At 36.8% G+C, this 243,793-nt stretch overlaps 1 protein-coding gene across 1 annotated transcript; it reads right to left on the bottom strand.

Moving 5' to 3' along the window:
* Nucleotides 1–1,447: 1,447 nt before the first annotated feature.
* ASXL3 (ASXL transcriptional regulator 3) lies at nucleotides 1,448–179,597 on the bottom strand. Its single transcript, XM_056138275.1, has 12 exons — nucleotides 179,426–179,597; nucleotides 145,653–145,735; nucleotides 112,432–112,540; nucleotides 111,160–111,268; nucleotides 95,342–95,463; nucleotides 78,359–78,476; nucleotides 77,272–77,391; nucleotides 62,272–62,435; nucleotides 22,687–22,783; nucleotides 19,148–19,253; nucleotides 7,727–9,680; nucleotides 1,448–5,471 (listed from the first exon to the last, which is right to left on the bottom strand). The coding sequence occupies exons 1-12, from the start codon at nucleotides 179,477–179,479 to the stop codon at nucleotides 1,764–1,766; spliced, it is 6,744 nt and encodes a 2,247-aa protein (XP_055994250.1). The 5' UTR covers nucleotides 179,480–179,597; the 3' UTR covers nucleotides 1,448–1,763.
* Between the last annotated feature and the right edge of the window lie 64,196 nt (nucleotides 179,598–243,793).

The following is a 243,793-nucleotide window of genomic DNA, read 5'->3' as shown; positions in this document are numbered from 1 at the left end:
GTTAGTTAAGAAAACTGAAGTCTCTTATCACTGAAAGAAATTTGGCAACATCACAACAATATATATATATGGAGAAAAAAACCCATATACCAATGGCTGACTACTATTAAAACAACCACGTTTGTTTTCCAGGAATGCAATTTCTGCTCATTCCAGTTAACTTTTAAGACGCATTTTAAGGGAATGTCAAAAGTGTACACTGGCTAAGATGATCGCATGTGAAAATATCTCTCATTCTTACCCTAGCAACTAATGAATTTTTCTCCATTAGAAAACTCTATAGCCACAATCAGTAGATGAATGGCACTCCATATCTTGTGCTCTGTGATCTGAAGTTGAACGGGCATGCCGTTTGTTGTCGTATAACTTCCCACTATATGCATGTGCTTTTGAACTTGCTGTAGGGAACTGAGCCTTCTGAACTATAGCTTTTCTGTGGCATGAGGATGGCCAAGGTATATAAAATACTCAGCACTTTTACTTCACTAAATAAATGCTGGCAATATTGGTAAGATGCAGTATCCCTTTTGGAAAAACTGCTCCTTTCCCCCAAAGATATATGTACTGAATTCACCTGGGGGTGGGGTGAAGGGGAGCATGCAATGTCTCAGACAATTTTTTCAGGAAGGTCTACTTCAGAGTGGATTATAATCATATAGGAAGTGAATCATGAGAAAAAAAAACCTTTAGAAAAATGTCAATGATTCTGCTTTCTGTAGTCCCCTTTATCATCAGTGACATTTTATGAAAGAGGCTGCCTACTTCTGCAATGTTGGGAGCCAGAATGAACTGGTGTCATCAGTAAAGGACAACGATTCATTCTCCCCACTCCAATTTTTGTATTTAGTCATTGTACTAGGATGAACAGACTGGACTAATATTTACATATTCAATGTATGTAGTTGGCATTCAAAACATTTTCTTTGCTTTTACTTTATAGGGTTTTTTTCAAAACTATCATGTGAAAAATCAAATATGCTTCAAGTGTTCTTAAAAGCTACAACTGAAGCTCCAAAATCTGGACCTATGGCTCTGCTGACAACTCATCTGACCATATCAGGTGTCAAAGGGCTCAAAGCACATACTGGGCACAAAGCCGACACTGTAGTTCTACAATAATGTGTGTGCAGTGTCCAAGACAGATCAAGATATTCTGCCAGTCTCTGAACAGAGTAGAATGGAGGAAAGAAAATATGGGACAGTGAGGTTCATTAATGGCATGCCTCCTTTTACTGGAACTTTTGTGATGAGGAAATACAAGCAATCACACACTTAAATCAGATTCTCCTTTGCAAACATGGTTTAATCACCATTGTGAGTCAGGTCCAGAAAAGTGAACTATGGAAACCTTTCCTGTAATGGTCAACCTATGAAACAATGCATGACCACACCCTGCATCACTTTTATGTTCTCTTTCTACACCTTCCTTTCTGACCACTCCTAGGTGAAAAAGTTCTTTTCTACACCTGGATGAACAAAAGGTGAATGGGTGTAGTTGATGTGTATAGACAAGGACACATGTCTCAAAGCTGGCAATGGTAACTTAATATGTAAGACATGCTGCTAAGCCACTCTGTTGGGGGTGCAAACTCCCCTTTCTGAGAAATGCAAGAAAAAAATAATACCCCAAAAGATAATCTGCTCCAAAGTAAAATAAATTAGCATGCTATAAACTACTGAGTTATTAAAAAAAATTGTTTTTGTAGTTGACACCACTTTGCCTTGTCCTGCTGAAAAGGGATACTGCATCTTGCATTCTGCTCTTATCGCACAACCAGACAAGCTACACATAGTTTTGAAGGACCTATGCAGTCGTCATGGCAGAAGGCCCCGCAGCCTTTGCACACAATCATGGCTTTCAGGCGGCAAGAGCATTTCAGTTCTAATTCATCTGCGTTGCTGCTGTCGGAGAAGTTCTGAACGGGCATCTGAGCATTCTGACCAGGCAGGCCCGTGGCAGGGCTGGAGCCACTTCCCAAAATCCCAATGGACTTTTCAATTGCAGATGCTGCCCTTTTGAAGCTTGTGCTACCAAAGTGTATTGTTGGATAATTTCCACAAAGCTGCTGTTGTTGCTGCACCTGCATTTTCTGAGCAGCTAATTGGGTAAAAGGCTTTTGTGGCTCAGAAAGCAAATAGGAAGAGAAATCTGCATTTTTTAGCGCAAACGCTTTTAACTGTTCTTTCATTTCATTCTGGTCATAGGAAACTTGTTTCATGCCCAGTTCACAGCTGCTGCTTAAACCTTCCTCAAAAGAAAGAGGTTCCGATTTTATATTGCTACATATGCCCGTGGACTGTGGCCAACTACGTCTCTTAGTGGTTTCCATGGCAACTGGCGCTTGTTTCTGATCGGATGGGACGTCTGCAGTAGGAAGAGGTGGAGGTAGTGGAGGTGGTGGTGGGGGTGGTGGGGGCAGAGCCAGGGGTGGAGGGGGTGGTGGGGGCGGGGGTGGGGGATGCACTAGTGCTTTGCTAGGCATAGTGTGTGCAGTCCCTCCCACGTCATCACCATCTTTAATGGGCATATTGGGGGACATCATGTTAGTGAGCCTTAGCTGGTGAGGTGCTGAAGAAAGGCCAACCTCTCCCAAGGCCTTTTGTTCAAGGTGCCTATTGAAGGCAAATGCATTACAGCCCACTGGGGTCTTGGCAGAGGCCTGCAACAAAGCTGCAGAAGGAATGGGGCCCCTGGCAGCCATGGGCATTTGGTAAAACTGCTGTCTATGAGAGGTGCCAGCGTCGGGGTGGAAGCCACCATTCTTGTCGATGTGATAAAGGTTCTGCTGAAAGCTACAGGAGGGGAGCAGTCGCTTCTGCTGTTTGACCTCCGGGCTGTGGACAATTCTGTTCTGCATGGCGTGCTTGCTCAGCCACTCCTGCTTAAATGGCTGGCTGTGCCCGAGCTGATTCAGGCCCGAGTTGATGACACCAGGCACCCCCTTGACATCTGGATCCACCAACAGTTTCCCTGGTTCACATTTAACTTGAGTGTGTTCCCCTACAGTCCTGGCGACCCTCTTTTTGGGGTGGTTTTCTCGCTTTCTCATTGGGAGTGGTGCCAGAGTCCCTGCCAAGTAGCCCTTGCCATCAGGATTTGGCGAGCTGGATGGCATTTCCACAATGTTCCTGTCTGGAGCCATTTTCCCTACTGAGGTAGTTTGAAGAGGCAGAGGCAGCCTGTTAATCTCGAGCTTGGCACCCAACCTGGGCTGTGGCAACACTTTTTCCAGAGGAAGGTTGCCCTGCAGCAACTGTGTCACCAGCGGATTGTTTGCCTCTACGGACGACAGGCGGCAGCTCGAGCTCCCGGTGCCGGGGACCCTCTTCAGGTTGTCTGCAGCCAAGGAAATCGTCTCTTCCATGGGACCAGAAGTGGATGCCTTCATGCTCTGTGTGGGCTGCACACTTGGGGCAGCTTCAGGGGCTGGAGGGGGCAGCTCAGGGCCAGGGAAGCCTTCAGTGTCCATTCTAAAGCCCTTGTCCACTTCATGAGGTTCTGATTTCACGGGGAGAGTGACATTTGCCAGGAGATTTCTGGGGTGAAGTTCCGCCATGTGCGAGTAACTGGTGTGCTCGGTCTTGATGGTCTTTGGGCAGCTTTGCTCTAGGTAATCTTTCTGCTTACTTGAACCTGATTGACTCCCGGGGGGCTGTTCTGTGTTCCTCAGCCCCTCCTCAGCCCAGCAAATCCGGTTTCCCGGAGCAAACTGATTGTTACAGGTTGTGTCTGCTTCACTTTTGAATGGGACTGGGCCCCGGACCTGCTCAGCAAAGCTACTGCCAGGCACAGTCACATCGTTGATTTGGTCTGGAACCATTAGGGGTCCTTCTCGAAGACCTGCACAGGGGGCCTGAGGAGTTTTGCACTCTTGCTTTGAGGCTGAGGCTATTAAGAAGTTAGAACTATGATCTCCAGCTTCGTTAGCCACTGGCTCAGGCCTGCTAATGACAGATACCTGAGGACATGTCATGGGTTGGACTGACGTTTCTGTTCTTACCAACCTGCTCTGGAGGTCGAGGCTGGCTTCTGCGCTTTCAATGGAGACGGTGAGGGATAAGGTGGAGGTGAGCGTGGTGCTGTGGTCGACGATGACTTTACATGGGATGGACCGGTTTATGGCTGTTGGTACGAAGGCTCCCGAAGGGGCTTGGGCTTTGCTGGAATCGGGCCTACTTCGAAGCCCTGAAGGTTTGTCCAAGTTTTCAGCACTTAACTTGGGAGAACTATCGTAAGAGTTGATTGTTAGCATGCTTCCAGTAAACATTGCCACGGGAGGGCGTGCAACCAGAGCATCTGTCACGGTGACGGAGTCCCTACCGCTGAGTGCTGCTCTCACAGTGGAGCCCCCGGGGCCTGGGGCCTGTTCCTCACTCCTGGGCACTGCCACATTTTCAGAAGGAAATCGGCTGTTGATGCCTGTTGGGGGAATCAAGACAGAGCTAGTGGAGAGGTGGTTTGGCAAGGTACTTGCAATGGAGGGCATTGGCACAGATGCGTACTGGCTGGAGACTAAGTTACTAGCACTACTGCTTGTTACCAGTAACTGCTTATCGTCAATGGAATTTGACACATTGGAGCCCTCTGTCGTGGTGGGAACTGATGAGTTCTCAATACATTTTGGTATCATGGCTATGCACGGAGTGTCAGTCCCCTGGATGGTTTTCAACATGCTTAGATTACAAGCAGAAATTGTGGTGTTTGCACTGTCAACAGACATTAGAACAGAGGATTTATCCACAGAACTCACAAAGGGATGTTCTTTAATTGCTCCTGACATAGCAGTGTTGCAAACAGACACAGGGACAGAATTTTTATTAAAAAGCATGGGCACACTGCTATTTTCAGAAGAGGTAGATGAAACAATTTTCTCAGCTAAATGAGACACGGGTATGTTTTCATCAGAGCTATGCACAGGTAAGTCAGAGGCAGTTTCTGGAAGTTTTGTCGGGTTAAGAGGCTGCTGCAATACACTGGTGGTCTCCCGGAGGTGTGCAGACTTGTTGCTAGGAGATCTGCAGTTTGGATTGACAATAATGACACCAGTTGAGCCTTCGATCTTTGTTTCAGGAGGAGAAGCTATCTCTAAGGCCAGTGGCCCTTCCTTAGAGCTGAGGGGAGCCAATCTGGACTCTTTAGTGTTCTGAAAGAGGTGGGCTCTGGCCTGATGCTTGGCAAAGAGCTTGGCCTTTGTCTGCTCTTTGATGTGTGCCAAGGTTCTTGCCTTTCCACCCTCTCCTGGGCTCCCAATGGCACTGGAGACAATGCTGGCTGCAGCAGCTACTGCTGCTGCTGCTGCTGCCTCTCGCTGAGCCCTTGCTTGCTGGGCTCTCGCCTTGATATCTGCGAGGGTCCTCGCTCCTGTGTTCCTTCCTCCACTGACCGAAGTGCTAGGGGATGCTCGCGACTCTGGTTTAGATGTGGGCTGGCTCTTGATAATAAATGGTGGTCCAATTTTGGACAGCTGGATCTATAGGAAAAAGAGAATGGAAGGAGAAAGCATTTCATACCTGAACACATGGAAAGAGGCATATGGGCGTGATAATGCAAATCTTTGGAAAGAGAAGTGGGATTCTCTCATACTATGGCTTAAATATCCTATATCCTGGGAAGGGCCTCCTTACTCAACAATAAATGCAGCATGGATGGGACAGCTAATATTTTTCTCAATTGAATCACCATGAGATATACAGCTACAAGGTTGTTTATGATTGGATTTGTTATACAATGTTCCAATACCCAATTACTTCACCAGTGTACATTTCCCACTACCACTGTCCCCAGTTTCCCCAGCTAAAATTTTTAAGATGTTCTTAATTCCCAGAAAGCATCAACCAGTGACTACGTTTAGCATGGAGACTAAGCATCTCTGCATGGCTCATATATAAATAGAAACAAAATTTGAGCTTCTTAAAATGAGGCTAGCTGAGAAGTCCCAGAGATAGCTTGCTTTTAGATTATTTTAAAAATGGGGACCTTGACTCTTAGGAGTCTATTGGTCTCATTTAGACTCCAAAAAAGCCCTGGCAATGGAGAACTGCATTCTCTGGACGCGAATTCTCTGACTTGACTCAGAGGAATTTTGTGATCCCAGAAAAATCCCCATGTGTTTGTTTCTCTAATAACCTCCCTGTGGCAGAAAGTATGGTTTTATGTACTCCCATACCACTTAGCATACTGCCTAATACACATATAGTAAGTACACAATTGGGTTTTTAAATCCAGTTGTAAAAGAATAATTTATTTTTGGCCTATTTTCATCACAAAAATGTTATAAAAAGGGGTGAGATGGTCTGTGAATGAGTGTTTTGCTTTCTGAAAAGATTTTTATTATTCTGTATTTATAAAAGTCAGGACAACTCTTGTTTTCTTCCTTTGAAAGAAAGTCTACAGTGACAGTCTTCTTATATAATGATAATCCATAACTTGATGAATTTTATAAGTATCTCAGTTCACACTGTTCAACCTACCCATTCCAGTAAGAGTCACCAAACTCATGACAGTTAAGACCTAACAACCAACATCCTGTCACAATTTCTATAACACTCTCAAGTTGCTAAGAATTTTCAAAGTCATTCAATTACAGCATCAGAGGCCCAGAAACTTAACAAGTTGGGGTGATACTTTTAAATATTATAGATGAAATTATCTACCTAAGTTAGCTCTACCCCATTTCAAATTGCTGTCACATGTCTCTTAAGCCAAAGGATTCAAAGAGAAGATGAGTTTACGAGAGAAAGTTATTTTTTCTTTAAAAATTTTGATTAAAAAGATTGAAATAATTGAAAAACAAGTTATATACTTAAGCAAGAGTTCAAGGTTAAATCAACAGCAACTATTACAGTATCTAGCTACTTACACGTAGGATACATGAATCAGGTAATATTGTAAAAGGCAAACTTGAATATAATTTATGCTATTCATATGTAATACATTTTATTTATTGCAAGATAATATAAGTAAACTGAGATAAAAGCATGAAATAAGTATGAATTATAGTGTATATTTCTTTTCTTAAAGTTTCTTTTTGAATTTACTTTAAATTTACTTAGGTAGAAAGATTTATATAAAAGGTTTATTTTCTGACACTGCAAATCTTGGATAAAAGGAAAACAGCAATGTTTGTGTATACAGTATTTTATTATTTTTTGAAATTAAACATGCTCTTCTTTACTAGCTTAGAAATTAAAGCCAAACAGAATTTGTATACCTAGCACTGTGGTGTTTTCCTGTAGGGTTCAAAGAGCAATTTCAGTGACCTATTCATTTTATGTTCAATGAGGTTCTACTATAAACCAGGTCCTCTCTGCTAACAAATAATAACAAATGTTCAGTGTATTTTGGAAAATGAATGGATAGCAAGCACCTTCCTCATCTTTTTAAAGCCTGCCTTTGACTTCTGATTTAGGCACAATGAACTTTTATGGGGCACTGAATTGTCTTGCAAACTCCCCTAAGATTTAAGTTTCTTTCCTATACTTTGAAATTTTCAAAAGATTGTTCTCTCCCTCCTCAATTCTCTTTAAATTTTGAGGTCTACATTTGAGTTCACTGCACTGTTTTAGAAAGGTTCACTTAATGCCAGATTTGGTACTAAGAGTCTTAGACAGTAAATTGCTAAACACCTAAAGGGAAGAAAGCCTGAATTATTTGAAAACTTAAATGGAAAAAGCTGATCTGTGGGGCTGCAGTTGCCTTTTTAGGTGTGCGTTTTTCATACTCTACCTTGAGAGGTGGAACTCTGGGTTCCTCTCTTGGAGGCAGTTCTTTCTCAGCTGGGCTGCTGGAGGATACGTTCCGGGTGGAGGGGTCATCTTCTATCCTGGCCCTCTTTTCCTTACAGATTCCAAAGCTATGCTGTTCTGCAGTTTTCCTCTTTGATATCTCCGATTCTCGACTTTCACTTCTTATGACATCAGGTGACTTGGAGGGCTCTAACAATTTGGAATTATGTGAGGCTTCCATTCGATTCTGTGAGCTCCCTTGCTTATGCGTTTTATTTCGAGAGCCCTCTAAAAGAGAAGCCTTATCCACTGGTGACACATATGGCTTGTCCTGTAATTTAGCTAATGGAAGTTCATTTCCCTTACTCTCTGTCTCCTCAGAGAAGACAGATAATTCCAAGGGTGAGGAAACCCCCTTTCTTTCTGTTCTTTGTAGAACATTATGACTTTTAACTTTGATCATTTCTGCTGATGGAAGTTCTGAAATGGAAGCTGGACAGGGTCTCTCAGCTTCAACCTGTAACTTACAAGACTGCTGGCTTGAAGTCTTACTGTGTAAGTCTCCAGATGGAAATGCTTCAGGAGCAGTGGAAGAAGAACCCATTTGGATGATTTCAGGAGCATTTGGCAGAATCTTCTGCTGAGAAAGAATGCTTTCCCCCAGGGGCTTGACAGAGACAGAAGCTTCCTCTTTCTGAGGGGAAGGTGGTTCTTCAGATATGGAAGGTGACTTTCTGGGTTGATGCACCATCCTTTCATTCATTGAAGAGTTAGAAATTGGAGATGTTTCTGCAGGAAGTGGCAAACTGGATACAAAAGTGGTTTCAGAAGTGAGAAGCATGGACGACACCGAAGAAGTTTCTGAGGTCAGTGGTAAATCAGACATGGGTGATGTTTCTGATGTTAAAGGTACATTGGATACAGGGGAAGCTTCGGATGTTAAGGGTAAATTGGACATCAGAGAAGCTTCTGATATTTCAGGTGAAGTGGATATTGGAGATACTTCTGACATCAAAGATGCATGGAGGTTTTCATCAGTGGGATTTCTCTGGTTATATTTTTCTGTTTTTTCCGTGCTGGACACCTCCGGACAAAATGTTGTTTCAAGAGAGGCTGGAGTGCAGGATTCTTCTGGAATGGACTGGATTTCTCCTCCTGGGGATGTCAGACTGGTACAGACTCCCTCTGGGCTCTGAGAAGAAAATGAGGCGTCTGAGATGCAAGCGTTTTCAGAAAGATGCTCATCGGGATCACTCTGAAGCTCCATATCAATGGCAATTGCTTCATTTGGAAAATGGTTTTCCAAAGACGATCCTGCTTTGACTTTTGGAGGATTGGTCTCTATTGCATTCTCTGACTCCTTTTGTTCTGTGTCACTAACGTGAGTTACAGATAAAGTAGAAGGAATGAGAGACTCACAGATTTCGAGCTGATCAATAACAACTGACATTTCCTCCTGGGGAGCTTCTGACTTCTCTTCCACCTTGACTTCAATATGAGGAAGAGTTTCTAAAACATCATTCATCATAACACAGGATTCCAAGTTATCTTCAGGAGGTGCTACCGCAGGCTCTTCATGAGAATTGGCTGGACTTTCCGATTCTTCAGAGAATTCGGTTACTGTCTTATGATTTTCATCCTGGCATTCACAGATACTAGTCTCTACTACTTCTGCAATTTCCTCTTGAATCACAGATTCTTCAGGGATCAAGATATCCTCTGATTCTGATTCTGCCATTGTATCTTTACCTCCATCAGCTGTAGAATACAGTGTAGCACAGAAATCAGGCTCTGAAGAAGTTAGATTCTTGGTGCATTTTGGCTGTTTCTCTTCCAAGGGCATCTCTGCAGAGAGCCCTGAAATGCCAGAGGTTCCACATGAAGAACTACTTTCTGCTCCATCATTGCTTGTTCCAGAAATGAGCTTTACTGATTCCTCTTTTGACATGCCCAATCTGAAATTAGAAATAGTAGAAATCACTGCTTAAGCACAAAACATGAAGTTCCATGTTAATACTTCTAAAGAGTATTCATTAGAAGTGCATTAAATTAATTTTATAACCACTCAGTAATTTTAGTTACATTTTTATACATTCTTAATTTATGTAAACTTGTTTAGGGTGACATAACAGTTCTACTGGTTTTGTAAATAAACTTTCCTCGTTAAGAAAGGTATACATTAAAACAAGAAAGGTCTACATTTCTATTCTATTGCATAATCAGGGTATAAGAAAATTATATACTACAAATGACAGATGACTAAAAAGAGCATAAACAAAGAATGTAAAATGCATTAAACATTGAATGAGAAGATAGAGAACCATACTTAAACTTGATTTGGTAGCTTCCAGAGAACGCATCATAAACAAATACTTAAAACCAGTGGATGATGGGTATGTTGTGAAGCCTTAAAATGATTTTAGTTAAGTTCTTTCAAATACTTTACTTTATCAAGAGTATCTCGCCCCCATGGCAAAGTCTGGCAAACTACCTGTGACATTCAATATGTCAAACACAGTAAAAAGTCTCACAATGTTACTGGGCCCGCTGGAGCAAATCAAGGAACAACAGGAGGACAGTGACAGTGACAGTGAAATGAATAAAAGAGGTATTACCCTACCCCTTCTTTTAGTATCAAAATGTCTACCTTAAGAAGATATGAACATTTCATTAAAGAATAACAAGACATATTTTTGTTAATAAAACTTTACAAAGTTTATTCTACCAGATCACATTTCTGTGAGGCAAGATTTGGAAATGTTTCTGGGAGATACTTTTATCCCTACTGGAACAGTTTTTTTTGGGGGGGGTAGACAGGGTTCACATGACCATACAGAACCTTGGAGGCACAGGGTAACAAGGGTAGAACCCATGGCCTCATGTGTGCAAAGCATGTGCTCAATCACTTGGTCCACATCTCCGATCCGCAGATCTCTTAGGGTGATGATATTCCATAAGAAAATAGTGGTCACAGGCATTGTGGAGGCAGGGAATCAAACCCAGGGTCTGAATATGCAAGGCATTCGGTCTTCCATTTTATGCACATCTCTGTTTCCTTATCCCAACTAAAAAATAGCTCTGTTTTTTCTGTTTTTATTTTTATTTTGTCTCCAATTAATTCTCTACCTAACAATCAAGTTGATTTTTCTAAAAATAAATGATCTCTTCCTTGAAGCTCCCTAATTCCCCACCGCCTTATAGATCATGTTCAAACTCTTGAATGTTACACACAAAATTTGCCATCTATTTCCTTGACTGCTGTCCCCATCCATCTCTGGCATCTCTAGTTCCTGACACCCTCCTTAAGACCTACCTATTTGGGCTGGAGAGATAAGCACAACAGATAGTTTGCATGACTTGCACATAGCTGACCTGGGTTCAATTCTCAGTACCACATATGTTCCCTGGAGTCCCAACAAATTGATTCCTGAATACAGAGACAGAACTATGTCCTGAGAACAGCTGGGTATGAGACCCAAACTAAAACAAAAGAACTATGTATCACATTTCTAATGCTAACCTTTAAAAACATTTTTTCAAATTTCATTTATTAAAGCAGCATGAGCTGCAAAGTTATTCATAGTCGAGTTTTTAACATACAATATTCAATCACCAATCCTACCACCAGTGTCAACTTTCCTCTACCAGTATTCCCAAGTTCCCTCTCCTGTCCCCACTTTGTATCTCAACCTGTCGTCTTGACACGCACCTTCTAAGTTTGGTTATTAAAGTTTGGGTCTCGTGATTTCATCATTGTTGATTGTAATTTGGATAGTTAGCTCTATCATTCCTTAACACCACCAGTCTACCTGGATCCTGTTGACCCTTGTCCCCATTCCTTCCCATCTATCTCTTCTCTCCTTCCCCTTCACTCTATTTCATTTTTTAAAAAATGTTTTATTTTTTAAAATTTTTTATTTATTTATTTTTTAATTTTTATTAGTGAGACATCACGAGGTACAGTTGTAGACTTACAAATTTTTGTGTTTGGGTTTCAATTATACAATGATCAAATACCCATCCCTCCACCAGTGCCCATTTCCCACCACCACGGATCCCAGTATCCCTCCCCCTCTCCTATCCCCCCCCCCCCCCGCCTCTGTGGCAGGGCATTCCCTTTTGTTCTTTCTCTCTTATTGGGTGTTGTGGTTTGCAAAAGAGGCAATGGGTGACAATCATATTTGGTCTATAGTCTACTTTCAGCATGCTCCTCCCATCCTGGGAGGATCCTCCCAACACCCTTTATTTGGTGTTCCTTTCTCTATCTGAGCTCCGTTTTCCCCTAGCATGTGTGGCTGGCCTCCAAGCCATGGTTCACTCTATTTCTTTCCTACTGCTGCAACAGGGTTAGAAGCAGAAAATGTGTTAAAAGAAATTTTTAATGTCAACCTTTAAACTGTTTCAGTCACATGAACAACTGACTTCCTTTCTCTCAATGGATCCTGCCTTCTTTCTTGTGATCTTGTTCCCATGCCTTTATTTCCTTACTTTCTTTTGTGTCAGCACATTTCCGATACATCCTTCCAGACCCAAAGCAATCATCTATTCATTCTAAACTTCTATGGCCAGTTCAGTACCCCCTGATTTTCCACAGCAAGTTATGCCTCTATTTCTCTTTCATTCCTTGAATTGCAATTTACTTTATTTCACTCTCCAGTTTTTAATTTGTATCTGGGATATATATATATACATATATATATATATACATATATAGATAAATTCATAAGAAGCATTTGTTCAATAAAAACATATTAAAGACCATAAAATTAAACCAGACTAATTTTCATGTCACCAAGCAAAGTCTAATAGAACTACTATAAACTATATTTTAAAATTAGATCTTAGACTCTGTAAAATATAGGAAAGGGAAATGGGAATAGGAGGAATAAACAGAAGGGTAATTTTGACAGTATGATGGCACTGCAACTTTGGGGGTGGGTGATGCTGTAATGCAGTACTCTCTAAATTATACAGCACTGTAAGCCATCGATAAATATATAAAATGTAACTAAAATGATAAAAAGACAAGCCATTATATCCTGTCATACTAACATTGCAAAATTAGTATCAGATAATAGAGAAATAAGCTGTTTTGAGGGTCAGAGAACTAGTATAGGGGCTAAAGTGTTTGCCTTGCCTGTGGTGACCCTGTTCAGTCCCTGCACCAGACATGGTGTTCAGTCCTCTGTGCATCAGTAGGAGTGATTACAGAGCATAGAGCCATGAGCAGTACCCCAGAATTGCCAGCTATGGCACAGCACCTCTATCTTTGAATAAATTACACCGTTTTGAATTATACTGTTCTGAATGTGCTTACATCATAGTATAGAAAATCACAAAAAGAAGCATAAGAAAGCTAATTTGAAAGGAAGAAATATTTTGAGTGAAAGTAATACTACTGTAATAATCTGCATGCAGGAAAAAAACAGTGAAATGTACTTTGATCTTTTCCCTTAAATCCTCAAAATGAAAGGGAAATAAAATTGGATAAACTTTTTGAGTAGTTGATCATTTTACTAAAATCCAGACTCTGAGAAGATATGCAATGACATTGCCTTATAATTAGACTCTTCTTTCAACTTTCCCCTAGATGAGTTCTAACTTCAGTTTACAATTATGCTATACTTAGAAGAACAAGAAAAAATACATTACAGATTAATTTACAGCAAAATAATAAAGCATAAATAAGGTTCTTAGGGGCTAGAACAAGCAGAACACCACTGGTACCTACAGATCGTACAGAATCTACCCACTGCCAGTCAGATTTCTGCTAGCTGGCTAATAACAATATTAAAGGTAAAGGTAAAGGCCCTCCCGTTGATCGTCGATTTGCTCGAGCGGGCCCAGTAACGTCTCCATTGGAGACTTTGTTGTTACTGTGTCTGGCATATCGAATACTCTCGGTAGCTTGCCGGGCTCTCCGAGAGGGGCGGAGGAATCGAACTCGGGTCGGCCATGTTGGCCGCTTGTAAGGCCAACGCCCTACCCGCTGTGCTATCGCTCCAGCCCAATAACAATATTATTGTATCTAATTTTATTAAATAGCATTTGTGTATTTTATCTATTCTAAAAAATAGTACTTTATAAAACATAGCTGTGCTATCACTCCTTTCATGGGAAAGCAGATTTAAGATGGCATAATGTACAGGCAGAAGATGTTCATAACATAACACTTACTGTGCAAAAGAAAACCCTACCCTCTGAAATCTTTGCTACAATTCAAAAGACCAACTCCTACAACTTCGATTTAGCATGTGTATGGGTTATTTCTAAGCACAACAAATACATATCTGTACTGTATTTCAAGTAGAACAAACCAAAAAGGTGATGGAAAGGTCTAAATGAAGGGCAGAAAACTAAGTCTAAGTCTAGCTGTAAGTCAGTTATAGTTAATTTGAAGATGTGTTTGGATGGCAATTTCTTGGTGAAACGTAAGATAATAAAATGGTACATGGACTTAGTCTGGACTGGAGCAATAGCACAGGGGTGTAGGGCATTTGCCTTGCATGTGGCGGACCCGGGTTCAATTCCTCTGTCCCTCTCGGAGAGCCTGGCAAGCTAATGATAGTATCCCACATGCACAGCAGAGCCTGACAAGCTTCCCATGGCATATTTGATATGCCAAAAACAGTAACAACAAGTCTCACAATCGAGACGTTTCTGGTGCCTGCTCGAGCAAATCGATGAACAACGGGAGGACAGTGCTACAGTGCTATGGATTTAGTCAGAAGAAGATGATCTGATGCTAAGAAAAAAGGAATTCCTCAGATTACTGGAGGTAATTTATAGATAACATAAGGGAAAGTCAATGAAATATCCAAAGTATATCTTTCATTCACATTTGCCATCAAAGGTAGAAGAGGAAATTAACAATAACAGTGATTTAAGAGAACCAAATCCATAAACTGCAGTAAGAAAAGTGTCAAGTGGAAGGACTGTTTTCAGAGGCTGGTGATAGTGACAGGCAGCTGTGTTCAGAAATAGTCAGGCTGCAGCCAGAGAGACAGTTCAACATGTTGCAGTGAATATTTCCCCTACAGGAGAACAGATCTGATCCCTGGCACCAGTGGGAGCAAGCTTGATGTAGAGAGTTGAAAGTAGTACATGGGAAATGCCTGGTACGGTCCAAATCAAAATAAAAGCCAACCAAACAACCTTGAATGTATGTATATGTGTGCAAGAATGTGTGTGATGGGGTCTGGAGAGGATATTTAACTGAAAAGGACATGCTGAATAAGATGCCACACAAGTTTAAAAACAGCACTGTGTATTCAAACTCTTACTATTCGCAGATGCTATGATACTATATGCAGAGAACCTTAAATCCTCTACCAAGAAACTCCTAGAAACAATGGACTTATACAGTAAAGTCGCAGGCTATAAAATCAACACCCAAAATTCCATGGCTTTCCTATATGCAAATAATGAGGCAGAGGAAAACGACATGAAAAAAGCAATCCCACTCATAATCAATGCCCCAGAAAATCAAGTACCTCATAATTAGCTTAACTAAAGAGGTAAAGGATCTGTACAAAGAAAACTACAAAACGCTACTCCAAGAAATAAAAGAGGACACAAAGAAATGGAAACATATCCCCTGCTTATGAATTGGGAGAATTAATGGCAATACTCCCTAAAGCATTGTACAGATTCAATGCAATCCCTATAAGGATACCCATGACATTCTTCAAAGAAATGGATCAAACACTCCTGAAATTCATATGGAACAACAACCCCCCACAAATAGCCAAAGCAATTCTTGGGAAAAAGAAGATAAGAGGCATCACCTCCCCAACTTCAAACTCTATTACAAAGCAGTAATAATTAAAACAGCATGGTACTGGAACAAAGGCAGAGCCTCAGACCAATGAAACAGGGTGGAATATCCTTACACACAACCCCAAATATATGAACATCTAATCTTTGACAAGGGAGCAAGAAATGTGAAGTGGAGTAAGGAAAACCTCCTTAATAAATGGTGATGGCATAACTGGACAACCACTTACAAAAAAAAAGGGCTTAGACCTCAACCTAACACCATGCACTAAAGTCAGGTCAAAATGGATTAAAGACCTCAATATCAGATCAGAATCCATAAGGTACACTGAAGACAAGGTTGGCAAAACCCTCCCTGGCATCGAAGCTCACAATATCTTCAAAGAAGACATGCCACTGGCCAAGCAAGTTAAAACAGAGATAAACAAATGGTACTATCTTAAACTAAGAAGCTTCTGGACCTCAAAGAAACAGTGACCATAATACAAAGACAATCTATAAAATGGGAAAGGATATTCACCCAATACCCAACTGATAAGGGGTTGATATCAAGGATATACAAGGCACTGGTTGAACTCCACAAGAAGAAAACATCCAACCCCATCAAAAAATGGGGTGATGAAATAAACAGAAACTTTCTCAAAGAAGAAATCCGAGCGGCTAAAAGGCACATGAGAAAATACTCTACATCACTAATCATCATGGAGATGCAGATCAAAACAACAATGAGATATCATTTCACACCACAGAGATTGGCCCACATTCAAAAGAACAAAAGCAACCGGTGTTGGTGTGGATGTGGGGAGAAAGGGACTCTCCTTTACTGCTGGTGGGAATGCTGACTGGTTCAGCGATTTTGGAAAACAGTATGGACGATTCTCAAGAAATTAGAAATTGAGCTCCTAGTTGACCCAGCAATACCACTCCTGGGAATATATCCCGGAGCAGCAAAACAGTACAGTTGAAATGACATCTGCACTTGTGTGTTTATTGCTGCACAGTTTACAATAGCCAAAATCTGGAAAAACCCAAGTGTCCAAGAACAGATGACCAGTTAAAAAAACTTTGGTACATCTACACAATGGAATACCATGCAGCTGTTAGAAAAGATGAAGTCATGAAATTTGCATACAAGTGGATCCACATGGAAGATGTCATGTTAAGTGAAATGAGTCAGAAAGAAAGGGACAGATTAGAAAGATTGCACTCATCTGGGGAATATAAAGTAACAGAATGGGAAACTAACACCTAAGAACAGCTGAGATAAGTACCGGAGGTCTGTTCCATGGCTTGGAAGCCAGCAGCACATGCTGGGGGGAAAAGCAGCTCAGATAAAGAAGGGAACACCAAGTAAAGGGTGTTTGGAGAATCCTCTCGGGATGGGAGATGCATGCTGAAAGTAGACTATAGACTGAACACGATGGCCACTCAATACCTCTATTGCAAACCACAATACCCTAAAGGATATAAGAGCAAAAGGGAATGCCCTGCCACAGAGGTGGGGTGGAGTGGAGGGGTTGGGGTGGGGATGGGTGGGGGGGTACTGGGATCATTGGTGGTGGGGAATGGGCACTGGTGGAGCGATAGGTACTCGTTCATTGTATAACTGAAACTCAAGCATGAAAGATTGTAAGTCTACGACTGTACCTCACGTTGTTTCACTAATCAAAACAAAACAAAAAAAAACCCAGCACTGTATAAACCTGGAAAAATGACTTACATTATTAAAATTAATAACAAAAGTTTCATTGTTCCTCAGGAGCCCCAAATTTTACGGGGCTGGCATTAGGCCACCCTCAGTAGTGCTCAATTTTTGGCTTTGTACATAGGGGTTACTCCTGGTGGTGCTCAGGGGACCATATGTAGTACTAGGCATGGAACCTGAGTTGGTAGAATACAACTATACCCAGCTCAGTATCTTATAAAAAACAGCAAATTTTTGTTGAGCATGCTGACTGGTCCAGCCTTTGGAAAACTGTATAGACATTCCTCAAAAAAAAAAGAAGTTGAGCTCCCACTTCACCCAGCAATACCACTTTTGGGAATATACACTGGAGTCCAAAAACACAGCATAAACACCATCCTCCCTATGTTCACTGCAGCACTACTTACAATAGCCAAAATCTGCAAACAACCTGAGTACCTGATAACAGACCAATGGATAAAGAAACTATGGCACATCTACACAATGTAATACTATGCAGGAAAAAATAAAGTCATGAAATTGCCCGTAAATGGATAGACATGGAGAATATCATGCTGAGTGAAATGAGTCAGGAGGAGAGAGACATATAGAATGACTACATTCATTTGTGGTATATTAAAAAAATATATAGCAGAAGACGGGGAGAGAAAACAGGCTAGATGGGCTGGCCAATGGTTGAAATTAATGACATAAGTGTGTGTGGGGTGGAGGTTAGGTGAGATAGAGAATGGACCAATATGACATTAATAGCTGGAAATGATCACGCTTGACAAGAACTGAGTGTTAGTATCTATATCACAAACCACAATGCCCAAAAAGAGGGAGCGGGAGAGGGAGAGAGGGGGAGAGAGAGAGAGAAAAAAAAAGAGAGAGAGAACTTCCATATAGGCAGGCTTGGAGGGGGCTGGGGAGTGATGGGAGGGGACCTGGGGACACTGGACACTGGTGCTGGGAAATGTACACCAGTGGAAAGGATGGGTTTTGGAACATTGTATGACTGAAACCTAATCATAAACAGCACTGTAAGGGTATATTTCATAGTGATTCAATAAAAAAAAAATCTTAAAAAAACAACAACAAAAAATCTCCACCAAACTTTAAACCCTATTGTACACCTGGAATTTAAAACTTCCTCCTATTAAAGAGGAAGAGATGTCAGGTGTCAGATTCGAAACACTTCCTTCTTTCTTAGGAATCTGATTGTCTATAAGAATCCAACTTTTTAATTTACCTTAATTGTCAATAGATTTTATTGCTTTTATATTATAATCTAGGTAACATTTTGACAGAAGTATTAACATTTATGGTCTTGATTAGACCCCTGCTCTAATCTAGTAATGTAGTATGTTTCTGTGAACAAAGATTAAAAGAGAAACTAACACTCAGTTTAGTTCAGTCATTACTGTACTGATGTGTGCCTAGTCAGTAAGAAATACACAAAGAAAAAATAAATTAAAAACAGGTCACATCTGAATGAGTAAGTAGATAGGAGTAAGGATAAAACTCCCAAGATATTCCCAAACCTAGGGCCAAACAAAACTATCGGCACACTCAACATTTTGTTCTAAGTGTGAGAAATAGGTGTCTAAAACTACTTATCTTTAAAATGTCCATTAATGAAAATACTTAAATAAAAACCACGAGATTTTTGTTAAAATGCTGGATAAAAAGCCAAAATTGACTTCCATAGTATTTCATATGCTTTTTCAGTCAGAAATGAATTTTCATGGACAAGTTATAAACCCCTGAAAATGCATTTTTTAAAATTTAAGTGCTGATATGCCACTATAATTTTACCTGCAATTTTTTACACTGAGGGACTATTGCCTTTTATCACAGGTTTATTAAGTTTTACAGCATATGAGTGTGCTATGTGAAGCAGAGAATTACATTTTCATTTCCTTCTAAAAGAAATGAGAAAAAAAATGCTCCAGGACTTACTTTTCTCCGTAAAACCTCTCAAAGAATTTTTCTTTCCAAGGTTCTGTTTTCTTTTCCTTCTCAATTTCTTGCCTTATCCGTAATTGCATTTCTGGAGTAAATTCTCCTAGAAAGAAAAAAATGCTTGTATATTGAATAAAAATGGTCATATTTTAGACAACTACTGAGAAAAATCTAATCAAGTTGAGTAAACTTTTATAGATGTTGAAAAGTAAAAATGTCAAGTGCTGATAATAGCCTACAGTTTCTCTTTTTATGAATATCCCCAAAATAGTCATTTAGTCATACAACAACTCTAAAATGCTTAGTAAATGTACTGAAAGTTATGTGCTATGCATGAAAGGTTGTATATTCACAATCTAGTGAAATCCTTTGGTGAGATGAAAGGCGCACAATTGGTCCCTGAGCACCTCCTGGGTGGCCTGGGTGGGCAGTTCCCCTGCAGTATAGGGCCCAAGCAGCAACACAAACATCTTTGGGTCACTGAATCCCCTGGCTAGTTCACTGAAAACTGGAAAGTGGCCAGGAGGAAGTGCCTTTACAGCCATAAGGAGCTCTGAAAAGGCACACAATTTACTATAATGTCAAATTCATTCTATTGGTCATCAGACATATATGGATAGAAAAAATGAAGAAGTGAGAACTCTTAATTCTGCCCAAATCCATTAGGAAAGATCAAATTTAAAATAACTGTTTCTTGAATGGAAGATGATAAAGCTTTTATAAAACATTTTAAGTCACAATAATTTAAATCCTTATGTGGGAATGGTCAATTGAGAACAATTGCTCAATGTATGTTTTACGGTGAGTTCTGAACTTCTCATGCAAAAGAAAAAAATAGATGATACCATTGTTACTCAATGAGGAGGAATATGGGCAATGATGCAGCTTAGAATTAGGGCATAGAAACTGGATGACTCGGGCTAGCATGCTATTGGATAAATTGGAAAAGAAATGGACATTCTACTCAGACCAACAGCAATGTTGAGAAAATCAATTCAGGCACAATTAACACTAGGTGGACCCGGGGACAGGAATGAGCAACAAAATTACTACAAAGTGAGGAATGATGTGACAAAGGTCATATTAATAAAAATAAAGCAGGTGAATAGAAGGTATTAGAGGAAAGATGGTGGACCGGAGAAGTAGTACAGAGGGTAGGGCATCTGCCCTTGTATGCAGCCGATCTGGGTTCGATCCTTGGCATCCCATATAGTCCCATCAGCACCACCAAGAGTAATTTCTGAGTGCAGAGCCAGGAGTAACCCCTGAGAATCTCTATGACCCAAAAACCAAAAATAAATAAATAAATAAATAAATAAATAAATAAATGGAAGATGGTGACTTTAATGTTGGCATTTTGTTTTGAGATATGACCTAGGAGCCAATAGCTGTATGCAATATAACGTTAATGGTCAGGAAAGGGGAGTTAGAGCTAGTTTAAATTTGAAGATAGGGGGTTTGAGCATATGGACCAAAGGTGAAACTAAGGTGGTGAGTGAGACTTCTTTAAAATGTGTGCTGTTATATACAGTTACAAATAAAAGTATCAGAGAAAATAATGGTGGCAACATCATTACCAGAGCTTCAAAAATAAGATGAGAAATGGATGTGAGGAATGTAGGCTCAAGAAGACATTTAAAAATGGGTATGTCTGGGAATATATGCCAGAGAGGCAAAAAAGTATAGTCGAAGTGACATCTGCACTTCTTTGTTCATTGCAGCACTGTTTACAATAGCCAGAATCTGGAAAAAACCTGAGTGCCCGAGAACAGATGACTGGTTAAAGAAACTTTGGTACACCTACACAATGGAGTACTATGTAGCTATTAGAAAAGATGAAGTCATGAAATTTACATACAAGTGGTACTACATGGAAACTATCATGCTAAGTGAAATGAGTCAGAAAGAGAGGGACAGACAGAAAGATTACATTTATTTGGGGAACATAATGTAACAAAATAGGAGACTAACACCTAAGAATAGCTGAGATAAATACCAGGAGGTTCACTCCATGGCTTTGAGGCCAGCCTCACATGCTAGCAGAAAAGGCAGCTCAGACAGAGAAGGGAGCACCAAATAAAGGGTGTTGGAAGGATCCTCCCAGGATGGGAGAAGCATGCTGAAAATAGACTATAGACCAAACATAATTGCCACTCATTGCCGCTTTTGCAAACCACAACACCCAATAAGAGAGAGAGAACAAAAGGGAATCCCATGCCACAGAGACAGGGTGGGATGGGGGATGGGGGGTGGAAGGGGTACTGGGATCAGTGGTGGTGGAAAATGGGCACTGATGGAGGGATGGGTACTCGATCATTGTATAATTGAAACCCAAGCACAAAAATTTGTAAATCTACAACTGTACCTCAAGGTGTTTCACTAATAAAAAAAGACAAAAAATAAAATCAGAAAAAAAATAAATTCTTAATCATATGTAATAACTTGTCATTTTTAGCTGAAAATTTACGTTCTATTATGTAAGTACAGCTATACTTGTCTTTTTAGTTACTTTTTGTTTGTAGGATTTCTGATTTTTCAATTTTGAGCCTGCATTATCTTAAAAGCTAAAATGTATTTTATTTAAGCAGAAAAGATTGGGATTTTATGTTTTGATATATTCTGCTACTCTGTCCCCCTTAATTTGTAAACTAAGGTTATTAATATTTAGTGTAATTATTCAAATATAAGTACTGATTCTTTAAAAAAATAAATAAAAATGGAAATGTTTAGGAGATGGTTAATAACTGAATGGAAGCAAAAGCAAATGGAATATAGTAGTGTAAGCCATGAAGTATAATGATTGAGGAAACATGTATTTGCCCTTTAAAAAGCGTCATTCCTATCTAGCAGTGATCATTTCAATTCCATACAGTGGGGCAACAAAAATAAAATAATTTGAGGGAGTAAAGATGATGTTGAGTATTTTTAAGGTATTTTAAAAAGCTTGATGACTAAAGGAAAAATAAAGTGAAATGTGGCTTCTGGGGAAGAAAATCTTAAAGATTCTTTAGGATCCAAGATACTAATAGAACATATTGCCTAACACAGTATTATTAAAATTACCAACCCAAAGATAATCTTTCAGACAGAAAACTTGAAATGATCAATCCACAGATAATACTGCTATATGAACAATTTTATTTTTTGGGTTTGGGGGCCACACCTAGCTGTGCTCAGGCCTTATTCCTGGCTCTGTGCACAGGGATCATTCCTGAGAGGCTTGGGGAACCCTATGGGGGCTGGACTGAACCTGGGCTGGCCATGTGCAAGGCAAATGCCCTACCTGATGTATCATCACTCCAGTACCCTGTATCAACAATTTGTATGTCCCAGATAATGTCATGCTTTCCTTAGAAGTATCAGTTATATAATATGACAATCAAAGAATTAGTAAAGTCATTTGGAATAGGATGAGTTTTTTTAATATTAAAATGTACTTCAGAAACATTCAAGACTTGGAAATCAGAGAGGGAGCAAAGTTCCATTCAGAATGGATACTAACACGTGTCAAATCACAACGGAAAACAGAAACTTACCTTCTGCCAACCGCTGTTTCCAGCCTTGTGCTGCATATGCAAAAAACTCATTATTTAGAGCTGAAGTACTGAGGCGTAAAATTCCATCACTTCCCATCTAGGAAATAAGCCATAAAACAAGATTCCATCAAGCATAATTCAAAGCAAAAGCATAAAAGAAGTGAAAACAGAGTCATGTGTGAGTGTGTGTGTGTGTGTGTGTGTGTGTGTGTGTGTGTGTGTGTCAGAGAGAGAGAGAAAAGAAAAAAGTGCGGGGTAGGAAAAACAGAATAAAGGAAGTCAATGAAAGGATTCTCCTTAGGTATTAAACTGCATTCTTTACCATTACTAGTGTAATTACAAAATGTATTAATTTTTATTAACAATTTCCATTATTGTGGTTGGTATACAAAATGTGTCTTAATAAACATTTTTGTAGCATTTGTATTTATTATTTCTTAAACGGTACCAGATTAACCTGTTTACACCTTTACATTTTTTAATTAAATTTTCCAAAGTTGTAAAATTTAAAGGAAGTAGTCTAATTATTTGCATTTTTTTCTCTGCTGTTTAAGCAACAAAACATTCTGCAGTATATTACATTCTGCAGTATATCACTATGCCATCCATATCCCTCCTACTTGTCTCCTCTCTTAGGTATACTCAAAAATTTGTACACAGCAGAGTTTAAGATATGTACATCTATATGGTGCTAATACTTATCTTTTCCATAAACATAGCACTTTAGCACTGTCCTCCCATTGTTCATTGATTTGCTTGAGCGGGCATCAGTAACGTCTCCATTGTGAGACTTGTTGTTACTGTGTTTGGCATATCAATACGGCACGGGAAGCTTGCCAGGCTTTGCCATGTGGGCAAGATACTCTCGGTAGCTTGCCGGGCTCTCTGAGAGGGAAGGAGGAATCAAACCTGGGTTGGCCACATGCAAGGCAAACACCCTACCCACTGTGTTACAATTATTAAATCAATGTAGAGAAAAAATTAAGATTAATGTCATCCAACTGAAAGCTTTTAACTTCACAGATGTTTACTGTAGCTCCCATGCATGTGCACTCTGCTTGCTGCCATGGGGGCAGATGACACAGGGAAGCAGACCTTTGCCCTTGCCTGGCTCCCTGTGTAGTTGAGGAATGAAGATGAGACACATAAAAAGCTAAATACTGGCAAGCATTAGGTGTGCATAAAGTGAAATGTAGGGAAGACTGTCTAGGAAGACAGGGGTAAAGATGACCTTGGCGCCGGGGTCTGGAAAGACTGACAGGAACTGGACAAAATAGTCTCAGAGAAAAAAAGCATGTAGTAAACCCTCAGAGTATGAGCTTTTGACTCAGAACTGGATAATTTATGTAGATGTGATGATATCTTATACTGTGAAAATATACTTAGAAAAATGTCACTCCAGCTACATTGGAAAAGATTTCCTCTGATTCCCATTGGCATAATTCACACTGTTACCTGAATGCACACTCAGAAATTTATTATGTTTTTGTCTGTAGTCTTCTCTACATTCTCTCTTCATCTGCTGAAACACTATTCTTTTAAAATTTAAACTCAATGCTTTCACAAATGTGGAAGAGACGCCATCACTGAGGAGCAAATGGAAACACCGAATCTATAAGTAAATACACTACGATGTACTAGATAATGGGCAGAGAAATCAAGAAAAGAAAGATATTCTGAACAAATGTGAGATACAACAAATACTGGCATCTATAGAGAAGTCACCAATTTGAAAGCCTTAGTCTCTTCATTCAAGAAACCATAATAAACCACACTAAAATATTCGATATACTTGGAACATCTGAAGAAAGGCCAGATTCATTTAGTGATTCATTATGGACTAACTCGGATATTTTATCTTTATTCAACAGATATTTATTAAGCTATTCACATAAATCTATGGGCACTGCACTTGTGTGGATGGTGGTAATATAGTGACAATAAAAGTTACTACTTTTATATTATGAATATGTCCTATACATAAACCATGGTCCTGATTTATTTCTTATTATTGCCTATCTGACTTCAGAACAGCTGCAATGTACAGTTACATCAACATTCCAGTGTACTACTCCAGAGAGGCACCATGGTCCCGGATTGAGTGGATAAAGGTCCCAGCCTCTTTTTAACCTATTCTTTGACCACTGCAGATGATTCTCTGCAATATAGTATATATAACGAGTCAGTGGATGAAACTTGGTGCAATATCTTCAATAGTTAGTACAATAAAAAATGAATGAATTATATTACACAGCAATTCTAAGGAACTATTACTAGACTATGTCTTTCCTGAGTCCAAAGCTCCAGATTAGGTGGGATTAATAGTTCAAGTTTGCAGGATGAATCACTGCTACCCAGGTTACGATTTCTTCATGGCAATATTATTACTTATGTCCAGTCTGTACTGTGGGAGGATGTTCTGAGTATTGTTATATGTGTAGCAGAATACCTGGCCTCTATCCACTAGATGCAAATAGCAAATCTTTCAAAAGTTATACTTGATTCAAATATTACCAAATGTCCCTTTGAGGCAAAATCATTCTCAGTTGAGATCTACTGCACAGAGGGCAAAGACTCTATTTTGCTAAAGCTTCATCTGGTTCTTTGCACCTCTCATTCTGGCGGATGGACCAGCATGCAAAGAGCAGTGTTATCGGACGTGCCAGATTTGATGCTACTCACCAGAGAAGCAGGATTGTTGCTATAGAGGGAAGAGAGAATGTTTGACATGTGAGGGACTTACTGGCACCTCATTGGTGCTTCTGCTGTGTGGTAATCGTGAACATGGATTATGCAAGAACAGCTGACAGCTGAAGGGAGCCAATGGGCATTTCAGCAGGCAAATGAGCAGAATTTCATAAGGGTGAGGAAGGTACAAACGGGTGCTTCTACTTTCTGGAGAGATGAAGAGAGAGGATAAACCTGCCACTGTCTTAAGACCAGCTTGAGGCCAGTGGTAGCTGCCAATTGGCATTTTATGTATTTACCACCATTTTTAACATGTGCTACAATGAGAAAAAATGGGTAGCACTATTTCAGGGTGGAGAGGACTACTGCCTTCATCTGGGGCTGGGGAGACAGCACAGTGGGTAAGACACATGCCTTGTTCAATGCCTGCCACCCCAGATGGTTCGTCAAGCCTCCCAGGAGTGATTCCTGAGCACAGAACAGAAGGAAGTCCTGCGCATGGCAAGGTGCCTCCCCCCACCCCTCAGGTGGGGTGACTAAAAGGTGACTTCATTAGCAACTAAAAGCATGCATGAAGAGGAAAAACAGATACACAGACATCACTGGAAGATAAGGAACACTTCCACTGACAATGATAAAAAAAAAGGAAAATAAATCTGAAGATGACAGAGGAGTCAAGACTGAAAGAGTATTTCAGGAAATGCTACAAAGAACAGTTCTCAGGATCATTCCTGCAAAGGGGTGGGTAAAGAGAGTCCATCAGAAGAGAGGGCTCTCAGGAGTGTGGATTTCCTGTGAATACTGACTATCCATTCTATAGCATTAGAAGTCTAGAGAAAAAAAATCAAGACTATTTCAGAAGACTAGAAGAAAGAGACAGTCTTATTACATGGCTTTCACTATGGACAATAGGTAAAAGGCAACCTCCCAGAAAAGGTAAAGATATTTCTTTCCTGCAGGGTACACTGTTGAAGACATTATTAAAAAGAAAAAAAAAAAGGTGTTGGGAGAATCCTCCCAGGATGGGAGAAGCATGCTGAAAGTAGACTATAGACCAAACATGATTGCCACTCAATGCCTCTTTTGCAAACCACAACACCCAAAAGGAGAAACAGAACAAAGGGGAATGCCCTGCCACAGAGGCAGGGTGGGATGGGGGGATGGAGGGTGGGAGGGATACTGGGATCCATGGTGGTGGAAAATGGGCACTGGTGGAGGGATGGGTATTTGATCATTGTATAATTGAAACCCATGGTCACAGTCCTCCCCTTGTTCATCAATTTGCTCGAGCGGGCCCAGTAACATCTCTATCATGAGACTTGTTGTTATTCTGTTTTGGCATATTGAATACATCACGGGTAGCTTGCCAGGCTCTGCCGTGCGGGCGAGATACTCTTGGTAGCTTGCTGGGCTCTCCGAGAGGGGTGGAGGAATCGAACTCAGGTCAGCCATGTTGGCCACTTGTAAGGCAAACGCCCTACCGCTATGCTATCGCTCCAAGCACAAAATCTGTAAGTCTACAACTGTACCTCATGGTGTCTCACTAATAAACATTTAAAAAATAAATAAATAAATAAATAAATAAAAAGGTTAATTTTTCTAGATTTGAGGATATGGATGTCACTTTAATAATCTTTTGTAGAATGTGCAATGAGTAGTACATTTCAGGTAATAAGTAAACGATTATTGCATTGCCCTCATGTGATATAATGAAAAATAGGAAATTTGACTCAAGGGTCAGGGAGATAGCTTGGAGTACAAGCTTTGCCAGATTTTGATCCCCAGAACTGCACACCCCCTGCCACTTCTCTCAGGTGCTGCCCTGAAAGCTCTAGAACACTGCTACAGGTGGCGCTGGTGACCCCAGCACCCCATTTTTATGCCAGGCATTGAGCTACAGCGTCAGGTGGGCTGAGTATCATCAAGTGCACCCTGGTGCCCCTGAGCACTGCTTGGGAGCAACCCACCACCATCATATACTGAAAATTTAACTCTAGTAGCTGATACACTAGGATTTTAGTTTCTTGTATTCTTCCAGGCCAGGGGCATAATTACTTACTAATTTTATGACACAAAGAAATAACAGATTCAGAGTAACCCTGACAGAGTATGAAGATTTCAATGCATGAAAAGGCAAGGCAGTGTAAAATAAACACAGTCAAGAATATGGAAGCTAGCCCTGGAGGAAAATGTTTTTCTTTTAAAACAGAAAAAAAAATATATTCACTGCCAGATTTCTAGCCTGTCTGAGACAGCACAATTAAACATTCGGGCTAAATTAGACTTAGGAATTACGTGCCAATAAAACTTTTAAAATACACTATTAATTTTATGGCCTTTAAGAAATACTGTCCAAAAGACATAACATTTTAATGAGCTGGAACAATAAACATTTCTGAAAGGTTTATTTATTTATTTATTGCTGAGTTATAAATTCTTGTTTTTCTGATTCCTCACAATAGAAACGTTCATTCTAAAAACTCCCCCAGCTCTCTTATAATGAAGTGTCTAGCTAAGCTATTGACAAGTTATACTTTTCTTTTAATTAAGAGAAAAACTATCATACAATCTGTTACAGAGAAAAATAAATATTAGCAAAGGAAAACATACATAAGAAAATTCTTTTATAAGATCCCAAACATTGGTGACTATATAATCCGCTGCTGGTATTAATTAAATTAACATACATTTTTATGGGATGGATACTTGTGGAATTCCAAATGTTTCTATTTGCACATCCTCCAATGTTTAAAGTTTGGTGACTTAGTTCTATACAAAACTATATCTGTATCTAGGGGCTGTAGAGAGTAAGGTACTTGTCTTGCATATTGTCGAATGAGGTTCGATTCCTGGCACCCTATCTGACCTCCCAGAGCCCCTCCAGGAGTGATCCCTGAGCACAGAGCCAGGAGTTAAATATCCTGAGTACTACCAGGTGTGGCCACCAACCCTTTCCCCTCACATATCTCTATATAATTATAGTTCCTTAAATTCTAATATAGTCTTCATTACTTTTGTATTTCTTACCAGTGACTCAAATTGATGGCAGAGGACTGCTTCAAGGGTAGAGGATACCTAACCCACAGACCATTTATAAGGTCTGTGAAATCATGTATTTTGGCCCTGGTATGTGAGAAAACAGAAAAATATGCTTCCCACTTGCTAGCCATGGCCTGCCTCCCTGCATTGTATCTATATGGTCCATGGCTTATTTCTTAACACTGGCTTAGAGGAACAGTGAAAAATGTAGTAGAGTCTAAAAGTGCCTAGTAATAATGGAGCACCTACACAATTTGTACTTTATTGAACAGACAGTGGAGAACCATTAGAGTTGAAGCCAGTGCATAATGAAGAGGGTCATGCTGAGTGTGTGTGACCATTCATGTGGATCCATTTATTACGGTAACGTTCTCTAATGTTCATTTTTGATAATGAAGAGTAAAGAAGACACCATAAAGAATTGAGAAATCAAGTCATGCTTGCCTCTGGAGAAGAGGGTGTTAAGTGTTGGGGAGCAAGTGTAGAAGTCTTTAAGTAGGGCTAGCAAGAAGGGCACAGAAAGACCTTAGAGCAAGGGAAGAACAGAGGCTCCCGGGACAGGAACATGCCACCGAATCTCGGAGCTTTTAAGTAGAGTGAGCTGAAAAGTCTTTGAAGGATTTGAACCTGAGAATGAGAGAATACCTGGCATATCAAAAGAATTGCTTTGATAGCTGTGTTCAAAAAAGACTTTAAAATAGTGCTGTCCAAATACTGATATAAATGTGAGCCACAGAAGTGATTTAAATTTTTCTAGTAATCATGCTGAAAATGAAAGGACATGCGGACATGTTTCAATGAGCACACTTTAATTTGACCTATCCAAGTGTTATTATTTCATCATATAATGAATATGAAATACTGTTTATAGTTTAATTTTTTTGTATGTTTATTCTTCTAGTATCTGATGTGCATTTCTGTAACATCACTCAATTTAGACCAGTCTTATTTCCATTGCTCAACAGGCACCATTAGCTAAAAGCTACTGTGCCTAATAATATAGTTTTAGAAGAGAAAAACTCCCAGGGCACAAGATGTAGTTAATACAGCAATCCAAGGGGAAAGGCCTGACTAGAGTGATGACAGTAGACATGCTGAGAAATAACTGAGTTCTGATTATATTCTGAAGGTTTAGTAAATGGGACTTGGGGCTATAAATGTGTGATATTCAAAAAAGATAGCAGGCAAAGCTAACGCCAAGTACTTTTGGTCTTGGCAATTAAAAGTTATCACATGACCTTTTACTAAATCTAGACCATGGGAGGAAGTAGTTTAGTTGTGAACTGCTTGGAAAAGCTGAGTTGCTGGTTACAATTCTAAGTAGATGACTACATATATCATTTTGCAGGTAATTTAGAGGATGCTCTGGACATAGGAAAAGTTAGACAGAGGTACTATTAACAAGCATTAAACAAAATCTGACTTAAAATATGAAAAACTTTAAGATAATTCAGGCAATGGGGATAAAGAGAAAGGAGCATATTTTGAAGTGGATATAGGACCCACCAATGATGTAGCTGACTGAATAAGTGTGAGGGTAGAGAATGAGATGAATGTGGTGTGATTTCCGAAATAAGGCTTGGATAACTGGATAGAGGCTTTGAACAGGAAAAGGCACAAGAAGAAATAGTATCTTGAACAGGCCAACAATAGGTTTTGCTCTGGATATACTAATATAAGGATAAATTGAAGGCATCCAAGCAATGATGTCTAATCAATAATTGTAATAGTGCAAGAAAGTTAATAACTACAGAAGGAATTGAGCACAGGAAAGTGGGCATTATCATCAAAGTACAGTTGAATACTCAGAAACAAATGAGAATACATAGTAAGAGTTTACCAAAAGAAAATATGTCTTAAAAGCAGAACCTGTAGAAACACCAACATAGATAGCATAAACAGAAGTAGATCTTATTAGGAAACTGAGCAAAGAATGTCAAAGCCAGCAGCTTCAAAATCCTACGGGGAAAATTGTTTCAAGAAATAGGCCTGTGCCGTGTATGTATGTGCCTGTTAATATCTATCAAATCCAGAATTACGAAGGCTTACACTGTGTTCAATACACTGTTAGCTGTTAAGTTCAATTGAAAATAAAATAATAGTCTTTAGAGCAAACCTGGGCAGCGAAAATCCAACCAGCAATTGAGTGGAATCACGAAAGTGTAATGAGTAGATGAAGTGTAAGATGTTATCACTGACACTCATACCCTGACAGAGCATGCACTGCCCTGCATTCCACACCCAGTAAAAAATTAAAGTTCAGGGTATTCATTTTCTCTACAGGTAATTTTTCTTTTTTCTGAGGCCACTCCTGGTGATAGCTAGGCCAGACGGTCTGATAATTCAATGTGTAGGCCTGGCACTAAGGCATGTTGGGACCCAGTTCTGCTGGGGGACATTGAGGCCGCATCTGACAGTCTTGTAATCCCTTTGGGCTGAATCCACGCATAGATGCTCTGGGGCCCCTCAGATGCCTGCACAAGCTGGAAGTGTCCCTGAATGCTGAGCTCCCTAGACCTCAATGCACAGATGTTCAATCCTACCAGGACTATAGACAGCAGGGTGCCATGTGACATCGGGGTTTGACGGAGTTTGAACCTGGGGCTTCCTACAGGCCAGGCATGCACTTCATTCCTTTCAGTTATTAGGAATAAAATGAGGCGCAAAAATGAGAGATGTCTGCTGAGGGAGACAGTCATGAGAGACAAAACCATCCTGAAAGACAGTATGGCCAGTATTCCTTAACGCTGTTTCCACAACTGCAGTGACAGGATTTTCTAAACTGTGTTTTGCAATATAGGAATTTAAACAGGTGATTTTCATTTTAATAGGAAATTAATCTAAAGGAAAATTGAGTTTCCCATCCAACCAGCAGCCAGTATTTTCTAAATAGTTACTTTTCCTTATTATCAGTATTTTATGATATAGTCAAATTTTAAAGTCCCATAGTATGTAGACTTTATATATGCGTGTGTGTGTGTATATATATATGTATGTGTGTGTGTGTATATATATATATATACATATATGCTACATGATCTATTATGCAGTAATTTCCAAGATTTTTTTTTCTTTTTGGGTTATACCCGGCAATGCTCAGGGGTTACTCCTGGCTCTGCACTCAGGAATTACTCCTGGAGGTGCTCGGGGGACCATATAGGATGCTGGGGATCGAACCTGGTCAGCCATGTACAAGGCAAACCCCTACCCACCGTGCTATCGCTCCAGCCCCAGTTTTCAAGTATTTTTTTTATATTATAGGACCCTCTCACAGAAGGATATTATTATGTCATGCAACCATTACTTAGTGGAAGACTCTGTGTGTGTGTGTGTGTGTGTGTGATTGCTGTTACAAAAGGGATTTAATGTGAAATGCTTTCAATTTTGTGTAACTTTCTTTTCCTTTTTTAATTGGATTCCACCCCGATGTGCTCAGGGATTACTCCTGACTCTGTGCTAAGTAGTCACTAAATACGCGAATTACAAAGACTTTGAAAACTAAAGACTATAAGAAACTAGTCTTGTGGCTAATTGTGGCTAAATCTGATATGCCATTATTAAAAATCACTTGACGTCTCATTACTCATCAATTTCCTTGAACAGGCGCTAGTAACGTTTCCATTCATCCCTGTTCTGTGCTAGTGTAGCCCAATGATATCTGCTCATTCTAGGAATACGAAGAGTCTCAAACAAATCTTTCAGGGTCTTGACCATCTCGTAGGTGGGTGGCCATCCGGTCTTTTGACATCCCATGGAATCCAGTTGGTAACAGATCTAGTCCAGCGGTTGTCTCCAAATATCATTACGTGTTCAGCCCATCTGATTTTCAACGCTTTGGGAAATGAGACAGCGGCCCTGATTCTTGACCCTCGGGAAACATGATACTCCAAGCATAGCTCTTTCGATTCCTCTTTGGGAGACCCGAATAGCATTTTCATCCTGCTTTCGTAGGGCCCAGGTCTCTGAGGCATATGTTAATGCAGGAAGAACAGTGGAATCGAAGAGATGTGCCCAGAGCTGGAGGTTCTTCATCCTCTTAGCTATTTCTTCGACGCTCTTGAAGGCATTCCAAGCCGCTCTCTTCCTCCTGCGCAACTCAGGTGCCAGGTCATTCGTCACGTTGGCTTCTCGACCTAGGCACACATAACTGTTGTATTCAGAGATGGTCGTCCCGTTGAGAGCGAATAGAACATCAGGAATGAGACTGTTTCTCATAAACACTGTCTTCGTGAGATTCAGCTGTAGTCTGACCTTTCCACACTACCATCGAAGTTGGCTAGCATTTGTGCTGCTTGGCTAATGTTTGGTGTTATTAGAACAATGTCATCAGCAAAGCGGAGGTGGTATAGTTGCTGACCATCTATCTTCACTCCTATTCCTTCCCATTCCAGTCGTAGCATGAAGTTCTTGAGGGTGGCACTGAAGAGTTTTGGTGAAATGGTATCACCCTGCTGAACACCTCTCTTGATGTCAATGATCACCTCCCTGTTGAATGGTGAGATCCTGGTAGTGAATATGCAATACAGCTCATGGAAGATCCTGATGCATTGAGTTTGAATGCCCTGTTTGGCTAGAGCTTCAATAACTGCTTCTGTCTCAACAGAATCAAAGGCCTTCTTTAAATCAATAAACTTTAGACAGAGTGGCATCTTGAACTCCTGAGAAACCTCAATGAGCTTGGTTATCATGTGGATATGGTTGATCATGCTGAATCATTTTCAGACCCTGGCTTGCTAGCATGGTTGTCCTTCATCTAGTGTTCTGCTAGTCATGTTCAGAGTGACTCAAGTGAACAGTTTGTAGATGACAGACAATAGGCAGATTGGGCGATAGTTGCCAATGTCGTGGATGTCTCCCTTCTTGTACAGTACTACAGTCCTGCTGGTTTTCCATTGGGACGGAACCTTGCATTCAGACAGGTAGCGTGTGAAGAGCTGAGTCAGTTTATTGATGAGTACTGACGGCAGGTTCTTCAGGTGTTCAATTCTTTACTGACGAAATGGCATGTCGGATTTTCAGAAGGGAGAATGTTGGGAATGACATATCCATTCTGCGCAATTGGTATGTGGATAGGTGGACGTGGCTATTGAAGAGATCCAATAAGAAGTCATGGATAATCTTCTCCATTGCCCTCCTGGAAGATGTAATAGATACATCAGGACGTCGAACCGCAGTCATCTTGATCTTGTAGTTAGCAAAGGACAGGTGGGTGTTGTGAATGCTTTTCCCGGCTTCTGCCACATCTATCACCACTGCTGCTCTTCTCTCTTTGAGGTTTTCCTTTATCACTTCTCTGCACTGCCTTGCTAGCTTGGACATTCACTTGCGATTCCCTGAGGTATGCGCCAAGCCACATTGGCAAATAAGCTCAAGAGTATTCGAAACAGGCTTTTTTTTTTTTTTGTGGTGGCTATCTCTCCTTGGCTTTCCTTGCACAATCATGGAGGTGCTGAACCAGTCAATCGTTTTCTATGTCAATGTTGTCAATGAGAGCATCTTCCCATGTTGCAGCAATAGTGCCAAAGAACTCCTTGTTGGTGCTTGTTCTGGGAGTTCTCTTCTTAAACTTTGCAGCCCTTTTCCCCCAATCTATGAAGTAGAATTTTGCATGAAGGAGACAGTGGTCCGATCCTGTTTGGAATTTTGGGACAACAGTGACATCAGTCAGGCAAAACTGTCAATTGAATATGATGTGGTCAATTTCATTTTGGAACCGTTCACTGGGAGACTCCCATGTCCAACATTTAGATTCGACCTTCTGGAACTGTGAGTTACCATGGATGTCTTGGTTGACATGATGAACTCAGATAGTCTCACCGGAATGACATGAACATTCCATGGGTCCCAATGTGGAGATTTTCGGCTGATCTTATCGGTCCTATCTTGGCATTAAAATCAACAACAATGATCTTGTAGAAGGTGTGGTCTTCTTTATAGAACTTCTCCAGCTCCATGTAGAACTTCTCAATTTCTTCTTCATCATAATTGGATGCTGGCGCTTAGACAATGAGATAGAAACTGCAGGCAGTGAGTCACATCTATTCAAATGTAATCATTCAATTTGGGTTGTTAGGCATTCGAATGAATCAATGCTCATGGCCAAGTTGGTGTTGACAAGGACACCGACACCACCAACACCTCTTTTGTCACATGTTCCAAGGAACAGTTCTTCTCCATTGTCAAAAATTGTGTGATGTGATTGATGCCTTCTCGTCTCGGTCAGACCAATGATGTTGTACTCCATCTTTTATGCTTGTACCATCAGGTACTCGATGGATGCATCTGATGCCAGCATACATGCACTGAAAGTAGAAACTGTCATTGTTGTCTTTCTTCATTTTGGCAGCCTAGATTTTGTCAGCCTCTCATTCCACATCCTTCTCAATGCTGCCGTATTTTTGGCTCCTTCAGGGTCAAAGGAATGAGACCCATTGTATTTACTGGTTTTGGCATATCAAATACGCCACGGATTCTTTTCAGGCTCTGTCATGTGGGCAGGATACTCTCCGTAGCTTGCCAGGCTCTCCGAGAGGGATAGAGGCTTTTGGGGCAGCCTCTAACTACCCTTGTAGGTGTTTCCATGGTTCAAACCATATTTGACCCTATCAAATATGGTGCAGCAATCCTGGAAGATGGGTATTAAGTGTCTTATGTTGTGTCGTGAAAGCGTCCTGGAGCATGGCGGCAGCTGGGTAGTGGAGGTAGTGGAGGTATTATTAAAAATATATATATTTAATAGAAACAACTCAAAGGCCATGTTTTACATTCAAGAGACCTGGGCTCAAATCCCTAGTCCCACAGGTTCCCTGAATATCAGCAGATTTTCTTTCCCCAAAGGTAAAAAAAAAAACACCTAGATATATTTTATGTATGCTTCTGTGCATATTATATATATATGTACTTATGTATGTGCACATATATACATGTACATATACAAAATTACATGTATATTTACATATATACACATATATTCACATATATTCATGTGTGGGGGCTGGAGCGATAGCACAGTGGGTATGGCATATGCCTTGCACATGGCCAACCCGGCTGACCGGGGTTCGATTCCTCTGCCCTTCTCAGATAGTTTGGCAAGCTACTCAGAATATCTCACCCGCACGGCAAAGTTTGGCTAGCTACCCATGATGTATTCTATATGCCAAACACAGTAACAAGAAGTCTCACAATGGAGACGTTACTGGTGCCCGCTTGAGCAAATCGATGAATAATGGGAGGAGAGTGCAGTGAAGTGCTATTCATGTGTGTATATTCACATATATTCACATGTGTGTGTACACACATATGTACATATACATAAAGGTAAAGGTAAAGGCCCTCCCGTTGATCGTCGATTTGCTCGAGCGGGCCCAGTAACGTCTCCATTGGAGACTTTGTTGTTACTGTGTCTGGCATATCGAATACTCTCGGTAGCTTGCCAGGCTCTCCGAGAGGGGCAGAGGAATCGAACTCGGGTTGGCCATGTTGGCCGCTTGTAAGGCGAACGCCCTACCGCTGTGCTATCGTCCAGCACATATGTATATACATATACATATGTATATATCGTATATACATATGTATATGTATATACATATACATATGTATATGTATATATGTACATATACATATATACACACATATTTGGGCTGGAGCAATAGCATAGCAGGTAGGGTGTTTGCCTTGCATGTGTCCAACCTGAGTTCGATTCCTCCACCCCTCTCAGAGAGCCCAGCAAGCTACCAAGAGTATTTCACCCGCACGGCAAATTCTGGAAAGCTACCTGTGACATATCTGATATGCCAAAAACAGTAACAAGCCTCACGATGGAGACATTACTAGTGCCTGCTCGAGAAAATTGATGAACAACGGGAGGACAGTGCAGTGCTACACATATATTTACATAAATATTTTATATGTTTTTGTGTATATATATTTACAAACATTCTTATATGTGTTCACATATAAACACATATATATTTTCTTCTTCCCTGGAAACACTATTTTTAAGCAACCCAAACTAAGATAAGAACCATTCTCACTTCTATCAAACCAGCCCAAGTGTGGAGATGTTCAATCAGGAACTGGGGAATCCACCCTTAAGAACAAGCAATTTCTCAGGCCCCATTTAAAGGAAAATATAAATTACCTAGCCCTAAGAAGGAAAGTGTAATTTTCTTTTAAGTGCTTCTCTGAATGTCAGCATATATAATCAAATTTGAGTAAGAGAAGCATATAATTTCGAAAGATTTAAAATGAGAATTCAATATAAATTCTTATATAAGGTTTCAAATACTTATTTTATGTTACTATATGCATGAGATTTTCCTTAATTTTCTATACAATCTCATCAAAACTTAATATCTTTATTGAAAACACTGTACACTTTTTTTATCTGGCCACTTTTCCCAAGAAATGGACTCCAGTTCTGAATTTTGAAAAGAGGAAGTTCTATTTAAATTGTGAAAATGTCTCCTATGCTTTAGCAGCACACTGCAAATAAAATGGAGTCTGTTATGAAATGTGAAAGAAAAATTAAAGAGAAACATTAAAGAGAGACATGGCAAGGCAAACAAAGTCACTGACATCAATCAATCAAAGCCTTTTTAAGTTATAGAAGTACATTTAAAGTTAATGGTTCATCTCTTTGATTAAACTTGTAGACAGTTCTTGGCGACATATAATACAACAATCTGATACACCATGATAAGAAGTGATTTTAGAAAATTTAAGTGCATATAAATAAAATTTGAACATATGCATGAAATATGAGAATGTAAGTCATAAGAGACAATCTCCTAACTGCCTTTTCATCAGTGTTCCCTTTCTGAGAGGAAAATAAAAAATTAAGCATACAAAATAGCAACCATGCAAAAGATACTAATGCTTATTTAGTGGAAATCAAGTTCATATTCTTATCTAGATAAAATAATGTTATATTGTAGTGTGCTGCGAGTCAATGAATCACTGTTTTCACGTGCCGTACACTGAACAGCTGTGTTTAAAGTGAATGCTTATTAGTCACTCATTTCTTTACCCAACATTTTCTAAGTATCTACTACATGCCAGGAGCTGTGAAATGGACAAATTCTGCTGCCACAAAAGTCTAGGAGCGAGGGTGGCACAGAAAATGGTAATGTTCACTATAAATGGATGGTAAGTACATACATAAAGAAACTTCCAGAATCCACAGCCCTGGGTACATTGAATGCCGTTCATTTTCACTTTTTAGCATCTGTTAGTACCTTTATCTTTCTTAGTTAAGTAAGGAAATCCACTTATTGGTCTATGACAATTACGGTGTGATGTCTATAGTAACAATATAATTACATAGTACCTATAACATCAATGAAGGCAAGAGTCGAGGCAGAATTTGACCTCTCACAATGATGCTTTTTCCCAAGGACCTGTGGTTCCTTTGAACTAACATGCACATATTCATTCTTCTCTCAAAATCTATGTGTAAATGAAGGTTCTAGGAATGTGGCAAAGAGAAAAGAAGCCATGGATTTATTCCAATTAACTTTTGAGAACAAATTGTGTCAAGGACCCTGGAGGAAAAATTAAGCAAGTGAAATGAGAGCACACTAAAAGTTTCTGTATATGCAATAAGGATGTAGCACTGAGCACTGTCCTGAATTGTTCATCGATTTGCTCAAGTGGGCCCAGTAACAATGTGAAACTTGTTACTGTGTTTGGCATATCAAATACATCACAGGTAGCTTGCCAGGCTTTGCTGTGCGGGCAAGATACTCTCGGTAGCTCGGTAGATACTCTCGGGCTCTCTGAGAAGGGCAGAAGAATAGAACTCGGGTTGGTTGGGTTGGCCGCATGCAAGGCAAATATGCTACCCACCACTGTGCTATCATTCCAGCCCATGCAATAAGTATACTCTGAGTAATTAATTTCTGGGGAGAGATGTACGTAAAGGATGAAAGAGTGAGTCGTAGAGTAAGGGAGAAGCCACCCTGTGTCCAAAAAGTGGTGGCAAAGAAAATTGTCCATGAGAATGTGGTAGAGAAAGAACAATGTGGCATATTTTTTTTTGCCTCCATAATTTTTGAATGGATATTCTTAGTAAAAATGAATCTATTTCTCCATGTTTCAGTTTTATTATTTGTTAACCATGAATAACTATTTTGTAAAGTTTTGTGAGAACTGATTCATACAAAATGTCTCAAAACAGATTTAAGGAAAGATCCTGAGACATTTAGTTATAACTATTTCATTTGGCATGAGATATGAATGACACACCCTCAATGAACAATGTCCTTGTCTAGCTCCCTCCCCTTGAGTTTAGAAAGAACCTATGAATTACTTCTAGCCAAGGGAATATAGAAAAGAAAATGGGCTGTCACTCTTGATTGTCTTACATAAATTCTATCTTAACCAAGAGTGGCAGAAATTCTCTCCCACTGGCTCTGAAGAAGCAAACCATCATGCTATGAATTGCCTATGGAAAAAAAGTGGCCTCTGTGATCTGGCTAGCAACCTGAATGAGTTGTGAAGAGGATTCTAAGGTGCCAACCAGAAGTCAGCAAGTCAAGATCTCGACTGGTCTTCAATTTGGTAAAACTATGAACTGGGAAACCAGCTTATATGCTGTGTCAGAGTCCTGCCCCTGAAACTTGTGAAATAATAAATATGGGCTATTTTAAACCATTAAATTTGTGGTATTTTATTACAGAGTACAGAGATATAATGAGGAAAGTGATGAAAACACATTTAGTGATTCTATTATCAACTGAGAGAATGATTTGTTATAGGTGTGCTTGTGATTTTGTGTGTGTGTTATGTGTATGTGCGTGTCTATTTATGGGGGACAGAATATAGGATTCTGAGTTGTATACTCAAGAAAGATAGATTATAAAGAGCTGACTGCAATCTCCATTATGACAGAAATTTTCATACTATGAAAGAACAATTAATGAACAACACAAATGAGCTAATTTTTGTATGGTTTAGTTATGTTGCTATTTGATTTATCTATGTAGTTTCTCAATGGTGTGACCAAAAGATATTTTTATTCAGGTGCATGAACAACTGATTTTAAAAGGAACATGCAAATAACAAGAGCTCTTTTGGTTTTAGTACTTTTTTAATTTAATGTCTTTGACAAAAAGAGGAAAGATAGACAATGGATTTTAGATTTCAACTGAATATATTTACACAGTTATGTTACTGTAACACCTTCTGAAGTGTGAACAATGGATCTCTAATTAAGTTAGTTATCTACAACTAGAAAATAGAAGGAATACTTTTGAAGATTTAATTTTCTCTATCTTATTTCCTCTCAAAATTAAAAACAACAAGTGACAACTTCTGAGAAATGCAAGACAGCACCTGGTGTTCTTAGTTAAGTAACCCAGCATGTTACATTATAAAGAGGGCTGGTCACAATTTTATAGATATCCAAAGATCCCCCAATAACATAATTGCTTTAATCTATCTGTTTCTTTATTCAAATGGGCAATGCAAAATACTAGCATTGATATTATAGGTCTTAGAAATAATATGAAAAATAACATGCTACATACTATTGGCATGTTAGAAACAATTGCAAAACATTAATAGTTAATACAAATACTCATTTGCTGAGTTCCTAATCAGTGATCTTTAAAATCTTGGGATTCTAAAATTTTCCTCTTAAGCTAATACATAGATACCATGACATCCAAGAAGCAGGATCTAGAGGGGGACTATCTGACTTAAAACTACATATGGCAGACAGTCATATATATGGGGTAGGCTTTGCCGCCTTTGTTCTAGAGGTTCACCTTAATTCTTCTATTCCATTCTTAGAAAATGGCCCATTGGTTTTGAGCAAAATGAATTATATTATCCAGGTCATAATTGCTTGGTCCAGAGATCAGTGCTTGAATCAAAGCTAATGCAGACAGCTATTTTATAACTTAAGATGATCAGTTAATTAGCTAACCCTCTCTGTTTAAGGGAAAGAGATAATAAGATCTACAACAGAGATCATCAGGAGGACATTAGTTAGTGGGGAATTATATAGCAAAGGAACAGAAAGGCTAATGCACATTTAACTTCTTCCTTTTCATTTTTTCTTAAGGAGTAAATTTTTTCCCCCTAACAGATCTATTTCTTACAAACTGAGCAAATCAAAACTAACACAACTAGAAAGTATTATACTGAGTAACCTATTCAACATTTTCCACTTTGGAGAGAGTGTGCAGTTCACTGGAGAAAGAAATTCCATTTGCAAAGAAAGCCAAAGACCATGAAAAAACTTGGACTGCATGCAAATTAATAACAAGCCAGCAGTTCAATTTATAGCATCTGTAAGAGTAGCATTTCATAAAGATAAGATTCTAAATTGACCTTTAAGTTTTCACAAAAAGTTGTAGAATAGGCCACCTAAATCATACTGATATCAAGTGCCTAGAAGAAAATCCTAAAACATGAAAAACTTCTTTCATTATTAACAGAGAACAGAATGTTTGCCTGTCTGACAATCTGTAATTCTTGTTTCCCAGATTACTGACACACCAAATCTTCATTCATTTACTTCCTCATTACCCCCAATATTTTGTTTGATTGCAATCCATGTGATTGTACCTAGTGAAATAAATCTATATGCAATTATATTTGTGAAACATTGTTTATACAGAATTGAAGAATTTTGCTCAATATAGAACTCAACACCTTTTACAATGCAAATTAGTGCAGAATTTTCCAATCCCTGAAAGCTCAGAGCAGGGCTCCACCTCAATACTGATGTTCTAGAGATAGTGATCACTATAGAAAATGCTGCCTTAGAGTATCTAAACTATAGCAAGCCAGTCAGAATACTGGCAAACTGAAGACCTATCGGCTACTTCATTACTCTAGCCCTGAACTGACATGTCTGTATAAATTCCAATTTAATAAACTGTCAAGCTGTTGTCAAAGGAAAGAATAAGAAATGGTCTTTGTGAACTATGCCCTCATATTTCTTATAAAATTGTCATCAAAATATTATTAAAATGCTGTTTTGTACTTCTTATATCCCCCCCCCCCCTTAAATAAACACAATCGCGGGAGCCTGGACTCAGTGGCAGAGGGTCTACCTTGCCAACGTGATCCCTGGCACCACATTCCATGTTCTGAGCCTGACTCCAGCAGCATTGTCAGTTGGGACCTGCCCCAGCACGGCAAAGTTCACAAATGCTCAGCAAGCATTGCAGCTAAGAGTGTGCACGGATGCAGGGCCTTCTCTCAGGGTTTTCTGGTGTAACACCCTTATTCTATACCCTTCTCTGCATAGTTAACACATGTTTCTCTGCCAACGTCACTTATTAAAAGATATATCCATTAATCATATGTATTCCAATATGTTTTAATTTAGATATAGACCATAAAAAATATCACCACCTTTAAAGCCTTGTTTTTTTGTATATATTTGATACACATGAAGAATACTTTTCTCTTAAACTGAAGAAAGGGATCATAAGACAGTACAGCAGGTAGCACACTTGGCTTTGCATATGGCCAACAGGGATTCAGTCACTGGTATGCCATATGGTCCCTTGAGTTCCTCCAGGAATGACTCCTGAGAACCTTTGGGTATGGCCCAAAAAACAAACAGATGGCAACAAAAATGACTGAAGATAAAGACAGAAATATCACTTATAATGACAAATACATTGCTCACATAAAAACTAGCTTTTTAGGAATTAAGTGTATTTCTGATAATTATAAGTCCACAATGAATTCACTCCTTATAGCAAAATAACCTGCTCCTCAGTTACCATGGCTTGATAAACAGAGGGGTATATTGGATGTAATGAAATGTCTAATCGACATTTAATAGGTAAGGAGACAATGAAAGACATGACACTGAGGAAAGATGTGTAGGCCTAATGTGAGTTTTTAAATATGCTGATTTATAAGGCAGACCTCCACAAGCAGATTAGTTTTTTACTATTAGGACTGAATGTGGTACATTCTTAGGGAACTTGCTAAGAAGGAAAAAGACTAAATCAAATCTGCATATAAGAGGGAGCTTACAAAATCTCATAATATGTAGATTCCAATTTCAAGTGAAACACTGTACTCATAATACTCATATGCACCAGTTGGATAGTGAACTCATACAAGGCATCTGTGGAAAACAGCATTCTGATGCAAAACCCCAGAGTAAAGGCTCTAGGAAGAGTTTCATTGAAAAACAAGAATAAAAAATAGAAACTACAAATGACCTTCATATTCACTATCCTGAGTCACTTAATCTTGGAGTTTGTGCTGAGGGCAAATAATGAGCTGCTGCCAAGTGGACCGTCCATCTTTGTTCATGCTTACTGAGCTTCAAAGTATTGCACTCAACTTGTTCCTACTTAAGTGGCTTTACTGATTTAAAATGTTAACTAGCCATCAAGCTCTACCAAATATAGACTCAACACTAACAGGTAAATTTAGCCAACACAAAGAGTAGAGTCCTACTTATAAGAATCAATGTGAACTGCACAGAAAGAGGGATTAGAAGAGGAGGATGGGAGATATTAAGAGAGGGGACTGGCGAAAGATATACAAATAATAGCACCAGAAAAGAGCACTGATTCAGGAAATGAGCTGTGGTCTGAAGCTGAGTTGGGAAAATCTTGGACAGAAGAGAAAGGATGCATGTCTCTCCAGGGAAATACGGAAACAATAAGAAATGCCTGGACTGCTTTAGAGTTAGAACCAACCATATGTCTGCGGGCAAATTACTGCAACCATGTGAAAGTCATTTAAACAGTCTGTAAAATGAAGTGATTCAAACAGAAGGTGCCTGTTTCTTCCAGACCCAATATTCTATGACATAGGTAGAACAAAGTAAAGGGGGGCAAATGCTGATCCCAAAGACCAAGCCCAAAGTAGCATTAGTTAATGAGAAAAGTTTGGAATGAAATAAAAGAAAACAGGTAACAAAAAGCTTGAACTGTGGTGTATTTCTTTCAACTGGTGTTTGCCTGCACCGAAGGCGATCTGAGGCCTTGATTATAGTAATAGTAAAACACAAGACCAAACCCTGGTAAGATACAAAGGATGAGCATGTGCATGTGATGCAGATGGCCAAGGAAGAACAGAAAGGGGAAAAGAATGGTCAAGGCAAGAGAAAAAGTTTTCAGAAATGCAAAGTGCCACTTAAATTATGTAAGTGGGGAGGGCTAATTTTTATAGCTATTGAAGCATATCAGGCCTTAAGTGGGTAGAAAGGAAATGGTACAGAGGTCCTACAATGAAGCGCATAGACTCACATATTATGGAAAATTGTCCTGCATTTTATATGCTTACAAATGATCTAAAACATATATTAAAGGGAAACACATTTTGATGATCCAAGACTTGACAATTACCCATTTTTGACATGGTTTTATGGTATTTTTAATTTCCTTTATAGGAAAGCACCTATGTGCATTTTGAGAAAATATTACTCTTTCTTTATTTCAAATGTTATCAAAGTTTCTCATGGAAAACTGCATTATTGAAGTATGTTCCAAATTTCTATGGCTATTCTATGTGCCTCCAATAGTGGGACTGACAACTGCAGTTTCTAAGAATATATACAGTTATTCTAGTTTCCTTCCACTTTCACAGAAGCTCATACTTGATGATATACATGTTGGAATGAGTCAGGCTTCATTAATAATATTTTCTCTTTTTTATTATTTACACACAAAAAAAATGGCCTAGAGCGATAACACAGCAGGTAGGACGTTTACATTGCATGTGGGCGACCTGGGTTCGATTTCTCCATCTGACTCGGAGAGCCCAGCAAGCTACCGAGAGTATCCTGCTTGCAAGGCAGAGCCTGGCAAGCTACCTGGGGCATATTCGATATGCCAAAAAACAGTAAAAACAAGTCACACAATGGAGACGTTACTGGTGCCCGCTGGAGCAAATTTGATGAACAACAACTAGAGGAGAGTGCTACAGTGACAGTTCTTTTATTATTTACGTACCTTAATACTTTGCCGTGAACTTTTGTGACTTTTAACTCAGTAAAGGGCTTGAGAAAATATGCATCTGATTTTTAATTTAAAAAAATTGTTTTTCAGGCCATACTAGGTGATGTCCAGGGCTTACTTCTGGTTTTATGCTTAGAGATAATTCCTGCTTTGCACAGGGGAATGCATGGGTTGCTATGGTTCAAACCTGGATCAGCTGTGTTCAAGGCAAGTACCTTACTTACTGTACTATCTCTTTGGCCCAAAATATACCCTTAAAAATATAAGTATTATTTCTAAAAACTCTCACTCTACATGAATGATTTTGAATTTGGGGGGGCTTACAGTGCTTTCTATGTTTAATAAAACTATAGCTAAAAATATAAAATGAAAATATGAATATTTTAAATATGAATATGAAAACATCCATATTCCATCCTACATATTATCTTTCTATCACTAATAAAGCTTGAAGTTCCAAAGAAAATACATACAACAAACTCATGAAATAGAAAATAAAGAGCCCAAACTATCTAATTATAATCAACCATTATAAGACCGATATACTTAAAAATGAGAAGTTTTGCAAAATAGCAACTGTAGCTGCTCAATAAGAATTCAAATTTTTGCCAAAACAACTCATTTCACTTTAATTCTATAGTCTTAGCAGGCAAATTACAACATAGAACTAATTAATTTCACTTACTATGAGCATGCAAGAAAGGACTGCATATTTTATGATTATTTTCCAGCAACTGCAAGGATATAATTTCTAATATTTTGACAAAAAATTTACGATACTGGATAATATTCAAATGACTACAAAAAAAATTGTGAACATGTGTACGCCCTAAGAGGAACTGTTAGGAAGTACTAATGCAAAAATACACCAATGTCTCTGTGAAGGGCTAGCCACAGACGCTCCCCACAAGACGGCAGGATCCAATCACATTTTATGCTCTTACCCACAGGGCAGATATAACCTACGTGTAAAGAATCATGTCAGCAACTGAATTTTATTCACTGATGAAGAAGAGGAAAGGCTTTTAAAATTCCAAGCTGCTTAAAAATTAGTTACAGTGACAGAACTCATTATCATAATAGCTGAAAATGTTTCCATTTAATAATAACCATGTACTGAAAAGCTAATAATTAACCACTTGGAATTTTGATAGTCTATGATATGGTTCTCAAATCATAAATAGGAATAAATGTACTTCTATGAATATTACATATAATTGGGGGATGGGATTCAAACAAATTTTGGAAAGAGATCAGGTGAGTTTGAACACCAATCAATCTGAAGCATTGGGTGTAAAATCAGAATAATTAAATGGAAAATATATTCATCAAATTTGCACATAAAAGCACAAAAGCAATTGTGAATGTCATTACATTAGAAATAAAAAAATATATTTCCTCTAAAGGAATAGAGAAATTATGGCAATAGAGTAAATTCAAACATCTGTTTATAAAATAAGATGCAATTTAATTTAGAAAAGCCATAATATCTACACTTATTCAAAAATTACAAAAATGCTGTTGGGCTAAAATATAGAAAACTAAATAGAACATCTAAATGAGATAATAAATCTCAAAAATAAAAAAGAATATAAAACATTAGAGCATATAAATAATATACATAAGACCAAAAGTGTTTTATATACAATTTTATTTTAATCTAAATTTCTAAAACCCTTATAAAACAAAATTTGGCTAAAGCACTTTTCCCCAAATGAACTTCCTGAATTTCCGATAATGAAACAGAATCAGAAGTTTACAATGTTCAGTAAACTGAAAATCCAAATATTTAATTTTATGTTTCAAGGCAATAATTTGATTAATAAACTACTCATGTTTGAAAGAGAAAAGAAATAAAGTATGTTTAAAAATTTAACCTAGAGTTCTATCTATCTCTAGATAAGTCAGAATTTTCAAATTCTTTAATTAAATCAAGAACAAAAATATAGAAGTCTTTTATTGGTTAGAATCAATGCTACTAAAAAGATAATGGAGATATATTACATTAATAAAAGAGTTTCTACTTTTTGTCTTTGATTATATATTCAGAAGTTCATAGAGTTCCTTCTTCAAGTAAAATATGACCGGAGATAAACCAAAACTTAAAAAGTCAACTATTTTTAGTTAATACTCAACCCTTTCCACTTGAGACAATCCAATTACATATTAACCCCCAGCTTCCCTGTGCCTTTTTAACTGAAACCACTGCTAGTCAGCTTTCTAGCTGGCCTTAATGAGATACCAGTGAAACAGAACTTAACAAGTAGGGGGGAAATCACAAACTTCTTCCACATCAAAAGCTATGACTCAGACACAGTGACCTCATGACATTGGGCAACTGGTAGCAATTGAAGAGAGGTAATTAGGAAGTGGTGGAGGGAAAGAGGTGGAAGACAACTCTAGATTGTAGTCATATAATTTAATGGCTTAAATATTTAGATGAAGTAAGAATCATAGATTAAAAAGTGTTCAGAGGCATACTACTCAAAATAGTCCAATTACTCCAAAAGCTTGCATTGACTGATAGAATCATAAAGGAACAGGAAACATTTTGGACTTGCTTAAAATAATATTGGTTATCACATTTTCTGAAATTATCTGTACTTTGACAATCACTGTTATCACTGTACAATCACTGTTATCTGTACTTTGACAATCACTGTTATCACTGTCCTCCCATTGTTCATAGATTTGCTCAAGCGGGCCCAGTAACGTCTTCATTTTTTTGAGACTTATTGTTACTGTGTTTGGCATAGTGAATATGTCACGGGTGGCTTGCCAGGCTTTGCTGTGCAGGCAAGATACTCTCGGTAGCTTGCCGGGCTCTCCGAGAGGGGCAAAGGAATCGAACCCGGCTTGGACGAGCTGGCTGTGTGCAAAGCAAATGCCCTACCACTGTGCTATCGCTCCAGCCCAACTTTGACAAATGTTTTAAAAAATCTAGAGTTCAAAATTTATTTGCTGCAGACCTTGTGTATCTTTTATACAAAGTAAAAATTGAAGAGTGGTTAACTGATTACATTTTAAAATTTAAATAGAATTATCACACAAGGAAAAATTTATTAGTTAAAAATACAGTGTTCCTTTACTATTAAACAGATTGATATAAAGTTGATAGGATATATTAGGTTGATATAGTATATCCCAAAACTTTTTCTTTTTTCTTCTGCAAGGAAATACATTCTAATAAAATGCAAACATTGGGGCCAGAGAGACAAGTACAGATGGTAAGGCATGCAGCTGACCTGGGTTCCATCCCTGGTACCACATATGGTGACCTGAGACTGCCAGGAATGATCCCTGAGCACAAGCTAGGAGTAAATCCTGAGCACATACACGTATGGCATAAGACACACTACTCTTCTCAAATAAAACAAACAAACATTAGTTGCAGTGATCAATTCTCCAGCTCACACATGTGGCTTGGTGTAGTTGCTGTGAAATACCCTGATTCATGCAAAGGTAAAGCTGATACAGATTCAGTTTGAGAAAGACTAAAATTAATGCTGACATCAGTTCCCCATGGATGAGCTGATGGTGGTGAAGTTCCAGGTACCTAGGACCAGGCCCAGGTTCCCCATTTAGTTACTGGTAACTGGTGAAACCCCTAACATAAAATCTCAAATTCGTGATATTCCTAAAATAAAATTTTCTCAAAAGAAACGAGTAGAGGCAGACTAACTCTACTAGACAGGGATTGCTTCTATGGAGTCTACTGTGTTCTTTGATAAACTTGCCTAAATGTCTTACTAAAGGATAAACTCTACGAACCCTGTGCTGGTGCCCCTCCAGGTCTGAGCCCACTTCATTAGCTTCCATGTTATTTCTATCAAAATTATTTTGTATTTTATAGCATCAAATTTATTCAAGGAGCTGGAGCGATAGCACAGAGGGTAGGGCATTTGCCTTGCATGCAGCCGGCCTGGGTTCGATTCCTCCGTCCATCTCAGAGAGCCCAGCACACTACCAAGAGTATCCCGCCTGTATGGTAGAGTCTGGCAAGCTCCCCATGGCGTATTCAATATGCCAAAAACAGTAACAACAAGTCTCACAATGGAGACACTACTGGTGCCCGCTCGAGCAAATTGATGAACAATGGGAGGACAGTGCTACAGAAAGAAAAAATTATCCTTACTTTTAAAAATAGTGACCACACCTGGCAGTGCTTGGGGGTGCTCTCGGCAGATTCTATCCCAGAGGCCTCCGCTGGGAAGTTCTGTGGAGGGGAAGGGAATGCAGGCTTGGGGAATGGACTCGGTTCTGCAGATGCTCACCACTTGAGTTATCTCCCAAGCTCCAGAGGTTTATTTTTAAGAATAAAATGTATGTTAATATATTAAAATATATTTGATATAATAAATATGCCCAAGTTTTAAATTATGTCAACATCTGAGCATCAATATTAAATAAATATAGCTAATTCATTAAATTATGGCAAATAACATCCATGCATCAATAAGAGGTTATTTAATCTTGTTTAACAGATTTTTTTCTAGCTTTTTCCTTCTATGGATTTCTAAGTAAATAAAACATTAGATGAATAATTTAAATAAGAGCACAGAGTACAAAAGTAACATTCTGCAAACCATCCCAAGAGGAGATTAAAGAAAACAGAGAAAGTAGCAACTGGAAATATTTCCACAACCATCCGTTAATGCAATCTTCTCTTATTCCTCATTTATTTAATGGTGCCTTTCCATAAAAGGCAAATCAACTTAAAAAATATTAGGGGCTGGAGAAATGGTACAGAAGGGAGGCTGTTTGCTTTGCACATGGCCAACGCGGGTTTGATCCTCAGCATCTCATAAGATTCCCCGAGCACTGCCAGAAATAATTTCTGAGTGCACAGCCAGGAGTAAATTCTGAGTATCTCCAGAGGTGACACAAAAGGTCTGCTCCCACCTCTAAACAAAAAAATTCGCTGGTATTAAACATGAACCTATAATAAAATATCTGTAGAGATGTTATACAAAATCAGTATGGACAGAAAAAAAAACGAAACATAGATTTCGTATACTTATCACCTCTTAACTCACACATTTCAATTACATACTTCTACTGAGAAATTATCATGCTATGTAAAATCCATGAGCACAGGCATCTACCCACTAATTTTATCACTCCTTCCTACAAAAGGAACAGAATACTTAGTAACAGGCTCAGTGCTTATGAGTGGCAAAATATAATTTTACTGTGACCACTAAAAATCTAATATAAATTAATTATCCCATTCTTCAAGGCAATATAAACAAAGTGAAAAAAAAGTCAAGTAAAGGAATGAGAAATTTTAGAAAAGTAAATATTCTCCTTCATGGAAAGTGGGCTGGAGCGATAGCACAGGAGGTAAGGTGGTTGCCTTGCACGCAGTCAACTTGGCCGACCCGAGTTCGATTCCTCCGCCCCTCTTGGAGAGCCCAGCAAACTACCAAGAGTATCTTGTCCACACAGCAAAGCCTGGCAAGCTACCCGTGAGGTATTCCATATGCCAAAAACAGTAACAACAAGTCTCACAATTTGTTGTGAGATGTTACTGGTGCCTGCTCGAGCAAATCGAGCAAATCGATGAACAACGGGAGGACAGTGCTACAGTGTGGAAAGTACTTAAAACAATTACTACATAAAATTAATAGTTTGTAACAATGTGTCAAACTCAGTTTTTTCAGAATTTATACTTCAATACAAATTTCATTTCTCTTTATAATCTTTGAAGGTACAAATATCTAAGCAAAATACAGCTTTTCTTCTAAAAGTGTGAATAAAAAAATAAATTTAAGATATAGAAACAAATCTATTTTGAGGTGTTTTTGAAGCAGCAGGGAGGTATGGGGACTTTACTAACCTGTGGCAATTTTCTTCTTATGTTATTGAGTATTGCTCATGAACAGATTTTAAATCTTGGTGAAATCTTTCTGTTCATCTACTGATGATCATGTTGTTTTCCTCTTTCATTTTGTTGACCTGGCATATTAGGTTAAATAATTTGCATATAATGAACTATCCTTTAATCCCTCAAATCAATTCCATTTGATCATGATTTATGATCCTTTTGATACACTGCTTTGAGGATCTTTGTATCTACATCCATCAATCAGTGATACTAGTTTATTATTTTATTTTTAGTAGTATTTGTTGCGTTCAGTATCAGGAAAATAATGACCTCTTTCATATTTTACATTTCTGAGATATTCATTATAATTTTTCTACTTTCTGATCTATTAGTGTTTGTGCTCTTTTCTCTCTTGAGCTCAGGGTTTATAAATCTTTAGTCTTTTGAAAAAAACAGCTCCTGGTTGGTTTTACTAATATTTTTTTATTGTTTTCTTAATTTATGCTCTTATGTTTCTATTATTTCCTTCCATCCTTTTACTTTGGGATTCATTTGTTCTTTTTGTAGTTTCTCTAGGTGTGAGGTACTTTACTAAGCTTTTTCTTGTTCCTTCATGTATGCCTGTATTGCTACAAATGCCTCAGTACTGATTTTACTGTGTCCCATGGATTCTGATGTTTTAAGTGTTTATTCTCATTTGAGTAATTTTTAAAATTCATTCCTCAATCTCCTTTACAACCCAGTGATTGCTCAAAAGTATGTTCTTTTCCAAATATTAGAACTTTTTGTTTCCATTTTATGGTAAAATTTGAACTTTAAAGTTCAAAGAATAAGTGGGTCCTCTTCATTTTTAAACCTCCAGCTTAGAATTCTATTCTAACCTTGAGACCTAGAAAGATAAACTCTTATGAAAAATTTCCATGAATTTCTCAAATGCATCTCACAAGCAATATGCCCAAAGCATGCACATCTCAGAAGCAGTAGGTCTACAACATGCTCTTTCTTCTGTTTTTTCTAACTCAGTTAATAGCACACAATCTGCCTAATGAGCTATCAAGACTCAAGACACTGAACCGGAAAGGAAACCAAGGTAGCTGAAGTTCACAGGAAGATAGTCACCGAATCAGAGAAGATAACCAGAGAGCATCAGAGAGAATTTTGATGTTCTTCAGCTGTGTTGAAGAAAGCGCAAATATGAGGAAAGGCCTAGAGGCCTCTATTTCTTGAATGAGGCCTCAGTTCCCATACAGCAGACAGGGAGCTCTACTCATGGTGTGTGTTTCCAACAGTTAGACTGCCAAAGACATGAGGAAGTACTGACCACACACTAGAGCAAAAGTTTCTAGTGGTGTCCAAGATAAGTTCCAGCTCCAAAGTACTCAAACTGTTTTCGAATAACTGCATCAAGCTCATTCATGAGCTTTCTCAGATGATCAGAGGGTTTCACTCTCATCTTCAAAGTTTATATTCCCAGGGAGTTTCATGTACCTTCACCGTGTCCAGTGTTATTGCCCCAACTAAACAGTAAGCTCAATGAGTATAAGATACATGACAGTCTCACATAATATCCCCAGCATCTAGTGTGGCACATATACTTTTACAAAGCCTCAGTATTTGTAAATGTAATTTTCATGAATCACCTTCAATATATTAATCAATATTGTCAAACCCATTTTTTAAAAAAAAATGTGTGTGTTTAATGTGGTAGCAAATCCTTGCTCTAAAATTGTCACACTGGGCCTCAGGTTTTGGTTTTTTTTTTTTTTTTGGCTTTTTGGGTCACACCTGGCGATGCTCAGGGGTTACTTCTGGCTCTGCACTCAGGAGTTACTCCTGGCAGTGCTCAGGGGACCATATGGGATGCTGGGAATCAAACCCGGGTCTGCCGCATGCAAGGCAAACACCCTACCCACTGTGCTATCTCTCCAACCCCTGGGCCTCAGTTTTGAACTTCCTCCATCACATACTGATCTCTATCTTGTCACCCTAACAGCAAGGTCAGGAGGGGTCAAATCAGTTTTAAATACTGAACTGGCTTCTCTCAGATACTCTACTTGACCTTGTATATATCTTTTAATTTTGGATATGGGGTGAAGTAAAAGTGCATGTTTATTCCAAGTAGAGTTAGGGCACTTGTGAGAACTAGACATTCATTCTCTAATACAGAACACCTTAATCATATAGTTCAAGATATATCATTGAGGCAAAGCATTTCTTAACCAGCTAAACAATTTTTGCACACAGAAAACAATGAAACTCTTAGCAAGTACAGACTATAAATATTATAGTGAACACCTGCTCTTAGAGACTGATTCCTAGTGAACATTTCCAGAAAGCATGAACAGTGTGGAGAACTGCATTTCTGGAAAGTGCCACCCTTAGCTCTGGCCCTTACCACTCAGAGGTGGTTTTATTTTTTCTGTTTAATTGAATCACAGTGAAGTACAGAGCTACAAAATTGTTCATGATTGAATTTCAGTCATACAATGTTCCAACACCCATCCCTTTACTAGTGTAGTTTCCTACCACCAATGTTCCCAGTTCCATCCCACCCGCCTACTTCTATATATCTGACAGTTCCCTTCTCTCTTTTTCTCAATGTCTCTCACTCCTTTAAGGCACTGTGGTTTGCAATACTGTCATTCAAAGGTTATCATGCATAACATTTTACCTCCTTTCAGCACTCAGTTCTTGTCCAGAGTGATCATTCCCCTATCATTGTCATAGTGGTCCCTTCTTATTGGTGCTTACGTCTTAAGGCAAATTCATCGTCCCTTTCAGTCAGATTCCACATAGTTTTCCTCTCCAGGCATCATTTTGGCCTTCTCTTGGCTCAATTTTGTTTCATTTTCACTACTTCCTACAGAAATTTCTCAACATTTTTTGTAACTAAACGTCATTCTTATCCCTCGGTTTCCAAACTGACAAAAAAATAATAAGAAAAAACTCTGCTGTCACTCTAATGGAATTTAGAACTTATACCATAACCTTAATTCAGATAGTCAAACTTGACTACATTGTTCTCTACCTGTTTAGAACTAATCATTTAGTTCCTCAAAATGATCTTAATAAATTTTATAAAAAGGAGCAAAGTCTTTTATCAGGCAACTACATTTTTTGATAGAATATAATACGAGCAATTCTAATTGTCATTTAATGATATCAGTTTTCTTCCATATCTCCTGAACGTAACTTAGTAGTGAGTCACTGTATGATACCTGTTAATAATGGTTTCAGAGAATAGCCCATAATATCCTTATTATTAAAATGCCTGCCACATAAATGACTCACTTCTCAAATCTCATTGCTGATCCCTTTTTATTCGTAAAGCAATGCAAGGTTAAAATCCGTATGTTCCTTTCCCATTGCTGAAGAAACTAGTTATTGAGTGTGATGCATAAATATATTATTAAATAATATGTATAAGACAGCAAAAAAGGTAATTATGAAAATATTAGGCAACAGTGTTAAGCATTTGCAATCTAATATGCTAACACTTAAATTTAAATGTTTGGCAACCATATGCTAATATGTTTGACCATATGATATCAAAGGGCACGAAATTAGCATTTTGTATCCTCCTACATAAAGGAGGATGAAACAAGATCACTGCTCATTCTAGATTGTTCTCCAGATTAAATGTTTGCGATCAACTTGTCCAATCCCTTATGCATAAATTGAAATAAGCTCCATTTGCCAGATTGCCTATTATGTAGAATTAATCCCATCTGTAACTCAATTTAGTCTATACATTATTTGTCATATCCCGAAACAGATACTGATAAATAGGATTTGATGTTAACTTTCCAGTTCGCTTAGATGTGAATAATATCAAGATGAAATCACTTCCCTTTAAATATATAGATCAAATGATGAGAATGAAAATATCCAGGCATGGTCTGCAAGAATATCTTTGGCCATGTATGATTTACTATCACCAGTAAGTGACTTAGGCTAGAAGGAATATTGGATTTCTTAAGTACTCTAAGATATGCTTTCAGAAGCAGAGAAAAAGCCAAAGTGCCAGTTCCATTAAAATAATTACATCTCAAGCACACATTTATTTTACCTAAAGGCTTATGATACTAGTATTTTTTCATATCTTTAATACTTTTGAATTTTTATAATCTGTTAGGTAAATTGACATTTCATTATATACGCTATTTGTAGAATGAAAATGCTGTATAATTTTAAAATCAATATATACAGTACATAGAGCAATCTCTAAGAGGAACCCGAGTTATTGCAAATGCATGAGCTATTTCCATAGAGGAAAAAGATGGAAAGCCCTTTCCCATTTGCATTTATAAAGGCTGCGTGACTTCTTTAAATATATACACTGATGCCAACAGAGCCATCAGAAATCAATAAATCACATTCTCATGTGCTATAAAATGTCTGACACACACATTCATTTTCCTAGTCCAAAATTCTCTGCAAAAAAGGACTGTGTAAATGTTCCATTTTAGTTTAATGACATTCTCCACAGTTAAAATTATGTGCATTATTGCCAGTGAGAGCAAAAACCTGAAGAGAACGGAGCTAGATAGGATTTTAAAGAGCCTATACAGTACATATCTCTCGGTGGTCATTCATTTGACAAGCCACAGACACACAGATATAAATGTGGAACAAAACTGGGAATTAGTAAGAATGAATTGAAATGCTTCGGTTAACATTTGGACAAAAATAATAGGTAAAAGTTATTTAGAAGCAGTTGGGGGATGGTCTTGTAAGTGTTTGGCAAGGCAGCTCTGATAGTACTGACACCACTAAATGGAGGCAAAGATGAACATCACTTAAAAATGATACATGTGACAGAAATGACAACAAGCTATTCATCAGTGAGGTTCAATTTGAAAATGTAATAAAAACCTAAATATGACTCCACTTTAGTTGACATTTATTCTAGCACCTGCCATATATTTTTAAAAGGTCACAAAATAGTTGTATGTAGACACAGTTTATAAAGTACAAATTCCTAAAGAAAGGAGAGATTTGCTATGTATAATCAATGAGGTTCTAAAAATTCTCCAAGCATATCCTGCAGATCGGGAAGCACGAAAGCATGTCTGGCTATAGCCAAGCACTGAATTTATTAAGCCAATATTTCTACACTGTTAACTGAATGAAGAGCAAGTTACAATTCTACCTGTTCACTAACGCTGAAGAATGCTGATCTGCCCCCTGGTTTCTTTGTATTCGATCTCTAAGTCAAAATGCCCCAGAGGTGTATTCTGACCCAGGTGTTTACCTACCCTGATCATATATGAAGTCTATTATTTGAGACTATCGCTTTCTTCAACAATACACATTTCTCTATAATGTCATTTTATTCTTGTTAATATGGTCACTTAATCCATTCACTCTGATCTATTTTTTCCCCTTTAAAGCCTAGATCTTATAATCAACTATCCAATCAACATGTCACAAGTAGCCTGAAATTGTTCAGTTTTTTCAGTTGGAACCTTTGCAAAATGTGGCATCCATCATATCTAATCCAAGCTACTTTTCTAGGGAGGACACTTAAGTGGACAACATCTACGGCCATCTAACCTTAAATGGCATCTCAATGATGTTCTATAACCAAATGTTCACGTGAAGCAAAAAATGAAGACAATTTCTAGAGCTTCTTTTTTTTTTATTCTCCTCAAACCCCAGTCCTCTATCTGGACAGACAAGTACACCACCGTAAACCTACCTCATCACCCCTCCCCGCCCCCACTTCTCATTGTATTCATCACATTTATTCACTCCATATTTCCTGTATCTTTTATCTGAATTCAGAAAGCAGCATCTTTTTGCCCCCTCAAACCAGCTTTCCCAACAGTTCTTTCTTTTTCAGCTATCCTAAATGGTCAACACGTCAATCTTCTCTTTTATATCTTTAATTATTTGCTCAGTTGCTTCAATTTGGGGAGCGAAAATATGCATAAGTCTACATAAGTTATCTAATTAAAAATAAGAATATTAAAAAATTAAGTAAAATGATTGGGACAACTGGTAAACCTCAACAGAGTCTATGGATTGCACAATGATGATGACCACTGCTGATATCCTTTTCTCGCTTTTACCGTACTTAGAGAATATCTTCATTTATAAAAAATACAACCTTGAGCGGCTCTCCGGCTTGGCTATGACATTCTTGTGCTCCAGAGGCACAAGGACTTAATGCAGAGCTCAGCAGCTTGGGGCAGAAAATTGAATGGACTATGCGTTAATCCACAGTACCATGCCTCCCTGGGAGGAAAGGGTGTCGCTCCCTTCCGCCACCCTCCCCTCCCCCCCCCACCCAACACAGCAAGGTGCCCGCTGCCTCAGAGTTTATTGGAAAGCTTGCGGTGACAGAGCAACTGCAACCTCATGGGAAGGGGAGCATTACCACCTCGTCCTTCACACCCTACTGAGGTCACAAGTTGTCCCCCACGAGCGGCTCTCTGGCACGGTCATGGCTCCAGAGCCACATAAACCAATCTCGTAATGATCTGGCTCTTGGCAGAAATCCCTCCAGACTTAACAAGTAAAATATCAGAAATCCAAAATCATATGGTTCTCATAACAAGCTATAGAAAACAAATTATTTCACAATGCCTTTTCAGCAGTTCTGATTGTTGGGTGGAAACTCTAAACAATAATGGTGCATCTTTTGTCGAAATAATGAATGTAATCAAAGTAAATAGAAAGTTAAGTAGAAATTATCTGCCTCACAGGCATTGGGAGGAGCGGGAGCGGGGTACACTGGGGTCCTTGGTGGTGAAAAAAAAGTACCAGTGAAGGGAAAGGTGTTTGATCATTGTATGAACAAGGCTTAAACCTGAAAGCTTTGTAACTTTTCCCACAGTGATTCAATAAATAAATATTTAAAAAAAATACAACCTTTAGGCTACAATGCTTTGACAGGCTGGGGAAGTGGGAAGAGAGATAAGGGAGACCCCATCATGATGGAAATCTCTTTTTTAATGCATTTTCTAACTTTCTAGAAGTTACAAACTGAACCTTTATTCTTATGGTGCCCTCCTTCTAATCTTGTTTCCTTCCTGTGGCCCCCTTGTTCTACTAGCTGGGCCCCTCGTCTTGTGCTATAACCCCTTCATATACATAATTTTTAACCCGTGATCCCTGTGGAATATCCTGGAGGCACCCAGGTGTCATATGCTTTTTTTGTTTTGTAATTGTTTGGGGGTGGGGGGAACCACATGCAATGCTGTTCAAAGCTAAATCCCGGCTCTGTGCTCAGGGATCACTCCTGGGGGGTGGGGTACAGAGGACCATATGGAGTATGAGAGATCAAACATGGGTCAGCTGTATGCAAGGAAAACATCCTACTCACTGTATTATTGATTTCACACACACCCCCCACCCCCGCCCCAGGGTTATATGGATCCTGGCTGACCCATAGAGACAAAGAAAAGACATCCTGCTTGTTACCCAATGACACTGTGATGTTCATTTGACATCACTGTCCACATATAATACCCAAATTCATGACTGGGCACAGAGTTGCCATTCTGTACCTAGTATCTCAACACACTGATACTAGTTAGTACTGATGGCTCACATTTGAATGTGGTTTAATAACACAAATTCATGCCAATGTCAACATGTGAATCTTTTCCACAGACCTCATCTACATTCTCTTACAAATATATATATTCCTCTAGGATAACAATGCTTTTTCATAGTCCCCTCATAGTCTAATGTTTTCACTGTAATTAAGAAGGGTGTACCAGCCTATCATCTCTAACATTATAAAGTTATATAATCAGTTCTGTGGGCATGTCATACAACAGAGGTATCAACTAACATGTCAAAAACCAAACAATGCCTACTCCACTAGTGGGCACTGTCGCTATGTATTCCTCCTCTCACCCTCATATGCTCAAAGTATTTCTAAAAACCAAATTTCTGAAATGTCTCTGACCTCTATCACAGTGCACTACTAAGCCTCGGCATACAGTGAATACTATAAACTTCAAGATAAGGTCGCGCTGCTTTAAAATAATCAGCACATCACTGTTTAAGCTATATTCATGTGATATAAACTTGAACACTGGTCTAAATTTTAGATTTATCATTGAAATACTAAGAAATATATTTACCATGAATGTGAACCAAAGGGCAAGTATTTAGTTTTTGGTTCAGGCAGCTACCACTATCACAAAGGCATTTCAGTTAAGAGTAAGTTCAACAAGAAAGAATATCTCAAAATTATTGTGATGAATTATTAACTATCTCTTGATAATTACTAAAACTGAGAACAATGAGAAGTCACCTATAATCTTTATTGCCTAACTACCGGAGTAAAATAATCCAATAATGTTTAGTCTAAATTTTATTGTATTGTTTGTAATCTGTGTGAAAGAGATTACAAGCAAAGTTAAAACTGTTACAATGTTATATATCAGAAACTTAAAAAATGTAATCTAAGATGAATAGATGTCAAAAAGAAAAGATAGGTTGCTTAATGACCCTTGCACTAGTAAGAAAACTGGGATGCCCAGTGTTCCATCACTGTTTACAGGTGGAATAATGGAATAATCACCAGCTTTTATTTACAAACTTGAAGTCATGTAGGACTGCCTCAGATAAGGAACCAGGCAGAAATCTGGAAAATAAAATGAAGGAAACGCTGTATTTGGAATTTCAAATTTTGTAAAACTATGTGAAGATAAGCCACAGCATTAGCTACTTCACATAATCATAGTTCCATTCACTAACTCATCTATATCTAAGTGATGAAAGTCACATTTCCATGCAGATTCTAAATATTCTGCCTAGAAAACAGCGATGCCCAGCATATCTGGTTGTTTATATGCTGGACTGACACAGCAGTAATTTTGGTGGCCCAACACATCAGGTAGCCTGGCCCTTTCTGCCAGGAGAACAGATCTCAAACAGGGTACTTGGTATCATATATTAAGAAGCCAGAGTCTCAAGTGGTTATTACACATGCTTTGCATGTAGGATGCCTGAATTGGATCCTATAGCAACACATGTACTCCTAGAGAACCACCAGGTAAGATGTGTACCATACACATGCATGTGTGCATGTGCTCACACATACACACACACACACACACACACACACACTGATAGATCAATCTTTCTGTTCTCCAAAGTCACTTCAAGTAAGAGCTGCAATTATCTTTAAAACCATTTACAACCCTATCTCATAACAATCTCTTCTCAATTTCTCCCATCTGTCTGGAAAATATCTGGAACTCAAGTCCTTTCTCTTTCTTCATTTCCAAGGCCCAAGCTCAAGGTGTGTCTTATCTCTAACCTCCAAGAATTCAATCGTCTCCCTTCATTTTCACCTTTTCTGCATGTTGGACCAACATTCACAGGGCTACAGAATCATAAGGAAAAAAAACAAGGAAGGTCTGAATTCTATTTATCCTTTGGATCCTCTTCTAACATCCAAGCACTAACAGGTTTGTTTATATTACATTATGCGTGACATTTCTCATTTGGAAAATTTATGGTTTCAGGATAAGTTCAAAGAAATTTGACAGTAACCAAGTCTTCAAAGTTGTAGGTCACAATTCCCTTCAGCAAAATATCCAAACACTTTCCCCCTGTAGTATAGTAAAATTACATTGGACTAAATTGTCTGGAACACACAAGTAGCAATTCTTTATATAAATGGCATGCTCTACTTTCCCTTACAAAACACCTGTTAGTCCTTAGATTCAACTTTTAAATATACCTTCCATCATAAAAACTTTAGTGTACTTTCAGACAAAATCTACTTATCCTCTATTACTTTTAATAACTTCTCTTGTAATTCTATTTTGAATTTATATTATTCTGCCTCCCCTTATACAAATGTAGTGTGGGGATAGTCAACAATTGGATTTCTTTACTAGTAATGAGCATGATTATTTGTATTTCAGCATGAGTCTATTAGTTTTATTCCATTATTTCTTCAAAGCATTTACTCTTGTGTCCTCTGTATTTAACAAGTATTGCACACAACAAAGAAAATATGTCTTGAATAATTTCTCAGTATATTAAACATTAAACATATTAGTAGGGAGGCATTATGCTTCATTTACATTTCTCACAGTAACTAAAAACTTGAGGAACAGAAACTCTTACAGGTTGAATAAAATATTAAGTGCAGACTGGCCTTTTGGGTTATAAAAATATTTATCTTCACCAAAAATAATTCATCATTTTTTTATTCCAAAAACATTCAAGAACTCTGCATATGCTATATCTTCCTCTGGAAGTGGACAGGAAAAAAATGCATGCAAGCTAAGCCACCACACTCATGTTGAAATTGGTGAATATTTTGAACACTAAAAGTTTTTCATAATTCCTAAACTACTCTTAGTCACAAGCTTGAGATCTGAGTCTCACCAGCAGCATCCCTGGTACCTTATTTCTCCCTATAACCAGTTTCAAATGATAGTTTTAAAGTGTAAATTTGCTTTTACTCACTAGCAAAATAATTAATCCACTAAGAAAATAATGGTAATGGTGATTAATACATTGTCTTCTTTAATTTACAAATTATTCTCCAAATTTAAGTCTTAATATTGCCCCTTACCCCCAACCTTTAAGTAATAACTAAAATTGCTTCCTAACTATTCTTTCTACTTTCATGCTTCCCATCCATAACATTCCTTTTGAGTACTGCCAGAATGACTTTCTTTAAAAGCATGGATCTTATTACATGACAGTTCTGCTCATAAGTCCACAATGATTTTGCACTACAAAACAAGAACATTATTCAGAATCTTTACCTCACCCTCATACTTGGAAACCTGCCAAAATCAACTTTCAGTTTTTCTTTGTAGATTTATTTGCATTGTTCTTCCTACAATCCAGATTCTCACAATATTAACTTTTGATTTTGTACCATTAAACTTTGTGCTTGGAAATTTCTACCTGACTTATTCAAATTCTACCCCTATACTTCAAAGCCAAATTCAATGATCTCAAATTTGTTCCTGATTTTCCCTTTATCTAAAAATTCAATACATTTTGCATATTCCCCCACTCCATCTTGCTTGCTGTACTTCATATTTTGATTATTCACTAATATAACTTATGTATCTTAGTAAAAATGTACCCAAAGTTAAAATATTTTTCTAATTTATCTGAACAATAATCTTCCCAAAATGCATAAAAATGTTAGCTCAAGACAGCTCATTATTTTTTAATTTGTATGGAAGAAAATTACTAAGATACCATAAAAAAGAATCTAATAAAAATATGAGGAAACTTAATCAAAGTAATGTGAATATATGAAATCAACTTTCCCTACTTCAATTTATAGATATAGCTATAATTTTGGAATGCATACACTCTGTCCAACCAGAAACTACATACAATTGTCAGCATTTATAAACATTTGAATCATGAGAAAATGTTTTCAAGCTATCACTTAATAATTTTGGGAAAAATTAATAAAAGTATATGTGGTAAAATGTTTTCCTTTTCTAAGGAAATCTCCCTGGAAGATGATTGATATAAGCTATTAAGGCTGTATGTTTGTAAATTCTTATTTCAGAGGAATTTTAAAAACACCAAAATACACTTAAAGCATTTCCAGTTATACTAAAGAAAGATAAAAGGTTATTATTTATAGGCAATCATATTCATTATGGTAGACTCTCAGAAGGCAACTGCAAACATAAATTTTCAATGCTTTTTAGAAAGAGTTGAGAATAAAAACATTTACATAATTTCATAGAAACCCTGGCTTTTTTTTTTGTTGCACTTCAATATTCCCTCTGGGCAAAGGAGTAGCTACTTCAAAGCTTTATTTGATAATGGAATGTTTGATTTCTTTGTTTTTCCTTCCCAGTGTGGGTAGGTTGGTTGTTCTCACTCCATGGTATTGTGCTGAATTTTAAATTCTGAATTGGCTTGCTAAGGACTTTATAAAATGGTTTTGTCAGATTAAATAAGTATATCAATGCTATAAATAGGTTTATAAATTTTATCAATATACTAATGATTATAAAACAGTTCATTCATGTATTAGTTATCTTCAAGGACAGTTCTGTCACTTCATAAAAACATAACGGGTAACAAATTGATTTATTTGATATATCATCTAAAGCTTCTACTTACCTGTCTATCTACTTCTGGGAGTAAAAGCAGGAGGTATTGTTGAAAATGCTGAGGTAAAGAAGCAAAGGTATGCTTATTTATTAATGCCCTTAAATTAGTGTTGACAAGAATAGATCCTGGGGTTTCTATGTCAATGTCCTCAGCTTTGGTCCATTTCAAGTGTCCTGTGATAAAAACAAAGAAGGAATTTACTAGACTGGGGAAAACACATGTGTCCATACCTGTATATGAATGAGTATGTATATATACATATATGTATATGTATATAGACATACATATGTATATGTCTATATATATCCAATGATATGTTTCATTCCATTTCTATTAAAATGCATTTCAGAAAGAACTTTTGTAACTTTGTGTTCTGTCATGATCTGATTACCTTTAGCTCTTATAAAGCATATTTCACTCAGTACCACATATATACATATATGTGTACAGATATATGCATACATATGTATACACACAAGCATGCACATCATATATATGACTTACTCATGACTCTGCACTCAGGGATCACTGCTACAGACTGGGGGGATCACATGGGATTCTGTGCTCTTCAGCAACACAGCTCTATATTTTGTTTGTCTGTTTGAGGCCACTCTTAGAGACACTCAGGGGTTACTACTGACTCTGCACTCAGGAATTACTCCTGGATGTGCTCACTCCCAGCTATATATTTTTGTTTGGGGGCCCACATCCAGTGGTGCTCACAGGTTACTCCTGTCTCTGCCATGCACACAACCCTCCACTGCCCCCCCGGTCCCAAGATTATATATATATATTTTTTTTTAAACTAAAAGTACGACCAGGAACAACTAAAGAAACTTATCTTCCAATCAATCATAATGTTCAGAAATTTATTTTCCAATCAATCGTAATGGTCAAAAACTTGGAAATAGAAATGGTGACAATATAATCTTTGTATATTCTCTAAAAACTAGGGTTAATGTATCAATGAAAAGATGGTCAGCTTTCTTTTTCATATTTTTAAATTTAGGGGCTATATTTGGCTGTGCTCAGGGCTTATTCCTGGTTTTGTGCTCAGGGATCACTCCTGGCAAGGCTTGGGGGAATCACATGGGTGTGGGGGATAGAATTCAGGTCAGCCATGTGCAAGGAAATGCCTTAGCTGCCTCCCTATCCTCCAGCCGCATGTCAGCTTACTTTAATAGAGATAAACATAGTGTGGGTATCTGTGTCAAGGCACTAAGTGCTGGATTATTTCATAAGATTCCTATTTGGGGTATTTTAAGGGCAATAATTTAAAAACCATCCTTTATAAAAATGTTAGCTGCAAGGTCTGAAATGCCAGTATGCTTTGAAAAATAATTCCACAACTCAAGGCACTGTGACCTCCAACAGAAGGTTTATGTAGAGCTTACAACTCAAAATTGTGACACATGAGAAAATAATACACCATAAGGCAGAGTTAGCTGATACATCAAACAGAAGAATTACCACTCTGTTACTTGAGTTAAGGCGAACCACTTGAATATAATTCAATAAAGCTTATTTTAAATCAAAGGTCAGAAAATTATGGCCCATGAATTATATTCAATTCAATGACTGTTTTGGTAAATAAAGTTTTACTGGAACATAGGCATACCCAATTGTTTATATATTGGCTAGGTATGCCTATGCACTGAAATAGAGTTAAATAGTTGTGACAGAAATCACATGGCACACAAAGCCTACAGTGTTCACTCTCTTGCCTTAATTTTAAAAAAATCAACTATAAAAAATAAAGACAAAAGAAAAAAATCTCTGATACCGGAAAAAAAGCCAAAACACTCCCAGGGCTCTTATTTTAAACACCAGAGCTTTAAAACAGAATCAAACAGAACATTTAAAAACAAAAAATTGGGTTTTGGGACCTAAGAGATAGTACAGGGGTTAAGGTGCTTGTCTTGCACTTTTGATCCACATATGACCCACATTTGATCCCAAATACCAAATACAGTGCCCTGAGCACCATCCTGAGCACAGAGTTAAGGTAGCCTCTGTGGACCACCAGGTTTGGCTCTGTAATGAAAATATTTCGATTTGGGTCCAGAGCTCTAGTAAGATGGATAAGGCATTTGCCTTGCATGCAGCTGACCCAAGTACAATCACTGTCATCACTTACAGTCGGTCACCAAGCCCACTAGGAGTAATCCCTGTGCAGCACTAGGTGTGATCCAAAACAAATTAAAAAAAATAGATAAAAAAATTTTAAAAATAGGCTAATAAAGGATTCTGAATACAAAACAGAACTGATAAAATATCCAGAGTATAGAGGAATGAGTCAAAATGCATAAAGAAGAAATACAAGGAATAAAGGAATATAACAGCAGTTGGAATTGTATATCTATAGAATTCAAAATGAAAAAGCACAGTGGATAGAAAAGCCAATATTTGAAGACATCTGAAAGATGTCTCTGAACTGAAAGAATGACTCCCCAGGTAAAGAAATAGACCAAATCTCAAGAAAAAATAAACACCCAGCTATTTGATACACTTCACTTAAATGGACTTAAATGGAGATAGATAGATAGATAGATTGATATAGCACTGTAGCACTGTCCTCCCATTGTTCATTGATTTGCTTGAGCGGGCACCAGTAACCCAGTAACATCTTCATTGTGAGACTTGTTGTTATTGTTTTTGGCATATTGAATATGCCATGGGGAGTGCCACGGAGAGCACCACGGTGAGCTCTGCTGTGTGGGTGGGATACTCTCGGTAGCTTGCCGGGCTCTCCCAGAGGGGAAGAGGAATCAAACCTGAGTCAACTGTGTTCAAATAAAGTAGTGACTTTATAGTACACTCTTATCAATCACAAGTCACATCTTGCATGCAGTTTTCTTTCCACTTGCTTTAGCTCTCATCAGTTATTTTTATTATTTCTCTATTAAAGTTTTATATAGTATTGCTTTAGTTTCTTAACTTACTGACTGCTTCTGTAACCCATTAATTCCTTCTTTAATGAAAGTTTTTAATTTCTGTTTTTGTTAGTTTATCCTCTAGTGGTTATTTTTTGAACCGGCAGAGCCTGGCAAGCTCGGCAGAGCCTGGCAAGTTCGGCAGAGCCTGGCAAGCTCCCCGTGACGTATTCGATATGCCAGACACAGTAACAACAAAGTCTCCAATGGAGACGTTACTGGGCCCGCTCGAGCAAATCAATGATCAACGGGAGGTCCTTTTCTTTACTAACTTTACTTTGTTTGAACAAGAAAAATACAGATTATTTATTTTCTTTGTTAAAACTCTAATGGCAGTCATGGAAAAATAAGAATTATAACTTCTAAATAAATTAATGGTATAGAAAATCAATCAAATAGAAGGAATAAAAGAAGTGTGTGGGGATGGGAATGCAATACAATCAAAATAAATACAAACAGATTTTCATATTAGATTTAAAAATAAAACAATTTAAGGGGCCAGAGACAGTACAGTGGGTAAGATGCTTGCCTTGCACATAGCTGGCAGGGGTTCAATTGTTGGCATTGCTGCTAACATCACACAATTCGAGTGAAAAATTAAAAGTCTTCCTACTAAGATCCAGACACAAGAATGTCCACTTTTCACAAATAGTAGTCAATATAATATTCCTGACCATAGCAAAGACTTGTGACAAGTCTTTGCTATAATAATCAGGCAAGAAATATAGAAAGGGCATCAAAATAAAAAAAATATTTAAGTAATAAAATTATCTTTATTTTCAGATGACATTATACTGTACAATCCTAAAGACTGTACAAAAAAAAAACTAAACAATAAACTGATACAGTAAAGTAGCAGATTACAAAATAAACACACAGAAATCCATGGCATTCCTATCTGTAATAGAAGAGAGTAATTATTTAAAAAAACCTATCATTCACAATTAAACCTCAAAAATTTAAATACCTGGGAATAAATTTAACAAAAGAGGTGAAATATTTATATAATGAAAATTATATATCATCGCTGGAAGAAATTAGATGTACTGAATGGAAATGGATACTCCACTCATGGATTGGAAGTATTAATCTTGTCAAAATGACAGTTCTACCAAAACACCATATAGATTTAATGTTGTCCACATAAAAATACCCATGACATTTTTAAAAGACATAGACCAGGGACTAGAAAGAAAATACAGAAAATAAGGCATTTGTCTTACAAGCAGCTGACATTATTCCCCCCATCTGGTTCCCCCAGACCCATTAAGAGTAATCCCTACCTTCATAGAAAGGAGTGAGCCAAGTGTAGCTCCTCCCACAAAAGAAAGAAAGAAAGAAAGAAAGAGAACAGAAAAAAATTCTAAAGAGAGACCAAACACTGTTGATGGAGTAATAAATCCCCTTACATAGTCAAAACAATCCTAGGAAAAAAGATGGGAGCCTTTACTCTTTCCAACCTTAAGTTATATTATAAAACTAAAAGAATCAAAACAGTGTGGTACTGGAATAAAGAGATAGACTCCCATGCCTAGACCAATGGAATAGAATTGAGAACTCACATAAAGATCCTCAGGTTAATTTTGACAAAGGAGCTAAGAATAGGAACTAGATTAAGGAAAACCTCCAACAAATAGTACTAGGAAAATTAATCAATCACATGTAAAACTATGACTCTCGGCAAGCTACCGAGAGTATTCGATATGCCAGACACAGTAACAACAGAGTCTCCAATGGAGACGTTACTGGGCCCGCTCGAGCAAATCGACGATCAACGGGAGGGCCTTTACCTTTACTCTCAGTATACACAAAAGTAAATTAAAAATAGATTAAACACCTCAATATCAAACCTGAATCCATAATTTATACTAAAGAAAACATGGGCAGAAGTATCTTCAGTGATTATTATCGCTTGCTAAATGAACAGAAGCAAAGATTAAAAAGCGGTGTTACATTCGTTGGTGGTGGAGAATGGGCACTGGTGGAGGGATGGTTACTCAATCATTGTATAATTGAAACCCAAGCACAAAAGTTTGTAAGTCTACAACTGTACCTCATGGTGTTTCACTAATTAAAAAAAAAAGTGGGGGAACCCAGGTGTGCAGGACCTGAGGCTTAGATCTCCAAGCCTGCTCAGATTGAGACTGGGCCTCCTCCACCCAGATCTCCCATCTTCCAGTATGTAGGCGTTACACCCACCAACTGCCCCAGGCGCCGTGTATTCCCATCAATGGCCAAAACCCAGAGACTATAAAAACCAGCTCCCGGAAGCACACGGCAGGATTCGCGGCCACACAGCATCTTATTATCTAGTTCTTACTTTGGAGAACCTGGCAGGCTACCGAGAGCATCCTGCCCACATGGCAGAGTCTGGCAAACTCCCCGTAGTGTATTCAATATGCCAGAAACCAGTAACAATATTGGGTCTCACTCTCCTGACCCCGAAAGAGCCTTTAATATGGCACTTTCTAAAATCTCAGGGCTAGGACAAAGGAGACATTACTGATGCCTGCTCAAGGAAATCGATGAACAACAGGATGACAGTGACAGTGATATATCAAATTGAGAAACTTCTGCACTGAAAAGAAATGATGAAAAAAATTAAAGACAACTCGAGACATTGGTGAAGAAAATGGGCAAAATTGTGGTGGGCTTGATGTTGGAATAAGCATGTCATATTGTATTGTAGATACAATACAGATTCTCCAAATTCCAGTAGGCAGGGTCACACCCACCAAATGGTTTCCTGGCGCCGTGTAATCCCATCAGTGGCCAAGACTCAGAGACTATAAAAACCCGCTCCCCAAACCGCGACATCTTATTATGACATCTTATTATCTCATTCCTACTTTGGACAAACTGGCAGGTTACTGAATGTAGCCTGCCCACACGGCAGAGTCTGGCAAACTCCCCGTGGCATACCCAATATGCCAAATACCAGTAACAATGATGGGTCTCATTCTCCTAAAGAGCCTTGAATATAATCTCAGGGCTAGGATGAAGGAGACGTTCCTGGGGCCTGCTCGAGGCAATCGACGAATAACAGGATGATTTGTGATTTGTGATTGTGATTGTATTGTAAAAGTGTAAGTCATGGTGAACTAAAATTTAGAAAACACTGAAACAAATATGACAGCTCCTAACATTTGCTGAGTCAAGGTGATAGGTAAAAATGTCTGCTTCATGAGAATCTGCATGTCCCCCTCACATTACAATTATTACATAGTTAAAAATAGAACTATGGATGGCAGAGAATTAGGAAGCAACTTCTTTCTCAGATATGGAAGCAAAGCAAAACCTAAACATAGAAAATAAAGAAAAAATTTCACAGATTTTATTTAGAGTCTAAATATTCCCACTATGATGGGGTTGAGGTCAACTCTGACAGATGAAGTGTTGGAGAAATGAATAAAAATGGAAAACTTTTAAACTGGGAGCAATGTGAGAAGTAGAACCTATGTTACTGGTAACTATTTAGTAAGGTTCAAAGTCTTTTAAGAATATCACAGGAAACTGACTATTCAGAGAGGTGCATAGTCCTTTGGCAAAATAAAAAGAAAGTCTGCCTCAAGATGTACTCTTCGGTGAAAATGTATTTTGTAATTTTGGAACAGAGCAAAGGACTCACTGCAAAATTTGTTGCTACAGAGAAAGTTTAACTCCGTTTTAATTCTCCATATACGCTTACTCTTAATTGGCTTAAGAACAACCCAATTATATCTGATTGTCTTATCTCATTAAAGTTGACACCTCATTTCCCTACAGGATCTAAAGAGAAAAAAAAAGATGCAGTCATCTTAGTTGAATTCCCTGGCAGTAGACAGTAGATAAATAAAGTAGCTGAGTTAAGAGGAGGGAAGAGAAATAGCAATTGCCAGACTGCCAAATGAGAGGTGATAGAAGACAGCAGTGTGCTGACCTCATAAGAAAAGTCCTGGGCAATGAATCTGATCAGGGTCAATATCATTTTAACCAAAGGAAGTCTGAAAAACATTTACTAATCAGTGGGTAGTCTGCTGGCTTAAAGTTTAATTTTTCCCCAGATGGGGACACACACACACAGAATTTATGTATAAACTCCATACACACAGATATACAGAAAAATATCCACACAAAGGGAAGAAGGACATATTCGAGGCAAATGGGCTTTTTGTTAAAAGAGGAACTGCTCCACATACTACAGATAGAGGAGTCTTCATCTTTATCAGGTTGTGTCATCATAAATGATTTCCTTAACTCCCTGGAACTCAATGTCTATAGCCATAATAGGGAAGCTACTCTATTATTTGTGTGTATGTGTCTTTGTCTCTGTGTGTGTGTACACATTCATGTGTATGGACTTAACGACAGTAATTACATCAAAATATCTAAAGCATTAAATATATTCCATAAATATTAGCTTCCTTTCCCAATTCTTCTTTAAATTGGCTTCCTAATTTCTGCAAGCAGGTTTGGGGGCTGAAGAGATGAAATAAATGTTAAAGGGGTGCCTTGCATGTGGCCAACCCTGGTTGGATCTCTGGCACTGCATATGCTTCCCCAAGCACCAGACCATCAGGTGCAGTTTTGGTGGCTCCCTAAGCATTGCCAGAGGAATCAAAATAAACACCAAAACAAAGAAGAAATTATCTCCCCAAAAGTTATATTTTTATCTTAACAAATTAGAGGAAAGAAATCAGAGAATATTTGTCTTTCAAAGAGTTAAGTTTAAGTTAAATGTGAGATCCTGTCTTTAAAAAAGCCTACTGATGACCACAAAATTCCTTAAATATTCAAAGGATGGAGGCTGAAGAAACTACGGAGACTATGGTCACAATATAAATGTCAGCAACAACATAATTCAAAAGTTTGAAGGCAGGAGAGACTGAAATGTGTCTCTCATGCTATATAGTCATTGTTAAGAGTTGAAATGAGAAGCTAAAAAACAGCAGGTTGAATATCAGATTTTCAAAATATTTTTAACATCTTTGCAGAGAACTTTTAGATATGAATATTTTTGTGGGAATGTTCAGCAACTTTGTTTTTTTATTTTTTTAATACTGAAGGCTTAAATTAATACTTTTAATTAAAGTGGAATATTACCATTTTTCTAATATGCTCTCTGGCTATAGATACATAATAAGAAATGTTTATAAACCCATGGGTAAAATTATTTTAGATCAGAAGATTTAGTGTTACTACTCAAATTTTATTTTTCTTTTCTGAATTCATTTTAAAAGTATATAACATTTTATAACAGCATCAAATTTGCAATTCACTACAAAAGATTAAACCAAATAAAATCCATTGGAACAAATCCCAGAAGAGGGGTTCAGCGAGAAAATTAAAAACTCTTCGGAGATATCCATTAGAGAAGCTGAGATTAGTTTAGTTGGCGCTTTTTTAAACTTCTGTCTAGCGACTGAGTAGAAAGGAGTCTAATTAAAAATTGGTTTAGGTCAATGACTCTTAATTCAAAGAACGTACATTATGTTTAGGGGGAAATATGAGAAATCAAAACAAGTGCTAAGAGAACCTCAATAAACAATTTGTTAAATATTCACAATCCATCTTCTGCTCTGAAGACAGTGAGAAAACAATATTCTGTCTCAGAAAAACTCCATGGGGTAGGTCATAATGAGTTTCGACCTTTGATAAGACATGAAGGGAGGCTATCGACACAACTAATGAGCAGAAGACCAGGATGTCAAACTCCATTTTCAGCAGGCATCTATATCATTTTCCCCTATGTGGTTTCTACTGTCTGGTATTTGGTGGGCTAATATTTATGGGGATACTAACTTTTAAGACAAGGCAATAAAGGAGAGCTTGAATAATACATCTTAACATTTGTACTTACGTATCAGAATAGTGTTTTCTACAACACATTTCTTAGAAACGGGCGCAAGACCAAAGATATTTTTTCACTCTAATATCACGTAAGACTTTCTCTTTATATATATATATATTATATATGTATTTTCTCAAATATACTCATTTGCTGTGAAACCATATTTACTTAATTTAACTAAGGAAATATCCTAAAAAGTTTTTGCCAAAGAAACAAAAAAAACAAAATTAAAGCCAACAGACAAAGGTACATTGAGTAATGTGTTCCAATGCAGAGTGATATATTTTCCATAAGGATGTACATATTAACATATAAAAATATAAAATATGAATATATATGTATATATATGAGAGAGAGCAGGGACGGAGGGAGAGAGAGACACAGAAAGAGAAAGAAGGAGAGCATACTCCTAACCCTCTGTCGGGAAGGCAGCTTATGAAGGTATCTGGAGGAGGTAGGGGCTTCATGATGTTATTACTTGCCGTTCACAGGGCACAGTATGTTTTAGTGACCTGAGCTTTTTCTAACTGATGAGGCACTCTTACCTGAGAAATGCTGCCAGAAACACCTCTGACTCATTACATGGTTATGTGGAACTAATTTTTGGTTTATGTGCATTGAGAAACCATTTACTGTTACCCAATTTTTTATGACCCTCCACAACCTCCCCCTTACACACACACACACACACACACACACACACACACACACACTCTGTTATGCAATCCCATATGGGAACACAAACCACAGTTTAAAAAGCTAGGCCCTAGGGTACACATTTGAGATTCCAAGACTCAGATGTAACTTATACTTTGAATTGAGTGGATATCCTGCAATTTGACAATTTTTAAAATAATTGCTAAAGGAGCAAAAGAAAGTGCTTAGGGCACGATCAGAAGTATTTTCTATCCTGTTAGGGAAATCTCACACTGAGGATGAAAATTTAGACCTACACCCTAAAGTCTGATTTTAACAGGATTTAGTTTCAGAATTCCATTTACGACCGACAGAGCACTTGTTTTCATTCAGAATAGTTTCTATAGGTCAAAACATATTTAGTTACCTTTCTCTAAGAAGGGTTAAAATTACATTTCTGAAACTGTGAATTAGATGTCTGTCTTTTGTGGGAAACAGGACAATGTACCTGCTCACCTTGTCAGGATGGCTAGGGAGTGTTGGGTGGCATTGAATGACAAAGAATGATCTTTCCAAGAGTCCAGACAGGGTCATTTTTAATATTGGGTAAATAAGGAGCTTTGCTACTCTGCTGAATTCTCTAAGCTGCCTTATTCATCCAAATACACATACTAGCCCATTCAGTAACTTATAATAGTTTATTTCAAACTTATACAACACCGATAAATACAAGTGATATTAGTAAGGGCTACAAATATGGAAAGGAAGGTGACTGTTACCAAGAAAGTAATGACCTTTAGGCAAAGAGAAGAGAATAAAATGTACATACAGAAGTCTCGGAGTACTAGCTACTATCCTGATGCTATAATGCTTCACAGCACACAGAATCTTTTACCCAGATTCCTAAGGTCACTGAACATCAAAAAGATTACTTTCTAAAAGGAGAATTGGGTTACAGCCTGGAGATGGTTACATTTAAGGCTCTTTCATGTTACATTCCCTGCCCCCCACCCATGTTCATTTTATAGTTCTGGGCATATACTGGAGGCTTAATAAGTATAACTGACTTCATTTGCAAAAATGAAACATTCAACCCAGCCAGTTCCCAGGGTAACCAATCAGTCATAGCTCCTTCCCAGTAATCACTTCATTTTATTTTTGACAGAATTTTACCTTAATTGACACATTTTCGATCTCAAATTCTTCCTCCATGGATTTGATTTTGCAGGATCAGCAAGGGAACCTTAACTTTACTAGCTATTCTTTTGAATACTGATCATATCTACCCCTTAACATCTATGGCATACTCATCACTTCAGTGTGCTACCTGCTTCTCAGTGATGCCTACAGGGCTACGGCGTAAGATCAATCCTTTGACATTGGGAACTTAACTAAGATTAATGGTTGAAGCTTTGGAATAACTATATATTCACTATTATCATAAATGATAATTTCCTTAACTGCTAGAACTCAGCTTCTTTAGTTGTGGAATAAAAATTATGTGTCTCTGTGTGTGTGTGTGTATGTGTGTGTGTGTGTGTGTGTGTGTGGACTAAATGAGGTCAGTTACATCAAAATACCCATACCACAGCATTAAATATATTCAGTGAATACTAGTTCTTTCTCAACCCTTCATTAAAATGACTGCAAGATTTCTGCTATTTTTACACTCTACAAGAAAACAGGTTTTAAGACTGAAATGACAGTACATGAGTAAAGGCCTCGTCACGCATGTGGCTAAAGACTGGTTCAAACCCTGGCACTGCATGTGATTCTCTGAGCACTGTTAGGAGTAAGTCTTAAACAGAGGCTATTGTGGCCACAAAGCCAAAATTAAAATAAAATGAAACTGATTTTATCAGTCCTGATGTATCCATCACATCCTCCAGAACGGCAATGGAGAAGATTATCCATGACTTCTACTCAAATCTCTTCGATAGCCATGTCCACTTGCCGACTTACCAAATTCCACAGGATGGGTATGTCGATCCCAACGTTCTCCCTTCCGAAATCTGACACGCCATTTCGTTGGTAAAGAAACAAACAGCACCCGGCCCAGACAAGATAAGACCTGAACACCTGAAGAACCTGCCGTCAGTACTCATCAATACACTGGCTCGGCTCTTCACTCGCTACCTGTCTGAATGCAAGGTTCCGTCCCAATGGAAAACCAGCAGGACCGTACTACTGTTCAAGAAGGGAGACATCCATGACATTGGCGACTATTGCCCGATCTGCCTATTGTCTGTCATCTACAAGTTGTTCACTCGAGTCATCCTGAATAGGATTGGCAGAACACTAGATGAAGGACAACCATGCGAGCAAGCAGGGTTCTGCAAAGGATTCAGCACCATCGACCATATCCACACGATAACCAAGCTCATTGAGGTTTCTCGGGAGTTCAAGATGCCGCTCTGCTTAACGTTCATTGATTTAAAGAAGGCCTTTGATTCTGTTGAGACGGAAGCGGTCATTGAAGCCCTAGCCAATCAGGGCATTCAAGCCCAATACATCAGGATCCTCCGTGAGCTGTATTGCAGATTCACTACCAGGATCTCACCATTCTACAAAGAAGTGATCGTTGATGTCAAGAGAGGGGTGCGTCAGGGTGATACCATTTCACCGAAACTCTTCAGTGCCACCCTCGAGAACATCATGCGACGACTGGAATGGGAAGGAATGGGAGTGAAGATAGATGGTTGGCAACTACACCACCTCCGCTTTGCTGATGACATTGTTTTAATAACACCAAACATCAACCAAGCGGCACAAATGCTGGCCGACTTTGACCGTGAGTGTGGAAAGGTAGGACTACAGCTGAATCTTACGAAGACAATGTTTATGAGAAACAGCCTTGTTCCTGACGCCCCATTCGCTCTCAATGGAACGACCATCTCCGAATGCAACAGCTATGTGTACCTAGGTCGAGAGGTAAACATGACAATTGACCTGGCACCCGAGCTGCGCAGGAGGAAGAGAGCAGCTTGGAACGCCTTCAAGAACGTCGAAGAAATAGCTAAGTGGATGAAGAACCTCCGGCTCTGGGCACATCTCTTTGATTCCACTGTTCTTCCTGCATTAACATATGCCTCAGAGACCTGGGCCCTACGCAAACAAGATGAGAACGCCATTCAGGTCTCCCAAGGAAGAATAGAAAGAGCTATGCTTGGAATATCACGTTTCACTCAAATGAGAGAACGAATCCGGAGTTCTGACATCCGTCGATGATCAAGGATCAGGGACGCTGTCTCATTTGCCAAGGTGTCGAAAATCAGATGGGCTGGTCACGTAATGAGATTTAAAGACGACCGTTGGACTAGAGCTGTTACTGATTGGATTCCATGGGATGTCAAGAGACCGCGTGGCCGCCCACCTACCGGATGGTCAGACTTCTTCGTCAAGATCATGAACGATCGGTTTGAGGCCCTTCATGTTCCCGGAGCAAACAGATGCCATTGGGCTACACTAGCACGTGACAGGGACAAATGGAGATGTTACTGGCGTCCGCTCGAACAACTCGACAACTAACGGGAAGTTAAGTGATTAAGTGATTAAGTGATTTTAACGATCACAGTGGCTTCCTTTATCATCGTTTACATTTTCTATAATTCATACTTGGAATACTCTGACAGCATAATAAAAGTAAGTAAAGTAAAGGCCCTCCCGTTGATCGTCGATTTGCTCGAGCGGGCCCAGTAACGTCTCCATTGGAGACTCTGTTGTTACTGTGTCTGGCATATCGAATACTCTCGGTAGCTTGCCGGGCTCTCCGAGAGGGGTGGAGGAATCGAACTCGGGTCGGCCATGTTGGCTGCGTGCAAGGCAGACGCCCTTCCCGCTGTATGTAATGTGTTCCAGGGTGTACAGGACTCTCAGTTTCCAATAATAGAGTACACAGATCCCAGAATTGAGTACAGACAAAACCCTGACAAAGTCCTCCCAGTCCTGAAGCTAACTAAGTAATTAATCAGGGAATTCCCTGAACCTTGAATTTTCTTGCACTGATGATTCAGCATGACACTAGTGAGTTTAATAGCAGACTGCTTTTAACTGAAGGTCACTGACTTTTTCTTAGAGTATCAGAACATACTATTACAAAAAGGGGAAATTGAATTTTAGCACATTCTTTACATATCACTCTTATGTTTGCTATTTCAGAAACTATTCTTATTAAAATGATTACAAGACTCTGAAGACTAGAGAAATGCACATATTGACATAAATGCATCACCTAAGTGTTATTATATACAAACAGACATTTAGTTATACATTTTAGGCTAAACAAAACTGTAACATCATTTAGGCATTATGCGAACCAAGTCATTTTGACATAGAGAATTAAAAAATAAAATCTGTATTCGAGTAGTTTTTATTAAAAATATTACCAAGATTTAGCAAAATGCCTGGTAAATACAGGCAATCAATAAATCTTTGCTAAAATATTAATGGGTTAAAATCTTAAATTTTAAAACAAGCAAACTCTGAATATAATGTTGCTCTGTGTTGCCAAGAAAGACATTGGATCTATAATAAACTCAAATCAATACTTTTGTAGTTTGTACTCTTTTACAAAATATCACAATGATCCAAATCATTATTATTTTCATTCAGAGATGAAATAATGGAGTGGGATGAAGTCAATAAGTCTAGATACCCAACAGGCATGATCAGTCAAGAGTTATAATGTTCAGCCCAAGATAGGTATATTTTCATATATTTAATTTTCATTGCTGGAGTGATAGCATAGTGGTAGAGCATTTGCCTTGCACATAGCCAGCCTGGCCGAGCTGGGTTCGATTCCTCCGTCCCTCTCGGAGAGCCCAGCAAACTACCAAGCTACCAAGAGTATCTCACCCGCATGGCAAAGCTTGGCAAGCTACCCGTGATATATTCAATATGCCAAACACAGTAACAAGTCTCAAAATGGAGACGTTACTGGGCCTGCTCGAGAAAAATCAATGAACAAATGGGAGGACAGTGCTACAGTGACAGTGCTAATTTTCATATTTTAATTTCCCTTATTGTTGTTGTTGACTTTCTAATGAAAATTTATCAAGAAGGGAATCTTCAAGACTAAACCTGGTGCACACTTGCAAGACCCAAGGACAAATAGTCACATTGCTGAGCAACTTTACACTATTATTCAGACAAACACCACTGGACCCTTCAAACAGTATGGAAGAAAAGTAAGACAAAATCAGTTTTACTGCAGCAGCCCCTAATGACGATGTGCTCTCCAATTCATGAAACGTTTTATAAAAGTTTCATTTTCCTCCTATACAGTATATTCCAATAAAGTGAAATCAAGATGCAAGAACAAATCATTGCACATTAGAGAGAATTATAACTTGACAGATAATTAATAAATTATATAAGTACATATATATATAATTTGAATCTTATCTTTAGTTGCTGATTCATTCAATACAATTCACAAATTTAGCAGTATACTCAGTTGTATGTTCCATTAATTACCACCATTTTGGTATAGACTGACTGAAATAATTTTAAATTTCCTTGTATTAAACTGTTCTGAGAATTTTCCATAATTTCACTCAAAAAAATAAAACTTTGCAAAATGTGAAATGCCATTGTCTATTGAAGACTTACCTAAACCAGACTTTTTTAATCGTTTTAAGTGCTGACTTGTTTGTTTTCCAGTGGGAGATTTTTGCCCATGTTTCATTTCTTTATCTGAACTGTCTGCTTCACCATTTTTAGATTCGGATCCTAAAAAAGGAAATGGTTATTATGTCATTATCTTCCTCTTGCTGTCTTTGAAAAGAAAAATCTAAAATTGTTTTTAAAACCATAGATATAATCTCCTTTTCAAAGAGTTAATACACTACCTTTGGCCACAATCTGATTCTTCCACTGGCTATAACGAAGAAAAAGCCCAATAAATCAATCAAAGAGAACAAAAAGCAAGAACAGATGGCCTAATAGTGGAGTCAAAAACACATTCACTGATCTGATAGTTTTTAAAAGAAACACTCAGCTCGTGTTTAAAAATACACAAATAAGCTTCAACAACACTATGTTATTTAAGATGATGCCAGACAGAAACAGAGAGATGAAGGAAAAAGGGTGATTTGGAGAGAGAGAAGAGATCAGACCTTTATAAATAACTATGTCCAAGGCAGAACAGCAAATGCAAACATCAATCTATAATAAATAGAATGCTATATAGCTGATAAAGTGATAGAAGGAAAATTAAAAGAAAAGGTCAGGACAGCACTGAGGTGAGAAGAATGTTGCCAGAATAAAAAAAAAACTAATAAAGGATTCCTGGTTCTGCAGCAGAGGACCGGAAAAACAAATTCACACTCACAGAAGAACTGCTTTTGATGGCATTCCACATCAGCATGTGGTCCACCATTAGAGTTCAACATCCAAACAAAAGCCAAAAGTAACAACATAAACAATTCACCTAGTATTACTTCAGTTTCTTAGGTCTACTGACATTAGCAAATGTAGTATTTTGATGATGAGTAAGCAGCATTAAGCACAAAATATCCTATTATTTTTGATTCACTGAAAAGACTCAAAAGTAATAAAAAAATTAAATCACGTGGAAATAGTATTCAGTTTCTGATAAAATTCCTGACATTTCTGTCAGTGAGGAGATCTTCTCTGGGAAGAAACTGGTCAAGCATAAGATCATTTAGGTTTTGTGTTTTTTGTTTTTTTTTTTTACCTGAAGGTGAATCCGACTGCTCATCTGACACCTTTAATGGTGTCAAAACAACACGAGGAACAGTCTTGTTTACCATCATTGAGACTCCATTTCTTCGTTTCTGCTGCTGTCTCAAAGCCTACAAAACATGACAATAAGATATAAAGACAGAGTCAAAATTCTTTCCCTTGACTGAATTAAATGATCCAGTTGCCCATCATTACAAAGAACTTCAGAGACTTAAATTGAAGAGACACTAATTTATCAGAATTCTTAATAGTCACCTTTATGCCATTTTCCCTGAAAAGCTTAAAATCAGACTTTGGCATAGGGTAGAAGCCTGAGAACATTTTCGATATAATTCTGAAAACAAAGCAGCACTTCAAGATTTATTCTACCTTAGCAGTGTGGCTTGAGAGCTCAAGGAATTTGAGACCATGACTCCCAAGTAAAATGAATGTAAAATAAATGTTTCAAGACCAGGATAAAAATATATGTGTCTGCACTTCTCTTGCAGGTGCGTCCTCTCCAGTGCACTGCTCAGTCAATCAAGTTAACACCGAGTGTCATCAGTATGTACAGCAGGTAAGGACTACAGTATTGATGCACTCACTCAGCCGTGGGGAGCGCTGCACAAAATCACTGAACATGGCAGGAATCATTTATTTCTGTGAAGGGAATCAGTCCTAATCTTGGAAACCTTGCAGCACTTGGCTTCTGTCTGCTTGACTTTGGGCATTAACCTTCAGAACACGAACATGACGGCATACTGGCAAATCCAGGGAAAAACTGATATGAGAATAAATCTCCCCAAATGGAAGTGCTTTGTGTTTCATAAATGAGTCAAGCATGGTGATGATAATGTAATAAAAGGCATTTAAAAGTTTTGAAATAGAGCTTATCAAGCTGATCTCTTTATCCAGAAAATTACCTGTAATAAAAAAGGGTTTTCTAAAGCACATGAAACTGAAGAATCGTTAAATTCACAGTTACAGGAATACTAACACACCTCAAAAGGTTAAAAGGCTGACCACAGATGGTCTCGAACCTTTTTATTCCGGGATTTGTGTCATTTTTGCCAATTTTATAACGTTTTAGTTACTTGATAAATCTTTTTCAACCAACAGCTTTCACAAGCTTCTGAAATACTGCCTGACTGTATATCCCCTTGCTGCCAGAAACAGTATCTTTTTATTTGCAAAGGATATAGCTGAAAGTCCAACTTGTTGATTGTAAGATTTAGAAATCAAATAATTACAGAAGTGAAAAATTAAATACCACTTATAAGAAGGTATTTTCTGATGAAATTTAAAGCCAGATAAGAGAGTGAATGGTTAGAAAACCTCTCAGAAAAGACACTGGTCCTAATGGCAGGACATTGTCTCTTCAATTATTCTATTTATTGAGCTTTCATAAATTACCAACTCTGTGTGCATGGAGAGGTGGACAAAAGATAAAAAGATGAAAAAGATGCCATCCTCCTCACCCTTAAATTGCTGTTAACATTTAATGAGAACATATGTTCCATAACCTAAGACATTTATCCTTTCTTTCAGAAAGCTATGCATTTTATTACATAAATCTCTCTAGCCTTGTGTAAAATCAAAGCATTTTAAAGACATTAACCTATCAATCCATTAATTAAAAAATAAGGCAATACAGTGAGTTAAATTACAATTGTCACTGTTCTCCCGTTGTTCATCGATTTGCTCGAACGAGCCCAAATTACAATTAATTCCATTTTTTCCCACAATGAAAAACTATGAAAAACTCTGAGACAGGCTCAGGGCACTGCAGAGTTGGGCGGGTATGAGCACTCTCCATCCCAAGGGACCCAGACCCAACAGTCGACCTCCACTATCCAACCACTGCCATGCTCCAGGCCACTTCCTAGAGCACGCGGCTGCTTCATAAAACACTTTCTACCCATTTTCCACAATTACCACACCGTATTTGATGGGGTTCAGACATTAGGCAACAAATCATAGAGAGAAATATGTATATACATAATATTTATATAAATATAAATAAAGCACTGTAGCACTGTCCTCCCATTGTTCATTGATTTGCTTGAGCAGGCACCAGTAAGGTCTCACAACAAATTGTGAACTTTTTGTTACTGTTTTTGGCATATCGAATACGTCACGGGGTAGCTTGTCAGGCTTTGCTGTGCGGGCAAAATACTCTTGGTAGTTTGTCGAGCTCTCCCAGAGGGGCAGAGGAATAGCTTGTCTGAGAGCCCGGCAAGCTACCAAGAGTATCCTGCCCGCATGGGCAGAGACTGGCAAGCTACCCGTGGCATATTTAATATGCCAAAAACAGTAACGATAACAGGTCTCATTCCCCTGACCCTGAAAGAGCCTTCAATTGTTGGGAAAGATGAGTAAGGAGAGGCTGCTAAAATCTCAGGGCTGGGATGAATAGAGACATTACTGGCACCTGCTCGAGTAAATCAACGAACAACGAGATGACAGTGATGTAGTGATACAGTGATGAAAACGTCACAAAACAATAAAATCTATACAAGACGTGATCAATTTTTGACAACCTATCAATACTCATGGATTTTAAATACTTTCCTTGATAATCTAAAGTGACATTTTAAAGAGAGTCATGAGCCATAAAGATAGAACATCAGATAAGGTGCTTGCCTTACACGCAGCTGAGCCCAGTTCAGTCCCAGTATCACATACAGACTAAAGCATCACCAAGAGTGAGTCCTCAGCAATGAGGGTGTGGCTTCCAACCAAAATGTTAAAAAAAATAAAACCTCAGAAAACCACATTCATTTGCTGTTAGTGTAAAGGTGTCTATTTTAGAGAACACTTGTTATAAAAGGTGAAGATAAAAACATGAAAGATCTGGAAGTTAAAATCATGAAATCAAAGATGGCATGCCTTTTTTGGAGAATTTGTGGTAGATAATTCAGGTCAATGTTTTTCTTCCATTTTTTTATAACTAAGTGGAAAACTCAGTAGCTGAACAAATGAAATAGGGCAGAAATAATAATAAAAAACAATGATAACTTCATTGTTCTGAATTTTAAAGTATGAAGTTGAAGTCAAGCTAGGGTGAAAGAAAGATAAAAAATACTGAGAAAATTGTTTCAATTATCTTTCTTTTTTTCTGAATATGTATCATTTCCTACTCAGAAAATATGGAGGCTATAATGTATTTCTTTCCCTCACCAGGGTCTCAGGGAGTGGCACTGTGAGGGGTCCGCAGACCCAGGCAGTAGCACCCAGAATGAAGCACTGGGCCTCAGACTTGTCCTGGGGCTTTAAGTCATCTTCTGAATAACGACATTTCTGTTCCCTTTTTGGAGGGAGAGGGGGATGGGGAGGGGGGGAGGGCACACCCATAACGGTGCTCAGGCTTATCCCTGCCTCTGCACTCAGGGATCACTCCTGGTGGGCTTGGGGTAGCATATGGTTGGCTGTGCCTTACCCACCATACTATCTGTCCCCCCAATAACAATATGTCTTAAAACAGCAATTTTCAAATAATAAAACAAATCGCTTTGTGCTGGTAGGTGAGCAAAACTAAAAGCCCACCATATAAGAAAATATTTGAGGGTCTGGAGAGCTACTACAGCAGGTAGCGTGTTTGCTTTGCACACAGCCAACCCAAGTTTGATTCCTGGCATGGAATTTGGTCCTGGGAATACAGCCATCAGTAATGCCTGAGTACATAGCCAGGTTGAGCCCTGACCACTGCCCCCAAACAAAAACAAAAACAAACATAAAAAGAAAGTATTTGTGTAAAGAAGATGAGATTTTTCTTTTGCCTCTGAAAAACAGCTGTAATATTGGACTCTGAATAACACTTCTAAGGGCAAATAATTTAAAAGACAGGATTACTTTATTTCCTTTATACTAATCACCATAGAAAAGCAGTGGGTTACTGGGTAAACTGGGAGGTCCATCTGAGTTCTACTATAAGATTTATCTGATCACATTAACTTAGATCTATAGTCATTCAAGATGTAATTTTAAAGTACCTTGAAGCTTCTAACTCACTACGCAGGAAATAGAATAATTTGAGTCTGTAAACTGAAAGCAAACTCTAATCCGGTTAGAGTGAGCATGGAAAGGGGCAGGAATGCTGACTCAGTGGAGATGCTCAGGTTATTCTGAAGCAACTCTAAAGCACTCTGTCACTTCTGTCCACAAGACAGGACATCTATCAGTTCTTGCCTTAGATTGAATCCTGGCCTCTTGTAGTGTCTGTATCATGCACACGAATAGGTCAGTTCTAATTTTCTTTTCTTGCTCATTACGTAAAACCATTTAATTTCTGCACCAATCAGTATATCAACCACTCAAATGTAAACTGCATACCTCCTCACAATCTCTAAAAAAACTGTAAAGGTAAAGGTAAAGGCCCTCCCGTTGATCGTCGATTTGCTCGAGCGGGCCCAGTAACGTCTCCATTGGAGACTTTGTTGTTACTGTGTCTGGCATATCCAATACTCTCGGTAGCTTGCCGGGCTCTCCGAGAGGGGCGGAGGAATCGAACTCGGGTTGGCCATGTTGGCCGCTTGTAAGGCGAACACCCTACCCGCTGTGCTGTATTAATGTCATTTGGACCACAATGTTAAAGTAAGACAATGATGCACATATTCTGCTTTGGGGGTTAGGTGTGCTATAAAAGAACTACTCAGGTGAAACAATACGATCAAGAGCTGTTCGTTGAGCTTTTCTACTTTTAAATAACAACAAAAAATATGCAGAAATTTCAGGCCGAGGCCACTGGTCTTTGATGCATACTAAACATCAATCCCAATGCTCCTCATCTCTCCAAATAAAAGAGCATGACCAGTGCACAATAAAGGGATAATAATCTTCCCATTGGGCTAAACCTGGCTCAATGCCCAACACCACAGTCTCCTGTTTATGAAGCCCACAGAGTAGCCCATGAACACCTTTAGGTGGAACCTGAAAACCGCAAAATGGGCAACAAAAATTTTAAAATCCCTTTTCTAATATGCCAATCTTCAGATGAATAGGGTGTGCTGCAGAAGTATCTTTTTTTTATTGAATTTTGTTTTGACATCATGGTTTACAATCCTGCTGATGGTAAGGTTTCATACATAAAAGGTTCCAGCGTCACACCTTCCACCTGAGGGTCTGCTTCCCTCCACCACTGCTGGTGCCCTTGCCCCACCCCCCACACAGAGTCCTTCTGAAGACTAGTTCTCAGCGTTGGTTGCCTTTGGGCACTTATTATTTTCCTCCTATGTTTCTTCACATATCACAGAGAGAATCATTCTGTATCTGCGCCCTTCCTTTTGTCTAGCTTTCACTCAGCATGATAATCTCCAGATCCATTCAGGTAGCAGTAAACAGCATGATTTCATCTTTTTTTTTTTTTCAAGCTGACAAGTATTTCAATGTGTATGTGCACCACACTTTCTTTAACCAGTAATACGTTCTTGGACACTTGGGTTGTTTTCAGGTTTTGGCTATCATGAACACTGCATTTCTTTCTAGGTTTTACCTACTGGGAACAGAGAGACAGTGAACACTGGAATGCAGTATCTTTTCTGAACAGAGCTTTGGAGCTCTTGGGGTAGACCAAGAAGTGGAATTGCTGGGTCAGATGGAAGCTAAATTCCTAGTCTATTTAAGAAGAGTCTTACTGCTTTCCCAAAAGGCTGGGTCAGTCAACATTCTCTTTAGCAGTGAATGAGGATCATCCACCCAACCCCCAATCACATCCAAGCCAACACTGGTTTTTTTTGTTTGTTTGTTTTGGCTTTTTAGGTCACACCCAGAGATGCACAGGGGTTACCCCTGGCTCAGCACTCAGGAATTACTTCTGGCAGTGCTCGGGGTACCAGATGGATGCCAGGGATCAAACCCAGGTCAGCTGCATGGAAGGTAAATACCCTACCCACTGTACTATCACTCCTACCCAACACTATTTTATTCTTTGTGGTGTGCGCCAGTCTCAGTGGTGTCAGGCGTTATTTCATTGTTGTGTTAGTTTTCATTTCCCTGATGATAAAATGATGCAGAACACTTCTTCGTACATCTTTTGGCCATCTGTATCTCTTCTTTGAGGAAGTTTCTGTTCATATCTTTCCCCCATTTTTTGGGCACACTTGTGTTTTCATTTTATTTTTTTGTTTGTTTTCTTGTAAAGTTTCACCAATGATTTATTTACATATTTTGGATATCAACTCTTTGTCAGATGAGTGGTGGACAGATATTTTCTCCCAGTCTGTGGGGTATCTTTTTATTCTGTTCATGAGTTCCTTTGTAGTCAGAAGCTTCTTAATTTGATACAGTCCCATTTATCTTTGCTTCCATTTCCATTCAATCACTAAAGATACCTTAAGCTTTGTCAATATCATGAAGTATTCTATCTATGCTTTTCCCAATATAATCTATGGATTAAGGTCTGATACTAAGGTCTTTAATCCATTTTGATTTGACTTTTGTGCATGGTATTGGAAATGAGTCTGAATTCAATTTTTTTTTGCATGCAACCAGCCAGTTTTCTCAATATCATCTATTGGAGAGGCTTTCTCGCTCCACTTCATATTTTGTGTTCCTCTATCAAAGATCAACTACCCATATCCCAGGGCTCTGTCTCCGGATTTTAATTCTATTGCATTGGCCTGAGAGTCCGCCCTTATCCCAGTAGCTTGCTGTTTTAGATTAGAGCTAGAATTTAAAGTACAGATTGAAGTTGGAGAGACAGAAGCCTTCCTTCCCATCTTCCTTTTTCCAAAGAATGCTCTCACTATTTGAGGAGGGACTTATTATTTCATATAAATTTTAGCAGTATTTGATCTATGTCTTTTAAAATACCATAAGTATTTTTATAAAACTGCACAAAATCTGTATAGTGCTTTGGGAAAAATCATCATTTTGACAATATTAGTCCTCCCAATCCATGAGAGAGTTTGTGTTTCCATTTCCTTCTGTCCTCTTTTATCTTAGCAGTGCTTTATCTATTATTATAAGTTATTCCTCTATTTTATTTGGCTTAATCATCTTAATGACTAAGACTTATTAAGAACAGGGTTTTGGGCCACAGGTAGTACAACAGATAGGGTGCTTGCCTTGCATATGGCAGACCCCTGAGTACTATCTGGAATTGGTATCTGAGCACAGAACCAAGAGTGTAAGCCCTAAGCACTGCTGGTTTTACTACAAAGAATAGGGAAAAGAAAGAAGGTACAACCAGGTTCTAGGTCAGGAAAAGAATACAAAGGCGAAGACTTTTGCTTTGCATGAGATTTACCAGTTGAATCACCAGCACAACATGATCCTAGAAGCATCACTCAGAGAAAGCTCTGAGCACCAAGCTGGGAGGAGCCTCTGAGTACAGTCTGATGTGGCTACAAACCACCCTCTCCATAAAAAAAGAAAACCTGGGTTTTAGAGTCAAGGCTTAACTAGGAGAGTCACTCTGGGAAAATTACAGGAGAAAATTTTCCTGTAAAACACAGAGACAAGAGCTTGTATTGGTAAGATATTCTAAGCAGGAAATTTTGTATAGATTTTGGGGCATGGCCCACAGGTCATATGACCCTTCAGTCAATCCTCTGAGGCTGTGTCTAGCACATCCCTTCAGCGTACTCATCCTCAATTTTAAGCTTCTGAGAAATTCAAAGAGAATAAGAGTGCACCTATTAGTTTAAAAATATAATTAAAAGTTAAATGCAGTTTAACTTGTAATCAGTAAAATTTGGATTTCATATGGCCTGAAAAATAAAATAAAAATTACTTCAGTAAACTAAGAAAACAGAACAAGGGAACCTACATTAGAGGGTTATAGGAGGCTAGTTCTGAGGGTACCCTGTGAGGGGAGGGTTTTGTTGTTGGAACAGCTTGAGGAGGTTGTCTTTTGCTATTCTACACATAATATCTTAAAGTTAGTGTGTGATGCCACTCTTGATCAAACTACTGCATTTTCATTGTGATACTGATATCAATAGAAATCTTACTGTTTTAGCTTAAGAGTCATCTTTGGAGGAAATATGTGGTACTGCTTACTATTTAAGTTGTAGGTGTACTTGGGAATGCTAATGGGATATCATAATGAAACACATTAACTCCAACAATTTCAAAGGAAAAAAGCAGCAGTATAAAATCCTAAAAAATAAATAAATATTCACAAGCTGGAAGGACAATGTCGGAGTAAAGAGTTTGCCTTGCATCAGAGCTGACTTGTATTTGTTCCCTGGCACCAAATACAGTCCCCTGAGAATGGAAGAATGATCCCTGAGCACAGAGACAGGAGTAAACCCAGAGTACAGCCAAGTATAACCACCTTCACCTACCAAAAACAAAACAAAGCCAGCGTGCAGTGTAAATAGTCTTGAGTAAAAGAACACAGCTTCCAAGAGCCTCCATATGTAATGATCTCAATCCCAAATTACAGAGAATTCATAGGATTTACTATGTGTAACATTTAAGGTATCCAGATAGGAAAGGAAGAAATCAAGCTCTCACTATTTGCAGATGATATGATACTATATCTCAAAATTCCTAAATCCTCTACCAAGAAACTCTGAGAAACAATTGACTTGTACAGTAAAGTTGCAGGCTATAAAATTAATGCCCAAAAATTCATGGCCTTCCTATACACAAATGAGACAGAAGAAAGTGATAGGAAAAAAAATCCCATTGACAATCGTGCCCCAGAAAATCAAATACCTCGGAACATGCCTAACTAAAGAGGTAAACGATCTCTACAGTGAAAACTACAAAACACTACTCCATGAAATAAAAGAGGACATGAGGAAATAGAAACATATCCCCTGCTCATGGATAGGAAGAATTAACATTGTCAAAATGGCAATACTCTCCAAAGCATTATACAGATTCAATGTGATCCCTATAAGGATACCCATGAAATTCTTCAAAGAAATAGATCAAGCACTCTGGAAACTTATATGGAACAACAAATGCCCACAAATAGCTAAAGCATTTCTTGGGGAAAAGACGTGGGGAGGCATTACCCTCCCCAACCTTAAACTCTACTGCAAAGCGGTAATAATTAAAACAGCATGGTAGAGGAACAAAGGCAGGTCTGCAGACCAATGGAACAGGGTGGAATATCCACACACACAATCCCAAATGTATGAACAGCTAATCTTTGATAAAGAATCAAGAAATGTGAACTGGAGCAAGGATAGCATCTTCAACAAATGGTGCTGGCATAACTGGACAACCACATGCAAAAAAAAATGAGCTTAGACCTCGACATAACACCATGCACAAAAGCCAGCTCTAAATGGATTAAAGATCTCAACATCAGGCCAAAATCCATAAGATACATCGAAGTCAAGGTCAGCAAAACCCTCCACGATTTTGAGGCTAATGGTATCTCCAAAGACCATCCAAGTGGAAACAGAGATAAACAAATGGGACTATCTTAAACTAAGAAGCTTCTGCACCTCAAAAGATACAGTGACCAGAATACAAAGACAATCTACAGAATGGGACAGGATATTCACCCAACACCCATCTGATGAGGAGTTGATATCAAGGATATATACAAAGCACTGGTTGATCTCCACAAGAAGAAAACATCCAACCCCATCAAAAAATCCAGTAATGAAATGAACAGAAAATTTCTCAAAAAATAAATACGAATGGCTAAAAAGCACACGAGAAAATGCTCTCCATCACTAATCATCAGGGAAATGCAGATCAAAGCAACAAAGAGATATCACCTCACACCACAGAGACTGGCATATATCCAAAAAAAAGGGGAGCAACTGGTGAACGGATGTGGCGAGAAAGGGACTCTCCTTCACTGCTGGTGGGAATGCTGACTGGTTCAGCCCTTTTGGAAAACAGTATGAATGATTTTCAAAAAATTAGAAACTGAGCTCCCATTTGATCCAGCAATACCACTCCTGGGAAAATATCCTAGAGAGGCAAAAAAAGTATAGCCAAAATGACATCTGAACTTCTATGTTTATTGCTGCACTGTTCACAATAGCCAAAATCTGGAAAAAAACTGAGTGCCTGAGAACAGATGACTGGTTATAGAAACTGTGGTACAGTTATACAATGGAATACTATGAATCTGTTAGAAAAGAAGTCATAAAATTTACATAGAAGTGGTACTACATGGAAAGTATCATGCTAAGTGAAATGAGTCAGAAAGAGCGGGACAGACATAGAAAGACTGCATTCATCTGGGGAATACAAAGTAACAAAATAGGAGACTAACATCCAAGGATAGTCAAGATAAGTACCAGGTCTTTGGAGATACCATTAGCCTCACATGGCTTGAAGGCCAGCCGCACATGCTGCATAGGACAGCTCAGACAAAGAAGAGAACACCAAGTAAAGGGTGTTGGAAGGATCCTCCCAGGATGGGAGATACATGCTGAAAGTAGACTATAGACGGAACATGATTGCCACTCAATGCCTCTTTTTCAAACCTCAGCAACCAAAAGGAGAGAGAGAACAAAAAGGAATGCCCTGCCACAGAGGTGGGATGGGATGGGGTAAAGTGAGGGGTGGGTGGGTTACTAGGATCATTGGTGGTGGAGAATGGGCACTGGTGGAGGGATGGGCACTCGACCATCGTATAACTGAAACCCAAGCACAGAAACTTGTAAGGTCAACAACTGTACCTCATGGTGTTTCACTAATTAAAAAAAAAAACTATCATGTGTGGCTGGCCTCCAAGCCATGGAGCAAAATTCCTGGTACTAATCTCAGCCATTCTTGGGTGTTAGTGTCCTATTTTGTTACTTTATGTTCCCCAGATGAATGCAATCTTTCTATGTCTATCCCACTCTTTCTGAGTCATTTCGCTTAACATGATACTTTCCATGTAGTACCACTTGTATGTAAATTTCTTGACTTTATCTTTTCTAACCGCTTCTAGGGGAAAAGGCAGCTCCAACAGAGAAAGGAGCACCAAATAAAGGGTGTTGGGAGGATCCTCCCAGGATGAGAGAAGCATGCTGAAAGTAGACTATAGATCAAACATGACTGCCACTCAATGCCTCTTTTGCAAACCACAACACCCAAGAGGAGAGAGAGAACAAAAGGGAATGCCCTGCGACAGAGGCAGAGTGGGATGGGGGGATGGGGGTGGGAGGAATACTGGGAATCGTGGTGGTGGAAAATGGGCACTGGTGGAGGGATGGGTATTTGATCACTGTATAATTGAAACCCAAGCCCAAAATTTGTAAGTCTACAACTGTACCTCATGGTGTCTCACTAATAAAAATTTAAAAAAATATCAATTACCACTCTATATGAAAGAAATGGATAGGCATAAACTTGAAAATAAGTTTGATTTTAAAAGAAAACACATAAATAAGCCAAGCAGGTCTAGGAAAAGCAAAAATCATCTGATGTATCAATTACAACTCTTGCTTTTGGTATATAAAAAGAGAGCGAGAAATCAAAAGATATAGACTGAGCATGCTTTTCTCTAGAGAGGTATTGCAATAGCTCCTTGTTAAAAGCCCTTTAAATAAACATTTTTGTTTTTAAGCAGAAAGCTTGTCTGACGACTCTAAAAGTACAAATGGTTCTCATTATAACCAAAAGAAAAAGGAAATAAAACCTAAAATCAGTGGTTTTTGTGTTAACCAGGAATTGCCTTAAACAAGAAATACCTACTTTATTTTAATAAAGAAATAAGATCAGCGAAGTAACTTAAGAATGCCCTCAATGTAGAAAGTCCTTCACTGAAAAATCTAAAAATGTCACGCGGTGTTCCACTTGAATTGTAATCATTGCACATGCATCAAACAGCTGCTTGCATTGAGCGGGAACTCATTGATAGTACTCATTGGTAGTACTCTAAATGTCAAAGTCCATGTTCAGAAACTGCTATCACAAAACTAATCTTCACAATTTCACAATATTGCTCAAACATAAAAAGCTAAAGCAGGAATCCAAGAATGTGTCTCATTTGAGATGCAAGATGAAGCAAAAGGTTTTGCAACTTTCTGAATAAATCCTACCACCCTAAATAAATAATGAAGTCAAATAAGCCAACAGTGCCACATGGAAAACTTCTCTTCTTCCTCCATTCTGTCACCTCTCATGCAGGCAGATTCTTAATTAAATTACTCTTTTTTAAATCTTTCATTTGCCTTTGCTGTTTAAAACTTACAAAATTTAATCTTTCCTAATTGTCATTCTTTAAAATTCAAATTTCAACCACTTCCTACTTTTTTAGGCTCATTACAACCGAAATAACAAGGTAGAGAGATCAGAAACTAGGTAATGATCAGCAATCTGCTATTCTCCAGAGGCTTCTGAATACGCGTGTTCTGAATATGCTTATTCAGAAAAAAAAGTACTACTGAAATAGCGATATATTATTCATGCAATTATACACAACATATGATTTCAACTAACTTTTTGAATACAGAAAGGAAAAGAGATCCAAATATTTTGAGCAGTGAAAATATTCTGTATCAATAGCCAAGGCCATTATAGCTTCCATATTGTCCAACCTATAATTAGACTGCAATCAATAATACTACAAAGCAGACAACCCACTCTCCGTATCTGGAGGAGGGAATGTCCAGCACATGGGGCGTATAAGGCCCATGAAATCATGAGTGTGGTCCTGGTACGTGACAGCACAGACACGTATGCATCTCATCAGTTGTCCTTGTCCCATCTGCCAGGATCATATGGCCTGTGAATAATGTTATAAATATCCAAACGGCCCTTGGCAGACCCTGCATGTTTAGGTGGGGGTGGGAGTGGAGAAATGGCAGCTTCAGATCTGGGGATTAACGGCTAGTGCATTTTGCATGGAAATTAATTTTAAGTGAATATTCTTCACTATGCTTAGCCTTATAAAGCTACTGGGCTTTGAGTTTGTTTGATTTGGATTTTGCTTTTGGAGTCACATATTAGCAGTTCTCAGGGTTTACTCCTGTCTTTGTGCTCAGGAATAACTGCTGGTGGAGCTTGGGGAAACTTCTGAGGTACTAGTGCTCAAATCTGGGTTAGCTACATAAAAGTCAATTACCTTATCAGTTACTATCCCTCCATTCCCCCTGGGATTCTGAGTTTTGCTTTGTTTCTTTTCTTCTAAATATATGTATTGGTCAATGTCTAATCAAACTATTAAAACTTAATTTAAAATATATATTTAGAAAATTTTAAGAGCTAATATATATGAATGCTTGTTATTAAGATGTGTTGGTACTGAATATAAATAATTTGTGTTCATAAATGATATTGACTAATTTCTATTACTTTCTTATCTATACAAATATTGTCACTGTCCTCCTGTTGTCCATCTATTTGCTTAGTATACAAATACTAATAAATGAAAATTTCCCAGTATAGGGCTGGAGTGATAGCACAGTGGTACGGCGTTTGCCTTACACGCAGCCAGCCCGGCAGAGTTGGGTTTGATTCCTCTGCCCCTCTTGAAGAGCCCGGCAAGCTACCAAGAGTATCTCGCCCGCATGGCAAAGCCTGGTAAGCTACCCGTGAAGTATTCGATATGCCAAACACAGTAACAACAAGTCTCACAATGGAAATGTTACTCGACCCGCTCGAGCAAATAGATGAACAACGGGAGGAAAGTGCTACAGTGCGACATTGTCAAAAATTCTGCTGCCCTATTACAGGTTATATGCTGAAGAAAGTATTAAGTAAGAGGCAGAATCTAAAATGAGGATCCTGGGTTCAAAAGTCAGCTCTAAGATTTTATCACTGGGTGATCCTGAGCAAATTATCTAATATTTCTGGGCCTTTGTTTGCTTATTTGCAAAAGGCAGATGCTTTAAAAGATTCATAAGAGAATGAAATGGCATAGTACATGTAAAGCATGAAACATAAGTTTTAGAATTCAGAAATGCAAATGTCAGCTAACAAACTTATTGCTAAAGTTATTTACCTTGCCTTATGCTTATAACAATATAATTTGTACACGATATATTATAAACTATTTATAACCACAACACACCTATCTATACATGAACATACATTGAACACAAAAAATTCTATGTAGTTACAGCAATCCAAACTATCCAAAAGAAAAGAAAGCTGCAGATTTGCTGATTCGGCTACAATTTAAAATGCCGCAAGTTCAGTCAATTTTTGAAATGCTGTCTTAAGAAATTCAGCAATTACAAGGAATCTGCGCAAAATTCTGCAAGAACAGCTTTTCTTCTAAATGTATTTCCAATATGAATTTGGTTATTAATCAAACATTAGCATATTTGTTATATGCTGTGCCACATTCTACTGGTAGCTAATTTGTTACTAGGATATATGAAAGGAATTTTTAAAATCGGAATAAATAACACTTCTAAGACTTTAAAAAGCTTATCAGACAGGTTACTCAGCTGGGTCTAGGTCGGTATGTAGGAAGCAAGTGGTACTTCCCATAAACACATGCGGCACAACGAAACAAAAATCTTAAGAACCACTAACTCAAATGTGTGCAGTGTTTTAGAAGTTGTAAAAAATGTTTAATTACCATGAAATGAAAATGAAGAAAGTAAAAAATAATGAGACATGACAAAGCAGAGACTGGAATCCCCATCACTGCATTCATATACAAAGAGATTTCATGGTGTACACATTTTCTACATCAGAAGCTTCCAGAAATATTCATTTCATTTAAGTTGCCTAAATACCACTACTATCCACATTCAGTTTTGTATCCATTGTTCTATCTTGGTTAGTTTTTTATTACCTACAAACTATTAACCGCCTGAATAAGCCTTTTCCTAGCTTTTATACCATTATCCACCCTTTATTTCATCAATTAAAATCGGATCTGAACAATGAATTCAATTTTCCTCTTGGTATCTAAACGATTCCACACAAACAATATAAATGGCAACTCCTAATCCAATTTACTATCTTGCCACATAACATCCATAAATTAAAAAATGGAAAATTTCAGTAATAAATTCCAAATAGAAAGTAACAAAACTCAGTACCAAAAAGAAAAAAAAAGTGTTTTTTATTCCCTTCCTTTCTTCGTTTAAAGTAGAAGAATAAAGCTAAGGGACTCGTATGAATATTCAGAAGGTTTACAAGTTGGTAGGACTTCTACAACAATGAAAACTATTTTCTCTGTCCTAATTATAAATTTAGGGCTGGAGCGATAGCACAGCGGGTAGGGCGTTCGTCTTACAAGTGGTCAACATGGCCGACCCAAGTTCGATTCCTCCGCCCCTCTCGGAGAGCCCGGCAAGTTACCGAGAGTATTGAATATGCCAGACACAGTAACAACAAAGTCTCCAATGGAGACGTTACTGGGCCCGCTCGAGCAAATCGACGATCAACGGGAGGGCCTTTACCTTTACCTTTACCTTTACCTTTAATTATAAATTTATCACTAGAGTGATACCTATATTCCTAGACTTGAAAGGCGGAAAACAAGGGTTGAACGGTGGGGCTATCAGAGAAAGATATAAATTTTATTTTTTTTCTTTTTGGGTCACACCTGGCGATGCTCAGGAGTTACTCCTGGCTCTGAAGTCAGAAATTACTCCTGGCAGTGCTTGGGGAACCATATGGGATGCTGGAGATCGAACCCAGGTTGACTGGGTGCAAGGCAAACACCTTACCCGCTGTGCTTTCGCTCCAGCCCCAGAAAGATATAAATTTTTAAAATGCAAAAGGAAAGAAACTAAACAAGTGGAACCACAACTTCAGGGTTTAAAATAAATCCTCCATTAAAAAAAATTAGCATTGCCACGTATTATCTGCACCTATTCCCTATCCATATGATCTCATCTGTTTTTTTCCCCTTTGTTTTTTGTTTGTTTGTGTGTTTGTTTGTTTGTTTGTTTGGGAGGTCACACTCAGCAGAGCTCAGAGGTTACTCTTGACTGCATTCAGAATCACTCCTGGCGGGCTCAAGGGACATAAAGGGTAGTGAGGATTGAACCTGAGTCAACTGCACGCAGGGCAAGTGCCCCTCCTGCTGTACATCTTCATGACTCCCTGATATCTCACCTTTATCTTCCCTGTACAATTTAGAATTGGTTGATATGGCAACAAGCAGTACCTAATATTTATCTATTTTGGGCTTGGGGTCATACCCAGTGGTGCACCGAGACTAACACACACTGCACTCGGTGGTGGCTCCCAGTGGTGCTTTAGGGAACCATGTAGTGCCAAAGACTGGAGTTGAAGTTCCTTCATGCAATGTACATACTCTAGCCTCCTTATAGCCACCTTCCAAGCCCAGATAACATTAATTGAGCAATTATTATGCCAGGAATGCTGCCATCTGCTTCCAATGTATCACCTCACTTAATTTCCACGATAATTATATGTAAAAGGTACTATTATTTCCCACATTCTCTAGAGAAAAAGAAAAAAAAAAGTAAAATTCACAGAAGCAGCCTGCCTAGAAACACACAATAGCGTGGGAAGGATTTAATTCAAGTGGATAAGAATCTAGAGTATAAGTTTATAACCACAATCGTTTGCTAACACCTCAGGACAAGGGCACCAGAGGTCAAGACTGTTTATGTAATATGAAGATGATACTGCAAAATCAACTTCCACTGAGCTCCAGATAGCACTGATGGGTCGTTTATATATTAGTAAGTCACAGCTCTTGTTCTTCTCAGTAATGAGGGAAAAAAAAAACCTATTTTTTACATCAAGTACCAGATTAACATGAGATCATGAAATGAAAATGTCTCTTATACATTATTCATAATTAAAATTATTTCTCAATAGAGAAAATACAGTGGCATTTATTAACCCAGTATGTTTGTTATAAATCATACACACACACACACACACACACACACACACACCCTCAATAAGTTTTTATATTTTAGAAAGCATTTTCCCTCTTCCATTTTACCTTAAAGTCCCCAGTCAAATCTCTCTGAGCATTTTGCAAAGATTAAAATTACTCTAACATTATGAAAGTGGCTGAATTCAGGCTATTTCTATTGCCTTCTGATTGCTAGTTTCTCACTCATTTTACTTGATCCACAGAACACCCATTACGTTAAGTAGGCAGAACCAAAGGACAAAGAACAAATGCCAGCTGTCTTACCTGTTTAAGAGCCTTTTTGGTGTGTTGCTGAAAGGAAGACACTAATTTACTTTGCACGGCTGTGTTAGTAAGGCTTGAATCTCGAGTGGAAGATGCTTCATCAGTTACCTGCTTTGCACAAACTAGAAAGAGAGAGAGAGAGAGAGAGATAATGATATTACTAATTTGAATTCCTTTTTTTATATCCACTGTAATTAACTCACTTGGAGCTTTTCTCCAATCGAAAATGGATACCTAAAATAAAGCAAAATAGCACAGTAAAAGGAAGAGTATCTAGATTTGAAGAGAAGGGATCATGTAATAATGGTGTGACCAGTTACATTTAACTTCTATACGCCTCTGCTTCTTTACCCACTAATTGAGTATAATTTTTAAGTCATATGGCTATTGTATGAACTTTTTTTAAAGCACAGTATCTGCCTTAGGATTTGGGAAGCAGCAGATATTTTCAAATCTGAAAGGGACTGGGCGATACACAGTATTCTGATGAAGCAAAAATTAATGAAATTGCTTTTAATCTATCAACTTGATGCACAAGACTCTTCTATTTCCTAATATTTCCTCTATAGAATATGTCTGACTGCCCCCACACTTTTCTACTAGCCAAATCATCAATCATGGAAAATTAATTTGAGAGCAAGGTATCAATTTCAAACTTTCTTCAAGAAAACCACACCTTCTGTTGATTACAGTTTTACCTACCATTTTGACCAGAGTTGGAATTTCATGTTGCCTATTCTAGGGACCACATTAAAAAAAAGGAGAAGAAAAGAAAACAACACTGTCTTACTGGCATGGTTAAGCATAGTAACTCGTTCTTTCTATCAAACTCATGCAGTAGCTAAACTAGAACTCTTATTTTGTCTTCCTCAAATTCTCCTTTGGAGAAACTCATTTTAACAACTCTAACGCTGGAGAGCATTGGGCAGGGATGCATAATGCAGCCCCTTTATCATGCACCCAAGGAAAAAAGCAGTTATTTGGAAAATTTAAGCAAGGAAGCACTATGATTATTGGCCAAATGAAGGCAGATGTCAAAGTCAGGAGGCAAGACGAAGTTAGAAGAAAATAACTTCCGAACATATTGCAAAGGCTCAAAATATAACTTTTTTAAGGGCATCAAGGTTACACTAATCCAAGAAAATTCTACAATGAACAGCAATTTGGGAGGAATATAAGCTTTAAAGGAAGGAGTAAAAACTATTCTAGTAGAAAAAAATGGAGAAAAATGAAAGAGAATGTCTTCTTCCACTTCTTTTGTAACATTTTGCTGTGCCTGTGAAAGAACTCAGGGACTAACTTATGCATGGCCTGGCCACATGTCCCTAAGAGTATGCTGAGCCCTATGAGAGAATGGGGGAGATCGGGGTGACAATTCACATAAAACGCACAAGCAGGTATAAGGTGTTACACACACTTAAGCTGCTTGAGATGGATTCAAGCATATAATGCCTAGAGAAGATAATGCAGCTTAGGAATGTGAAGGTTAGGAAAATTGAGTCAAGTCAATCTTACAGAAAGTAATTAGTAGTCCAAAGCAAGCAAATATAGAGGATACAGTAATTAGCAGCTATTTATACTAGGTACTTTCCATTACATGATTTCATTTTATCTTCTCAACTTTCTTGCAAAACGGAAAGATATCAATTCCCTGTGGGACAGAGCTAAAGAGTTCAGAAAGATTCATATACTTATGCACACTTAGTTACAGTAGAGATAGACTCTAAAGCCATGCTCTTTAATGTCCCACTTAAATTATTTAGCTTCTAAGTCAACATATAGTGCAGAAAATTCAGTATCTACAGAAGCCTGACTTACTTGGTGAATTATGTTGAAGGTATAGGAACACAAAAGTCAGTAAGGTCAAGGAGAAGAGATCAGTTTATTCTTAACATAGGAAAAAGGATATTTGTGTACAAGAGTGATTGTTCCAGGAAATACAAAAGTTGAAGCACCAAAAGACTTCGCTTCTAGGCACAGTGAGAAAAATCCTTGAATTAAAGATCAAGTGAGGATTTTTTCCCTATTTGATACTATATGAAATTTTTTATTAAACAGTCTAAATGTTCTAGTCACAGAACACTTTACAGCACAGCCTGTGTAAAACGATGGCTCCAAGGCATTTTTACCTTGGATTACTAGAAAAATGTGTTAATACTTTGCCAAAGCTTACTTATGAAGAACTATTAGAAATAATCATCGGTTTACATTTTAAAGGCAAGTATATTTTCCTAAAGATTACCTAGATGGACTTTTCAATGTTTTAAAATTCTATGAGGTGTGACAAATAGTGGAAGAGGAAGGTATGGGGCAGGCTGTATGACTCCAAATGAACAGACCTAGATGAGAGTAAAGCAAACCCAGCCCAAAGGAAAGTTTCACTAGCAAATATGCTTTATTTATTTCATATTCTAAGATCAGCATTTCCCCCAGACAAATGTAAACTTGTCCAAATGGACTTTTAGAGAGCTTATGAAAATCACAGTTTTCTATATATTAGGCACCTAGTCAAATAAACCAATTTGCTTATAAAATGCTCTTATTCACATCTTTCATTGGTTAAACTTCCATTGCAACTGGATCAAAACCACAAATACACAATGTATACATGTGAAGTTTTTATGTCCCTTGTATTATCTGGTAGAATGAATACTAGACAATTAGCTACTGAGAGGATTAAATATCTAACTTACAACTAGCTTTTTCTCTCTCCCTAACCTAGAAAACCCAGTATTATATATGTAAATTTCTTTCTGTTTGCTATATACTTTGGTCTAATCATGTACGCTGCAGAGTTTGGTCTAAAAATCACTATTGCATTGTGTCAACAGTGAGTCATATATTTATAGTTGTGTATTTAGAGTTCTAATTTTATGAGTCACTATTTAAAACAACAAACTCAATTTAGAGCCCAACATTTCAGGTGTAAGACAATAAAACTCAACACAATATCAGGGAGTACAGAGACACTTTCATCAAGACTATTCATTTCTCTTTTACCCAACTCTAATCTGCCTTAGCTTACACTCCATCCCAAAGTATGGCATGTACAGAAACCCTAGTTGTAACTCTTTCTGCCTTCTAAAATTTGCTCCTATTTCACTGTATCAAACCATCTTTGCCTAATAATTTATTTCCAATAAAATAATTCTATAATCTCAAAGTAAATATAAAAGAAAAAATCTGGAAGTCAGTGATCCACTGGCTTAAAAATTTATTTGGGGGACAGGGTGAGAGTAGCAACAGCAGGCAGGGTGCTTGCTTTGCATGCAGCGGACCCAGGTTTTATCCCAGGCAAGAGTGCAGAACTAGGAGTAATCGCTTAGCATCAGAAAACAGGGTGGGGCTCACATGTAATAATCTATAGGCTGAAAATTATATGTAAGAGTCTGTTTAGATAGACATGTAATAGCAAATACAGACCATTAAATGTTAACCTATCAATTCTTCTGCAACATATACGAAGACAGTGGCTGAATCTAAAAACACACACCAAGTAGCTGGATTGTGTATATTTATGTGGATCCATACACTGAGACACCCATAATTTCCCCTTTACTATTTTTGCAATTTTATCCATAACATGTGACAAATAAATAATATAAAAATAGGTCTACTGATCACCGCCCCCCACCCAAAGAAGTTGTCTGAATAGCTATCTGATAAAAAAAAAGAATAAGAAGTTTGGCTCAGAGCAACAGTACAGGGGCTAGTTCTTGCCTCACATGCAGCCAATCCCAAGTTTGATTCCTGGCATCCCATATGGGACCCTGAGCACCACCAGAAGTGATTCCTGAGTGTGGAACCAAGAGTAACCTTTAGCACTACATGGATGTGGCTCAACCCTCCCCCCACCCTCCCTCAAAAAAAACTTTTTAATAGTTGCCTAGATATTTATAACTAAGGGCCTGAGTTTGGTCTCTGAAATTAATGCTGAAGAAGAAAATAATGTTAAAGCAAGGACCCTAGGGCAATGCTTTTATGTGAAATTAGAACAGGAGCAAGGAAGCTGAGGAATCAGGAAAGATGTTTTACCCAAGTAAATACCAAAGACTGATATGCAGTTAAGAATGTTATATCTTCTTGGCATTCTGAAGAAAAGGAGTTGTTTTCTCTCTTTTTCTCTCTATTCCTCTATCTGTGTACTGGCATCATCACAAAATGAATGCCATGGTTTTATATTTTTATATCAAAACCCTGTAAGACTGTCTGCCCTTCTTTGTACATGGAAAAACCAAAGATGAGGATATGCTTTCAAAAGTATAGGAAATATTATTTCTGTCTACATGCTGCTTGCCTGCCAAAACTAGGCAAGCCAAGATCATAGTTAAAAGCTAATCTGCTGTTTTAAAGTCAGTTAATGGAACTCTCCATGTTGGTTGCTCATTTACCTCTACTCTCATATGCAGATTATCAAACCCCTTCTCCAAAACAGTCTATATAGAAGACTTGGGAACAAAGAGAGATTACATGGTGGGTAATCATAAGACAGCTTTGAAGGTGAGAGAAAGTGGGACTGAGTTCTAGCAAGACAATTCGAACCTTAGTCCCCAAGGTGTCTCTCCTCTTTTTGTTCAAGATTTCAACCTGAAAGTCTGGTAGAGCTGTAACATGTTGTTGGAGTTCATATTTATACATTTAAATGCTAAGAAGAACTATGGGTGCTGTTCCCCACAATTAATTAGAAAATCACTGAAAGGGTAACAAGAGGGCTTGACTTTTTTATACAAGACCAAAAAAAAAAAGAAAGAAAAAGAGAGAGAAATCAGTATTAAATTTTGATTCTATCTCCCTTTCTAGTCTCTGCTTCTCTGACTGCCACAATTTCTGATATAGTCAATGGAGCCATTATAAAATTTATTGAACATAAACTTGCTTTATATGTTTCAATGACTGTCCCTTTCCAAAATGCCCTTTTAGTTTTTCCATATCTTCCCAGCAAATTTACATGGACACATCAAATTCACTTCCTCTCCAGTCATGTTTCTTATAATTTAGCATCATAAATTCATGATCACCCTGAAATACTGGATTTTCTATCTGTCTAAATGGCATGTTGGGGATTTAAGTGCATATTCAGGGACAGAGGAGTTAACATATAAATGTTTATTAAACTAAATTTTGGAACTCAATTTATATTCAATGTATCAAAATACTTTAGACTAAGCTTCAATTTTTGATTTTAATAATAACTTTTAAAAGAGAAGGTCAGCAAAGCACAAATTTTAATTTCAAAATATCTCCATAGAAGGTTAACTTTTTAAAAATTGAATACAGAAGCCTCAACACGTCTTTTTAAAAATTATCTTAAAGTCAGTGGAAGAAGATATGAAAATCAAGCCAAAAAATATCCTTGCAAGTTAATAGGAAGTCACATGATCTGCCACTTACTGTAGATAAATTTCCTTCTATTATCTTTATTCACTGCCTAATTTCAACAGGAAAGTCAATGTTAGGTGACTTTTTATAGTGATATAAAAATAAACATAACTTAAGTATCCAAATTAAAAATCACAATGCTGGGCCAGAGAGATAGCTCGAAGTGCTGGCAGACATGCTTTGCATGCTGGATGTGTGGATTCAATCCTGGGCTCCACAGAGTTCCCTGATGATGGCTAGGAGCAACCACAGAGCACTGAGTTGAAAGAAATCCCCAGCGCTGCCCTTCCACCCTGACACAACAGTACAAGCCAAATTGCAACGTTCACTGGAAATGGCAAAAGTTCTAAGGGAACAAACTACAACACAGATCAGATATGAGAATGACAGATACACTGCAATAGAGATCATTGCTATTATGAACTGCTCTATACCCCTTCAATCATATGAGAAGTAGGTTATCTGGGGTAACTGCTGTTTAATGATGGAATCAACTCATAGATGAGAGAACACACTAAGAACAATTTTATTTTTACGAGTTCTCCAACTATTCAGTTTTCTGCAAAAGCAAACTAGATGCTCTCAAAACAAATTGTTGGCTGTAGAAATGATAGTGATATATTCTATAGGCTTAACACTGTTTCTATAAATTAAAAACATTTAAATAAAAGAAAACATAACATTAGGAAAACACCTTGGCACCCTTCTCAACTTAATCACATTTAAATAGAAAACTTAGTCATTATTTATTTCATAATAATTCATTCAATTTCAAAAGTTTATTGAGTAACTTCATGGCAAATACTTTGTAAACTGAAGAGGAGGAAAATAGTGAATAATACTTAAATATTGACTTCGAGACAATATGGTTTTTCTTTAAAACACACACACACACACACACACACACACACACATACACACACACAGAAGAGTAGTATAGAACTATTAAATCTTCCCAAGAAAGATCAGGACTATGAAAATGTAGCAGTGATGAATAAAGTTATTTTCAAGATTCAAAAGTAGACAACTCAAATGTATTTTCTAATGGCAAGTTCTTTTGTATATTTGCACCATCATAAACACTGTCAGGACTGTAATGTGTTTTATGCATAATGCCCACAGTGATCAGATATGCTGCAACAAAATACATGTCAAAAACTGTCTTAAAAAAACAACTTTAAGAATGCCAGGGAAACCCATTTGGCCTCAACTAAATCTTTCCTGGATTCTATTTCATAATCAGAGGAAATATAATTCTTTAATCCTTTCTGGATACAAACTAAGGAGAATTTTCCTCTCCTAAAACATTTCTAGTTCCAGAAGTATGTCTATTTGGATTTAAACAAGTTTCATTGTTGAATTTAAAGAAAATATTCAAAGGATATAAAGTGCCAAAACCAGCAATTAAGTAGAGCAATAATAGCAATAAAATAATAGGAAATAACAGTTCATCCTTAATAAACATTCAAAAGAGAAAGCAACAAAACACTGTAAGTACTGGTACTAAATAACATTTAAAATGTCATCTATGAATACAATGTACCTAAAACGACTTAGTGTAGTTATTTTTTTGTAATAATATAGATCAACCCAGGGCCTCGGCTTCACCAAATACTTTACCCAATAACTAAAGTATTTTTTATCATCTACTTTATTTATGCAAATAAGCCCTCCTCTTAATTAGAAGATATCTACATAAAAAAATAAATATAAATCAAAAGGACTGGAGAATCAAATGATAATAATATCAACTTTATGTGTGTGTGTGTGTGTGTGTGTGTGTGTAAATAAAATGTTCCTACAAGATGTATTCCTGGATACCTTATTGATTTTGCAGTTATAGCTTTTTTGTTGTTGTTGTTATGTAGGCATCTTCTAATTAAGAGGTTTTTCAGAGCTTACTCCTGGTTTTGCACTCAAGAATTAACTCCTGGGGCTGGAGTGATAGCACAGAGGGTAGGGTATTTGCCTTGCACGCGGCAGACCTGGGTTTGATTCCCAGCATCCCATATGGTCCTCCCAAGCACCACCAGGAGTAATTCCTGAGTGCAGAGCCAGGAGTGACATCTCCGCATCACTGGGTGTGACCCAAAAAGAAAAAAAAATTAACTCCTGGCAGTGCTCTGGGGGCCATATGGTATGCGGGGCATTGAACCCAGTTTGACTGTGTGCAAATAAAAACCCTATCAGCTGTACTATCAATCTAGCCCCCATGATACCTAGCCCTTGTGATGATGATTTTGAAGGCTTATCTTATATGCTACATATTATGCTTATCTGATATCAGATAACCATATATATTGCCATTTCACTGAAATATTTACAAAACGATCTGAAGCACCTTTGTTTGTGCGTGACAGAATAATGAAGCCAGAGGTGACCAGAAGGAACATTGCATCCTGACCCAAAGCTATAGGAATTCCTTCTACTATACCTCAACACCAAGGAAATCTAGTAATACTGGTATCTCAGAGCATATGTACATATGGATATTCATAAATATGGGTGTATGTAAAATACTCCCATAAACTGATATAGAAAAAAGAAACTCAATTGAACATAAAATTTTGTACAAAACATACCAGACCTTTAACCATTTGACTCTCTCAAAGAATCACCTCAGATTCCTCCTTTAGAACTGAAGTATAACACAGTAATGTGTGTGTGTTTATGTGTGTGTATGTATGTGTGTTAGAGGGGGAGAGACACACATTATAAACTATTTCTTTTATTCTGATACTGTACCTGTGATATTCCATAAAGCATAACATCCCTGAAATATCTATAAAGAAGTAAAGTAATTGATGCAGAAACAGAAAGCAGGCAGGAATAATATCATTAAATGTTAGCAGAGGTCAAGGCTAAATGCTTCACTCATGGGCATCACTACTATTTTATACTTGAACAGAGAAAAGATCAACTGTAGTACAATAAGTAGAGTTAGGTATGAGATTTAGGGGGACTGAGAAATGGTTATGTGCTTCACTTTGGAGAGAAAGGATAATAAATTATCCAGCATCTGTGAAAAATGCACTTTATTTTTTAAAGGTCAGGAGTACACTGTTTCTATATATGAATCATAAACTATATAAATAAAACGGAAATTTGTCTGGTTAAGATGAGTAACTGGGGAAATACTTTCATTTTGCTTTTATTTCAGAGGGAGTTTGTTTTTATAATGAGATCACACTCTCTTTCAAAACTTTATCTATTATGACCACTTCTCGAATAGCACAAGTAAAAGGGGGGGGGGGGAAGTACACTTAAATAGATCACTTTATCTGTGCTTACAAAGAAAACCTTCTTTTACTCTGTTACTCTGGTCTGTTTAAATAGACCAGAATCCATTTGCACAAGAACAAGAGTTCACAGTTCAAGGGGAATCTGTAAGGAAAAGCAGGTCCCTAATGGGTAAAAGAAATGGGAAACAGTATCATCTTTAAGCAATGTTTGAAAGAGTGGGGATAAGTCCTTGGGAGAAGAAGGGAGCGGTATCTGGAGGACACCCAGCTGTTCTACATCATCAGGAAGGGAGGGGGGAGAAATTATTTTAGTTAAAGACACAAAGGATTTCAGCAATGATGAAAAACTGAGTATAAAGGTTATCAAAAATACAGAAAAATACAAAAGATATTGTGAGATCCCTTTCTTTCTGGACAGATGCTAATAATGTCAACTCGAATTGACTGATGTAAGCAAAATACTGGCCAAGAGGATCCAGAGTGGACCAATTTCTGAAGTCCCTCAAACTTGCAAAATGTAAAAGCCGTGGGCTGGGATGAGAAACAGGAGACTGAAAGAGAGTGGGCAGAGGAAGTTTCATATCCTGCCAATGGTCATTTCTTACTGTGAAGAGTATTCTCTTTCCTCTGGGTTTTCTTCTCTGTGTAACTGTAAAAACATCATTTTCACAGCCATGCATTTCTCTGGGCCACCAATGGAGAGCAGGTGTTTCTAGGAGCTAGCAAAGCTGAGCAAAAATGCAAATGTGAGATAAAAGAAGAATCCCGCTTTCCTAAGAAAATCAAGAGAGCAGCAGTGACTGAAAGAATTCCGTTCCCTCATGTAAAAGATTTCTCTTCGGCGCTGTCAGGTAGAAACTGATTGTGAACACAAAGATGAAGACACAGCTACCATCCCACATAAATTCCCTCCAGAGCGGTGACAGACAAGTTACTGAAAAGCCTCTTGCAAAATAAGACCAATAACACCAAGAGGAAAGAGACACCAAATAGGTTGGCAACATCTTAAAAAGTTATTCTAAATGCTCCCTTCACAGCTACAGTGTCCTCATTTTCCATGCTCCCACCCTTGTATAAAATTACCATGGACAAACTGTCAGCAGGACGGCTCCCTGAGGGGGTCTGAGCCTTCATTAGTCCACTTCTCACTTCCCACATGAAGCTCCTCATCTGTATGTAATTGATGTCTCAGCAGAGATCCTAGTTACACACTTCAGGCCAGAGTAAAGCACTTTTCACTTTTTAAAAGGGCTCCTCAAACTCTGCCCTCTGAGCCAATAAAAACAAAGAGCGAGTTGAATAATGTTTCATTAAGTTAACATAACCCTGCCAAAAATCATACAATCAGAAACCCACTTATAAAACTGCCCGTAAAGAATAATGAAAAAGGACTTCATAAAATTCTTCAAATGTTGGGATCATTATTTACCCTGGGATCTAAGGACTAATAGGGTATCTGTCCTCTATAATTTTTTCCCCTAAGTACAGACTTTTAAAATACTAATTCCTTGCTGAACTGCTTCTTTCTCCCTGAAAGCCATCTGGATTAATAACAAGAACCTTTTTTGATCTTTGTGGATGAAAATTGTATATCCTCCAGTTCCCTCATTAAAAAAAATGGATGATTGCTGTTGATTTAAACATAAAAATAGATTAGTGACACAATAGGAGAAACTCATTTTTTTCCTGTTAATGACAAGTTATAAATAGAATGTGAAGAGGGTAAAGACTACTGACACTATCATTTTCTATAAAATATGTACGGGTTCTGCAGCTAGCACAACACTGTAAGTCAAGTTAATATGTGTGAGCAAACTCATGATATACCAATGTATTATGTTCAGAAAACAACTCAGACACAAACATACCCATATATCTCTGACTAAAATAGCTCATAAAATTCAAAATAATTTCTTCGGGTGACATAGATCTATACTTACATTGGCATAAATGGTCATGGGTTGTCAACACAGATATATCAAGTGATTCACCTAAATCACACACGTGTCTCTAGAGCAAAACTTTAACATTTGAAGTATTTACATTCTTTAGTCTATTATGTCTAATTATAATTAACTTAAGAAGTCATTTAGGAGCCCAAGGAAAAAAAAAGGATAACTATAGTTCTGCAATCAGCAAGATAATACTTTCCCCACATTTTAAAAAATTTGCAATCAGTAACACCATACTTTTCCAACGGTGTAAAAATTTTCAACAAAACTTTCAATATATTGGCAAAATATTTCCCATTTAAAAATATTGTGTTGTGCTGGTCAACTAATTGAAATACACGAGACTGAGGCATTATTTTTATTGGTTTTGTAAGTTACAATGACCTTTACCTAAGGACTCAAGTGTCAGAATCAAACTGCTAAAATGTCTTTTTTTATTATCATCTTTTGAAAAGTGAGTATTTCTCCAATACTTCACTGCTTACTTGTTTTCAACAGTGCAACAAACGTCAATAATTTCTGTTAATCTGAAATAATTCTGTGGTAGTGGAAGCTTATTTTTAATTGTCTCACTGATATATTACCAATTGATAGTATTAGCCACTTCACTGGGCTGGAGCGATAGTACAGCGGTAGGACGTTTGCCTTGGACGCAGCCAACATGGCCAGCGCGAGTTCGATTCCTCCGCCCCCCCTCGGAGAGCCCGGTAAGCTACCGAGAGTATCTCGCCCACACAGCAAGCTACCTGTGATGTATTTGATATGCCAAACACAGTAACAACAAAGTCTCCAATGGGGACTTACTGGGCCCGCTCGAGCAAATCGATGAATAACGGGAGGACAGTGACAGTGACCGTGACAGCCACGTCACTATTTTATCCTAAAGGAGAAATAAGGTAAGGGGGGAAGGGATATTTTAAAAAGTAGATGGTGGGTCACATTTTTTCTGTCCTCTTCTCCCATTTGATGTTTGTTCCTCCCACGTGCAAAAATCTCTCTTTTTTCTCTGATCATATTTTCAAAATATATCATTCTAATGTCTGGATCAAATGTATATTAAAATCAGACCACTGAAACCAGCTCAGTTTTAGGAAATTTATCAACTTGTTTAAAAAAAAAGGCATGGGATTTCGCACTCTTTTATTTAGATAAGTCAGGAATTCCCCCTTTTCAAGTTTGTAATCAGAATGGATTTGGACAAATATTGGAAAGGCATGTTCAAAGATGACTACTGGCCGACAGTGTTACTGGTGGCTCCAGAAGAGTAGCGCAATGGTCAGAGCTGGGTGAATGGGTTGTAAGTGTGTTATTGTCATACACACATACAACACAACTATGAAAGCAGTAGAATTCAGGGGCTGGAGTGATTATACAGTGGGTAGCACTTGTCTTGTATATGGTCAAAATGGGTGATAGATGCCCAGCACCCTATATGGAACCCCGACCCCATCAGGATTGTTCCCAGAGTACAGAATCAGGGGTAAGCCCACACTCCCCACCCCACCAAAAACTAGAATTCATTATCCAGGAAATATTGATTGTTCCTGGGCTGGAGTGATAGCACAGCAGTAGGGCGTTTGCCTTACAATCGGCCAACATGGCCAACCTGAGTTCGATTCCTCCGTCCCCCTTGGAGAGCCCGGCAAGCTACCGAGAGTATCTTGCCCACATGGCAGAGCCTGGCAAGCTACCCGTGTCATATTCGATATGCCAAACACAGTAACAACAAGTCTCATGATGGAGACGTTACTGGGCCCGCTCGAGCAAATTGATGAACAACGGGAGGACCATGACCGTGACCGTGACCTGGGCTTTATTACTTGGATAAAATATTCAACCTCTTTTAAATTACTTTCCTTAGAGGTTAAAAAATAATAATATAAATAAGACAATATAAAAAAGTCTAAGATGTTCCCTATATTGTAGTAAATGTTGTAAGATTTAAAGAATGTGCATGTAAATGATTTACAAATGCCGGAAATTGTTAAGCACTCATCACATTTTCAATATGTTGATTTGAAAATGGTTCCTAAGACTAGTTTAATGGGCTATATACACATATACACAAAAAGCATATGGTATTTGCATGGGCAGGAAATGTAATTGTCCTATAAGAAGCAATTATGGTTTGCAAAAAGATGCCTAAGTGGGCAAATGAAGGAATATACAAGGAAATAAGCTATCTACTATTTTCTCAGTAATCCCCAAAGCAATTTCTATAATAAACTTCAAAAGGGAGGCCAGGAAATCTGGTTTTGGTCATAGGAGCTGAAGATGTGTATGTATTATTTTGTGAATTATTCACATTCCAAATTAGGGGACTTACTTATCTTTGCTTTATTGACTAAATATTCTCCTTCTCTCTCCCACCCCTTCCTCACCACTAGAGCCTTCCCACGAGTTTCCTTCGGAATTCAGTTAGTCATTAGTAAACTTACCATCTTTTTTACTGGAGATCCCAAGAAGTACTCAGGAGACTCCAGTTACCTCCAGCAATACTCAGCCAACCAGGTTGGTGGTTTAATACTAGAACCTCAGAATGTACACAGAACACGTGGGGCCAGAAACCACCAAAGCTACACCAGTGGTACTCCAGGGCTATCCTCAGAGGAATCCAGGACTCCACCCAAAGGCACTTGGGAGGGCACGTGGTGCTAAAGATCTGGCCCAGGGTGGGGACTTGTCTGGAACAGAAACCACTGTACTATTTCCCACTATCCATCCATCATCATCATGTTATTATTGTTGCTGATGTTGTTATTGTTGCTAATACACACCCAGCTGTGATACAGGACTACTCCTGAGTCGATGCTCAGCAGTCATTCCTGGCAGATCTCAGACAATCTGAAGTACTGAGTTCGGGTCAACCATGTGCAAACAGGTACGCTATTTGCTGCACCATTTCTCCAACTCTTTCCATCAAGCATTTTTAAGTCTCTGATTTCATGAGATCATACATACCATTCCTTGCTGTACCTATTATCTAACAACTCCTGTGACAGTCTAATATGTTTGTAAAGACTTTAGCTCCTAAATCTCTTTCAAAAGCCACCAGATGATTTTCTAATATTTTATACCAAGGTCACCAGCAACCTTTACTACCTTTGTGCAAATAAGAAAAGGCAGAATGAAATCCTGGAAGACAAAGCTCAATCCTATGACTCTAGTCTGAGCAACCAAGGGCTTCTAAATTTCAGCCATTGTTGGTTTCCTCAACCAAGTGAATATATACTGTCCAACCATTTGTGCCAAAATTCCTAAACTTGACTCCTATTTTCTCTCATTTCATGAAAGTAAATATTTCATATTATCTTAAAATCAATTTAATGAAGTCTACTCTCAAATCACCTATCCTTCTAATGCATCTTCTCTAGAACACCAAATCAAACAGCATTTTTTATCGTAAGGTGAGTTCCTTCTCCACACCATCCCTCACACAATCCTATATTCCCTCACCTCCCCAACAGCTAAGATTTCACGGATGTTGGTCTTAATTCCAATCACGCCTCAACTCTCTTGTTCTTATCTTGCTTCATGATTACATCAGGAAAAACCCCAAGCTCTATTTGAATCAAACTCATTAGCTCCGCTATACTTAGAAAATGGTTCTGAATAGCACAGAGAAAAATATACACCCATGCTCTCTGGTTTCAAATTAAATTCAAGTTTCATATTCAACTTTATGAGTATCCTTAAAGGGCTGGAGAAATAGTATAGAAGTTAAGGCTTTGCCTTGCATAAGGCTGACCACAGGTCAATCCCCAGGACTATGAGTGTTACCTAAACTGAGTCAGGAATGAACCCTAAGCACTCTCAGGATTAGCCTTATAAAAAAGTTTCCCAATGCAAGATTGTTGTCAAAGATGTTAATCCTCTCTTTAACTCTCTGTATACAAAAACTTTCCCCTTTCCTCAAAGACCCTTACAAAAACTGTCTGCAACTGTAATTTTTCTTTCATTCTCTTGAACTGTCAAGTTCATCATTATCCTCACAAAGTAAAATTCAAAGGTATTTTTTGGATTCATTTTAGTTCCTAGATCAAAGGCATTTAACACATTTGAGTGACTTCCTTAACAGAAATAGTTTCTTCATTTGGTTTCCAGAATAATAACAATCCCTTACTACTGTCATTTACTTTCCATCTATTTTATTGTTTCCGTAATCTCTAAAATATCTTAAAATTAAAGAATTTCTGACTTAAGTCTTGGGTCTCTTTTCTTTTCTATTTTAATGTAACTAGTAATATCATCAGCTTTTTGTCTTTAAATATTATCTATAATTGATTACTTCCAAATGTGTATCTCTAGCAAGATCTTTGCCATTAATTTAAGACAGAGTCAACATGATATTTTAAATGAATCTCACACTAAATATGCCCCACACAGATCCTGATAAACAAAACTTTAGCCAAAACTATCTGGGAACACTATTCACACTCAAACTTTGGACTCATTTCTTTATTTTATGATCACATAGAGTTCAGCAGTTCCTGTTGGTCTACCTTCACTGATATCCAGAACCACCACATTTCCATCACATTTTGTAGCTATTCCTTTTACTGAAACCTCCAGAATTTCATATATATAATATATATAATAATCATATATAGATATTCTTATGTTTCTTGAGAAAGATAAATATTGATAGAATTCAGAGGTGAAAAAATGTTCATTATAATTCAAAGGTGAAAAATTATTTCATCAGAATTTTGGAAAGGTCACTTACTTTCCAACAGTATTTCATAAGAATTTAAGTTTTTATGTGGTGAGGAATATTAACACTAAGATTAATTTACTGAAAACAAACAAATGAAAAAGTTCTATAAATTTCCTACAATCAAATAAAATATTAAATCAATCACAAATAAAACAGAAGTATTCTCAGCACCCACATCAGCAGACCTTTCTGGTCCTCACATTATAAGAGTATCTAAGAGAACAAAACTGAGATATTCTGGTAACACCCTAACATCTTTCAGGTTAAATGAATTGAGAACATTCTATGCTATCATCCAGAGAATCCAAAATTGTTGTGTTTTTTAAAAATGTTTTTATGTAAGCAACTATTTCCTTTTCTTAAGGACACAAATTTTGATTCAAATTATTGAATGAAAAACCTTAACAGACGGTAAAACTAAAAAGAAATTTATACATATGATAAAGAGGACTCAAATAGTGAATTAGTGGAGTCTTGCTTAATTCTTAAGAGAACAGGGTTAAGAATAATCTTTGAAATTCAACTTACCTCCATTTCCTTCTCCATTGGCATTGGCTTCTGCCATCTCTGTGCCATCCAGTTCAGATTCACAGCCTAAATCCAAAGCCCCATCACCTGGGCATGATGACTCCTCTTTCTATATTGATTTTTAAAATGATGATTGACAGAGATAAACGTTAGCAACTGAAAGTTTTCAAACTACTTTTAATGTTCTACAATACTACCAGTTTACTGTTATTTAGAATTTCAAAACAAATTCATTTTTCAGACTTAATTCACTCTTTGAAGCAAAAAAAAAGCAAAACCAAAAGGTAATATGCAGGGGAAAGTAAATTACTGAGATAATATTCATATTACCACTGCAAAAATAAAACTTTCTTCTGACATGTTATTTTCTTTAAAAATTATTCTACATATTTCCTATGCAAAAAGTGATTTAACAACTCAGATTTTGGAATAGTAATTAAGTACCAATTAGCTACAAAACTATGACTGTGATATTACAAGTTCTTTTGAATAACCTGTGTTATTTTCTGAAACACACCCAGTGACAAAAAAAAATCTGTTTCTTTAGCAGGTCTAATTTTTAGTATTAAAAAACATCTTTTAAAAGAAAATGTAGACGAAATACTGACTCTACTTGTTCCAAGTTATGCACAACCTGAAGACCATTATAATCTTTTGTCCTCTAGAGTTTTACATCTGTGAAAGCATTTTCCATTCAAGATGGGAATGAAAATTAAACTAAAGTAATTCAGACTCAGTTATCTGAAGATTTTATCTCATCCCTTTACTCTTACCTAACAGACATACACTATTGGTAAAATTTATGTGAGGTAGTTTAATATTAAATAATTGATTTAAATCACCAAGTTTTTCAGAAGTATATATTTATTATGTTTTTTAAAAAGAGAAAGGCATACACACAGGTGTGAAGTATATACCAATTAGTGTCGCTAAGTCAAAGAGTTTATGGTTAACTGTGATCATTTATGCTCTTGGCTGATTGTTCGTGGCACTCCTTCATGTAAAATTTTTTAAAATCAAGAATTTTAAGGAAGCCACAAGTATTTCCATTACCATATGTTGAATCAAAACCACAGATATGTTTCCTTTAAAGAAAAACGTCATTGTTTATTCTTAATATGAAATCATTTTTAAGACATCTGAAAATACTTAAAAGGCACAGGGATCATTCTACCCTTCACCCCAATCTAATTTGTTTACCTTCACATGTCTTTAAAAGTGCATGATATATCATAATAACTTAGACATTAATATGTAGAAAATCCAACTTACTTTGAGAGCATAGAGGCCTGACTTTCCAGGGATTTTGAAGAATGTTCCATCCCCTATTCGAGTGTTAGTATGAAGCATTGCATTCAGACAAGCTAATGGAGAAGTTCCACTAGAAAATAAAAGTGTGCAAAAATGAAGCAGTCTCAGATGCAGCTTCTGTGGAAAATTGTTCTCTTGGTCTCACTCTAAAAAAAAAGACCCCCTCTCACATGCCTTTTTAAAATATCCTCCCAACCCGAAAACATCTACATTACAATAACAGGCCAGTCCAGTTTCACCAAAGTTAATCAGATGCATCTGTCTTATAGGCTTCAGGCAAAAAGTCTCCTGAATTGAAATTATCTTTCTATTCATAAAAGCAACCAACACTGTATTTCAAAGAAACCCAAGACCAAATGTTTAAGAGGTATGATCTAAAAAATAATGCTACGAAGCCTCAGTTTTAAAATATTACAGACAACTTGATGGTTGCACTTGAATGATCAAAAAAACCAAGTTCAAGGACAGCTCCATCCTATAGGTTGAATAGCAACAAAAGATTAATGGGAAATGAGGAAGGAACTGATTTGAAATTACAAGTACTTAAGTTATAGGACTGCATTTCTCAGATGGCCCAGTAAAAATCTCTATATCTCTATCTCTACTTAAATTTCTTATACAGTTTCTACAATGACATTTCTTTACTCAGATTTGTCAAATAAAGAAGTGTTTGGGAATTCTGCCCAGCTAATATTATGCAGTTATAAAGATGAAAGTGACTAAATGATGAAATCAACTGAGTTTTTTAAAAAATAAAACCAATTATTAAAAATATCAGAACACATATTTACAAACATCACTAAAATGTATTTATGCACTCATAAAGGTATTTATGAAATATATAATATGAATGTATTTCTAGGGTAGATTTTAAAATCTACACTTTTGTGTTTTATTTATAAGGTAATAGTTTAAAGACTAGAATTTAGAACTAGAATTAGCATTTTTTTTAGTTATGTTGCCATACATATCCTAATATACTAAGAAGATCAATAATCGGCCAAACTGCTATTCATTAAAAGTCCAACTCTATCCTACTCACCTCTAAGGGTTAAGTGTATAATCTAAAATATTCTGGGACAAGGGAAACTCCATCATACTAAACTTCCAAAGTTTGAATTTCTAAGACAGAAAGATAATTTTATGTGACTAAAAAAGAATTCTAATTTTACTTCTGTAAGGAGAAAGAAAGCTTACTGGTAAAATAAAAGAGTCAAATTTGCTGAGTTGCCAATATAATATACTTAACAGCACAAGTCAGCATGTATGTGTATCATGGTCAGGAAGGTTTGTAAGCATTATATTAATAATAAGATTCTATTATTTTAGGAAGCAACTTCTCTGTGCCAACACATCAGTATAATTCCATCAGGTTTAACAAGAAGCAGGAGCCTTAATACAAACTTTTCATGAACAAAGGAGTTATAACACTAAAGTACATATGGAAATAATACTCTGCATTTATGTAATATCTTTGCCCATAAAGCATCTACAAACTTAGAGATTTCATTTTATTATATATTTTCTTCAAAAGATGGTTTGCTGATAAGTGGACTAGGCATATTTTATAAAGTAAAATATATTCATTTCCCCAGAAATGTCTGCTCATGAATAAATTTTAAATAATGTTATACATGTTACAGTAAATCACTTCTATATATATGTATATACATTTTACCATTTTATCAGTCCTCTCCTCAGACTGAATAGACAATTTGAAGATGGTTATTATTATGACACATTTCTGATGTTGCAATTTAGTAAGAGTGACAGAAATACCAACTTTATATAGGGAGGAGGCAAGAAGTTGTTAACAGTACAAGTAAAATGAATCCTATAAATGATACAATGTCAACTTTAAGAACTATGACTTAATAATACTGCCCAGCTAATATTAAACCTCATACATTCTCCCTGTTCTTTATTCGTAAATTAAAAGGCACAACTCCAGAATTCAGATTAAGACTATTAAAGACTATACAGATTTTAAAACAACTAAAATAAACTTGAGCAAATATAATTTAACACCCAGTAATTTACATTTCCATTCTAAGGTACAGTAAAGCAAGATAATTGTAGACGACAAATTGACAATTAAATACCAGTTTAATTCTATGCTTGTTGTAAATATGTTACAGGCACTCAGCTTCATAAATAAGCTCAGTTAAGCATGAATATACTATTAAACTATACTGTGTATTAAGTCAATAAACTTAATATTCACTATAGAAATATTTAAAAATATGAAAATCAAATAATATAATAAATTTCCAACTGTGAGCACTGTAATTTTTCCAAATATTTCCTATGACAACATACAAAATTTGTTTTTACTTCAAAAATGCATAACATTTGCATTTTAAAAGAATTAAAATTTTGCAAACAAATGCAAATTTTACAATTCAAATAACTGGCTGAATTAGTCACTGTTTTAAGCATATCACTTACATTTCTTTAGAGAAAAAAACTAATTATATGGTCCATTTTCTTTAAAAACAATAAAACATTAGCATCAAAAGAGCTAAGTGCCTATTAAAAAGTAGCTATATCACCCAGTGCAGAATATTAGCAGGAAACACATTTGGAAAATTTACTTCTTGCTATTATTCTCAACAAGTCCAGAAAATTTAGAAAATTTGGAATACTTTTCCTGAAGAAATTAATATCTTTAACCATGATTGAAGAATAAGAGCATGCTGCATAATTTTGTTATTTTTATCTTGATAAAAAAAAATTGATCAAACAGTACATCTTGGCTTGCTTGATAAAGACATATATGCAGGTACATCTGAACCATACAGAGCAGTGATTAACTTCAAGTATGAGAAAAGTTGAGGAAAATAAACATTAGAGGTGCATATTTTTAATAATGTTAATACATTTTCCATTTCCTTCTGACATTTTTATTCTCAATTAAAAAAATCTTTCCTCTTAATGTAAGGGCTCAATCAGAAATTATAGGATAAGAAAATATATCTGTATATAGATATAAAACAATGAAACACTGATGTCACAAAAATATTTTTAAAATTTCAAGTTACTTACTTTCTAAAAAGATGAGGTAGAAGAACCATGGCATCCGATATATGAAAGGGAACCCCCCAAAAAAGAGGAAAAGAGAAAAGAAAGTTAGTTTTACAACTTACAATATAATTGTTTCTATTTCAGTCAATAGAGCAACTCATAAGAAATACTAAAGAGATTTGACTGCTCATAAGGAAGAACAAACTGGGGAACTGTTACAAAAAAAGCAATTTTGACCTTCATTAATACTTCTATGTTTTCACTGTGTCAAAGTAACACATGCATTTTTATATACTAAGGTAATGAGAAATAAGTAAGCAAGAGAGTAGCTGTTCCCACTTCTTTCCTTTCCTTCATTCCTGAGAACTGGGCCTCTCCTATACACCTGCCAGGGTAGACATACAGCTTATTCTACTTGTTTGTTTTCCTGATCCATGCTGCTCTGTGGAGCCCTTCTGGTTTGTTTTCATTTCCCATACCCCCTGAAGCATAACAGGGGTGGAATTCCAAGGCATAATTTAAACTGTCTAGACATCAAAGAACCCCCAGAGATATGTTGCAGAGCCCCAGTGCCATGTGAACTACATAAAAACCATTGCTTTATCACATCAAATTGCTGACAGAATACAAAACATTTAACTAATAGGGTACATTTAATGGATGGAACGGACGTCCCATTTTAATAGTTTTTAAAATCTAGAAGAATACCTGGGGAATGTAATTAGAAGAATATAAGTAGACTTGATAAAGAAAACATCATAATTGAGGTCCTTCATTCCTTAATATATAAATTAATAATGCTTTTAAGATTTAATTAGTCTAAGTCTTTCACTACTTATTAATTAAAAGCGTTAAATGAAAGCTATTTCTCATACTTCAAATATTAAATAAAGAGTATTAATAATGGAATATTAAGTAATTAGACCAGAACAATGTAGGTTTAAAGTTCAACAAATTTAAGAAGTAATCATTAAATTGCATTATTAGTTATTGTGATAAGGACTATTAATATAAATTAATAGAAACAATTATATGCTCACTCCCTCTTCAAAATAAGTATTATATTAGCTTTTAAGGGATGACAGCTTATGGGACTATCTTAATTATAAAAGATAAGAGGAAATCAATCATTTGGGGTGTTTCAGCTGATACTTCAGGTAATACTTTCATTCTCATACCTGATCTTTGAGGTCACCATGAGAAAATTAAACTATGGTATCTGTGTATTTAACTGTCTATATATCAATTTCATACACACAAGAAAGCCTTTGAAACTGTAAAAAACTTAATTAACACACACTCTGAAATTTAACTATTTATGCATTTAATGGCCACAGCATTAATAATATAGAATTAAACCAATTCTATCAGTGAATGACAAATACTAAATATTGATGCACAATGTCTATATATCAAATTAACAAATCAGTAACCTAGATGGCTAACAGCCACCTCCCCAAAATCAAGCTAGCTTATTTCTCTTGAGAAACATAAAGTCCTTTAAGTGACTGACAGTTCTTCATATACATTTTCTTAGTAATCCCAGCACATAAAAGCAACCAAAAAATTACTGACAGCAATTTTGAAAATTTAGTTTGATGACCAGTTTCCCAAACTTAGGGGGCCACAGTTCCACTAAGAAAATAGAATTATGTAATGAGCACTGGCATATGAGTAATAACAAAGAATAAAGCCCTAAAATTATAAAAATAAAAATAATGTGGGTCAAATATAAAAGAATATTATATTTTTCTGTGAAGAATATTTACAATATTTTCAATGATTTTCAATGTTGAACATGTTCATAAGATAATGTTATGAATGTAATACTAATACTCTTTTATTAGATGGGGATATTGCTATAAGAAATAGTTACCAAAGAACATATCTGGGATAATTTCTTAAATTTAGAGAACAATTTCAGACTCCAAAATGAAAAATGTGTCTCTTATAGTATAAACATCATTAAAAGATATTAGACTATGAACAGACTTTTGAGTTTAGATCTTTCGTCCACTTTACTGCTGATACCTAAGTTATCACAGATAGTATATACAAATTCATATAGCCATCTGCACAAAATTCACTTTTTGTTTTAGGATAAAATAATTCCAAAATATCAATATAAGGACAAAAGTTCTCTTAGTATTGCTGTAAAATGGCACCTATAAGGAAATTATAAAGTAGTCCTATAGATGTGTAAACCATATCAACTTAATTATCATTTTTAAGACCTATAACATATAAGATGTGAGATGGTTTTCTTTCATAACTGATATCAAGAAAGAACATGTCAGTGCATGAACAAATATTGGGCAATTGTTTTTCTAAAACTATGCACAGCGTGACATAATATATTTTCCCTGCTATACTCAGAAAGACAACTGAGTCTAAGGAATATGGCTCAGTGGTCTACAGAGCCAGTCAGCCAAAACTCCCAAAGCTGACTCTTCTACCAGCTGTGTGATGAAGAACTCAACGTCCTGGGTCTCAGGTTCCTCAACTACATAATGTGAATAATAAAAGTCACCATTTCACAGGGGACTATTCTAAATATTTTACTAACTGAAACACATAAATTGCTTAGAACTTTGATCTACTATAAATGTTTTAAAAGTGTTAGCTATTATTCTATTATGTAATATGAATACCATGACTACTCTAATCCAAATCTAGAGCTACAAAAATGATAAATGGAAAATTTAAATAGTTCATCGGTAATGTAAAGAATTGCTTCAGGAAATTTTTATATAATTTAATTTTCCCTTCACTAGAAAAACAAGTAAATATATGGCAGAACCTATATTCCCATTCCATAGTCTTTCACATGTGAGAGATATTTGAAATTAAGTGAAAGTTGAGAAGAATGATAATAATAAATCTTACTATGTTAACCACTTACTGAACATTTCATAATGTGGAAAGAGCTTCTGCAACTCTTACTATTTCTCATGAGCCAACTTATAATGAAAGCCTGATTCTCAGCTTATCAGTTAGAACTGCTGAGAGGTTAAAAGCCTCATTGCAATCAAACAAAAACTACATGACCTAGCTAAAATAAATATATGCCAATTCCAGAGACCATGTTCTTCCCAATATCCCACATTCTCTACTCAAAGTTTCCTCCTCAACTTCATTAACCTTGGAGACTAAATATGATTATTTGTTTCTTGAAAGAAACAAAGAAAAGCTAAGCTATGACTGTTGACATTTTCACTCAAACCACTGGTAACAAGGACTCCAAAAGCAGGTATTAAAAATATTTTAAATATTTTAAAAATATTATTTTAAAAATAACATCTAGACTCCATAAGATGATGTTGTCGGTTATCTATCAAAACTAAGAACTTTGAGAGAATATAGTAGAGAATTCACACCCATAATTGAGATGTCTCTCCATAGAATTGTATAGCCAAAGAAGAAAAACAATCTAATAATTTCTTGAACACATCAAACACATTGAACTAATCTTGAAAGAAATTTACATTCTGACAGTACTTGGTACATAACAGAAATGCCGTTTAGGTTGAACTGAAATCTCTGAATAGATATTTTTATAAAGGACAAGGGATTGAGATGGGAAAATAACTTGAGGCATATTGTATGACAAGAAAAAAAAGTTGGAATTTAGTTTATTTCAAGGAACTGACTGAGATATGATAGCGTATAAATTTTTTCCTCCCCAGATATAACTCATGCAGTGTCAGGGTTTGCGGGTGGGGATAGGAGTTGGGGACTGAATGTCAGTGGTGCTTGTGAGATATTTCCCCAGTCCATGTACAAATTTCTTAGTCCACAAACTCCAACGTAGGGGCCATCACCAATGGCCATTGTTGGTGTTCAGGACTAAACACTATTTTCCCACCACTGAATCTCAAATAATCATTTCATTTAAATCCTAGGGATATATCCTCTGAAACCAAAGTAGGTAATTTCATAAAGTGGATTTCATTTTATATCTCATATAAAAAAGACATTGTTATTGTATCTGTACGATAAATGTCTCATATGAAAACGTAAATGTCTTTATTCTACTGTAGGTATTCACACTCCTGTCTTGTTTCTAATAGTCAATACTGCAGCATTTTCATCAGCATTTCTAAGATGTGCTCTCAGGAATATTAGACCTAAGTGATATTTAAAAATAAAGTTTCAAATGAGTTTAGGAACATCAGCATGCTGCATTCTTCTTTTTGCAAACTCACCAAATACATTAATATGTACTAAAATTGCTGAAAAATCCTACTTAGTCAAAAAACCTACTTATCTGTTTCCTAAGAATGCATAGCCAAAGATTCTTACCATTACAATATTTTGCAATCCCTATTACAATATGACAAGAAACATACTAGGGAAAATGCCCAACTATTTTAGTGGTTAGAAAAACTGTACCCAATGATAATTTTGCAGGAATAATTAATTTTATTGGCCAAGTGCCTTGAAAATTATTTAAAAGGTATATAAAACTAGGAAAAAATAGTGCAATGTAGTAAATAAATGAAATGATAGATACTTCAAATAGCAATCAAATTTATATGTTTCTCTCTACCATTCAATCTTCTTCCTGACTCCCTATTTCTTTCATTCAGTGACAGGGTATTGCCCTCCTCCTAATAACAATGCATTAAAGCCTTCTCATAGTTTTCAAATTAAACTGCCTCAAGAAACTTTACCTTTCAATTTAATATTTACCTCATCAAAGAGCCTATGTATCAAAAGATAACTCAAAAACTTCATACCTTGCCTTTGTATTTCCCAGCCCACATTAAGCTTATGCATTACTGACAGAACAATGTTACAATAAAAAATTACAACACATTGCTTAGTATCCTCAAGCCATCAGTATATAAAATACACTGGATTTTGTATATTTATGTATGTATGCATCAAATCATTGGTTTCTGCTCTCTACACCAAATAAAATATAAATTCTTCAGACTAACATAACATCCTTTACAATAACATTTGACACCTGCCACGTTTTTATCTTCTCTAACCCTCAGATGACCCTCCTGGTTCGTAGATCCCTTTCTTCCATTCTGATCCAACTCACTCAACTACTTACCTCCTTAGTTTCCCATCACCTTGTCTTGGCTTACAGTCTGACTCTAATCACCTAATTTGCCTAGCTTCATTTTACCATTCAAAATCAAACATGCTTATCTACCACACGTTGTCTTTAGTGATCACAGATGACCTGCTTTCCTCAATTACAATCTCAAGAGTTTGCATCTCTCTCCTGCTCGTTTCATCAAAATTGTTTATGCTTCCACTTTCCATGCCATGACTATTCCCAAGTCTGAGCTTCCCTTAGCAGACAGACACATATTTAACTTCGTATTGCATGGCATGCAGTGCCAAAGAACTCAAAGGGTACTTGCTGAAATGAGTTTAATGACTGCTATGAAAGCATTTACAAACATGGATTTGGGGACATAAAGCTTCTGAAACGAACCATCATCTATAATCTATTAAACTCATGTCTGCAGTCACCTGTGTTGAACCCTTCCATGACCAGAGGCTACAGTGAATTTCTTATCCTTTCCTTTAGGGCATTTCCCCTTTAGTAATACGATTCCAGTTCAGTTATCAATTAAATGGTCCCAATTTTCCCACCGGAAGGCAAGCCATATTAAATTGTATGATTAAACAGTAGACATTTCTGAATCTTTGGGAGAACTAACACAAAAGTAAAAACTGAGAGTGCAGATTATTTTCAGAAGGAATATAAGATGTAATAGTACAAAAATGATCAGATGTCACCTAGCTCTGTCTCCAAAAGAAAGAAACCCCTTCAGAATAAGTATAGTCAAAGAAAGGTAGAACAAAAAAATGGAAAGCAAAGGTATGGAGTGGAATATGAAAACAATATCAATAAAACTCCTGCATCATCTAGTTATGGTAGGATCGACCTACTGAATGTCCAAGTTAAAGTAATAAATCCCATGCTTATTTTATTTTGACATGACTAGTAAAGATGCTAAATGACTTCTACAAAACGACCTCATTTTTCTAAGTCTCAATTTCTCATCTGCAAAATAATGAGTTTAAAATGGGCATGTTTTAAAGTTCTACTAATCCCTTTCAGTTAAGGTTTTAAGAGCAATTTGTAACAGTTTAACTCTTGGCTTACTGTTCATTGCTGTGCTGCTTGCCTTCATATTTTGTTCATCTAATCAAGGAACCGTTGTCTTCACTCCCCCAAAAAACTACTAATTCCCCACTGCTGTTGATAATGATGGCTGATGAACTTCTGTGGCATTACAGCCCATCATGAGAACAATGTGCAGCTAACACCATTTTATAGCGATTGCAACCAGCTGACTTCATTAGGCTTGTATTACCCCAGGATTCTCAGAAAACATTCACAAAATGTTGAGAGAGCAATATATCACAATTTACAAAGTAAAACAATATTGGAAATCTAGCCGTGACCAATATTGGTTGAGTTTTGTCCAGAAACAGGCACAAACTCATGCTCTGAATAAAAGATGCTCTGTACAGAAAATAATCTGTATTTAGTGAGACTATAAACTGACACAGACTTGGAAAGACATGAGAATAATTGGTGATAAAACCAAGTATGTATACTCTACAGATCAACAACCAGAAAAACTCATTCAGTTCACAATGAGACATTATCACTTTACTAGAAAATGAATATCAAGCACTCATTAGGAATTTATGGGTACATACATATTTACCTATATATATATATTTTTTTTTATTTGGGGGGCCATACTCAACTATGCTCAGGGCTTCCTACTGGCTCTGTGCTCAAGGATCACTCCTGGCAGGCTTGAGAGAATAATATGGGGTATTGGATCTGGGTCAGATACATGCAAAGCAAACACTCTGCCTGCTGTACAATCTCTCCAGCCTCTATGTATTCATTTTAAATGGCAAAATTCTTGTTTCAATTTATTTATTTAGTTTCTCTTTGAGGGGATGTGGGGGACATATCCAGTGTTGTTCAGGGGCTAAACATGGCTCTATGCTCAGAAGTGACCTTTGGTAGTGCACAGGGGATGCTACATGGTGTTGAGAATTTGAACTTGAGCTGATCTCATGCAAGGCAAGTACCTTACCTTCTCTACTAGCTACTCTCCAGCACAGTGATAAAATTCTATATTGTACAACATACAGTAAATTTATGCCACAGCGTCAGGGACAAAGAGAAGAAAATCAATGGAACTCCAACTGGTTTTGGTTAGTTTTTACTTAAAGCGAGTATGAAGCAAATAGAAGAGCTTTCCAACTTGTTTACTTCAGCTGGAGTTTGTTGTTATATGGTATATTTTGGTAGATTCAATTTTTTTCAAAACAGAAAGAAAAAGTTTATTACTGAGTTTTCTTGCTATTTTACTCTATTTATATCTCCTTAGTTTCACTAGATTATTCTCTATTTCAATCTATATTTAAACATAATTTTCTAAACCAATCCATATACATAAAAATTGTAAGATAACATGAAGCTGAGTCAAACATAAGTCATCTTTCCCCAACCCACCCATTATATCACAATATATTTTAAAAAACTATTATATTTGCTTTCAGAGATTTTCCTATTTACAATAATATGGTCCCCAAAATGAAAAACAAAAATATGGAATTATGGAATTATCAAAAATATATCAAATATATTTAGTGCCTTTAATTTGTTTCAACATAGGTGAGAGTATTCCATGCACTCTAGTAAATATATGCATCTTAACATAACATGATTCAGAATTACTGGTTGGTTATAAATAACCACTGGGGAGCCAATGGCATGTAGAAGGTGCTTAAAAAAAAAAAGTAAAAACGGGCTAGAGTGGGAGCACAGTGGGTAGAGAGCTTGACTTGCGCGTGGCCGACCTTGGTTGGATCCCTGGTATCCCATGTACTCCCCTACGCACTGCCAGGAGTAATTCCCTAGTGCAGAGTAAGGAATAACTCCTGATTATCACCAGGTGTGACTCCAAAAGACAATAAATAAGTAAAAGCAGAAAGGCATGGACAAATAATATTAATAGAGAAAAATAATGACTTAGTTTATTATTTTCTAAAAGTTTAAAACTATAGGAGAAAATGTTTTTGAGATTAAAATAAGGAAAGATTCCTATAAAGGGTTCTATTATTCCTATGAAGGTTTTTATTATACAAATATGAGATATAATTCTAATTTTAGAATATTATTATTACAGAAGAATAAGCCTCAACATTCAAACATAGGAATAAACTATAACAGAAAATTATCTAGAAGATCTTGCCACTGGGAACCCATTTTGAAGGAGTTTTCTTTTTTTTTTAATTTTTATTAGTGAAACACCATGAGGTACAGTTGTAGATTTACAAATTTTTGTGCTTGGGTTTCAGTTATAAAATAATCAAGTACCCATCCCTCCACCAGTGCCCATTTTCCACCACCATGGATCCCAGTATCCCTCCCACCCCCATCCCCCCCCATCCCACTCTGCCTCTGTGGCAGGGCATTCCCTTTTGTTCTCTCTCTCCTTTTGGGTGTTGTGGTCTGCAAAAGAGGCATTGAGTGGCAAACATGTTCAGTCCATAGTCTACTGTCAACATGCATCTCCCCTCCTGGGAGGATCCTCCATACACCCTTTATTTGGTGCTCCCTTCTCTATCTGAGCTGCCCTTTCCCCTAGAATGCCCATCTGGCCTCTAAGCCATGGAGTAATCCTCCTGGTGCTGATCTCGGCTATTCTTGGGTATTAATCTCATATTTTGTTACTTTATGTCCCCTAGATGAATGCAATCTTTTTATGTCTATCCCTCTCTTTCTGACTCATCTCGCTTAGCATGATACTTTCCATTTAGTACCACTTGTATGTAAATTTCATGACTTCATCTTTTCTAACAGCTACATAGTACTCCATTGTGTAGATGTACCAAAGTTTCTTTAACCAGTCATCTGTTCTTGGGCACTCAGGTTTTTTCTAGATTCTGGCTATTGTAAAGAGTGCTGCAATGAGCAAACAAGTGCAGATGTCACTTCGACTATACATTTTTGCCTCTCTGGGATATATTCCCAGGAGTGGTATTGCTGGGTCAAATGGGAGCTCAATTTCTAATTTTTTGAGAATCATTCATACTGTTTTCCAAAAGGACTCAATCGGCATTCCCACCAACAGTGAAGGAGTGTCCCTTGAAGGAGTTTTCAAGTTCTTATTTTTTAACAAGAACATTACTAAGTATCTGTCAATTTAAGATTAAAAAGTATTCAAAATTCTAGCTTGATTATTTAAATTTACTTTAGAACAATAATATACTTAAATATTTGAATCCAGCATTTAATTTTATAGTATACAATTTATCCCATCATATATATCATATAAAATAATTTAAAATATTCTATCAACTTGTTTCAAGTCTGTTTTATTTTTAATTGTAGCTGAAATTTAATATGTGAGGAGAGTTTTGTTTAAATGGAAATTCTGAGTCAATACCAAACATTAAAAAATAATCTTTGGATAGAGCCAGGAACCATCACTTTTCTTAAATATTTCCAAAGATTCTGACTTTAGCCCAAATTTAAGACACAGTGATATAAGAATGCTAACATTTAGATTATGTATCTTATTTTGTAACTAAAACAGTATTGATGAAAATATTTTAGTGTATGTAATGCTTTTTTCATATTCAATAATACTTTGAGATAGTCTTGCAGAAGTGTCAATATTAATTCATAGATATGTTATGTAAAGACATTTTTGTGAATATCAACTGTCCTCTTAAGTTGTTTTTATTTCCTCTTGGGCCCATAATATATAAGAAACACCACTTAAAATAAAGTTAAATGAACATATTAAATTAGTTATTTTACTTTATATGTCTGTGATTACAAGCAGAACCATATCTATTACTTTGTTTTATACACCAGAAAGACTTGTGTTCATATCCTTTGACTATACTGTTTTCAAGACATTATTTTTCCCATAATTGATTTAGTCACCACCTTATGTAATACCTCTAGTAATATTATAAAAAATGAAGAATTTTTTTCTACAATTTCACAATAATATTTTCTATTTTTGGTATGAAGGCACAGAATATTTTATAAAGTAAATTATGTTCCCCTTTTATTTTAAGGCTTAATTTACAGTTTTTAGATGTGAAAAGTCATTTCTCTGTCAAAGTTCTACCTAAATGATCACTGTAGCACTGTCCTCCTGTTGTTCATCAATTTGCTCCAGCGGGCGCCAGTAACATCTCCATTGTGAGAGTTGTTGTTACTGTATTTAGCATATCGAATATGCCACAAGGAGCTTGACGGGTTCTCCGAGAGGACGGAGGAATTGAACCCAAGTCAGCCACGTGCAAGGCAAACCCCTACCCACTGTGCATTTTTCCAATGATGCAACATTTTATATTTAAACGTTTTTTCCTCTTTTTAATCCTCTGACATATCAAACACAGTTAACAAACCATATGCCCAATAAACATTTATCATCTTAAAGACTTTTTTTTTAGCTAAGAAATCAGAGTTCCCTGTTCCCTGAAGCAAAGTTATTTCATTTCAGACTCATCTTCCTACCCCTTTTCTGCAGAAGTCTCTGGAACTATTTATCAGAAATTCCTTAATCAGCAGAATGTCAAAAGAATCCAGCTGCCTTGCTGGCTTTGGACAATTTTACCTTTATATGTTTGATTAAAATGTTTAAAAGTAAACTGACTGTGACTATTAAATTTGGCATTCATATAACAAGACAAATGTCAATTTAGTTTTCTTACAACTCCTTCCTCTTTGACCACTTTTATTTTTAAGGTAATTTAATCATAGGTAAATATGTTCTTTGATCAGAAGTGGTGCTATAAATTTTAAAATAAATGTAACTTTATGCAATAAAAACTTTGCAAAATTAAAACATCATAGTTACTTGGGATGGCAAAGAACACAGTCAAAAATTAAATATAGTTTAAAATTTTACAAAGGGTCTACATTATCCTATTAAAAATATATATGATTTGAGAACAGAACACACAACAATCCCAATTAAATAGAGCAACCTTCTCCTTAAATGCAGTACTTGACAATTAAAAATACATTCAAAAATCCACTAGTCGGGCCTAAAAGTAATTTAATAAACCTTGTTCTTGGTTTAATATTACCCTCAGAGAAATATGAATCATAAGAGACATTACGGTAGGAACAGAACTTGCAGAAATGCTATTTTGTTGTAAGTCATATTTATATTCTTCAAAAAATAAAAAAACAGCAAAATAAAGACAATGGTTAAATCAATGCAAATGTTAAAAAAGAGAATAAATAACCATTTTAAGCTAATAGTCTTTGAAAACTAGAAAATTGCATATACATATGATGTTACTATATTGATATTTATGTATTGCCGCTGTTTTACAGAAATAAACATCTTCTTTAGGAAAAAATGCGCATATTGATGACCCCTGGGAGAAATGTATCTTTAGACAAAGCAAGATTTCCCGCATATTATTTCACAGCAATATCAATGTTCCACCTAGGTACACCAGACAAAAACTCCAGCAACAAAATGGGGTAAAAATATAGAAAACTGGTAACCAAAGAAATAAATCAGGTAAATTTATTTTAAATCTGGAACATCATTTATTCAACACACTAGATGGAAACTGATTAAATAGTTGCTAAAATTATAGGGAAGTAACTATATTTGTGTAACGGTAATAGAAATGTTCTTCTGCCTTCATTTATCAATGTTTCTAAAAACAAAACTCGGCATATCATGTCCTCTGGACATTTTGGCAAATATCTTATTAAGTAAGCACAACTCCAACCTACTCATTTAGCATGAATTAATATTCTTGAGGTTTTATATAGCCACTTAAAAGCTTTCAGGAAATAGTTCTTCGATACACCTGCCACCTAATTCCATGAAATCAATATTTCACTTAAGCTAAGTCAGGAAATATTAAGGTTCTGAATTCAATAATGACTGTTACCTCGTGAATTGCTCCTAGGTAAAACATAACATTGAAGCTGAAAATAATTTAGAGTTTCACATCCTTTGTTACAGGAGGGGGCTATTTTTAAATGTCCATTAAAATAATAATGACATGTTACATTAGCATAACAGTAAGTTCTTCAATATATCATACAGGACCTTTCTACCTCTGACAGTTTATGAGCAAAGAAACAACAGCAATCGCTCTGGCTATCCAGGAAATACATTTAACAATAAGAGACACATGCCCATCAATATGAAAAAAGGAAACTGATATTGATCTAAATGTCATCTAAAGATGAAATCAACTACTTACTAAAATCCAGTTATATTACCATTTAAACCACACAAAAAAGTTCACCACATCTTCAGTCATAAGTGTGTTAGTTCTGACATTGGTAAGCTCAAGTTCCACACAGAAATGTTTTACAGACATCTTTTTAAAAAATAGCTTACTAACAATAACACCTGGTATTAGTCTTCAAATACTATCTGTCCTGAGATAATTACTAGCTACCTGCTTGACTTCCATACACTGATCCTTAGTTTCCTACAATTCAACTTGGGGTATCATTACTTCATTTTCAAAACAGAAAATGAACAAATGTCCAAACAAAAAGATATAATCTGAAATTCGAAACCTCTTCATCTTTTAAATGGTAGACTTTCTGATAATCCTAAAATTGTTCCTTTTGTCATCTATATTATTTAAAGTTTTAAGAAAAGTAGAAAATTTCAAAACAAAGAATTTACTGGTAAAGTCTTACATCTTTCATGTCCTTCTTGATTTGTTGATGCCTTTTAATGAGCATTTGTTTTCCTTTTTCCTTTCAGATCCACACTCTAAGACTAACATCAGTCTTTGGAACCAGCTGACACAAATACTAGTTCTTTCCCTTTATCTATCTGAAGCCAGGCAAGATAAATAATGCTCAACATAAATTTCCTCATGAGTAAAATTAAGAAACAACACTTCTCAATATCACTTTAGGATTAAATAAGCTGTGATCAAAATAAAAGAGAAAGAAACTGCTTCACTCAGTGTCTGATACATAAATGTTAGACTTTTGACTTTTATCAAAATTGCTTGAACAGATAGTTCTGATATTTACAAACACATACATTGTGTTTCTTCTCCTTTGTTTGTACCCTGTTTTTAGACCTAATATACTCCATGTTCAACTCTCACTGAGCTTTTCATTACCCTGAAGGAAAAATAGCTAAAATAATACTAAGTATTTAACAGTCAAGAAGAGGCACCAAGTTTCTAAAGCGCAAGTTCAAAATGGAAGAATCTCTGCCATATGCCCTTTAAAAACATGAAATGCTTGAGCAGTTAAAGATGAATCGATAGCATTTATACTGTAAAACTCCTTAAAAGTATGACCCAATTTGATTCTTAGTAAAATAGGGCTAGAATAGTCAAGTGCTCTCCGTGAAGATAAAGCAAAACACTCACTGAGAAAAATCAGCCATCACCCTCAAGAATATATTTATTCATATTGCCAGGCTACTTTACACAAAAGAGCTTGAGGCAAAAGGGTGAACAAGCTGACTACAACTTCTGCAAGAAAGATCATGGAGAGCAGTCAACATTCACTTGGAAGAAGGCTCCAGATATACAGCAGAAAGGAAAATAAAACATTTCTAACTGACATTGCAATAGGATTTTCATGTGTAGATTATTCTTTAGACAAAATATAGCCACAGTTTAAACAAATTGTAACTTAGAGAAGTTAGAAAGCACACCATTGCCTCCTAAATTGTCACTTTCCAACACATCACACTTTCTCGGTTTCGATTCTAGTCTACACCATCACACTAACAAAACAGAAATAACAGGTGTGAGCGGCATCAATCTGGAATCACTCTGATAACCTTCTACACAGTCTCTCAAATCACACTGCCTGGCCTTCAGGTGTCCAGTTGTCTTCTCATACCCAATAAACATGAATAGAGGAATGAGTGACAACCATGGGGTTCCATATGGGAAAACCCTCAATGTCCATTTTCACCCAACATCACTAGCTGGTACCTACCCGGAAGGAATGAACGGAAACACTCCAATGCAATCCCAGCCACTCTTGCTAGTTCAAGCATTCGGTTCAGCATCACCTCATGACCAACACGAAAGGAGCTGAGGCTCTAATATAATCATCATGGAAAGTTGTCCCAAATCCTTCATTCGAGGAAGATCCTTCATACACACCAACGCTGTCTCCAAGCCATGCCGGGGTCTGAAACCAGACTGGAAAATATTATATATGTGTATATAAGGTAAAACTCCCACATACCACTCTTCTACTGTATTTATTTGCAGCTGCTCAATCCATCCTATAGATATATAACTCTCTATATGTATACATATACATATATATGTATATATATACATGTATATATATAGCTTTCTCAGGTTAAAAAAATAAACATTCAAAGAAAGATCCTTTCCACAGTAGAAGGTAAACTGAAAATACATGAAGACCTGGTGCTGCCTGGTAAGGTAGTTGAGGTGATCCCATATGGAACATACTTTGTCCTGAAGGGAAGAGAGAAAACACAACATTGATTTTCCAAGACTAATCTTCTAAAGTTGGTTTACAGGATCAAACTATTCCAGTATTCTTTGAATTAAAAATAAATCCTTGACTTTTTCAGGAGATGGGAAGCCATAGCAAATGAATCTGAAAGCTCTGGCTTCCATTATCCAATAAGTCTTCCTCTCATGAATAGGCATCTAACTAGAATCCCTTAGACCACATTGTCAGACAGGGCTGATTACAGAGCTCTAGAATGAGTGCTCTTGCTCATTATGCAAACAAAACCAGGAAGCTTTCAGTGATTAACAGATTTAAATGATCAGGATAATTAAAATATAAAAACATGAGTAATGGAAGCCCAAAAAACTGTTATATGTTTAAAAGAAAAATGAACAAACCAACTTTATTATTTTTCCCTCACATTTCAATGCATAGAATTTTAAGAAACAAAGTGATAGATACTATACAGAGTACTAAAAGTTTTAAACTGATTACACAAATGTACTGTTTTTATCTTTGAAAAACCTATAGGTGTTTCTTTTTTGCTTTCCCCTTTCTCCAAAATACCAAAAACTAGAACTTTTTATCCCAGCACAAAATTTTACCGTCTATTACCTGAATATGTTTAAAATAAGATTAAATGTATTAAATCACTGCAGCATTATTTTCTATGCACTTACCCTAAATTAATATTTGCATCACCAGAATGGCTATCTATAAAACTGCTTGTCAAATGCAGTCCATGTAAGATTAATAGAATTTTGTATTCACTGCTCTGCCAACCAGACTCCTCATCCCATTCTTGTCAGTTACATTTAGTGTGTATTCACATGAAAAAGCTTAGAAATATTGATCTCATATACAGCTCCCTTACCCACTCAGGATATACCTATATCCCCAAGTCAATTATTCCACTGATGTCAAATACCCAAAAGTCTTTAGACAGTTCTGTATCTGAAATTTATACCCATACTCATTATTTTCTGAATACTCTCCAACAATTTGACTATATTTCATAAAAAGTGACAAGGATAATGAAAAAGATTCAAGAAATAGTCTAATGGGATAGAAAATTTGGTCACTGGGCTTAAACTTAAGAGTCTACTTAATGCAAAGTAATGTATAGTATTTTTCTTTCTAAAGTTTTAGGTTCTCATATTTAATATACTGACCTAACATCTGATCATATTATAGCTAGTATAAGTAGTGTCTTCTCAAATTATCTCTCGATCAGATGTTGGGTAACGATGTCTCTGAGTAATATATGCTGAACCAAAGTTTTGATGGGAGTCTGCTATAACCTAGGAACTATACAGGACACACAAATATGAGAATGATGCAATACAGATATCATAAAATTCATGGTTTTGGTGGAAGAAAGACATGAAAACAAAACAGACTGTGGTAAAGATCACTGAAAACGTCTAACTACATAAATATGCCTAGAAAGCATAGGAAAGATTTCCTAGGGGAAGTGTCAATCTGAATCTTAAGTGGTGAGTATTAAGATAGCACTTAGAATAATAACCATCAGTAGGCACTATCATATACGTAATTTACAAATATCTTGGACATCAGATCGCTACTTGAAAGACAAAATGTTATGTCCTACATTAAAGACACAAATATATTTCAGCATAATGGAAAATTACACTATAGACATTCAGTAAATACTATGCAAAAGCTAGGAAGAACTTAACGACTGAAGCACACCACAAATGACATCGATTTTAAAAATAACTACCCATCTAAAATCAGGCCCCTCAGAAAAGTGCTTTTGTTCACTAAAATTTATTCTTTATGGGGGAGTGTGAAAATTTCTCCTTTGTGCGGCTTCATAATCCAATTTCAAAATAAATCTGGTGGTAGTGCAAATATACAGAACATAATGACACATCTTTCTCTTCCCCAAAAACCACAGTGACTAGGTAATTGGCTGGAGTGCTATTTTTATTTATTTTTATTTTTACAGTGGCCACACCCCGTGGTGCTCAGGGGACCCAAAGACCTCTCCCAGAAATGCTTGGTCCAGCATTACGAGGCTTGGGGATCATCAAGGCTATACCCAATCTTAGTTGCATAGTGAGTCAGGCAGTGCCAGGGACAAAACTCAAGGTCTCACTCATACTGGCAGGGACCATTCTGTGCTATATCCCCAGTTCCAAATATTGCTTATTAGCACATATAAATTAAAAGGGTGGGAAATCAATGCGAAAGCTGCATCAATGCTATATATCCAGAGGTGAACATAGCATAAGCATGAGAACTACATAGAGAAAAATATAACTTTAAAATGAAAAATAAGATCTCAAAGAATCTCACTTTGTAAAATAATACTCACAGATAAGTGGTTTAATGGGAAAATTCCTGAACCTTCAGTCTCAACATTTGTCATTTATGCCATATGTCATATTAGAAAACAAGTCAAAGGGGACAGGAAGGCATGGGTAAGCTCCTTGCCTAGCACATGGCCAACCCTAGCTCAATCCCTAGCACTGCATATGATCACCCAAGCATCACCAAGTGTGAGCCCTGAGCAAAGAACCAGGCATAAATCCTGAGCATAAAGCCAGGTGTTGCCACAAACCCCAAAACAAACAACCAAGGCTCAGCCAAATTTCAGATATTATTCACTGAACCTGAATTATCGCTGAAACTAACAAAAACTAAGACAAAGGTTGTAACTAGGTGGTAGAGAGCACACTTTGCATGTATGAGACCCTAAATTAAATCAGCAGCACTGTAGCACTGTCCTCCCATTGTTCATCGATTTGCTTGAGCAGGCCCAGTAACTCTCCATTGTGAGACTTGTTGTTACTGTGTCTGGCATATTGAATACCCTAGGGGAGCTTGCCAGGCTTTGCTGCATGGGTGAGATACTCTCGGTAGCTTGCCGAGCTCTCTGAGAGGGGCAGAGGAATCAAACCCCGGTCGACCTGGTCGGCCGCATGTAAGGCAAACGCCCAATCCACTGTACTATGGCATCAGCAGAAGTGAAGAAAAAGTACAAGCTATTTATAGTCTTTTCTAATTTTTTTTGTAAATTATGGGTTAAAATATATTCTATAAAATATCTTTCTTATTGAAACATGGATGTTTTGGCACTAATGTGCCAAAATACTAGCATAAAATATGCTATTAGAATTTTGTATAACTGACCAATCCATTAAAACAATTCATTTTCCCAAAATCCCAAACAAATGCCTTCCAACTGACAACACATTTTCCAAATTATTTTATCTTCATAATAGTTCATTATATAAAAGTTATAATTTTTCTCCATTTTACTATAAAGACAAAGATACTGACTTATCCAGGATAACATAATGCCAGATAGAGAAATAGAGCTAGAATTCAAATTTCCATTCACGCAATCAGAAAATATCATGAGCTTGTTATATGAAGGGCACCATGGGGAAGAGAATGATCAATGAGACATGAACTCTACCATTAAGGAAATTGCAGTCCTATTATATCAAGACAAAATTTGAGAGAGTTTATTAGATACTACAACAAAGGGACACACACATTATGCTATAATGGAATTGTGATGATAAAATGATGAATTGAACCTGAAGCTAAAGAATTCTTTATAGAGGAGAAGGTTATGACATTTGAATTGGGCTTTGGTAGTGGAAAGTTGAGGACAAGAAATGGTGAAGGTCATTAAAGGCTGAAGAGAGTGGAAAACTTAAAAATGTATGGAATATTTAAAAAGTTAAGTCTATGTAGTTATTTCAAACATCAAAATTTATAATATATTTAAGCTAAATTAAGGACATGCATGGGATTTAATTTAAAACTAAATGCAGCTGGGATTTGTAGTTGTACTGCCAAAACTTTATTTCCTTACAGTAAAGACTTTCACATTTTTACTTATAGGCTTCAATAAAGTCTATACTCTACTCCCCTATCTGGTAAGTCCAACCAGGTATTAGAAGGAAAATCATTACACTCAACTTTCAGAAAATGTCTATAAATGGATGCATGTCACAGATTTGGTGCCAAGTGAAGGTGAAAACAAAATCCACAGGGATAGCAAAAGCAACAGGAATTCTGGCTTCCTGGATATCCTGATGTGGCACATAGCTGAGAATATCTACCTTCATACTATCATGTAAAAAATAAACTTCCAAGTGAATAAACTAATTGGGGACTCTATGATACCCATAAAATATTAGACATTAGCTTATATAAATAGTATATTCTATATGCCAAATATAAATCAAAAGTAACTTCTCGAACCTCAGTTCTCAAAACCTGAAAAAAGTCTTCTAGAAAAATTTAAATTACAAATGGCTTACTATAATTAGCAACATATAACTGCAATAGACTTGAAAATATATTTTTAAATTTTAAACTAATAATCTTAGGCAGCAGAAAATATCAGGGATAAACATTATCATGGCATAAAGAATATGGTAACATCATGAATTATAAAAGTTATTTGGTAACAACAATTGTATTGAGTTTAACCTCATTTATTATAAAAAATAATCATTATGTAGATGATGTACCATATTGATACTCCTAAAGATCTAGTTGTAAGAAAGTCAATTTGTTATTGAAGCCAGAAAAAAATCAATAAATTAAAATTAAAATTTTGCTCTGAGTACATGTTAATCGATAATACTTTCATTTACCCATTGGACTAAGACTAATTTTACTGTGATTATATTTGAATATATGATTACTAACCATTTTTATATTTACATATGAAAAGAGGAAAATTTAATGTATAAACATCAATTATTGCATTGTGAATAAATAAAAGATCAGGCTACAAGAGTTGAGAGGAAAAACAAGGGTAATGTATGACCTGTTTTTATGAATTATCTCCAGGCACGTGTAGTCACCATTTATTGATGAATCTCTTCTTAGAGATTTTCAAAGGTAAAGGTAAAGGCCCTCCCGTTGATTGTCGATTTGCTCGAGCGGGCCCAGTAACGTCTCCATTGGAGACTTTGTTGTTACTGTGTCTGGCATATCCAATACTCTCGGTAGCTTGCCGGGCTCTCCGAGAGGGGCGGAGGAATCGAACTCGGGTCGGCCATGTTGGCCGCTTGTAAGGCGAACGCCCTACCCGCTGTGCTATCGCTCCAGCCCGTAAGAATTCCCAACCAAAGGCATTGTGACTTATTGAATTGACTGTTTTCTCCAACAGTCTCTAGAGGCAGGAATGGAAGGCAGCCTCACTCCCTCATTTGCTCTTCTGTCCTTCTCTAGACATGATTTTGATGGTAACAAGAAGAGTCAACAATTTTAGATGTGAGTTTCAAATATAAATTACACTACAACCTCTCCTGCACTCCAACTTCTAACAGCAGTATAACAAATATTTTCTACTGGAAGCAAATAAAATCAGGAAATAGAGGGTGACTGGATCAATGAAAATCCATCGCATCAGGAAAATTAATTGAAAGGCATGTCCCTTCAAATGATACACTAAAACTGAAGATTCATCTCCATCTCTTCATACAGCCTAGTCTTTACTGTCTACCAAATTTTTCCACATATGTCTAAAATTTTAAAATGATCTGTCCTTTCTAAGATGAGGCCAATATTTAAGAGTTCTATTATTTTGAACAACTCACCTTTTCTAAACCTTCATTTTGGTATTGTAAGATAAAAGTCTAACGTACAATTTGCAAGGTCCTTACCCAAAAAATACGCTTTTGTTTAACTGAGCTTAGCTGTTTGATCTTAAAACTTTAATTTATTAGAGAGGTTATTCCAAATGCCCTCTGGTTTTAAGAAACTTTGCTGTTAGATATATCCTAAAAAGCATTCCTTGAAGTTAGATAATAATAATAATAGCAAAGATCTCCTTTTTAAACCAGTGCTAAGTCTACTGGAGGGCATCACTCTCAGATATGTGGGAACTAGTCAATCCTCTGCTTTGTTATCACAAAACTGTGATCTTGTTAAAAGATAGAAAGTGGGTCTGGAGGGATAGCACAGCAGGTAGGGTGTCTGCCTTGCACATGGCCAACCCGGGTTCAAATCCCAACATCCCATATGGTTCCCTGAGCACCGCCAGGAATAATTCCTGAGTGCAAAGCCAGGAGTAACCCCTGAGCATTGTCGGGTGTGACCCAAAAAGGAAAAACAAAAGCTAGAAAGTGCTCAGGTAAACCAGTGATTAAGAACTTAGAAAGGGAAAGGCCAGATTTTAAAATTTAGATAATTATCTGCTCCTAGATAATCAAAATAATACAAGACACTTTCACAATTCCTCATCGTTTTCTTTATAAGAACATGCCTGTGTATCTAATAAGCAATTGATGAAACTTTGGAAATGAAAATTATAGTAGGCCAAATCAAAAGAATGATGTCTAAAAATTAAAGAAATTCTAATTTAAAAGTTGGGATATACAACATTAAAAACAAAAACCAGATTTTTTTCTAAGTAATTACAAATAGTAATTTATATATTTAATTTACCATTTCCTTCTTAAATAGGGGTGTAGGGATTCCGAAGTGATATTTTACTAATCCTAACATTTAAGAATTTAATATCTGAGACATTGTTTAGATTATGTCACCAGCAAAGACCTGTTCCAAAAAAAATCTTTTGTGCTTGCCATTTTTCTACACCTAGCATCCTGCAGGTCACCTTTAATACATAATAAATAACAAGCTGAATGATAATTCTTGAACAAAATGTTGTATTTCATGAAGACATGTCAGAGAAGAATCACCTCATGAGCTGAGGTTAGCACATGGCCTGAAGGGAAATGTGCTGTGCCTGAAAATTTCACATCTTTAGTAATGCCAAAAAAAAAAAAAAAAGAAAAGAAAAAGAGGAAGGACTGATATTTTTATACCTAACAGTAGGGGTAAATTGAATAGAACATGAGGACAATAGATAAATGATATTATACTGATTATCATTAACAGTAAACTATCAATAATTCCCATCTTAAGAAAATTATCTAGAGAATTAAGTCTTTCTACTTCTAAAACCACTCACTCATTTTGGCCACCTTTTCTTTCCCTAAATACATCTATTAAATAGAGAACAGGGTTAATAATCTAAACTCTTCTCCCCTACCTAAATATGGTTTAGTAAATCCCATCCATTTGTGTTCAGTTGTTCTACAAATGCAGTAAATGCCACCCTCTAAAATTGTCTTTTGGACTAATTAAATTTTGTTAGCAATTATGTTTTGACTCATCATAGTTTCCAAGCTCTTCAAAGAATATCAATTTATAAATCAAAAATCAAAAATAAAATAGTGAGAAATGAATGTGAAATCCTTCTCTTATGTTATCTCTTCACAATGTAATGCTTTCTGAAACAAGTGAATGTATAATTATACACTTTAAATACATTTTACTGCTGTCCATACACCCAAATCTTTGCTCAAGGTCATACTCTTCATGTTGGAATAGCATAAATAAAAGTTAAGATAACTTTTTACTCTTTACAACTTCCAAACCTAACTGGATTGTGGAAATTTTCTTTTCCTTTCAACCTCTATTTACAGTTAGGATACAAGCTGAAAAGATTCAACACACCATTTATCTGTTAAAGTTAAGACTTTAATCTCAATGTGTAATATATAAGAAAATCAACAACATCCAGAAAATCTGCTAAAGGGAGATATTTGGGGGTTCAAGGAGGGAGGGGGAGATAGAGGCACAGTTTATTTATTTACTACCATAGTGTTTTGGGCTTTTTTGCGAGGAGTTACATTCAGTAATGCTCAGGGTCAATTATTGCTCTCCATGCAAGAACTACTCATATAGGATGTCCAGGATAGAACCTGGGTCAGCAAGTGCCTTGACCACTGTACTATCTCCCCAGCCCTATGATGTTTATTTTTAAAAATAAGAAATTCATTACCTTTAAGAACATTAAAAATGATAATGTACAATTAATTCTGAACCAAACAAATACCAGTTCTGCTTTGGTAGGTGAATGAATTCAAGATAATAAATCTCCATTGCTTCAGTTTCTCTACCTCTAAAATGTTAATATACTTATCTCAAAGGTTTTAGAGATAATTCAGAAGAATCCTTAACAGTAGATGTTATATAAGTAAATGATTTAAAAAACAGTAATATATTTGTTCTGAATCAAATCTCTACTTGCTAATTTGCTTAACAAAATACATTAAGCACACAGTATATTCCATCACTATACCAAATTAATGGATATAAAGATTTGAACTTCTTAACGATCTTTTGTGAAAAAGAATATTTTGTGATATGAAACACAGCATAATTAAGAACTTGAGATAATTTAGAAATTTCCAAATTAAAAACATATATAGCTAAAACATAAAACATATATAAACCACTACTCACTTAATCTAGAAAAAATACTTCAAGGGAGAGGATGAGAAACAGAATTAATCACAAAGTATGGAGACACACTTAAATCTTAAAAGCAATTTCTAAGATCTTAACGACATAAATGCACTTTAACTTAGTGTTAATGGAATGAATATATGCTATACAGTTTCCACAAGGCCCTAAGAGTTTACAACTGATCCTACTGTAAGTACTTAAAATACTTAGTAAGTAGGTATTTGATTAACTTTCTACAATAATATCTACAGCTCTACAACTTTATTTTTTCTGATGTCCACTCCACAGTTCTGCAACTACATACTGAGTTCTATTAACATATCTAATCTCTAATTCATGACTGTCAAAAGAAGAGACAGCAAAGTTTGTATGCAAGCTATGCGCTAAGAAGAGGTCTTAACTTTAAAAAAGAAGTTAAGAGAGTCATTTCAATTTCAAAAAAAAAAATCCCTGGCAACAATATTCAGTTTGATTTTATATAGGTATCTAAGCAAATGTAGGATAAAATCCTTAATTATCCTGAAAAACAAAATAGATTTACTCTTGAAAATTATGCACTATAGATTTTAGGAAACCTGGCTTAACAAAATCTTATAATTTCTATTCCTCTAAAAACAAATCAACTATAAAAAGAAGTTCTCATGTCAGCATATCAACTGCTTTGCATTTGAATTACGTTGTCAAGTTCAAAATAAGAAAGCCAAAGGAAAGTCATTTAGGCATGTGGCAATTAAGATAAAGCAAAAAGCACCACTTAGAAAAAATTAAATAAAAATCACCCCAGTTTAAATGCTTATTCCTACCCAAAGATTTTCACCTGTATAGTATACTTAGAAAGACTCACAATGTAATTTTATATCCATTTCTTGTTCTGTTTCTGCTCTGAATATTTATAGAGTGCTCAGTATTCCTGAGGTAAATTATACCTAGATCTTGATAAAGCTGAAATCACTTAAATTACCCTCTTGTTCAATTGTTTGGAAGAAAGGGGGAAAAAAACTTGACAGACTGAAAAGATGTATTAAGAAATGGTCATTTTCAGAGCTATAATTGAGTACCACAGTGAATATTGATGCCTTGAGGATTATATGCAGGCACCATAGACCATAGCTATTTTAACAAAGACTCCAAATAAAATACAAATCAATTTATGTTATATGAATATAACATAATGAAATTATATTTGAACAGACAACTTGATCAAAGTGTACCACTGGTTTATATGTTAGAAATAACATGGAAATATATATTTAGAGTATATAAAAATAAAAGCATAGTACTGTGTTAAGCATTGTTATGAATATCTACCAAGATGAACGGATACTCAAAATTCTAGAAGTGTTTTTATGGTATGTTCTATACCATGAATGCTAGAATGTAACATTCCAAATATGGAATCACTATTAAAATATCGCAAAATATTGTGTCCCTCCAAAATGCATATGCTGGTGTCCTAAATGTAAAGAATAAGTGGACAAGAGTTGGGATACCGGAAAAGATGTAATGACAAAGCGAACCACTTCATGGGAACCAACTGGCTTATGAGGATTTAAGAGAAAGAAGTTAAAATTGAAGCCATAAAAATAGTAGAGTAGGCAGGGTACACGACTTGCATACAGCTGACATAGTTTAAATCCCAGGCAATGCATATGGTCCTCCAGGACCTACCAGGAGTGATCCCTCAGCACACAGCCAGGAGTAAGCCCTATGCATCCTCAGGTATGGATAAAAAATAATAATAATATAAAATAAAAATAGACTATGTCTGACTAATTCTAATCTGAGTAATGACAAATACAGTGTTATGCCAATATTTTAGGGACTTATTGATAAGTAACTATAGAATGTGCATATATATATACATATATATATGGATTTCTGTTTCTGTTTAATGGCACCTTTTTCATGCACTCCTAAGTACATGACTATATACACCATTTATACAATGAGAGAATCAGACATTAGCATATGGCAGGAAAGACAATGTAAACTAACAAAATAATTCTAGAATGTCCCAAGATTAACCAACCAGACCAGTATTTTAGTTGGGAAAGGAAGGATGGCATCATGGAGCCTGGAGATAAGAATTGATTTTGTAATAGAAATTATTTGTGTTTCTTTCTTATCTCTAGACAAAACATTTCAGCAGCTAGAGAGAATCATCTCCTTTAGCAGTAATTAGAAACGTAAATCTCACCAAGAAAAATGTCAAGAAATTTTATTGTTTGTCACCGTAGATGGTAATAGAATTTTCTGACACTATCCTTCTAGAAAAATGCAACATCTTTAACAAAGCACAATGCGAAGCAGAGATACTAATTTCAGCATATTATAACAGAGATTACAAAACATAAACACACAAAGCCTTAAGACAGTAGCTAAAAAGAAATTTATTCTAATAATATCCAGAAGGAATTAAAAAGTTCTCATTGAAATCAAATTACAAAATCTTGAGCTGCAAATCGCATGTTCTAAGTTGCAAAATCAAAAATAAGTCCATATTCTGAGTAAAAAAAGAACACAACAGAGAATGTTTATAAACCTTCTCAAATGTTCCTATTACATGTTATTATGGGCTGCTTCTCTACGGTTAATGAAATCTAACATAGATTTTTCTTTGAAATAAGACATCTCTAATACTGTAAAAATGTTCACCATAAATATCCCCTGTCCCAAATCCCACAGAGGTGTTTTTTATCACTACTGTTATTATTACTGCTTTGTGTGTATGATGGTGGGGGGTTGGGGAGGGGTCAGTTGTTGTCCATATTTTATGGCTGCCCCCACATTATAAAATTGTTAACCTATTAAACAATGAAGTGGGAGTTACATTGCTGTTCATACTACATGAATGGTAGGTATCTTGCAATGACAACACAATCTTGCAATGACAACACATAGCACATGAGAAATTATCACTTACTGATGAATGACTATTCTGCATGCACTAGGTAAGCATAGTAAACATTACTCTACAACTTCTCTGCACACCCCTGAATAGCACTACGATAGAACACACATGTCCCTGGAAGCATCACTTTAAAAATTAAGTGAACAGAAAAACAAAAAAGAGATCCTCCAGCATGAAAACTATTTCAATTTTAATTGTAATAGAACTATAACTTTGAACTATTTAAACCAAAATCAAAAATCAGAATTAGGATAAGTCTTCCAAACCCAGAAGATAACTGTAGTTACTCCTCTTTTCCAATAAACATATTTTTAATTACTGCAAACAAAACCATATTCTATAGTAACACCTTAACTCCCAGAGGAAGGTAAAATATCTAGCACAGTGGTCCAAACAAGCATATCACGTATCCAACCACAAAACCAGCACACTGGAATATGCACATCTTTATCCCTTGATTTAAACAATATAGCTACAGGATGATCAGATTCTGATCATCGGAAATACATTCTAAACAGATGTTTCATCAATCGTACTCAACTCAAATACAAATAGCAGCCTGAAAATACTCAGAATCAGTAAACTAGGCAAACAGATGTACCAGAATAAAATCATATATCGATAAAGATGTTGTTATTATGTAGAAGTGAATAAAACTAAGAAGTATAGAATTTCATTTTTTTTTAAGTCTAGGAAATCAATTCATGATACTATTAAGATTCCTCAACAAAATCTTTATGTACTTGTGACTACTAAATTCATTTACCTCTTTAAACCCATATGGAAACTACTTGTTTCTGTCTGGCCTTTTCAAATAGAATTTAATCATACACTACATATTTCATCAATAACATGAATAAGATATACAGAACATGATATAGAAAAGCTGTCTCTCTTTTTATCATGTCTCCATGGAAAGTATATAATTCAAAGTGTCACTTCAAAGAGTGAAAGATAACACGAAATGTCAAGAAATCCACTGCAAATAAATTAACGATATCACATATAGTAGACACATTTAAGTCCTCACAGCAGTTTTGTGATAGCTATTGAATCTTTTATTGTAAGTTACAGGTTTAAGCCAGAAGCACTTACAGTGTTTGGAAACACGCAACAGTACAATAACCTTACATGTTCACAGATAACGTGCTGGAGTCTAAGCCTGCATATATTTGCTGTGAGTCCCACAAAACTCTTAGGTTCCCTTTGATTAAAAACAAACTATCAAACAAAAGGGCAAACACACCATGAAATGTTAAAAAGAAACTAATGCTAAAATACAAGCTAGAGTCATCACTAAGTGCCAGCGAATTAACATCTTGAGAAGATTATTTACTCAACAAATATTTATTGAGTATCTTCTGGGTCCTGAGACTATTAGGGACCCTGCCCTTGAAAGAACTCACAGACTGGCGGGAAAACAAACAAGGACAAAATTACAGTACGGTAAAGTAAATGCTACAGGCGATCTTGCTGGGCGCACACAATGAAGGAATTCCATGGTACTCAAAACAAATGCCATCCATTTAGAGCCAAGTTTGAAATGATTACAGGCAAAAACCCAATATTCTCTACACTAGGTATGCAAGGTAGAGATGACTGTTTGGGGAAAACCTAAACGTGATTCACAGAGGAAGCCACCAAAAGATCGTGGCCACCTTAGTGACTTTCAATTAATTACACATCTGCATTCACTCAAGCATATCACAAATCTGCATTTCTTGAAAAACACATTGTTGATATAATACTGAGAAACTAGGCAACTATGCTTGAACTTATGATGATGGAATTTCTATATAATTCACTTAAGAAAATAGACACCATTACACTTCCTTTGCTTAGCTTAGCTAGCTTTTATATGTGGGAAACGTCTTAGGATTTGGATGACAGCAAATTAGTATATTAAGTACACAAAATAAATGTCAGAATCTGCTCCCTAAAACCACCTAGTAAGTAGGAAAGGCTGAAACTAACTTTAAACAATTCTGAGTATAACTTTATATGCTGTAATTTGATTCTGTCATAGCAGTCATTTTATTTCTATAACTAGAAGAAAATGGGAGAGTGGTCACAGATGCACCAGTCATAGGTAATAATAGGAAGGAGGAAATTTCAAAGAAAGTCAAAAGAAATAAGAAAACTAATTAAGAACCTTCAGAGCTGATATGACAAAAAAATATAGGATTGGATATCTTTTTTTCCTGTCCTCTCTCCTATTCAACCTGAGAATTCCTTACAGGTACTTTTACTATCACTAAATAAATAGGCTCGTCAGCACTTATAACAATGAACTTTTTCTTTTTTTTAAGAAGGTAACTAAAAGACTGGGAGGAAGACAGCATGTAGAGAAACGGGAGTTTATCTTTCTATTTCAATGCTTTTTTACTCTTAAAAATAGGGGTATTTGTTTTTTAATCTATACATTTAAAGCAGTTTCCTATACAATTCTGGAAAGCCTAGCATTTTGAAAAATATGAAACAGTGCTGTTACAATAAGCGTAAGTAAAATGCTGTTCAGAACCATGGTACAGAAATTTTACACTGCAAGTTATGAAACAAGTGAGTGTAGCATAGTGACTCCTGTGCAGAGTATCTTAATGAATAAACTTCAAATGTCTCCTTACAGAAGATGCTATTTAAGTCTCTGTTGACAGATTCTCTGACACAAAGCTGACACTTGACTGTAGTTGATATCCTACCATTTTTACCTCCTCTTTTCTTTTCACTAAAGCTCAAAGATTTTCCATGCTTTCTAAGTGTCATAAATATTTCCTGGGCTTTCAAGAGAAAGTAAGGAGAAAATTAATTTGCAGAGATCCCCATATTGCTCTTTAACTCCTCACACTCACATCTGGCTTAGAACAGGGTCAGGCTGAAGTGGTACTACAGCAGATAAGGAGCTTGCACATAGCCTACCCCAGTTTGATCCTTGGCATCCCATATGGTCGACCCAGCACTGCCAGGAGTGATTCCTGAGTACAGAGCCAGAAGCAACCCCTGAGCCTTGCCAGATGTAGCCTAAAAACCGAAAACGAGAAACAGGGTCTCTTCTGACAGAGAGATAAGGCTCTGTCATCAACTTCCCTTCCCATTACTGCCTCCATTTTGAGGGCATTTGGGATAATGATTACTGCAAACAGTGTAGTTACAGTACCCCATGTTCTTTCGTCAAAATGGGCACACAGGAAAAAATTTCAAAAAAATAGTGTAAAACTGAACCTAGGTGTCCTGCACTCCCTAAAATGAGATGTTCATAGATTAAACTTGAGAAAGATGCACTTTTAAACAGGGAGGTGAATGCCACCCACACTTCGCAGTAACAGGAGTTATGGGTAATACTGAATTTTTAGAAAGTATTAATCCCAGGAGAATATTCATTTCTTAGAAGTTCTGGCTCAATGTCTGTCAAAAAATGTTTCAAACAGTAACTCACTGGTTTTCATTTTCACCAAGTGCAACCACATATGACAACTCTGGTTACTTTTTTCTTATTTTTCTCTCCATCAGTAATATCATCAGAATGACCCTAAAAAACTGACTAAAGTCCAAATACTAAAAATAATTCATGGAATCAGCTCATATGAGAAATGTGTCATTATATAAAAAGGAATATTTCTTAGCAACAAATGTGAATTAAGTTATCAGTTCATGCTATAACATGGGTAAACTTTGATAATACAATGCTAATAGAAACCAGCAACAAAAGTACTTGTTTTACAGTTCAATTTATATGAAAGGTCCACAGTAGACATATCCTTAGATATAGGAGGTATATTAGAGATTACTGGGGGCTTGTGAGAATAGGAAATGGGAAAAATGATGCTAATGAGTATGGGATTTCACTTTAGGATAATGAAAATTTCCTAAAACTGAACTGGGAAGATTGTTATATGGTGTAAAATTAGTGGTAATGACTGTACAATTTTGTGAATATACTAAAAACCACTGAACTATACATTTTAAATGGGTGGATTTTATGTTGTATGAATCATATCTCAATAAAGCTGCTATTTTTAAAGGCTCAACAGCTGATTAATGATGCTCAAGTAAGGAGTTCTAAATATATGAGAACTAAATTTTCAACTACATTTATTGGCACTTTGAATTTTATCAGAGTGAGGTCATCTTAATATCCTGGGTTCTAGCTATAAAGTTTGCAAAAGTGTTTCTTTCAATACTCTCAGAAATACAATCTCCTCTTATTAAAAAAATAGGAATTACGCCAAAGAGAGGCTAGTTCACATAGTCTGTTCTTTGTCAACAAAATTATTTTATTTCTATCTATTTCAATTAAGTCACTCACAAGTCCCAAGAAATGTTCTGATTCTCAAGAATCTATTGCAAAAACTATATGAAGGTAGTTATTTAAACACAATGAATCTTAAATGAAAATTCTAGATAAATCCATTATTTTGCATGAAAATAGAAAATTTTACAAATATGAATACTGACCTTGTTTCTTTTAAACCTTCTTTCTGAATTACTTCCAATATCTGCTTTGCTGTCATTGGTGAGTTGGGATGCTTTTCTAGTGCCTACAAGATAAAGATAAAACATAAGATTCCTAGATTAAAGCACAGAATCATTCAAAATAATGTGCATGTGAATCATGCAATGTTTCCTTCAAATTTTCAAAGGGAAGGGACTGCTTTGTCAAAATAATGTCTCATTATACACCTCAGGTGTAAAGTGAGAATAAAATATTTTTCCTGATCATTAAGGGCAATTTTTATGACTTATAGGGGCTAGTCTTAAAAAAACACAAATATAACCTCAAAAAAAGGTAAAACCTAAAGAAATCGAGTTAAAAATGCATATCATTTCTTTCATTAAAAAGCTGCTAATGAATTATAGTTTAAAACATTTCAGGCTATTAAACTAGTTCCTAAATTTCTGGGGCCTTGGAAAATATAGAGCCTGAATATTACCAATGACAGAGAAATAAGTGGTCAGAAATAACCTGGGTTCATATTTTAGTAAACCTCTTTTATATTTTAAAATGGGAAGTGGGTATTCTTCAAGGCCAAAATGTAAAAGCAGCGCACAGAAGCCTGAGGGACTCATTACAGTGTTTTCCAGTTCAGCTCAGTTTCCTTTCTTTTGCCTTTTCTGATTAATTCTCAGTAAACCCATTCATCTTCCTATTCAGCCCATTTCAGTGTTGGAAACTAAGTCCTGTTTTCTTTCTCTCCCTTTTTATCCTACATGGTCTTTGATAGATGGGAGTATTTCTAAATAAAATGTGGGGAATCCACAGGACATAGTTAATCAGTCCCCTGGTATATTAGACCATCATCCCTGGACATCAAGTTCCTTTATTTATCCAGGAACATGGCTCCATGTTGTGACAGCAGTAAACAACAGTGCCCACACTGCTCATCAACATGAACTACAGGGACCACCACTGGGTACAAGAAACGGTTCTCTACACATCTTTACAGTGATTTCCCCCAAGGGCAGACAATACCTATTTAAAGATATGTATAGAAGCTACTTGCACGAGTCATGGTCCATTACAACTTCAAGAGTTCGAGTATTCTAATTTTTGCTTATTTGCTAGAATCATCATGATTATCAGCATTAACTGGGTACTGTAAAAACTAAAAAATTGGCAAGTCTTCCAAATCTGTTCCAACAACTCTGTGATCTTTTCTATTATCAGTGGCCAAATTTCAACTATATTACCAGTAAAGGGTCAGTTTCTCAAAGTCCTTATGTAAAGCCAGCCCCAGGTTACTATGAGGGCCACTCTGATTTTCTTCCCTTTCTAGTTTCCAGAAAATTTCCCCATTTTTTCCCAGTCTAGATCAGCCCGTTGGTGATAGTGGGTAAGTTCTTTATGATGTAGAACTATGAGTTCCATTAAGACAGAAGGCACAACAAGTATGTCTTAAAGCATGTCTTTTGAAGAAAAACAGTCCTCACAGAGGAGGGCACTGGAGAGCTGAACTTGAACTGGGAAAGGGGAAAAAAGAAACAGGCATAGCTGTGTAGGGAAGAGGACTACCACATAAAAAATATTGTTTAAAAAAAAGGCAAGAAGGAAACTGCATAAAAGAGCTGAAAGGGGGTAGATATTAGATCACAAAGAGAAGCAAAAAATAAAGACATGAAAACAAAAAAATGTTGGCAGAATTTTGAAATTAAGAACTGTTAGTAGGGCAGGCATATTCATGGATTATTGAAGGAGATGCTATGGTCACATGGACTATATACATAGGATGGGCATCAACCCAAATGATAGGCAATGCTGGAGACACTAATGGACTCTCTGAAGAGATATAGGCAAAAGGGCAACAGACACAGACATACAAGTAAGCAAGCAAGAAAGAGGGAAGCTGGAAGGAAAAGACAGGATGGTTGAAAGAGGGGTATAGAGGACAAGGGAGAGAAAGGAGGAAAATTGAGCTGAACTGGGAATGTCCAAAGGCAAACTGATTAAATCTAGAAAACGGCTGAAGAGCAAATTCCCGTGTACTAGGCAATGTTTTAATGGAAATTTGGGTGCACTTGAAAGTGGGGTTACTCACTGTGGAGGACTCCCTGTTTCTCTTCCTGAGTACAGGCCCCTCAGCACACCTGGGCAGCTCCTCCCAGCAATTGAGAGAATTTGGATAGCCCTGTCCCCTTCTCTATGCCATCACATCCTACTCTACAAAGGAAGTAAAAGTGCCAAGAATTACATCATGAACTGGATGAGAGGCAGGAAGGAAATGATGGAGCCACACAAAACACCAGAAGCCACCCTCAGTTCCTGCAAGACAGAGAAAGGAGACAGAGAAGGAGAAGTTCCTGGGTGTGAATAAGTTTCACTGAACTAACTGTGTGAACATTAATAGAACAAAAGATAGAGAGAAATTACCTTCACAGAACAAAACATTGATATCATCAAAATAATGTGACACACAGCAAAGACAGGAATCAGACTTGCAGGCAACCATACTCAAGCACTACAGGGGAAGAGGCCACACTCAAAATGAAATGACAATTAACACTATTTCAGACTTTTAGGCCGAGTAACTGCCTCTTACCCAAACACTTTCTGGGCTATGAGGCTCTAGCGTATCCTAGATTACATAAAATTACACCCTGTTCATTTCTTTCTTCATTTTATCAAATACAACTGGTACTTGAATGTGTCCACAATTAAGTGACTTTTATCTTTTAATATAACACCTTCATCTACTTGTTTTCCACCTTGTACCTGCCTCTTTAGAAACTAAGGTCAAGGATACAATAGATCGGGACCGGAGCAATAGTACAGCAGGTAGGGCATTTGCCTTGCACACTGCCAGGCAACCCAGGTTCAATCCCCGGCATCCCATATAGTCCCCCAAGCACCACCAGGAGTAATTCCTGAGTGCAGAGCATTACTGGTTGTGACCCAAAAAACAAAAAAAAAAAAGGATACAATGGATCAAAGTGCAGGACCGTTCACAGTTTTTAGCATTATTTGTCAAAAGAATATATATTCCAAGTTGTTGAAAAGTTCAAGCTGTCTTGAGCATTAAGACATAATTTGGGAAAAATTAGGGACTGATTGTAAAGTTTACCATGATTTATAGTTACTTAAAATAGGCCTACTCGCCCTCTCTTCTCTGGAAAGAAGGATGGCGGCCGCATGGGAGCCTTATGGACAGCAGGTATGAGCCAGGGGTGTGGGGGCGACTAAAACCTCATGGAAAGGGGGGCGTTCCGGTCCGTCCTTCACGCCCTACCGAGGTCACCAGTTCCCCCCACGAGCGGCTCTCCAGCACGGCCACAGCCCCAGAAGCACAAGGACATAATGCAGAACCCAGCATCTTGGAGCAGAAAAGTGAATAGACTATGCGTTAATCCAGGCCATCATGTCTGCCCGGAGGGGAAAGGGTGTTGCTCCCTTCCGCCCTTCTCCCTCTGGAAAGAAAGATGGTGGCCACATGGGAGTCTTGTGGACAGCAGGTATGAGCCGGGGGTGTGGGGGCGACTAAAACCTCATGGGAAGTGGGGCGTTCCGGTCCATCCTTCACGCCCTACCGAGGTCACCAGTTGCCCCCCGCGAGCGGCTCTCCAGCACAGCCACGGCCCCAGAAGCACAAGGACTTAATGCAGAACCCGGCAGCTTGGAGCAGAAAAGTGAACGGACTATGCGTTAATCCAGGCCATCACGTCTGTCCGGAGGGGAAAGGGTGTTGCCCCATTTGCCCTCTCCTCTCTGGAAAGATGGCGGCCGCATGGGAGCCTTGTGGACAGCAGGTATGAGCCGGGGGTGTGGGGGCGACTAAAACCTCATGGGAAGGGGGGCGTTTCGGTCCGCTCTTCACGCCCTACCGAGGCCACCAGTTGCCCCCCACTAGCGGCTCTCCAACACGGCCACGACTCCAGAACACAGAAACCAATTTCTTAACTATCTGACTTTCAGTAGAAATACTTCCAGGGTCAATAAGTAATCCAAAACCAACATTTAATTCTTGAACCCAGCTGTAGAAAGCAAATCACTTCACAATGCTTTTTCAGCATGTCTGATTTGGGGGTGGGGGGTAAACTCTAAATAATAGTGGTGAATCTTTTATTGAAACAATGAATCTAATCAAAGCAGATAGAGTGTTAACTAGAATTCATCTGCCTCACAGGGACTGGGAGGGGTGGGGGGTGGGGTTTTATTGGGGTTCTTCATGGTAAAAAATAAGTATTGGTAAAGGGAAATGTGTCTGATATTTGCATGACTGAGACCTAAACCTGAAAGCTTTATAACCTTTCCCACAGTGATTCAATAAATAAATAAAAATAAATAAATAAAAAAAATAAAATAAGCCTACTTTCTGATAGTAAAAATTGTAAAAATTCAAACTCATGGATATTAGATAATAAAATACAGCCACAAGATTAAAACCAATGATAAATTACTATTAATATTCTTGTTTTCCTACTAGAGTTTTATTCATAGGTATTCATTTTAATATACAATTACATAAATGTATGTGCATACTTCCGCCATCTTACTTTTTTCTATGTAAAAGTAAAGTAAAAGTAAAGGCCCTCCCGTTGATCATCGATTTGCTCGAGCGGGCCCAGTAACGTCTCCATTGGAGACTTTGTTGTTACTGTGTCTGGCATATCCAATACTCTCGGTAGCTTGCCGGGCTCTCCGAGAGGGACGGAGGAATCGAACTCTGGTCGGCCATGTTGGCTGCGTGCAAGGCAAACGCCCTACCCGCTGTGCTATCGCTCCAGCCCTTTTTCTATGTAATTTGAATTATTCAAAATAAACATAATAGCACTTTGCTGGGGACAGATATTTATATGCTATTAAAATTCAACTAATAAAATGAATTTCACAAAAATCATATTCTATCTAACATTCTTAGTATTTTTGAGTCCGAGAATGTGACCTCTATCATGTCTCTTGATACACTGCCAGTTGTAGCCTCCAGAAAGCTTTCAACAATTTATACAGAGATCAAACAAAACTGAAAATCTCTTTCTCGCTACAACTTTACCAGTAGTAAGCATTATCTTTAAGTGAATTTGCCAATTTTGCAAGTGGCAAGCTGTTATTATTCTAATCACACTTTTATTAATAACACTAAGGTTTATTTTTCAAATCACTATCATGACAACTAGGATATTTCTATTTTATTGGAGTGTGCACAGCTCTTTATATTGTAATTATAGCATCAGCTTTTATATATTAATATCATATATTTAATTCTTTGCTTAGGATGTGGATAGTTTAAGAGATGTGCAAAATCTTCTATTTTCATATGAATTTCCTTATCTGGTTTATTCATTCTGATTTTCAATTCTCAGGTTTAGAAACTTTTTATTCGAAAATCATACAAATATCTGCAAATATTTTATTCAAATATTTATCTATAGGTATATTTTAATGCTTCTTTTAATTCAACTTTTGTATGGAGCTAAAGCACCCATTCAGTAGCCCACCTCCTATCAGTAAATCAAATTTTTCAAACGATTTGTTTTATAAGTCACTTGTGGGTTAATGAGACATCCTTTACCGTACATTAGTGTTAGGTGAATGAAAATATGTTTGAATGTGAAACTTGTATATAAATGCGGAAAGCCAAATGATGAAGTGCACAAAAGCTGAGCTATTGTTGAAGGGGAAATCAGAGTCCCCAGGGCCCCCATATTTATTCGTCCTAATAGTTAAAGTCACTCTGGGAGTCTCCAGAGTTTGTGGAATAAATTGGCAACCACTGTCCTTGGGACTCATCCAGGAGTCCTGCTGGGTGCCCCTGATCTTTTCATCAATTTCTATGCCAGCACCACACTGTTTTAATTGCTGTAATATTATAATACACTTTACTATCTGGACAGGGCACTGCTCTCATTACTCCTTCTTAAATTTTTAATTGTTCATGTCTTTATTATCTCCAGATGAAATTTAGATTGGAATTAAATGAGACATCTAATTAAATTTTTAAGAAATTTATACACATTGTTCCATGCCTTTAAGTTTTATCAACTGTAATAAACTTTTTATTACATGTTTTTATATTTTAGTCGCAATTATGAATAAGCTTGTTACATATAACATTCTCACATTTCATTGCTAATACATACAATAGCTGAATTGCGATAATTGCTATCTATATAAAGTCAATTGAAGTCTTAATAATTCTAACAGCATAGAAGTACCCAAATCTCATTCTCTACAAATAATGTGAATTGTGTCTCTTTCCCAATAGGTTTGTTTCTCTCTCCTTTCTCTTGTATTTATTTTGGATAAAAACTGGCATTTTCTAGTAACTTTGAAAACTTTTTCCTGAAAATTGAGCTGCTTTATAATTTATTTCCTTGAAAAAAATCTCCCTTAGCTGCTGAATTCCCCTAAGGATATCTGTAGCTAGAATTATTAAAACTAGTACTGCCAAGAGAAGCCTGTAATTAGACACCACCGGCCAGATATCACTGTCTTCTCTATGCAAATCAGTCTTCCAGAGTGTTCAATCTTTACATAAAATTTTCTCTCCTTTTTAAAAAATAAATCCTCCTCCTATGATAGGGAATATGATGATTTCACCCCAGTCTAATGCTGAGAACTGTGTCTTCTCAGGCTTACACTTCATAGACAAAATGTCTTCAATTCCCAACTACCATTTTCCTTCTTCCTTCTGCTTACTACTTTCCAACTAGTTTTTCTTTTTCTTTTTCTTTTTTTTTTTTTTTTTTTGCTTTTTCGGTTGCACAGGGCATTGCACATTACTCCTGGCTCATGCATTCAGGAAGTACTCCTGGCGGTGCTCGAGGGACCATATGGGATGCTGGGAATCAAACCCGGGTTGGCCGAGTGCAAGGCAAACGCCCCACCCACTGTGCTATTGCTCCAGCCTCCAACTAGTTACAAGTTCAGCACTGCCCCCTAAAACAGGCAAGCACCCTGGCCAAGGACACAGAGAATATATACATTCAACTGCCCTCCTAGACATGGTGTCTCACATATTTTTTCTGAAGATGTGAATCAAACTAGCAAATATATCACCGGATTTCATCTTCTTTGCCCATGTGACTATCACAGCCTATCTCAAAAATACCAATAATAATATAGATTTGAGACAAACAGACTAATTCCAGAAATCTCCTCCCTGCACTTCTAAATGTTACATTTAGAGGATAAAATAATACCTGCGAATTAAATAATAATAGTAATGTAGCTGAGAGAAAAAGATGGTTTGCCAAATTACAGCTGATGCTAGGAACATACTTTTCTATGTTTTAGGTTCAATCTCGCAGCACTATTCTGGTTCAGAAATACCAAGTTTCAAACATTCTATAGCTAACGCCCTATTTTCTTGATTTTTCTCAGAAAATTAATTTCGTGTGTCCATAAGATCAATAGCAGTTAGACCAGCATTCACATGATGGTTAAAATTGTGGTCCTTGAGACATTAAATATTCCGGGCAGGCTTACTTGCTTCACTGCAAAATGAAAAGATCTCCATAATTTAAGAATATTATCAATGATTTATATTTAGATTTGTGGAATCTCAAATGAGTAGCAAACACCAGGCTCACTCTCTTTTCGTAGCATTAATGTGTCTTACTTTAATACATTTAATCTATACTGTTAGTTTAGCTGTTTAATGCTTCGTGTTTTAGGTAAGTGATTCTGGGATTATAACAATGAACCATTAATAGCTCTATACAATTACAGAGAGCTTTCAAACAAAATATCACTTCATTTTCCTTCATACAACATACATCATTTTATTTGACCTTTACAACAATATGGTGAGATGCACAGAAGAGGCAGAATTAACTCTCTTGGAGATTCACAAAGTTGAAGTAATTTATCTAAGGTCATATTATTACTAAGTAAAAGGGCAGGACATACATATAATATTCTCAATGAAAACGTTTAAATATAGTAAGACCATCAAATACTCTTACTCTATTTCAGTAATGTAATAAGACCTCTGTGCTATTTCTTGGGACTTTATATATATATATATATATATATATGTATATATATATACATATATATATTTTCACAGTAAGGAATTCACATATTGAGCATTCCCTTTGCCCACTTTTCTTGAGAAACCTCAAAGGTCCATGTCATTCTGATGAAACATGAACTGAGATCTTTGGGTAGTATTTAGATTAGGAAATAAATCACATAAAGTGACAGCACCTCACCAACTTCTCTACACACGTAAATCAATTAGGTTGTCCTCTACTCCTAGTGCATATGGTTATCAGCTAAAGGCTTAAAGATGATAGTTTTCTGTTGTACCTGCATGCATTTTATAGGGAAAAATATATGCTGAAGTACTATATAAGAATGCATGACTTGAAAGATCTAAAAAAATATTGCTACAGTAATTTCAAGAAGCCAGCCTATTTTTTCACAAAAGAAGGCAGCACCTGGGATGGAAAAAGTGCGCACAGGTCTGGCAAATCTTAAAATCTGGAGCCAACAAATCCGATACTAAAGTTTAATTTTTCTACTAAATTTAATTGCTTCTTGTCATGCTCACAGATGTTCTATGGAAACTGAGGGCTATAGTCAACATAGTATATGTTGTATATATTTCATGCTCCCACAATCTCACACTGAATAGATACCTTCTTGAATGCTCAATCTGGCTTAAACTGTACACTTCCTAGGTAGCATCTGGCAAAACTGTCATTAATTATCATTATTTGTTTAATGCTATGCTTCCTGCTATACTGCAAACTTCATGTGTTCAAGCACCGAGGTCATTACACATATCTGCACCCCCAGATTACAGTACTACTCGTTAGGTTTCAGTAAACAAGGAATAACTTGATTTGGGATATGTGTGTGTCAATACGTACTGGGAATTTTTATACAATAATAAATAGGATTATGGACTTTGTATTCAGATAAAGCAGGAGCCTTACCTCACTACCTTCTTAGATATTTAACCACCTCACCCCCAATCTCAGTTTCTCCATTTCCTCAACAAAATGCCATAAGGACCAAGTGAACATAACAAACATAAAACACTTAATTCAACATACAAAATAACTGCATACTGCAATAAGTGTGAAAAACACTGGTTAAAATTACTAGCTCGGGATGAGGCTCTTCTCAAAGAGAGAACGCAGATATAGGTCCTTTGAGAAAACATTAATCGTTCAATACAAAGAGATGAGCTGGTAGCTATTAGAAGCAGCCCCTCTTGAAGATTTTCTGCATCAGTTTCTACACACCAGGTCAGCCACAGAAAGATTCTGCACTGCCCACTGCCCAACTCATTGTATTGCAGATTCACAGGCAACCCCCGCACCATGCTGCACTTCATTTCATTGTCTAACAGCTTTGCCCTGTGTTTATCTCGAGAGATTCTACCACAAGGTACCGGTTAAGATATTGCTCTGATAACTAGGAAGAACCGCACACTATGGGGACAAGTTTCTCTGTTATATATGCATACAAATCAAGTGAAAATACAGAATGTCAATGGCAACAACTTATTTCCAACAGTATATGTGTGAACAAACTTTCAAGCAACTATGATGTATAGTATCGTAGAATATCCATTATAAAAAGAATCTGCTTAGAGCAAAATTATCTTAGTTGTGCAGCTTAAGAAAATGCGATTACAACTGAGAATAGAAAAATAATTTTCTGCTTAATCTTTATGCCCGTGTTTCCCCTTGAGCACGTATCTTCCTTGCTTGCTTCTACGTCTCACTGCATATTTCTACTCCGGAGAAGCTTGAATTCTCTCTTGTAATTGTACTTCTCTCCCCTCACATCTTTCTAAATAAATTTCAAGCAAAACTATTACTTGAAAAAAATATTTTCTGACACTTGAAACAGTTAAAAAGGGGTGAATATTACCATAATATGCACATAAAATACTACACAATTGAGAAGTTAACTTTGATTTACTGTGGGGATTTGATAACTTTACCCAAGTTTTATAATCTTTTGAAACAGCTGACTTCTCCCTTTTTACTCAGAAAGAAAAAAAAGTAGAGATATCAGAATTTCTAAAATGCTCTTTAAAAGGTAAAAATATTAATATAATTATTTAAATGCTACAGAAGAAACCTGTTTTTAAAAGTACATGTCTTTAATGAAAAAAATGACCAAAAAAACCTTTAGGCAGTATGCGCTATTAAAAACCTATTAATTTTTTTATGTATAATCAGACCAAAATCCTACTTTCCTATTACTTTTATTATGCAGTCATAGAGATGACTTTTAGTGTGACAGTTTTCTTAATATTAAATTACAAGTTCATTTAGGTAGGAGTGATAGTATAGCAGGTAAGGTACTTGCCTCTCACATAGCCAACCAGAGTTCGATCTCTGGTACCACATATGGTTCCCCAAGCATCACCAGGCATGATCTCTGAGCACAGAGCCAGGAATAAATCCTGAGTATGCCAAAAAATTAACTTACAAGCTTTCATAATAGGTGAAAATGGGATACTGAATGGATTTACAAAATGAAGTATAGGGTTAAAGAGATAGTACATGGATTAAAGTGCCAGCATTGCACAGAGCCAATCCTGGTTCTACCCCTGGCACTACATGGTTCCCGGAGCAATGCCAGAGCCAAGAGCATTACCAGATATGACCCAAAAGGAATCAAGTAAAATATGTTCCACACGAGATGCGTGCAATTTGAAAGCACCTTAGGGGTTCAATCTTTACAGAAAATGGATTCTACATTTCTTCAACCAATTCTCACCAAAAAGTAGCACGTGGACTATTTTCTGAATAACCCTTTGACTGCTCTTGAGTTTGCCAATGTCACTGTTAAAGGCAACACGTCTTTTAAAATAGCAATTCAAATAACACACTGAGTTTGCCAATGTCACATAAAAACACGCCTTTAAAAATCAGCAATTCAAACAAATTAACTAATACCTTGACAAAACATTGACAAGTATTCTGTCTTTTGATCTAACTGTGATAAAGTAAAATTATTACTTCCCTTTCTGTAACTCCTATAATTACATCACTACAAACCAATATGACACTTGCTCTATTTAAGTAGTCCTCATTGTCAATCAACTAAAACTTCTATATCTTTCAACATTTGCTTCTGAAATCACATGCATAATTTTGTGCTTCAGTGTATTTTACAAACTTTCCAGACACAGTCATAAATTAGTTTAATGCACCAGTGTTTCTTTTACTATATCTTTGCAGCTCTGATATCTTATCCCCAAATATGACTGTCCAAGTTAACAGTTCCACATTATGGCCTCCACAAATTTGAAAAATACTTAGCTAAGTCTCATCTTTTTAGATGCAGGTTTTTGCTTTAGCTCATGAGCTTCTTTTGAAATAAATATTCTTGTGTCCAATAACTATTAAGCTTCCCTTTTTTTGGTGAGATTCAGATATTTGACAAGTATGACTTTGATGTACTACACCAAATTATTCATTACAGAGCTGAAAAAGGCAAGAGAAAACAAAGCAACAAAGTATTCTGGCTACCACTGGGATCTCCTTTCAGACAGATACTGATTAGTCAATCAATAGACAGTGCAATCTGCTACAAATTCATTCAATTATACAATCATCCAGTTCATATTTGTCCATCACTTTAAAAGAGGTGCACAATGTCCTGGTGAAATGACTGGCTGAAATTTCACTTCAATAGCATACTTATGATGCATAAGCCTAATAATCCTATCAAAAATAAATTAATTTAGTTTGACATGAATTAACTTAGAAAATCTATAATGCCTTCCAGGGATTGCTACTTCCATTTCAAAATGCTCACCATCATCTGTTAAATAAAACACCATAATTTTACTGAGCTTAAGTAAACTCAATAATCTCTAATTTCCATTTTCTTACTTTTTTTATAAAAATAATACTAGTGAATACTTACACAGCAGTTACACTGTATCAAGATTTATTCTAACATACACCTAAGCCCACTTAATCCTCATAACACCTACCTTATCATCCAGAGACTACTACTGTCCTCATCTTACAGATGTCATCTGACAGAAGAGGTCACTGGCACACAGTTAATTTGACTCTTCCAAAGTCATAGAGCTATAAAGTGGTAGCTCCAAAAATGGAACTTCCTTGAGGATACAATCTTGAACAATTAAACCCCCATTATTTTCAGCAGAGCTTCTCATCATATTTGGGAGATACTTTTCAGTGTTCTAACAATAAATTAATGTTTTATTACTTCGAATACATCTAAAATGACACGAATAAAACTTGATTAAAAAAAACTGTACTAAACCACAGCACTCAAAATGAGAAAGATAACAAAAGGGAATGCCCTGCCACAGAGGTAGGGTGGGATAGGAGGATGGGGGGAGGGAGGGATACTGGGACTGGTGGTGGTGGTGGTGGAGAATGGGCACTGGTGGAGGTATGGGTATTTGATCATTGTATAACTGAAACCCAAGCACAAAAATTTGTAAGTCTACAACTGTACCTCATGGTGTTTCACTAATAAAAATTTAAGGAAAAAAAAATAAAAGAAAAAGAAAAAAATAAAAAAAACTGCACTAATTTGAAAGAAAAAATAATCAATGAAATGTTTTGAAGAAACTAGGACTAATCTCATCACCGTAGCTATCTCACAGCACATAAAATGCAGTGGCAGACATCTGTCAGTTAATGCCCACTAGCTAAAAAAATAGAAAAATGAGTTAGTGGAGGTAAAGGTTTCCTCTTTCCTTTCTAAATTAAGAGAAATCTGTTGTAAAAACTCATATAAGTGGCACTGGATGGTAAAGGGCATTCTCTTCAAGAAGAGACTTTCATAAAACCCTGCATAGGATATAAATAAAATTTGATGTAAAACCCTCCTAAAAATATATGTGCAACATAAAAATATTTAGACTATTTGGTAAAACCAAACAAGTAGAATTTGCAGCAATCAAAGATTAACAGAATAAACAAACTCTAAGAAATACTCAAAATTCATTTCTGTCTGTGTATCTAGACTTTATTTCTAATATATCTAACATATTTTAATAGAATAATATGATAGGAGAACTTTGAAAAACCAATATGCAGATATCAGCCTTAAAAAGGTATTATTAAGTTAAAGTAAGAAAAGTTGAGACACCTAATGAGTACTTCTGCTCACACTAAGGAAACTAAATGCCTGTCCATATGGAAAATTACAATCAAACTCATCATTCTCCTGATGATAACATTCGAAGGCAGCAGACTGATGGAGATGCCAACTATTTATATCCCAGGAATATGTACAAAGGTGCATGTACTAATAGCAAGTTGTACTTTCGTAAAGCTAAAAACTACTTAGACTTAAAAATAGATCAAGCACTTCCACAGAACTTGACTTAGAGAATAACTCTCACAATCCACTATAAAGGTAGATGCTATTTTTTCAGTGGAGAGAACTGAGAAATAGATATCTTAATCACTATATCAAGAGTCAGAATTCAAATTTATGCCCTAGAGCTCCAAGTCTTTCACTCAATATTTACTGTCTTACAGCAAATGGTGCAAATTTGGTTAGAGTACAACTGAGCAGGATTATTAAAATGTAAAAAGCTATCAATTGCTGAAACTCATCTATTCTTAAGGATTTTTCTTACAGATATACATAGTCATCCTGCATGTTTAGTGACGCATTAAAGCATTCCATATAACAAAAGTATTCTCTACATTAACGTTTAAGAGGGAGATGCTTGAGGTATATGCATTCCATAACACACGGTCATTTATGTACTAAAACAGAAAGATGTCCATAAGAAAGTGATGAATGAAAATATGCTAGCTGTCCAACAATGCACATATTGGAGAAATATACTCAAGTGTATGTGGTGTGCTTAGACAAATACACATTCATTTCATATAAAAGTCTATTATTCTTTAATTAAGGTATCAAAATTTACAACAGTCATTATTTTTTGAGTTGCACTTGCTGCTACCAATCCCTCGAGTGTTTTAAAAACAACTATTTAAAGCTGTATAATGGGAACTAGAGAGAGAAAACAGGAAAGGCAGTTGCCTTGTGTTTGGCCAACCAGGTTTGATCCTCAGCACCACATATGGTCCCTGAGCTCCTCTCAGAGCACAGAGCCTTGAGCACGAAAGTGTATGGTCCAAAACAAAAGTTTGGCAAAAATAAGGACTGAAGAGAGAAATACTCTTTAATATTTTATTTTAAATATTAAAATTATTTTAAATATTAAAAACACCCCAAGTTGTTTCATAAATTTTAATTGTATATTATAAAATCAAACATGTGCATGCATTGTTTAATAATTTTAATCTGTTCAAAATAAAATTTAAATGAATATTCAAACAGCAATAACAGATAGTCATATATTTTATACTGTAAAAAACGATGGTGAAAATAAAATATAGACATTGAACTTTTTCCAAAGCAAACATTACACATCATTCAATCTGAGTCAGGAAAATTCTTCAACATTATTCTCACAGACTAGTCTCAAATGACACAGTATCCAGATGTAACTGCCAAAAGGAATTAGTTGCAAAATGTATCTTAAGATAATTGTAGAAAATGACTGTTATAGGAATTATTTGATTCTGACCACTTAAATGCTGAAGAATGGCAAAAACAATGAAGCTTGCTTTGTTACAGTTAGAAGTATCTCTTTTCTTCTGACTATAGACAACAGAATTACCTCAATAATTCATTGATTTCACAAATATTTACCAAGCATCACACACATACACACACACCAAAATGAAAGACAATAAAACATGTCATCATCATGAATTCCTCTGCTTACTTAGAAATGAATTTCAAAAGAAAGGAAGGAGACCAAGCCATATGTCTTTCTTCATATTCATTCAAAATGCTCATTAATCTAGACATGAATGACCCTGGCCTACCTTATTTCTAGCAGTGGCATATAACTCAGATTCAATGAAAGTTGTGGTCATTATGGTACTTTTCTCCTCTCTTAATCACTGTTTTATTTCCACTACAAGGCACATGGCAGAATCTTAATAAACACTTGCCTAATTAATCAAAACAAGATCATTAACAAATGACAAAGAACTGATGCTCTGAATTTGCTGTTTTCTATGCAAAACTCCTTATTCTCTAGTGAAAATGACTGTTCCACTCTGTTTTGATTGGGAACTGTCACATTCCTATTAGACATTTAAGGTTTACCTACAAAGGATAGGAGATGAGATGGCAGACATTGGCTATAGAAAAAGGACCAGTTATTGATCAGACCCAGGATACATTAGCATAAACCGTTCGCCAAACCAGCGGCTTTCAAGTGAACCCTGAGTGATGAGATTCTGCTATTTGCTAGCTAGACTCATGCCATGTGGAATGTGGTACATTTGAAAACAGATTCTGTATTTTTTTTAAAAAAGAGAGAATATGGCCCTCAACATATTCATCATACCTTGTTTCCAAGCATTACTGAAAACCTTTTACCCCTTCACTAGTTTATATATGAATCTTCCAATAAATTAAGCATCTCATAAAATCAGTTGGAGTGAATATTGGTCACTGACACCCAAATGTTCAAAGCCAATGCATTTCATTACATTATTAATCTCACAGCTGGTTCCTTTCACAGAAAAAAATTACAAGATATATAATAAATGTCTCAATATTAAATGTTATCTTTTTTCTGATTTCTTCAAGAGATAGAGGGAAGATGACTATGGTAAATTCTACTTTCTCATCATTAGCAATCCAAAGGGAGTGCAAAGTATAGGCAGTTGTCAAATAATGCACTTTGATCTATTCAGAGACAATATTTTAAAAATTAATCAATTAATCAACATTAGTTACTTACGAGTGAATGCTCCATAAAAAAATGCTAACAGAAAGAAGTCTTTACCGAGAACTTAATTTTCATGAGAAGTCAGCTAAAAGAACTTCTGAATCCCAAATTTTAGAAATAGCATCCACATTTTAAAAGTGTGACACAGGCACTCTAAGAAACATAGAGTTATGACCTAAAGACTGTATAGCCAATAGATAGGAAATATGTGCTTCCCTGCTTCCAATTTGTGTCATGAATAAAATCCTATAATTGTTTAAATCAGCAATCTCAAAGTGAGAGCCACTGCCCTGAGGCTCTGGAACAATTCAGAGGGGGTATTATTAGCATCAGGGTTAACTGGAGGGAACTTTCGCCTCTTCACTGTAAGTAGAGAGATCTTCAGGAGGGTGTGAGGAAGTTTTTCAAAGGGAACAGTAAATCCATTTAGTTTAGAAACCTCTTGTTTAAACCTCTAAAAACAAAAACCAAAAAATCACTTAACAATCAGATTTATTTGACTCAAGTATAATATAAAGTATCTGCAGAGAGATTTATGCAAAATACATTCTTGAGGCAATACTTTTGCTATACTTTATGTATTGCTCAATTTAAGGTTAACAAAGCTTTCCAATCATCTCATCTCCCTGTCTGCTTCTGTTTCTTACAGTACATGGTATATAAGGTATGTAAAAAAGAGGCCTACTGTGAGTGCACCAAACAAAACGACTTTCAATCTGTCAATATTTGCTGGTATCAACCACAGCATATGGGCTGGGTATCTCTGTGAAGTCAAAACTTAGCTTTGCCAAGAAATGATCCTTTATGAAATCAGATAGTCGCCCAAGTTTCTAGGTTTTCCTCAGTGTAGACTTTACCAAGTAAATTGTGCATATAACCAGGCAGGAAACTCATTATACTACAATGCCACATTCAAATGCTAGAACGAAGTGAATTTAACTCTGATGTGATCAAATATCCTTTAGAAATATATAAATATATACATACGAATTAGTTATTATCCAACTTTAAATTAGTGTTTACATAAAGTCTTACTTAGATTTTTTTCCCAGAGGTTACCATTCACCATTATTAAATCATGCCTGAAGGTAAATTAGGCCAGATGTTTTTGTCTTAGATTTTTTTTCAACTACAGGCAATGGAGCTTAGACCCCCAAGGAATCAAAACTTTCCTGTATGTGGGAAAAAGTCTGAAAGTTCTGTTTACACTGACTTTGGGTTAGGAGAAGCACTGATGCCCGCTATCAAGCCTAGGGAAGATTTAGAGGAAAAAAACACTGCAAATTATGCCTTGAAGGGGTTATAAAGGTAAAACATATCATCCCCATATTCCTGGGAATTAAAATGGGAAAATAATATTCTTTGTGATCTTCTCAATTCAATGATGCCCTTTCCTAAAGTAACTATAATTAAGCAGCTACACCCTCAGACCAAAGCCAAAACATTTTACCTAGAACTACTAAAGTCAATGTCTCCTACAGATAAATTATGCCATGACAAAAATTATCATTTGCTATGTGAAGGAACATGCGTTAATAACTCTGCCCTCCACTGGAGCAAAGGACAGAAAATTCTAGACAGGAGCATTTTCAGTTCTTGCTCTAGCACGGAGACAGATACAGCTAGGAGCTAGTGAGCTGCAGAGAAGGGCAGCCACTGTTCTTCTGAGTTAAGATGCATATGGCCACCACATTCCTTCTGGAATGAAAGTCTATGGGCTTTCAAGACAAGCTTTCTTCATCTTTTCCCTTTTTTCTATCTGAAGGGGGGAGACTCACCCGTGAGTCTGTCAGAGGCAGGAGTTTCTGTGTGCAGAACCCAAAGAAGAATGGAGTCTGGTGGGAAACAGCCCGAGGGTGACTGTGCCCTCAATGGAAGGGAAATGGAGACAGGAATTTCTGAGGTAGAAAAGGAAATATAATCCCTTCTGGGGGTGTTCCTCCTCTCTACCAGCTCTTCCCTGAGCAAAAAGAGTGGGGGTCGAGACAAGAAAGAAGGAAGGAGGTGTTATTACAGTGTCTGCTTTCCTCCTTTCAATGGTGTGGAAATCTGGCCCAACCTTTTCAATGAAACACAATTTGTCTGGACTTGGGAACTTGAACTCATTTTAAAATGTCTAAGTGCCCTTTTTCTATCTCTTCAACGATCGTGGATTCGATTCCCTGGTATCAGGAACTGTTCTACTCTTTCTGGTTACAAAACTTCCCTCAGTAGACAGATGCAGGGGAAAGCAATTATTTTACAAGGCAAAATTATAAAAAGAACTATCTTAAGATAGCATGTAAAACTGTCCTTGCAATGAAAATTCTCCATTGTTTACTGGTTTAAAAATACCAATGCATAAATACCGGGGAGGAAGATTTTTTTGAAGTAATTCAATGTAATTTAATGGAGAAGGAAAAAAAAAGGGTTTAACCTCCCATGCCTTACGTACTGCTGAAGCATGTCATTATGCCTTTAGTGCCTAATAAACAAAGGCAGAATGTGCCCTGGAATGAAAATACCTGTTTGGTATAAGAAATGTATCTGTCAGAGTTATGAAACAGTCAAAAGCAACCCCTAATTCCCAGTGGATTAAAACAAATCCTTATTTCTCATTCAACTCAGTATATCCAACCCAGAACCAGGATAACTAAAATTCATCTTGTCAACAGTGTTTGTGATTATACAACCAGAAAAGAAATAAGGGAATCAGCCTCTGGGATGTCCAAAGTTTCAAACCAATAGAGGCCTCTGAGCACTATCTGTTTCATCAGTCAGTTGTTTTGATGAAAAGTTAATGTACTTAAACTTGTGCCCTTCCCTGGGATAAGAGATGGTACAGGACTATAACACTTTGCAATGCAGCTGGCCCAGGTACAATCCCTGGCACCACAGAGGTCACTTATGATCAGGGAGCCAAGAATAACTCCTGAGCACTACAGGATGTGGTCCAATACCCCCCATTCAAAAAAAAAAATCTTCATAGTGGTAGGGCATTTGCCTTGTGTGAAGCTGGCCTGGTGAGCTGGGATCGATTTCCTCTCGAAGTGCCTGGAGAGCCCAGCAAGCTACCGAGAGTATCTTGCCCACACGGCAAAGCCTGGCAAGCTACCCGTGACGTATTCGATACGCCAAACACAGTAACAACAGGTCTCACAATAGAGACGTTACTGGGCCCGCTCGAGAAAATCAATGAACAACTGGAGGACAATGACAGTGACAGTGACATTTCCTAAATCCGTCTTCCACTGTTACTTCAAATCACTTCACATCAAGAAAAAAGATGGAGTAGGAAGACTGGACTGAATAAGAACCCCATTCTTCACTGCAGCTTTAACAAACAAAAGATAGTTTAACCCAAATGAATAGTGCATTCGCTACCACAAAGCTGATCTCAAAAAAATTAAGATTTGTTTTTTTGCTTTGGAGCCATACCCAGCAGTGCTCAGGGATGACTCCTGGCTCTGTGCATCAAGCACCTATCCACTGAGCTTTTTCTCCGGATCCAAATTAAGAATTCTAAAAAACAAACAAAACCCAACCACTGAAATATTAAGTGGAAGCACACTATCTGTATTTGCTCAGTGATTTTTTTTTAATCCCTGCTATTAGTTCTTCTATTATTTACTTACTGGAAATTGCTTTCTGATGAGAAAGCATTGGATAAAAAGTGACAAGAGAAACATATAAAAATTAAAGAAAGTATGAGTACAAGAGGTAACGGTTTTATGTTTAATAGGCTCTTCATTTTTTTCATTACCTCATTAAGGATCTTAGTAGACTAAATACATTTTTCTCTTCATATATAGTAACAGCTCTGCCTCAAGTAGAACATGAATAAACATCAACTCTCAGTATCATCCACCTTCTTCCAAAAAGGTATGAATAAATTTTCATGAAGCTGAGGATGGAAAATGAGAGAAGAAAAAAAGAAATTGTCCAAAGTACTAACTGTTTCATTTTGGCTCTAGGAGAAAAAAAATCTTAGATGAATAAATAAGAAGTGACAACCATAGAATTGGGTGTCCATAAAACCACATCATATAAGGAATCATTATCTGATGCTAAATTTATTACAATACTCAGAGAAATGAGTATGCTCTGTTTGATAAACTAACATTTTCTAAAGGTCAGTAATCAACCCTGTAAAGAAAACTTGGCATTTAGACAGAGAATAAAAATATTTACTTGCATTCAGAAAGTACCTGAAAATTTCATTCAGAATATGCCGTGAATTCAGATCCTGAAATATGGATGGTAAATTATGTTTTGAAGAGTATAAACTATTCTTATGTAACTTAAATAAATTGTTCTGTAATAAAAAAATTGAACTGAAAGGATTCACTGTTATTTGATTTTAAAATCTAGCTGATCTGATTTTAAAATCAGAATCTAAATCAGAAAAGTAAGTTTCAGAGACAGAGGAAATAGACCAAAGAAATCTGTGCAACAGCTGCCTTGACTTTATTGTTTTCCAAATGTAAAGTGAGAGTTATAAAAATAATGAGAACAAGAAAAATAAGAGAGTATTCACATTAATACTCTTAAAGTCATGAATGGAAAATAAAGCTGGGCAGACATGGATTTCAATCGCTGCTCTCTCATTTACTAGCTCAACAAGTAAAGGCAGTGGCATTTATAGTTTGTTTCCCCAGTTCCTGTTTTTTATTGGTCTTTATGTGTAACTTTCTTCTATCCCTTATGAGCCTTGTGGGCAATTAAAAATTTTATCTAATCCATGTAACTGCTGTTGTTGAGGGATAGGTTATAGCAGCCATATAGGAAAAAAAGAAGTTTTTCCCTACAGCATTGTAGTACTATAGCACTGTCCTCCCATTGTTCATCGATAATGTTTCCATTGTGAGACTTGGTACTGTTTTAGACATATCAAATACACCACAGGGAGCTTGCCAGGCTCTGCCCTGCAGGCGGGATACTCTCGGTAGCTTGCTGGGCTCTCCGAGAGGGAAGAAGGAATCAACCCGGGTCGGCCTCATGCAAGGCAAACACCCTACCTGCTGTGTATCACTCCAGCATTAAAAAATGTAAATAGAAAGAGATTCTTTTTGTGCTGGCAAGTTGTTTAAGCTTGGAGGATGTAGGTCTGCGGACCCAGTGACCATATTATCTTAGCGTAGACTTGGATCAAATGCTATCTATAGTATAAAGACAAGATAAAGCATAAACAAAAAACGAAAGAGAGAAAACATACATTTAGATGACTAGGTTTCTACATCCATTTATAACTGAATTCTACTCTTAGATTTCTCTGTTATGTGAGCCTTTTTGCTTAAGCTAATTTGAGTTAAATTTACTTCACCTGCTACTGAGACTCAATTAACCAGTATACCATGTCTAAATTTTTTTTTGGAATGATAAAATTACAAAGCCTCTTCTGTTTTTGTTACTATTAATAATAAAATGCATATAACAAGTTAGTGCAGAGTCAGGTGTATAAGTACCCAATAAATATTAGCTCTTATTAGTCATTACTACTAATTAGTGTCACTGTAGTAATACTAATATTTTATAATTACTGTAAGTCTATTCCAACATTATATGAGAGATACTGTCAAATAAAGCCTATGACACCAAGCTTACAAATATTTTACTTACATGTATAAAGAAGATTATTTACTTTGCAAACATTTCCAATCTGTGTGGTAATCAATGTATTAGTTCTTCTCTTGGTTTGGAAATCATAGTAAGCCTTTAGAGATCATCATTGTACCTTATTAAAATCAAACACAGAAGGTTACTTTTAATTACTGGATTTAAGTTATTGAATTTCTACTACACTGAACAACTTTACATTTCCAGAGAAGTAGCTCATTTAAGTCCTAAATTGGCATTTTTTAAGTTAATTTCCCAAGATCAAAGGTCAAGGTTCATATTTTATTCATTTGGCACTGAATATATTAATGGCAGGAACTGATTATTTTCTAGAGCCATTAAGTATGATGACTATCAAATCATTATCCCAAAGAAATAAAAGGTGTCACAAGTGGGCTGCAGATAGAAACAGACTTTCAAGATCCATCAGCTGTCTAATTGATTCTTATGGGAAATTTGAGCCCTTTACAAATTGTACAATGACAATTTAACAATAACAAACAGAAATAAATCAAGAACACAGACGTTTATGGTTCTACTAAATCTCTTTAAAACTTTTAAAGACTTAGTTGTAACAGCTCCCCTGAAAAATCTGATTTGTGCACCTTTTTCAACTATAGTTAATATAACCCTAATACAAGGTAGTACAGTGGGCATTCAGAAAAAAAATTATAAAGAAAGTAAACAATCAATCAAATATACTGTCTCAGCTCTGAAGTGTTTAGGGAATATATAAGAGCTTCTCAAAGGAAGCCTAATCCTAAAGACTATCTATGAATTTTTTCAGATTAAAAAATATGGGTGAAGGAGAATTTGCAAAGGACCAACATGCACAAATTTATGAGCTAACTGTAGTCTTCTATTACTGGAGCATATAATGCCAGGGGCAAAACAATCAAATAGTGTTGATGAAATATGCAAAAACAAGGTGAAAGGATTTTAAATATGGAACCAATTCAGAATGAGATACTAAAAGAGTACTTCATTTCCCACTAGCAACTCCAGATTTGGTCTCTACCATTCTCCACTCAGTTCTGTGAGCCAGTAGGCTGGTTTCTGAATGGATATTCCTAGTGCCTCAGATTCTACGAGGGTTTGGTCATTGGTAAGTATTAATTGGAAATCAGCATCTGAAAGAAGAGAGAAGTCAGAATATGATTCTCCAGGACACCACAGTGCAGGGGTGAAGGCTAGCAGAGATTATATTCTACTCCATGAGGCCACATTTGTAGGCAGATACCCTTCGAGCATGGCTGCAGTAATAGCGCCCTGCTCACCTACTCCTTCCAAGTCTCGGGGTGGCTACTTTCTACTGCAAATATCCCTGACTCCTCTCAGTAGCCCTTCTTCTTTTACTGTGTCCTCAACTTTCTTCAATCATCCCTTTAAGGCAATTAAACCTATATCCTCTAGGAACTAATGCACACTCACAGGTATCATGAATCAATGTTACCTCTAAAGAGGTTATGGACCCAATAAGGATTCTGAGTGTAGGCAAGTCAAGAGTCAGTAACAAACCATTATTAGGTTGTTGGAATGATATAAAGATGGAAACCACAAAACCCCAACATTAACTGACAGTCTTCCTTTGAATACCTTACAATCTTATTCCAACCACAATTTAAGGCTACTGTTCTCCTTCAAAAGACAATGAGTCTAAAATTGAGAGATCTTAAATAACTCCCAAGGTCAGACACAAGTAGCAAAATTGGGTTTTAAACAAAAATCACTAAGCTATACTCTTTTATGCTCACTATATTCCCTAGGGGTAAGATAAATGATAATGCAAATGGAAATAAGTATAGGATGCAACGATAAAAATGTGAAGGCTTTAAACAAAAAAGAGAGAGATAAAATTACAGACAAAAGGGATTTAATGGGAAAAAAAGATGAGGTGGGGGATACAAAACTGTACTAATGATGACACAAGCGCGCCTTTGACGTGAAAGATAGTGGTGGATTTCACAGAGGGATGACAGAAAGGAGGAACACAACAGCAGGGAGTAGGGGGCAGGGAAGAGATGAGGTATTCCATTTTAATCATGCTGACTACTGCTCTTATGAACATAAACATGGCCTCAATATACTTTCTCATGGACAGTAAGTAGTAGATAGGGTACAGATGTGGAAAAGACCAAATGTCAGTTAGACGGCTCTGTGTATGTCTTTGAATTCTGAACACATATTGAAAGAGAACTGATTATGATTTACTTACACACAGAAGTTTCCAAACCTCTTTAAAAAGGGGGGAGGGGGCCACTCAGCACCTCCTGAGAATCTACCTTCATTAGTAGACAGGAAATAGTCCCCACTCCCTGAAATGCACCTGAGGTTACTATCCTTCCTGGGAGTCATATGATACATTGATAGCAATGAGGCACAGTGGTGACCTTGTTATTTGTGGTGGCGGTAGTACCCACATCAATATCCCAAGTGGACTATTCTTGTAGCACGGCTCTCTGTGTAATTTTGCTGCCTAGACTCTATTCATTCCTGCCTATTTATTTAACCTGACTTTCCTGATGATTATATAAAGTAGATTATGGTGTAAGAATAGAAAAACAAAACTCCTTTTCTAAAGTTTTAAAAAGTTGTTCTCTGTCGCTTGCAACATATAATTCTGATTGACAAGGCCAACATATTCATTGTTTGTTGTGTTGTGCTCAGTATTAGAATTCCTTCTTTATTGCTCTTAAACTACTTTCTAATTATTTAGCTAGATTTACTTAGCTAGATTTACTAGATCTACTGGATGCTGAGGAAACCTAGAAGACCAGAGAATTCATGCTCTATCTTGAATACAAGGCTATAAGTTCTATACCATGTTCCTTCACACCTCTCGGAGAGCCCGGAAAGCTACCGAGAGTATCTAGCCAGCACAGCAAAGCCTGGCAAGCTACCCGTGAAGTATTCGATATGCCAAACAAAGTAACAAGTGTCACAATGGAGAAATTACTGGGCCCACTCGAGCAAATCGATGAATAACGGGAGGACAGTAACAGTGAGTGACATGTATGATGGAAAATGTGAAGCATAAAAATAATCACATAAACTCTTATCTTTATAAAATGATAGTCTATGTATTAAATAAAGATAAATTCATGCAAAAAAACTTTAAGACATTTACTAAAATTGTGATATTTCAATGTAAACTGAAAGCTATAGAAAGCACAATAATTCTGAAAAATAACCATTAAACTCATTTCAAAGTAATGCACCTATTGATTCAGAAATGTAATGAAGAAGCATTCTCAAAGTACTCAATGTTGTAAACCAGCACTTTTGTAACTTGCTAATTGTCACTGAAAGGTAAAGGCAACATGGAAAGTCTTAGTTTTTTCCTACTAAGTTTCTCAATTTTTCAGGGAAGATTTGACATTTTGTGAAGAGGTCTTTCTTTGAATCATAACCCATGTAAGTGTGCTGTGGAAATTTATGAAGATAGAAAGATTTACAGAGAAGTTCTGGATGACAGGGAAAAAAGATGGGACCATCTGCTAACTGTCTTTTATTCTCAAAACTTTGTGCATGTCTCTAATTCAAAACATAAAAAGTTTAATCAAACATTTTTCAGTCTTGGTCCAAACAAAAAATATTTTATATGCAAATCATTTACAAACTAGAATATTGTAACTAAAAAAAAGGGGGTGAAAGAGGATTATTGAGACAGGAGAGATATTTAAGGTGTATGCCTTGCACCTGAGCAACCCAGTTTCCATTGCCAGCACTACAATGGTCTCCGGAGCACTACCAGGAATGATCCCTGGAAGCTCTGAGCAGTCGATTAACGCCCCACCTCCAGCCCCTCAAGAAACAACAATTAAAGGAGGCAAGTTACCTTATAAAACAAGTCACAGGGAGGACAAATACCAAGATATGCACAGAAAAAGGATCCGTCTTTCACTGTTTGTACGAATGTACACTGGTTGAGCCTCAATGGAAAACCATGAAGATTCCTCAAAAAATTAAAAATCAAACTAAAATATGATCCCAAATTCCACTCTTAGCTGTTCAAAGAACATAAAAACACTCATTCAAAAAGCCATATGCTCACCTATGCTCAATGCAGCACAATTTACAAAGGACAAGATCTGGAAACAACCCAGATCCCAACCACAAATATTACTCAACATTTAGGAAAAATGAAGCCTTGTCTTTTACATCAACGTGGATGGAACTGGAGGTCATGCTAAGTGAAATAAGTCAGAAGGAGAAAGACAAATCCTAGATAATCTTATTCATATGTGGTATATAAAGAAACAAAGTTATGAGTAAATATCCAAAATAATCCAAAATAAAATAAACCCTTCAGATTCTGACCACAGGGACTGAGTGATAGTACAACGGGTAGGGTATCTGCCTTGTACACTAGGTCAACCCGGGTTCGATCCCCAACATCCCATATGGTCCCCTGAGCACTGCCAAGAGTAATTCCTGAGTGCAAAGCCAGGAGTAACCCCTGCGTATTGCCGAGTGTGACCCAAAATGCAAAAAAAAAAAAAATTCTAACTATAGAATTGAGCGAATTCATAATTTGCTAGCAAGGGTAGGGGTATGGGTTATATATGGTACCATGAGGAGGCATACTGGAATTTTGGTGGTGGGCAGGTATGGTAATATTATACCCCTCAAATATATAAATATTTACATTTTTGTAAACCAATGTTAGTTTAATAAAAGTATGTGCATATGGATATGTGCGTGTGTGAGAGCAGAGAGAGAAAGATTAAATGTGAACTAGATTTACAGATGAGAATATGCCACTTGTCCTCAGAGGCCAAGTGTTTAGGGCCACATAAATAAGTCCCTTCCTAACATAATGTTGTCACAGTCTTCCCTGTGTCAAGGTGGAGTCCTAATGCAGGGAGGACAGCCATTGTGGTGGAGAAGAAAGACAAAAGAGATGGGGAAAATGGACTGGGGAGAGAGAAGAAGCAGGATTCTGCAATGTATCAACACTAAGCAATTAGACAAGAGGAAAAGTGAAAAAGGAGGATGTCAAAAGAAGCATGCTGAGAAAGTCTTAATAATTCTTAGGATTGCTCAAAAGGAGACAAGAAATTAAACAGAAAGGTTTTGAAAAATATTAAGACAATTTCTAATTGCAAGGTTTTGAAGATATAAAATATATTTGGAGCACAGTATTTTCTTATGTAATACTTTTTAAAATAAAATCTTATCTACTATGTACATATCTTCTCTATGTCTGAGCTATTGAAAAAAAAGGCTCAAAGATCCTATCCTAATTTCTAATTCTTTGAAATTATTAAAATAGATTCTAAAACATTACAGTTAATGAAACCTTGGCAATGCCATCTGTCTTCTGAATAAGGTGAAGAGTTTCTGTCCTATTCCCTTCTTTTATTTTAGATGACAAATATACTCAGAAATCAACCATTACAACACCAAAATGAGACCAGAACAAATTGCCAAAAAAATACCAATTGTGGAATTATTTGAAAATCATGATCTATTTTTCATGGGCTAATTTATGCTAATGGTATGCAAATAAGTCCATGGAAGTAACTGGGTTATAAAGCAAATTATACATCTATTAACTCAGAAAAAAGTTGTACAATTTCTAAGCTTGTCCACTAAGTAAAAACTGAACTGCCTTGAAGAATTCCTCAGGTTTTAAAAGTTCCACCAAAGCTAGGGTCTAGGATGTCACTTAAGTTATATATTTCAGTTATTAAAATCAATGTTCTGACAAGCCCTTTGGCTTTAACCCCAGGGCATGAAAATTTGCCTTAAAACTACAGAAGAATGTGTCATAGGGCTACATGTCAATCAACCGGGAGAAGTGCTTATTCCCAATTTAGTGCTGTCAGTTGCTGACATTAAAACCAGCAACAGTTAATTGTTACCACTTCAAGTGGGAATATTGAGGGAAGAGGAGAGGTAGGTGTCTAAATTCAGGCCGATAAAGCTGTTAATTGCTACCCTTTTATGTAGATTTGTTTAATAATGAAAACAATGTGGCTAATCATATAATGTTTCTATTTGTTCCCCCAAGAGCTCTTGAGGGAAAGTTTTGGTCTGGGCTAAATTTCTGCAGCTACCAACTGTGCAAGGACAAAAGCAGAACAATCAAGGCACTCTGTGCTGGCAAATAGCTGAAAGTGGTTCTATACAGATGCCCCTCCTCCCAGCCCTATCAGGAGGGAGCCTGCTACTGAGAACTTTTTATTGGGGTGGGGGTGGAGGGGAGACCTGAAGGGGAGACAAGTTAATTGATAAATAAAACAGTAACCACAACAATGGCATCAACAACTTTTTTTTTATATTTAAAAAGGACAATATGGAAAGCAGAAAAGAACTCTGGTGAAAGCTTAGATTCTCCCTACCTCTCCATGCAAGAAATCAGTTAAATTCCTACCAGCTAACATGCCTATATTATTTGTTTAAACACCAGAAAGCACGGAATTTTTATTAGATCCTGTGCCAACCTCTTCCTTATTGAGAGAGTGATGATGCTGAATGCATCATTAAACCACACTTGGAGCCAGAATTTCTGAGATAACCCTAGCTACCTACTGGTCTCCAGAGAATATTTTAAGAAATAAACAAAGTGTTCTGTGTATGTCCTTTGCAAATGAAATGCATATTACTTACTGATGTCTATTTTGCCTCATTTGGCAAAGGATATAGGACAGACTAAATTTGCATTATGTAAATAAACTAGGTCTAATATGAATTTTGTTTTCAGACTTTTTTGTTATCAAATGGTAGTATTCAAAGACCCCCCACCTCCTAGAACACAAGTATCCTTTCTATAAAATACATTATTTGTTGCTTCAAAAATCTTCTTTCTCCTACCACTCACGCCACCAGTTCCAGGCCACAAGTCATGAGGTTTAACAACCTTCAATCACTAGAAAATTCCTCTACAATTGGGTTAACTGATTTTTCATATTAGTTTGCTCATTCAGAAAATCCCACCCATTTTCCTGACACTCTTGTGTCCAGAAAGTTCACTCTGGAATGTTGGTCACCTGGGATATCTATCTCACTCATACTTCAAGAGAAAATCAAGTTTCTCCAAATCCATTAAACTTTCCACAATCACCACACATCACACAGCTTTCCTTCCTGTAAATCTGTAAACTGGCACTTTCTTAACCATTCCTGTGACAACTATGGAGGGTGTGTCTGCTCAATGACTGGCCCCAAGTTTCCTTTTTTCCTCTCCCCTGAATTCTGGAGAATATTTCTAGATTCTTTAAGATATTTCTTTGTATCCTCTAGGCATTTGAATGATATATGAACGATCTCTCAAAATGTTGAACAACAGTACCATCTCAATAAAGTGTTGGAACTACTGCACCCTCAAATGTAAATTACTTTGTAAGTTAGATATATATGCTAAAATCCCTTTACAAGGTAAAGTTGAAAAGTTTTAGTATACCAAGGTTCCACTTCTGACATATTAAGGCGTCAGCTGCTACCAAAACTACCCTCAAGAAAAAGTCAATGCTTAAAATTCCATTTTTTACTAGAAGAAAGTTTTAAAACTGCTTAAACACTAAGCATTTTTATAATTTTACTTTTACAATTTTTATTGTTTCAAATATATTTTTTTCAACTGAAACTTTTTTTCCTTAGCAGGCTAAGATTGCCAAACTCTTTTCTATCTTTTGAGCTGCAAAATAAAAATGCAAGTTCCATTATCTGATAGAAGACAATGAAATCAAAACATAAAGAGATAATGCTATGTGTAGATCACAGAAAACAGCTGAATCAACCATTAAATATGTTGAGTGATTGAAAATAAAACTCCATTTGCCAAATATATTAGACAGGCTTGTGAGCCAATAAACATTGTCACAATTATGCTCGTGTGTACCTCTGGGACTTAACCAAATCACAAGTCAAAATGTTCTCCATTGTTAAGGCCTAATCGTAATCTAAAATCTAAGCATCAATAGCACAGTGAGAAAAATGCCAAAAGCAGTACCTGTGTTCTCCCTCTATCTCTAAGATCATCATTTCTGAAAAATTGTACCAAGATAAAAAAGTAAAAGGCAAGCAAAGCAGTCATTTAACTATTATCAACTGTTTTCTATTTTAACAACTACTGATAACATTCAGTTTTATTTCAAAGAAACTCTGACAGTTTATTTAAAACATTATGCAAGAGAATCTGTATAAAATTCACAGATCTGCTTTAATAAATCCCCTACAGTATTTTAATACAATAAGATTTATAAAACCTTCAGTAACCCTGTTAGAACAAAAAGGAATACATGTTGTTTGCTCTCAACAATGAGGCAAATTTGTCATTAATTTTTTTTTGCCAAAGGTCACCTTGAAGTACAAAAAAGAGAAAGAAAGAAAAACAAATCCCCAAACCCAAAAAAGAACCCACCCCAGACTGATATTCATTATCTGTATGAATGTATCAAAAACTATAAGCAACTAAATCAGCCATGTTACCAAACACAAAGCTATTAAAGATTAAGATTTATTTTCAGGTGCCACTGAGACTAAACAAAGATTGTAAGAAATGAAACAAATAGAAGGAAACTCAAGGAACAAATTAATACATTGAGTCATTATCTTAACAGCAGCATTCCCTGTAGAACAAAGTGATGAAGCTATCAAAAAACACTTCTCAAAGCAACAACATTTTTGCATGTCAAAAAAATTTAACCTAGAATAAATATATAAATAACAGTGTGTTCTGTGTTAAGCCAGTAACAAAGAAACCCCTTAGTGCAGTAAAACAAAGTCCTGTCAAATCCCCATTTTTTTACAAAGAAGCATGAAGATCCTTTCACAATGGTTTAAACTGTATTTATAGTAACAGAGTGAAGACTTGAGATAAAAGTCAAAAGGATTAAAGTCAAAGCCCCAGCTCGACATGAGTTATGGTTTTGATTTTTATTCTTATTGTGGTCTACAAATATTAAGACAGAAGATACTTCCATGTGATTGGGGGATCCTCTGAGACTCTACAATCTTAGAAGAGCAGATAAAACAGATGAAAATGCATCTGGTTTGGGAGCAGACTCCATATTAAATGGCAATGCGCAAAGTAACAACCACAACTGCAGAAGGCAGAGGGGGAGGGGAGGAGGCTGAAAGCTGAAATTTCTGCAACTGATGCAGGGCAGAAGGGGAGGGGGAAAAAAGAGTAGTATTACTGTTTTAAAATGGCAGCCTGTTAATAATCACTGCATTCCTGAAAGTACAGGGAAATTATACCACCATTCCTTCTTTCGTAGGCTAAGCAAACCCACCACATACAAACATTACATGTTCCTATGAGAAAATTGAGAGAGCTGATAGCTGCATCTCTACCTAAAACAAAATCCCTGGAGTTAGCAGAGTTTATGGATTTGGAGACTATAGACTTTTCTTACAAAGAAAGAAGAAAACAAAATTCTGCTTTTGACTGGAAGCTCTTCCTCTAGAAAGAACTGCTCTTCCATATTTTTTTTTCTTAAAAAACAAATGCAAAGATACAGTTAAATATAAGCTTTTGGTCACAGTTCAAGAAATCTCTCTCACGTTTCCTTTCCACGGATATTCTCTTAAAGAAAATTTCTTTTTCTCACCCCCACCCTGCTCAACCCTCCTCCTCCCCACCCATCACTCCAGTGGGAGACAGATGTGTATATGCAACATGTATATATCATTTTTGCATATCTATAACACACTACAAATTGAGAGGTTGATCTTTATGTAAATTTTGATCTCATTTTAGTTCATATGTTGCAAGAATCACTAAGTTCCATGATTTACGTCTATACTTTAGTCTTACTTTTAAAATCAGACACCTGGTTTATAATTTGGCAGAGAAAAGCAAAAAGTCCTTCTCAATAACCACCACAGCCACATCAGCAGGGCAGTATAAAATGTGACAGTATTTTATCACAGAAATACTTTTAAACTGCATTTCTTTTTCATTAAGTGTAAATAAATAGTATCGATGAGAGTAAAATTCTTTTCAAGCAAGTTTGCAAGAGTTTATGTCTATAAGCATTGATACCATCAAAACATCATAAACCGTACCAAATAGTTGTTTTTTATTCACAAAGAATGATATCACTTTACACAATTGCAAATTTATGAAAAAGATACTTCCAGTAAAATCACTTACTATTTTATTCAGTATTTTATTTCAACTGTCACATTTTAAATACATAGACATTTGTACAACTACCAGGGGAAAAATAACTTGAACCAAATTGAAAAATTACCATAACTACTAGTCCAATATGTCTGGTTAAAATAGAGACATCTGGTCTATCATTAATTCTTTTGTGTTGATGACTCCTAATGTGTCTTTTCCCATCAATGAACTTTGCAAGAGGAAAATGCAACTTCTAACAAAAACTGTGACTCAGAAATCTATTACAAGATGTATCAATATAGACATCAGGATTTGATCAAATAAAGGAGAGTATCTCAAGAAGTGTAACATATTGATAGAGTACAAATGGCTACCTTCAAATTCCATCTGAATATGTTATGTATTAAATAATTCTCTGCAGACACAAGATATGGCTAATTCACAAATCATTATTTTAAAATATTTATAAATGAACACCCTGTTCACTTGTTTAAAATACATACACTAAGGCTCTATAATAATACTTGATTGCCACTCCAAGAAAGCTGAATAATGCATTTCCAGAAGCTTTGCACACCCCCACACCATTCTGAATTAATGGCTGAGCAAACAATAAGTAATGTACTGTGCTCTAGCAAAAATTCAGTGATAGCATCAATCTCGCATCTACTTAACACTTACTGCTTACTTTTCACATATTCCCCACAAATAAGTTTCCTCTCCCAGAAGCAGTTCATTAGAAAATGACGATCACCTGCCCATTCATCCACAGAGAGCAGTGATTTAGTGATTAACACAATCACAGATAAGGGGAGAAATCTTAACATACAGGACTACAAATTACAAGGCAAAGGAAAGGGGCCTAGCCACTTCTGCTACCAATAACTAGATCGCAATTAAAAAGGACTTTTGTCACTTCTTTGCAGGGCAATAGGGCCAATTATCTAAAATCCCTTTCTAGAATCTACAGACATACCAGAAAGGCCCTTCAGCCAAACTCAAATAATTACTTTTGACAAATGTTCTCCTTGAGCATGATGTAGTTAACTCAAACGCTTAAGAAAAAAAAAAAAGACCACAGTTATAGTAAAACAATCTTTACAAAGTCAACCCAATAACAAGTCCCGGGTCTTATCCCCACCCTCGCCCCGCGGTGCTGCATGCAGTCGCCTTTCTTTTAACCAATTTACAACAGACAGTAAGTTGGTAAATAAATATTTAATTTATGTAGCGAAACACTGAAAGGCTAAGCTTCCAATGTCATAATGCCGTGCACTCCCATGAGACACACTGTATAGAAATAACCTCTTTTTTAAAAAAAAAATCCCTTTACAGCTGTCCCTTAAAAAAAAATAGACGAAGAATAAAGAAAAAGGGAAACCCACACATACACATGCATCAAACCAAAGGCGCCGACGCCGACTCCCCTCTGCCAACCAGCATTTCTATAGAGACATTCTTTCGATGATTAAAACGTAAGCTCCGCGGAAAGGTTAAAGAAAAGGAAAAACTGCCAACTAACACCGCCCAGGAAGCCAGCAGTAAAACACACCTAGCTGTACACTCTTAATAACCTCCCACTACAAATGACACTGACCCAACTTCACCAAACACACACACACACACACACACACACACACACACACACCACGCTCACAGATTGCACACACGTGCACAGAATGTACACACAAACATCGAGCGGAGCACAATACCTACAAAACACCAACGAACTTGAGCCACACAAAACATGCACGTCTCGCTGTGCACACCGAATGCACACGACACGGCACACACGGACACGCAACGACCGAGCCCACATGCACACCCCCAATCCCCCCACCCACCCACCCACCACCACCACCACCACCAGTCCGTGTCGGACACACGCCGTGCATGCACGTGTACAAATGCAGGAACTCACAAACGCCGAAAACAGACACACAGACCGTGCACCGAGAGTTATTGATGGAATTCCGGGGGGTGGAGGGGCCGGGAGGGAGTGGTAATTGCCACACAAAGGTCCCCGGAGCGGCAGAGAGGGAAGTGGAGCGGGGGCCGAGCGCTCGGCAATTCACCGGTGGCGAAGGCGACCGCCGAGCCCCGAGCGCGAAGTAGCCGGGAGAAGTGTCCCGGGCGGTCCCGGGCGCGGCGGGCGGGGGGCTCCCCGAGACGCTCGCTGCGCCCCTCGGCGCGCGCACGCACACACTCGGGGGGCCCCGGGGCTAGCCCACTCCCGCAGAATAACAAAGAGCGGGAGCCCGGCGGGCCGGCGGCGGCTCGGGCTGGAAGTGGCCGCGGCGGGCGGCGGGCGGCGGGCGGGGGGCGGTACGTACCAGGCGGGCAGCCTCGGCCCAGGTGCGGTCCTTCTTCTTCCTCTTGTCTTTCATGTTTGCATCTCATTGATGGTTCTGCTGATGACGTGGGGGATTCCACGGGGTGCTCGGGGTTCGGGCGCCGAGACAATGACCCAGTGACCCGGTGACCCGCACTCGCTCCGCGGGGGGAGGCGCGCGGGCGGCGGCGGCGGCGGCGGCGGCGGGTGGGAGGGATGGAGCGCGGGGGTGGGGTGGGCGGGGTGGGGGCGCGCGGGCGGCGGCGGCGGCGGCGGCGGCGCGCGGCGGGCCGGGGGCGGGGGCGGCGGCGGCGGCGGCGGCGGGGGCGGGGGCGGGGGCGGCGCCGGCCGGGCTCGCTCGTGCGGGGCTCGCGCTGCGCCGCCGCCGCCGCGGCCGCCGCGGTGACAGCTCCGGGGATGCTCCGCTCGGCCTCGCGCACAACAATACACTCTGACGTCACGGGGAATGGCGACGCGGCCGCACACTCGCCGCGCTCACACTCGGCCTCTCGTGCGCGCGCCCCCCCACGCCAGCCACGCCCTGAAGCCCCGGCGAGACCCCCGGAGGCCGACACCCGCCTCCCCCGCCCCCTCCCCGCCCCGCCAGGGCCGCGATCGCCGGCGCCGTGGCTTGGGGAACTTGTTCCGAGTCGGCTTGGCAACTCGATGCCTCTGTCCTGTGCGCTCCACACACTCACACACACACACACACACACACACACACACACACACACACTCGCTCCCCGCTACTCCCCTCTGGCGGACGGCTTTAACCCTTTTCTTCTTGGTGGGGTGGATTCCCAGTGCCTGTAGAAATGGGTGGGAGAATGAGAAAAAGAAGAAAGCGAGTCTCTCCTGCCACTGAGGAACTAATACTGAACGTGCAACTTGACCCATCGTTGCGCCACCTCCATCAGATGCAACAATGCAAGACTAAAGAGCGTGGCTGTGGATCGATACCGCGCCGAGCCTTAGACCTAATGCTTCTTAAATAGCCTACAGTCATCCTCTCTTTAACCTAGATCAGAATGCTTGTAAACAACTGCGAGGCTAACCTTTGCTTATTTATTTTTTTAAATCACTTAGCAATTACCAGGTTGAGACGTGTGAAGAGTTGCATTGTTAACCTTGTTAGCGAAACTATTCCCTCCCCCCCCCAAAAAAATGTCTTAAGACTTTAAAGTTTTATTGTAACGTTTCCCACTTAAATCGCTGGTGAATTTTTTAGGTCAATAAAGTTATTGTTAAGCCAAGAAAGAAATGGCGTTATGATCCACACATTAATTATGTGTGTATTTATCCTAAGTATCTAAGAAACAACAAAAAAAGTCAATCGTACTGGATTATTTGTATAAGATTATTTCCATAATATGATAATGGTATGTAAATAGTACTTTGTGTTTTTTTCATACGTGTAATCTCATTTGATCTTCAAAACAGCCCAATGAAACAAGTATTTTCCCTCTGCTGCACAAATGAAGATTTACAGCATCGTATTGTAACCAAGGACTCTTGCTAAATCAATTTTAGGAACTGAACCACAGCCTTTTGACTCTGATTTCATGTTGTGTCTGTTATTCTAAACTGCGATGTTTAAAAATAAGAACTAGAAACTAGAAGTGAACATTACAAAGAGAAAATGTCTAAGAATGAGAACCATTATCATAAGGTGATTCCTTTGAGAACACTGAAGAATGACTGAAGTAATAAAAATGTTTGATTACCAAAAATTAAGCAGAGGCAGTTCATAATCATAAAGAGCTAATTATGTTAATTCTATTTTAAAATATTTGCTTTTATTAATTCATTAAAATAAGAAAAAGCTGTGTGTAGGTTTAAGGAAATATCAAAAGATTATCTCCACTTTTTTCCTTCTCTTTTTAAAAATGGATTTCTAGAACACACTGAAGTTATCCCTAAGGGAAAAATTTAACCATGCAATTTGCATAACTCTCTCCAGGTGTATTATATTTTTACTTTACATTTCAAATATATTAAATTTGAATCACGTTCACATCTGCTTTTATTTTCAAGAATTCTCTTTATGGCTCTAAAGTAATTGATATATTTTCAAAGTATTCTCATTCTAATGTTTTCTCTTCTGCTCAGAAATACCTATTTTAAGCAATCAAGCCATAACATATAATTTGTTATTTTCTGTGAAATAGTGCTTAATAAGAATTTTTTGGAGTCAGTTAAAGGAAAACATACATATTCAGTTGCTCTGGAGTGACATTATTCTTCAATATGCAATTCTCAGTATTAAAGAGAAAAAAATTATCCAATTTGAAAAGAAAAACTAATTATATATTTTTAAAACTAAAACAAAAAACAGTTGTTGACAGCATGTCAAGTATGAAAATAAATATTATGACTATTAGAATATTAGATTCTACTTTTATTTTAAGGTATTTGAGTTTAAATATTCCATGGCAGAAAATTCTCTTTTTAAAAAAACTTGGCGAATATTCAAATATATGTGTAAACATATTTGTATAAACATATGCATAATATATATATGATAAGGCACCAGAATAAAGTGGACTAGCATTCTAGAGATGCTGTAGGCATTGTCATATTCCTGTCTTTTACATTCTCTATGTTCGTCAGACTTTTCATTCTGTCTTACCCAGTTTTCCAATAAATATGACAAGAGGAGAAACTGAATTGATTAAAGATGGTTTTAAGAAAGAAATGTACTTTGAAATGAGATTTAAAGTACTTGTAGAATGTGAACAGAGAAGTTTGTAGGGATATAGAGGGATTTTTCTAAATATGCCTGTAGTAAAAGTCATAACAATTTACAACTAAGCAAATATTCAAACAAATGGCATCTCCCAAGCACTGCTAACATTCATTTAAATTCCATAGAAGGTCATGTCTATTTCAAGGAACCTTTCTTTAAATGAAAAGAATAACTTACACAGGTTCCAGTTAGAACTGCTTTTTACACTTTATTTGTGAGATACCAATCTTAATTATACAAGAGAGACCTCCAGGGTTCAGTCAGCATGTATCAACACTTTCTCTGCATTCCCCAGCTTCTTTTCCTTTCTTTTGTGTATACACAATCACACACACACACACACACACACACACACACACACACACACACACCACTCTGTCGTTCTTGGTGCCTACCTAAGCTTTGTGCTTGGAGTTCACTCCCAAAAGTGCTCAGTTTACTATATGGTTCCAGGTATGGAGCTCAGGCTCCCTGCATGCAAACAACACACTCAGTCCATAAAATTATCTCATAGCCCCACTTGCTTTATTCGCAGTTCTGTATTCTAATTCAGAATTCGATTTGAATTCAATTCAGAATCTAATTTGAATTCAATTCAAACATATTGTGCATGTCTCCCTTTATTACATCCAGCATGTCTTTTTATTTCCTATATTATTTTGTTTCATACTATGAAACGTTTAACGAGTGTGATCACTCAATACAGATAAAACGCAAACAGTAAAAATGTCCAGTTGTACACACAAAATAGAGATGATAATCTATTGAAAGGGGATTAAAGTTTGTACGAGATTCAATAGTAAGAGAAGACAGAATTGATTACAGAAGTGGTTGTGTCCCAACTGGGCTGTCAGGAAAGGTAAGACTTCACCATTGAGCTTAGTTATAGTATTGACTATGGGAAAGTTTAGGTGTTTTTAGAGAGAAATAAAGGATCCATTTTCCCACTTAAAAAATCTCTTTTTTCACCGCTCTTCACCAAAAGCCCACAGGCAGGCAGAAATTAGGTGAAAAAGAAATAATAGAAACTTAGGGAAGAGGATGGAAATAAGAGTTACAGAGATGGAAATGGCCTTGATGATCTTAATGACCACTCAAACTGAATTTTATTACTGAAATATGTCTACCTGCATAATCTAAGTATCTCTGTAGCACTGTAGCACTGTCCTCCCATTGTTCATCGATTTGCTCGAGTGGGCCCAGTAACATTGTGAGACTTGTTGTTACTGTGTTTGGCATATCGAATACATCACACAGGTAGCTTGCCAGGCTTTGCCGTGTGGGTGAGATACTCTTGGTAGCTTGCTGGGCTCTCCCAGAGGGGCGGAGGAATCAAACTCAGGTCGTAGGTCGCGTGGGCCACGTGCAAGGCAAACGCCCTACCCGCTGTGCTATCACTCCAGCCCAAGTAACTCTGTATTCTTTTAAAATAAACATTGGATAACTTTAATCAAATTGTTAGTGTTTTATCAGGTATAATTTTAAGATATTTTGCTAATGGCCCAATTAGAATTTAATTACTATGGAAATTCCATGAAGGTAGTTATCCTTGCTCCTTTGTCGACTGTCCAACTCACTGAATTTTCAGCACTAAGAAAATTGCTTAGGGCCTGGAGAGATAGCACAGAGGGTAGGGCATTTGCCTTGCACACAGCCGAACTGGGTTCGATCCCCAGCATCCCATATGGTCCCCTGAGCACTGCCAGGAGTAACTCCTGAGTGCAGAGCCAGGAGTAACTCTTGTGCCTCGCTGGGTGTGACCCAAAAAGGAAAAAAAAAGAAAATTGCTTGTCATAATATAGGCCAAGCTATATTATGATATATAAGCTATATATAATAATATACGTTATTATATATATAATATAGCACTGGACTGTCCTCCCATTGTTCACAGATTTGCTCGAGAGGGCCCAGTAGTGTCTCTATTGTGAGACTTGTTGTTACTGTGTTTGGCATATCAAAAACGTCACAGGTAGCTTACCAGGCTTTGCCGTGAGGGCCAGATACTCTTAGTAGCTTGCTGGGCTCTCCGAGAGGGGCAGAGTATTCGAACCTGGCTGGGCCAGGCCGGCAGCTTGCAAGGCAAATGCCCTAGAGCTGTGCTATCGCTCCAGCCCCATATACATAATATTAAGGTAAAGGTAAAGGCCCTCCCGTTGATCATCAATTGTCTCGAGTGGGCCCAGTAACGTTTCCATTGGAGACTTTGTTGTTACTGTGTTTGGCAGAGCGAATACATCACGGGAAGCTTGCCAGGCTCTGCCGTGCGGGCGAGATACTCTTGGTAGCTTGCCGGGCTCTCTGAGAGGGGCGGAGGAATCGAACTCGGGTTGGCCACGTTGGCTGCATGCAAGGCAAACGCTCTACCACTGTGCTATCGCTCCAGCCCCCTGAAAGGTAAAGGCCCTCCCGTTGATCATCGATTTGCCCGAGCGGGCCCAGTAACATCTCCATTGGAGACTTTGTTGTTACTGTGTCTGGCATAGCAAATATGTGACGGGGAGCTTGCCAGGCTCTGCCGTGCGGGCAAGATACTCTTGGTAGCGTGCCGGGCTCTCTGAGAGGGGTGGAGGAATCGAACTCGGGTCGGCCATATTGGCTGCGTGCAAGGCAAACGCCCTACCGCTGAGCAAGTTCGATTCCTCTGCCCCTCTCGGAGAGCCCGGCACGCTACCGAGAGTATCTCGCCCGCACGGCAGAGCCTGGCAAGCTCCCCGTCACATATTTGCTATGCCAGACACAGTAACAACAAAGTCTCCAATGGAGATGTTACTGGGCCTGCTCGAGCAAATACACAATATTATATATAATATATGTATATATAATATAAGCGTATAATGTTATTAATAATGATATAATATTAAATATATTATGTAATTTAAGCATATGATAATAATAATATAATAATAAGCATAATAAAACCAAGGTCCCAGAAGCACGCAGCCGCAAATGCCGCGATCTCTTATTGTCTAGTTCTCACTCTCAGAGAAGTCGGCAGGCTACCGAGAGTATCCTGCCCGCATATATGCCTGACTGGGAACACCTGTAAAGGTGATTAGAGGCTGCCCCCAAAGCCTCCATCCCTCTCGGAGAGCCTGACAAGCTACTGAGAGTATCATGCCCACATGGCAGAGTCTGGCAAGGTACCCGTGGCATACTTGATATGCCCAAAAAACAGTAACAATGATGGTCCTCATTTCCCTGACCCTGAAAGAGCCCCCAATTACCACCAGGCTACACTAGCATGTGACAGGGATGAATGGACTCGTTACTGTTGACTGCTCAAGCAAATCAATGAACAACGGAGTAATAGAGATAGTGATAGTGAATATAGGCCATGATAAATATTTACTAAATGGAAAACTAACTGAATTAAAAATGCTTTAAAATTTAGCAGATTGATCTCTTTTTGGTATGTACAATAAAAGTCCAGCCAATTAAGATATATTTTCTTTTATCCTCATCTTAATAGTCAATGCTTTCCCCTTTCCTATTCAAGAGTAATACAAAGTGAAGTGAAATAAAGCCAAATATCAGTGTTATTAATTATGTATAGTCAGATATTACTGCAAGAACCTCCTAAGGGCTAATGAATTTATACCTTGTCTCTCTTGTTCTAATATGTATCCTATGTAATGAACTTATTAGGTCTCTCAAGATATTCATTTAAAGTCACTTTATAGTATGAATATAAACATTAACTACACTCCAGGAACAAATAGAAGTGTTTTAATGTTATCTGAGACTAATTTTATCTGAACTCTGACAGTTCTTCCACTAGGAAATGAGTGAATTACTTGATTGATTTTTTTCTTCAAATTTTCAAGAGGTTAATATTTTAAGATTTTAATCTACTCTGAAGATTTATGTAACTAAAAGTGAAAAATCTCATAAATGTTTTTCAAAACTTTAACTGATTTTATTTATATTTCCAATGCATATATTTTTCTTCTTGATTTGATTAGAACTATTCAGAAATTCATTTTTGTTCCCAATTAATTTTTGGTCCACATTATTTTATTTCAGCATATTAATTGAAAATTAAAGTTTTTATGTTATAGCAAGACATTGAGAAGCTTAACGCATACTTAAAGTGGAATAAGGTAGCTAAAACATTTTCATTTTTCCTTTTTTATACTTTCTTAAATTGCTCCTTTATCTGCTTTATCTGTGTATTTCCTTTGTGAGATAAACTCTGCTTCTGAGTAGAACCCTTCATTCAAGAATGTATTTTTCCCCCTTTAAATCCTTTATTAGGCATAGAGAACACAGTCTGATTTATAGCTTAGTATTTAACAGGACTCACACTTAATCCATTACACAAAGAGGGATATACATATTCCCTAACAGCACCACTCATTAGTTTATACAATCTTTTTTTTTAAAAACCCACTTAGGAAATGTAAATAAAGCTTTGCTTGATACTATCTTTTTATGCATATGTAATGTGATCAGAATATCAACAGTGCAGTCTAACAGCTTTTTTGCTTATTTTCAAAACTACAAATTAGGTTTTTCTAGGTAAACTTTAATTCAATTCCACATTTACTGGATAAGAAGGAAAATTACATACTGCTAAATTCATCTTTGTGTGGAAAGAAAGTAAGAATGTTCTTAGTTCACAAAGGAGAAGACTAGAATTCTGATTGTCACTACTCTCAGGCACTAATTCACAGAAGTCTTGGCCATGTTACTGATTATCTGCTTGCCTTAGTTTCCATGTTTATCACTTCCTGTCATATAGTAAAATATAAAGTATATTCTATAGATTGTAATCTAGAAGTGGAACTTTCTTTACATTCTATGCATAGCACAAAAGCTCAAAGGAAGCTATAAGGCTATTCTGCAACTTTTACAAGGATGGATTGAAGTGACGGGAGATAGGGCATCTTTTGTAACTGAAGAATTCTTATTGCTTTCCCTTGGAGTTTTATTGCAGGGGACATGGCCGATCATTTTGGCCAACAAACTTCCACTAACCATGGGGTGACATGATTGATTAGCTAAAACGCAGAAATAACTGGATGATCTCTTAGGAACCCATTGTAACTAAAGAAATGCCATGCAATTGTTTACTGGTTTCTGTGATGCTAGCAGAGTAGAGAGGGGGGTGCAGGACTCGTGCCTCCAAGCAGTGATACACCTAGAAGGCAGATAAAGATTGCAGGACTATTTCAAAAAAGGGTCTTGTGACCCAGAAGTGTCTAAAATCCACCTAGCTTTCTCATCGTCCCAATGAGGGATGGGGTGGTGAGGGGGTATTCAAGCATATTTACCTTCCATTTGAGAATAGAGAGATGCAGCAAAAGAGCTTCTTGCTCAACCCCCAACCCCGACTTTCTACTACTCTATCATATTTAGGTAAGGTATCTCCAAGGAAAAGGATCAAAGATAGTTATGACATTTGGATGTCAAAATAACGAATCATGCATTTTAACAATACCTGGATTGAGTTGCTGCTAAGACTTTTGAGCAATGTGCATTTTTTAGAATTCTCAGAATTCTTTTCTTTTTGAGACTTTCTTCTTTTTTAGATTAAGTGATAATTTAGTCTATAGCACATACAAAATGAATAGATCAGGATACTTCTGCCAAATTAAAAATAATCACTTATTTAGCTTTCATTTTCATAAAATTAATGTTTTGTGAATTAATGTTTCCTATTCTCTTTGTAGCTTGTTGTGAGTTCTCTATCCAGACAAGGGAGTGTTTGGTAATATTTCTTAAGTGTTGTTAAACTTTATTCTTTGCTTTTACTTGTTTGACATAACATAAAATGAAAAGTTCTTAAATAAAATGACTTCACTCTAGTTATTTATCATCCATAACGAAATACAGAATATTTTTTATAATGCTCAGAATCTTTCCTTATGCTATTTCTGGTCATTCTCTAGTCTTCAGGAAATAATTGCTCTTAGACCTCAACCACTATACAAGAATTTAGATTGTTAATGAACCATTAATATTTCACTGCTTGTAGCTTATCTATTGATTTGTATAACGCTATATTTAATGAGGTACAATTATGATGTTTCTGCTACTACTAGGATTTGAGTAATGTCCCAAATATCTTTACCCCATCTTCAAAAATATATTTTCCTAGTTTTAGTCCTAAGCTTTAATATTTTTTGAGTTTGTAGTTCTCACCAAATTCAGAAAAAATTCCAACCATTGTATTTTCAAATGATATTTCTTATTTAGCAAATAACCCTCACTATTCCCAGACTAACTGAATATCTTTTAGGAAAAGAAAGTTGCTAGCTTAGTAGCAAGCTTAGTTTTGTAGCAAAATAATTAACTAAGGGCTTAGTACATATTAGTTGTTAATCAATATCTAAGCAAACTAATACGTGAGTTTCCAAGCAACAAAGATAAACACTTGTTCTACTTACTTGTTTTGTTTATACAGTTTATCTCTGAATATTACCTTATTGGTTACAAATAAGAAGTGATTACATACCACAAGTATGGATCAATATAATTCTCATACTTACCCTATTAAGTCCAACTATCTCAGGCAGAACACTCTAATATGACCTTTTTATTTTCCTCCACATTTCTCTTATAATCCATGACTTCTATAGCTAAAAAGAGCAGGAACAAAAAGGAAAAAGTGAGAGTAAAAGAAATAGAAGAAGAGAAAGAGAAGAGATATAATGAACTCCTATTTTCAATGTCTTCATGAGCAGAATGGATCTACATAAGAGATAAATTGTATTGGTTTATTTTTCTACTCTAGTACAATCAAATATTTGTTCACGTTATACATAATGCATATGTGCAAATGGATGGTTCTTGGGGGTATACCAATTGTAACAACAGTTAACATTTAGTGAGTATGTATTGTGCCATAAACACAGCTGTAAGCATGTGTTTTATTATTTTCAAAAGATCATGAGACATATTGTTCTTTTACAAATGAGTGAGATAAGCTAAAAGAGATTAAATAAATTTAAGGTCACAGAACTCGTAAGAAACAGAATTGGCATGAAACTAAAAGCAATGAAAAACAAAAAATCTTACATTCCACTACTTCAAGTAAGCATACTCAGTATAATAATATACACTTTTTTCTATACTAATTACTCCCTCTTTTTAAAAAGAAATAGAAGACTATATATTTTATAATATCTAGGTCTCGTCATATACATTTGACAAAAAGATACGGTCAAGTTGTTGACATAAAATTCAACCATATATAAAATTTACCTATTAAAAAAAGCATGCATCTTGTTTTTACCATATTTTTACATGACTATTTCTTTAGAAAACATAAACAGTATATAACTTCCTTAGTACCTTTGGTATAAGTTACTTTAACCTTGTCAAGCCAGCTTTTAATAGCAACAACAACTAATCTTATAGTTTAGAATAGTCTTATATTTATGCAGAAATTTAAAAGTTCTATAGAATCCCCTGTATCCCATGCCCAGTTTCTCATATTATGAATATCCCCTGATATACTTATAACAATTGAATTAGTATTAATATCTTTGTATTAACTAAAATCTTTATGCATTTCATCTTAACTTTCACTTTTGTGATTTTACTTTTTTCTGTTCCAGGGCATCATATTACACATAACCATCATATATCATTCTGTTTCTTGTCAGTGACAGTTTCAAGACTGTTACTGCTTTTAATGAGCTTCTGGTCAGATAAATTTAAAGAATTTGTAGGATATTCTTCCATTGAAATTTGATAATCTCATTTTTATATGGAGTCATGAGTTTTAGGAGTGATAAGGAAAATGATAAAGGTAATTGACTCAAATAGAAAATATTACATCAAGGCCAGATAGATAGTACAGCAGGTAATGTGCGCATGCAGCTGACTCTGGTTGGAATTTTGGCACAACTGTGGTAACCTGAGCTCCTCCAGGAATGATCTATGAGCTCAGAGTCAGGAGTAAACCCTGAGTACTGTCAGGTGTTACCCCCCACATCCCCCAAAAGACACCATGTTTATACACGATTTTTTTCATACTTCAGTAATAAAGTTAGACTTTTGGTCATATTCTACAATCCGTATTGTTTTTCTGTAAGTACCATACTGAATAGTCACAGCTTTTAAACAATCCACCATGCCTCATTTATTCAATCTCACCCCTTTAATTCCCTGAATCTCCTACAAACACAATACTACCCTATAGTTTTGCTGTTTCCAGAATGTCATATAACAGGAATCACATAATATATAGTCTATCCAGATGGATTTCTTTCACTAAGCAATATGAATTTAGGTTTTATTCATATCACTCCTTGGCTTGAGAACTCATTCTTTAATTGCTGAAAATGTTTCAGTTTGCAGATGTACTAATGTTTGTATATCCCATGATCAGTCAAAGGGCATCTGGATGGATTGCTCTAGGTTTTGGCAATTATAAATAATGTTGCTGGTTTACAAGAACCTCACTTATGTGGACATATGTTTTCAACACATTTGGTTAAGTACCTAGGCATGTGATTGATGGATAATATGGTAAAGCAATTATTCCACTTCCTAAGAATCTGCCAAATTGTCTTACAAAGTGGGTGTAAGATTTTATATTCCCTCTAGCAATGAATGTGAGTTCCTAGTTGCTCTGCATCTGATTAGTAATTGGTTTTGTCAGTTTTTCTGGATTTCAGGGGTTCTAATTAGGTGTGCAGTAGTATCTTATTGTTGCTTAAATTTGCATTCATTTAATGACAAATGTTGTTGCATATCTTTTCATATGCTTATTTGCCATCTGTATACCTTCAGTGGTGAATTGCTTTTTCTATCTTTTCCCCAATATTTATTTCTTACTGGGTTCTTTGTATATTGGGGGGAGGGGGGGAATAAGTCCTTTACCATATATGTGTTTTATAGATTTTTTGTCTGTTGCTTATTATTTGTATCTTTGGGTTTTATGCTTGAATTTTTGACTAATTTCATTTAGTTATTTCCAGATTGTGTGTATGTGTTTTGAATGTGTGTGTAGCCTCTAAAACGTCACTTCCAAATACTAATAGATTTTCTTTTATGTTCTTTTTGCCCTGAATTTTGTAGTATTGTATTTTACATTTTGATCAACAATCCATATAATGGATGTTAAGTTTTGTAAAAGGTACCTGTGTATGTTCCTTTTATTGAAACATATCTAATTGCTTTAGGAAAATGTATTGAAAATACTATTGCTCCTTGTTCCATTGAAACATCTTTACAACTTTGGCAAAAATTGTTTGAGACAATGATTCAATATCTGTATGTTAACTTGATTGTTTAAAAGATGATAATTTGGCCAATATTGAATTTAAACTGTAGAAAATAATTTGGATTCATAAAACAAAGTGTTTTGGACAAATGTTCTTCTGTTTGCTGGGAGTTCTCCAGATTTCTAACTGCCTGCTTATTTACTTATAAAGATAGACAATGTTCTCAATACCTGCCTCAATATATTTTCTAATATTGTGAAAATTATGGATGTTTATGTTTTGTTTATATACACAAATTAAAACAAAAATACCTGTGAGCTCTATAAACACTTTCTGCATTAATAGTCAAATAAACACTAAATATTCCAAATGTCGGCTGTTTTTCTCACTACACAACAGAATTACAGGCTATTTTTGATACTGCATCATTCCAGTTCCTGGAGCTAAAAGGAAATATATCATGAATATTTAAGGAGTAAACACACAAATTTTAAACACATATAATATAACACTATTCTGTTGAGACGGAAGCTGTCATTGAAGCCCTAGCCAATCAGGGCATTCAAGCCCAATACATCAGGATCCTCCGTGAGCTGTATTGCGGATTCACTACCAGGATCTCACCATTCTACAAAAAGTGATCGTTGATGTCAAGAGAGGGGTTCGGCAGGGTGATACCATTTCACCGAAACTCTTCAGTGCCACCCTCGAGAACATCATGAGATGACTGGAATGGGAAGGAATGGGAGTGAAGATAGATGGTTGGCAACTTCACCACCTCCGCTTTGCTGATGACATATCATTACTCTTCCCCTTTAATAACACCAAACATCAGCCAAGTGGCACAAATGCTGGCCGACTTTGACCATGAGTGTGGAAAGGTAGGACTACAGCTGAATCTTACGAAGACAATGTTTATGAGAAACAGCCTCGTTCCTGATGCCCCATTTGCTCTCAACGGAACGACTATCTCCAAATGCAACAGCTATGTGTACCTAGGTCGAGAAGTCAACATGACAAATGACCTGGCACCCAAGCTGTGCAGGAGGAAGAGACATGCTTGGATCGCCTTCAAGAACGTCTAAGAAATAGCTAAGAGGACTAAGAAACTCCGGCTCCGGGCACATCTCTTTGATTCCACTGTTCTTCCTGCATTAACATATGCCTCAGAGACCTGGGCCCTACGCAAACAGGATGAGAACGCTATTCAGGTCTCCCAAAGAAGAATAGAAAGAGCTATGCTTGGAATATCACGTTTCACTCAAATGAGAGAAAGAATCCGGAGTTCTGACCTCTGTCGACGATCAAGAATCAGGGACGCTGTCTCATTTGCCAAGGTGTCGAAAATCAGATGGGCTGGTCACGTAATGAGATTTAAAGACGACCGCTGGACTAGAGCTGTTACCGACTGGATTCCACGGGATGTCAAAAGACCACGTGGCCGCCCACCTTCCTGATGGTCAGACTTCTTCGTCAAGATCATGAACGATTGGTTTGAGGCCCTTCATGTTCCCGGAGCGAACAGATGCCATTGGGTACACTAGCACGCGACAGGGACAAATGGAGACGTTACTGGCGCCCACTCGAGCAAATCGACGACTAACGGGAAGTTAAGTGATTAAGTGAATATAACACTGAGGTATATTATTATTATTATTATTATTATTATTATTATTATTATGCTACTTTTAAGCTCCCTTAAATTAGTAGTCAATCTAACTTTTTTTACGCTAACTAAATTTTACACTGATAGAGTTTATACAATTTCACCCCTACAACTAATGAACATGTTTCTAATCTTTATCAGTAACTTTTGTTCTTCTTATTAAAAAGTATTATACCCTGGATTTCTTAAGGAAAAACACAATTATGGGATGAGTCTCAGCAGCAACACATCTGCTTTGTGGAGATGTGACTATAAGTTTGATCCCATCTCTGTTGCAGGATGTGATCTAAATGGCAGTGTATCTATAATCCCTTGCAACACAGCATAAAAGGGGGCAATCCTAGAGCACTGCAATGAAGTATTTTCAAGCATCAGAAATAAAGTTTGTTAACACCACAACCAAGAATATGTGACCCCTAGTCATCACAACAACTAATACAAAGGGACAGGAAGGTGGAATGATTTTTCTTGTTTTGGGTTGGGGCGGAGGGGGAATACACCTGGCAGTGCTCAAGACTTACTCCTGATTCTGTGTATTCACCCTGGAAGTGCTTGGGGGACCATGTGATACATGGAATCTAACTAGAGTTGGACATATGCTAGGCAAGAATCTTAACTCTACGTTATCTCCCTGGTACCAGCGAAATAAATATTTAGACTTACAACCACCTCATAGCAAAATAGAAAAAAACCTATGCATATTACTTTCTGCAAGACCAGTTACATCTGTTGAAAAAACTAGTGCCAGTTGGGCTGGAGCGATAGCACAGCGGTAGAACGTTTGCCTTGCACGCAGCCAACATGGCCGACCCGAGTTCGATTCCTCCACCCCTCTCAGAGAGCCCGGCAAGCTACCTAGAGTATTTCACCTGCATGGCAGAGTCTGGCAAGCTCCCCGCGACGTATTCGATATGCCAAACACAGTAACAACAAAGTCTCCAATGGAGACGTTACTGGGCCCACTCAAGCAAATCGATGATCAATGGGAGGGCCTTTATCTTTACCTTTTTAGTGCTAGTCATTCCATTCTCAGTCCTGCCCTATAGCTTTGAAATACATTCAGATAATGAGAGATTATGATGATGTCTATCTCTGAAAGTGCAGCATCTATTTATTGAACACACAGTTAACACAGAGGTAAAGTTAGACATGCATATAAATAAGTTCATAAAACCACTTTGGAACTCAAGTCAATATCAACAAATTTTTCTCCTGTAAGATATGCTCCTTTACAATTTTGCTGGCTTCTCAGTTGTTCATTAATATTTTACACTAGTAGAAAATGTCTTGCAATTCCAAAATTATCACAAACTGCCCTAGCTCTGCTCTATTGATTAGTGTACAGAATTCTCCTTACAGGGAGTAGTTTTTATTCTCAGTTTATGGATATGCAGAATGGAGAAAGTATGAAATTCAACTTCAATGTCACTGAAGATTTGGAAGACTATTCAGAAATCTGTATATGTCTGATTGCTGGATGCTTCCTATGGTGAAGAATATTCAGCACCTTTTTTTTGAACAACATCAACACTCTTGAGTTTTTAATCTTTTTTATCTTGCCTCCTGTTTACAAATTGATAAGGAAAACATTAAAATAGAATGAATATAAATAGCAGCTGTAGAATGTATTCTGCCAAGAATAAATTTTGTGTTAGAATAACTGATGTAATAGAACTGTTTTATAGAAAAAAGAAAACATTTTTCTTGACAATTTTTACTTAGTAAAAAGATTCTGTTCCAGCTGTAATTGAAATTAAAATTTATGTGCATATAGTATATGTTCTTCTTCTGTATAATATAGTTTCTTATTTCACAGATATGTATAAACATATGTATGAATATGTATACACATGTTTACATATGTAAACGTAATGTATACATATGTAAATGTATGTATAAGAGAACAAAGTTGGAGATTTTAGAAAATATCACAAAAGTTTCATTTCAGTAAGTGTTCACATATGTTTGGAAGACAATACTTGTGAGAATTTATACATATAAAATAAGTAAATAATAACATTTTTTATAGTAATTGCATGCACAAAGAGATTTATCCTTTAAACTCTGTATCTTACAGTGTTTTAATGAAGCTAAAAGCTAAAAGTATAAGCACACATATTTTGTTGACTTAAATTAAATAATTATTGTTAAAATATTACTACTTTTATACTTGCTCTTTCTTAGTCTTTGTATTTAAGCAATTCCAGCTATAAATTCATTAGTTTATGTTAAGGTGATCTTTTTGTGTTTCCTGTTCACAATGGTGTATAAAACCCTAGTGTCCAGTTAGCTTTAGGTAAAACTTAAAACTTAGACAAATGTGGGATCAACAGCACTGGTCTTATAACATTTTTAAAGCATATACTGGAAAGTGTTAAAAAATACACCTTCCAGGATTATACCATATACAATATTGTATGGCTTTGTGCTATATTATTAATACTAGAAATGTTTTCTAGTAAATAATTTTGTTTTTAATTAAAATATAATCAACATGCAATGCTATATTAGTTTCAGGTGTACATAATAATGAGTTGATATTTGAACACATTGCAAAATGATGACAGAATGTCTATGATCACATCATTTTTCAATGTCATGGTCACGGTCCTCCCATTGTTCATCGATTTGCTTGAGCTGGCCCAGTAACGTCTCCATTGTGAGACTTGTTGTTACTGTGTTTGGCATTACTGTGTATGTCACAGGTAGCTTGCCAGGCTTTGCTGTGCAGGCAAGATACTCTCGGTATCTTTCTGGGCTCTCCAAGAGGGGCAGAGGAATTGAACCCGGCTCAGCTGGGTCAGCTGCGCGCAAGGCAAACGCCCTACCGCTGTGCTATCACTCCAGCCTAATGTGTAATATATTATTACTGGCTTTAGTTGTCTTGCTGCAAACAAATCACCTCTAAGACTTATCTATTTTGTAACTAGAAACTGTGTGTCTTGAACCCTTCACTCATTACTCCCAACTCAACATCCTCCTCTCTGTTGACCATCAGCCTATTCTCTGAGATTTGCTTTGTTTCTTTGCTCTATAGATATCACATATAAGTGAAAACACATAAGTTTGAATGTTTTTCTATATTTCCCTTAGCACAATTCTCTCCAGGTCTGTTTAGTGTTTCAAATGGAGATATATATATATATATATATTTCTGAGCATTATTTTACTGTATATATTTACATAATTACATATTTATATATTCATCCATCCATGACACTTTGTTTTCATATTCCACTAAAATAATAGTGTAGTAAACTTGGGGATGTAGATATCTTTATGAATTCGTGCATTTCCATTCTTCAGATAAACATGCTTAGACAAGAAAGAATTGCAGCATAGTGGTAGCTCTGTTTCAATTTGTGGAGGAACCATCATCTCTTATTACAAGGCATTTTTACCAATTCACATTTTGACGTAAGGGTTTTCCTCTACTTCCTCGCCAGTACTTGTTATTTCTTGTCTTTTAATTACTGCCATTCTGTGTGGTGGTAACACATTGCAGTTTGATGTTCATTTCCCTCAAGATTAGTGATGTTAATTATCTCTTATCTATCTTCTGGCCATCTGTGTGTCCTAGGGGGAAATAAGAATTTAAATTTCACTTTTAATCACAAGTTTTTAAATTATTGCGTTATATAAGTTATTTTAGACATTCACATGTCACAGATATGTGACTTGCAAATATCTTCTCTTATTTGGTAGATCCTTTTATTTTGCTGTTGCTTTGCTTTGCTATGCAGAAGCTGATTAGTTTGAGGTAGTCGTGCTTGATTATTTTTGCTCCTTGAGTCCTGACTTTGGTACTTTTACTTGAGCCCATGACACTTCATGTCCACCCAAGCACAATTGTACATGGCTCTGAAGGTCCCTAACAGCACAGAGCCTGAGCATCACTCAAGCCTTCCGATCCTTGCACTGAATCTCTGACTGTTGACCAAGTAGTGGTTTCAAAACCCTCAGAGCACCACTTAAGAGGCCAGGTGGAAAAAAGTTGTCAAACGAATTTCATTGCCTAGGAATAAATTTAACTTAAGTGATTAAAGTTCAGTACACTAAATATATAAGTTACTGATGAAAGAAATTGGAGAGCCACAAAAAAATGGAAAAATATATCATGCTTGTGAATAGGACAAATTAAGAATGTAAGATGTCCATCTTCGTCAAGGTAATATTTACTTAATGTAATCTTTACAAAATTCTGACAGCTTCTTTATGAAAATAATAGTGTAAATAAACACTGTACTCCCATTGTTCATCGATTAGCTCCAGCTGGCCCAGTAACGTCTCCATTTTGAGATTTCTTGTTACTATGTTTGGCATATTGAATATGTCACGGGTAGGCTTTGCCAGGGTCGAGATACTCTCGGTAGCTTGCCAGGCTCTCTGAGAGGGGCAGAGGAATCGAACGTGGCTCGACCAGGCTGGCTGTATGCAAAGCAAATGCCCTACCGCTGTGCTATCATTCCAGCCCCTTCACGGAAATAGAACAAAAAAATTCTAAGATTTATTTAGAACCATAAAAGAATCTGAGTAGCCAAAGCAATTGTGAGAAAGAAGAACAAAGCTGTAGGCATCATGCACCAGGATCTCATATTATGAAGTTATAATAATCATAGAAGTATGGTATTGTCATGAAAAATAAATTGGGTCAGGGAAATAATTGAAAGGGCCAGAGCACATGCTTTGCACATATAAGCTCCGATTTGGAAGTTCTGTGCTGTCACGTATGGTCCCAAAGCAAAACAAAGTCCCAACTGATCAATGAAGTAGAAAGGAAAATCCAGAAAAGATGAAATGGAATAGACTACAGAGCTCAGAAATGAAATTCTGTATCTGTATCAACAGTCAATTAACTTATGCAAAAAAGGCGAAAATTTATAATAGAAAAAAAGGTATTCACTAAATGGTGATGGAAAAACTGGATAGAATATGCAAATTTATAAATTATCAAACATTTAAAAACAACTAAAACTAATTAAAATAACAGTTAAAAAACTCACTAGTACAACTTACATTATTCTTAATCAATGATAGCAAAAGCTTTTCTGTCATTGAAATATCTAATAATTAATATTAGTTTTGACTCAGAGCACAGAAAATAATTATTTTTATTTTAGAACTAGCTAAATTCTAAATCAGTTAATTAAGTTGGGAATAAAGCTAGTTTTGTTTTAAAATTAGCTTTACTTTATATTATATTGCTAATGGTTACAGAATTGAACAAGGTAATTTACAAAGGTACGCTAAATTAATGAGAAAAGAAAAGTAAACAATTGACTGAACTTGCTAAACACTAGCACACATTGCCCCCGTCCCCTATCAATTTTTCTTTAGGTCACATGATTTATAATAATACTTATGTATAATAATACTTATAATAATTACTAATAATAGAGTTTTAGGCACAAAACATTCCAACACCACTATAGCCACCATCTGTGTCAACATCACTCCATCATTGTGTTAAGGTCCTCTTCATCTCCAATCCTCCATTTCACTTGAACCCCTTGGCATACTCATTTCCTTACGTTGACTCGCAGGGTCTAATACACATTTTCTTTTTTTTAAATTCCTTTTTAGGGGAGCGGGGGCGGGGTGGTGGTGGTGTGGGTGAGATTGGGTTACACATGACAGTTCTCAGGATCTATTCTCAGAAGTAACTCAGAAGTAATTCTGATCATGCTCAGAAGTAACTCTTGGCCTCTAGTGCATGTCAGTCAAATGCTTCATCTCTTCTCTCTCCCCAGTCATGGTACACATTTTTAAACTATACCCACCAAACAATGCAAAAGTTTTTATTGACGTTTAGCTACTGTACTTTCATCTTTTCTAATGTCAAGTTGTTGTTTAGTAAACTAATTGGAAGAACTTATATTTGAAATATTTTGAAGAATTGGTTAAAAATAAAAAGCTAATGGAGCGATAGCTCAGCGGTAGGGTGTTTGCCTTGTGCACAGTCAGCCTGGCCGAGCTGCGTTGGATTCCTCTGCCCCTCTCAGAGAGTCCTGCAAGCTACCAAGAGTATCTCGCCGGCAGGGCAAAGCCTGGCAAGCTACCCATGATGTATTCCACATGCCAAACATAGTAACAACAAGTCTCAAAATGGAGACGCTACTGGGCCCGCTGGAGCAAATCGATGAACAACGGGAGGACAGGTGCCAAGTGCTACAGAGCTGGAATAAGTATCAATTATGATATTGGCATGTTTATCCATTTTTAAATTGTTTATAATGAATTTTTTTCTGAAAAAGAATCTGTTTTCTTAACTATTGTTAAATCGATCTCTCTTAAAGCAAAGTATTTAATTCTATTTACTTAAAATTTTTAGACAGGTGCTGACTAGTATGTATTGTATAGGAAAGATCTGAAAATTGAAACATATTTTTTATTTTAAGAAGAGTGTGTAACTTCTTTAAGTATTTCATTATTGATTAATATTCAGTCTCCTACACAGTACAAAAATCTTTCATAACTCCTTATTTTTCAGTACTCTAAATTAAAGTCACATATTTATCACTCCATTACTTCACAATATTTTGGCTATCCTGAAACAATGATTTTTAAGGGTCACTAAAAGTTTCCAACGAGTCATATAACTTCTTTCATTTTATTACTTCAAGGTTCCTGACATTCTTTTCCTGACTTATATGCCAGTATCACTTTACTACATTCTCCTATTAAACAAGGAGAAATTGTTGCTAACATACACTATAAGAATGATTCAAGAAAGCTCTCTATAGAGAAAGAAAATGTTAAACAAATCATTGGTTATCAGTAAAAAAGATATTACACATAAAACAAAAATATGGATAAATATAATAGACATTTCTTATCTTAAGCTCCTGAATATCTTTATAGATTAACAAAATTATAGTATTACCTAATTTGGCTCCCGATGTATATAGATATATTTTAGACAATTTATTATAAATGGAGGAAGCTAAAGTTATGTAAGAGAGATAAGGTTTGTAATTTCACTGCAACTGGTAAAATTTCAACACTAGAAGACTGTGATAAGTTATGTACATATTATGTAATGCCTAGAGCAACCACTATAAACAAGCTATACAGGAAACACTAAAAATCATTATAGATAAATCATAACGGAACTCTGAAAAATGTTCAAATATCCCCAGGAAGGCATGAAAAAAGATGTTTGTAGATAAACACAAGATCATTCTAAAATTTATTTATTTGGAAAAGGCAAAGAAACTGGAATCACTAACAGTACATTTAGGGGGGGGGAAAGTCTAAGCAATTACTCTACTCTCCTAAATTTTATAGCTACACTAATCAAGACTGTGTAAGATTCCCAGAGGGTTAGATCCATAGATCAATGGAACAAAAGAGAGTTATAACAAACAAGCACAGTGAACTCATTTTAAACATGGGCTCAATGACGAACACATGCCATGCAGGAAAAGGGGCACAAAGTTCAATCCTCAGCACTGCCAGACATATCTGTACTGTCTTTAGGGTCCAGGGTATCATAGCCCAGTGTGTATGACTCCCAAATTTTTCAATGACAAGAATAAAGGGAAAGGATGGAAGGAAAAATAACTCATTAAAAAAAATCCAATGGGGAAAAATACTTTTATAAATTATTCTGGCACTATTGACTCCATAAGCATAGCAACAAACCTTGATTTAAACTGGATAATACTTACAAAATGGTAAAAGATTTGGCTGGGAAATTCTTAGTGAAACACTAGATGTGAGCATTATGAAGAGAATTGTAGGTCTAACACTAAAAGAGGTAGAGCAGAGGTAGCAAAATAAAATAAGATAAAAGCAGAGTTGGCTCTGATATAAGGCCACAAAATTCAAGCAAAAATATAGCACCACATAATTTAATGTGAAATTTTATTAATGTAGCTTAATTTTAAAAGTTGTAATAGCTATGATAATTAGAAATTCGTATTCCCCCAATAAATCAGCTTTCTTATTTAAAAAGCAGATGGAAGGGCTTAGTGACAGCAGAATGGGTAAGGTACTTGTATTGCGTGCATCTAACCCAGTTCAATCCCTAGCATTGCATGTGGGCTCCTGAACACTGCCAGGAGGGATTCCTGGGCTCAGAGCCAGGAGTAAGCCCTGAGCACTGTTGAATGTGGCCAAAACACAAAAACAAAAAGCAGAAAGAGAAATAATCTATGTAATATATGTCAGAATATGGGGCAAACAAACATCATAAACTAGTATAGCTTCTGGATTTATGTCAGATATTAATACCCTGACAATATAGAATAAAACTTCTTCAATACATTTTGAAAAAATTAAAGGTGTGCTAAGTCACATAAACAGAGTTGTAATTTCTATATAGAAGTATTAAAAGCAACATTCTCAGCACACTATACGATGCAACTAAAGTATTTACCAGGGTCCCAAGGAAGAGGAAATGAGAAATAGGAAGGTATTATTCAAAAAGTATAAAGTTCCATTTATACAGGGAGATTAAGCCCTAAATTGTAGCACCCCTTATTAACATTATTATATGTATTGTATGCTTAAAATTTGCTAATTGGGTTGATCTTTATGTTAATTTTGCTAGCTCCAAAATACTATTAATAACAAAATAGATGAAAGCTTCATGTTCTTTATGTTTACTATATGCTGTCTTTTTAAAGTCAATCCTATCTTAATAAAGTGTTAGGTTTTAAAAAATTGATTAATGAAGTAAAGCATAAAAAGTGATATATCAGGACAGGGAAAAAGCTCACAGAGCTAGATCAAATGCCTGGCATGCGTGAGGCACATGGCCCTCTGATCACTAGTGGGTAAATTTCTGGTGGCTTCTGAGCTCTCTTTGGTATGGTTCTGGTGGCCCACAAGCATTTATAGTGTGACTCTAGGGACTCCTACCACAGCTGAGCCAGAGTAGTAGTGAGTCATTGAGCTGAGCTAATATACAGTCCCAGAAACTGCCAGGATGCTTCCTAGGGCCCTGAGCACTGCTGGGAAGATACACATTCCCGCCCCAAACAAACAAAAGTGATGTTTATAACTCAAAATAATATTGGTTCATTGAAAAAAAACTATTCAAACTTTTTGTTTAAATCAAAAAGGAAAATGGAGGAAATACCAAAAGAAGTATGAAACAGCATGAGGGTAATGCTGAACCAAAACTCTTTGAAACCACTGAGGGTGGGCCTGAGTGATATAGTAGAGCAGGTAGGGTTTTTGCCTTGCATGTAGCCAATTGGAGTTTGATCTCTAGAACCCTTTATGGTCCCCTGAGCCCCATCAGGAGTGATCCCTGAGCACAGAGCCAGGAGTAAATCCTGAACACCACTGGGTGTGGCGCAAAACCCCCAAATAATAAAAACACTAGACAAGTTTGCTCTGAAAATGCCTATGTGGGGGCGGAGTGATACTACAGCAGGTAGGGTGTTCCGCTGACCTGGGTTCATTTCCCATCATCAATATGGTTCCCTAAGCACCTCCGGGAGTAATTCCTGAGTGCAAAGCCAGGAGTAACCCCTGAGCATCACTGGGTGTGACTTAAAAAACCAAACAAAAAACCTTTATGCAAATACATTTTAAACAAACATAGCTAAATAATATTTAACAAATCAGGCCAGGGAAACATTTCAGAGGATGGAAGCTGGCATGCTTGGGGCTCTAAGTTAGGTCCCTGGCAACACACAGCCTCCTGATGACTTGAATACTGGTATCAGGGTGACTCAAAGCACCCAAATCAATACGCATAGGTAACTTTTACTTATAAAATGTACATTAGTATAAAATGTACATTATTAGCGATAAAATATTTGATCATATTGGTTTCTATAGAAGGAAATTAAGTCATTACAGAAATACTCTATAGTTCAATAGCAGGCCCAGTTAGTTTCCCAGGAGAATCCTAACAACTTCTAAAAACCAGATCATCATAATGCTACATAATGTATTTCAAATAAATGAAGAAACAGGCACCAACTTTTGAAACTAGTTTAAAATCAATAACTTAGCCAAATAAATTTAAATAAGCATGCAAAAATGTTTTTGAAGATAAACTCATAATGCTAAGTAAGTGATATCTACTTCAGAAAACCAAATTTGTTCATTGTTAACATCACATATATCTTTATCTACTCAGAGATACATATACACATATGATGAAAAAAAAAGTGAGTATTTCTACTGTATTAAATAAAACTACATTGGAGGAATTTTTAAAGTATTAGATAAAATGACAAATCGAAATATACATGTTAGAAAAGTAAAAAATGTAAAAAAAATTTAACTGTTCTATTATCAAAAGATGGACTGGAGCAATAGCACAGCCCGGCTGAGCTGATTCCTCCGCCCCTCTCAGAGAGCCCGGCAAGCTACAGAGTGTCTCCCCTGCACAGCAAAGCCTGGCAAGCTACCTGTGATGTATTCAATATGTCAAACACAGTAACAACAAGTCTCAAAATGGAGATGTTACTGAGCCTGCTTGAGCAAATCGATGAACAATGGGAAGACAGTGCTACAGTGCTTATCAAAAGATACAATAATGTATCCAGAAAACCCAAAAGTATCAATCATCACATACTCAAAAAATTAAAAACTTGGTAAGGTGACTGATCACTGATCACTGTCCTCCCGTTGTTCATCGATTTGCTCAAGCGGGCCCAGTAATGTCTCCATTGGAGACTTTGTTGTTACTGTGTTTGGCATATCGAATACATCACGGGCAGCTTGCCAGGCTCTGCCGTGAGGGCGAGATACTCTCGGTAGCTTGCCGGGCTCTCCAAGAGGGGAGGAGGAATCGAACTCAGGTCAGCCATGTTCGCTGCATGCAAGGCAAAAGCGCTACCGCTGTGCTATCGCTCCAGCCCTGGTAAGGTGACAGGATACATAAATGATACACAAAAATTAGTGATCATATTGGGATGATTAATTAAGAGGTAAAGAACATCCCTTGCATGTGAGTCTTTGAATTTTATTCCCAGGACCACCTAGAACCAGCAGGTGTGGCCCCTCCCTACTAAAATTAAATATTTTCAAGTCTATAAATAGCCAGTTAGAACTACAGAAACTATATTTTAGATTATTTAAAATAGCAAATTTAGGGTGCTAGAGTGATAGCACAGGTCGGGTGCTTGCCTTGCACAATGCCAACCTGGGTTCAATCCCAGGAAGCCTATATGGTGCCCTGCACTTTGCCAGGAAAGATCCCTGAGCAGAGATTCAGGAGTAAGTTCCAAGCACTGCCAGGTGTAGCCAAACTCAAAAATAAGAAGAAAAAAAGGAAATCTTGTTTAAAGAAATGTAAAAGTTAAACACTATTAATAATAATTATGCAAATAACTATGAATAAAATTTTAAAAAGCTCCTAGCAGACACAAATGCAAATTTGCACAGGTCTTGAGAGATTGTTCAGGAGTTAAGAACTTTTTTGCTTCTGATAGGTGCAGGTTTGATCTGGACACCATGTATGGTTCCCCAAACTACCAGGATGAGTGATTTCTGAGCACAGAACCAGGATTAAGCCTGGAGCATAGCTGGTTATGGCCCTATCCTCTCCTCTCAAATGTAAATCTGCACAAAGGAAGCATCTTTTATCCGGCAGCAGAACAAATGAGAATTATAAAAATATTAGCTCTCCAAAATCAATGTATAAATTTCATACAATTTAATAAAGCGCCAATAATTAATTTAGGTTTATGCAACCAGAAAACTTTATACTAAATTTCGTGTGAAAAGATTCTATAAAAATGATGAGAAGAAAGCGAAAAAGGGAAATGGTAATGGAATAGTCTTACAAAATACTAAAACATATGAGATGACATCTGTAATAAAGGCCACATAATGGTTCCCACAGATAAATGATTGGAAAATAGAAATTTCAGTAACAGACAAGATTCTATATGAAAACTAAACATTTAATAAAGATGTCATCACAAATGATTGGTTAAAAGGAGATTTTTAATAAACAGCACTGAGATAAGTGGTTAGCTGTTTTGAAGAAGATAACAATGTAAGGGGAAAAATGTGTCAGAAACCTCAATTCAAAAACCACAAGCAAGCATAAAAAGACATGTATAAGTTCCTAAATAATCTGGTTATAGAAAAGCCTGCCTATGTATGCCTCAAAATCAAGATGTAATACTGAAAATTTGGTAAATGATATTCTATCAAAGCAAAACCTGTTTCTGATGAAAATATACTGGGTGACATCCAATGATAAATGTCAAACTAGAGAAAATGTGTAATTTACAACTCGACTCAAGAGATAGTATCCTTAAAATATAAAAAGCTATGAATGTCTTCATAATGACTGTCTTGAACTAGATGTATTGAAGCAATTATTCATTTGGTTTCTGAATCTACCTTGTCATAATTATATGTCTTTCATATAAAATCATCCATGTGGCAGTTCTAAAGAAAACACACTTCCATTATGTAAATTATATACCAGTGTAGCTATAAATTCAGAATATTGGGCTTTAGGCAAAATTACCTTTTTGGCAAATTCAATTGAGAATTATTTGATTATAAATGTCATAGCCACAGCCTGATTTTATGCTAATTGGCCAGGTGATTCAGGTTTTAAAAACAAATTTCTTTGCCTCATCCCATAATCAATTTACTGCAATGCTTTGAAGTTCTACTACACATTTTGGACTAATCTATGGGTAAATCCACCACAGTCTCTTTGACTAAATGGATGTTAATGAATACAATATTGAGCTTTTTCTTGGCTAAATTACCTCTAACAAGACATTTTAGAGTTAATTTAATGAAGTGCACTAGGAAGTTAAGTAAGTGGCTTATTTCATTAAACGAAGCAAGTTGGTAAAGAATAAACACAGTAAATACTGTAAGGTGTGAGAAATTTAATTGTTTACAATGCATTTTTAAATCATCCTGTTGAAAATATAAACCACTGACATAAATCACTTCCTTATCCCATGAATATTAAATAGAAAATTTATTTTATCAGTTGCTATTTTGATTCAGATGATCTCATTAATTTTTTAAACCGCATATGAAGAGTATTATTATGTTGATACATAACTTTAATAAACAATGTGCCTAAGTTGTATTTAAAGTGGAAAAGCTACATTTTTATTACCTATAGAAACCAGTTATTTTCAAAATATAAATTAGAGATAGGAATTGCATGACTATCCTACTTTGGAGAAATACTCTTTCACACTAAATAGTCGCATAGTAATTAAAATATACATAGCAGTCATACAAATATTGTTCTTGTTTCTTATAGAGATTTTCCTCTTTTAGAGATAAAATAAAAGTGAGGTTAAAGTATTTAAGACCACATTGCTTCTATTATTGAGCATTTCTCATGAAATAAAGAGAATCTATGTAAGACAAAGTTTATTCATTAAATGGTCTGGGGTAAATTGTTGCACTTTAGAGGCCAACATCTGGCACAAGTCTCTTTTTTGGAATACTTTACCATTAAAGGGAACAGTTTTCCAGGTATTTATTTCACAATAGGGGCATACATGGAGGTGCTAGGGTGGGCGCTAGGCCACTCTGGCAAATTTCCTGGTGGCACTCAGGGATGACCAAGTAGCCATAGTGTACGAAGATAAATTCAGTGCCTCTAACTGCTGGATATGTGCCTACAGTAAGACTTTAGCCTTGTCCCCAGGCCCTTTGGATATTTAATTTCTCCATTAGGAAAGGCCCCAGCACTGCATTAATTGGGGTGCACATGTAATTTCTTTCTTTTTTTTTAACTTGAATCACCATGAGATGCACAGTTACAAAGTTGCTCCTGGTTGGGTTTCAGGCATACAATGTTACATCACCCACCCTTTAACCAGTGTGCATTTCCACCATCAGTGTCCTCAGTTTCTCTCCTGCCCACCTCCCTCCAAGCCTGCCTCTATGTCAGGAACTTTTCTTCTTTCTCTCTCTTTCACTCTGTGTCTCTCTCTTTTTCCTTTTGAAAATTAGGTCTGCAATATAGGTACTGAAAGGTTATCATGTTTGTCCTTTTACCTACTTTTAGCACTCAGTTCTTGTCCTGATTGGTCATTTCCAGCTATCTTTGTCATAGTGGTCCCTTCTCTATCTTAGCGGTCCTCCGCCCACCACCACTTGTGGCAAGCTTCCAACCATGGATCAGCCTTCCTGGCCCTTGTTTCTATTGTCCTTAGGTATTAGCCTCATTCTATGCTTTGTTTCATACCCCCCAAAATCAGTCGAACTATTCTATGTCTGTCCCTTTTCCTCTGACTCATTTCACTCAACATAATACTCTATGTCCATTCATTTAAACGCGAATTTCATGGCTTCATTTTTCCTGGTGACTGCATAGTATTCCATTGTGTAGATGTAACATAGTTTCTTTATCTAGTTCTCAGGTACTGCATTGTTTCCAGATTCTGTCTATTGTGAATAGTGCCACAATGAACATAGTACAGATGGCTTTTCTGCAGTTTTGGGCCCCTGAGGTACATTCCCAGAAGAGATATTATGGGTCATATGTAATCTCAATTTGTGGCTTTTTTAGGAATGCCAGCTGATATTGTTTTCCAAAAGGGCTGGACCAGTTGACATTCCAACCAACAATGAAGGAGAATCCCTTTCTCCCCACATCCACATCAGCACTGGTTGCTCTGGTTCTTTTTGATGTATGCCAGTCTCTGTGATGTGAGATGACATCTCGTTTTGATTTGCATCTCCCCATATTATCAATGTAAAGCATTTGTTTTCATGTCTATTGGCCATTTTTATTTCTCCTTTGAGGAAGTTTCTGTTCATTTTTCTTCTTCCCATTTTTTGATGGGTTGAATGCTTTTTCCTTGTAAAGTTCTATCCCTTATCAGATAGGTATTGAGTGAATATTTTTTCCCAGTCTATGGCTGTCTTTGTTTCTTGGTCACTTTTTCTTTGAGGTACAGAAGCTTTATAGTTTAATGTAGTACCATTGTTTATCATTGCTCCCACTTGCTTGGTCGGTGGTATTTCATCTTTGAAGATGTCTCTAGCTTCAATTTCAGTGTTATGCCCACATTTTTCTTCAAATTTCTTATGAATTCAGGTATGATATTGAGATCTTTAATCTATTTTGATCTGACTTTTGTGCCTGGCATTAGAAAGAGGTCTGAGTTCATTTTTGCATGTAGTTGCCAAATTTTCCCAGCACCACCTGTTGAAGAGGCATTCTATGTTCCATTTCATATTTCTTGAAATTTTATCAAAGATTAGTTGAACATATATTAAGGGTCTGTGTCAGGATATTCAACTCTGTTCCATTAATCTGTGGGTCTGTCTTTATTTCAATATCATGCTTCTTTAATTACTAGTGCTTTTTAGTCCAGTTTGAATTTGGGGAAGGTAACACCTCCCATCTTCTTTTCCCCAAGGATTGCTCTAGCTCTTTGTGAGGTTTATTGTTCCACATGAATATTAGGAGTGCTTGATCTATTTCTTTGAAAAATGTCATGTGTATTCTTATAGGGACTGCATTGAATTTGTATAATGCTTTAGGGACCATAGCCATTTTGACAATGTCAATCTTCCTGATCCATGAGCAGGGAATGTGTTTCCATTTTCTTATGTCTTCTTTTATTTCTTGAAGTAGTGTTTTGTAGTTTCCTTTGTATAGGTCTTTCACCTCTTTAGTTAAGCTGATTCCAATGTACTTGATTCTGAAGCACAATTGTGAACAGGATTGTTTTTCTAACATCTCTTTCTTCTCTTTCATTGTTTTTAGATAGAAAAGCCACGGACTTTGGAGTATTGATTTTGCACATATACTTTCATCAAATATTAGATTCACACACTGACATCTCCCCTCAATCATATGCTCGTCTAATCTTTGATAAAGGTGCAAGTAATGTGAAGTGGAGTAAGGAAAGCCTCTTTAATAAATTGTGTTGGCATCACTGGACGGCTACATGAAAAAAAATAGGCTCAGAACTCTGCCTAACACCATGTACAAAAGTAAGATCAAAATGGATTAAAGACCTCAACATCAGACCAGAAACCATAAGGTACATTGAAGATAAAATTGGCAAAACCCTCCATGACATTGAAGCTAATGGTATCTTCAAAGATGCCACGCCACTGGCTGAGCAAGTGAAAACAGAGATAGATAAATGGGACTATCTTAAACTAAGAAGCTTCTGCACCTCCAAAGAAACAGTGACCAAAATACAAAGACAGTCTACAGAAAGGGAAAGGATATTCACCGAATACACATCTGACAAGGGGTTGATATCCAGGATATACAAAATACTGGTTAAACTCCACAAGAAGAAAACATCCAACCCCATCCAAAAACGGGGCAATGAAATGAACAGAAACTTTCTCAAAGAAGAAATCCGAATGGCAAAAAAGCACATGAGAAAATACTCTACATCATTAATCATCAGGGAGATGCAGATCAAAACCACAATGAGATACCATCTCACACCTCAGAGACTGGCCCACATTCAAAAGAACAAAAGCAACCGATGCTGGCGTGGATGTGGCGAGAAAGGGACACTCCTTCACTGTTGGTGGGAATGTCGACTGGTTCAGCCCTTCTGGAAGACAGTATGGACGATTCTCAAAAAATTAGAAATTGAGCTCCCATTTGACCCAGCAATACCACTCCTGGGAATATATCCCAGAGAGGCAAAAATGTATAGTCGAAGTGACATCTGCACTTATTTGTTCATTGCAGCACTCTTTACAATAGCCAGAAACTGGAAGAAACCTGAATGCCCAAGAACAGATGACTGGTTAAAGAAACTTTGGTACATCTACACAATGGAGTACTATGTAGCTCTTAGAAAAGATGAAGTCATGAAATTTACATACAAGTGGTACAATATGGAAAGTATCATGCTAAGCGAAATGAGTCAGAAAGAGAGGGATAGACATAGAAAGATTGCATTCATCTGGGGGATATAAAGTAACAAAGTATGAGATTAATACCCAAGAATAGCTGAGATCAGCACCAGGAGGATTATTCCATAATTTAGAGGCCAGCCGGGTATCCTAGAGGAAAGGGCAGTTCAGATAGAGAAGGGAGCACCAAATAAAGGATGTTTGGAGGATCCTCCAAGGAGGGGAGATGCATGTCGAAAGTAGACTATGGACTGAACATGTTTGCCACTCAATGCCTCTTTTGCAGACCACAACACCCAAAAGGAGAGAGAGAACACAGGGGATTTCCCTGCCACAGAGACAGGGGGGATGGGGGGATGGGGGTGGGAGGGATATTATCCATGGTGGTGGAAAATGGGCACTGGTGGAGGGATGGGTATCTGATCATTGTATAATTGAAACCAAAGCACAAAAAATTGTAAATTTACAACTGTAAAAAAAAATAAAATAAAATAAAGGGAAAAAATATTAGATTCACTTACATGGATAAGAAATAGTGAGAAGTCCAGTCCAGAAATTTTGTTGACTGCCTCAAACACATGCTGTACCATTTTATTGAGTTGTAAGCAGTAGTATTATGTACAACTGTTCAATAATTAGATCTCCAGAAAACTAGAAGTCCTGATTTATAGTATTTAACAAATTCTACTAAAACATAATTATTTAAATCCCATTTAAAAATTGGCATTATTTAAAGGTCTGGGAATGTGGCTCAGTGGTAGAGCACTAACCCAGCACGTGTGAGGCCTCTGTTAGATCTCTAGCATTGGAAAGATATAATAATTACAACAACAACATAAAATACAAACAATTCAGAATTGGCAATGCCTAAACTGTATTAGAAGGGTCAATAGGTTTCAATAGAAGGTCCCTAGAGAAAAAGTGGCAGCTTTGGCATAAGATTCTTTGTCCCACTTGATATCTATTGAGTTATATATGTTAGAGGTGGGACCCAGAATCTAGAACCTAATAAATTCTCCAAATATTGCTAATGAAGGCTCACTTGTGGCAGTAACATAAAATTACTTTTTATTTCCATTTTTTCATTATAAGTCTATTAAACACAATTTAGAAAGAGCAGACTTTTTTCTCGATGTTCTTTCCTTACCTGGAAAGAATAACTTTTACCTGATTTTTCTCCTATTAAGAAAGTTGTCCCCTCGTTGAGCAGGTACTTTCAGGATGATCTTATCCCGTTGAGGAAAGGTTACCTGAATCTTCAAGGACTTCAAGGACTCGACTATATTTAATTTCACTTTAAATGCAGCACTAGTAAGTTTGAATTGCAGAGGCTTTAGAAAGCTGTGTATTTTGTAGGCTTTATGGATGAGAAGTATCCTGCCAGAAATTTCTGCTGGAGTCCCAGGTCTAACGGCTTTTTTGTTGTTGTTTGGTTGGTTTTGCGAGGGTTTTTTTTTTCTTTTTGGGTCACACCTGGCGATGCACAGGGGTTACTCCTGGCTCTGCACTCAGGAGTTACTTCTGGCAGTGCTCAGGGGACCATATGGGATGCTGCACTCAGGAGTTACTTCTGGCAGTGCTCAGGGGACCATATGGGATGCTGGGAATTGAACCCGGGTCAGCCGCGTGCAAGGCAAATGCCCTACCCGCTGTGCTATCTCTCCAGCCCCTTGTGAGGGGGTTTTTCAGGCTAATTTTCAGCCTAACATGAGCAGCAACACTTTATCTTTTATTTTCCAAAACATGGTGTGACTCTTCAGCTCCCAGGTATTTGGAAATTAGTTGGGAAGAAAGTGTTTTGTTGTTCCTGTGATTCCCTGAAGATCTCCTCCTCCAAAGGATTATAAGCTGCACCCACCAAAAAGAAGCCAGTCCTCAGAATGACTGGCATAATCAAAACGACCAGGATTTACTGGGTCTTTTCCCAAATAGTTTTGCATTTTTCTTCCCTGTTGGAATTTTTTTTCTCTAAGCCATCTTTCTATTTTATTACAGTTTAGTTTTTATTCCCCACTTCTCTTTGGCTCTGACTCTTAAACCTTTCCTTACATCTCCTGGTTTTAACCTGTTAATTTATCATGCACTTGCTGAGTCCAATTATGGAAATCTTATATTTACTTTTTCCAAGATCTGCATTTGAAAACATGCTATTTCACAGATAAATACACTTTTTTTTGCAAATGGCTTAATCCTATTCAAAGGAGCACTTAAGACATTAAAAATAATGAGTTTGCTGGCTTTGGTTTCAGATATTCAGGAGGGTAAAAACTTTACCCTAATGAGAACTAAATCTGTTGGATTTCCCCCCCCCCCCTTGCTTATTTAAAAGCTTATAACTTTGAGGCTAAATTCTTCAAGCCAAAAAGCTTTTAAAATTATCCTCTACATGACCTCTCCCCATAAGGCATCATTTTGCTTGTAATTTTAAATAAAGTACTGGTAATTTTTCCTTGCTTCCTTAAAAGACATTATTCAAATCGTTTTAAAGGGCATAGCATCAGCATTTCACTATAATTTACAGTTTTGATATCCAAACAGAATGTTTTCGATTCACTTTTTCAATATCTAAATGTTCTTCCTTTAACTGAGTAATTACGTTGTAGAATAGTACTACATTCATATATTTATTTTTTATATATCACACTTCACCAAACTATAATATAGGTTAAGGCATTTGCCTTAAATCTGGATGTCCCTGGTTAGATCCTGGGAACCAGATATACTTCCCCAAGCACTAACAGGAATATTCCTTGAGTAGAGTCAAGAGTAAGTCCTGCACACCACAAAATGCACCCTTTACTCCACTCCTCTGCAAATCTATAATTTTACTCACTTGTGATACATGATACTTTTCAATGTTCTACTTTTAAAAAATTATAGTTTAGGCAACATCGTTGTAATACTGTTAAAATTGTGTTGACGTACAAAGCTACTACATCCCATCTTGTGCCCAAGACCCTCCCACACTTTCCTATTCTGATGTTACCTCTAGTCACATTTGTTCCCCATAAGCTATCACTCTCCCCACTGCCTGAATCTGAGTTTTGTAATCCAAGGTCAATGGTTTGTCATTTTTTGGATATTGTCTTTCCTTGTTTTGTTTCTATATTTCACAGATGAGTAAGATCATTCAGTGTTTGTCTTCTCTTTCTGATTTATTTTCCTTAACATGAGACTTTCCAGTTATATCCGCATTGCAGTGAACTGCAATATATTATCTTTTCTTATGGTTGCAAAGTATTCTGCTAAGTATATATACCACAACTTCTTCATCCATTCATCTCTTGTTGGATAATCTCTTTTCTTATCTGGGCCATTGTATTAAGTGTTGTAATGAATATAAGTGCATATATTTTTTCAAATGAATGGTTTTGTGTTTTGATGCCAAGAAGTATATTCATTGTGTCATGTGGGACTCCTATTTTTATTTTGTTTAAAGATCTCCAAAGTGTTTTCCACAGAGGCTGAACCAGATGACATCCCAGTAAATGAGGGCTCCTTTCTCACCATATCCTTGCCAACGCTGTTGTTTCTAGTCTTTTTTAAATGGGCCATTCTCACTTATACAATATCTCATTTAAAAATTTTAAAATGATATGATGATGAACACTTTTTCATATGTCTATTGGACAACCAAATATATTGTTTGGAATATGTTCATCTTATGTCTCCATTTTTGAAGAGGTTATTTGATTTTTTTCTTGTTGAGCTTTGTTAAACTTTATATAATTGAAATAACATTATTTGTAGATGACATAATAATATGCATAGGAAACCCTACAGATGACACCCAAAAGTTCTCACAAAAATTAAACCAAATCCAGAAAGTATCAGGCTACAAAAGAAAAGCACAAAAATATTTCTTATGTTTCTATATGAAAGTAATGATCTAGAAGAGAAAGCAATAAAAAAGACAACCACATTTAAAATAGTGTTCAAAACAAAATAACTAGGAATCAAAGTATGTCAAAGCTTTATACATTGAAATATATGTAACTATTAAAAAACGTATGTAGGACAAAAATGCAATGAAAACTGAAAAGTGTTTATAAATTTTAAGAAGCAAAATTCTCAAAAGTATACAGATTCAAAGTAATTTTCATCAAAATTCTGAATATATTCTTCAAAAGCTTAGACAACTACTCAGATTTGTATAGGATCATAAAACACCTCAAATATATAAAGCAACTCTTAGAATTAACTCTTGGAAGGTACTTCATTTCCTGACTTTAAATTATACTATAAAGATACAGTAAATAAAACTCTATGGCACTAGAATAAAGATATCTCCCAGAACAGAATTGAGAGCAGAGATTAATCTTCAGTCCTAGGGACAGTTAATTTATGAAAAAGTTGCTGGGTACAAGAACTGGAGGAAGGAAAATCTCTTCAAAAAACTGTGCTGAGAAAACTGGATTATCACATGAAAAATAATGAAAATGGAACTGCATATCATACCATTCACAAAAGTTATTTCAAAGTAGCTTAAACTTCTCAAGATTCCAAAGGCATTTAGAGGAAAACATACACAGAACTCTTCATGATTTGGAAATCAAAGTTGTCTTCAATAGCAAAGATTTCTCAGTGGCAATAATGACAAAAACAAAATAAATAAATTAGACTTAAAAAAATTTAAATGATTATTTTCATGGCAAGAGTTTAAAACAGAAAGACACCCTATTAAATAGGAGAAAATATTTGCACACAATGTTTTTGAATGATCTTAGCTAGTTTGTTATAGTAAACAAGCCAGTGTCCTAATCCATTAGTTCTTTATGTTTGAAACTATATAAGAATATGAAATGTCTGGTTTTCAAGTCATTAATTCTCTGGTCCCTCAGTTTGTAGGATCTAATGTGCAACTATGTGAAAGGTTATTCTATAGTCTTTTTGTTGAAGTGAAAATTCTAAGACTTATTCTTGGCATTCTTAATTTTTTATCCCCAGATTTTAATTAATTAGCACCATTTTTTAAGTGAAGTGATAGCAATCTACATTATATAAAGTAGAAGCATTGTATTTATTTTAATTTACACTATCACATATTGAATTTAAGAAAAACAACAAATACGTTTTCTACATATTCTGTGACTATACTAAATGTAGATTACTAATTTTATGCACATTGAAAATATAAGTATTTAAGTATACTCATAAATAACCTATTTTTAAATTACAGATATATGTTACAAATTGATGTCTCTAAAAAATTTATACTTACAATGTACGAATCTACTTACTACAGTACATTATTACACCCTGCCAATCTATGTTTTTCTTACACGTTTTCTTATTGACAGCAAGTTTTTGTTGTTATGAGTAATTTTGCTGTTAACAATCTTGTCTCTTTATGACTATGTGGGAGGTAGTTTTCTGTTAGTGCAGTTAGAGTGAAACATTTTGGATTATATGGAATGATTATTTTCACTGTTGTTAGATTCCATTAATGTATCCAGCGAAGTGATTATACCAACGTATGTTCCTGCCAGCTGAGAATAGTTTCATTTTCTTTACTTATTAGCTCATACATACTGATGTCAAATATTTAACATTTGTCAACCTAATGAGTGAGATATCTTATTATAGAATTAGTTACAATTTTTTCCTGATAACTCAGACTTTCTTGTGAATTTTCTATTAGTTTTTGTGTGTAATGCATCTTTTTCCTTATTTTTCTGCAGAAATTCATGATATATTCCAGATTTAAGCAATCTCTTTATTATTTTAAAAATACTTAATAGTATGCTGCTATGTAAATTTGATCATTGTGTTTTGCATATAAACTTGTTTTTTAATTAAAAATTTTATTGAGGTAAAAGGGTTTTACAAAAGTGTGATTATGTATGTTTTAAGGATACAAAGTTACCACACCACACTGAAGTGCTTATATTCACCACATTCCATAAGATAATTTCAGCCCACTATCACTTGGTAACATATTGTGTGGTTAGCTTAAGTATTTGTTTTCATTTAACATTGTGTTTCTTTATATGAGTGAGGCCACTCAGTTTTTAAATATGACTTATTCTTAATTCTTTAAAACATAGAAGATCTAATTTATCACACTTATATTAACAATTATTAACAATCACTTGGTGATGCTCATGGGTGACTCTTGGCTCTGCACTCAGGAATCACACCTGGCCCTTACTTTGCATTACACTGTAACACAGGTTTGATCCCCAGCATCACATATGTCCCTTGAGTATCGCCAGGAGTGATCCCTGAGAACAGACCAGGAGTGAGCCTGAACACTGCTGAGTATATTCCCCTGTATCCCCTGCTGAAAAGTTAAGATTCTAATTCTACTTTTAACCATAAAATTGCCTCTTTTTACTAGATTATGCTTTACCTTTCTCTCATTCTGACAACCTCTAAATGGTCTCATAGTCTAAAAGTTAATTTTATTTCAAATTTAGCTTAACCTTTTATTTGATGAAAGAGGGCAGACCAATATTGCTTGGACTCAGTCCCAACTTTGTGCTCAAAGGTCCTGTGTTACTGGGGATCAAACCTAAGGCTCCTGCATACAAATTATATGTCCCAGTCCTTTGAGTCATTTCCTGTGTCTCATTTGTTTTGTGTAGTTTATAAATCACACAAATGAAACAATATGTCATTCATTTTTCCCTGCACATTTTATTTCACTAAGAATACTATCTTCTCGGTCTGTCTTTGTGGTTGGATTTCATCTTTTTTAACAGCTTAATGACTTACTACTGCATGTATATACCACATCATTATTTATTTGTTAGCAGACACTGGAGTTGTTTTGAATATTTGACTCCTGGAAATAATGTCACAGTACATCTGGGAATACAAGTATCTATTTGAATTTTTATAATTTTCAGTTAGGCACCAGAAGTGGGATAACTAAATCATACAGAAATCTAATTTTAATTTTTTAAAAAATATCCATACTGTTTTCCATAATAGTGTCATCATTTATATTCCCACCAACAATGTACTTGGGTTCTCTTCTTCTACATCCTATAGCTACTTTTATTTTGGATAACAGTCTTTCTTTGTGGAGGTGAGTCTATATCTCTTGCTTAATTTTTATTTCCCTAATAATAAGAGATGGCGAGAGACTGAAAAAGTATTTCAGAGGTCAGAGGCACATGCAAGACTTGCTCAGGGCTCAAAGTTCTAACACTGGTACCCTATGATCCCCTGAAAACTACTGAGTGTACTTCACAAGTACTGCTATGGTGGCCCTGGTGACCCCAGGACACTGGGCCCAAGGAGTGCCACATTAGTAGGACTTTGTATGAACTGTCCAGCCCAGTTGGCAGAGTATAACTGGGAGTGACCCTCAAAAGTTTTTGCCCATCTCCCAAAATAAGAGATGATGAATATATTTTCTTATCCAATTGGTTATTGCAATTTCTCTTCTGGAAAAAATATATACTTATATCTACCCATTTTCTACAGGCTAATTCTTTTGGTTTTGATTTTTTTCAATTCTTTAAATATTTTGGATATTACCTTGCTTGTACAAATGTCTTTTCTGTCAATGATATATTTTTTGTTTTGATACATGTTTCAAAGGAAAGAGATGGAAACTGGTACTTGAGCAAATAGAAAACTGCAATAGGCAGTAACAAAAATGGACTTCAAGTCAAATAAACATATCAAGAGGCCCATCAAAAATATAATATATATTGATAAATGATTTCATAGACAAAACAGCACCAAAATAAAACAAATATTAACAAACCTAAAAGTTGACAATGATGGCAAGGCAATGATAGTAGGACACTTTTTGCAACCTGCTAACAGCAATGAGCAGTTCATTCAGGCATAAAATCAACAGGGAAACCCTAGTCTTAGATAAACTAAATGAGTCATAACTCAGAAGATATTTTCAGAGCATCCAACTTTTTAACAATAGAATATATAGTATTTTCAAATGCTCATGTATCATCCTCAAGGATGGATTGTGTTGAGGCACAAAACAAGACTCAATAAACAAACAACAATTAAAACCGTAATAAGCATACCTTCGGTTCATGATAGCATAAAACTGAAAATCAAGTAAGAGAAGAAAGGGAAAAAAATCACAAATGTGTGGGAAATAAACAATATGCTATTGAGAAACTACCGCTCAAAGAGAAACTCAAAAGTGAAATTTAGAAGACATACCTGGAACCTCTGCTTGTTTCCTCAGCTTTTCAGGAAAGATTAATCTTCTGACTGACATCTCCAGACCCTTTGTGGATTGAAGGCAGATTCCCTTCCCTTCAAGCTAGATCCCCAGCAGCTGCCACACCTGACCTCCACCATATTAATACGCCCAGCAGCACATTCCTGAAGCACATGGTGATATACATAGCCATGTGACAGCTCTACTCAACAAATTTCACAATGTCCACAGTTATACTTTCAGCCACTGGCAGAAGACGGGCAGGGAAGGAAAAGAGGAGCTCTAAACTGAATTTCTCAAAGAGCAGGACTGCTTCAAACCCAACTGGGGAAGACATCTAGAAGTTCACCAAGTTTAATGAGCAAAAACTACACAGAAAGCTCAATCATCACCAGAGAATCCTCAGAGAATGACTTCAGTGGAAGCATGGTAAGGATGTTTAATGAGCTTAAAGAAAAGATTGCATAGGTAGTCAACAAAGCACAAGAAAGTGTGAGAGCTGAAATGAGAACACATCACTGTAGTACTGTCGCACTGTCCTCCCGTTGTTCACCAATTTGCTCAAGTGGGCCTAGTAATGTCTCCATTGTGAGACTTGTTGTTACTGTTTTTGGCATATCAAATATGCCACGGGAAGCTTACTATGCTCTGCCATGCGGCGGGATACTCTCGGTAGCTTGCCAGGGTCTCTGAGAGGGGCGGAGGAATCAAACCCAGCTTGGCCGTGTGCAAGGCAAATGCTCCACCCGCTGTGCTATCGCTCTAGCCAGGGATGGATGAAAGGAAAAAAATGAAAAACACACCAGAAAGCCATGGGATGTGCACACTTAACACACCAATAGCTTATCTGGTGACTTCCAGTCCTAGAGAACAAATATTAATTGAACTTGAAAGAGCTGTACGAATTTCAGGTTTTAGAAAACCGCTTTCATACTTGGAGAAACCCTCTAGTCAAGCCAAAGCAATAGGACAGTGGGTTGGTTGCTTGGCATGCATTTGGCCAAGCCAGGTTCAATCCCTGGCTCCTTATTGACCCAAAACCCAAAAACGAAGAAAAAGGAAATGAAAAGAGAAAAGAAATTCTTAAATGAAGGCCGAAGTAATTTAAGTTTCCCACACACAAATGTTTAGTTTTAGACAGTACATATAATATGAAGAATGTAACCACAGCATAATTACACTGTAAGTTTTTGTGTAAGTGATATACTTACAATAAATTCCTGTAACTGCAAGATTGCAAGAGCACTGAACATTGTAAATGCTTGATTACTTACTTTCACCTTTAGAGGGTCAGCATTACATCAACACATATATATATTTGTTACCTTTAGACACATATCCATTTTGTTATACTATTTTCCCAGCTAAAGGAAGCAATGGTTGTTAAAGAAATTAAACAAATAAAACTAAGAATAAAGTTTGGGTCAGTGCAGGGAAGTCAAAATGCTCTCAAACATACTCAGCTTCTGAATCCCCGATCTATCCGTAAGTAGATGTTCTTTCACTCCTTTTCTTTAAAAATAAGAAGCCACTATTTATTTTTCCTCGTCTTAAATCAAAATAAAAATAGAGGATATTAGAAAGAGAAATAAACAATAATTGTCACTACACTGGTATTCTTAGATGGAAATAAACTTGTGTCACAAGGTAGTATACACATGGCACAAGACACTGAGTCTTAGAGGTCAGTTTGTATTCCATATGATAGTTTCTAGTTGCCGTGGTGATTACTTATTTACATTGGATAACTTAGAGGATGGCCACATCTGTTCTTAACTGCTCTCTCTTTCCACCCACCTAACACAGATCACAGGGAATAGATTCCTTTCTTGGTGCATGAAGATTTATGTGCATAACTGTGTCCACATCAAGGAGAGACCATAAATCTCAGGTCATAAAGTCACACTTGTCCCTGAGTACCCTCATTTTTTTCCTGTCAAAATGTTCTTATATTCTTCTATAAACACAACTAAATACACATTTATTCAATGGAAAAAAGAGACATAATGTTCCTGTAGGAAATAAATACATATATGTACATATACATATTTGAATATACAGATATATTTTAAGACATGCTAACTTGTGCGCTGGAGAAGTGATGTTCTAAAATTCAAAATAAAAGATTCCCTGAAATGAACTCAGTTGATTCTACTTTTAGTTTTTTTTTCTTTTAGGCAAGCGCATATTCATTGATAATTTCAAGTAAATAAGTATTCAATTTGGTGTCATTTAGAAATCTTTTTCCACCTTTATAAATTTGTTCTAGATTTCCTGAATTAAGTAACAACTGTTAATTAAGAAACTGAATCATATAATTTTTACCCATTTTTTGAACCTCCTGTAGAGAGAGAAGTAATATCAAAGATGTATAGAGATAATCAGGCCAATATTTGATTCACTTATAGCAACACCCAAGAAAGCAGTGATCTCTGTATTTCTGCCATGTCCTTTTTAAAACTCACAGCCACAGATATCAAATGAGAAGATTTATCCCTGTGGCATATTCGATATGCCATAAACAGTAACTGCCGTCTCACGTGTTAGAGATGTTACTGGAGCCCGCTCGAGCAACTCGATGAACGATGGGAGGACAGTGTTACAGTGCAGATTATTTCCTTTACTAATGTGACACTTTTCACATTCATATTCAAAAGTAAGGGGATATTGACACTTTGGTAGAGATTTGGTTCCAGGCATTTGGAGTTTCCTTGAATCATTTTGAATAGATGAATGAAGCTTGAAATTTATAGGTAGAGGAAATCCTCAGAATTAACCGATTTTCCAGAAATTGTCTTCTCGGGATAAATCATGAAATTTAAGAATCACAGGGGCCTTTAAATGGGGTAAAACTGTGTTTGTTTGTTTGTTTGTTTGTTTTTTGGATGGGTTTGGACCACAAAACTGGTGGTATTCAGTATCTCTAACCACGAAGTGCTTGGGTAAAACTCAAGGTCTCCTGCACACAAGGCATTTGCTAAAATAAAAAGCTCTGAGAAAAGTCTGTTTTCATGCTGATCTGAGTTAAGCCAAATCTGAAGAGATAAAGGAAAACATAAAAGTGAGTATTTAAATTCAAAGAAAAGATAGAATCCATGATGAGAGAATTTAGCAGAGGAATTCAAACTAAATACAACATTCAAGTTGTTAATCCACATAGAGAGGAAATTCCAAAAGGCCAATGTTTGAAATGACTTCATTTCTCTTCCTGATTTAGAGTAGACAAAACTGGAATATCAGACCACATTAGAGGGATTGGTTTTTATGTCACAATTATTCAGAGCAACCCAAAGCAGGAAGAGGTAGACTATGAACAAGGCCTGACCTCAACAGTTTTTTTGACATGCAAGGAACGAGAAGTGAATTCCATGATCAAAGTCTGAGCATGGAACTAGAGAACAAGAGACCAAATCACATGGTTGCAAATCTGGGGTGCACTGCCCTAGTACACAAGAGCAGGGAAGTTGGAAAGAACATGCCTAGCCTTGCTTTCAAAGGGAATCATGTAATTTTTGAGCAGGTAAACTTGACAAAATGTATTACACTCAGCTCAATATATGAAAAGTTTGAGGGGATCAAGGAAAAGACTAAGTAGGCTATTGTATCAATCATAAATTTCAGAAAATTTGCACCTTATGGACATACACTTACCTCTGCTGAAACCACAGCAAAAATCTTAGCACCAGCTGATACATAGATTTATTGTCCCAGAAAACTGGCTAAAGATTAAAAGCCATAACAGATAGATCCCTCAATTCACTAGTGAGTATTGTGGAAATTAGAAGGCGTGGAGTCAGATGCTTATAATAACCTATCTACCAGTCATGACTAGTACTTAATATTAATAAATCAACTTAGGCCAACTCATGGGTTTTCCCCCTCCTTTTTTCTCTATTCGATCCAGATCACATAATGCACACTATGTGCAAAACTGAATTCTGGATTATGTGGTGATGATAAGGAAATACATGGGAGTTAGGCTCTTGTCTCAAGGGGTTTAGAGTTTTGCACAGAAACAGATGGTACACAGCTCACTCATTCTAGTCAGATTCTTCTTAATTCAGTTCTTGAGGCAATCTCTATTTTTGCTGTTTTCCCTTCGGGCTAAACAATCATCTTTGTATTTTCCCTTTTCTGACCTTCTTATTACACACACACACACACACACACACATATATATATATATATATATATATATATATATATATATATGTTTTTCTCCTTTGCCTCTCTTATTCATTTTCAAATTCACCCTGTTCCCTTACTCTGACCATCCTTCAGTTGTAACTGAACCCTTAAAAGGATGTAGCAGGATTAAATGATCAGATTTACATTTTACTTCTGTTTTCAGATCGTTCTTAAGATATTTTTCTGGTTGGGGTTGAAGGCAGATATAGGAAGTACAGAAGTTATTGAATTACAATATTTTTAATTTGTGCAATTGGAATGTCTCAAGGCAGAGATAAACTGTATAGAGGCTACTAAAATTTACAAATTTATTATTTGTTTAATTGGAATGTTTCCATTAAATTGTTCTCATAACCTTTTAGAAGGAAATTCTATAAAGACAAGGATAGATATTTCCCTGCTTTTTTTGGCCGGCGGGGGGAGGGGGGGAGGTTGGGGGGACATACTCAGCAGTACACAGGCTTATTCCTGTATTTCTGTATTCAGGAATCACTCCTGGCAGTACTTGGTGACCATATGTGGTGCCAGGGATTGAACTCACATGCCAGGCAAATGCCCCTCCTGATGTTCAATTTCTTTGACCCCAAGGATGGAATTTTTCTAGTTGTTTTTCTAGTTGGGATTTTTCTAGTTGACACTTATACCAGTCGTGTCATGCTACATCTTAGTAAAGCACAAGTAAATACCTGAAATTTTGTGAATAAATTGCACATACTAATGCATGAACAATAACAGAATAAAGAGTAAAGGGCAGGCAAAAAGAAGTTGGAAGAGCTGATAATGCATTTCCGAAGGTTATCAGAAATTGATAGTGTATGTTTGAGTTTAGGCATGGTATAGAAAATGCAGCATTTAGAAGCTTTGAGGCACAAATTCAAATTTTTCCCACTTTACAGGTGTTTCTGAGAAAGATTCCTTGACGCCCTGTCTCTATAGTATTTGTCAGAATGACCTGAGTTGTAATTAGTTATCTCTAGGCCTTGAAGTTAGCTGAATCTGGCCTTCCATGTCGCAGTTCTGCATTTGTTAAGCAATCTAAAAAATAAAAAAGCTTTTTGTTCTTGATTCCAGCTCCCTTATTTGCAAAATCCAGAAAACAATTACTTTACAACATGAATAAGGATTAAAATTAAAGCACCCAATATCACTTCTTAAAATGTTCCACTGTGACTTTCCTGCTTTCCATTTTCCCCTGTTCCTTCTGCCACTGTTTCCCCACTCAATATCAGGTGGCTTTATTACCAGTTCAGATCATAATCTCTGTGTTTAGATTTTTGGGTCACAACCTGAAATGCTCAGTTGATACTCCTGGCTCTATGCCAAGGAGTCAACTCTGCCAGTAAATGGGGGTCATATGCCATGCCAAGGATCAAACGTGGAGTCAACTGAATAAAGGCTCTTGCCTCATCTCCTGTTCTCTCTCTCTCTCTCTCTCTCTCTCTCTCTCTCTCTCTCTCTCTCTCTCTGTCTCTGTACCCCACATTTCTCTGTTAATGGAAAAATTGAACCATTTGAAATGAAGATAGCAATAATAGCACATTTGAATTTAAAAGAAAATTCTGGCAAATAAATGCTAGATAAAACAGGTAATTTTAAAGCCAGTTATACCAAATAGCAAAACATGAGCAACCATCTGCAATTGAAAAAAGAAAGAAAGAAAGAAAGAAAAGTCTCTATTTGTTCTTTTAAAGTACAGCTGAGTTCTTAGTGGTCATGAATTTATATTATACAGTAAAAATGAGGTTTTCAAATTATTTTATTAAAATTAATCTATCTTCACAATTGGCAACATTCTCTCTATTTTCAAATGAAGCTAGTTAAAATTATAATAGCAATAAAGCATTCTTCTTTGCTTCTATGTTTGATGGATTTTTCTGAGGGAACTATCTAAGAGTTATTTAAAACATTTCTTTGGTGAAATTGAATGTTAATTACCAAATTATTCTTTCATGTTTTAGCCACATATATGAGTGCATTTTCACGCAGATTTACGTACTTTTAAAAGAGCAATAGATCAATTGTTATATAGCACAGTAGCAGTCTTTCAAATGTATGAACCGATAATAATGAATAAGTTTTATTCAATGGTACATTTTACATTTATCTTAATTAACTGAAAGTATCCCTTTGATTTTTCTGCATATTGATCAAAATATTGTGACAATGGCATAGGGATGGAAATTGTCTCATTTAAAACACTGGTAATAACAAAGTTACTCTGAACTAAGCTTTATTAGATATGTCAAATAATTATCCTTGAAAAAAAAACTGTTTTCCTTTAAAATGCCAAGAAGATACAATTCATCACTACTATATTCTGGCTAAGTGCAATAATTACTAATAAATATTTGAAGATAAAATTATAATGGAGCTCTTCTTATGAAATTATCTTTTTATTATATGGTAAGTAGAACAATTTAGTCAAAGGTAAATAAGACACAAATTGAAAACTGAGGGCAATGCTGTTGCTTGTATTTTAGATTTCTTTTCAGTGCTCAGACCTGAGATTGAAATACCTTCTCATTCAGGGAGAAGTGGAAATTTTCCTGTGCTGTTGTTCTCATACAAGTACATCTGAGTTTTTCTGGGGAACTGGCCACAGGATGTAGTCACAAACTACCCAGTGGGTATCACTGCAGTTTCCTGCAGTCCTGAGAAATAACTGGAGAGCAAAATTTTTAGTTTCTTTGCTTATTCTTTTCTAACAGTCCTATTTTTTTCTTTTCAGATAAAGCCAGTTTTGAGTCAAGAGTTGAGTCTTGCAAATTCATAAATTTAACTCATTGTGTACTTTTGACAATGCCAGAGCCTCTTCTTCCTTTAGCTAAAATTGTCCCCTAAGAAAGTACTTTCTCTCCAGCTGTGAAACTGATTGATGTTTTAAAAATCCCTGAAGGAACTTCTATTGGCAGCTAAGTTGCAGTTTCAAAGAAGAAATAGATGTGAATTGTGTTTTTAAATATAGAGATGTTCTTGATTTCTATCTGAAGGAATGGGGCTCCATCATAGGGTACTGAAAAAAGAAATCAATGCAATTAGCCAACATGCTAATATTGATTTTACTTATGTTTAAATATTATTAAATTCAATTATTAAAGATGTAAAATAAATTAGCAAAATAAATCAATGGTTAAATAAAATTATATTTTAAAAATTAATAAAATACTAAAATAATTATTAATCAAAATGCTGTATTTTTAAGAAAGCCATTTATTTATTTATTTATTTATTAGTGAAACACCATGAGGTACAGTTGTAGACTTACAAACTTTCATGCTTGGGTTTCAGTTACAAAATGATCGAGTACCCATCCCTCCACCAGTGCCCATTCTCGACCACCAATGATCCTAGTAGCCCTCTAACCCCCACACCCCGTCCCCCCTCCCCACCCCGCCTCTGTGGCAGGGCATTCCCTTTTGCTCACTCTTTCCTTTATGGTGTTGTAGTTTGCAATAGAGGGTTTGAGTGGCCATCGTGTTCGGTCTATAGTCTACTTTAAGCATGCATCTCGCATCCCGAGTGAGTCCTCCAAACATCCTTTACTTGGTGTTCCCTACTCTATCTGAGCTGCTTTTTCCCCCAGCATGTGAGGTCGGCTTCCAAGCCGTGGAGCAGACTTCCTGGTACTTATCTCAATTATTCTTGGGTGTTCGATTCCCATTCTGTTACTTTATATTCCCCAGAGGAGTACAGTGTTTCTACATCTGTTCTTCTCTTTCTGGCTCATTTCACTTAGCATGATAGTTTCCATGTAGAACCACTTGTATGTAAATTTCATGACTTCATCTTTTCTAACAGCTGTGTAGTATTCCATTGTGTAGATGTGCCAAAGTTTCTTTAACCAGACATCTGTTCTCGGGCACTTGGTTTTTTTCCAAATTTTGGCTATTGTGAACAGTGCAGCAATAAACACACAAGTGCAGACGTCATTTAGACTGTACTTTTTTGCTTCTCTGGGGTATATTCCCAGAAGTGGGATTGCTGGGTGGAATAGGATCTCAATTTATAATGTTTTGAGAATCGTCCATACTGTTTTCCAAAAGGGTTGAACCAGTTGGCAATCCCACCAGCAGTGAAGGAGGATTCTTTTCTCACCTCATCCATGCCAACACTGGTTGCTTTTGTTCTTTTGGATGTGGACCAGTCTCTCAACACCTTGTCCGATGAGTATTTGGAGAATATCTTTTCCCATTCTGTAGACTGTCTTTATATTTTGGTCACTGTTTCTTTAGAGGTGCAGAAGCTTTTTAGTTTAAGATAATCTCATTTGTCTATCTTTGTTTTCACTTGCTTGGCCAGTGGTGTGTCATCTTTGAAGATACTGTTTGCTTCAATGTTGTGGATGGTTTTGCCAACCTTGTTTTCAATATACCTTATGGATTCCAGTCTGATGTTGAGATCTTTAATCCATTTTGATCTTACTTTTGTACATGGTGTTAGGTAGAGATCTGAGCCCATTTTTTTTCATGTAGCTGTCCAGTTTTGCCAGCACAATTTGTTTAAGAGGCTTTCCTTGCTCCACTTCACATTTCTTGCTCCCTTATCAAAGATTAGATGATTATATGTTTGCGGGGAGGTGTCAGTATATTCGACCCTGTTCCATTGGTCTGTGGCTCTACCTTTGTTCCAGTACCATGCTGTTTTAATTATTGCTGCTTTGTAGTAGAGTTTGAAGTTAGGGAGGTTGATTCCTCCAATTTTCTTTTTTCCAAGAATTGCTTTAGCTATATGTGGGGGCTTATTTTTTCATATAAATTTCAGAACATGTTCCATTTTTTTTGAAGAATGTCATGAGTGTTGTCATAGGGATCACATTGAATTTGTACAATGCATTGGGGAGTATTGCATTTTGACAATGTTAATTCTCCCGATCAATGAGCAGGGGATACCTTTCCATTTTCTTTTGTCCTCTTTTATTTCCTGTAGTTTTCTTTGTACAGGTCTTTTACATCCTTAGTTAAAATGATTTCTAAGTACTTGACTTTCTGGGGTACAGTTGTGAATAGGATTTTTTGTTTTATGTCACTTTCTTCTCTCTCATTATTTGCGTATAGGAAAGCCATGGACTTTTGGGTATTGATTTTATAGCCTGCAACTTTACTATTCAAGTCTATTGTTTCTAGGAGTTTCTTGGTAGAGGTTTTAGGGTTCTCTATGTATAGTATCATATCATCTGTGAATAGTGAGAGCTTGATTTCTTCCTTTCCTACCTGAATGCCCCTAATATCTTTTTTCTTGCTTAACCGCTATTGCAAGTACTTCCCGTACTATATTGAACAGCAGTGGAGAGATTGGGCATCCTTGTCTCACCCCTGTTCTTAGAGGGAAGGCTCTCAGTTTTTCCTCATTGAGGATGATGCTTGCCATAGGCTTGTGGTAGATGGCTTTGACTATATTTAGGAAAATCCCTTCTATACCTATTTTGGCAAGGGTTTTCATCATAAATGGGTGCTGGATCTTGTCAAATGCTTTCTCTTCATCTATTGATATGATCATATGTTTTTTATCTTTTCTTTTGGTGATATGATGAGTTATGTTGATTGATTTCTGAATGTTAAACCATCCTTGCATCCCCAGGATGAATCCTACTTGGTCATGGTGTATGATCTTTTTGATGAGTTGTTGAATTCTATTTGCTAGTATTTTGTTGAGAATCTTCACAACCGTGTCATCAGGGATATTGGCCTGTAGTTAAGAAAACCAATTAGGGGCAGAAAAAATTATTCAGAACTGCTCATTTCTGGGGAGGGTAGAAAGGGTGGGGTTACTCCCAGAGGATCTCAATGGTTATACGTAGCTCTGTGCTTGGGAGTGACCCTGACACTCCTCAGGGATCCTTTGTCATGACAGCAGAGTTCCAACCAGGGTCACAGTTGCTGCAGCCATATGCAAGTCAAATACCTTAACAATGGAGGTTAAATACACTGGAGTATCTCTCTGCCCGTGCAGTCAAATCTGTTTCATGGTAATCGATGAGAAGGAATACAAAAGAGAAGAAAAAGAAAGAGGAGAGATTCTCATATTCCTGATTTAATCTTATTTTATGTTTTTTATTTTACTTTGGGGCCTTCCAAGCAGTGCTCAAGAGGTCCAAGGTTCCCTGTCATTCTCCACCAGCACGGTCTTAGTTTAGTGGGGGGTAGGAATGGTGAGGATTTGGTGCTGCTCTGGTCTTGTGTTTATGGGGACCACCAAGTGCACCTGAGGATGCTTGGGGGGGGGGGCCTCTTCGGCAGTCCCCTGGGTTACCAGGGTGACCAAACTGGTCATCAACACACAAGGCCTATACCTTAACCCCTGTACTATCTCTCTAGTTGTTTAATCCTGATTTTAAGGAGAGCTTGTCACCTAGATTGTGCAACTGTAATTGTGGCATTCTATAATACAGCATCTCCCCACAAACTTTCTACAAAAATGAAAATCAATTTTCAGACACAATTTAATGTTAGTAGTAGGCAAGCATAAAATTTCTAAACAGCCTGTTCTTTTTCAACTTGGTGATGTTCCACTTCTCTATTCTTAAGGAACTGTGGTAAGTACTTTGCACGGGACTGTTATTTAAAGCAGACACTGCAATAGTCTAACAACATAATAAGATAATCTAGTCAGATGTGGAATGGCATTGTCATGCCTAACCGAACACACAAAGCACTACCATAAATATTTAAGATAAAATTATAATGGAGATTTTAAAAAATGAAATTATCTCTGTTTATTATGTTTGTGAAGAAAAACAATATAGTTGAAATGAAAGGTAAATATAACACAACTATAAATGAAGTAAATACATAGTATAACAGAGTCCTCAAAGGCTGACACACTTTTCTGGAGTCTTTAATACCTGTTTAGGTAACAGGACAGATATTACAATATTTGTACAATATTTCCAGTAATTCAGATCAGGACTACAGAAGGAGAACCTCAAATGTAGCAAGAATTTTAAAGAAATCAATTTCCTGACTGTGAACTTCTATATATACACCATCTTTTGAAATAATGAGGTTTCTTTTCCATTAGCCCTCCTCCATGCAGTATCTTACTATGGTGCCTTACTCTAACAATATCAAATTCGGTTTTTATCTTACTTGACTTATTTTATGATTTTTGTTTGGGGGAATTCCCAGGAAGTGCTTAGGGAGCCTTGAGGTCTCTCAGTTCCTGGCAGGCTATTTGATACCGCTACCAGAGCATATGAAGCTGTTCATGGCCTACAGTGGATGCTGGATACCACCACGATTGCTCTGTGTGCTCTAGAGGACGATAGAGGGTGGGGGGAAGCAGTCTTGTGGGGGGTTGAACTCACGTGCATCTGCACATACCCCTGATTGCAGAGCTCTCTCTCTGGCAGAGAAATAGAAACATAAAAACACAATATAAAATAATGTTTGGGAGAAGTTTTCTTAAAATATCAGTCAAGGAAATGCGCCTGCAGATTCCTTTTTCAAAAGTTTTGGTCTTTGGACGTTGCTTTCTCACTGAATGAGTTGACTTGTGTTGCCTGTACCATTTTCTCTTTCCTTAAAAATAAATAAGGTTGTTTTTTCTAATTGAAATGATATTGCTTCTTATGCAAAGGTTTATAAAATGTACCCATGACCTCTGGGACAGAGGCTGATATAACTTCAATTTTTAAGAGTGACATGAGGTAGGTATTTTATCCTAACTCCTACCTCTCGCCTTCCACCCCCAACTAGGATCTTGTTTTTGAGATGTTTCTAACTCTTTTATGGTGGTTTTCTTTGGAATGTGGTTGTCTACTAACCCCTGAGCCTTCAGGGGGCTCGTGAATTCCTCAGAAGGTCCAGTGATTGTTTCTATGGGCAAATGAAAACACAGGTCCAGCTCTTCATGAGCTCCCAGGAAAGTTTAACTGAAAGCCTTCTGGTTGTTCGTTGAGCAGACTTTAAGGTTTCTGAGTCCCCTTTCTGTGTTGGTCCCTCTTTTCAGCAAGGCTATCCAGATTTTCAGCTACCTCTGTCTCCAACTATGAGTTATGGCTTCTTACCTCTTACATAGTTAGATAGATGATAGGCAGATAGATAGACAGATTTGCCTCATATTCACATATGCATATACAAATACATATTGATATGTATATGAATAAGGTGTTCTAAATATAATGTTCTGATAAAAGTTTACCTAAATCAGATTTGTTTTGCGGATATTTAATAGAATGCTCTTATATATATATTTTTCACCCTTCTATCCTTTTATTTATTTTTTTAAAACATTTTTTATTAGTGAAACACCATGAGGTACAGTTATAGACTTATAAATTTTTGTGCTTGGGTTTCAGTTATACAATGATCAAATACCCATCCCTCCACAGTGCGCATCCTCCACCACCACGGGCCCCAGCATCCCTCCCACCCACCCTGCCTCTGTGGCAGGGCATTCCCTCTTGTTCTCTCTCTCTTCTTTTGGGTACTGTTTTGCAAGAGAGGCATTGAGTGGCAATCATGTTTGGTCTATAGTCTACTTTCATCATGCTTCTCCCACCCTGGGAGGATCCTAACAACACCCTTTATTTGGTGCTCTCTTCTCTATCTGATGAATGCTCTTATAAATTTTTTAAATTTTTTATTTTATAAATTAGTTCACAATATTTCATTATATTTAATATTCAAATACCAATCCCACCACTATTACAGTATATTTCCCACCACCATAAAAGGTAAAGGTAAAGGTAAAGGCCCTCCCGTTGATCGTCGATTTGCTCGAGCGGGCTCAGTAACGTCTCCATTGGAGACTTTGTTGTTACTGTGTCTGGCATATCGAATACGTCACAGGGAGCTTGCCAGGCTCTGCCGTGCGGGCGAGATGCTCTCGGTAGCTTGCCGGGCTCTCCGAGAGGGGCGGAGGAATCGAACTCGTGTCGGCCATGTTGGCCGCTTGTAAGGCAAACGCCCTACCCGCTGTGCTATCGCTCCATTCCCACCACCATATTTCAGATATTTCCATCTTAAACCTCAATAGCTGGCCCAAAGCAGAAATGAAATAATTTATTTTGAATTTTTTGTTATGAAAAATCACTGAAAAAGCTTTTAAAAAAGTTCCTTAGAGGAAAGAGGGTGAATATTGTTGTATTTCAACCAGGGGCCATTAAGTCATTCTATAAGGGATCATGTTAGAGGTTGAGAAAAAGCTCTTATATTTTTAAGAGTTTCAACCTCCATATGTTTAAAATTAATCTTTAGTTTAAAATTATTTATTACAGTAATATTAATTTAGAAGAATGTAAAAATCTACATAACTTAGTCTAAAGGTTTTCTCTTTTAAATTGTTATTTTTACAGTGGGTAGGGCACTTGCCTTGCATGTGACCAATCCAGGCTTGATCCTGGCACCTCATATGGTCCCCCAAGCCACAGGGGTGATTCCTTATTGCTTAGCCAGGGGTACCCCTGAGCACTGCTCAGGTGTAGCCCAAAGAACAGCATTAATGACAAAAAATTCTAAATATGTGTATTGATTGGTGATATTAGAAAATGTATATTGAATCTATTTGTATATTTGTATTAAATTCTAATATTCTGATTTTTACCTATATTTATTATATCTATGGTATTTACTGACTTTCTTGGATCTACAGCTTTTCTTGCAATAATTTTTCTAATTTACTGCCATTATCAAATTATATATTTATTGTTCCTCTACTTCTGGAATTACAATTACTTATGCATTACCCTTTCAAAAATGCCCTACAAGCTAATAATGCTTTTGGAAGTTTCTGTTGGTTTGCCTCCAAAGTGACCATGGGGGTATGGTGCCACCAGTAGGTCAATCTGTACCTGTGAGGAGAATGCATCAGCAGCCTGATGGCGCCTTCAGACTTCCAGATACCCCAAAATTGCTGCTGCGACTTTGGCCAGACCCCAAAAACCTTGGGGCAAAGTTTACCAAGAAAGTAAACATCCAAAAATTATTTATATGGGAGACACACCCACAAACCACCTCGGGCTCAGCTATATAATTGGAGGCATGGCCTCTCTGGTTCCTGATTGAACTTCTTAATGGCCATGATCCCAGAGACTCAGAAACAAATCTCGAAACGCAATGGCTTTTCACAGAAATGCATCCAGTCCCTGCAGTAGGTTACAGGCGCTGGGCCACCCAGGTGGGAATAAGTTTCGTGCCTTGGCCTGTTCCCCCTGGCGGCCCGGTGGCTGCCATCCTCCAGAGGCCACTGGACAGTCGGGTTTGGGCCCGCAGTGACAAGACATGCGGGACCTCACAGGATGGGGGTGGAGCCGGCCCTTCCCTCCCCGTCCCAACGAGACCCCAGGTCACTGCCCATGAACGGCCTTTCTGGCTCCTGATCAAGCTGCTTAATGGCCATGATCCAAGAGACTCAGGAACAAATCTTGAAACCCAGCAGGTTTTGGCAGAAATCCCTCCAGATTCAATTGTTAAAATTTCAGAATTTCAAAATCATGCAGCCACTACTGCAGCCATGCAACATCATATGTTATTCATGACCAGTAATAGAAAACAAATTGTCTACTGTTGCCTTTTCAGCAGATCTGACTGTTGGGGCAAAATCCCAAATAATAATGGTGGGTCTGGTGTCAAAATATTGAATGTAATCAAAGTAGAGAGAGAGTAATGTGGAAATCATCTGCTACACAGGTAGGGGGAGGGTTTGAGATGGGGGTATACTGGGGCTTTGGGGGGGTGGACAATGGGCACTGGTGAAAGTACAGGTGTTTCATTGTATGACTGAGACTTAAACCCGAAATCTCTGTAACTGTTCTCACGATGATTCAATAAATAAAATTATAAAAAATGAAAAAAAAAGTAAGGTGGAGTTCATGCCCAATTCAATCAGCTAATCAGTGGCTGAATAAAGAGCAGTACTTCTACATAAAAAAAAGTGACCATTAGTTTACTTATTGTCTAGTCTACTGATGATCCCACCAAATATTTTTTTTACAGAATTTAAAAAATTTCAGCTTTTAAAAATTACCTTTCAACTCTTAGTTTCATCTTCCTGCTTAAATAGTCTATGCCCTAAATATCTATGGTGTATCTCTAGTTCCTTATGGGAACTACCTCTTTCAGACAAGAGCACGGATATTTTGTGTCATTTCTGCTAGATGTTGAATGCACCAAAATAGTGGGGAAGAAGTAACAGCAGGACTCAAGCTAAGTCTCTTCTACTTTTTCCTACAGAAGAACCCAAAGATACCCACCGAATCCCAACGAAAGTTCAGAATTGACTGCCTAGACATACGATTGAAAAATAATTCCCTATTGCACCATAGCTAAAAGAAGACATAGTTTTCTCCCCTTATTTTCATTTTCCCATTTTAGTTTCTCTGGATTCTCTTGGAGAAAGAAGAGAACTATTATGCCATTTTGGCATCTTGCTGCCATTTTGACCCATGACTTCTCTTAAATTAGTGACTTCTAAATATTTATTATAGGTGCATTCCTATTACTATCCATACACAATTTAACCTCATAATCTGACAACAAAATAGTGATTTTAAGATCTACATGTGTCTCTCTCTGTAGGTTTATAAAAAAACACAGAGCAACTTTTATCTTATCAGTTTTATTTCTTAGGCAAAAGTTGTATTACCTATAAAATGAGAGGCATCAAAATGACCTTTTCATATGTATATATTTGTGTGGATGTGTGTGGAAGTGGGTGACTGTTAAGTTCAGTTGTATGGGTCCTTTTATAAATTATATTAATTTCACAAAGTTAAATAAATTTAAATTTCTGGAAGAGGGATTCTACAATTTACATTTTAATTATTTTGAGGGGAGAGAGCGCTGGGTCACACCCAACTGTACCAGAATGTACTCCTGGTTCTGTGTTGAGGGATTACTGCTGGCAGAAAGAACCAGATGTGGTCTCAGGGATCAAATTGGCTGGATGTGCACAAGGCAAAGACTTTACCAGTTGTGCTGTGTCTCTGGCCTCTGTAACTTACATTTTAAACACATTTCCTCTTTCAAGAGATTCTGATTCATTTTACATCTTGAGAGTTAGTGTTCCTACATGTCTGATAGATAGATAATTCTTTTCTAAAATGTTCAAACAAATGTAGATGTCAAATTGTTATTAACACGAGTGTCATAATTAATTTAAAATGATTAATTAACTTAGATTTTAGTTTCATGGTTTAATTATCTGCTAATGACACTAGCTTAATTAATTGTTCATATAGACAAATATATGATTCTTGTTTCCACGGTTTTTCATAATCCCATCTCAAAAGCAGATCTTTTATCAATTCAGGGCTTGGCCCACCTGTCACCATTTCATACTGCACTACTCTAACTATTGTTATATTCATTTGTTTTCAGCTTTACATTTGGAGTAATTTTAGTCTTTACTTGTCCAAAAGACTTACCTCTACAAAGTTTTTTCTAGGTATGCACAAATATTAACTCCACCAATGGAAAGATGCACCTTCAGTAAACCAGATGAACACAAATTTTTACAAGAATGAGGTGCGCATATGGAATTATATATATCTCATCATTATGTCTGGGGAATCTTCTCCTGTAGGTAAGAACTATTTTTTCCCAAATTTTACAATAAAATGTCTCTTAAGTTCCCAGAAAACTGAACTGAATTGCACATTGCTTCCAGAGTTCCTACATTTATTTTTTAGGGTAGTAAAGGATTGTCCTCTCATGATTCTCTTGTATTGTTCAACAACTCTTTCTGTGGAAGAAATATTAAGAAAATAATTTTATTTCTACTTTGGCATCCTAATTAAAATATATTTATTTGGCTAATATTTTCTTAAGGTCTTCAGATCACATTTGTTTGTTCACTTGTTAGAACCAGCAGTAGTCCAGTCTTTGGAACATCATTCTCAGTACCCAGTAAATATATCACCAATCTGAGGTTGTTTTTTTTTTTTGAAAAGAATATGAAAGAGGAATTTATTTGAACAAAAAGGTAGGTTTTATCCTTCATGTCTTTTCCATACATAATATATTTATATTACAAGATCTTTAAGGGTTTTCCAGAAAATAATTGCATTTAGAGTTACAAATTCCACAGGGAAAGTGACTTGTTGGTTTTGGGTTATGGCAAGGTCTAAAGACAATTTCAAGACTTTTTAACCCAGAATTTGATACTTAGATTAAGACCTGAGATCTTAAACCAGGCCATTGTAATTGTATTCACACAGGAAATAGTTTAAAATATTGTTGGGACATTAAAAATAATAATAACACAGTCATGCCCTTTCATTAACATACTTATGTTACATACTTAGAACTTATGTTACTTTTAAGACTTTTAGGGGTATTTTAATGCCAACCTTATATAATCTTTAGGCAAAATATATTTGTCTTGAAATGTTTTCTCATTAAGTTTTAAGAATAGAGTAAGGAACAATCTCAACCTTCAAACAAATACATAAAAAACAACTTACTGACCCTGTTTAATTTTTATTGATTTTCAAAATATTGATGGAGTTTCTATTTCATTCTTTTCTAAAATGTTCATAAGGTTGTTGAACAATCCCTTATCTATTGCCAATTTTACTAGGTCAGGAATGAGGGTATGAATTCATCAAAGTAATAGTAACTGCAATGAAGATTTGGTGAATAGAAATTTTGAAGACATGAACTATTGCTGGCATTGATAAAATGTAACTCCTCCCAAAGTTCAGCAAAGTCTATGAGAAATACATCTGGTTTCAAGATGCCAGACTAAATATACGAGGAAGACAGATCAGATTCAATATTGATACCATTAAAAAGACTGGTCCTGCACGTGTATTTAAAATTTAAAGCAAACCTCTATTCTAGAAAAATAATAAAACTTCTGTATGTAAACAGAAATAAATAAAACAAAAATATAACTAAGCCATAATAAACAAAAACATAAAAATGAAAACATGTTAAGCCCAGGATTATGGGTTCCCAAGCGGCGAGACGGACAGAAACATGAACTCCATAATGCGAAAGCAGGAGGAGTTTTATTCCAATATACTGGGGTCAACTATCTCACCCACAGAGTGGTCTCTTGATAGTGGCCCTGACTTCAGGTAGCAAGCAGTTTATATAGGGTTTTATTACATAAGCAGTACAACACTTATTGTTTCAGAAAGAAATCTTACTTAGTTACCAAACAACGGTGTTTTGGCCAGTGTCTAGGGTAACAGTAATTAGGGAATAGATAAACAACAGTTTCCATTAGCAGTTTATGGTGACATATGCCACCCATTCTTTAAGGGTTAGCAAAAGACAATTTCTGGGGCATTTTGACTGGGGCATAGTGATTGATTGAGCCCAGGAACTTTTCCAGGTGGGTTCCGGTTGGCTAGTTACACATAGTTTCATTGTTGGGAAACTGAAACTGTTTTAGTTCCATAAAGGAACCCTGAGCCCTAGCTGATTTTGCTGATTTCAGTTTCGCCCTTACACACAGAATATGAGCAGCTAAAATATGAAATTCAAAAAAAGGTGGCATGAATAAGTTTGAAAAATTGAGTAATAAGTAGCTTGATTAAAGTATGTTAGTTTTTTTGTTGTTAAAAATAACAGCTATGTTTTTGACAAGATACTTGTCTAAAACTAACCTAAAGCTTGTCTAAAGCTAACCTAAAAACATAAAAAATAAAAATAAGGGAAACTGCAAATATTAATAAAAATACAATAGTGATACAAAGGGCTGGAGCGATAGCACAGCGGGTAAGGCGTCTGCCTTGCACGCAGCCAACATGGCTGACCCAAGTTCAATTCCTCCGCCCCTCTCGGAGAGCCCGGCAAGCTACCGAGAGTATTCGATATGCCAGACACAGTAACAACAAATCCAATGGAGACGTTACTGGGCCCCCTCGAGCAAATCGAGTGATACAAAGATGCAAATGCAATAGTTTGATCACGGTCACGGTATCACGGTCCTCCCTTTGTTCACCGATTTGCTCGAGCGGGCCCAGTAACGTCTCCATCATGAGACTTGTTACTGTGTTTGGCATATCAAGTACGTCATGGGTAGCTTGCCAGGCTCTACCGTGCGGGCAAGATACTCTTGGTAGCTTGCCGGGCTCTCCAAGAGGGGCGGAGGAATCGAACTCAAGTTGGCCATGTTGGCTGTGTGCAAGGCAAACACCCTACTACTGTGCTATCGCTCCCGCCCTAATAGTTCGATACAAAGTGTTAAAGAGATCCAAGAATATAGGTATTTTTGAAATAAAGGGAATCCTCCGCAAACAAATTCAATAGTCATGATCTTTACCAAATAACTAATCTCATGAAATTTAGTTTTTAAAAAAGAGAAATTGAGAAATACTGGAAGATTTAATAACTCAGATTAAATACCTTGATGCTGGTGGATGCTGCAATTTGTGTTAATTTTGTTACAACAATGTGGGAGCCACTGGTAATACAACCTGATGTCAATGCATTCTTACATATACAGGAAATCAAACTAGAAGTATTAAATATCATAACTTACTTTGATCAATTAACGATCACGATCATAACCATCCTGCTGTTCGTCAATTGCCTCTAGCAGGCCCCAGTAATGTCTCCTTCATCCTAGCCCTGAGATTTTTTTTTAAAAAGTGCCACATTCAAGGCTCTTTCAGGGTTAGGAGAATGAGACCCATCATTGTTACTGGTGTTTGGCATATTGGGTATGCCACAGGGAGTTTGCCAGACTCTGCTGTGTGTGCAGGTTACATTCAGTAGCCTGCCAGTTTGTCCAAAGTAGGAATGAGATAATAAGATGATAAGATAATAAGATAACAAGATCTCTAAGCCTGCTTGATCGGGGCTGAGTATCCTCCACCCAGATCCTCCAAATTCCAGTAGGCAGGGGTCACACCCACCAACTTTGGATCAATTAACAGTTGCCTATAAAGTGATTTGCACATGCAAAAACGGCTAAAGTTATTTTAGCTATTTAAGAATTATAAAATCATAACAAAAATGTATATAAGAATATATAAGTAGACAACAAAATTAAGCCTAACATTTTTCTCAATACCAGTATTATATAATAGACATATGGGAAAAGTAAGTAATGAGTCTGATGGAATATCAAAATAAAATGTGTTAGTATTTAGTAGTATAAATGACAGCTAGTTGCTATATAAATGTAGCAGTACAACACTGAATAATGTAGAAATTATGTAAATCAATGATGGTTCGAAGGATCATTCAGGAAGGGAGATGTGTGCTGAAAGTAGATAAAGGACCAAACATAATGGGCCTCAGTATCTGTATTGAAAACCATAGTCCCCAAAAGTAGAGAGAGAGTAAGAAAATTGTCTGACATAGAGGCAGGGGGTGGAGTCAGGGAGAGGGAGATGGCCGAAGGGATACTGGGGACACTGGTGGTAGAAAATACACACTGGTAGAGGGTTGGGTGTTTGATCATTTTATGACTGAAACTCAAATCATGAAAGCTTTTTAACTGTATCACTGTAGCACTATCCTCTTGTTGTTCATAGATTTGCTCCAGCCGACACCAGTAACGTCTCCATGGTGAGACTTGTTGTTTTTGTTTTTGGCATATCATACATGCCACGGAAACTTGCCAGGCTCTGCTGTGTGGGTGAAATACTCTCGGTAGCTTGCTGGGCTCTCCAAGAGGGATGGAAGAATCAAACCCGGGTCAGCCGCATGCAAGGCAAACGCCCTACCCGCTGAGCTATTGCTCCAGATCACAGCGGTAGGGTGTTCGCCTTACAAGCGGCCAACATGGCCGACCCGAGTTCGATTCCTCCGCCCCTCTCGGAGAGCCCGGCAAGCTACCGAGAGTATTCGATATGCCAAACACAGTAACAACAAAGTCTCCAATGGAGACGTTACTGGGCCCGCTCGAGCAAATCGACGATCAACGGGAGAGCCTTTACCTTTACCTTTAATTTGAAAAAAAAAGGATTAGGGATGGGGAGACAGCACAGGAGCTAGGGCACAGGAGATCCCACATTCCCATGCTCCAACACCTGGTGGAACCCCTGAGCAGGGGCTGGACTCTCATGGCATAGGAGAACCAAGAGTTTGGACAGAGATGCTAGCAAACTGTATTTCAATAAAAAAGAAATTGTATAAATATGAAACATTATATAGTAAATATATTTATTAGGAATAAATATATTGCATGATATATTATTATCAGACTATAATAACAAGTAAATTGAGACTTTGTTTCTATGACTACATAGGATGGTTGAGATACAATTTGGCTACATGTAACACCAACAGTAACAATTACTCATACGGAGTAGTAATCTCTCCATAATGAGTTTATAGCTCAGGTAGGTTCTGTAGCTGGAGATAAACACCTAATCTGATTCAGGCTGATGAATAATCAATCTGTTATAAAGGATAGACTTCGGGAATGAAAAGGAGTTACCTGAGTTGGGAAAATAGATCTGGACAAGTACCAGAAAGTACTATAGCCCAAGACAAAGTGATCAGTCCAATGGACCATTCATAGTGTGTCCTCTCACTTCCCATTAGCTGAAGATAATACGAATAAAAAGAAACTGCTTTTCAGCATAGTTGTGTAGCTACTGATTTTCAAGATTACTAAGGGACTAATGATATATCATGCAACAAGAAAAAACTAAATTTACCGGAAAGTTCGGGGTCAACATTCAATAATTTTCCTGAATGAACTCTAGGTTGTAGAGTGTCTAAGGTTAATTTCTACAAATATTGATATTCTGAAAATATTAATGTGGATAAATTTGCACAGTAACTGCTTTGAAGGTTCTTCTGTACATTTATTGCTGATGTCTATTAAAACATCCATAGGTTTGACATCAACTACCTGATTTGTCACTTGATCACTTGAACACTTGACATTCTGTTACTCATCGATTTGCTCAAGTGGGTACCAGTAATGTCTCTATTCGTCCCTGTTGCGTGCTAGTGTAGCACAATAGTGTCTGCTCATTCTAGGAACACGAAGAGCCTCAAGCTGACCATTCAGGGTCTTGACGAAGAAGTCTGACCTCGTAGGTGGGTGGCCATGAGATCTTTTGATGTCCTGTGGAATCCGCTAGGTAATGGCTCTAGTCCAGTAATAGTCTCAAAATTGCATTATGTATCCAGCCCATCTGATTTTTGACCCCTTGGCAAATGAGACAGCGTCCCTGATTCTCGATCATCGATGGAGGTCAGAACTCCGGATTCTTCCTCTCACTTGAGTGAAGTGTGACACTCCAAGCATAGCTCTTTCAATTCCTCTTTGGGAGACACGAATAGTGATGGACGCATCTGATGCAGCGTACGAGCATTGAAAGTATAGTCATTTTTGTTCTTCGTTTTGGCAGCCTAGTTCGGCCTTGAGACTTTATCAGCCTCTCCTTCCTCATGCTTCTTAACACTGCCGTATTGGTGGCTCTTTCAGGGTCAGGGGAATGAGACCCATTATATTTACTGGTTTTGGCATATTGAATATGCCACGGATAGCTTGCCAGGCTCTGCCGTGCAGGTGGGATAGTCTCTGTAGCTCGCCAGGCTCTCCAAGAGGGATAGAGGCTTTTAGGGCAGCCTCTAATTGCCCTTACAGGTGTTCCCATGGTCATAGGGCCTAGGTCTCTGAGGCATATATTAGTGCAGGAAGAACAGTGGAATTGAAGAGATGTGCCTGGAGGCAGAGGTTCTTCATACCTGATTTGGAAAACAAGAAATTTGACCCCTTTAAAATTATGTTTCCTCCCCAAAGACTCTGTCAAAGGAATAACAATCTCACAGTGAGAAAAATATGTGCAAAGACATATCAGGTAAAGGCCTTATATCCATGATATATAAAGAAATTTCAAATTTCAATATAAAAATTAAAAAGTAGGCATAACCTTAAAAATCGACATTTTACTGAAGAAAATGTGCAAAAGAAAATGTTATCAGATAAAATTAATTCTCAACATTATCAGCCAGTAGAAAAAAGTGTAGATTGAAACTATAAATGGAAAGCTACGATACAACAATTAGAAAAATTGAATTAAAATAGCAATGTTATCAAATATTGGAGAGCATTGGGACAACCAAATATTTCTTACCTTGCTGGTGGTAACACAATATGTTGTAAGCTTTCTATATAAAAATATGATAGTTTACTTTGAAACTTAAAAAACAAAACAAAACAAAGCATCCATACAGAGAGTCTACTAATGTATATGTGTCATGATAATAACTTATTTTCAAACAGAAATTGTACATGAGTATTCTAGGCAGATTTTTTCCGGTCATCGAACTCCAGAAATCGGGACCTGGAACATAGAACAGTAAAGAAGGCATTTTCTTGGTGTGTGGCTGACATAGTGTTCCACATTGCTCAACAGAATTCTCTGAGCCTTGCCAGGAGTGATTCTGAGCACAGAGTCAAGAGTAAACCCTATATTCCTCTCACTTTTCAAATTAGATAGAGAAAAAATAAATAAAACTGAGCTGCTTTTAAGCATGGATGTGCTTAAATGTGTGACCTTCAAACCAAATGGAATGAAATCTAACCAAAACAAAACAAGTTGAAACAAAGCAAAACAGAAATTATTTCAATGTCTGTCAGTTAACAAATGGTTAATGAAATGTGATGCATCTGTACCATAGAATACTACCCAGAAACAAAACAAGGAAGAATAAGTCATTGAAGCATTCAATACTTTTCATGAATTTAAAGAAAATTATGCTGAAAAAAGAACATATGCTACAAATTTCAGTCACATAACATTTGTGAAATGATTATAGAGATGGGAAACATATTAGCAACTGCTAAGGTTTAAGATGGGGATAAAGAAATCTGAGCCATAAATTAAGTAGTGTGCAGTAATGTTGCAGTGATGATGCAACTGAGTATTTTAATTGTGATAATGGTTGCTAAAGGCTATGCATGTGGAAGAATTGCAGAGTGATACCTTTATTTCCCTTTTTTACAAATGAGTGCATATATAACCTGTGAGAATTTGATAAACTGTACATGTATATCAATGATGATGATGCAGATTTAAAAATAAAATATTAGTCATTCAAATCAAGCAACTGATTAAAAGGACAATATAGTATGATTGTTGTGAAGATAATTAGGTAGCTAATACTCATCATCTTTCCCCAGTAACAAAAACCCTAATTTTAATCATCACTAATGTGACCAGTTTAAATTTTATATTACTCTCAATCTTTTGAATATTGAATGGGTAATGAAATGCAAGAAGAAATTGTGGGTTAAGTCTTCTGGGAAACTATTGTTATCCCATTCCGTCCTCCCCACCCTACCAGCTGCCCATTATTTCTTCCTCTAATGAGAACAGGGAAAGATGCCCATATCTGCAATGGTAATTTTGAGACATTGGGGAATATTTAAGGATAAATAAATACTGGCTCCTATATTCTTAATTTGTTGAACTAATGTCAGCAACTATTAGCAAAATCTTTACTCAAGATTTGGTAACTTGAGAAAAATAAAGTCTCAGTTTAATTGACATTAGCCAGGTCTTTCTTTTCCTAGTAATTGACAGCAATTTCTAATTGACAGAGTAACCAAACTGCTTTATCCGTACATTGTAAACATGAATCAACATGTTTGATAAGAGACTAAAGGAGACAGTCATAGGATTATTTTAATAGATTCCCATTACAATTTTATAAAGTCTAACGTACATTCATCATTAAAACTCTTAAATGAGAAAACAGAAAGGAATTTGCCAATTGATTAAAAATTATCTGATAAAACCTACACAAATATCATCTTAATAATAACATACTTGAAACATGCTCTGAAGCACTGTAGCACTGTCCTCTTGCTGTTCATTGATTTGCTCGAGCGGGCACCAGTAACGTCTCTATTGTGAAACTTGTTGTACTATTTTTTGACATATTGGATACACCACTGGTAGCTTGACAGGCTCTCCCATGTGGGCAGGATACTCTCAGTAGCTTGCCCAGCTCTCCGAGAAGGACAGAGGAATCAAATCTGGCTTGGCCACGTGCAAGGCAAAGATGGAGGAATCAAGTCCGGATTGGCCGCATGCAAGGCAAACGCCTGACCAGCTGTGCTATCACTCCAGCCTGTAATGACATAAATAAGAAGAGAAAATCTACTATCATTACCATTATTAAACATTATGCTAAAGACTAGAGTAAAAGAAAAAATGCCTCATAGATAACATGGGAATGAAAAATGGCCGGACAAAAGATCCTGAGAACTGAGAGTTTGAAAAGGGCTGGGGGGGGGGGGGGGGGGAAGGGGCAGTGATGGGAACAGACATGGAGACAATGATGGTGATGGGAACAGACATGGAGACAATGACGGAGACACAAACACTCTGGTGGTGTTGGAATGCCAGTTAGTTGCAGGAAACCCTATCATGAGCAGTTAATTATAAATCACAGTGCCTCAAATGAAAAGAATAAAAAGAGAGGAAAAAAGAAAAAATGCTAAAAAGATTGGAAGACGTCTTTCAAGACCTTTTTAGGTAATCGACTACTAAGCAAGCAATTAGAACCAGAAAAACAGTTAGCAGATTGTTTAGATAAAAATTTCACGTGTGAAAAATTATTTTTTCCATTATTCATCACTAACAAAATAAAATGCAATGAAGACTAAAGTCTGTTTACAACAGTAACACCAACACATAAAAAAACTCTTGTTTTTTAAATCTAAAACAAGAAAGGGACTTTTTAAAAAAGTCAATCTAAATTGATTTTTTTCTA

The sequence above is a fragment of the Sorex fumeus genome, unplaced genomic scaffold (genome assembly GCF_029834395.1).
Source record: "Sorex fumeus unplaced genomic scaffold, SorFum_2.1 ptg000128l, whole genome shotgun sequence".
Classification (NCBI taxonomy): Eukaryota; Metazoa; Chordata; class Mammalia; order Eulipotyphla; family Soricidae; genus Sorex; species Sorex fumeus.
Note: the sequence above shows the minus strand (reverse complement) of the source record. Positions and strands in the feature narration are given on the sequence as shown.

Coding starts and splice junctions, on each gene's coding strand:
- ASXL3 (XM_056138275.1), bottom strand. CDS start 179,479: ATGAAAGACAAGAGGAAGAAGAAGGACCGCACCTGGGCCGAGGCTGCC. Junction 22,784..62,271: donor TCCCAGAAGTAGATAGACAG/GTAAGTAGAAGC, acceptor CTTATTTCCTAG/ATGGGAAGTGATGGAATTTT. Junction 9,681..19,147: donor GAGAGGTTTTACGGAGAAAA/GTAAGTCCTGGA, acceptor TTCTAATTTCAG/ATTGGGCATGTCAAAAGAGG.